Source organism: Monodon monoceros, unplaced genomic scaffold (assembly GCF_005190385.1).
Source record: "Monodon monoceros isolate NGI ecotype Baffin Bay Population unplaced genomic scaffold, NGI_Narwhal_1 Super_Scaffold_19, whole genome shotgun sequence".
NCBI classification, from domain to species: Eukaryota; Metazoa; Chordata; class Mammalia; order Artiodactyla; family Monodontidae; genus Monodon; species Monodon monoceros.
Window position 1 is genome coordinate 75,247,067 of NW_021703775.1, and position 288,358 is coordinate 75,535,424.

Genomic DNA, 288,358 nt, shown 5'->3' on the forward strand with positions numbered 1-288,358 from the left:
ACACAGCTAAATGCCACCGATGACAGTCTACCTTCCTGATAGTTACGTGTGGGTGTATCTCATTTCTGAGGAGAATGGAGATTAGCCTGGATGGATGGCCAAGAAAAATGTTTTGGGAGACATGGGTTGTGAGTTGTACCTTAAGAGCAGCTGGGGCTGAGCCAGGGCTTGCTGGGTAAGATTTGAAGCCGCTGGACCAGCGTCATCTCGTACCCATGTTGTTCTGCACATTGGGACCCACAGCTGCAGAGTCAGTGCTAGTATTCAGAAAAGAGCTCTCTCAGGAGCAGCCCAATCCGCACCAGAACCTACCCCGGTGCTCAGGAATGGAGATCTCTGCTTCTGTAGCCATTCTTCCTGGAGAGGAGCTGTCCCAGGAGCCTCTGCCATGGTATCTATCTGGAGAGAGCAGAGAGGATGCCTCAGACCCCTGTCTGACCCGCAGCTCAGCACAACGCAATCCAGAGGCGTTTACAGGAACTGCAGCGGGGGAAGGGAAGAAGCATCCCCTCTCCGGATCGGAGACAGGATGGGGAGAGAAGGTGGGGAAGCTGCGGCTTGAGCTTTGAACCTGATCTCTCAACCTCAACAGGAAGACTTGGCACTAGCGACAACTTTCTTATGGCTCCCAATTTGGCACTTCTAAGGCCTCCTCTTTGAGGGTGGGGGATGGATTTTCCAAGGAGGAAGGGAACTTGCAGAACCTCCTGATTTGTAGCAGACAGTCTCAGAAAGTCTGGGGAGAGGCTGCAAGTAGGCGAGTGGTCCTTGTTTCCAGGGGAGGCCTTATGGGTCAAAAGACCACCCAGGTGGTGGTTGGTGAACACCAGGTAACCTTAGTCTAGACTTGACTTCCCAAGAAATCCACGAAATGATGGCATTCATCTCTTTGTCCTGTTGCTGTTTGCTCTGAATTCAGCACAGGAGCACATGTCGCAGGCCAGTCACCCCAACCAGGATACTGTCTGGGCCCCTCAGCACATCCCACCGCCTGCCGTGGAAAGGAAGGCTCTGTACAGTCCTACCGTCGCCTGGGTTCAGGTTCCATTTCCAATAGTTACTCGTTGCGGAACCTTCAGTCAGTTATTTCTCTGAGCCAGGGCTCCCCTGTAACATGAGGATAATAATTAATTGTACCTCACTGGGTTGTAGTGGAGATTAAATAAGACAAAGCACCCAGCACGTGGAGGCGTCCATGTGATTTGTCTCTTTTATCTTTCACTTTTAACATAGCAAATACATAGCAGGTATTCTCATAAATCTGACGCCAGCTACCTCGCATGAGTTATTCTCGGAACCTCTGTTTCCTAGATGTTTTCCAGGATCCTTTCCAGCTGCAAAAAAGTAAGGGTCTGAGATTCTGAGCTTGTCTCCAACAGGCTTTCTTTGGGGCCGAAGGCAGCTCTGTTCAGCAAATCCTATGGGCCTGCAGAGGACGGTTCCAAAGCAAGCCGTGCAGCTGTCAGGCTGCAGAGGCCTGCGTGAAAGACGAGTAGAAGAAGGAAAGGAAAAATCTCAGAGCCCAAGGAGAGCTGCAAAGGAAGACAGCTGCAAGTTTGTCCTGAGTAAATCAAATTGTGACGTTTATTGGGCTGTTTCCAGAATAACACCAGCAAGAAAACTGGAGCGCAGAATAACCTTTTCCAAGAAGGATCTCATCTAAGTAGCCTACCGTAACCGGGCTGTGTGACTGGAGTCGGGCTGGCTTCATGAAAAGGTCATAGGTTTGGAGATGCACAGACCTGAGTTTTAACTCTGTCGCCATTACTTCTTATCCGTGATTTGGGGCAGGTTAGTTAAACTCTCTGAGCCTCGTTTTCCTTTTCCCTTAACAATAACAAAAAAGGTAAATAACAAAACTTGCAGGGAGGTTGTCGGGATTAGAAATTAAGAAAAGTACTCAATATATACCTGGTATTCAATAAATAGGAAGTTTATTTATAATATGAGTATGAGCTTAGCACCCAGGGCATATATCCTAGAAACCTCTGGGCCTGGAGCCATCATTTCTCAAGTTTGTACCTGGGACGGTGTAAGAGAACTGGGGGTGGGGAAGGCAGGCAAGGCTGGGGGTGGGTGGGTAGAGGGGAGACATCGAAAGGCCTATAAATATCTGTCAAACTTTAAAATGCAAATCCCTTGTCTGTGGCCCTGTTGGGACCAAATCTTCCGTTATCACCTTTCTGGGAAGAGCCTGAGAGAAAAAAATGTTACGTATGGTTTTTCCCTTCATGAAGTGTTTTGGTTTGGTTTGGTGTGATTTTGTAGCCAAGCCTGGATTTCATTCAACTCTGACCTGAGTAGAGAGTTAAGACACTAACTGCATATGGTTTTCCTTGTGGATAGACCACGAGTTCCTCAAGGGAACTGTCTAACCCTTACTACAGCCCCTGCAATTTGCATGGTACTTGGCATAGAGTATCTGCTTGTTGAATGAATAAGTGGACGGATGGTTGTTAATTCTGGGCATGGTAAGTTGTCTTCACCAGCTGCTGACCCAGTCCTCAGGGATCTCCTTATCTACACTTCACTGGGAGCCATGGTTGGAGGTGGAGGGGCGTCCCCTCTGAGGGGGAATCCTCATAAGGGGCAGCTGTGGCACTCTGAGAAACGCTTGGATGGCGTCTGCCACTGGCCAGGGCTCTGTGCAGCCCCTACCTGGGCACACATAATACTGCAGAGCAGCTTTTCCCTCCATTTGCCCCCAGAATGCGGCTTCCTCATATGAGTCCCTGTTGGTGATTTATTTCTGGAGAAAGTATGGAATTCCAGGTAAATCTTACAGAGGAGAATTTCAGGGGTAAGAGAGCCAATAATTATGTGACACCGTGTGCCAGGTCCTGGTCCCCCCCCCCCATCCTGAGTCAGGAACAGGGTACCTCACTCCCTTTCCTCCTTTCCTCTTCCCTTGCTGGCCTTGTTTTTCTCATGAAATAGTACTTGTACGTAATGGGTGACTGGGTTTTTTTAAGATAAAAGAATCTAACAAATGTGTCCAGCTTGGAATGCCCTAAAACACGTCATTTACGAGGCTCTTCCTGAACAAACTCACCTGACTTCACCTTATCCAAGAACCTGACAGCCTTCCTTCCCCAGCTCTAAACTGCATCTGCCATTCAAGCCTCCTATCAAGTCACTCACCACTAGGGAGCCTCTGAGGACCACCTAGGTCCCTGCTGACCACTCACTTCTGCATTCTGGTGCCACTCCTTTCACCCCGCACTTATCTGTAGAATCTGTTGTTTCAAGAACAGAGAGTCTGGTATCACAACTAAGTTATAAACATCTTGAAGAGAAGGACCGGGTATTATTCCTGTGTGCTCTGCACCATGCCTCGCCAGGACTGAATCCACCTGGAGTTCAGATTGCAGCATTTGCATTTTCAGGTAAATATAAGCAGCACATCACTTATTTCATATGTAACCTTCCAGCTAAAAATGGCAGGGGGTGGTGTCGATTGGATGAGGACAGTTAGGGGAAAAGTATAAGAAGATAACTCTTGAAATAAAATGATGATATGATAAAAAAAATTGCAGCATGTTGTGGTCAAAGCTTGAGCTTTGGCTTCAGGAAGATTTGGGTTCAAAGGTTAACTTCATCCACTCATTCATTCAACAAGCATGTATCAAATGCGCACTACGTGTTAGACGTTGCTGCAAGCTCGGGGGATATAACGAAGAACAAGACAAAGTTTCTTCTCTTGTGTTGTTGCTCTAATGACATGAGACAAACAAGATCTAATTATTTGTGAAGAAAATAGTGGGGTTGGAGTGGGGAGGTGAGGCCGCTACTCAGCTGGCGTGGTCACACAAGTTCTAGCTGAATGGCGTGGAGGTGCTTACCATCCAGAGATCTGCCAGAAGTCCAGGCAGAGGGAACAGCAGGTTCAGGAGCTGGAATGTGGAATGAGTTCCATGGGTTTAAGAAGCTGGGATGAAGTGAGAAAGTGGACATATATACACTACCAAATGTGAAATAGATAGCTAGTGGGAAGCGGCCACACAGCACAGGGAGATCAGCTCGGTGCTTTGTGAACACCTAGAGGGGTGGGATAGGGAGGGTGGGAGGGAGAAACAAGAGGGAGGGGATATGGGGATGTATGTATATGTATAGCTGATTTACTTTGTTATAAAGCAGAAACTAACACACCATCGTAAAGCAATTATACTCCAATAAAGATGTTAAAATTAAAAAAAAAAAAAAAGAAGAAAGAAAGCCAGTGCCGCTGGAGCCAGGTGAACTAGGGGAAAGAGGCAGGAGACAAGGCTAGGGGGCCAAGCAGGAGTCAGCCACAGAGGACTTTACAGGCTCTGTAGAGGACTGTGGAATTTAGACTGAGAGGGACGGGAAGCTTTTGCAGGAGGGCTGTTAGAAAGTGATTTGCATCTTATTTATCTGGCTGATGTGCGCACCACGAAGGAAGGGAGTGAGTGCTTTGAAGCAAAGATCAATCAGGAGGCGCTTTTAGGAGTTCCTGCAACAGATGATGGTACCTGCCCTTTGGAGGCAGCAATACAACTGGGAGGAGATGTTTGGACTAACGGTGTGACCACAGGCGAGTTGCTTTACTCCCTTCGATTGCTTTCAAGATTCATGAAAAATGTGCTTAACTGATTTGATTATTATGGGGCCTCTGGCCCATTTTAGGCACCGTGCAAAGATGATTCAAGTCAGAGATGAATACTAAAAAGGAGACACTCTTAATTAATGCTCCACTGAGAACTTGCAGACAACCTCGTCTAGAGGATATCTGGCCCTAGTGGTTAGAGCTTTGAAGGAAGGGGACAAAAATTCCGGGATATTTGGTGTCCTGCCTGTCCCTCACATGCTATTCTTTCCTCACATACAAAAATCCCCAACCTCCCCGAGTGTTAACTGTGATAATTATTTTTTAATTCTGAAAATTAAAGTAACTTTTGTGATCATGTCTTGAATGTTCACAATACTGCTTTTCTGGGATTCTGAACTACTCTGACCTAGTGGCCAGTTGCCTATAAATAAGATTAGTAGAAATCATTGCACCTCTCTGATGGACAGTTTCTTTAAAAGTGACACAGACTTAGATAAATGTGGAGTATACAGAAGCCTTAATTTTTGCCAAAGAAACTTTGGAGTTAGACTAGCTCTGGATTCAAATCCTCGTCCTGCTGTTTAATAGATTCTGACCTCGGATAAATTCCTTAGCTTCTCTTAGCCTCATATATAAATAGGGGATAAGAGTGCCTGCCTTTCAGAGTTTTTGAGGGGCATATAGGAGGAGTTTGAAGAATCAGTAAAGTGGGTGGGCATAATAGTAAACAAGCAATATATGTCATTTCTCTTTTCCCAAGATTCACTAGTACTTTGCACTACTCACACTCTTTACTGCCCAATATGTTTTGCCTCTCTTTTCTTCATATGTAAACTAGAGACAATTGCCTTCTCAAAATAAATTATACAGGTTATAGTGGAACACATTTTAATGACATCATTTGTGGACCATCAATGGATTTAGCATATCAAAATCAGTAATGCTAAATTTATACATTAAGATATGTCTCTCAAAAGCCATCTGTCCTCAGTGTATACATGAGGGCAAAGAGAGGCAGAAACATCATTCCCACTTACAAGAAGAGAAGCAAGCTGAAGCCTGGGAAGGTTTGCCCAAGGCAGCTAGTCTCCTTCAGAACTAGGACAATTACTCAGACCACTGCCTCCCAGGTTAAAGAGAGGGTCCTTTGGTCTGTTTCACAGGATGTCAACCTGGTTGTACTGAGTCCTTTGACACCTCCCGTAGAACTATCCCAGCTGTGAAGTCGTGGGGCCTTCACAGGGCCTGGATGAGAGACGTCTGTCTTTGGACACAACCCTGTAAAATAAGCCTTCTGGCATCTGGCATCCACAGAGCCAGCATTCTCAGTTTAATAAAAATGTAAATGATTTAAGCCTTAATAATTACTTTGGAGCGGTTACTGTAGCCAGTATTGGTTTAAAACAAAACAAGACAAAAAGGCAAAGGATTTGTAGTCTATCTTCACATGGATGGTGAATAAATCACTCATTCTCATTCGCGGAGTCAAAGGACAGCCCTTTTGGACGCCATTCGCAGCTGAAAGGCAGCATCTATTGAGTGGTAAATGAGGAGATTCAAGTTACGATGATGCAAACACTGTAGAATTCATTCATTAGGTCTTTGATCAGAGAATTCTAAACACACAGGCACCTTTTGCCGTTTGGGAGGTCAATATCTTCCTTTTCAGGTCTTGGCACAGAATAATGCTGAGGAAGCCCAGACACTTAATCCCCCCTAAAGAAGTCCTGCTTTAGTGCTTACAAAAAGAATTCTTCCAAATATTAGCAAAATATTCAGTCATTCTGCCCACGGAAGGGTCAGCCTACCTCGCTGATGACCCTGCCCTCCATTGCCAAACAGACAATTTATTGAATTTATCTGGTCCGGGGCTAAATAAGCTATTTATTCTGGCAATCATGTGCCAAGGTTCCACATTTTGGAGTATCTGGGCTGACTCTGCAGCATCTCAGGTTAAAGGCAATGTGGCAAGTCCTTGCAAGAGGCTAACGCGAGCTGTTAGCTGAGCCTGATAAAAGCTTTTCCTGGCTAAGAAGGTGATAAACGTTGCCACGTTGATCTGCAGATGAAAGGAGGCTGACTTCAGTAATATTATTTAAGCTCTTTTACCCTAAGTGCTACCAGCGCAACAGGAACAGTCAGCAGGTGATTTAGCCCCCCACCTTCAGAAAGCAAGGCATCTCACCATGGCATCTTAAAATGACTAAATGGGACCAGTGATCAAGGAACCACCCAAATGGATTTGATCTTCCTCCACAGTCAGTGGAAGAACTAAGACCCTGAATTTGTTACCAGGCAATCAGCACCCATTCACTGAATGCTTTCTATGCCAGCCCCTCGGCTAAATGCTACAGATTCAGAAATACGAGATGCTCACAGCCTGGTGCCCGAGACAAAAATGCAAATCAATCAACACAAAACTACTTAGAGCTAATATCTTAGATATGTACAGGAACTAGTAGAGATCCATAAGAAGCTATATAAACCCTTCTTAGAGAAGACCATGTCTACACTGAGTCTTGATCAGTAAATAAGAATTAGTGAAGTAAAGAATCAAACTCTGTGCAACGTTCTGGGGGCACAACATATTGCAATACAGTCCTTACAGAGTTGTTGAGAGGATAAAAAATCTTGTAAGGAACCTTACTTTGCGCATTCATAGTAGGTACTCGAGAAATGTTAGCTTTCCCCTTGCCCAGGGATGTATTTATTTATTTTTATATATTTTATTTATTTATTTATTTATGTTTTGGCTGCATTGGGTCTTTGATGCTCCACGTGGGCTTTGTCTGCTCTGCGTGGGCTTTCTCTAGTTGCAGCGAGCAGGGGCTACTCTTGTTGCGGAGCACGGGCTCTAGGTGCGTGGGCTTCAGTAGTTGTGGCACACGGGCTCAGTAGTTGTGGCTTGTGGGCTCTAGAGTGCAGGCTCAGTAGTTGTGGCACACGGGCTTAGCTGCTCCATGGCATGCGGGATCTTCCCGGACCAGGCATCGATTCTGTGTCCCCTGCATTGGCAGGCGGATTCTTAACCACTGTGCCACCAGGGAAGTCCCTTGCCCAGTGATTTAAAATTCCTTGTCCTTGTTTTCCTTCCCTTCTATGCAGGTTGGGTGCACCTTTGGTACTTAATGTGTGTGAATTGATGGACCCACACATAAACTTTTTTTTTTCTTTTTGAATAAAAGTGTTAGTTTCTGCTTTATAACAAAGTGAATCAGCTATACATATACATATATCCCCATATCTCCTCCCTTTTGTGTCTGCCTCCCACCCTCCCTATCCCACCCCTCTAGGTGGTCATAAAGCACAGAGTTGATCTCCCTGTGCTATGCGGCTGCTTCCCACTAGCTATCTATTTTACATCTGGTAGTAATATAAGTCCATGCCACTCTCTCACTTTGTCCCAGCTTACCCTTCCCCCTCCCTGTGTCCTCAAGTCCATTCTCTACGTCTGTGTCTTTATTCCTATCCTGCCCCTAGGCTCTTCATAACCATTTATTTTTTTAGATTCCATAAGTATGTGGTATTTATTTTTCTCTTTCAGACTTACTTCACTCTGCATGACAGACTCTAGGTCCAACCACCTCACTACAAATAACTCAATTTTGTTTCTTTTTATGGTTGAGTAATATTCCATTGTATATATGTGCCACATCTTCTTTATCCATTCATCTGTCGATGGACACTTAGGTTGCTTCCATGTCCTGGCTGTTGTAAATAGAGCTGCAATGAACATTGTGGTACGACTCTTTTTGAATTATAGTTTTCTCAGGGTATATGCCCAGTAGGGGGATTGCTGGGTCGTACGGTAGTTCTGTTTTTAGTTTTTTAAGGCACCTCCATACTGTTCTCCATAAAGACTGTATCAATTTACATTCCCACCAACAGTGCAAGAGGGTTCCCTTTTCTCCCCACCCTCTCCAGCGTTTATTGTTTGTAGATTTCTTGATGATGGCCATTCTGACTGGTGTGAGGTGATACCTCATTGTAGTTTTGATTTGCATTTCTCTAATGATTAGTGATGTTGAGCATCCTTTCATGTGTTTGTTGGCAATCTGTATATCTTCTTTGGAGAAATGTCTATTTAGGTCTTCTGCCCGTTTTTGGATTGGGTTGTTTGTTTTTTTGATATTGAGCTGCATGAGCTGCTTGTAAATTTTGGAGATTAATCCTTTGTCAGTTGCTTCGTTTGCAAATATTTTCTCCCATTCTGAGGGTTGTCTTGTTTATGGTTTCCTTTGCTGTGCAAATGCTTTTAAGTTTCATTAGGTCCCATTTGTTTAGTTTTGTTTTTATTTCCATTTCTCTAGGAGGTGGATTGAAAAGGACACACATAAACTTTTATATGTGGTTTATACACTCAGAATCCTTTAGCATCCTGGTCAGTTTCTTTGCTATATTTCTTTTTTCTCTTTGCCCTAAGATAGCCTAGCTTGCTTTCTGCTCCAGATTCCTCATTACTTCTCCCCAGTTCCTGGTGATTCCTTTGCCTGCATAGCAATTTGTTCTCTAGAGACTGGAGTTCCAAATAACTCCACAGTTGAAAGATTTTTTTCACCATTCCCTAAACATGCCAACTCTCATTCTTTAATCTGTGTCAAGGTTACTTCAAGTTATTCCCTCATCCACTGAAATATCTTCTGCTGGTAATGCTTTTCCAATTCTGCCACTCATACTGCTGCCTATACTTCAAAGCCCAAATTCTTTTAGTTTGCTTAAAGAATCTTCCCTCCTCTAAAAGATTCCTGTAATATTGATTGCCTACTGCATTCATTTAACAATTCTGTGCTAGCCAATATAGTTTTTTCTTGGATGCAAATATGCCACACTGCCCTACCTTGCTCTAGCTTGTCAATTCCTTGAAAGTAAAAATTGGGCTTTACTCCACTTTGTCTTTCCTGGCAGCCCTTGGCATTTGATGTGTGTAATACTTATTCATTAGACTCTGAATAAATGTTTCTGGGTTGAATGAACGTACACTACCCAAATGACTTCACTTGGAACTAGGAACCAGTTACAGCAAGGCTTGGAACTACATCCCGGGTTAGGGGTGTTGAGCACCTCAGAGCCTCTGTCATCTCTATTACCATACTCATCCCTGGTGATGTCAGAAATTGGTAAAATGGGCAGATCTATAGAGTAGGAGAGAAGCTTTGGCCAAAGATCTATATCTGGAGTCATAAGCACATAAGCAGTTGAAGTCATGAGTATAGAAAATATCTAGAGAGAATAGAGCCAGAGAGAGAACTGAAGGAACACAAGTATTTAACGAGCATGGCTATTTAAGCCTATGAGGAGTTTAAAACGATAGCCAAGGACGTGGGAGATAAACCAAGGGGCAGTGCTGACATGCAAAACAAGAGAACAGAAATTTTCAAGAAAGAGGGAAGTTCAATAGTCCCAAATTCTGCAGAAAGTTAAATTTAAGACTGTAAATTGTTTATTAGCTTTAGTAACACGAAGGTCAGTTGGTGATCTTGACAAAAAAATACAGGCAATGAACAAAAATACAGTACTTGATTTCAAGACTTACTATAAAGCTACAGTAATCAAAACAGTGTGGTACAGGGAGATCAGCTCAGTGCTTTGTGACTGCCTGGAGGGGTGGGATAGGGAGAGTGGGAGGGAGGGAGACGCAAGAGGGAAGAGATATGGGAATATGTATAACTGATTCACTTTGTTACAAAGCAGAAACTAACACACCATTGTAAAGCAATTATACTCCAATAAAGATGTAAAAAAACAAAAAACCCCCCAACAAAACAAAACAAAACAGTGTGGTATTGGAGTGATGAAAGGCATACAGATCCATGGAAAGAATACGTCAGCAACAGACCCACTCTTACATGGTCCATTGATTTTCAACAAAGGAGCCAAGGTAATTCAATGAGGGAAATGATGTCTTTTCAACAAATCATGGTGGCACAACTGGATATCTGTATGGGAAAAAAATTTTCCTCAATCCTTACCTCACATTGTACACAAGAATTAACTTGAAATGAACCACAGACCCAAATATAAAAGGTAAACACCATTCAACTCGTAGGAGAAAACAGAAGTAATATCTGGGACACTAGGTTAAAGATATCTTAAATAGGCCATTGGAAACAAAAATTAATAAAGTAGACATTAAAATTTTAAATATTTTGCTCTTTGAAAGACACAGTTAAAATGACAGACTCAGGGATACAATTTTTGCAAAACACATCTTGTATCTAGAAAAAAATAAGGAACACTTATAATTGAATAACAAGAAGACAAACTACCCAATTTAAAAATTGGCAAAAAGAATTGAAATTTCACAAAAGAAGATATATGAATGACCAATATGCACATGATAATTAATCCACCAGTTATCAGGAAAAGACAAATAAAGCCACAATGAGATGCCACTATACACTAATTAGAATGACTGAAGTGAAAATGATTGACAATATTAAGTTTTGGTGATAATGTAGCATAATTGAAACCCATATGGTGGGAACACAATGCTTCTTTGGAAGCATTTGGTAGTATCTTAAAAAATTAAACATATGCTGATCATATGAACCTGCAATCTCACTCTCAGATATTTATCCAAAAGAAATGAAAATGTGTGTCCACCTAAAGACCTATATCTGAATATTCATGGCTACGTTATCCATAATAGCCCAAATGTGAAAACAATCCTATTTTTCCATCAACTGATGAAAGAATAAAAAAATATGGTATATTAATATTATGTCATACTATTCTACAATGAAATGGAACAAGATATTAATATAGACAACATAGATAAGTCTTAAAAACATGCTAAGTAGAAAGTCAAACACAGAGACTATATACTGTATGGTCCCATGTATATAAATTCTAGAAAAGGCAAACCATAGTGAGAAAAGAGTACCAGTTGTTGTCTGGGATCAAGGCTTGGGAGAGAGGATTAATTGCAAAGGAGCATAAGGAAACTTAAGGGTGATGGAACTTTTCCATATCTTGATTGTGGTGGAAGTTACACAACTGTATACAATTACCAAAATTCATCAAACTTTACATTTAAAATGAGTGGATTTTATTGTATGTAAATTAAACTTCAAAAAAGAAAAAAAGTCCGTGAAAAAGGAATTGAGTCTTTAGGTTTATTTCTGAGAACATAAATTGACTGGGTGTGGGATCGGGTGAGCAGTTCAAAACAAAATTAATTACTCCAAAGTAAAATTTCATACTCATCCCCTTCAATGTAGAGTATTGGGTCTTTATACAACTCTAACCTCAGAACTTAGAGCTGTACACACACCTACGAAGTAATTAATGTCCAATTTATGTCAAAAGCATGATACCTTGAAAAATTAAAAACTTACATTACATGGGCCCTTAAAATTGAGATTACTAAAAATACGTGGTACTAGTTCAAAACTGGTCAAATTCTAAAATGTGATTTTACCACAGAAATAACACTCTTGGTAGCCATACTGTCAGCTTTTTCTAACGTCAGGTCTTCAAAGTAAATTTATTATTTTCATGTGTAAATTCATGTCAGTTACAATTATGCTTAACTATTTAAGGGCATATGGGAAAATTTTAAAAGAGGAAGCTTACAGCAAAGTCAAATATGAGTTTTAAAAGCATTCATATGATTTAGTTCACATATCTGAATTTCAATAGTTTAGTTAGCCCTAGAGATTTAAAAATGTTTCAATTGTACATTTATCAACAGTTAAAATCAAACATGACATTCACATCTACTGTATAGCTCTAGGCATCTGCGCAGATACACACGTAGGGATATTGATGTCATTAAAGAGTGAGACATCGTATTTATTGACATGGGAAATTTCTAAGATACATTAATATGTTGGTACAGAACACCTCTGGAAGGATCTACAAGACATTAGAAACTGTGTTTGCCTCTAGATGCAAGAATTGGAGTCTGAGCATTAAAGATAGATTGACTTTTTCACTCTCTGTATTTTTGTACTATTTCACCTTTTTAATTAACCACACAGAAGTATTACCTTAAAAGTAAATACAGTTGACCCTTGAACAACACAGGTTTGAACTGCGCAGGTCCACTCTTAGGCGAAATGCTTTTCAATAAATAAATACTACAGTACTACATGATCTGTGGATGGTTGAGTCTGGGATGTGTAACTGCAATTACGGAGGACCGACTGTAAAGCTCTGTAAGGATTTTTGACTGTGCAGTGTGGGGAGTAAGGGTTGGTGCCCCTAATCCTCCACGTTGTTCAAAGGTATACACTTATATCAATACAAAAAATCACTAGGTTTTAGAAAACATATCAGTTCAGCTAGAATAGGTGGGTTTCTTGAGAGCAGTGGACTGACTGCCTTTATTTAGTACTCTCCTTGCCCAGTAAGATTTTATATATATTAAGTGCTCTGCAGACATGACACTTTTCTAAAACAATGTTACACTTGATTCAAAGTATTTTATATATTTTTAGTAGAATTTTCAAAAAAACACCCAAAATCATAACTTCAGAAAAGCACAAAACTTCAAATGTATTCCAAATTTGATCCTAATTTTACAACATGGCATAATGAAATAAGTACTAGATAAATAAACACAATTCCATCTCCAGTCTTGGGAAAATAAATCTCTTCACTTTTCTGGACTTATTTTCAAATCTAGACAATAATGATGGCAGTGCATATATGCCAGTGAGGTTAGACTATATACATTTTAGATATTAAATAGTTTGGACAGGTAAAACTCTCCACAATTTTTGTTTTTAAAATAGCTTTATTGTGATATAATTCACATACCACAGAATTTATCTATTTAAATTGGAGAATTCGATGATTTTAGTATATTCAAACTTTCACAATCAATTCTAGAACATCTTCATCATCACCCACTCCCCCCAAAACCCATCTTGCAAGCAGTTATTTCCCTTCTCCTTCCTCAACCTCCCCTCCCTGCCAGCCTTTGGCAACCATGAGTCTACTTTGTGTTTCTATATATTACAGATTTGCCTACTTGGAACACTTTATACAAACTGAATCATATAATACATGGTCTTTTGTGATTGGTCTCTTTCACATAGCATGTTTTCAAACTTCACATTGTAATATGTATCAGCACTTCACTTCTTATTATTGCCAATATTTCGTTGTATTGAAATGCCACATTTTGTATATCCATTCATCAGTCGATGGGCATTTGAGTTGTTTCCACTTTTAGGCGATTGTGAATAATGCCACTATGGACATTTGTTTACAAGTTTTTGTGTGGGTGTGTCTTCATTTCTCTTGGGTATACACCTGGGAGTGGATTTGCTGGATCATATGGTAAGTATGTTTAACCATGTGAGGAACCAACAGTCTTTTTCCATAGTGGCTGACCCATTTTACATTCCTACCAACAGATTATGAGGGTTCCAATTTCTTCACATCCTCACCAAACACTTTAAGTTTTTTTTATTCTAGCCATTTTATTTGTTGTGAAGTGGCATCCTTTGTGGTTTTGATTTGCATTTTTCTGATGACTAATTATGTTGAGAATGTTTTCATCCACTTGTTGGCCATTTGTATGTCTTCTTTGAAGAAATATCTATTCAGATATCTTACCCACTTTTGTCTTTTTATTACTGAGTTGTAAGTGTTCTTTATATGAGTCCCTCTAGATATAAGCCCCTTTATTACATTTATGATTTGCAAATAGTTTCTCCCATTTTGTGGGTTGTCTCTTCATTTTCTTGATGATGTCCCCTGAAACACAAATGTTTCTGGTTTTGATGAAGTTCAATTTATTTTTTCTTGTTGCCTGAGCTTTTGGTGTCATATCTAAGAAACCCTTGCCTAAGTCAAAGTCACAAAGATTTACGTCAATGTTTTCTTCTAAGAGTTTTATAGTTTTAGATCTGACATTTAGGTCTTTGACCCATTTTTGTGTGTTTTTTTATATTGTATGAGGTCGAGATCAAACTTCATTCTTTTGCATGTGGATATTCAGTTGTACCAGTAGAATTTGCTCAAAGACTATTGTTTCCCGATTGAATTGTCCTGGCACTCTGGTTGAAAATCAACTGAACATAAGTGTGAGGACATATTTCTGGACCTTCAGTTCTATCCCACTGATCTATATGTCTACCTTTACGCCATTCAACACATTCTTCATTACTGTAGCTTTGTGGTAAGTTTTGAAATCAGAATCAGGAAGGGCAAGTCCTGTCCTGCCATTTCTTTTTTTTTTTTAAGGATCGTTTTGCCTATTCTGTATCCCTTAATTTTCCGTATATATTTTAGAATCAGCTTATTGGTTTCTGCAAAGAAATCAGCCAGAATTGATGGGGATTGCATTGAATATGCAAAGTAGTTTGGGGAGTATTGTCATCTTAATATTAAGTCTTCTGATCCACGAACATGGGATGTCTTTTCATTTATTTAGGTTTTCTTTCATTTCTTTCGATGATACGTTATAGCTTTCAGAGTAAAAATTTTGTACTTCTATTGTTAAATTTATTCCAAAGTATTTTATTCTTTTTGTTGTTGTTGTAAAAAGAATTCCTTAATTTCATTTAGTATTATTCATTAGAAGGGTATAGAAATACAACTGATGTTTATATATTGATCCTGTATCCTGCAACCTTGCTGAACTCATTTATCAGTTCTAATAGTTTTTAGTGAATTCCTCAGAATTTCATAAACACAAGATCTTGTCATCTGCAAGTAGCAACGGTTTTACTTTTATCTTTCCAATCTGGTTCCCTCTAGACTTTTTGAATGCTAAATAAATAAATGAATAGCTTAATATTTGGAGGTGCTGTAGTTGATATTGTATAGATGCACTGTTAAAACAAAAGGGGAAGAAAAAAGTGCTATCGAAGAAAAATTTTAACAGAAAAAGCAATGAATTGAGAGGCAAGAAATCTGGTTCCCATACCACTATTAATTACGTGTATGACCCTGAGCAAGTTCCTAATCCTCTTCTGGTTATACATTCTATTTTCCAAATCTTTTTCCACTTGGCATACCTGTGGACTTCTGGGGATATGTAAGAAGTAGATTTCCTCAGTTTATTCAGCTACCACAACCATGATTTTCACTATATATATTGATCATCATCCTCCTTTTCCATTTTTTTTTTTGTCCCTCACAAAAGAGAATAAGATTACTGAAACTGGAAGAGCAGCTGAAAGTATCTTCACATTGAAAGCAAATATAACTCTCAGAAAGGCACAACAGAAGATGTTGTGAGAATGCAGGCAATTATAAAGAGTTATCCCTTGGGAACAAGCTGGAATATCAAAAAATGCTTTAGGGGCTTGTGGAAGAAATGAGTAAAAATGAGCAAATGAATGGAGCATTTACTCTGTCTAGTAGTATACTAACATTTTAAGGATATAACTTAAGAATAATCAATAAAGATATTTTTTTAATGAAAAAAGTATGTTATAAAAATATACATTATCTGAAGTTTTCACTGCAGAGAATCGCCTTTTAAAACCAAAGTTTTAGGTAACATTTCTTATTACAGTTTTGGTTAAAATGTCAAGTGTCTCACAACATATAGAATCACGTTAAATTTTTCTACTATACATTAACTAGATACCTTCCTTCTGCTTCTGCTAATGCCAACAGTACTAGAATACTAAGTTATACTTGAATATTTTAAATTGAATTTCAGGTGTTTTGGAACCTTAGTTTTAATCTCTGACTTAAAGGAAGAGGACTATCCGAACAGGTACCAGAGACGTCTTTTTCCTTATGACACTGTAGAAAACTCAGAGACCCTTTTGCTGCATCTTGGAAACAGGTTTCTTCATTTCCAGCTGTTTTATAACGCTGGACACACTGTTCAGTTTCTTTAATATGTGCCTTAGGGTTACTCAATTTGTTGGCATCATTGCTTTTGAACTGGGCTGCGCTATGTTTCTGAGAATTCTGCTTCATTTTTTGAGTTGTGGACTTAGCTTTCCCAGACTCTGGGATAATTTCTTCACCAGAGGAATGTTTGTCAAGGCAAACACTCTTCTTCATTACAGTTTTCCGAGTGGTTTGCCCATCAACTTTTCTACTATAATCTAAAGCAGTATTTGGTGGTCCAATTCTAACATTGGAGGTCTTTACTATTGGGTTATTGACAGAATAAGGTATAGAAGTATTTGCTTTATAGTTTTCTGGAAACAGCTGGTTTCCTTTTAGGACTTTACAGTTTCTAGATTCATTTTGCAAATGAATTCCTAGAAAATCTTTTGAAAGATGTGATAGACACTCAGAGCTACTATTAGCAATACAGTGTTCTCGTACAGTAAGTAGGGACAATGTTTTCAGATCATCATCTGGTTGTACATTATTCTGAGGATATGATGATTTTATATGTATTCGTTCCTTTAAAGGTAAATCCGGAAGATGTAAATCAGTAATGCCAGAAAGCAGGTGCTCTTCAGGATCAGTCTTTCGAAGATCCCAATCGAACTGTTTATTAATGCTTGCAGTGCACCATTCTGATTCACATGACAATTGCTCTGTAATATTTTTAAAGCTATCAGGGATAGCTGTTTCAAGTTCCGATTTTACACCATGAGCAAAAGTGTTCCCTGGGACAGCTGAAGAATTACTAAAAGAAGTACCTTCCCAGTCAATGGTGCTCAAGTGCAGATCAGCAATTGCAGATATATTATGGGATGAGGTACTGGGTTGACTAGATTCTGTAATCAGAGACTTACTGATAGCTTTAATTTGCTGCACAGCCAAAGGTCTTGGAGAAGATATTAACTGTTCTTGTGTATTCAAACAGGGAGCATCTTCAGGTAAAAGCAAGGTATTCAATGACACAGTAGATTCCTGCGGTAATGTAGAATCAGGGGAAATTTCCAAATTTAACTTGGAATTCTGCTTAGAAAAGATTTCACGTGTGGGTTTTAAAGTCATGTGTGATTGAAAAGTCATCATATCATCTGATTCTGGCAAACTGTTTCCTTTAGACTTAGTTTTCACGCCTGAAAGAAAAAAATATATATAATACAATTAAAATCTATTTTATTTTCCTAACATGGGTCAACAAATTAAAAAGCTCAGATCAGAAATCTTCTGTATGATCAATTTTTGCCTTTTGTCTCAGAGCATTCCTGAAAACTGTGTTATACATAATTATAACAAAATAATTATTAATAAAATATTATAAAATATTTTATTTTGGAAACAATGCTATAATTGAGTGGCATGTTATAAAATAATGTTGTAAGTTCCTCACTGAGTTCTGGGAAATAAAGAAAATGTATTTATAATCCAAAATATGTTATATATACTAGTTGCTCAATAAGTGGTTAGTATAATTACTAACAGTTAAGTTAGCAGACTCAGAGCAGAATGGTCTATTCTTGGCTTTTAGATTTTAAAGCAAACTGTGTCGAGACAAAGAAGAAAAAGTACAATCCTTACTCTTGATTTTACAGAACTTTCAGCAAAATCTGGACAAGATAGATTCAAATAAGACAGGTCGCTCTTTTGTAATATTTGTGTGCAGCCTAAATAGTTATCAAATGTGAGACTTACTTTTTTGTTTCTTGCCTTTAATTTCTGACTTTTGTTTTTGATAAACAGCAACAATCTCAGGATAAGCTGCTTCAAACAATGATTCTTCTTCTATTGTTTGTAAAACCAATTCTCCAGGTTTATCTTCTATAGAGTAATGTTCTAAAGGGTTAAAAATACAATAAAACAGCTTTAATTACAGATTTGACATATGACATTTTTCCAGGTAACTTCAGTCTACCAAGTCAACTAGGTCATTCACAAGTGGATAATTGATGCAAATCTTGCTTTATAACACCTCTATTCTAATAATCTGTTGATACTAGTACAGAAGTGATTTTATTCCACCTGGGAAGAGCTGAAAAGAGGTTCCTTTTAAATTAGAACTTTAAATTTCTCTTGCTTCAGAGATGGTAGGAGCAGCTTAGAGACTAGGAAACTTTATTTAGATAAGGCTAGTTTGTTTTAATTTCATATAATAAGTGTAAAATTTCAGATAAAGAATGGAAACAATTTCCTAAAACTTTAACATTGGCTTTCTTTAGTGGTAGCTTCTGAAAAGGACAGAATTGAAATGGTCATCAAAACTATCACTATTTTCCAGATTGCTGTTTCAAAGGTTATCAGTCTCTTGAGGACACACCCGGGCTTACTGGACTCACAAGCGCCTGACAAGTGAACATGAGAATGCTTGTATGTAAACTTACAATAAGATACGTAAATAGTAGACTAGATTCTTGTATTTATCTTATATGAGGGGAAAACTCCATAAGAAGCCAAACTATAATGAAACTATTCGTTGATGAGTTTAAAGTAGAAACAATGGAAACAAGTGAACTTAGAATTATTTCTTAGTTAAAGTAGCGTGGGGTACATTTTTTCCCCTTAAGGGATGACTCCTACAAGGATAAGTGAAAGTGGGCACCCAATCCTCAGTTCTTAACAAAGGAGATGCACTGCCAAACTGGGTTAATGCCATTGTCTTTCCTGAAAATCTACTACAGTTGGTGGATCTGTTCCTAAACAGTTTTCAAAATTCTTTAGCTATTTTCCTATTATTGCTTAGAACGACTTATCTAATTCTTTATCATTTAATTCTTCAAAGTTACTTACAACGTTCATTTCATTTCAAATCTGTTCTCTCACTCATTCACATGTAATTATACAATCTAATTTCAAAGCCAAATAGAAATGAATTTGGCATTATTTTCCACTTTAAATGATCTGTGCTTTCCTTGCCTTCAGTTTTGGAGCTAATTCAGAGTTCACTGTATTTCTGCCTGTAGAAGAGAAGAGTAATTTGACCATTATAAATTCCCATGAAGGGCTTCCCTGGTGGCGCAGTGGTTAAGAATCCGCCTGCCAATGCATGGGACACGGGTTCAATCCCTGGTCCGGGAAGATTCCACATGCTGCGGAGCAACTAAGCCCGTGCACCACAACTACTGAGCCTGGCCTGAACTCTAGAGCCCGCAAGCCTCGACTACTGAAGCCCGCATGCCTAGAGCCGGTGCTCTGCAACAAGAGAAGCCACTGCAATGAGAAGCCCGCGCACCACAACGAAGAGTAGCCCCCGCTCGACGCAACTAGAGAAAGCCTGCACGCAGCAACAAAGACCCAACTCAGCCAAAAAAAAAAAAAAAAAAAAAATCCCATGAAAACTAAACAGAGTAAAGAAAGGAGAGGAAGAGCACCCCAGGTGCTTTACAGCAACCCTGATTTCTTTAGACCCAGCTATACAATGAAATCCAATGACTAGACCATTTGTAGCAGTATTTTCTTGAGAAATATAAATAAAAACTATTTCCATATTGTTTTCGTAAACATTAATTACAAAAGAAATATCAATTTAAGACATTGAAATAAAATTACTTAAGTTTTAAATATTTACTATTAGTCAACGGCTGTTTACATAGCACAGGTAAACTATGAAATTAATCCTTGATGTATGTGATATATTTTGTCTTTATTTTTTATATACATACATATGTTTTACCTATGTATATGATATTTGCTAAACATACATGACCAAATGTTATAAATTTTGCTTAAAGTGTATACATACCAGGCTTTTCCCATTCTATTTCAAAGCAATGAACTCCATTTCTGATTCGGTTTTTAACAATTCTGGAAAAAAAAAAAACTCATCTAATGAGGTTTAATTGCATGAGTTATTTGGAAATTTTCAATTTGTAGATTGAATAATTCAATTCCCATTAATTTTTATTATTTTACTAATATTCTAAAAATGTTTTAAGAATTATTGTATGGCTATTCCTTTGACTTGTTATTTAAAAGATAGAGTTTATAATTGTTAGATCTTATCAGTAGATTTTTCCTCTCATTATTATTCAGTGTTCCTCTTTTCCATAATGATTTTTGTTTTAAAGTCTTTTTTGCTTCTGTTAATTTTGCTACATCACTTTGGTAAATATTTGCCTGGTAAAATCTTTTAAATCTCTTTATTTTCAAACTTAACATAGTCTTATTCTGCACATGCCCTATATAAAGCAGACTATTGTTGAATTTTGTTTACTCATCTGATATAATGTCTTTTAATAATGAGTTTAATCTACTTACATTTATTATGATTACTGATATAGTTGGATTCATTCATACATCTTATTTTGTGTTTTTGGTTACTAAGATTTTCTATGCTATTTCCACCTTTCACCTTCCTGTATTCTTCCGGTTTGATAGTTTTACTTTCTTATTTTATGTCTTGGTTTTAAAGATAGAGATTGTATTTCTAATGTTTTAGTGGTTACCCTTAACTGTTTACATGCATACTTCGGGAGTTTTAGTTTATTATCATCATCATATACTAACCATCAAGCATTATTAAGATATTTATATACAAATTTTTTCCATTCCATTTATTAAATTAGCTAAACATGTTTTATCAGTTTGTATGCTGGCCACTGTTAGTTGTTATCCACATCTTCCCCCTGAGTTCATTTTTCTTCTTGCTGAAGTCATCCTTTAACAGTGCTTTTGATGAGGGTCTGTGAATGGAAAACTCTTAGTCTTCATATGTCTGAAAATGCCTTGCCAACCAGTGAATAATTTTAATGATGTCTGGGTTGCCAATTATTTTTAGTCAAAGCTTTGAAATATTACTCCATCATCTTCTGGAGTCTACTATTGTCGTGAAAGATGTATGCTAGCAGACTGTCACTCCTTTGTAGCTTATCTTTTTTCTTTAACACTTTCCCCAAAACTTTTTATTTTGAAAAGTTTCAAGAAGAGTACAATGAATAATCATATACCCTTCACTGAGAGCCACCAATTCGCAGTTTCAGTCCCTCCATTCACTTTACATTTCTGTCCCCTTTCTGGTCCACGGGAATAATTATCTAGTTAATCTATATCTTTTTATATTTATTTCTTTTAATAGTCTATTATTACTACATGTTTGAGGCAGAGAAGTGTGTCAGAGCATGAACTTACTATGTTATCTTGACTGTAAGCCCTGAATAAGCTTTTAATATTCCAGTGGACCTTTCCTCCATTTTTATAAAACAAAGAGATATATATCCCACTATTGAAGATACTAAGAAGAATATTTTAGATAAGATATTCCAGTGGAAACACAGGGACTTATCATACGATTCTTTATATTACCGAAGTGGCTGTAGTTGATTAGAGTTCCTTCTACCGAGCTTTCTTTCTATCATGTCATAGTGGGTCAACAGTACCAACAATTTCTCACATGCATAGTGACTGGGCCACTCCATTTTTTCAAGAGCAAATCTCTGTAAATATAATAAAAATAAAACAAGATCTTGTTATCTCTTGGAGACAAACAGCACTCTCAGGGTGATATTATCTTTTCCTTAAGAGATAACATTAGTTAAAGTTGTATCAACGAGAATATTCCCAGAAAGAACAGTGAGCCTCCTAAGGAGGCAATATGGCACAACGATGTAAGCGTGAGGGTTCTGGGTTTGAAGGCCAGAATATTTCCTGGATTTGGGTAAATTACTTAACCTCTTTTAGCCTCAGGTTTTCCCTCTGTAAAATATAATCCGGCACACACATTATAAAGTTAGGGAAGATTACATGTAATGTGGTAAATATAACAGCAAATTTTAAATGTTCAATGAATGTTGGTTGCCATTATTACTACTGTTGTTGGTAGAGCCAAGCAACAAGTAGTTACAATTTATTGAGCCACTCTGTTTCTTTAGCTACTATAGTAGGGGTTAATATAAATAATCTCATTTAATCTGCATAGTGACTTCACAAGATAAGTAATATTATTTCTATTTTGAGGAAAACACATATCCAGGGTCACATGGTAAGCGACGGACTGTCCAAATTTAAATTTAGGTCACTGATTACAAATCCCAATGCACTTGTAAACTATATTGTCTTCCATAACAATATACTGTCTTCCATAATAATATACAATAACAATATATATCTTTACATTCTCTGGTTATTAGCATCTCTCCCCCAATATATCCCTGAATACAATACATCTGTACATGGTCTTTAAGGTGTCTTGTAAAGAACAGCATAATTGTGATTTGTCTTATGGGCTGCAAAGTATAGTTACTGTGTGGCAAAGGAATGAAGATTAGATATAAATGCTGAAAAACACATGTGCACTCAAGAGCCATCTATTTCAAACTCCTCTCAGATCAGTCAAAGTGATTACCCCTTCTTATCTTCCTAGTATCCAACTTCACACTGTAAAATAAGAATTTATTTCCAGATACCTGAAACAATAATAAATCAGGTCTTTGGTACCTGATTGCCGTCACCAATTTATCCTTGCTCAAAAGGAATTCTTGAATAACCTAGCAAGAGAACAGAAAATAGCAATTGACATGTCAAACTTTTAAAAAAAGCTTCTGAGATAAACACATGGTTGAATTATTACTCATTACCTCATGGAATGGGAATCCCTGACAACTGCAAGCTTTCCTGAAAATAAGTTATATACATGTTATTAATACAATCAGGCAATTTTAGATAGACTCTAAAATCATCCATTTAATCTCTTCTCATTTAATGGAAAGTGTCCTTGTAAAGTATCCTAGTCATCAAGCTTCTCGATGAAACATTATTAAATTGCTATCTTCTAAGATAGCCTAATTTTTGAACAGAATCTATAAAAGGATTTTGTGAAACGTTATTAACCTACATGGGGGAAGGTTATGCGCAAATAATTCAACCACAGGTGTATAAATAGGCCACATCAGGAAACAATGAGCACAAAAAACTTACTTCTTAATACTGTTTTCTACTGCATTTAGTTGTCTCTCATGTTCTGTTCGGTGCCACTCACAAGGACAACAGTATTCATAATCATGTGGCTCACAATATCGATCAGTTTTACATAATTTGCATCCATTACGTTCATGATCCTTAGGTGAACCTTCATGGAGACACAAAAAGTATGACTTTCACTGCTTTTTAGAATTACCTTCTATGTACATTTTTTTTTTTTTGCCCTCATCCAAATTTTCAAAAACAAATACTGCCTAGCACAATGCCTAGCATATAGAAGGGTTTCAATACATTTAGGCCCAATAGAGTAATGAACACAATAATAATTCTTACGATAAAGTAGATCTTTAGCTATTACTATCACATGACGCTATTTTTTTCTGTAAATTACCCTTCTGTCTGAAAGTGTTAATTTGTAATATGAAATTATACCTTTATAATCATCTCAAATGGAAAACTGTGGTGTATGTGGTAGCTACATACAAGAAAAAAGGACATTATTAGTAAAACATTATTTAGTTAATAGAATAATTCATGAAATGGTTTCTTTAATAAGAATATGAAAAGAATAGAGCAGTTAATTACCTCTGCTAGTGGCTAGCTCTCAGTTACTATATAGCTATTTTTAAACTATGCTTGGAACATAAATTCTGATTGTGGCCTGGGTGTGGGGTCCTAGTGCCCAGTAAAAGGAAAGCATGACTACCTTCAACACTTTTGAGAACACAAAGAACCTACATAACTGATATGACCAAAATCGTCATTTATAAGGTACCAAAAAAACTACAGAATGGCATTTTATCTATAAAAACATTGATTTCTTCCATGGTTTCATCTATCATTTTAAAAGGCTAATGAAAACATATTAAGACAAATAGATAAAGCAGAATTTCTTTTAAAAGATGAGCTAACATGATCTCTTAATCTCTCCTGAGAGCAAAAGGCCTTTTTAACCCAGTACATGTCAGGGACATCATATTTTTATCAAGACTAATGAACAGGGTCCAAGCTACTTAACAGTGAACATGTATTAGAAATTAGTTTTAAGTCACTATCTTCACACCCAATAAAAATGCACTATAGGACAGTTAAGAATTCTTTAAATATATGAATATAAATCACTGATACATAAGCAAATGATTTCACTTCCATTTTCCCCTAAGATTTATCAGTACAATTTTTTTCCTTAAAATGGATTTCTATATTGAAAACATAATTTTAGGATCAAAGTAATCTGATAACATAGTTCGAAACTGCACATATCCTATATTTATCATTTACATCACGTTATTTCATTCAATAAATATTTATCAAGTGCCTACTGTGTGTATGTGACACAACTCCTGACACTGAGGGTTCCCAATCTGGTAAGGAAGGTAGGTATGTAAAAAGTACTATAAGAACAGAGATGAAAACCTAGGTATCAGACAATAATATTCTAGAGATATCATTCCCTATGTCTGCTTACCTGGATGGGAACATACAGAGCAATGAGCCAGTTTGCTAACAACTGCTGGTTGTGAATTAGAGTAACAAAATTTTTCATTCCACTGATTAAACCTTTAAAAGGAAATGGTATTAAAAAGAAAAAATAAATGATAAGGTCACCAAAATGCCATGTTCTCAAATATCAGGCTATTCTGTTCCTTTCCCCCGCCTACTTAATTTTTCCTTTGGCGGTGAAGTTGCTGTCCCAGTCTGGGGACATAAAAACATAAAAAATTAAAAATAACTAGGGGGAAGTTTAGTCTAAATTAATAAAAATTGGAATGACAGATAATTACAACAAAATGTAACCTCATTATTTTCAAGCGTGAAGGCAAACATTTTATAATATGTTGCCAAAAGTACATATTTGCTGAAACTGTCCCAATAAGAATGATTTGTAGTTAGCCAGGTGCCACATTTGCTTGCTTTTCCTTTTTTATTTTATTCTTCACAATTCCCAAATGATTCCTTAACTCACCCCCAAGCCAAAGTATACCTTTGCTTTTTTGCTTCGGAAAACAGTAATCACTGATGTTAATAAGGAGTTTATTAAAGTCTTAGATCTATCAGTAGCTTTACAGCTGAAAGAGAAGCACTAAAAGAAAGAGCATGGCTATTTGAAATCTTTCTCATGGTCACCCCTTCTTCATTTCTACCACTTGATGTTTCCTTTCATGTACTCACTATCTCATAACTACTGGAGGCAAGGACTATTTTAAGTCTCCCAGAGTCCTAGTTCCTTTCCTTTTTATTCATTCTATACTTTATCATCATAAATATTAATTTTTATAAAACTTTGCCCTCATCAAGTAAATATAACTGACATGCTTTCAAAACTAAATAGCACAGTTTGTAAACTTTAATATACTCTGTATCCTAACTGTCTTGAGTCCTCAGATTGTACAGTTAATTCATTAGAATTAACATATTACTAAATTTGTGGCTATAGAACAAAGGGCAGTCAAGAAAAATTTTTGATCAAGTGTTATTAAATATTTGCAACATGTCAGGCATTTCATTTATAGAAAAATATAGTATCAAAGTATTTATATAGAAAGTAATTTAAAATATAAAATTAATTTAATGTTAGTTTATCTTTATTTGTTGATGAAATAGTCTAAAATAGCCTGTGGCAAATGCCCATGGTTATAAATAAACGCATTTGGTATCTTACTACTTGTGTTTGTAATGAGCTAATAATATTGAAAAAAACAAAATATGGCTTAGGACATATACTTTTCAGCTTTCTTTGGAAAACTTCTGAATAAATAAAATAACTGATTTTAAATAAAAATACAGATCATCTCAAAAATACAAAACCTTTTTTTGGAAAGCACAATACTTTTTGTATTCACTATTAAGTTCAACAAGAATAAAAGACTAATGTCACGAGAAAAAGTAATTTTTAGTTACCTCTGAAGTAAACTTTGTCCTTTCAAAATCTTTATAAGTTTTAATGCTTGCTCTTTTCCAACTCCAGGGACTCCCTTTCAGAAAGTGGGAAAAGAAGTTCAAACGTTAATCACTAGGGAATAGATAAATGAAGGGTGAGATGTCCATTCAATGTAAGATTGTGTAGCTCAAAGAATGAGGTAACTGTGTGCAAGACACATTGTTACGTGTAAAATGAAAATTGCAGAATAGCATACAGTATGATTTAGATTTGTAAGTTAAATAACAATTATATTGTTAACTTATGCAAACAAAAAAGTCAGTGTTATATACCAAACCACTGACTGTTTATTTTAGGAGAGGGAGGAACAGAATTTTAGAGGGCTTTCATTTTCTATGTTAATTATTTTGATAGTATTTTAATTTGACCTAACTTTCTGTTATATTTGTAATCAGGAAAAGGCATGTTCATTTGATTATATGAACATATAATATTTAAAGATCCAAACAACCAAAGAGAACAAAGGAGAATTCCAAGTTAACTCTTGAAATTAATAACTTAAGAAAATTAAAATAAGCATTAAGTTTCCTACACAAAAAATATATAAATAAATGTATATTCACATGACAATTTCTGGTTTACATTGAGTCTTCCAGTTCCTATAAAAGTTTATTAATATGTCTTTGTAAGCAAGGCTGTTCTTTAGCCGATACGCATCAGGAGAGACATACCAGTGTTAAAATACTTCTAAACTGGTTAGTAAATAGCCAATGCCCATGTACCCTGAGTGCCTGCCAGCAAAGGGGTCTCCCCCTTAAAATGAATTCCCTTTCCAACCCACCTACACTCGGGATTCAGCTAAAAGGGTAACACATAGCACAACAGAGGGTATCCAGAAGCATTTTCCATCACTACAGCCTATGTCTTTAGTAAAACAGTTGCTGGATATTTTGTATGTCACCCTTCATGTATTAGCATTTAGTTATATACTAAATTTTTTTAGGCAAATCATGATAGTAGAGTCTTAAAGATCATTAAGTACAATGATATAAATAGATAGCAGTTTTGGTTGCAAAGAAACAAAAAATCAAAATAGGTAAGGCTAGTGTATAATACCACTGCAGCTAAAATTGGTTTCTGTGAGTTCAAGTTTGCAACGTTTTTCTTATATTCAACACTGAGCTGTTTTTAGACTTTAATTATGATACAATTACATATGGGAAACAAATCTATTTCAGAATGAGAACTATAATAATTATTTTCTATGTTGTTTAACAGTTCTTTTCCTCCTGTTTTCTTTTTTTACTAGTTAAAAAAAATTGTTGATGTCTCTATTTGGTCACTGGTGACACAGATTAGAAATTAGAGTTAATAATTTTACTATCCTACTATTTTTTCCTCTCCCGAGCTCTAGTGAAAAAAAATTATACGTCATCCTTCTTTAGACTTCTCTTGGGGATAGAGTCTATAGTATAATGAGGGGTTTAGTAAGGATACAAAGATGATCAGCAGGGACATAATAACAGGACTATACAAAAATAGTAGGAGCCACAGTACAAGTCATTTTATATATTTAAACATCATATTTATGAATGTGGTTATCATGGTAATTCTTAATTCATCCCTCACCTATTATACCTGTTACAGAGAACTATATTGTGTATCTTTTTTTTGTTGTTCTTGTTTTTTTAGTTTTTTTTTTTTGGTACACGGGCCTCTCACTGTTGTGCCCTCTCCAGTTGTGGAGCACAGGTTCTGGACACGCAGGCTCAGCGGCCATGGCTCACGGGCCCAGCCGCTCCCCGGCATGTGGGATCTTCCCGGACCGGGGCACGAACCCATGTCCCCTGCATCGGCAGGCGGACTCTCAACCACTGTGCCACCAGGAAAGCCCTATATTGTGTATCTTAAGATATAAAATAAAAGGTTTTCATGAGCAAAACTCAGTGCAATGCTAAGAGGCACGGAAGGATGAATAGCTTAACCCAATGATCATGTTGCGTAGCAACAGTAACAATAACACTGAGCATGTGCACAAATAGCTAAAATGGAGATGCAGAACTCAGACAACAGTGATGGAAACTAATATTGGCACAAGACAAGGAAAGAGTAATTCCTACATTTCTCTAAAAGGACAGTCAAACGTGAATGTGAATCTCTTGGAGGAATGGCTTACTGAGATTGAAGCTGTGGTACTAGTTACGATTCTATTCTCGTTTATACCATTCAGTATCATGATGAGCAAGCTGTTTAATGCCACTTGAAATGCTGATTATTTTAGCTACTGAATAGTTTATTACACCTGTATTCTAAATTAGGTTCTTAATTATATAAAATGATATTGTATTCATATCTATGCAGCACGTAAGGTATCAAAAAAAACCCATTATGAATAGTAAATAAATATGGCAATTTCAGCATACCTTTGGAAGATAATCACAGCCAAGTAGTATTGCTAGCCCAACCAGAGCATTTCTATCCAAACCTAGTTTACTCTTGATGTATGACATTGTATAACAGTCAACATGTGGGTCCTAGAAGAAAGAACAGATTCAGTTTCATCTTCAAAAAACTAAACAAAAACAACATTATAAAAAATAATTTGTCAAAGCTGTCTCTAAATGTTTATTCCTAAAAGTTTAAAATTATCCTGATCACCAGAATCTTCATAAAATCTAACACTTCAATATCTGGAAATAAAGTCATAGTTTCAAAAATGGCTTTAAAAAATTAACTATAGTAGTCACTTTTTCCTCTTTATTGTTTTCTGGTGTCTACAAAAGTAGATTTTCATCTTGTACAATTAAGCACTGTAAAATGTATATTATAGAAATTGTATATTATTGTAATTACATCATCAGAAGTTAACTATCATTAACAGCATCCGGCATATTCTTCTAAGAAACATGTTCTTTGACATACATACAAATATTTATTACTCTATTTTTAAGTAAAAATAGGATTATATAAAAATACTCTTTTGCAATATTTCTTGCCCACTAATATAACTGGATATCTTTAATATCAATAATACATACCTTTTTAATGATTGCTTACATTAGACGGACTCTAAGGCAGTGTTTCTCAATGGGGATACTGGGAGCATTTTCAGAAAGATAACAGAATTTTTTGGCAAGAGGTTTAGTCTCCCTGGCTCTAATCCACGAAAGGTCCATAGTCTCCCTTGCCCAACCTTGAATAATTACAACCAAAATGTCCCATGTATTACCTCCCTCCATGAGAACTGTGGCTGTATTTAGCCATTCTCTATCAATGGGCATTTGGGTGTTTGCCAAATTTTTGTAATTAGTGACAATGCTGCAGTTAACATCCTTGTATATCTCTCCTTGCATATTTGGAGGTGTTTTTGAGGCTTACTAAAAGTGCAAATTCTGGGTCAAAGCAATACATATTGTATGCAATTTTATAATATATAGTTGAAACTGATTTAGAATTAAACCTTGTGAAACAAGTCAAGCCCTTAGGAGAGAAATCCACATTTCAAAGAGAATGAACTATGTGGCACTGATATTTTTAGTAACAGTAAACATTTTACTTAGCAATTGTTAAGTGCCAAGAATTAATCGCTTTAAAAAAAGTAGTGTGTAAAACAAATGCTGAAAAAGAGAAAGAAAAAATACCTTGGTATTCATAGTGAAATTTCTATAAACAGTTTGGGCCCCATAAAGGAAAGCATCTCCATCATTGGTGAGGCAGCCATCTACATAACCACTGGCATTGAGGTAAGCACACATGGCTTCAGCTTCCCCAGCAGCTTGGACCCAGGGAATTCCTAAGCATTCCAGCATATCAAGACACTGAAAAGAAAAAGTAGGTGCAACAAATCTAAGAACATTTTTATTGCTGCTTTTTTCAGTGTTTGACTTAATTCTACATCACAAGTATTAATAGTAGCTATTTAGGTGTTTTAAAACTTATTACATTTAAGAAACAACTGGAAACTTGAGCACTGAATACTTAATGGCACAGTATAAGTATTAAACTTTTAGATGCAATAATAAAAATTATATTGTGGCTATGTTTTTATTTTTTAAGAGCCCCTATCTTATAGAGAAAGGTACTGAAATACTAAAACAATATTATGTCTGGGATTTGCTTCAGAATAAGGTAGGACCTCCTAGAGAAATGGAAATAAAAACAAAACTAAACAAATGGGACCTAATGAAACTTAAAAGCTTTTGCACAGCAAAGGAAACCAAAAACAAGACGAAAAGACAACCCTCAGAAAGGGAGAAAATATTTGCAAACGAAGCAACTGACAAAGGATTCATCTCCAAAATTTGCAAGCAGCTCAAGCAGCTCATGAAAAAAACAAATAATCCAATCCGAAAATGGGCAGAAGACCTAAATAGACATTTCTCCAGAGAAGATATACAGATTGCCAACAAACACATGAAAGGATGCTTAACATCACTAATCATTAGAGAAGTGCAAATCAAAACTATAATGAGGGGCTTCCCTGGTGGCGCAGTGGTTGAGAGTCCGCCTGCCGACGCAGCGGACACGGGTTTGTGCCCCGGTCTGGGAAGATCCCACATGCCGCGGAGAGGCTGGGCCCGTGAGCCATGGCCGCTGAGCCTGCGCGTCCGGAGCCTGTGCTCCGCAACGGGAGAGGCCACAGCAGTGAGAGGCCCGCGTACCGCAAAAAAAAAAACCAAAAAAAGCCCTATAATGAGGTATCACCTCACGCCAGTCAGAATGGCCATCATCAAAAAATCTACAAACAATAAATGCTGGAGAGGGTGTGGTGAGAAGGGAACCTTATTGCACTGTTGGTGGGAATGTAAATTGACACAGCCAATATGGAGAACAGTAAGGAGGTTCCTTAAAAAACAGAACTACCATACAACCCAGCAATCCCACTACTGGGCATATACCCTGAGAAAACCATAATACAAAAAGAGTCATGTACCACAATGTTCATTGCAGCTCTATTTACAATAGCCAGGACATGGAAGCAACCTAAGTGTCCAATGACAGATGAATGTATCAAGAAGATGTGGCACATATATACAATGGAATATTTCTCATCCATAAAAGGAAACGAAATTGAGTTATTTGTAGTGAAGTGGATGGACCTAGAGACTGTCATACAGAGTGAAGTAAGTCAGAAAGAGAAAAACAAACACTGTATGCTAACATATATATATGGAATCTAAAAAAAAGAAATGGTTCTGAAGAACCTAAGGGCAGGACAGGAATAAAGACGCAGACGTAGAGGATGGACTTGAGGACCCGGGGAGTGGGAAGGGTAAGCTAGGACCAAGTGAGACAGTGGCATGGACATATATACACTACCAAATGTAAAATAGATAGCTAGTGGGAAGCAGCCGCATAGCACAGGGAGATCAGCTCAGTGGTTTGTGACCACCTATAGGGGTGGGATAGGGAGGGTGGGAGGGAGATGCATGAGGGAGGAGATATGGGGATATATGTATATATAGAGCTGATTCACTTTGTTATAAAGCAGAAAATAACATACCATTGTAAAGCAATTATACTCCAATACAGATGTTAAAAAAAAAAAATGTGGGAGTAGAGGAGTGGGTGGGAGTATAGATGAAACAAAATTGGTCAAGAGTTGATAATTGTTAAAGATTGGTGATGGGCTACTTTTGTATTCGTTTAAAATTTTCTGTATGGAAAAGCTAAAAATGTTAATGTCAATTAAAAAGTAATCCATATTCTATTAAAAACAATTTAAAAAGTACTTTTAAAAGTAATGAATATGCAATTTTCATTGTTTTGTTCAATGCTATTATCTCAAGAGTCTGGAAATATCTTGACATAATAATAATTAATCACATTAACATTTACATCTGTAAAACTACAGCAATTCTTCTCACATGATGGTCCTCCCAATATGAGCTCTTCCAAAGAAGATGCTATTACACAATTTTGGCTTGAGACCTTAAAGTTCACTTCTTATCACCTCCCCTGTACGATGAAACTCTCACATTACGGGGAGCCACACAGGGGCCCATTGTTGGAGTGCTCCTAGTAAGTCAAATGTCTGTACAGGATGTTTATATCAATTTGCGGTTCTCTTGGGGTTATGAATTTAACCCAGCTGAGTAGCTTATAGTTTAGCTTTACAGCCTAGTGCATTCTTTCTTGTCATATGTGATACTCTCATTCTATCACTGAGGAATACTGGATATGGTGAGGAAAAGAGGCTATTTACCTAGTTTCTAGAGACAGAGAAAAGATCATCTCTTTTGCTTTAACTGATTAATTGTTTGCATGCTATATGATGTAATAAAAACCTCTGCCAGATGTTGCCCAAGGCGGACAAGGTTCAGAAGGACAAAGTACTATGTCAAAAAAAAAAGGTGCTTTTCAGAACTCTGGCTGGGTGACTTTAGAGAGACAGTTTTGTTATAGGTGCTGCTTTACTGCAACACCATAGTTGTTTCTAATTTATCCATACATAAAAAGTATCCTTTCATTAAAAAACAACAAGGGTTTAAAAGTCATTTCAGATTCTGTTCCAACTCTTTTCAAAAACCAGCACAGAATTTGTGATGAGGTTGGTTGCAATTTTCTCTACCCTAACTCTCTATCACATGGGGTGGAGGTTGTGTTGGAGGACTAATGTGTGCTTTTCATGCTTGTAACTGAAAATGGCAGTAGATTAGGAGAACGTAAGGCTTAGTAACTGAGTGTACAGAAATATGGTAATGATTAATGGGCAGGCAACACTGAACCGATACAAAATGCCTAAGAACACCACAATTAGAGAAATAAAGAAATAGGCATAAAAAAAAAAAAAAAGAAATAGGCATAGAGCAATTTTCTCAAAAGGACGTAAGCATCTTTTTGCGTTACACTGGGGAGTTAATGCCTTAAGTACGTAAACCACAGATATTTCCAGGAACTAATTACACAAGAAATAACTAGAATTCAGTAGAGGTATTTTCTTCAATTACTGATAGTCCTTAAGGCAGAACAGTCACCAACTGAAAATTATTATTGTTAATCACATAAAAACAGAAAATAGAACTTCTGGAGAAAAATGCTTTTTAATTTATGCAATACCTTTCAAAAGAAATTAAAATTTTAAACAACATTAAAAAGAAGAACAGGGATAGGAACTCAAAGCAAACATGATAAAAGGTTTACCTCCTTAGTATATAAAGAATATGAACAAAAGAAAAAGTAAAACCTCAAAAGGTACGTGGGGAAAGGATATGATGGTCATTACCCAGAGGAGACTAAAACTAAGTTAGATGTTTAACCTCACCATTAAAAGAACAATACATATTAAATATGTATTATATGTATTTATACGTATTATATAAACAAAGAAATGTCTTCGATTTTCCATACTAAATAGTACAAAGATAAACCTCCTAATATCCAATAATCTTGTGGGTGCAATGAAATTGCCTATTTCATATCTGTACTGGTAGAAAGTAATTGGCAAGAGTTATAAAATCATTCCTAAACTTTGGTCTATCAATCCCACTTTGGGTAATTTTATATTAAAATCACAAGAAAAAGCTATGCTTACAAAAAAATGTTCATCATAATTTCCTGTATAATAGAGAAGAACTAAAAAGCAAACAGTATACAATACAATATACAATCATGGGGAATGATTTCATACCTTCATACATGCTGTACCATCATTAAAGTAATGATTTTGAATAGAATATGGCAACAGGGAAACATGGGTATGTTAAGTGAAAACTCCAGATAAAAATTATTTGTGCATGATTACTGCAATTTTTTAAAACATATACCCTTAAAAAAGAGACAGGGGACTTCTCTGGTGGCGCAGTGGTTAAGAATCCTCCTGCCAATGCAGGGGACACGGGTTTGAGCCCTGGTCGGGGAAGATCTCACATGCCACAGAGCAACTAAGCCCATGCACCACAACTACTGAGCCTGTGCTCTAGAGCCCGCGAGCCACAACTACTGAAGCCCGTGTGCCTAGAACTCGTGCTCCACAACAAGAGAAGCCACTGCAATGAGAAGCCCACACACTGCAAGGAAGAGTAGTCCCAGCTCGCAGCAACTAGAGAAAGCCCCCGCACAGCAACAAGTACCCAACGCAGCTAAAAATGAATAAATAAATTTATAAAAAAATAAAGAGACAAGATAATAATAGCTTCCTATTGTTTTACTTACTTTATCGTATTATAGATTTCTCTTCTTTTTAAATTTTTATAAAAATATATATTTTATAACGTATAAATATATTAAAATATAACTGAGTACTTTTTAAAATTACAAAGCCCTAAAGGAAGCCAAATACGTATTCTGTCTATGAACTCTCATTAATCCTGAATGAGTAAAGTATGAATTAATGAGACCTCTATCCTGGGAATTCTTTAAGTGCTGAAGATGTCATAAAATGTTACATATTAAGTCCTGACTATGTACCGGTTGTTTTAGATATATTTTCTCTAATTTTTACCATATCCCTGTAAAGTATTACTATCCTATTTTACAGAGTAGGAAACGAGGCAGACAGGTTAAAAATCTTGCCCACTGTCTCAGAGTTTCTAATGGCCAGTCAGAATCTGAAAGCAGGTGAGTTTCACTCCAAAACTTAAACTCTCTTCTCTATTCACACTGTCCTTCTAGTCACAGTAAAGTTAATAAGTATTAAGGATACTGAACGAAAAACTTTATCAGCGTAAAGTATACTCTATAATTCAAATCAGAATTATTAGATCATATCTGAATGCTCACCTCCTTTAAGACTGAGTTAAAGTGTGATCTCCCTGTTTTCTGAGACCATGTTTTTGCCGAAGGTCCATATCGAATCTGATTCCTCTTACTTATGACATCAGCTTTCAGCTTTGGGGGTTCCCCTTCCATAACGAACACCAGTTTTACATCCATTAGCGTTAAATATGAGATACGAAAAAATAGGTTCCTGAAATATAGAAGTTAATAATACATTAATCATCATATATTGATAGCAGAAGTCAACATAGCAGTATGGCATAATGGCAAGAACATTAATATAAAAAATGTTATATGCAATAACATTTTATTTGTTAAGATTTTAAGTAGACGGGACTGAGAGACCACTGTGTGTCTTTTAGCAAAGGAGATTTATGATTATTCTAATTGCTATGTGGAAGCTGGTTTGGAGGAGGAGGCCAAGAGAGGAGGGAGGGAAACTGGCGAAGATTTCATCTCAGCAGGGCAGATAAGAGATATTGGCATCCACTGAGGCAGTGCTTCTGGACATCGAGAGAAGTCTGTGAACGCAGAGTATACTCTGGAAGTAGAAGTGGCAAGACTTCTGATGGATTGGATGTGTGGAGGACAAAACAGGGGGAGAATGGCTCCCAAATTTCTGGCTTTTAGTCATCGAAGCATACTTGCGGATATGTTAAATAGGCAGCCAAGTATTACCAGTCTGAAGCTCAAAGGGTACGAGGTACAAATAGTGTTATCAATATGGAGATGGCAGATCGAGACACGTTAATACATTTTAAAATCTCAAAATGTAAAACAGCAACAACAAAAGAAATGAAGTGGAAACAAAACCAAGACATCCACTGCTTATGCAATCATCTATTTATATTCTGAGCACGTTTACTCTACCTGAGGTGGGGCTTCATGACCGTTCCAATCATTTTTTTGACTGTCTGTGCTTCACATACCCAGAGACTCAGATCAACCGCAATGGTTTTCCCACCAAGACTGTGCAAGTGGACGTGTTGTTTAACAGGCTCCAGAATCTGCCACAAGTCATTCACTCCCATCCTGGTGATTATCTGCTGTTATTTGAGGCACCCTTTTCAAAAGATTGTTAAAAGACATAGAAGCTCAGAACAGAAATTCAAACAGTGTATTTTGAGCTACTGTGGGGTGATTCATAAATAATAGAGTATTCTTATTTCTTCCACTGGTCAGCTCTTCGGAATGAATCAAGAACACCTGAAACATTAAAAATGGTGGTAATACACTTAGTGGCTTCAAAAACACTGACACAACTAACAGATGAAAAGTTATTAACAGATTATAGCATGCTGAATTTGTCCTTAAAATCCACTCATGTCACCAAATATGTTTCTCTATAGTACTGAAAAATAGTTATTTTTAAACCTAATGTAACCAGTGTCAATGGCTGCCTTGTCCCTCCTCACTCTTTCCTCTTTTCCACACAGTCTTTAGCAGTGGCTGAGAATAAAATTTTTCACATGGTCACATTAATATTGCATGAAATTTGGAAAATAAAAGGAAAAATTACCCCCATCTCAAAAGGTGGTAATTGGCTTCTCCCACCTAAGAAGAGCTAACAAATGCAGAGACGGGTAGAAAATCCACAGATGTGGTAATGCATATTTGTCTTCTTGAGAATTCACTCCTTGATTTACATACCTAAAGAGAGAATAGGACTAGTCCTCTATCATAATCAGGAAAAACAAAAAGACAAAAGCAAGGAAGAATGCAAACACACAAACAAACAAAAAAACACAAAAGATTAAGGAAGGAAAACTGATGGAAAAGTGGGGGGGGAGATAGAAAAGGAAGAGTTGAAGGAATACATTATTATTTTTTAAAGAGCACTGGCTTTTTAAATTGCAAGGTCATGCATGTTCATTGTGGGAAAATAAAAAATCTTTTAAAAGAAAAATATTTTAAAATCACCTATAGTTCCACTATCCAAAGAAAACTGATGTTAAACTCTTTTCTATGTACATGACATTTTAAAAACAAAATTTGCTTAAACCCTGCTATTGTAACCTGCTTTGGTATTTTCTATACGCCAGTTTTTCCTTATTAAACATCTATAGCTGTTTTTCTTTTCCTCTGTTATTATTTGATGAAAAATATTATGTAGCATTTACATTGAAGATTCAGTCTATGTAAAAGTCTGACTATGTATCATCTGAATAATGACCTTAATTCACTCTACAAACACAAGGTAGGATACAAGACATATTAAGACAAAAAGCTATCACCACAATGTAAAGCCATTCTAAATAAAATGTAACTGTATTGTCTGTTCCTTTAACAGGGTCCATAGTAAAAGCAAATGTTTTCAAATTGTACATGGCTACAAAGAAAATAAATGCTGGAAATGTGGCTATCTGTCATTTTCTCTGAGCTTTTCTGAATCCTAATTTTAAACGTGGTCTGTGTAACTCTAAGTAGCATTTTGTGCATTCATTTTTATGAAAAGCTGCACAAATATTTGCTGATATGGCACTTTAGAAGGAAAATTATAGATTTAAATACAGGGAAGAAAGCATTAGGTAGTAAATGGTGGTTCCAGTGCTACTATAGTCTATTGCACAACAAGAAGGCCCACAGATTGAACGTGGGTGGCACTGTAACATGGATTCAGAGTCAAGGCTTTACCTCTTTGTTAGTGAAAAGTTGTAGTAAATTTTGGAAAAAGAGCTGGGGGCACATGTATTCCCTAAGGCATTATTACGAAGGGAAACAAACCTTTTAAAGTGTTAACGACTGGAGCTTCTCTGGTGGCGCAGTGCTTAAGAATCCGCCTGCCAATGCAGGGGACACGGGTTCGAGCCCTGGTCTGGGAAGATCCCACATGCCGCGGAGCAATTAAGCCCGTGCGCCGAAACCACTGAGGCTGCACTCTAGAGCCCGTGCTCTGCAACGAGAGAAGCCACCGCACTGGGAAGCCCGCGCACGGCAATGAAGAGTAGCCCCTGCTTGCTGCAACTAGAGAAAGCCTGTGTGCAGCAGCGAAGACCCAACACAGCCAAAAATAAGTAAATAAATAAATTTAAAAGAAAAGAAAAAAATAAAGTATTAACCACCACAACATATAAAATTCAGAAATAGAAAGTTTGAGGGGGAAGTTCTTATTGATAATTGTGCTTTCGTTTTATTTGTGACTCACTCTGGATACTGGAATGTGTTGCCACCGAAGGAAATTAAGCAACTTCTCTCTGGAGGAACGTTATCATGACTGATCTTGGTTCATTTAAATTTGACCCTGACGCTAGCTGTCAAATTTTTAAATGCAGGTATCTCCTGATTTAGCAATAGCTCTCCTAGGAATTTACTTTAAGATATGCTCTTAAGTGCTTACAGATTTATATTCATTGTAACATTGTTTATAATAGACACTGGGAAGAACCAAATGAGCACAACAGACATATCTTTAAGCAAATTATGGTATATTCAAACAATGGAATAGATGATGCAGCAAATAAAAATGGATACATCTATCTGAACTGATGAAATAGTCTCCAAGTTCTGAAATGAAAACAGGTACAAAATAGGTTATTTATTAGGGATGACTTAAGTTGAGAGATGTGAAAAATTACTCTTTGTGTTGTTTATTTTTTAAAATAACTATATGCTTGTATTACTTTTCAAATTAAAAAAAAAAAGCTAAAGAATGTGGCCCTATCTATAAAGGGTTGGGCAAATAAACTAGAAATCTTTAGATGGTTTATGTCTTGCCTAAATATTAAGTAATGAAATATGGACACAGTTCATGGGTCAATTAAAAAGCAATGCTCTACATATTCATGAGTACCTGAATATCAAATATATACATATTCATGAGTACCTGAATAACTTCAGTATGTTATTTTAAGGATAAGAGATTCATTTTTTCTGGTTTCCTCCAGAATGCCTAGGAATGAGTTATGTGGTCTTAGGCAAGGCGCATCTTTTCTCTGGCCCTTCCATGTCTAAAGTTCAATCCTTCCTACCATGTCTCTAATGCTTCATTACATAAGCTGACTACACATATATAAGTGAATAGTAAGAATAAAGACTGTTGCATGGTGCAGTGTTATCATGGCACACACAAACACATATTTATGTATAGGACTGTGATGTACATTGTATTCCTTCTGAGGGTGATGGAAAAAAAAAATTGGAGAAACACTAATGAGGTAGACTCAATCTTAAAAATTGTAGTCCTCTGGGCTTCCCTGGTGGCGCAGTGGTTGAGAGTCCGCCTGCCGAAGTAGGGGACACGGGTTCGTGCCCCGGTCCGGGAAGTTCCCACATGCCGCAGAGTGGCTGGGCCTGTGAATCATGGCCGCTGAGCCTGTGCGTCCGGAGCCTGTGCTCCGCAACGGGAGAGGCCACAACAGTTAGAGGCCCGCGTACCGCAAAACAAACAAAAAACTGTAGTCCTCTATTTCAAGCACATTTGGAACATTTTTAAGGATCTTAACGGAATATATTATTCACTGGGGCAGCCATGCCTGGAAAAATAAAAATAAACCCAAAACTGATTCTATTAATATTTTAAGATTCCCACAGATTGGATCCCTTAAGCAAGACAAAGAGGGCTTTTAACTAAGCCCATAAGTAATGTCTTTAATATAATATGATCATTACATTTAAAACTTATTCATGTTATTTTAATTTCTTTTGTCAGAAATAAACCTGGTTTAAAGAATAAGCATCCCAGGACTTCCCTGGTGGCGCAGTGGTAAAGAATCCGCCTGCCAATGCAGGGGACACAGGTTCGAGCTCTGGTCCGGGAAGATCCCACATGCCGTGGAGCAACTAAGCCCGTGTGCCACAACCACTGAGCCTGCGCTCTAAAGCCCGCAAGCCACAACTACTGAGCCCATGTGCCACAACTACTGAAGCCCGCACACCTAGAGCCCGTGCTCCACAACAAGAGAAGCCACCGTAATGAGAAGCCCACGCACCACAACGAAGAGTAGCCCCCGCTCACTGCAACTAGAGAAAGCCCACGTGCAGCAACAAAGACCCAATGCAGACATAAATAAATAAATAAATAAATAAAAAAGAAAGCATCTGTGGTTATGTTACAGAACAATTAGCACTGGCAGCTGAACAGTTATGTATCTAGGACATCTATTTTGGCTATTCCTTTATTATAATATGAGCAAAGACTACAAAGCTGTAACAACGGCTGCTTAAACACAACTAGTATGAAAAACGAAGGCAAAAAGAAAAAAAGGTCTGTAACAAAATTATCATTTAGGTCCCAGAAAGTAAAAATTACTATCTCTGAGCTAAGGTTTTCTCTTCTCCACTTTCCTTAGTTATGTGACATTTTCTAGGAAAAAAAAGTCTCTTTCATTGACAGTCTTCCTGGTCACCATATTTTTTTCTTCCAGTTTTAATGAGATACAACTGACATACAGCACTGCTTAAGGTTCAGTTGTACAACATAATGATTTAACTTAAGTACATCATGAAATGATTACAGTAAGTTTACCACATCCATCATCCCATAAAGATACAAAATTTAAAAATGTTTTCCTTGTGTTGAGAACTCAGGATTTGCTCTCCTAACAACTTTCACATATAACATAGAGCAATGTTAATGATATTAATCATGCTGTACACGATACCCTTAGTACTTATTTATTTTATAACTGGAAGTTTGTACCTCTGACCACCTTCATCCAATTCCTTTTTAAACTACTTTGGTACCTTGACCTAGAGTCCCAATATATCTACTGAAATGCATTTGAAAAAGGTTAAAAATCTCTCGTGTCCCCCAAGCATATTCCTATAAAGTAGTAATGCTCTGCTATGTTTCTTTCATAACCATGAAAGAATTGCTGCTATCGTGAAACGTGCTTTTCTCCACTGTTTTCTCTGAATGATAGGACCCAAGGGGACAATTTTTAGGAGCTAGCCTCCGTCTCTAACATGCCCCAATGAGTCTTTTTTTTTTTTTCTTTCTCTTAGTAACTTACCGTTAATGAATTTCCATTAGATCTTCTTGAATAACTGCAAGACTTTATATAGTCTTAACTAAAAAATAATAGATTAGAACTATGCCAAGCAACACTATTTAAAGGATTGGTGGCAGGCATAAGAACTAGAAAGTTAACAGAAAGACTCACAGGAAGATTATTTTCAGAGTCAGAGAGGTGAGTCTCCTTTGAATACTCTATAATGAAGAAACTTCTCTTCACTTTCCCTCTTTAATATTTATCCCTCATCATGTGACAACTTCTCCGAATTCTTGATAAGAACATCTAATCTCCTACTTTACATGGATGCATAATATGCATCTAATTCTTGATTCCACCATCTCTCCTCAAAACTGTTCTATCCCTAGTCATTGCCAAATATCCAGTTGCTTAGGCCAAAAACCTAGCAGTCATTCTTGATTGTTCTCTTTACTTCACTCTCTAACAGCAACTTGATCAACAAGTCCCCTGTCTCCAAAACACATCCTAAATCCCCGTTTCTAAAGATACTCTTCTAGTGCCTGAAGTCTGCTAACTGGCCTCTCTGCTTCTACTTTTTGCCACCCGCGCAATCATCGTCCCCATAGAAGCCACAATGATATTATTTAAAAATCTAAAACATATTTAAAAATCTTCATCTCTCTGGTAATGGATAGTGAATTTCCTTAAGGGTGACATAACTTGTTTGTTACCAGTTAATTTACTTCATTTATGGTGCTATCTTATAGTCAGTTGTAAAATGCAAAAAATATTAATGTAAAATTACAAAGCATTCTAAATGTAATACATTCTTTTAAAATACTATTTTAGGATTATCTTCAATAGATCTACAACCTAAGGTCTTTGTGCTCCTTTTGAAAATCACTTGTAAAAGCAGAATATTAAACAAATACCTCAATAGTTCTAAAAGGGTAAAATTATGTGAAATATCTTATGAAAAATTACACCATGTGTGTGTTTGGTTTTTTTGGCTGTGCTGTGTGGCTTGTGGGATCTCAGTTTTCCACTCAAGGGCTGAACCTGGGCCACGGCAGTGAAAGCCCAGAATCCTAACTACTAGGCCACCAGGGAACTCCCCATAACATGTTTTAAGGATGCACTTAATCTAAAATGTCTACTTCCACCATCAATTATTTCCCATTCCTTGTCACTTTCTTTGCACCAGCCCTTCCTTTGAAGTGATATTAAGTAGCAATGGTAAGACTGTAAAAGCATTTAAAGTTCCCAAAGGGGACAGAATGCAACAACTTTTAAGATATTCAAGTACAACTACACTCAAAGATAGAACAGATGGTTCTTGCATGAGGTCATGATCAACCTGAAAAGGCTGCTTGAAAATAGCTCAGCATTAAGTAAAATTTAAAAATACTACACATAGCAAACTCACCCCAAACTGTGTATAATTTTATCTTCCATTTTTATTTTAATAGGTGAAATTTGAAATTTTTTATGATGTAAGATTTGGTGAGTCTCTACTCCTATCTTTCATGATGTAATGATTTCACTGACATCAATCTGCTCATGCAATCAATGTATATTACACGTATTTTAAAAAGTCTCCTAATATAGTTCTTAAGAACTAATGTGATGCAAGAATACTTATGTGAATCAACGAAGTCAGAACAACCCATAGCAAATAACTTTATAGCCTACTAGTGGCTTCAATTTATATGCTTTAGTGAAAGAGCATTGGACTTGGGATAGAAAACCTAAAATTTTGATCTTGGATATACACTGACTAGCTGTACAACCTTGGGAGGACATTTAACCCATCTACAAAATGAGAGGTATTAAACCAAATGAATTACAAGATTCTGATATCTTTTGAATCTCATCACCAACTCTAATAGCTTGGTATTAAAAACAAATCACTCTATTTCAGATATTATTTCTTGGTAGAAAGAACATGAATTTCTAGTTTAAAAAAAGAGCTTAAGAATCCCCTTCAGGTTAAAACAAAACCAAATCCTTTGATGTAACCATATGGTACCCATAAATCAATTTATGCTCCTAAAACTTCCTTAAAAGCTAATAAGCTTTATTGGTTAATTATAAAACTGAAGGAGGTGAGAAAACCACAGAACTTTGCTAATTCCACTAATGAATCAAATTTAAAGAACATAAAAGAGGTAAATGGTTTGATATGCAAAAATATACATTTTATTAAACTAACAGCTTTCCAGTTTTATTTCAGTTTTAAGCAGAAACATTAGAAACAAATTTTTTTAACAATAAAGCAGGAACTACTTTAAATTTCCCAATTCCCATGCAGATGACTCTATTTCATATAAAGTTTGGTAAACTGTATAAAGCTTATTTCAATTCAGGATTGTATTGTATAAGACTCACCACATAATTTCACTAATTAATGCTGTGTTTATTATTTCTTCAGTTTTATTTTCATATGAATTTAGCTTAAACTTTGAAGAATAATATAACACAGGCTTAAATTACTTGTTATTAATAAATATTTATTAAATGCCTACTATTTACCAGAATTCTTCTTGGTGCTGGAGATACGATATTGAAAGATCAAGCCCTGCATTTAAGGACCGTGGTTAGGTGAGATTAGAGATAAAAAGGGAATTATAACAATGTGACAAGTACAGGCACAGAAGTAAGGCTAGAGAACTATAGGAGTAAATAGAGCTAAAGAAGGTATCCTACCTAGTGTAGGGCAACAAGGAAGACTTCTTAAAGGAAGGGACATATAAGCAGAGACCTCCCAGCTGTGCTTCCCATCTTTTACCCACAAGGACCACTTGGGCCAGATGTCGTAGTGTTTTCACCTATTTTGACTATGTCATATGTGTATCATGGCAAAGGCCAGGAAAGGAACATATACTTGATCATCTTTAGAAGTAAAAGGGTAGGAATTTCCTTACTGGAGACCAGAAGTTTGACATCAATTTCTTCGGGGGTGCTCTGGGTTAGCAGTAAATACCCCTTTTTTCCATCTAGAAAGGAAGATTTTGGGGTATAGAAAGTATATTACGTGAAGAGCTGCCACGTGAAGAGCTGTGTAAAGACAGAGGCGATAGCTTAATGTCGGGTTGAGAAGGCGCTGAAAGCTAAGCCAAGGAACTTAAACTTCTTTAGTTCCGATGTTTATTGAGAGGGTTTGCAATGTAGGCACGCGCCAGCGGAAAGAAAGATTGTAAATAAACAACCACAATGCCTTAAGATAACTGCTATAATGGAAGTATTTCCAAAACACAAAGTTAACGCCAAAAAAGAGGAACACCCAAGTGTGCCCATGGGGATCAGGGAAGGCTCGCCCAGGATGGCCTTGAACCAGGCGTGGGAGTGTACCCCACGGTGCCCGGGATAAGGACATTCGGGACCCAGCGGCCTCGGCACGGCCGCCAGAGCGCGGAGCCGCGGCGGACAGCTCCCACGCGCCGGGGCGAACCGCAGGGACTGGGAGACTCCGGGCTCGGAAAGCAGGGCTGAATCCGGCCGGGAGCTTCGGACTGCTGTCCTCCTGGATCCAAAGGGAGGCTTTTGGGAGGAGGGGGCGGGTGCGACAGGGACACGAACACAGAGCTCGCCCCCAACCCAGACTGCAAAGGAGCCAGTGGAAGGACCCGGGCGGTGCCGTCCCTCCACCGTTCTGCGGGACTTACCGGGACAACCCTTCCTCCTTGGTTATGAAAGACGCCCTTCCGTGATTTACCAGTTTGGCCTGAATCCTAACTACTGCTGTCTACAAGTTTCTAAATTTTCTCTTCTCAAAAAATAAGAAAAAGAAAAGGAAAGACTTTCTCTTTCCTTCCCCAAGCAAAGTCGACCGTTTGGCGCCTAGCACCCTGCCCCGGAAAGCTCCTGGGGAGCACTTCGAATTCGGTGCCTTCTCGCCCACGGCCCCGCCTCTTCCGGGAAGTGACTGTCCCCTTTCCGCGACCGCGGCCGTACGCTTGGCTTCCCGCGCTCCCAGCCGGTCGCTGTACGCATGGGTGGAACTGTAGTCCTGGGGCTCCGAGCTTTTTTCACTTTCACTTAGGCAAATCACCCGCCCCGCTCCCCGCGTCCCGCTATCGCCGAGCCCTAAGCTTCTACAAGCTTTCTCCGTCCGGCCAGGGGCACTTCCGGTCCCTCTTAAGACTCCAGTGGCGCGAAAACCCCGAACCGCGCACGCGCGGGCGGAGTCCCGGCGGGAGGGGGGGGCGGGGCGCAGGCGCGGAGTGGCCCGCGGTGGGCGCCGGGGCGGCCGGGCTGCTGCCTTCTCCCGCCGTGGGCGCGCAGAACCCCGCGGGCCGACGGCGGCCGGCCGACGCCGAGACGCCCCTCGGGTGGCTTTAGCGTCCTGTTGCGCCACGGCCGCCCCGCCGATCGGGTTCCTTCGAGAGACTTCGACTTGTTCGAGGTAGGGTGAGGGCGCGCGCCGTCGCTCTCCCTTGCTGCGGGTCCATGCCCCTCCACCGCACTCGTAGCTGGCGCCCCCAGCCCACCTGGTGGCGGCCGGGTCAGCGGAGCTGCGGCAGTGTCTAGGGGGCCCGCCCCGCGGCCGGCGGGGATCTTCTCGCCCTCTCCGCAGGCGGCACAGGTCCCCTCAGCTGCGGGAAACTTGCCCGTGTGTCCGCTGGGCTCCGCCCTCGAGCGGCTCTGGCGGCGAAGCTTGCCAATCCCGGCTCGGGCTGCGGGACCCGGCGCCCGGCCCAAAACGGCCCTTTAGGCTTTGACGAGGGGCTTGGGGGGTATAAGGGTCGGGGGGTGAGGTTGGGTTCGGGAATCGGGCTTTTATCACCCGTTTGATGGTACCTCGCAAATAGCTACTTAAGAATGTTTAAGAGATGTATGTAAATATTACTTAAATTGGATTTGTTGCTAAAATGCCAGTTTCATGAGAACGCATACTCTTCTGTACCTGGAAGAATTAAATTGTGATGTTTGGAGGATTTATGATGTTATTTCTTTTCCCTGATTTTCTCGTGGAGATGAGCTGGAGAAGAATCACTATTGGGAATTGCGGAACACAGGACTCAAGGGTAGAGAAAGGGCTTGAGAGGATCCTGGGATAATTCCTAGAAAGAGCAACTATTTGCTGTTTAAACCCTGAAGACAGAACTTAATGTGAGTGCTTACTGCTCCGTATATTTCATGAGGAGACGATTACAAGCGAGTGTTTTGAAGACAAGCTACTCTGGAATGTATATTCAAAAGAAAAAGAGTCCAAATTCGCTGACGGCTTTTAGACGGCTGCTGTGTAGTCTTTTAAAATGTTCACTGGCACATGCACTTGCTTGCAGAGAGTTCCATGGGTGCATGAGTGGAGAGGGACCATATTGGAACTACTTAGATTTACTTTATCTCGTTCTTTTACTGTGTGAAATATGCAGAGTAATAATTTCCTATGAGAATGTGTATTTACAGTTGTGTTGTTTTTTTTTTTCCCTTGAATGGCTGTAAGTACAAAGAAGTTTGGAGATTACTAGAATATTGCTTAAAAAGCATGTTTTTGTGCAAGACAGAACCAGTGTTATGTGACCCCCGACAAGTCGGTACCACCTCTGCAAATATCAGTTCCTTTTCTGTAATTGGAGAAAATAACATGGTCCCTAACTCACAGGATTCTTAAATATGTGAGGGTGGGGGGATAGAGAGAGAGAGTTAGAGTTTTATCTCTGTACCTGTCTATAATTAGTATGAAGTATTTAGAATTGAGCCTGGCAAAAGTCAGCACAAATGGCATATTAAAGTGGTTACAGTGAAAAACCAGTTTCATTCTCAAAAGTTTATTTTACAGAGTATATTTTACTGAGTGCCTGGATGTAGAATTTTGTGTAAAACCTGCCTAAATCTTGACTATCATATTTAGACCTAAGTTAGGAAAATTAATCAAAGCCGTACTTTGCTTACTTTCAGGAATTAATAAATAACTCAAAATTTTACCACAATAGTATGCATTATATTTAAGGCATAATTAAATGTCACAGTTTTATATATACACACACACACACACACACACACACACACAAGTCCAGATGACTGAGGGTCAAGTGTAGATACTTACATTAATGTTAGTGTTTTGGATTCACCAGTTAATGAGATACATCTTTCTCACTAAACATAGTTTCCCTGGTGACCAAATTCAGAACACTTCCTGTGGCTTTCTTAGCTCCACTCCCAAATCTGCCTCTACTGCAGAGTATATTTTATTGCCTACTGGCCTCTCTATTTCAGGAGCACTTAAAACTCAGTGTTTTCAAACAACATAAATGTATTATTTATCCTCCTTCCTTTCCAAACCTGCTCAGTCTACTGATAATGGCATTTAGTATTAAGAGTAAAGGTTGTTTCTGAAAATTAAACACAAGGTAAAATTCTATAAAGCAAGCCCAAGTTTTAATTGGCTTGAATAAGTAATATTAGAGGGACATATCACATTAGAATCCTTTATGTAGTTTTATACATTAACAAAGGATGGACAAGAAGATGAACAGATTAATATCCAATTTCACTGCCTATAAATAGTGAAACTTGGTTAAACTCAGTTCATACCACGAGGAACCTGGACGTTAAAGAGGTTTGACTTTGGGTTTTGACAACCTGGGTTTGGATCTAGCTCTGCTAAGTTATAGCTACAAAGTCTGAGTATCTTTTAATTGAGCCTCAATATCCCCTTTTGTAAAATAAGGACAATACTTAGAAGGATGTTGAGGATTAAAGGAAAGGTTTGTACCTCTTAATCCCCTTCACGTATTTCATCCCCGACCCCTCCCTCTGGCAGCTATACATTTGTTCTCTGTATCTGTGAGTCTGTTTTCGTTTTGTTTTGTTTCTTTTGTTTTTTAGATTCCACATATAAGTGAGATCATACGGGTATTTGTCTTCCTCTGTCTGACTTATTTCATTTAGCATAATACCCTGTAGATTCACCCATTTTGTTGCAAATGGCAAGATTTCATTTTTAATGGTTGTGTAATATTCCATTGTGTGTGTATGTGTGTATCACACCTTTATCCATTTATCTGTTGATGGACACTTAGGTTCCTTCCATATCTTGCCTGTTGTAAATAATGCTGCAGTGAACATTGATGTGCATGCCACTGCTTTTGTTCAGCACCCCTTATCCTTTAGAGACTGGTCTCTTTTGCCCCTATTCTTACTCTCTCTGTTTCGTTTGTCTTCTATATTGAGGTCACAGGGATTTTTTTAAAACACACATCTGAGTGTTCACATTTTATTATCTGAAGTGCTGTGCTTAGTACTTCCTAGTTTTGCTCGTCTGGAATTGTTTGATGGATGGCCTAATGAGTTTTTTCACTTATTTGTATTATTTATTATCTATTGCATCTCACATTACTTCATGATATATTCCAAGTAGTGTGCTTAATTAATTCAGTACATTAAAAATGAGGTGATACAATGCAGAATGAATTTGTCTGTGGTGGTGGGAGAAGTGGAATTGGGAATGAGGTAAACAGTCCATGGCAGATTCAGAAGCAGCAGCAGTTTGCCTTTTTTGAAACCATTGTTTTCTATTAATAATTCCAGTTCTGTTATGACTCTTCTCACTGCTGTTAACCCCTACTTTGATATGAATGGGAAGTGTGAATCACTACATACTCACAATAAATTTGAAAATTTAGAAATTTATAGTCCTTTGTTAAAATACTTTTGGTCTCTATCAAATTTCCTATGTACATGCTTGCTGTAATTAACCCTTGGTGATTGATTTTTCTTCTTGAACTTTTTTTTTTTATTGAGAATCTGCATATTTGTTACTATTCCTGCTCTGATGGAGTTTGCTTTCTGCGAGGGGGAAATGATATGTCCCTTAATTTTAATTTTTTTATTGTAAATAAACAAATATTAAAGACCATGAAGAGCTTTACGGATATATTGAAAATCCCAGAGGAGTTTTTTTTTCTATTTTTATATATTGCAGGATATTAAAAGTATTTTTCTTTGCATCTGTTTATATGTCTCTTTAGCCTATTAGAAACAATTTTACTATTGTAACCTAAAATTAACTCTCAAGACATTCATGTGTGTTTTTAAAAATCCATTATCATTAAATTACAAAGTGATTCCTATATCCTTCAGTGTCTGTTAGATGCAAGTTACCATGGCAACCTAACAGCAAACTGCAAATCCCAGGCTAAGCACAGCAAATAAAAAACATCATTGTCATGTAGCACACTGTCTTCCGTCTTGTATAGAATCTCACATTCGTTGTGAGGGGCTAATCACATTTACCTTCATGCCCCTTGCTCCCCCCAATTTTACCTGAAAAACTACCATTTTCTAATGGTAAAATACTAAAATCAGTCAGCTGATGTGTCTGCTAACTGCAAGATCGTGTGTTAAGCATTAATAAAAACAGTGTCTAAAAGGGCATTTAATGTTGGGAAAACCAAAAAGTAATGTGTCTTCTTTGCTCTTCTATAATAAATAAATTACTGTAATTGAGAAAGGAATAGAGGTATGGGTGGGAAAGAAGGAAGTGTTGGGAAAATAATAGCCTGGTGGTATTCTAGGGAACTTAAATTAGCAACAAGCTGAAACTAATATACATTAATTCTTGCTATTAAATAATTTGAGAATTGTTTGATTTTCAAGTTCTGACTTGTGTAAGAGATTCAAAATAAACATTATTTGTAAAAAAGATGGTGAATATTATATAATTGTGACTGTAACACTAGTACTGTCTCAAAAGGCATTTGTTAAATGTCCTTCTTTGGATGTTAACTAATATACCTTTTAAGTGGTATTTGATTTATCACGATAAATTAGGTTCCTTATTGCCTTCAGGATAGGATAAAGTCCCACGTTTTTTAATGTTGTTTACAACAGTTCTTCTCAGACTTTAATGTGCTTGTGAGTCACCCGAGACCTTGTTAAAATGAAGCTTCAGATTCAGTTGGTTTAAATTGAGGCCTGAGATTCTGGATATCTAATATGTTCCTCGGAGATGTAGATGGCTGCTTGATGGTCCTTGGACCACATTTTGAATATCAAGTCTACCAGTCATTCTATGGCTGGCTTCTTCTCTGCTGCCCTAACTTTATTACTGGTAGCTATACCTTGTCATTTATGGCACTGTGTCATGGACATGCTTATAGTATCCCCTACAGTAGCAGTTTGCCAAGTGTGGTCCAGGGATCCATGAGACTCTTTCAAAGGGTCGACAAGATCAAAATTGTTTTCATAATTATTGTAATATGTTATTTCCCTTTTTCATGTTCATTCACTTGTGACTGTACAATGGAGTTTTCCAGAGGTTACAGACATGTGATGATGCCATCGCTCTGGCGACTGATAGAATGTGTACTTGTGTGTTGCTTGTTTTAAAAGTTTTTCAATTTTAATTTATAATATGGTAAATATTGATAGATTTAAACAAAAGCTCTTTGAGGTCCTTGGTACTTTTTAAGACATCACAACCTTTGAGAACTGCTGCCCTATGGTTTTTTTAGGCCATGGACACAAAGACTCACATCTAAAACTTTACCAGAGCTCTTTCCATAGTTTACGGTGGCTGTTCGGCTAGGGTTGGAGTTTCAGCCCGCCACGTGGACACTGCAGTGGGGTGGCCTCCTCACCTTTCCGGGCAGTGGTAAAAGGCCTCCTCTGACACCATCCAAGGGGGAATGGGAGTAAGTAGCATCCTGTTACCCCCTATTGGGGGTGGACATCTAAGTTCTCCACCTGATGCCATCATCATGGCTCCCTACTTGGCCTACACAGCCTTCTCTGAAACTAGCTTCACCAGGGTGGAAGTCCAGGCTACCCACTTGGCCTTTGCTGGTGTTGGGGGGGAAGAGGAAGGGCCAACAGTTCTTTTAGTGATATTTGACTGGAGTAGAGTGATTATTGTCTAAAAGTTTCCTGTCTTGTTAGGCTCCCCTTTTCCTGCTCCTTTGTCTAGAGTGAGCAAGCTTTCATTAGGCTTTTTTTTTTTTTTTTTTGCGGTACGCGGGCCTCTCACCCCTGTAGACTCTCCCGTTGCGGAGCACAGGCTCCGGACGCGCAGGCTCAGCGGCCATGGCTCACGGGACCAGCCGCTCCGCGGCATGTGGGATCTTCCCGGACCAGGGCACAAACCCGTGTCCCCTGCATCGGCAGGCGGACTCTCAACTGCTGCACCACCAGGGAAGCCCTCATTAGGCATTTTTGTTTTTCCCCTGCACCTGTTGGTGTTTCCCCTGTTGCTGGCTTCTCCAAGTTCGGGATAGTTGAGGCAAAACAAAAACTCAGGGAACTACCACGATGTCATTCCTTGGGTCACGTGGTTCCTAGCCAATCTGCCTCCTTCTTCAGAGTCGTCTTATGTTTGTTTTATAGTATATATTTTTCAAGGATTTTAGTTTTACTAAGCAGGGGGAATAGGGAAAATTACATCTATTCCATCTTCCTGGAAGTGGAAGTCTCTGATTGCTTTTATTAACTTGCACTTTGAGATAAAGAATTTGAGACTAAACTCCAGCCCCACTGCATATCTCTTATATTTGGTTGTATAAAAATATATGAATAAACATTAAAATATTTTCATTAAAGAAAAACTAGGTTTGAAAAACGCAAATAACTACTTTTGGGAGAAAAAAGTTTAAATTTAATTAAATAGAATTGATGTGAAAGGAGTCATGACCACAGTTGAGGATTTTACAAAACAAGGTAATTTTGTGTAGTAAATTTGAAGCTTTAAATTATCAGTGTTCTGGAAAATAAAATTATAGCAAACTTGTTCTAGGAAGATATAATGAACCTGTAATAACCAGTGTACAAAAAAGGAATTGAAATGATTTCATAAAATTAAAATAGTCTCCAATATCTAATAGCTTTAAGCTTAGTTTCTTACTTTCAAAAAACATTTCAATGTCATGCCAGAGTGGTGATTTCAGAGCATTAAAAAGATGGGGGAGGGTGGGCTTCCCTGGTGGCGCAGTGCTTGAGAGTTAAGAATCCGCCTGCCAATGCAGAGGACACGGATTTGAGCCCTGGTCCCGGAAGATTCCACATGCCGTGGAGCAACTAAGCCCGTGCGCCACAACTACTAATCCTGTGCTGTAGAGCCCACAAGCCACAACTACTGAGCCTGTGCTCTAGAGCCCACAAGCCATAACTACTGAGCCCGCATGCCACAACTACTGAAGCCTGCATGCCTAGAGCACATGCTCCGCACAAGAGAAGCCACCACAATGAGAAGCCCACGCACCGCAATGGGCAGTAGCCCCTGTTCACCCGCGCGCAGCAATGAAGACCCAATGCAGCCAAAAATAAATAAATAAAAATAAATATATTAAAAAAAAAAACGATAGGGAAACTACCCAGTTCACTTAATGAAGCATGCATTGTCACAATAAAACCTGTCAAAGATAGTTCCCCAAAGCAGTTCCAACACAGTACATATAGATATTTGATGTTTCTGCAAAATTGGTTCTGTCAGTGTAACTTAAGAAAGCAGTGGATAAAAATTAAATACTGTACGAATGTCTGTCTCGCCCGCCCTCCTCTCACATCTCTGCTCTAGGGTCCCGGGTCCCTGTTCTCCGTCTACTTCATGCCATCTTTGTAACACCGCTCCACTAGCCCCCCAGCCTCCCCACACACACACCCTTCAGCTTGGCTGTCTTGCCCTGCAGGTACATCAGCAAGTGGAGCTTTCCTCTCTTCTACTGAGAACTGACTTGAATCTTTCAATCCAAATGCATGAGAGAGAAAATCTCATTTAACCCACTGCTGCCATGTACCTGGTACAAACAGGGCTGCTATAGTATAGCACTAGGGGCACCTAAATGGGTTGAGAGTAGAGCTATTTTTCATATTCTTACATCTTAGAAATTTTTTATTACCTATGCTGTGGATTTTTCTTTCCAATTATTCAGCAAACAGCTATTGGGTACCTATCATTTTAGATCTCTAAGTGAATTTTTAAGAGAAAAATGAAAGCAACATTTGGAGTAGTCAACCATTTAATTTCAATCAAAGACCATCAGCTTTGACTTGAGGTGCAGCATTTATATGTTTAGAAAATCTTGATGATGTTCATTTTCTAGGTATAAATTTTATAGTATATCAGTAAAAAACAAAAAAACAGACAATCAGCATGGGCTCTTTCTTTGGAGAAGAGTTAAGGGACACTATTGATGCTAGGCAACACTGCTCCAAATATGCTTCTTTGGGAAAATAATTAAAATTAGTTTTATGTGGTTCACTATTTATAAGTTATAAAAATTGGATGATTGCTCTGGAATCATTTCAGAGGCATTATGCCATCTCTATCAATAGATCCGCAGTTTCACAAATAAGATCTTTTACCTTTTGTGAGCTTAGGAGTTAAAAAACACTTAGGTAGGCCCATATGAGTAAAAACCTTGGTCATGAATCATTCTGAAGTAAAATCAGCTAGTGTAGCAAATGCAGATTTTTTTTTTAACAAAAATTTATTATCTTATACTTCTGTAGGTTAGAAGTCTGACATGTCTGCCTGGGCGAAAATCAAGGGAACAGTAGGACTGCATTCGTTTCTGGAGGTTCTTGACTTATCTGTGTCCTGGCCTTTCCAGCCTCTAGTGACCACCTTCATTTTTTGGCTCACGGCCCCCTCCCTCCATGCAGATGACAGTTCTAATTTTTTAAAGTAAAAATGAATGGATATAGTACTAAAACTTAAGCTTGTCTGTCTTATTTTGTTTAGTTTTTTAAGGTATATGGAACAATCTTATGGATGCTATACATGATTTTCTTCATTGTCCCTAATATTTGTTTAGACCTGATGGCCAAAAGAAAGGAAGGAAATTTCTTCTCTCCTGGAAATGCCAAAAGACCAAGACAAGAAGAGCTGGATGATTTTGATAAAGATGGTGACGAAGATGAATGTACAGTTTCTTTCACTAATGGTACCTCTACTTTGGTGAGTGCAAAATTACAATATTATGTTTTTTGATTTGCATGTTTCTCATGTCTGGTTTATATGTCATATTCTTAATTCAGTATCAGGAGCTGGGTCCCTGCAGAGGAAAAGTAATATGAATTTTAAAAAGCTGAGATAAAATCATCTCACTAATTTTGAAGTTTATGTTAATGATTAAAAAAAATTAGTAGAGAAAACAATGAAACAAGGAGCTGGTATCAATAAAATTGACAAACCTCTACTAAGATTGACAAAGGGGAGAAAAGAGAGAAGACACAAATTACTAATATCAGGAATGAAACAGAGGATATGACCACAGACTCTGCAAACATCAGAAGGATAATAAGGGAATACTGTTAACAACTCTATACACATAGATTCACAGCTTAGAAAGAGTGGACCAGTTCCTCGAAAAGCACAAACTACCACAATTCATTCAATATGAAATAGATCATTTTAATCACTCTGTAACTATAAAGGAAATTTAATTCATCATTTAAAAACTCCCCAAAAAGATATCTTCAGTTCCAGTCGGTTTGATTGGAGAATTGTACCAAATGTTCAGGTTCAGGTTCGGGTTAGCATTCAGGAACAATTCTTAGACTTAACATCAAATGTACAAACCATTAAATGAAAAATTGATAAATTGGACCTCATCAAAATTAAAAACTTTTCTTCTGCAAAAGACCCTGTTATAAGGATGGAAAGTCAAGCCAGGAGAATATTTGCAAATCACATATCCAACAAAGTTCTAATATCTTGTTTGTATAAAGAACTCTCAAAATTCAGCAGTAAAAAGCAAATAATCCAATTTGAGAATGAGCAGAAGACATAAAGAGACATTTCACTGAAGAGGATATACAGATGCAAATAAGCACATGACATGATATTCAGCATAATTTTTCATCAGGGAGATGCAAATTAAGACTACAATGAGATATCACTGCATACCCATCAGAATGGCTAAAATTTTTTGAAAAGTGACAACACCAGGCTTCCCTGGTGGCGCAGTGGTTGGGAGTCCGCCTGCCGATGCAGGGGACGCGGGTTCGTGCCCCGGTCCGGGAGGATCCCACATGCCGCGGAGCGGCTGGGCCCGTGAGCCATGGCCGCTGAGCCTGCGCATCCGGAGCCTGTGCTCCGCAACGGGAGAGGCCACAACAGTGAGAGGCCCACGTACCGCAAAAAAAAAAAAAAAAAAAAAGAAAAGTGACAACACCATGTGCTGGTAAGGATGCAGACACTGGATCATTCAGTGGTGGGAATGTAAAATGATACAGTCACTCTGGGAAATAGTTTGGCAGTTTCTCTAAGAAATTTCACATGCAACTATATCATATAAGCCAGCATCTGTCACAGAGAAAAGAAGATTTATCTTCACACAAAAATCTATACATGAATGTCCATAGCAGCTTTATTCGTAATAGCCCAAAACTGACAATCCAGATGTCACACAATGAGTGAGTAGTTAGGCGTGCTGAGGTACATCTGTACCCTGAGATACTACTTAGCAACAGAAAGCAGTGAAGTACTGATACAGGCAAAAATGGATAGTTATGCTGAGCGAAAAAAAAGCCAATCTCAAAAGCTTACATTCTGTGTGATCCCACTAATATAACATCTTGAAATGACAGTGTTTCAGAAATGGGGAACAGATAATTGGGCCAGGTGTTAAGGAGGGGGTGGATTGGGTGGGATGTGCATGGGGCTCTAAAAGGACAACGTGAAGGATACTTGTGATGGAAATCTTCTGTACCGTCACTGTATCAATATGAGAATGCTAGTCGTGATATTGTACTGTAGTTTTCGAGGTGTAACCTTGGGCAGGAACTGGGTAAAGGATTCACAGGATCTCTCTGTATTATTTCTTACAACTGCATCTGAGTCTTCAGTTAGATCAAAATAAAACATATTTTTAAAAAGTCTTCAACCACGATTTTCAGTATTCTACTCATACAAGGATGTAAATGTTTTCTGCTTTTTAATAAGCTGGTGTCTAGTAGAAGAGAGCCAGGGATTTTTTAAATAAATGACTAAAAAGGCTGGAGACGTTAAGTGTTCTTTAAAAAAATTTGGAAGGTTTGGTAAAATATGTTTGATTTATTTTCGTATTTTTAACTACGAAGTCTGACCACTCTGTGCTGAACTTTTGTTTGAAACGTTTATAAACCTTCTCTAATTTAATTATGACATATATTCACAATATGAGAATTATAATTACATACCCTCCCCTCAGTGGGGGACATTTAGCAGTGTCTGAATATATTTTTGGTTGTCACAACTAGGGTGGGGGGAGAGTGCTACTGGCATCTGGTGGGTAGCAACTAGGGATGCTGTTTAACATCCCACAATGCACAAGACAGCCTCTCTCCAACAAAAAATGATCTGACTCAAATGTTGGTATTGTCCGTATTAAGAAACCTTGATACACTTATTAGACCCTATAAGGACTTTAGAATGAGTGGTTAATCATATAAGGTCTCCATTTAATATCATTTACTCATTGACTAAAGTTAACATTTAAAATTATACTTTCTGGGCTTCCCTGGTGGCATAGTGGTTGAGAGTCCACCTGCCGTTGCAGGGGACATGGGTTCGTGCCCCAGTCCGGGAAGATCCCACATGCCGTGAAGCGGCTGGGCCCCTGAGCCTGCGCGTCCGAGCCTGTGCTCTGCAGTGGGAGAGGCCACAACAGTGAGAGGCCCGCATACCGCAAAAAAAACCCCACTATACTTTCTGTAACATTTTTCATTGGTAGCACTGCTAATCTTTCTCTTCTAGCAAATGATTGGTTGATTGTAGTGAATGAATTTGATTGTTTTCTCTCGTTTTTTAAATTAATAGACAGCAGCAGAAGTTGGAATCATTGAGAGTATTCAGCTCAGAAACTTCATGTGTCATTCGATGCTTGGACCCTTTAAATTTGGTTCTAATGTCAACTTTGTTGTTGGCAATAATGGAAGTAAGTGCTTTTGCCCTCCTTCTTATTTGACTTTGAACAGTACATTGAGATCAGAATGCATTAACTTTTTAAAATAGGTGACTACTAGTGCTGATAAATCTAAGGTTTAGACCTCTGATTTGTGGTCATGAATTTTTTCAGTATTGCCTGCCAGTCTGCACTTTAAGAAATGAGTTAACTTTAGGCTCATTATGCAACAGGGATAAACATTTCCTGCTTATTCTTCTGAATCTATGTACCTTGGAATTCATACCACAGAAGAGTAGGCAAGCTATCCTCATTGCAACTGAGGCAGGCCTGTGTCTTATATCTATTAAATGTTGTAAGAGCATGAATAAAGTGTCTTGGGAATCCAAACTTGAAAGAAACTAATTCTTGTGGTTGTGGCCAATGAAAGCTTTAAGAAGAGGTGGTATTTGTGGTGGTACTTGAATAAAAATGAAAGATTCTTTAGATCTTACTGGGGAAGAAGAAGCTGAGATGTTCCAGGCAAAGATTGCTTATCACCAAAGGTTGGGAGGGGTAGAAGCAGATGTATATGGAGAGAGGTGAACAACCTCATAGGGTTTTATCATATCATACATGGTAGGGAGGGGCAGAAGCATACACTGGAGAATCAGTTGTAGGTAATGTTGTTGAGGATATTGACTGCCGTGATAAATATTTGGGGATTTCGTTCACAAGTCAGTGGGGAAGCAGTTAAAGTTTTAGAGTATAGAGGTGACACGGTGAAGATTTGTGAAACAAACTGGCCACATTGTAGAGAGTAGATTAGAAGGGGGAAGACATAGGAGTTAGACCAGTTAGGTAGCTTTTGTAGTAGACCCCCGCCGGATGTGAGGTGTTGGCTGCTTGACTGAGCCAGTACAGAGGGAGAGGAGCTTGCCAGGGTCCACGACTGGTGGCCGTGCTAGAACATGAAACTAGTACAGGTAGCTCCACAGTCTGTTTAGTTGTTGTTCTTTGTTTTCCCTACTCTATTCGGTCAAGAGGAAAGTATTTTCAGAAGGAGGGGATAGACAAAGGAACCAGAGCTATGGGGAGGTCAAACAGGACAAGAAGTAAAAGCAGACTGGTGGGTTGGTTCTGCGGTTAGATCTTCACTCCTGAAACAGCGAAGTTATTAATATAATGCGAGTGGTGGAGGCAGTGAATTTGGAAATGAAGAAAAAGGAGAGAGGTAGGATAGGGACTTGAAAGGCATTCCAGGAACTGAACTGGGCTAACCAGCGTGTACTTTGGTTAATTTGGAGTATTTTGTGGAAGATGATGAGCTGATAAGAGTTGATGAATTTGGTTGATTGTGGAGTTGAGAAAATGGTTACCATGATTGTTAAAGATTTTGGAATTTTAGCTTGTGTGATATTTTATGTCTGTTAGGGTAAAAAGAAGTATACTCTTCAAATAGCTAGCAAGTGAATAATATTCAAATTAGGAATAATAATTGTCAAAATATTATGTAAAAACATTGTCTATATGACTGATAATTTTTTCATATTTAAGCTCATTCATTCAATAAATATGTGAGTGCCTATTATGGGCTAATATTGGAGATAAAGCAAATGAATAAAAAACAACAGTCCTGTCCCTCTGGAGCTTGCATTCAAGGTTAAAAATAGTTTCTGGCTTCTGAGAATTTATGGAAAAAGTAAATTTTAATTAAAGTAGGATGTAAGAAAAATTAGATGAGTTAAATGTATATGGGTAATTAGAAAGATAAATTCATTTAATAGGCTGAAGGGCCAAGATGACACAATGAGAGTTTTAGGTTGGAAAGGTATCAACCATTTTTTCCATTTCCTTATTAGTGGCAAAGATTTGATTCCTGAAATGTACTGATTTTTTTCTAATAGCAGCAGCTAAATATTTCATGATATGTACAACTTTTTGTTTGTTTTCGGCACTGGAAGAAAATTATAATTGAAGTATAATGCTTTATTTCAGAAATTTTTTTACATCAAATTGTAGGAGTCAGACTTCTCTTTTCTCCCTCTAATGAATGTGATTTCTTCAACACCTGTTTCTTTAGGTGGGAAGAGTGCAGTACTCACAGCTCTTATAGTTGGTCTTGGTGGAAAAGCAGTTGCTACTAACCGAGGATCTTCTTTGAAAGGTTTTGTGAAAGATGGACAGAAGTAAGTGTTTGTTTTCTACGTGTATTTTTCAGTTCTTTAATAAGAAGCAGCTTCTTTAGAATCCCAATTCATGTAGACATGGTAGGAAATGAATTGGCTTCCCGGAACTGGAGCACTGATATCATATCTTTTCATTCCTTTCTCTTGCCCCCTGTTGCCAGCATAGCCCACTGTTGCCTGTTCACCTCTCCCGACAGAATGCTTGTGTCAGTTAGTGCCATGTGCCTGCCCATTGACACTCGTTTCTGTTACCTTTCTGGAAGAACGAGCAGTGATAAATCTGCGTACTTCTGTTTACAGGAATATTTATAAATATTGGACTTTGCTGGCTCTTGACCCAAACTCAGCTTCAGCAAGTCCACGTCGCTATGATGTGGGCTAAGGCAGAGTTAGTGACCAGCCAAGGTGTCCCTAAACAGAATTGCTGCCTCCAGCTCTAAGAATTTCAAAAACGTATTCCATCTGTCTCTTTATATCCTTTACTCAGGGGGTTCACCAGTGAGCTTGACTTGAGGACCACAGTCTCGAGTCTCTTTGGGGTCCATCTTGACCCTTGGTGAATGGTCATATAACAACCCTCTGTGGCTTTACATTTATATTTCTTTCTGTTATAGTTTGCCATCACCTAACTATATATTAATTGCTCAGTTTGCATCATCATAGACTCGTGACCCTTTGCCCATTAGGAAACTGTCTTCAGGCTGATTTCCTTGTTCTTTTTAATTCTGCCTCAGAAACCTCTGAGGGATCCTCGTGTCTCCTAACAACTGCACGTCCCAGGCTCCGTCATACCAGCTCCCAGAGTCAGGCTGCTCCTGCTGCCCATTCATTCCTCTTTCACACGCCCAGTGCCCAGAACTTCTGGAACTTTGATAATTAACAGTGATACCTTTTTTTTTTTCCTTCATGTAACAGACTTTCCTCCTGCTCAGTGTTGTATCTACTTAACTTCCCCCATTTTCCATTTTATTTCTAAAAAATAGAACGCGGACGGGATGTGAGTCAGGATTGCGTGTTTTTTATGTATCTCTCAGAAACCTTGGGAATCTTAACCCTAAGCCAGGGTTCCAAGTTGACACAGGAGAAGGGAAGAAAAGACACAGAAAAATTCATTTTCTGTGCTGTATGGCCTTGAAAAAGAACCGTTTAGTAACAATTCTCCAGCTTATTTTCTGTCTCTCCTTATCTTACTTGGGCGCCAGCGCAGCAAGGTCTTCTCTTCCACAGTCTCCAAACAAAATTATGGCTGAAGTCAAAAATTAGTATTTTTAACACTTTTAAGGCACTGGTCTCAACTCTGCTTCAATTCATTATACTGAACTCTACATTTCTTAGTTGTCCAAATAGTTACCTAGTCTGCCTAGCTAGATAACACATTGATCTTTCAAATAGAAGCCTCAGGAAGAAATTTTTTTTTCTGCACCATTAAGGGGTTTATGTCTCAATTAAAGATTTTAAATGTTTTTTCCATATGGGAAGTAGCTGGATGAAAGCAGAAACTTCTTTCTGAGATGTGTCCTTGGAATACCATTAAAAAAAGAAAGAAAAATAAAGGCTAGCTTACACAAATCACCAACTTTGAAGGACACAGCTGCCTGTAGATAGGAACATTAAAATATTTTAAACAGAGTTAATAACAGTTAAAACCTTTAACCTGAGCTCAGCCTCCTTTTTACTGACCTCGTCTAAAAAAATAGCTAAAATGAGCTTTTCCAAACCCATTACTATTCCTCTTGTCCTCCCTTTCCTCATTTAAAACATTTGGTATCTATAAAATTTCTCTTCTTTTATAGTCTCTGATTCTGTCATCACTTTTTTACCGAATCAGCTCATCGAGCTTTTCGGTTCTATTCTGCACCTAAAATCTATGAGGCTATCCCGTTCTTCCTGAGGAACGTCTTTCAGTCTGGCAGAAGTTTGAGGTGGTCCTCAGGACTCTGTCCCTCCCGCACATCTGAAACATTACACTCTCCATCTGTGACGCCTGGGCTCCGGGCTACCTTTGTAGAGGGTTTCAACTCCTCCATTAGAGACGCTTGCCGAATATGGTTAGGAGAAACCGGACGACTGTGCCTGGAGGCTCTTTACTTGGCGCTCCAGCCTCTGATTATCCACTGAGGCTTTGCAGTGAGTGGTACAGGGACAGTGATGGAATTCTCCAGTGACCAAGGTCCCAGACCCCTAGCTGTTCAGGTTCTTCAACAGGTTCATTTACTGTTCCCTCCTCGGCCTTCCTAATCCTATCGTGGCGGCACTGGGCTCTTTGCTGCAGGCCTGTTTCTGACGTCAGCTGTGGCATTGGGAGTGGGTTATGGGGGGACAAAAGCTCCTGCTGTACGTTCCCGACTTATTAGTCAAGGTTACAGAACTTACTGCAGATGAGCTGGCCACGCAGACAAGGAACAGATGCCTCCTATTTTTACATGACTTTTTCCCTGTTCCTTGTTCCTCGTGCCCATCAGTGCCTGATGCTACCAGTCATCTCTGTGCAGATAGGTTCTCCTGGAGCTAAGAAAGAAGCCACACCCTTATGGTGGCACCGCTTGTGTGTGTTGTCGTTCTGAAGGAACTCTTGGTGACAGTCTCTCTTCTCACTAAAGGGTCTCTTTATTTACAGACACTGGGCTCTATGGCTGTTGACCCCAATTCAGCAGCAGTCACATTAGTAGGTGGGGAGACAGCAGTTAGTCTCAGCTCAGTTAGCCCTGTCTCCTTGTACAGGTTTTTTGAGAAGTTGTTGTGAGGTTTTTTTCGTAAGCTTTAATTTTTTTGAATAACTTGCCTTTCTTATATTTACTAAATTCATATGGCAGTAGGATACCAGTGCCTCCAAAGCTCTCACAATACTAAAGATAGCTTTCAAATGCAAGGAGTAGCTAGGAAGGAAAATAACAAAGTAGATGTTTGCTAATCAAGGGAGATGTCACTTTATTTTTAAAATGTTTTCATGAGGTACATTCACTTAATACTAGGTAATCATACTAGTTAATGCAATAAATATTGTTTGCTCCATGTTGTAGGCCAGCTACCCTTCCCCTATCATATACTTTAGTTAATAGTTTTCAACCTTGGCTGTTCATTAGAATCAACCCAGAAAGCTTTCAAAAATCTCATTGATTACAACTTTTCAGGAGCATATCTGTCTTAAATAGGTATTTCTGTTTAAAAACACCCCCCCACCCCAAACTACTCAGGGTAGCTTTAGAAGAAGAGATTTATCATAAAGATGTCTTGGAAACTTCAGTGAGGCAGCGTAATTGGATCTCATGCGTGACCAGAACTGAGAGACTCAGAACCAAAGATCTTCGGTCTCTAGGTCTTTCTTTTCTGTGTCTCTGGCTTTCTTTGTGTCTTTTGTCTCCAGGCCTCTGTCTCCCTTCCTTCCTTAGCCGGGTGTGTGCTGCAGCTCTGCCGCCACACCACCTCCCTGCCGCTCCTCAGTGGCTGCACTTCTGTGCTGTGCCCTCCTCCCTCCCTCTCCTGTGACAGGTATGCAGGTGTGTGAATGTGTTTCCCTCTCACTGCCTCTGGAGCGTGTGTGCTCTTTCTTATTCTTCAGGTCTTTGGTACTCTGTGTCTTCGTGGGCAGGCGTTTATGTCCTACTGTCTTGGTGTGTGGGGCTGCGCATGGAAGGAAGTGCTCTTGAGTTCTCTGTGTCTCTGATTCACAGCCAGTATCTGTGATTATGTGTCTCTGCCAGTCTGTCCAGGTGGTTTCCCAAGAGCTTATCTGCTGTGTGTTTCTGCTTCTCTCTGTCATCTCTGCAGGCTTTATACTTGTTCATCAGAATATAATGCCCCAAATTGGTTTCTCTAGTCCCAGAGGCCTCAGAACTTTGTATCTCCAAGGAATCACCACCCTTCCACTTGATGTGTCTTGATTTGAGTTTGTTTTAAAAACTTGTGGTTTTGAAATAATTTTAGATTTACATAAGTATTGCAAAGATAGTACAGTTTCCTTACAGCCTTTACCTAGTTTCCCTTAATGTTGTCATCTTAAACAACTGAGGTACTTTTCGCAGAGCTACGCGGTTAACACCGGTACAATATTATTCACTAAATTACAGACCTTACTTGGATTTTACTAGTTTTTCTTAATTTGAATTTTTAAAGAAGGGAATGTGGCACAGTTAGCATTCACTTTCTATATTTAACCCAATCTGTGTAGGGAGGGATGGGGGCTGATAATGGCTGCTAAGCCATCTTTCTATGAGGGCACTTGCACAGAAGTACGGGGGCGCAAGAGCTGAGCACCCTTCAGGGTGTCTACCAAGTGTAAGTTTACAGTGAAATTCATCTTGAGTATTTTTACCTACATTTCCTGCAAATAGGAATAATTTTGGGGTATGATTACTCCAAATTGATGAAAACAAGTTTATTCTGTTAAATATATCATTTAATTACCAGTTAAAGCAATTTTGCATTAAAGGACTTTAGCATTTTTGGTAGATATTTATATTAACCAGAGAAAGTATTATCTGCTTTTATGTTTAAGGAAATTATAAGTATGTATTTATTAATGCCCTTCATTAATTTTTTAAAAATTTTTCTACAAAGTCTTATTTGTACAGAAGTTAGAGTAGAAAAATAAAGATGAATTCTCCCCCCCCATAATATGTTAAAATATACATGGCTATAAATACTTCAGACGTCTTTAAAACTTTAAAAATGTTTATTTTGTAATACCAATAAAACTTTTAAGAAGCTTTGAGATTTAGTTTACATCTCTTGATATCAAATACTTAAGCATTTTTTTTATTGCCAAGTAGTAGAAGAATTCAAGTTGTTTCCCTTGATTCTGATTTTCTTAGAAAATATATAACTTCACTTTAATTCTTACTGCATCTTTCTTAGAGGCCTGCTGTCAGGATGATGCTTTATTATATAATTTAGCATAGTCAGGCAGTGTAATATTGATTATACATAGCGGTTGGGAAAATGTGTAACTTATCTACATGATGTGAAACAACCAAAACTTAAATGGATTTTGTGCAAATGTATTTCTGTTATGGATAAAATAGTCAATTATTTTTTATAAAGTTTCTCTTCTTCTCAACTTTGTTCCTTGGTATCTTTAACATTATTCTGTAGTAGCCTGTCAGCCATCAACTGTTGGCATAAAGCTGCTTTTCAAATGAATTAGCCAAATTTCTTGGAGGTTTTTAAAATTATGGTAACCTAGTGTTATAATTGCCCTGTACCTTCATGTGACTTAGCTTAACCTTATTGCTTTAGCTCAGCAGATATCTCAATAACATTAAGGAACAGAGGGGATGATGCCTATAGAGCCAGTGTGTACGGTGACTCTATAATTGTGCAACAGCACATCAGCATGGATGGAAGTCGATCTTATAAACTGAAAAGTGAAACAGGTTTGCTATGAATTTCTCTTTATTTCATATAAAGTATTAGTAAACATCCAGTTAAAAAGAGTTAAGTGATTGTGCTGGTATCATTGAGAGGACACTTCTCATCTCTTGAAACTGCTTTCTTGCAAGAGGATTGGTTGGTTGCATGTATGTATACACACACTTATATATCCGTACATAGTTGTTTTACCGCAGGGCATTCTACAGCAAAAGCATGATTAGCAGAATTTGGGTCTGTTTGAAACAGGCTGTGATGTCATTTTGATCTCACTTGTAGACTTCTTTTCACCCCCATAGTTTCTGTCACATGTGGAAAGAGAAAGTTAGCCGAAAGTAGAAAAAGACATAAAGGAAGAGGAGGTGGGTGTGGAGAGTTACTTAAAGAGACAGATGAGAAGGAAAAGGAAATGTTTAGCTATAGGAAGAAGAGAAGTACCTGCCACTGCATTTGTGTGCTTCTGCCTCCTGCGTACTTGTGTCATAACAAGTGTGTCACCCCAGTTCATTCAGATGTGTGTATGTGCAGTGGTACCTTTCTTGATGACATCAGGAAAACTAGTTAACATTTATGTTTATAAATAATTGCTCATTTTTAAAAACGTATTATTGCCCTAGAAACAGTCTGGTCATCTTGTGTTTCTCATAACTAGGCGCCTTGGTTTCCACTAGGAAAGAAGAACTGATTGGAATTCTTGATCATTTTAACATACAGGTAATTGCTAAATTTGTGTTTCAGATTAATAAATACGACTGGTTACTTTTTTGTGTGGTTTCATTTGTGGTGTGGAAAGAATTTAAATGGCCTCATATAAGTAAATTGACCACAGGACAAATATATTTAACTATGGTTAGTGAAGTTCCTTAAGGCTTCCTAGTTCAACAGGAACCTTCAATATATAATATAACATCTTTAATTTGACAGAACACACAAGAATATCTTGTCTATACTAGTATGTGCCAAAAGTTATGTTAATCAAATTTATGTTATAAAGTTTCTTTGCTTTCTGCTGTCCAAGTCAGAATAGCATCATAGTTTCCTAAACTCAGTTGCTAAATTTTTGTAGAAAGGAAGTTTATTCTAGCCATATAAAGAAAGCATTTCTTTATGTATTTTGGAGTTATTTCATTATACCTATAGGAGACAAGACTTGATTCCATTCTGCTAAGATACTTTGACTGAATAATTGGAAATGGGGCTCATATAGTCCTATAACATTAGCACTGGAGTTGTCTTTGGAGGTCATGTAATCTGGACCCTTTATTTTGTAGGTGAGAAACTGGGAGCCAGCAAAAGTAAACTTGCACTTACAGTTGTCTAGGCATGGGTACTGGTTGAGCCTGCCTTGGGATCCAGACATCCCTGTTCCATTCTAATGCTCTATCCATTGTATCACCCTGCCTTATTCCAGAATTAAGAACACCAAGAGTAGTCACCAAGGAAAAAGAATAATTATGAGTATGGGTCTCTTTCCCAGTTTGGTTTAGAACAGGTTGTCCAGAAAAACTTTGTGTAATGGTACAAATATTCTGTATTATGGTGTCCGATGGGGTGGCCACTAGCTACTTGAGCACCTGAAATGTGTGACTGAGAAATCAAATGTTTTATTGTATTTTACGTAAGTGTCAAATGCTGCATGTGGCTAGTAGCTTGCATATTGGGCAGCACAGGTTCAGAAAAATAATTAGTAAAATCTGGAGAAAAGCAGATACAGCAAATAAATTTGAGACTAGAACACAGGTCAATTTGTTAAGCAAAATCAGGAAAACCAAAAGTTAGAGTGTATGCTCTTGCACTGCTGGTGGGAATGTGAATTGGTTCAGCCACTATGGAGAACAGTATGGAGGTTCCTTAAAAAACTACAAATAGAACTACCATATGACCCAGCAATCCCACTACTGGGCATATACCCTGAGAAAACCAAAATTCAAAAAGAGTCATGTACCAAAATGTTCGTTGCAGCTCTATTTACAATAGCCCGGAGATGGAAACAACCTAAGTGCCCATCATCGGATGAATGGATAAAGAAGATGTGGCACATATATACAATGGAATATTACTCAGCCATAAAAAGAAACTAAATTGAGCTATTTGTAATGAGGTGGATAGACTTAGAGTCTGTCATACAGAGTGAAGTAAGTCAGAAAGAAAAAGACAAATACCGTATGCTAACACATATATATGGAATTTAAGAAAAAAAAATGTCATGAAGAACCTAGGGGTAAGACAGGAATAAAGATGCAGACCTACTGGAGAACGGACTTGAGGATATGGGGAGGGGGAAGGGTGAGCTGTGACAGGGCGAGAGAGAGCCATGGACATATACACACTAACAAACGTAGTAAGGTAGATAGCTAGTGGGAAGCAGCCGCATGGCACAGGGATATTGGCTCGGTGCTTTGTGACAGCCTGGAGGGGTGGGAGGGAGGGAGACGCAAGAGGGAAGACATATGGGAACATATGTATATGTATAACTGATTCACTTTGTTATAAAGCAGAAACTAACACACCATTGTAAAGCAATTATACCCCAATAAAGATGTTTTAAAAAAAAAAGTTAGAGTGTATGGATTCACAGGTGTTGGGAAAGTCTCGAAGGGCATCCAGTGTAGTATCACACTGCATGCTTACCCTGTGCGCAGTCTCCACCAGATGTTCCTTCAGCGGGTACTTGAGTGGGTAGTAGTGGGGAAATGACGTCTGCCTGAGGCTGCTGATTCCATCTGTAGGTGGCTGTGTTTATTAGAAAGTTGTTGTTAATGGGAAAAGTTGAATAAAGTCAGTTTCTCTAAGCTCCCACTTCCTTGGGGAATATAAAATATGTTTCTTTTCTTTTGAAATATTTGAAGATTGTTATCATAACTCCATTAGTCCTCTTGTACAATTCGGTTAACTAAAGATTCAAGTTCATTGATCAAAATATGAAAGGTCTAGAGTTACACTTACTGAGTAACCACTAACCACATGTGATGGATATTGAGCCCTCAAAATGTGGGTAGTCCAGATGGAGGTGTGCTCTAGCATGAAGTACACACTGGAGGTTGAAGACTTAATGCAAAGGAATAACTCAGTTTTCGTACTGATTACATGTTAAAGTGATAATATTTTAGATATATTAGATTAAAAATATACTAAAATTAATTTCACCTGTCTCTTTCTATCTTTTTAATGTAGCTACTAGAAAACTTAATTATATGTGTGGTTTGCATTATATTTCCATTGGACAGTGCTGGCCTAGAATTACCAGGAGGAAGGAGAGTGTTAGTCTTTAAGTACCTGATTATATTTGTCCCCTGTGCCTCTTCTTACTTTTTCTCTGAAGTTTACCTGTGTGCGCTTGCCTTTTGCTTACTCCAGGGTCTTGATGGGTAAAGCTGCCAGATTTCTAAATAATCTCTGGAGTAGTATAGATACGAGGAACCCCATTTCAGAGGCTGTAGAAAAAAGAATATGAACTTTGGTGAAGCTGTTAATCCAAAGCTGGTGATAAAATGTCTGTCATTAAAGCTAGTGCATTAGGTCTTAGTTTTAAGAAGTCAGATACTGTGTGAAATTAAGATACCACACAGACCTTGTTAAAAAAAATACGTGGCAATCAGCATCTGGTCTGAGAAAAAGGTGATATGTAGAGGTTTCTTTATAACTACATAAATGTTTTTTATCATCTTAGAAGATAAGACCCAAAATCCTGCTTAACAGAAAGGTTTTCACCAGTGGTATACTAAATAAAGTACAATCAGTATTTTACAGATGGTAAATGAAGGAGTTAAGCACTTTTTCCTTTATAGTGGTCCTTCATGTTCTATACCTTATAAACAAGATTATTTTCTAACATATAAATTACTTTGTTATTAACACCAAAGATAAAAATGAGAAATGAACTTGAATCTTTTTGAAACAAGTTGAATTTAAAAAAATTTTTTTTCAACTCCACTTTGAACTGTTATTATATTGTTATTTTAACTGTACTTTAATTTGTTAGCCAGAGGTAGTTTAATTCAAGTAATGGCTTATTTAAAATGACTTCTCCTTCAAAAGATAGAAGTGATCCCAGTGTTTCCATTTGTTTTACAGTATCCTCATGAAGAAATGACAGGGTATAGGAACTGTGAAGAACTGCTGTACAAAAAATAAACAATACTCGTCATTATAGTTCTGATTAGAAGTGACTGAGTTGGACTTCTTGTGTTTAGTTGGAGGAAATAACTAACTTGCCTGCGGCTACATAGGAAGTTCAGACAGAGCCAACTAAGAACCCAAGTCAGCTGACTCTCATGCTAGAGCTCTTCCAGCTCTGTGGTCTGATGATTAACCAGTAGCGTAGGAGTGGTACTCTACAAACAGTAAAAGGAATGAAAACTTGCTAAAAAAACACACTTCTTTAGAAAGTTCTTGTGCTTGTGCCCTCATGTAATGGCAGAATATTTAATTTTGGCTGTAGTACTGATATTTATTTTAATATAATGAAATTTTGAAATATTTTCTCTCTCTTAGGTCACTTGTAATGGATATTTTAGTTCATTTCTCTTTAAGGAACTAAAATGAAATATTTAAAGATAATCATTTCTTTGTTTGTTTGTTTCAGGTAGATAATCCAGTTTCTGTCTTAACGCAAGAGATGAGCAAGCAGTTCTTGCAGTCTAAAAATGAGGGAGACAAATACAAAGTAAGATGCACCAAAGTAAACATAAACCTAACCAAAAAGAATACATTTATAGATTAGGCATCTATACTGAACATTAATCTTGGTCACATAGTAAATATCGAGGATTTTTTTAAGCCACTATTTAGAGTAATATTGTAGGACTAATTTAGGAACTTGTTAAGTAAGATGGAAGTATAATTTTCTTGGTAAATCCTTGCTTTAACTTCTTTGCTTTTAATTCTGAAAGAGAATGAATTCTAAAATATATCTTTATGGAAATACAAGGGAATGATTGCCCAAACATACATAATAACTTTTAAACGTTAGATTATTTTAAACATTTTAAAAATTAATTAATTTATATATTTATTTTTGGCTGCGTTGGGTCTTCGTTGCTGCACGCGGGCTTTCTCTAGTTGCGGCGAGTGAGGGGCTACTCTTTGTTGTGGTGCGCGGGCTTCTCATCGCGGTGGCTTCTCTTGTTGCAGAGCACGGGCTCTAGGCGCGTGGGCTTCAGTATTTCTGGCACGCGGGCTCAGTACTTGTGGCTCGCGGGCTCTAGAGCACAGGCTCAGTACTTGTGGCATGCGGGCGTAGTTGCTCTGTGGCATGTGGGATCTTCCCGGACCAGGGCTCGAACCCGTGTTCCCTGCATTGGCAGGCGTATTCTTAACCACTGTGCCACCAGGGAAGCCCCTATTTAAAACTTTTTAAAAAGCCAACAAAATATATGACTACTACTACAGCTCACAGTGTGACTTTTGAATGGGTTTTGGTACTCCCTATGCTAAAAAATTATGATGCATTAAGATCAAGGATACTGGGACATCCCTGGTGGCACAGTGGTTAAGAATCCGCCTGCCAATGCAGGGGATATGGGTTCGAGCCCTGGTCCGGGAAGATCCCACATGCCGCGGAGCAACTAAGCCCGCGCACCACAACTACTGAGCCCGCATGCCAGAACCACTGAAGTCCGTGTGCCTAGAGCCCATGCTCTGCAACAAGAGAAGCCACCATAATGAGAAACCTGCACACTGCAATGAAGAGTAGCCCCTGCTCTCCACAATTAGAGAAAGTCCGCGTGCAGCAACGGAGACCCAATGTACTGACTTGCTTAAGTATGTTTTTAATGTCTTTTTACATAAGTGGTCTAAAAGTTTTTAGAGAACAAATTCTTCTTTTTTTCATAGTCCCGTGGAAGTTTACCAACTCCTAATTGTGTTTTTCTTGTTGTTGATATAGTTCTTTATGAAAGCAACCCAACTGGAACAAATGAAGGAAGATTATTCATACATCATGGAAACCAAAGAAAGAACAAAGGAGCAGATAAATCAAGGAGAAGAGGTTTGTAAACACTTAATGCAATTATTTTAGAGATCAGTCAAATTCCTATAGTACTTATCAGGTAAATGGTATTGTAAAATTATATACCTACATATCTATATATGTATATCTATATAAAACTAGTAACATTTTTATAGTACTCTATCAACTATAACAAGTGTGATTTTTTACATTCAGGGTATTTATTAGCCTTTACTTTTTTGTTTTATAATAATGGGTATGTCCATGTCTTAATTCTTCTATGAGGCTATAAAGTAGAGGACAGGGTAGTATCTAACATACTTATCCCTTAGTTCCACAATAAGATATCACTGATTCCCACTCGGAAGTAGTTTAAAAACTATATTTCTTTTGATGGGAAAATAAGCACAAGCCTCAAGTTGGTATTAAACATAATATGCATTTATCATTATATACAATAGATAACTCTTTCATTACACTGGTAAAATGTTAACATTCTTTAAGCACTGATAGCTTGGTAGCAGCTGTCACATCAGTATTCACCAGCTTGGCAGCCATGTGAACGTGCTTGAATTTGAAATCACTCAAGCCAATGTGACTTTTTTACTTAGGTTTGTTTTTACATCTGCTATAGTTTGTTCTTGTACTTTCTTCTTCTGATTCTTGAAGAGCAAACCTTTGTTTGATAATCAGAGATCTCAGAGTTATAAGGCTTTATGTTTCAGCTGTTCATCCAGTACATTAAGTCCCACCAATTTTTGTATGATTCTGTATCTTTTTCTTTTGTCCCTTAATCAGTTTTATACAGTCAGTTGCTTTCAGCAACTTTTTAGCATGTTCTTTTGAGATAGAATTGTATTAATGATTGACCCAAGTCAACTTTATTAGATGTTGCACTGACCTTTTTACTTCAAGTTTTTGAGGCATACATATTTAAAATTGGGTTTATAGTTATATGGTTCATTAAGTGAAAACTGAAAAAGCAAAGATGAGTATATTTATTTTTATTCCCCACATTATTTCTTCAAACCTGGGGTATGTGATAGTGTGCAAGGATGTACTATAAACCACAGAATTGCTGATGGAGTATCAGTGTTATTGGAATGTCAATGTTATTATTGGGGAAAGGAAATATTGTATATTCAAGCAAATGTACATAGTATATATTAACATCTATTATTTTAAAAACAATAAATCAGGACTTTGAAGAAATTTGTTTGCTTCAGACAGCTTGGTGTTTAAATACCCACTTTCTTCATGGTATACTTTGTCATAAGCAATTGAAGATACTTTGTTTATGAAGTTTAAGAAGCGCATCCCTATATCATGTATCACAGTTGCTTATGCATAATATGCACTTAATAGGAAATTTTTTCCTAATTAATTAAATGCACTATATTCTCAAAATAAGCTCTGGATTTGAATAGTTTAATCTTTAAGAAGTAGAATGTGACCTAACACAACATTGTAAATCAACAGTACTTCAATAAAAATTTAAAAAACAAACAAAAAAACCCCAAGCCAACGAAAAAGGATACAGTGGGAGATACAAATGAAAAAGTCAAAAAAAAGAAATAGAATGTGAAGATTAGAAACTGGAAGTCATTCAGCCATCAAATATTAAGTTCCTGCCATGTGCCTGCTAGCATTGGGCTTTGGTCATGACCATATAATGGCAAATACATACCAGGATTCTTGGGGTCGTACACCTAACTATTCAGCAGAAAGCAGATGGTAGATAATTGACTATGGTGAGCACTACTAAAGGAGTTAAAGATTAGTTTGTGCAAAAGCACTTAATAGGATACTGGCAACAGGGGTTAGGGACAAGGCAGGGGCAGTGGGAGAGGTATAGCCGTTAAGTAAGTAATGTCTGAGGTAAGAACTGAAGGGTGAATAATACCAGGCAAAGGATGGTGAGAGTGAGGAAGTGTGTTCCAAGAAATAAGCATGAATGGAGTCTTGGGCAGGAGAGCATGTGGTGGTTTTAAACAGCTGAAAGAATTCTACATTGTCTAAAGTAGAGAACACAAGCCTGAGAGTTAAGAGGCCAGACTGCGGAAGACCTTGTAAAACCTCAGGGCAGTACAACACATGGAAGTGGATGGCTTGATTAAATGTATATTTTCAGTAGATCACTCTGCTGCAGAAGAGAGCGAACTGCTGTAAGGAAAGAACAAACAGAGAGGAAAGGTATTGCCTCTCTTTGAAGGTAATACCTTCAATAAGGAAGGTATTACCGTTGTTCAAACAGATGATGGTGATGGAAGTTAGGGTAGTGGCAGTGGTAGTGTAGAGAAGAGCTTTGAAATGGTTTGGGCCAGTGCTCTGTGGACATGTAGGGTGGTGGTGAAAACAGAAGCCAGAGAGAATTGAAGAGCTGGAGATAATTTTCATGAAACTTGGGTGGAAAGGGAAGACGGCTTTTAGAGGAAGAGGTGGTATCCAGGGGTGGATATTGGTGTTTTTGTTTGTAAATTGGAAAGATAAGTAAGTAAAGTTTTAAATATGATCATGGAAAGGAGTCAGTGAGGAGGATTAAGTGGAAAAAAGATGAAAAAGATGGGATGAAAAATCGACTAATTTAGACCTCTTGAGAAGGCAGAAGGGGGGTGAGTAGGATGTAAGTAAGAGATAGGGACTGGACTTAAGTATTATGAAGCCACCTCTTCCGTTTTAGCAGGAGGAAAAGACTGCTTTAGGTTTATATATATGTTTGTTGAACACCGGAGACGGTTTCTTTCTGATAGCTTCTGAATTCTGTGAAATAGACATCACGGAGAATGAGTAAGGGATTAGGGTGGCAGTTATATGAGGTTCGAAGAGAGTGATGATGGAGTGAAATAATCCTGAAGAATGGGAAAGTGACTTAGATAGGGAAACACACTAAGATCCATAGTGAAGACCCTAGTTGAACATGGAAACCATGAATGAAGAGGAGAGGCTGTCAACCCAGGTGTGCAGCTTTAGAAGCTGTTCATACGTCACTAGAGTTGGTTTTTGCTTTATTGATTAATTATTAAGAGAAAACTTGGATAAGAAAAAATGTAACATTTGATCTTTAGAAATAAATTCCTTTTGAGCCTTACATTATCATTGGAATGGATCCTGGGTATACTTCGCCCAGGAGGACAGTCCAGTCTGTCTGTCAGGTAGGGAATTGATAGAAACTGAGTTTTGTCTATAGTTGTGTGGTCTTGAAACTTTTATTCCTTTGCTCTTCTTCATTTGAAGAGTATCTGGTCATTTTTATAGTGTAGAAATTAACAAAATAATTGTACTTAGTAAAAGTATACCAAAGAACCAAAAATATTTTTTATTTTTGCTTTAATTAAAGAAGTCATTTCCTAGCACATCTTTTTCAGTACTTGTTTAGGCAGTATTCAAAAGAAATACATTTGCGGAAAGTCTTGTCTCTTCAATGTTGTTAAGAAATATATTCTTTTTTTAAGCGACTTACTGAACTAAAGCGCCAGTGTTTGGAGAAAGAAGAACGTTTTCAGAGTATTGCTGGTTTAAGTACAATGAAGACCAATCTGGAATACTTGAAACATGAAATGGCCTGGGCAGTGGTAATTTTCACTTAATTACCTATTCACACATATTTGTAATATACAGAATATACTTGGTTGTGGTTAGTCTTATATGTGACTTGCTATATAATTTCTTTTTAGGTCAATGAAATTGAAAAACAACTGAATGCTATCAGAGACAACATCAAAATTGGAGAAGATCGTGCTGCTAGACTTGAGAGGAAAACGGAAGAACAGCAGGTAATTATATTTTTTTTATACAGAGGTAGAAGTTGGTTGAGGGGTAAGTAAAGGGAGTAATTTTCTGTTGAGGGTTTCCACATGGACCTTTGTACCACAGAGCAGCCCTGCTCTTTATATTTACCTTGCCATTCTCTTGTTAACAGCTTTATTGAGATATGACTCATACACCATACAATCCATCCATTTAAAATTTACAGTTCATTGTTTCTTTTGTATATTCACAGGGTTGTACAGCCACCACTGTGGAATTTCTCTGCCGTCGTGCTGGAAGTAGATCTCCTAGCCTTTTCTTTCTTTATAGGATCCCCAGTGTACTCAGTGTGACTGACTTACATCTTAGTATTTTGTTCTACTTAGCTTACGAGCTTCTGGCTCCCGGGCTTAGTTGTAGTACAGGGTGTAATCTTTCCCACCTCAGTTTTTCCTGTCTACCCCTAAGCTAAGCAGGTCAGTCTTTTTCCTTTTAAGTGTTATAACGTTAATCCGTGAAAGGTAATAGATGAATGTGTAAAAGTAACAGAAATGGTGAAGACAGTACATTTACTTAGTGATCTCTGGGCTGAATTTCTTATATTCCCTCTTCAGGTAGTAAATGGAAATTCAACCCCACCCACCTCTCTCACCTTAGATTTTCATTTCTGAGAGAATATTCTGAAATTTTCATTCAGTTCTTCTCAGTTTCATTTCTTAGCTTGTCATAGGGGAAGACCTTGTTGCTTTCCTCTTTAGATATTCCCCAGTCTAAAAGTGAAATCCAGTCTTAGTAATAAACACTCATTTTTTTTCAAGTAGGGAAAGGAAAATCTTGAGGTTGGATGATACTTAGTTCTGTGGCTATTTGCTCTACTTAAGTATTTGGGCATGCTGTGCAGTAAATGGTAAATTTCTGGAGGGTTTGGACTATCTTATATTCATATCCTTCCCACCATGTCTTACATAAAACCTTTCACATAGTATATGCTTGTTTATTGATTATAGAATAACTATTGAAGGGAAGGTTTCTGAAGAAATAGCGTCTAAAGCAGACTTTAAACTTGTATTAACCTAATTTAAACTGAAGATAGATGAATTATATTTAGTTTGTATAACACCTAGACCAACTTCAACTTTTATAAAAAACATAGAGATTATACTACTGATGTCTTAATAACAGAACTACACTACCATTCTATATAATGTTTCCTAAATAGCCTACATATTGACAATTCCCTAATCTGTATCTCCTAATCAAACTTTTATCCTGAGCACTTGGTTCAAATATTTGTCTTCCCATCTTTACCTACATGTTCCAGACACTTCAAACTTAGCAAGCATTTCTAGTTGAATAGCTGTGACAGACTTTATAGCTCACAAAGCCTGAAGTATACACTATCTCGCTCTTTCTAGAAAAAATTTGCTGATCTCTGATCTAAATAGTTCTCATATTTTTCCCTTCTAATCTATTCCGGTTTTCAGTGCGACATTTTGGTCCCTAATTATTTTTGTCCCAGAACATTACATTAACTTCCTACTGACATCATTTCCTTTCATTTTTCCCTTTACCTTGCCTTCCATGTGCTTCCAAAGTGATTGTACGTATAGATTTACATATAGTTTCGTTATAGATTTACATATAGTCTCGTATCTTGTTTCCCTGTTAGCTAGAGAATTAAGTTGTTAGCTGATCATGGAATTCAAAGCCCTTCTACCCCTTCATCTCATCTCCCACCACTACCCTCTCAGTTCAAGCTCCAGAAATAATTTTAATCCCTAAAATGGTTTTAATGCCTTTCCACATGCTTTTCCAACTCCCTGTAACACCTTTCCCCAGCTTTTTTCCTGGTACATTTTGATTAATCTTCCAAGTTGCAGCTCAAATGCTTCTTTGAAGGCATTCCTAACTTTTTCTGACAGACCTATAAATTCTTCCTCGTGCTTTCACAATTACAAATATACATACCCTACTTAAGCATTATTGCGTCCAAACTGCATGATCTATTTGCATGTTTGTTTCTCTGCTAAATTGTGTCTGTCTCCCTTTAATTGTGTTACTTGAAGACAGTTGTTACTATATCTTTGTATCCCCAGAAGATAGCACGTTTATTGGAAAGCTAAATGTGGAATTAAAATATATTTTAGCATTTCAAATTATTAGAGAAATGCAAATCAAAACTACAATGAGGTATCACCTCACACCGGTCAGAATGGCCATCATCAAAAAGTCTACAAATAATAGATGCTGGAGGAGGTGTGGAGAAAAGGGAACCCCCCTGCACTGTTGGTGGGAGTGTAAATTGGTGCAGCCAGTATGGAGAACAGTATGGAGGTTCCTTAAAAAACTAAAAGTAGAGTTACCATACGACCCAGCAATCCCACTCCTAGGCATATATCCAAAAAAGATGAAAACTCTAATTAAAAAAGATACATGCACCTCAGTGTTCATAGCAGCACTGTTTATAATAGCCAAGACATGGAAGCAGCCTAAGTGTCCATCAACAGATGAATGGATAAAGAAGATGTGGTACACACACACACACACACACACACACACACTGGAATATTACTCTGCTATAAAAAATAATGAGATAACTGCCATTTGCAGCAACATCGGTGGACCTAGAGATTATCATACTAAGTGAAGTAAGTCAGACAGAGAAAGACAAATATTACATGATATCACTTATATGTGGAATCTAAAAAATGATACAAATGAACTTATTAACAAAACAGAAACAGCCTCACAGACATAGAAGCCAAATTTATGGTTACCAGAGGGGCAAGGGGTGAAGGGTAAATTAGGAGTATGGGTTTAATGTATACACACCACTATATATGAAATAAACAACAAGGGCTTACTGTATAATACAGGGAACCTATATTCAATATCTTGTAATAACCTATAATGGAAAAGAATCTGAAAAAGAATAGATAGATAGATAGATAGGTACCTATCTATATATATCTGTGTATATGTATAACTGAATCACTTTGCTATACACCTGAAACTAACATAATATTGTAAATCAACAATATTTCAATTAAAAAATACATATTTAACACTTTATATAATTATGTTTGTTTACCTAATTAATGTCTCGAGTTTAGTTAGAGCAAAATTAAGTTTATTTGAAATGTGAACCATATACAATTATTTTTTTATTTTTTCTGTTTATTGGAGAAAAATAAAATATCCTCCAACGATGTTATTTTCTTAAAGGTCAGACTTAATGAAGCAGAAAAAAAGTACAAGGATATTCAAGATAAACTAGAAAAGATTAGTCAAGAGACAAATGCACGAGCACCAGAATGTATGGCATTGAAAGCAGATCTTACTTCTAAGAAAAGGGCCTATAATGAAGCTGAGGTGAGAGAAATTTTCCAGTATTAAAAATTGCATATCAACTATAAATACTGTTCATTTATTTTTAAAAGTAGAGGTTTTTGTAATTGTGTTGCTTTCAGACTTTAGAAAATGTAATAATTTCATATGGCTATATATGTATGTTGTTTTAAAAATATATTTCTGCATATATTCAACCTCTGATTTGACAATTTGGCAAAAGTGGTCTTGAATGGGGTATTTGTGTTTTCATTTTACTAAAGTATGTCTAATTTTTTTTAGGTTTTATACAACCATTCCCTAAATGAGTATAGAGCGTTAAAGAAAGATGATGAGCAGCTTTGCAAAAGAATTGAAGAACTGAGAAAAAGGTAAGATAGTTACTTTGCAATTTTCACAGTTATCTCATTTTGTAATAAAGTAATCCAGCTGAAATGGAATATTTTATTTTCTGTATTATTGCTAAAGGAATTTTATCACATTGCTTTATGTTTTGTTTTTTTTGTTTTTTGTTTTTTGGTTTTTTTTTGCGGTACGCGGGCCTCTCACTGTCGTGGCCTCTCCCATTGCGGAGCACAGGCTCCGGACTCGCAGGCTCAGCGGCCATGGCTCACGGGCCCAGCCACCCCGCGGCATGTGGGATCTTCCTGGACTGGGGCACAAACCCATGTCCCCTGCATCGGCAGGCGGGCTCTCAACCACTGCGCCACCAGGGAAGCCCTGCTTTATGTTTTTTAAATGTTAGGTTTTTCATTGAACATTTTCCACTTTGTATTATTTACCATTAGTGCTGATCAGTCTTTGGAACCTGAACGGTTGGAAAGGCAAAAAAAAATATCTTGGTTAAAAGAAAGAGTAAAGGTCTTACAGGATCAAGAAAGTTCAGTCAATCAAGAGATCGAACAATTTCAGCAAGCCGTAGAAAAGGACAAAGAAGAACATACCAGAATTAAGTAAGTGTCCACATTCTTATACTTTTTTCAGTTATTTGAAAATCATCTAGTTTTCCTCTTTATATGAAAAGAGAATACATGTTTTTTTGTTGTTCTTCTTCTTCCTCATAATAAGGGATCTTTTAAAATCACTTTCCTAATAAGACTTCTTAAACCTGTAGAATTGGGCAGTTTCTGGGATTTCTAGTCCTCGTCACGATTGCATTTTTTTTTTTTTTCCATGCTAAGTTTTGAGGTCTTCTGACTATTTTTTCCTGGGAACACAGTTGTTTGAAAAAATGAAAAAATCCGCTTTTAGTTTTTAGGGCAGCTGTGTCATTCACTGGTATGCAGGTATTAGGGGGAAAGACTGAGTATTTCTGTTTAACTGTATCACATATCTGTTTTGTTTTTCCACTTGTATTTTGTAGGAGAGAAGAGTTAGATGTGAAGAATACACTGAACTATAATCAGAGGCAACTGAAAGAACTGAAAGACAGTAAAACTGATCGACTGAAAAGATTTGGCCCTCATGTTCCAGCTCTTCTGGAAGCCATAGATGACGCTTACAGACGGGGGCATTTTACCTATAAACCTGTAGGCCCTTTAGGTATTTGTCAGCAATTAGTCAGTATATAATAAAAATTAGAAGTACATTTTTATTTTCTGGAAGGAGTCTATTGAATATAATTTTAAAACGCTGTTATCGAAGAACCATGTAGTTATATGTAGACTTTGTACATATTTTAAGAAATAATGATAAAATCACTTTAAACTTTGTAACTTTGCTTTTATATATTTTAAGCATAAAAAAGCCAAAAGAAAGAGAACTTAGGAAAAGGAAAAGTAATTATAGAGTTGAATAATCTGCTTTTGATTTTTTTTTGAATGAATAAATCAATGAACTAATTTGCATGTAATTGATTAGTAGGAAAATTCAGTGATATCAAGATATAGTTAAAAGGCCAATCACCTGAGTTTTGTGTAAAACTTGATAAAATGACTTGTCTTTTTAAGTTTCTATTTAGGTTTGGACAACATTACTTCTAAGTCCTCTTTCAACTATAAGCCTGAGGTTATTTAGTTATCCTCATATATACATGAGAAAAAAAAAATCAATTGAGTTCTGAGGAGCTATCTCTAATTCTGTACATCATTAGGTGAAAATGATGCTATAAATATAAATATACTTTTTTAGTAAAGTACTGTATAAGGACAGTATTATGTACTGTATTAAGTATTGTAGTAATGTCTCTTCATTTAAATGACATGTGCATCTATACCAGGATCCATTTCAGTAGATGAGGTATTTTTTTCCCTCTCTAAATCTAAAATTTCAGTATTAATCAGCTTTACAGAAAATAGTGAAGAGTCTATAACCCTTTTGGCTTGATTTTCAAAACACCATTCAGAGGCTGGAATAGTATTTTATATATATACACATAGGAGAAATACTGTTGATTTACATCAGAGCAAGACAGCTTTTCACAGGACTTGGTGGGTTTTCTCCCCAGTGTATCCAGTGGGATGGGGTATTTCCCATTTGGTTAAAATGAGATCTATAATATCATTTAAATTGCTTCATATGAAAATATTTTAAAGTCATTTATGAACTATTATAAAGATAGTTACATTAACATTTCAAGTATTTATGGGCTTTTAATAATTTTCTCTCACTTTTAGGAGCTTGCATTCATCTTCGGGACACTGAGCTTGCTTTGGCCATTGAATCTTGCTTGAAAGGACTTCTGCAAGCCTATTGTTGCCATAATCATGCTGATGAAAGAGTGCTTCAGGCACTGATGAAAAGGTTTTACTCACCAGGGACCTCACGGCCACAGATAATAGTTTCTGAGTTTCGGAATGAGGTGTATGATGTAAGGCACAGGTAAGGCATCAGTAATTAAATACTGTTTCTGGTTTTGCTTAGTTACGTGCAAGCTCAGAAAGAGTTAAAACATTTTTAATGCTAACCATATCTGCACTCCTGATTTGTAAAATTCCGTCAAGCCACGTCTTTAATTTGAATCTTAGGCATTGGAGATACATAGATAAATGAGAGATACTCCCTGCCTTTAAGGTCCTCACATGAGATCTGTTTGGGGAGACATACTGGGAAGTAGACGTTGTGTGGCTTAGAAATTGTACTGAAGAGGGAAATGGTGCAGACCTGGCCACGTTAAGAGGGAGGGTGTACGGAAGAACTTTGGCACTCATTACTCACAGTTCAACTCTAGGTGGTTTACAGATTCCATAAAGAGCTGTGATTGTTTTCTTTAATGACCCTAACAAACCTCAAGGGCACCTTACCCAAACTGCCTTCTTTGTTAGCTGCTGGCTAGCTAATCACTTTACTTTTAAAGATATACGTGTACGTGTGTGTGTTCCCACATATATGTAGTCCTCTCTCTATATCCCTATATATATATTCCTATGTATATATATTCCTATTAACAGATTGTTTTAAAATTTCTTTTCTCTCCCACTCCACTTTTTCTTATAAATCCAATTTTTGCTTTTTTCAATTGCCTTATATTTGGAAACATTAAAAATGCCCTTCATTTTAAGCGTGTTTTTTCTATATTTAATTTGATTGTGGTATTTTTCCTTTTACTTGGCTTTATAAATCACGTTTTTATTAAAGCTTTCTTCTAAGCTTAATTAGGATCATCAAATCATTTTGTCCTAATTCCTCTTACCAGTGAGGCTCACTGTGCTCGCCTAGAATTTGATGTGCGGTTTTTCCTTTGTCCCTCTCGTCCTCTTTAGGCTTTCTACATTATGTTGTTTAGTGAGCCTATTCCATACTTGTCCTTTCCTTGTCTCATTACTGACACATTATTGCTACTATTCCTTCCTACTTTTAGTTTTCCTCGACTGATGTTACAGCATCTCTCAGCGGGCAACTAATTGTGATATAAACTAAATATGAAGTGCATCCCAGGGAAGTAGAGCAAAAGGAAGGGGTGGTTGTGACTGGGTGCTTTAGAGCAAGCTGGTGGGAGCAGCGCTGTCTAGCAGTGGCATGTGCCTGCTCCAAAATACTTGCTCCTTCCTAGCATAGAAACCTGTGCTTTCAGTGGACTGGCCAGAGCCTATGCTTCACCACAGTCCCCTTCCACGTCCCCTCCCTCTTAGACTCGGGCTCCCTATCCTCTCTCCCCTCACTCCCTGCATTGTTTCATTGGCACTGCTTGATGTTTCTAGAGCGCCCACCCCCTATTCTTTCCTATCTTTGTTTTTACTTCCACTTGAACTCTGTCCTAAGGTTACTATCCTATTTCTCTGCCTCTTTTTAACAGGAAAAACTTCTCAGAAGAGTCGTCTGTGTCACTAACTTCTCTCTTCCCCTTCTTTCTTGAACCTACTCCAGTCAAGTTTTTATAGCTTCATCACATACCAGAGCAGCTCTTGTCCAGGTGCCAGTGAGCCTTGCTTGGCTTGGTCCTGTCGTCCTTCCTTCCTACTCGCTGACTTGACCTACCAGCAGTATTTGATTCAGCTGATCGTTTAATTCTTCCTGAAACACTTTTTTTTACTTGGTCCCTAGGATGTCACTCTTCTTGTTTCCCCAAATCTCTAGGTATTCTTTTGTAATGTCTTCTGCTTATTTCTCCTCACTTGGGAACCTCCAGTATCAGTGTTCCAGACCTCTTCTCCATGTGCACCTACTCCCAGCACTTACTTCCTGGGTGAACTCATCCAGTTTCATGGCTTAAAGTATAGTCTATACATTGATGATCACCACTTATGTTTCTAGCTGGGCTCTTTCCTCTGAACTCCAGAATATAATACATTCAATTTATATTTTCCACTTTGATGTCCAAAAGACATTTGAAACTTAACATATCTAAAAGCCAAACTCCTGAGATCCACCCTAAAAACTGCTCTTCCTATAGTCATCCCCATCTCCATTTTTCAGTTGCTCAAGCCAAAACCTCAGTCATCCTTGACTTCTTTCTGCCATCCCACATCCTACTGGCTGTACTTTATAAATGTATCCAGGATCTAAACACTTCTGCAGTGCCACCCTGGTTCACGCCACTATCATAGCTCAAGTGAGTTTTGCTTCTGGTTCCCTTCCATCCACACTCTCAATATCACAGCCAGAGTAAAGTCAGACCATGTCATTCCTCTGCTCAAATCGTCCTGTACGTTCTCATCCTTTTTAGGCCTAACTGCGACCTCTCGGACCCACATGACCTATCCTCTTGCCATCTCTCCTGTCCTTGTGTCCAGTAGCACTCCCAGCACTGCTCATCCACCACAGCACACTGGCCTCCTGGCTTCTCCAACAGCCCTCTTAGGGCCTTTGCAAATGCTGCTCCCTGGGCACGAAATGCTCTTCTTCAGTATGCTAATGTAACTCCCATTTCCTCAGGTGTCTGCCTGTTGACACCTTAGTAAGGCTTTTCCTGACGCTTTCTGTGTTTAAAAGCACAGTATGCCACTTTTTCTTGATTTTTCTGTCTCCCTTCAGTAGAGTGTAAGCTCCATGGGGAGAAGGATGTAGTCTGTTTTGTTTACTGCTATCTCCTCATACTCTGAACAGCATTTTGCACATAGTAGGTGCTCAGTAAATACATGTTGAATTAATGAATGAATAAGTGGAAAACATATATACAAAGATATTTCTTTGTTTTGGAATTCTAGAACTAAGAAAGCAGTAAGAATGCCATTGCCTTTTCCCAATGTGTTTTAATTAAATGACTTTTATGTTTGTATGATAGAGTATAAGATTTAAGAAAATTGTAATGATTAAGTATAACAGGCAATAGGACATAATGATTGAGAATCTGGGTTCTAGAGCTGAGCTGCCTGGTTTAAATCCTAGCCTGACCTCTTACCTTTATGACGTTGGGGAACTTATTAAACTCTCTGCAGCTCATTTGGAAAAAAAAAAATAGAGCGAATAATATTATCTATCTCATATAGTTGTTTTGAGGATTCAATGAGCTAATACAGGTTTCCACAGGGATATCCCTCTGTGGGTATAAAAATCTGTGGATGCTCAAGCCCCATACTTGGTCTTCTGTAGCCACAGTCCGCATCTGCTGATTCTGACAACCACAGATACTGCAGTGCATACTGTATTCATTGAAAAAGAATCCACATATAAGTGGACCTATGCAGTTCAAACTCGTGTTGTTCACGGGTCAACTGTATTTATAATATGCTTAGAACAGTGCCTGGCACATAGTAATATATAAATGTTTGCTAATAAAATAAAATAAACCTATTACGGATGTTTTCAAACATTATCACATATTTTCCACATCTTGTTACTATCCATCATCTCGTCACCCATTTTAAAAATATACATATATAATTACTGTTTGGTAAGTTAATCCTTATATATTTTTGTCTCCTAGAGCTGCTTATCATCCAGAGTTCCCAACAGTTCTGACAGCTTTAGAAATAGATAATGCAGTTGTCACAAATAGCCTAATTGACATGAGAAGCATAGAGACAGTGCTGCTGATCAAAGTAAGACCAGATGCTTGCTGTATTTTATATTATTCTAAATTTCCTAAACTGAGGTTGGTTATATAAATTCCTATTCTGCTTAAGTACTTGATATTTTTTGAATTCTTTTTCTTAAACTTTTGAGTTCTGTAAAATAAATCAATGTTTATTCTTCGTCAGTATACATATTTCTATTGATATGTACTTGTTAGATTAGATCACCAATATTGTGTTTCATCTATCGGCATAAATTTGCTGAGAAGGGACAAGGGAATTCAAAACAAATCTGTAATTAATACAAACAGAGTCTCTTTTTCTCATTAATGGAACCTGAGAGGCAATGACATCAGTCATCCAAATGTGTATATGTGAATTGCAAGTTCATATTGTAATTATTTGTGGGCTTGGCCCTCTCATATTTTAGACAGATACTTGAAAGAAAATAATGAAGTCCTCTTGTAAAGGTCTGTTCCAAGGAAGGTTGATTAGGCCTCAGTTAAGCCTAATCCTCTTTTTACTTCCTCTAGGAAGTAATATACTAAATGTTTCCAGGCTTTCCCTACATAATTCAGTGTACTAATCTTTTATTGGAATTTGCTGTTCACTCACATCTTTTCTAGGGTGTAAAAGACATTTAGAAAAAATAAGATTTCATTTTTCTATGAAAAATAAGATTTTTAAGGTAAATATTTTCATGTGAAAAAGTACTTAAAATCTTTAACTTTAGTGGATAGCAATATTAGAATTTAAAAATAAAACCTATCAGGGAGATTGGTTCAAGATGGCAGAGTAGAAGGACGTGTGCTCACTCCCTCTTGCAAGAGCACCGGAATCACAACTAACTGCTGAACAGTCATCGACAGGAAGACACTGGAATTCACCAGTATCTGGTATCTTCCAAAAAAGATACCCCACATCCAAGGACAAAGGAGAAGCCGCAATGAGATGGTAGGAGGGGCGCAATCACAATAAAATCAAATCCCGTAACGGCTGGGTGGGTGACTCACAAACTGGAGAACACTTATACCACAGAAGTCCACCCGCTGGAGTGAAGGTTCTGAGCCCCATGTCAGGCTTCCTAACCTGGGGTTCTGGCGATGGGAGGAGGAATTCCTAGAGAATCAGACTTTGAAGGCTAGCAGGATTTGATTGCAGGACTTTGACAGGACTGGGAGAAACAGAGACTCCACTCTTAGAGGGCACACACAAAGTAGTGTGTGCATCAGGACCCAGGGGAAGGAGCAGTGACCCCATAGGAGACTGAACCAGACCTACCTGCTAGTGTGGGAGGGTCTCCTGCAGAGGTGGGGGGTGGCTGTGGCTCACCGTGGGGACAAGGACACTGGCAGCAGAAGTTCTGGGAAGTACTCCTTGGCATGAGCCCTCCCAGAGTCAGCCATTAGCCCCACCAAAGAACCGGGAAGACTCCAGTGCTGGGTCACCACAGGGCAAACAACCAACAGGGGGGGGGAACCCAGCCCCACCCATCAGCAGAAAACAGGATTAAAGTTTTTCTGAGCTCTGCCCACCAGAGCAACACTCAGTTCTACCCACCACCAGTCCCTCCCATCAGGAAACCTGCACAGGCCTCTTAGATAGCCTCATCCACCAAAGGGCAGACAGCAGAAGCAAGAAGAACTACAGTTCTGCAGCCTGTGGAAGGAAAACCACATTCACAGAAAGACAAAATGAAAAGGCAGAGGACTTTGTACCAGATGAAGGAAAAAGATAAAACCCCAGAAAAATAAGTAAATGAAGTGGGGATAGGCAACCTTCCAGAAAAAGAATTCAGAATAATGATAGTGAAGATGATCCAGGACCTTGGAAAAAGAATGGAGGCAAGGATTGAGAAGATGCAAGAAATGTTTAACAAAGACCTAGAAGAATTAAAGAACAAACAGACAGTGATGAACAATACAATAACTGAAGTGAAAAATACACTAGAAGGAATCAATAGCAGAATAACTGAGGCAGAAGAACGGATGAGTGACCTGGAAGACAGAATGGTGGAATTCACTGCTGTGGAACAGAATAAAGAAAAAAGAATGAAAAGAAATTAAGACAGCCTAAGAGACCCCTGGGACACCATTAAATGTAACAACATTCGCATTACAGGGGTCCCAGGGGAGAAGAGAGAGAGAAAGGACCAGAGAAAATATTTGAAGTGATTATAGTCAAAAACTTCCCTAACATGGGAAAGGAAATAGTAACCCAAGTCCAGGAGACACAGAGAGTCCCAGGCAGGATAAACCCAAGGAGAAACATGCCGAGACACATAGTAATCAAACTGACAAAAATTAAAGAAAAGTAAAAGTTATTAAAAAAAAAAAAAAAAGTTATTGACAGCAACAAGGGAAAATGACAAATATCATAATAGAGAACACCCATAAGGTAAACAGCTGATTTCTCAGCAGAAGCTCTACAAGCCACAAGGGAGTAGCATGATATATTTAAAGTGATGAAAGGGAAAAACGTACGATCAATATTACTCTACCCAGCAAGTATCTCATTCAGAGTTGATGGAGAAATCAAAAGTTTTACACACAAGCAAAAGCTAAGAGAATTCAGCACCAACAAACCAGCTCTACAACAAATGCTAAAGGAACTTCTCTAAGTGAGATACACAAGAGAAGAAAAGGACCTACAAAAACAAACCCATAACTATTAAGAAAATGGTAATAGGAGCATACATATCGATCATTACCTTAAACGTGAATGGATTAAATGCTCCAACCAAAAGACACAGGCTCGCTGAATGGATTCCAAAACGAGACCCATATATATGCTGTCTACAACAGACCCACTTCAGACCTAGGGACACATACAGACTGAAAGTGAGGGGATGGAAAAAGATATTCCATGCAAATACAAATCAAAATAAAGCTGGAGTAGCAGTACTCATATCAGATAAAGTAGACTTTAAGGTAAAGAATATTACAAGAGACAAGGGAGGACACTACATAATGATAAAGGGATCAATCCAAAAAGAAGATATAACAATTATAAATATATATACACCCAACATAGGAGCACCTCAATACATAAGGCAACTGCTAACAGCTATAAAAGAGGAAGTCGAAAGTAACACAATAATAGTGGGGGACTTTAACACCTCACTTACAACAATGGACAGATCATCCAAACAGAAAATTAATAAGGAAATACAAGCTTTAAATGACACAATAGACCAGATAGATTTAATTGATATTTATAGGACATTCCATCCAAAAACAGCAGATTACACTTTCTTCTCAAGTGCACGTGGAAAATTCTCCAGGATAGATCACATCTTGGGTCACATATCAAGCCTCAGTAAATTTAAGAAAATTGAAATCATATCAAGCATCTTTTCTGACCACAATGCTATGAGATTAGAAATCAATTACAGGGAAGAAAACGTAAAAAACACAAACACATGGAGGCTAAACAATACGTTACTAAATAACCAAGAGATCACTGAAGAAATCAAAGAAGAAATCCAAAAATACCTACAGACAATGACAATGAAAACACGATGATCCAAAACCTATGGGATGCAGCAAAAGCGGTTCTAAGAGGGAAGTTTATAGCTCTACAAGCCTACCTCAAGAAACAAGAAAAATCTCAAATAAACAATCTAACCTTACACCTAAAGGAACTACAGAAAGAAGAACAAACAAAACTCAGTGTTAGCAGAAGGAAAGAAATCATAAAGATCAGAGGAGAAATAAATGAAATAGAAACAAAGAAAAAAATAGCAAAGATCAATAAAACTAAAAGCTGGTTCTTTGAGAAGATAAACAAAATTGATAAACCATTAGCCAGACTCATCAAGAAAAAGAGGGAGAGGACTCAAATCAATAAAATCAGAAATGAAAAAGGAGAAGTTACAACAGACACCACAGAAATACAAAGCATCCTAAGAGACTACTACAAGCAACTCTATGCCAATAAAATGGACAACCTGGAAGAAATGGACAAATTCTGGGAAAAGTATAAGCTCCCAAGACTGAACCAGGAAGAAATAGAAAATCTGAACAGACCAATCACAAGTAATGAAATTGAAACTGTGATTAAAGATCTTCCAACAAACAAAAGTCCAGGACCAGATGGCTTCACAGATGAATTCTATCAGACATTTAGAGAAGAGCTAACACCCATCCTTCTCAAATTCTTCCCGAAAATTGCAGAGGAAGGAACACTCCCAAACCCATTCTATGAGGCCACCATCACCCTGATACCAAAACCAGACAAAGATACTACAAGAAAAGAAAATTACAGACCAATATCACTGATGAATATAGATGCAAAAATCCTCAACAAAATACTAGCAAACAGAATCCAGCAACACGTTAAAAGGATCATACACCATGATCAAGTGGGATTTATCCCAGGATGCAAGGCTTCTTTGATATACTCAAATTAATCAATGTGATACAGCACATTAACAAATTGAAGAATAAAAACCATATGATCATCTCAATAGATGCAGAAAAAGCTTTTGACAAAATTCAACACCCATTTATGATAAAAACTCTCCAGGAAGTGGGCATAGAGGGAACCCACCTCAACATAATAAAGGCCATATACGACAGACCCACAGCAAACATCATTCTCAGTGGTGAAAAACTGAAAGCATTTCCTCTAAGATCAGGAACAAGACAAGGATGTCCATCTCACCACTATATTCAACATAGTTTTGGAAGTCCTAGCCACAGCAATCAGAGAAGAAAGGGAAATAAAAGTAATACACAGTGGAAAAGAAGAAGTAAAACTGTCTACTCTTTGCAGATGATATGATACTACACATAGAAAATCCTAAAAATGCCACCAGAAAACTACTAGAGCTAATCAATGGATTTGGTAAATTGCAGGATACAAAATTAATGCACAGAAATCTTGCATTCCTATACACTAACAACGGAAGATCAGAAAGAGAAATTAAGGGAACAATCCCATTCACCACTGCAACAAAAACAATCAAATACCTAGGAATAAACCTACTTAAGGAGGTAAAAGACCTGTACTCAGTAAACTATAAGACACTTATGAAAGAAATCAAAGCTGAAACAAGCAGATGGAGAGATATACCATGTTCTTGGATTGGAAGAATCAATATTGTGAAAATGACTATACTATCTAAAGCAATCTACAGATTCAGTGTAATCCCTATCAAATTAACAGTGGCATTTTTTACAGAACTAGAACAAAAAATCTTAAAATTTGTATGGAGACACAAAAGACCCCGAATAGCCAAAGCAATCTCGAGGAAAAGAAATGGAGCTGGAAGAATCAGACTCCCTTACTTCAGACTATACAACAAAGCTATAGCCATCAAGACAATATGATACTGGTACAAAAACAGAAATATAGATCAATGGAACAGGAAAGAAAGCCCAGAGATAAACCCATGCACCTATGGTCAACTAGTCTATGGCAAAGGAGGCAAGGATATACAATGGAGAAAAGACGGTCTCTTCAATAAGTGGTGTTGGGAAAACTGGACAGCTACATGTAAAAGAATGAAATTAGAACACTCCCTAACACTATACACAAAAATAAACTCAAAATGGTTTAGAGACCTAAATGTAAGACCAGACACTCTAAAACTCTTAGAGGAAAACATAGGACAAACACTCTTTGACATAAATCACAGCAAGATATTTTTTTATCCACCTCCTAGAGTAATAAAAATAAACAAATGAGACCTAATGAAACTTAAAAGCTTTTGCACAGCAAAGGAAACTACAAACAAGACAAAAAGACAACCCTCAGAATGGGAGATAATATTTGCAAATGAATCAACGGACAAAGGGTTAATCTCCAAAATACATAAACAGCTCATGCAGCTCAATATTAAAAAAAAAAAATCCAAAAGTGGGCAGAAGACCTAAATAGACATTTCTCCAAAGAAGACATACAGATGGCCAAGACGCACATGAAAGGCTGCTCAACATCACTAAATATTAGAGAAATGCAAATCAAAACTACAATGAGGTATCACCTCACACCAGTTAGAATGGGCATCATCAGAAAATCTACAAACAACAAATGCTAGAGAGGGTGTGGAGAAAAGGGAACCCACTTGCACTGTTGGTGGGAATGTAAATTGATACAGCCACTATGGAGAACAGTATGGAGGTTCCTTGAAAAACTAAAAATAGAATTACTGTATTACCCAGCAATCCCAGTACTGGGCATATACCCAGAGAAAACCATAATTCAAAAAGGCACATGCCCTCCATTGTTCATTGCAGCACTGTTTACGATAGCCAGGTCATGGAAGCAACCTAAATGCCCATTGACAGATGAATGGATAAAGATGTGGCACATATATACGATGGAATATTACTCAGGCATAAAAAGGAACGAAATTGGGTCATTTGTAGAGACGTGGATTGATCTAGAGACTGTCATACAGAGTGAAGTAAGTCAGAAAGAGAAAAACAAATATCGTATATTAATGCATATATGTGGAACCTAGAAAAATGGTACAGATGAACTGGTTTGCAGGGCAGAAATAAGAGACACAGATGTAGAGAACGAAGGTATGGACACCAAGCGGGGAGAGTGCCGGGGGTGTGTGTGTGTGTGATGAATTGAGAGATTGGGATTGACATGTATACACTGATATGTATAAAATGTATGACTAATAAGAACCTGCTGTATAAAAAATAAATAAAATTCAAAAAAAACTATCAGTTTGTCATAAAACATCATTTCTTACGTTTTTAAGGCTCTTAATAGTTTAATTCTTTGAATCTTGAAAGTTGTTTTTTAAATTATTTTTCTCATGGAATTATTTCATTTGAATGTTTAAATAAAAATACTTGAATCTTTAAGTGGTAATAGGTAATATTTTGAAATTACATACAACAGAAATGCTTTGGCATATTTTTAAAATGTATTTTCCCCTCTATTTTTTTAGAATAATTCTGTAGCTCGTGCAGTAATGCAGTCCCAAAAGCCACCCAAGAATTGTAGAGAAGCTTTTACTGCTGATGGTGATCAAGTTTTTGCAGGGCGTTATTATTCATCTGAATATACAAGACCTAAGTTTCTCAGCAGAGATGTGGATTCTGAAATAAGGTTAGTGTCCAGTGTAGCTTTACTGTATTATTCCCACTAGTTCTTTGGGGTTCATTTCTTTTCATATTACTCTATTAGTAGTTATGTCAGTGAAGAATTGTGAGTAATCTGTTTGGTCTTAAAAGATCATTTAGCTGGATGTAGAATTCTAGATTGATGGTTATTTTCCATCATGACTTTGATGATAGTATTCTGGGTTTGATGAGCTGGTCTGCACATTGATTATTACCTGTCTGCAAGGAGGTAAGGAGCTTAACTCAGAATGTAAATCAGCTACATCACTATACCATTGTTTAGTTTTGCTGATTTTTCTCAGCGAGAGTACAAGTGTGCTGGGTATACATTCTGGCTCAAGGTCTTTGCTGTGTCTCTGCCTGGTACTTTGAGTCACACTGTTCTAGAAGAAAAATCAGTCCGCACCGTTAGATCGAATGCTTAGGGAGATAGAGCTGCTAGAGGAGATGCAGTGAAAAGCCAAACAAAAAACTAAAGGTACTTAATAAGATTCAAACGTGTGCAAAAAGAATTTTTGGTATGAAAAAAGCATGATCTTCCCAACTGAACTGTCAGTTGATGAATTGATAAGGTGGAGCTGAATTAGTGACCTAGAAGACCTCAAGCAGAAGAACATAGAACTTAGGTAAAAGCACTATCTAAGAAAACTGAGTAAAGGTGAAAGTATTCTAAATGGCTTTTATATATAGGGGGAAATGAGGTTTTTTTTAAAATAGATATCTGATTTTCAAATTATATTAGTTATTTTTGTATGATTATGAGAGCAGCATAAAGCAAAATAACCATAGTGGATATTGGGAAGTTTAGTAAAATTTCTTTTTTAGCAACAGAAAACTGTTGAATGACCTGCAACTTGTTATTACAGCACTCAACACACATTTTAAATTGACACTGAATCTTTGTGATAGGATAGATGAAAATTCATCAATGTCTGAACGTACCTGTGTAAAAGTGACCTGTAAAGTGATAAATTTTTGTCCGCTGTGCCATGACATTTAAATCAGGCCCTTCTAATTCTTAACTGGGTAAGACTAAATTATATAGTACTCAAGCAAACATGAATGCAAATGTATAAACAGTATCATGGTACTGTTACTGTGTGTGATTCGTACTTTTTCTTTCAACAAAAAATGCCTTGTGCATTTGTGTTCCACATCTTTAAATAAAGTATGACATTCTTGGAAAAGGTAGTAAGTGTATCAGCAGCAAATCAGGATCCCTGATTCTAGCATTTTAGTAGTAATGGTTTAAGACTTACTTATGAAGTTAATAATTGGCTTCATTTTTAGCTAAAATATTTGCATCAATGTGTAGTGGACAGAGCTTTTGTTTTAAAAGCCAGGTGAACATTGGTTTTTTAAAAATTGTTTCTCACCTTGATAAACTTTATTGATTGAAAATGTACTAAGTTATCATGATACTTAAATGATATTTGTGTCATCTGTTTTGACCTGAACCAGTATGATAGTTATCTGATATTTGGAAATTTAAAATAATTCACTGGTGTTTTTTAAATACAGAAAATATAAATTGGAAAACAAAGTAGCTTATAATTCCATCTCTCCACAGTCCCTGTTGACATTTTAAAAATGATTAAAAGTAATATAGGCATATGGTTCAAACAGTACAGAAATGAATGCAATGAAAAGTGAAGTCCTTTGCCCCCACTTAGGTATAATGTTTTCAAGGTTCATCCATTTGTGCTGTGTATAAGTACGCATATGGTTTCTGTGTCTTGCTTTTTGTCTCAATATTATATCTTGGAGATTGTTCCATATCAGGACACTTAGAGCTGCCCCTTGGTATGGCTGTTCCATAATCTACCTGACCAGTTCCTGTTGATGGACATACGTGTTATCTGCAGTTTTCTCCTACTATAGCAGTGCTGCAGTGAGAACGCACATGTGTATCTTGGCATACTTCTGAAAGTATGTGCATAGATTAAATTCTAAATGGTGAAAATGCTGAGTCAAAGAATATGTGAATTTTAAAATTTTAAAATTCATTGTTTTATTAACATACAATTTATGACCTGATTTTAAATATTTAATAACATTAAACAATTACTAATATTTTTAACACTTAATAATATTAAGTGAGCCTTAATATTTATTAAAATAAATATTTAAATTTTATTTTATTATTATATAAGTTGATCATTTAATAGCAATTGCCAAATGACTACAGAGCAATTGATTCCCTAATCCCCTCCCACACTATGAGTATATGAAGTACGCTTTTCTATACCCTCATCAACTCAGCACTGGCAGGTTCCTGTTGATGAAAGATGGCTCTGAAATAGTTTTTGAATCTGGCTCCATTTTTACCAGAAATACCACACTTATTCTCCTCTTTTTCTCATTTGTTTATCATTCATTCAGCTAACATCATTGATTTTTGTTTTTAATTTTGAGAATTCCACAAGGTAGCACGGTTCTAATAGTTCATCAAATTTAAGATGCTCTGTTATTTTATATACCAGTAAAAAAGAAAAGTATTGATAGTTGAACCATGGACTGGAAGATGATTTCAGAATTCAGAGATGTTAAAATGTGGAAAAGTGTGCATCTTAGTGAAATCTGGCATACACTCTTTATCAGAGAAGAGTTGTTCTTAATTGCACAGGTGGTTCTCTTCCACCAGGCACAGAGTTTTAGAAGACAGAGTCAGTGAGACAGGAAAAGATCACTTCTGAAAGACAGTTGCCTCTGCTGGCATAGAGACCCCTTATGGCTTTGGCATCTGCCGACCTTTCCCTCCACCTCTTTTCATTGTCCTCCTCTCCTTTCCTTTCACTCCCCACACATTCATAGCATTTATTTACCGCAGAAAATGTTGAGCTGACCTTCAGTTTTACTGACCTTCAGTCTTATTTGTTTTTCACCTCTTTGTGCCTTCGTGTATTTCTTTCCATCTTCTCCTCTAGGTGGTCCATCTGGTGAAAACTTCAGAGAACACAAGTCAGTTGTCACTTCTCCCAGAATTACTCTTAGGTTCCTGTCGTATTGTGGACATATAGTGCAGTGTCCTGTTCACATTTCAATGTTATGGTTTATTTCCTGATGTTTTCCCTTTTCGTTTGATTCCTTTATGCCTTAATTTTTTTCTACCTCTGCCTATCACTGTGCACAACGCCTACCACAGATAAATCATAAATACTTACTAATGAAGTAAGTAAAATTTAATTCCAGTTTAGAAGATGTTTTTTGAAATCTCTGTATTTTCATGTTTTGAATTACTTGGTAGGAATAGAGAACTGGTTTAACTGCATAGGTTTTGCAAAAAAGCTATTAAAAATAGGGCTTTCTTTGTAAAGATATAAATATTTGTAATATTCAGAAGTAAATTTAAAGTATTTTTTTACCCTCTCTTCTCTATTAAGTGACTTGGAGAATGAGGTTGAAAATAAGAAAGCCCAGATATCAAATCTTCAGCAACATTTGTCTGCCCTTGAAAAGGATATTAAACACAATGAAGAACTTCTTAGAAGGTGCCAACTGCATTATAAAGAGTTAAAGGTAAAAAAACATCATTTGTTTTCTCAACTTAATCATTTCCAAGTTATTTTTAAGGTCTTAACATTCATTTAGTTAGACGAATAGTTATCAACTATTTTGGCCTCAAGCCCCTTTACAATCTTAAAAGAGCTTTTGCTTGTTTGGGTTTTATCTATCAGTATTCATGTTATTAAAAATTAAAGCAAAATTTAAGAATGTTTATTAATTCATTTAAAAATAATAAGTACATTATGTGTTAACATAAATAACATTTTTATGAAAAATAACTATTTTCCAAAACCAAAAAGATTTAGTAAAAAGATTGATGTTTTTTATATTTTTTTAAATCTCTAACATCTGGCTTAATAAAATTCACCTGAACTGTCATATCAGCTTCTGTAATCAGTCTGTTGCAATATTACACATCATAGTTATAAACCTCCTGTACACCTGTAAGAAATCCATAGTAAAATTGGTCTTAAAAAAAAAAGTAATGCCGGCCTCCCTGGTGGCACAGGGGTTAAGAATCTGCCTGCCAATGCAGGGGACACGGGTTTGAGCCCTGGTCCGGGAAGATCCCACGTGCCAGAGAGCAGCTAAGCCTGTGCGCCACAACTACTGAGCCTGCGCTCTAGAGCCCGCGAACCCCAGCTACTGACCCCGCGTGCCACAACTACTGAAGCCCGCGCGCCTAGAGCCTGTGCTCTGCAACAGGAGAAGCCACCACAATGAGAAGCCTGAGCGCAGCAACAAAGACCCAACACAGCCAAAAATAAATAAAATAAAATAAATTTTAAAAGAAAAAAAGGCTTTTAAATAAATAAATAAATAATGCCTTAGTGTTTTTATGAAAATAGTGTTGACTTCATGGACCCTCTGAAAGAGTCTCAGAGACACCCAGGAGATAGTGGGATTGGACTTTAAGAACCACTGGAGTAATCTTTCCATAACTTGAGACTGGATGTTTCAGGAAAGTACTTTCTCTGTGGACTCAACACTGTCATCATTTTAAATGCTAAGGTGGAGTACTTATATCTGCTTTGCATGAGAGTGGATTAGCAATAATGGTGATCAAGGCAGACTTTATACATACTTTTCTTTGGTTCATTTAATACTAATGTGTCTCTTTCATTAACTATGGAATCCTTCTGTAACATAAAGCAGAGTAGAACTTTGTTGATTAATACATCCTTGCCCAGGGTTTTTGTTTTTATTTTTCATTTATTTCTATTTACTAAAATCTAAATACTGTTTTTCAAAAGATGAAAATAAGAAGAAGTATTTCTGAAATTCGGGAACTTGAGAATATAGAAGAACACCAGTCTGTAGATATTGCAACCTTGGTAAGATTCTTTTCCTCAATTTAAATGTAATGTTAAAGGAGAAATCTGTCATTTAAGTTAAGAGTATCTACTCTCAGCTTTATAAAAAAATCCTTTTTTGAGGCTACTTTTTATGATTGCTATATCCATTTACAAATAAGGTAGAAACTACCTGGTGTATGGCCTTCAAGTTCCTTAATATTTTGTATATGTGACTTGCATGCATTGTAATTGGTTTTGTCTTCTTCTGTTGATACATGAAATAAAACTTTATCAGAGTTTATTATGTAAATAGTGCCCTTTCAAACCAAACTACCTAGCATTTTTTTTCAGAATTAATCAGTATCAATATTAGTGATATCTTTTAGTCAGTTGAAGTTGGTCTCTTTGCATTATTTTCTTTTTTCCAAGTTAATGGTTTTAATTCACCGCATATTTGCTACTCTATTTTAATTTCTCTTAGACATCTTTTTATGACATTCAGCTTAGCTCTCTGGGTTACCATAAGTAGTGAATTAGATAGATTGCAGAGTCTTGTTAAAATGAATCAGTTTTTACCAATTGTCTACTCTCTACCAGGCATCATGTTAAATGCTGAGGGAGACAACAGTGAACAAAACAGATCAAGTCCCTGCACCGATGGAGCTTTACTCTAATAAGAATTTGTTTTCATTTTTTATTAGTAATCTGGTTTTCCACTTAGTGTTTTTCTGCTTTCATTACTTTTATTGATAAATTTCTTAAAGGTATGGACTGTGTCTTGTTTATTTTTGTTTACTCAGCATCTAACACATTGTCTGGCCTAAGATATATATTTATATACATTATATTTTGAAAGAAAAAGTGAGTAGATAGAATAAAAGTTACCCCTTTTGATTATGACCTCAAGCACAATGTAGTTTGTCTTCTAAATGTAATCCTTTTCTATTTTTGAACCTATTTCTTCTACCTCTTAATTTACCATTAAGAGTATGAAAATATCATAATTTGTTCTTTGTATTTGTCTTTAATCTGATTTACTTGTAGCCTATAGTTTCTTCTCTTCTAGAATTGTTTGTACTGTTTTTCTATTTGATTACTTAAAAGTGTTTTAATTAATTCTGTATGCTCTGTAAATGTTGCCAGGAAGACGAAGCTCAAGAAAATAAAATCAAAATGAAAATGGTTGAGAAGAACATGGAACAACAAAAAGAGAATATGGAACATTTTAAAAGTCTGAAAATAGAAGCGGAAAACAAGTATGATGCAATTAAACAGAAAATTAATCAGCTATCAGAGCTAGCAGATCCACTTAAGGTATGTATTATTGTTACTCTACTATGTATATTTTTTATGTTTCAGTTTTATATACACAGTATACCAGCTAGATATTACCTCAACAGAATTTATGGCTAAATGTAAATGTAGCTGTATAAAACTGGGCTGTAAACCAGCTTTTCGTCATTAGACCAATTAGAATTAAACACTCTGCTCACGCCTTTAAGGAGAATAAATTGCCAAATTTCTGACCCCCCCAGAAGATTACAGCTTTTGTTACCTTTTTATTTTGTGAGATTTTTTCTTCTTTCAGAACTAGAGGCAGGACATCTTATCTGTCCATACTGTTTCTGTGCTTATCTGTTCTCTTGTCCCACTTTTCCTCAATAGCTGAAGAATTAGTTGATACAAAAGCCAGCTTGAAATAAAATGCTACCCAATTCCCATTTATTAACATATCTGCATTATATTCCAGCTAGAATTCAATCGGCTTTTTTTTTTTTTTAAAGCACATACTTTTTGGAACTAAATTAGGGAAATAAAGTTATTTAACAATTAAATTCTGTAAATTTCACCATGTTTAATAGCTTTGTTGTCAAGTAGCTTATTATCATTCTCATTTTTATGAATAACTCAATTATTCTCGAAACCTCAAATTTTATTTATAAGACATTGAGAAGAATTAATAGTATGTTTTAAGAGGAGAAAGGTTTATTGACGATATAACCCCCTTTTTTTGCAGGAAAATTACCCCTTTGAATCAAAATGTATTTAGATATTTTAAAAATTTTAAAGAATTTGCATGCATATGAACTTTACTGTAATTGTCTCCATTGTCAATTTTAGAAAACATAATTTATTAAAGGAAGTCAGAGGAGGAGCCGAGCAGAAACAACTTTCCTCTGTTTGCGGTGGCCTCTCTATAGCTGCTTTCCATAGAGCTGTGATTCCTGCCTGCTATTGTAATGCAAGGTGGTTTACTTTTTTTCTATTTGAGATAAGAATAAAAAATGGGGAAATAGATTGATAAATTACTGATTAAAAAGAATATAAAATTTTAATAATAAAGTTTGAGGAAGGAAAAAAGTATTAAGGATACTATTGGAAAAGACAAATAGTAGTTACTACAGGAAATTAGAATCAAAAACACAAAAAGTCCAAGATAAAAAAGAAGACAAAATTAGTTTTTAAAACAAAATAGAATAAGAAGAGATAAAATAAGTATGAAAATTGTCAGGAATAGGAGAGAGAGAATTCAAAACTCAGAAATTAGAGCAGTGAAGTTAAAATAAAGATGAGATAAAAGAAAATTTTAAATGGGTGAAGGATTGAGCAGGGAAACTTAAAATCAAAGTGATAAAGTATGCTAAAACAATATAGGAAAAGAAATAATTAGCACCCGAATTGTCCCAGATAGCTTAAAATTAAAAACAAAAAATGAAGGATAAGCTGTGTTCTGTTCTTTTAGGGACGTGTAGCTTAACGCAACTCCTGGAATTGGGAGTGTGTAGATAAGTTCAAGAGCGGAAAATATGGGCAGAAGGCAGTAAGAATTCTTGCTCTTTAGTTCTTTGCCTTGGTTGCAAATAAGTGAAAGCTAGACGAGTCCTTCAGTAAACCTGCATGCAGTCAGCCAGTAGCCAAGAGGGTTTTCCTTTGCAATATCACATCCCAATAGCCATCCCAATAGGTAACAACAGGACCAAGAATATTTGGCTAACAAAAGAATTCAATTCCTCAGAAACTGTCTTTGTGATATATTAGCAGCTTCTAAATGTAATGTGTTTGCTATCAGGATGTTTGTTCATTTTGTGTCAGAGGAGTGGTGAGGAGTGGAATACTCTGTTCAAATATGTAGTCATTGAAATCTTCGCATAAGATTTCAGTATTTTTCTCCCTTTGAACAGTTTATTTTGATTTACACTGCAAACGTAATGCTTTAGTCACAAATTAAATTTTTTGTACAGGGAGCATGACCTACATCAAAAATGATGGTCTGCATTTTGGAGTAGGAGGGCCTCTCAGTTTCTGATAGAGATAATAAGTGTTTATTTGGATTGAGGCTGACCATGCTTTTGAAAATTCCAAGATCTAATGATCTATAGCTTTTTAAAACCTCATAATTGATGTAGAGTTATATGAAGCAAGTGGCTATAATACATACTGTAGCAATTTATCCAATGTTGTCAGGTAACTAAAATTGGTTATTTAGGCATCAAAGAGAATAAAATTTTTCAATGATTCTGTCCCTTCTAGCATCTCAGCCTATCTTTTTAAAGGCTGAACTTTTTAGGGCTACATCAGGATTAATTTTAGATCTAATCCAACCTGGTCCTCACCCCAAAACCAGGATGAGTGTCACTAACTGGTTTTTAATATCTCTAAACTGGTTTTTAATATCTCTAAACTGGTTTTTAATATCTCTAACTAAGTCTCTGTTTCACCGTCAACAACATGAAATTAAAAGAAATACTCTCTTGGTTCCTTTTTAGTTTTAAATTTGATGGTACCTATGATATAAATTTATTAAATATATAAGGACAAGTCAAAAGCCATGATAAACGTGGAGAAAAGAACATTAAATCCTTTTCATCCTATTTTATAAGTCAAGTCTTTCCCTTTCTAAAGTTGCTAGGAGAAAAGATTAAGCAACACAAATCTGCCCTGATATAATTGACCCCTTTGGCTCTAGAAAGCTGATTTGGTTCCCTAAAGCAAATGTGGACATATTTTGAAAGTTTCTACCAAAAATGATTAGAAAATTTAGTGTTTAACCATTCTGTTTCATAAGGTATTGCAATTTCTAACTGTAGTATCTCCTACTATATACATTGCACCCATTTTCTTTTATTCTCCTCAAAGTAAAGAAACAGAGTATCTCCATACTCCATATAACAAAGTTTTTATTTTTAATAGAACTCTGCTATAAAAGCTGTATATTATTAAGTGTCTACCTTGAGTGATAGTTATTTTTAGCAGTACGAACAAGATGCAGTAAATTGTATTCTTAGGTCAGCAAATAGCCTAAATCTATTCTTTTATATGAGGTAAATACTTGCAATTTTTAGATACTTCACATGTTCTTTTTCTTTTCGGGATATCTCCAAATATTCTGTCTTCCTTGATGCTGTTGTTTTGGTTTGTGTTCGTTTCTTTTTCCTTATAACTGTGATTCTTGAGGGTGAACATGATCATCATAGCATGTATGTCCAGTACTAGGCTCAAAAAACAGACCGACTGAAATTTAATTTGATGGTTATTAAATCAAGAGCCATTTTAAAAATTGAGATTCAGGGATTCTCAACCTACTAAAACAGAATCTCCAAAGGTGGAGTTTGGAAATCTGTATATTTTTTAAAACATCCAAATTGATGATAAAGAAGTCAATCTGTATATCAGTATTTGAGAAAGCTGCTGCAGTTGGTGGCTATGTGTGTGTATATATATATATATATATCATCTTCTAAATAAAATCTTTTCACCAGGCTATGCCTTCTTTAAAGACATTTGTTTACTGCATGTACTCAAACAGAAGGCAGATGCCCATAACAAGGGAAAAATCCAGTAACAAAGGAAAATGTATTTTAGTCGCCATTCATATATGAAATTATTAGGCAAAATAATTAAAATGTGTACTTGACGTTAGGTCTACTAATTTAATTATACATGAACACAAAATCACAGGTACAAAGTGATATATTTAACATTTAGAAATACTGCTTTGTTTCCATTTACATTTCATGAATTAATTTTTTTAACCTTTCTCATGTGTCTTCAGCGTTGGCATCTTTACGGTGATTAGAGCTGTATTTTCAGTAATTAGAAGAGTTGAGTGATGGATTTTTCCAGAGCTCTTGATCTTCTCTTTCATCTATATTATTTTAAATGTAGCACTTTTAATAAAGCATCTTTTGGGCTTCCCTGGTGGCGCAGTGGTTAAGAGTCCACCTGCCGATGCAGGGGACACTGCTTCGTGCCCCGGTCCGGGAAGATCCCACATACCACGGAGCGGCTGAGCCCGTGAGCCATGGCCACTGAGCCTGCGCGTCCGGAGCCTGTGCTCCGCAACGGGAGAGGCCACAGCAGTGAGAGGCCCGCATACCGCAAAAAAAAAAAAAAAAAATCATCTTTTAATTTAAATAGGGTAAAATTTACTCTTTTTTGTGTCAAAACTTAGGAGTTTTGATAAATGCATAAAGTTGTGTACGCAACACCACAATCAAGATACAGAACAGTTCTATTATCCCTCCCCCCTACCCCCCTCCGAAATTCCCTTACAGGGCTCCTTCGTAGCCAAACCTCCCCCGCCCTTAATCTCTGGCATCACCGATCTGCTCTTTATCACTGTGGTTTTGCCTTTTACATAATATCACGTAAGTGGAATCATAATATGTAACCTTTTGAGTCTGGCTTCTTTCATTTAGCATGGTGTATTTGAGACTTACTCATGTTATCATTATCTGATTAGTAGCTTATTCCTTTTTTATTACTGAGTAATAATTCCACTGTATGGATGTACCACAGCTTGCTTATTCATGTACCTATTAAAGAACATTTGGATGGTTTCAGTTTTGGTGCTTATGAATAAAGCTGCTCTAAACTTTTAAGTGTAGGTTTTTGTATGATAGGGTTTCATTTCTCTTGGTTAAGTGCCTCATACTATAGTAAATGTTGTAGATTTTTAATGCATTTTTCAATTATTCCTCCTATGTAGAAATATTACTGATTTTTGTATTGGCCTAGTATCCAGTGACCTTTCTAAACTCACTTATTAATTTAAAAACTTTTTCTTTGGAATTTCTTTATACACAGTCATCTCTCTTTTAAATACAGTTTGATTCTTCCTGTCCAATCTGTATAACTTTTTATTTCCTTTTCTTATTTTAATTGAACCATCCAGGACCGCCAATAAATGTTAAATAGAAGCAATGGGACTGCATGTCCTTGGCTTGTACTTAATCTTAAAAAGAAAGCACTTGGGCTTCCCTGGTGGCGCAGTGGTTGAGAGTCCGCCTGCCGATGCAGGGGACACGGGTTTGTGCCCTGGTGCGGGAAGATCCCACATGCTGCGGAGTGGCTGGGACCGTGAGCCATGGCCGCTGAGCCTGCGCGTCCGGGAGCCTGTGCTCCGCAATGGGAGAGGCCACAACAGTGAGAGGCCCACGTACCGCAAAAAAAAAAAAAAAAGCAGTTGATATTTCGTCTTAAAAGTAATGGTTAGCTGTTATTTGTTCTTGTTTGTATTTCTTCTCTTTATTTCTTTCTTTTGGGATTAGCCAAGTAATTTTTAGTGTTCCTTTTTAAAATTTCCTCTACTAGTTTGTTTAGCTACAATTTTTGTTTTTTTGTTTTTTTCCCAGTGGTTGCTGTGCGTTCCAATATGCATCTTTACCTTATAGTTTACTACTGTTTCCCTTTAAAGTGAACTTGGGATAGCTTCTTTACAATTATATTTTGTTCTCAAAATTATGAGGTTACACCTCCAGAAATGATGACCAAATAAGTCAGTGTTAAATTTCTTCACATCTTTTCCTCCTCCACCCCAATTCACCTTTTTTTAAAACCGGGTTTCCTCTGTCAGGTACCTCTGTAATATACAACACTTGCATTGTTTTAAGTCTTTTCAGGCTACCGTAGCTTCCCAGGAAACTGCCTTGTTTACCAAAATAAAGTTGAGAGCACCATAAGGTATGGAGACTTCATACAAGAACTTTAATATGATAATGTGACTTCTCAATTTGGGAAACTCTTCACTTCTCTTCAGAAACATATGGATATGAACTTAATAACACTTGCCTCTTAAAGCAGCATAATCCTGTCCACTTTACTGAGTTGTCAATTAGTTTATGCCTATGCTGATAATTTTTTAAAGCAATCTTTATAGATTATTTTGGTTTTATTTAAACAGGATGAATTAAACCTTGCTGATTCCGAAGTGGATAACCAAAAACGAGGGAAACAGCATTATGAAGACAAGCAAAAAGAACACTTGGATACTTTAAATAAAAAGAAACGAGAATTAGATATGAAAGAAAAAGAACTAGAGGTTATCCATCATTTTTTTTAATGTTTTGTTTACACCCTTAGTCATGATTATTAAAGTGTTTTTTCCTAATGTCATGTTTTCCAAACATAGGCATGTTGTCCGATGACTATCTGTTTTGTATGAAGTAACAGCTGTTTCAGTGAATCAACAGAGGAAAAGACTGAGGAACTCTCAGAGTGTGGGGACTTCTTAGATCAACACGAAGAGGACTTTAGGCAGCACTGCCACAGCCCCATGTAGTGTCACTGAGTGATTTGGAAAATGGCACGCCCTCCACTGAAATAGTTCCTTAAATGCCCAGCTTGGCAAGTGCATACAGCTTTATGTCAGAAAAATGCTCCCCTGCCTCTGAGTAATTTGGGTGTGAGCTGGGTTGCAGTTCAGCTCCCACTTACTAGATAACCTTTGTTGACAACTGAAAGCAGTAGCCCTGTTTTTAGAGGAGAGTAAGTTGAGGGCAACTGTGGTTTAACCTAAAAGAGATGAATTCCAGCTTTGCTTTTACATGTCTTAGGAAAATGATTTAAACTCTGTAATTCATTTCCCTACTTGTTTAAAACTTACTGTACTACAAATGTCGTGAATATAAATACTATGTTTAATATGTTACAAACACGAAGGTCTTTGTGTTTTCAGTACTACTTGATGTTCAGAATCCATTCTAAAACACACAGAATGCTATGTCTGACCTCAGCACCCTGGGTGCCAAACCTTTCATAACTGCTACTTGAAATTTGTTTCACTAGGAAGTTATGGAGCTCTTACAAATTATTAAAGTGTGTACACCAATGTAATTTTCTCTTGAAGATTATGACAACTCTGGACCGTATTCTCAGTATAAAGCTTAGAACAATAATGATATTAAACGTAATTAAGATACATTTCTTAAACATAAGTTCAGAGTTCTATTTTGCATACTTTGGCACAAGTAGTACAGTGAATTGTTATATCAAAGAAGAGTTTTAAAGTTAAACATCTGTTATCTTAGGAGAAAATGTCACAAGCAAGACAAATCTGCCCAGAGCGGATAGAAGTAAAAAAATCTGCATCAATTCTAGACAAAGAAATTAATAGATTAAGACAAAAGATACAGGCAGAACATGCTAGTCATGGAGATCGAGAGGAAATAATGAGGTAAGTGATTGCTCGCTTTTCTACTTTATGATATTATCCATAGATATATAATAGTGAGACAAAAAATAACATTTATATATCAATCTTAAATTTGGGTAAAGTGTTGCTATGGCATATAGTTATAGCTAAACTAGCCTTTCGTACATGTATTATTAATAGTAAACATTTTTCCTTCGGAATTATTACAGAACTCATTACAGAATGACATTTAACATAGTTGCCATTTTTATACCTGTAAGATTCATATAGACCTGAGGATATTCAGCTTCAGAAGTAATCAAAGAAATGCAAAGCAAAACAATTAGAAGCCTTTTTCATATATATCAAGATGAAAAGAACACATATTTTATGTCAGTGAGATTTCAGTGAAATGGATATTTTTATATTACTTGTGAAAATGGAAGCTCTAGTTTAGTTAGAGCATGGGTTCTGAAGCAAGAGTACCTCAGTTTGAATTGCAATTCTGTTACCTACTAAACTGACTTTGGAAAGTTATCTAATCGCTCTGAACCTCAAATTTTTCATCTATAAAATGGGTATAATTATAGTACTTACCTTACAGAGTTGTAATGAAGATTAAATGAGATAACCCATAATAAACAATGTATAGGATACATAATATGTTAGATGTTATTGTTATTAGTCTTTCTGAAAAGTTTTAAGGTAGTTTATGTTAAACGCCTTTAAAAATTTCAATTTGGCCAAGTAATTTTGTTGTTATAATCCAAAATGAAAAAAACAATTTGTACTTGGATGTTTATTGCAGCATTAGTATTTTTTTTAGTTGAGATATGGTTGATTTACAATATTATATTTCAGGTGTACAACATGGTGATTCAGAATTTTTATAGATTGTAGTCCCTTTATAGTTATTATAAAATATTGGCTACATTCCCTGTGCTGTACAATATATTCCTGTAACTTATTTATTTTATACATAGTAGTTTGTATAACACTAAAAAATTAGAAATCTTGTATAACTGGATGATAATGATTGAATTACAGTAGAAAATTATAGCTATTAAACTTTATGAAGAATTTTTCATATTAAAAAAGGCAAGGGAACAGGAGTGATCTCAATTCTGTTTTCACAAACTTTGGGGAAAAAGGGAAAGAAACAAAAATAGTAACAGAAGTTTTTCTTTAAAATAGGTAATACCTTACATGTTTTAAAAATATAATGTGAAAGGGCAGACAATGAATTTTTTCACTTTTATTTTATTAAATTAATTTATTAAATATGCTTTCAGTGTTTCTGTATGCAAAGGCAAGATGATATGAGTATGTGTTTTCATCCTTGCAGATACAAAAAGTAGTACACTAAGCTGTTTTAGGTTGCTTTCTTTGATTTAATGCTGTATTTTGTAGATCTTTCCATATCAGTACATAGGCATTTTCTCATTGTGTTTTTATGTTTCACAGTATTTAGTCATCTCCTACTGATGGACAGTTGAGTTTTAACTTGATTTTTTGCTATTATAAATGGTGGTACACAACAAATAATTTTATACATGCATTATTTTGTATAAATTCGGGGTTTTTGTTTTTGTTTTTTTAAAAGGATAAACCCCACTCTGGCAGAGTCCCCTTTCTAGGGATTGTACTTTTTTTTCACTCCTATCAGCAATGAGTGCTTGTTTCCCCACAGCCTAAACAATGTGTGATTATTGTAGATTCTTTTTGCTGATAGATATATTTCCTAAATATATATATATATATATATATATATATATATATATATATATATATACACCTCAGTGTAATTTTAATTTGCATTTCACTTCTATTAAATGTGGTTAACATCTTTTCATGTCTTAAGGACCGTTTATTTATATTTCTTTTTCTGTGAATATTTTTGATGTGAGGAATGTATTTTATCTTTTTCCAAATGGCTGTTTAGCCATTTGAAAAGTTATTGGTCCTCTAATTTTTTCCTTAAGAATGGCCATAGGAGTAATATTTTTTGTATTTTTGCAAGTTCAAAACTTTGTCTCTAGCTTTTGAGTTTGAAAGATAAGAGTTTAGCCTAGTATAAAATCCTCATTCTCCTGAGTATCTGTGTTTATGATGCTCATCTGTTAAGTTCTATAACTTATCCAGAATGTCAAATTCTGTGGTCCTTTCCTTGGTATACACAGTGCTTTTTTTTTAAATACATAGATTTAAGTCTTACTTGTTAAAAGTTTTCTGGTATTTTGCTTTTAAGTATTTTCTGTTGTCTAGTGTTCTTTTTAGAGGTCTTCAGTTATACATATGTTGCATGTACTTTTTCTTCTCTAGTTATTTTGTCTAACCATTTTATGTGGGGTTTTTTCCTGTTTTGTTCGTTTTTCTCATTTCTCATCTGTCTGTTGATGTTTTCTGTGTTGTCTGTTTGTTCCTATGCATCATCTCATTTTGTCTCATGTCTTTGTTTTTTTTGCTTTTTGTCTACACTCCCTTGTCCCACCTTGAGTTCTGCAAGTTCATGCTTCTCCTCCTCTTGTCTGTTTGTAACCTGTTGTTGTTTACCTGTCTGTTAGCTTTGAATTCCTTGATTTATCTTTTCCTTCAGTTCTTTCATTTCTGCTTTGAGGTGTTCCTTCCTGGTAGCACTTGTGTCTTGTTTTGTTTTCTTCTGTTTTAATTTACTGTGTTCAATTACGGTTTTAATCTGCTTTGTGACAACATTGTTGTAATAAGTTTTCTTTGTCTGTAGAGAGAGTTTTGCTGCTCTTTCCCAGCGCTTTTTTTCCCCCCATAAATATCTTTGTATGCGTGCTTTGTTTGTGCTTTTTTTGTTATTCGTTTTTTAATTGGTTGGATTCTCTGGGACTGGACATTTGAAGGAGGATGGGATGGATGACTGAGAACCTTGGCCAGGGTTCGCCCTTCATCCTTTGTCAGGATCTTTCTCTCCCTCTCTACGGCAATGAGCTGTTACCTCCACAGTAGCACTCTGAGAAGCCGTGTCTTCGCGGCCTCTTTGACCTTGTCTCGTTCAGGCTGGGGCTAGGGGGATCCTAATGCCCAACCTGTGTTCTTCTGTTCCTGCACTGGCATGTGTCACTAAGGGGAACATTTCTTGCCTTCTGGTGTGATCCCTTCCTTGCTTAGGCACTTTTCTTCACTTACCTTCTCTGCCTTCTCTAGGGCTTGCACTTTGTTTCTGCCCAGCCCTGCTAACAGCTCTCCCCAGTCGGGGCAGCACGCTCGCATTCCGGCAGTGTATTTGTCTGGAGATTTATGAAACCTGCTACTGCTGGGCCCTCTCAGCACTCCCTGCACTCCCTGTTCTTCCTATTAAATATATTTGAGATTTTACTTTATGTTTCATTGAATGGCATTTATTTACTTAACATTTTTTTCATAAAATAGGCAATATCAAGAAGCAAGAGAAACCTATCTTGATCTGGATAACAAAGTAAGGACTTTAAAAAGGTTTATTAAATTACTGGAAGAAATAATGACCCATAGATATAAAACGTATCAACAATTTAGAAGGTAAGTGTATTAAAAAAAATTACCACATATTGTACATGTTTGTTTTTTCTTCGTTTTCACATTCTCGCTTATAAATAATAAAATTAAAAGAACTTGCATGATTTATTCAGAAAAGAAATGGTGGTAGTGCTTGGGATCCTGGATTTGAAGGGACTTTTATAGTGAGCTTTTTAAACTTAAACTGCATTAGGTATGCTTTACTGGATAACTCATAGATGGCTGTTCAGTCTATGCTCAGATGGGTCATTTGGAAGCTCATTGGTTCTGTTAACAGACTGTTTCACTCTTGGACATTGCATGTTCTTAAGGCATACGAGTTTTGATGGGACATGTTAAGGCAGTTTCTCAGTTGTTTACCATGATCTCCTAGAATGGTGTAGCTCCATGGATGCAGAATCTATGTTTTGTTTGCTGCTGTATCCCCAGTACCTACCACTGTGCCTGAAATATAGTAGAAACTTGATATATATTGGTTGAATGAATGAATACAGGATCAGCAAAACTGGATGTCATTAATATACCCAGAAATGTGCAGATTGACAGAGATAAGTTAACCTCAGCTAAAATCACAAGCAACAGAAATAAAGGACAGTATATAGGGTAGGGTTGCCCTTTGATATACTTGGATCCAAGACAGCCCTAGTCTTTCCACCTAACCTCTATTTTCCCCATGATATTCCCTCAGTAACATGCGTTTTAACTGTACTTATACCAAAAACTATAATCTTAAGACTACAGAATTTTTTTTTAAATTTAGCTCTAGTACGTATGGGGAAATTCAAATAAAGCCATAATGAGAAACGGGCTTTGCATGTTTGACCATATTCCTTAACTAAACTATAGCTTAGTTCTTGAAATGTGTATTTCAGTTTTATATGCATGTTATTAGGACTTGACTTAAAGAGTTTTTAATTTTATCCTTTTGAGGCTGCCTTGCAGTTTTGTTAGGTGGGACCAGAGCAGGCTTTGGTGAAGGACTGATTTTTTTCCTACCTGTGCAGCTGTGTTCTTCTGGGTCCTCTGTTGATATGTTGTGAGGTTATTCCATTCATGCCTTTGGGAATATGAACTATTCCTGGCTCTGGGTGACCTCGAGGGTTGTTTCTGGTTCTGTTGGGTGTTCCTCTCACCAGCCTCGGGCAGTATCCTCACACGGACACTGAGGAGGAAGGTGCTCAGCCTGAGGCTCTCCCACCCGCCTCTGTGGTCCTCTGGAGCTCTCTCTGTGCTGCTTCGTGAACCGGAGGTGCCTTGACCGCCCCAGACCCCTAAACAGAAAGACTTCTGGACTCTGCTTGGGTTTCCACTCCCCTTTACTCTCAACATAAAAGTAACTTGGGGCGTTCACAGGGCTCAATTTGTTTGTTTCCCATCTTTCAGAGATTCTTTTGACTGGAATTGTCTGCGATGTCTGATGTTCAGAGTCCAAAAACTCTTGTTTCATAGATTTTGTCCAGTTTTCTAGTTGTTTCACGCAGAAGAGTAAATCTAATGCCTATTACTGTGTCTTTTCCAGAAGCAGTAGGGTTCGTTCTCATATTGTTATTCAGAAAATTTTAGAATATTTTCTGTAAAGGTATTGGTCTTATTTAGTTTTCTATCTTGATAGGTTTCTTCACCACTGACATGTTTTATATTGTTTATCCAATCTTGGGAGGACAATAAAAATGGTCAAATTTTTAAAATTGTTTATCTCTTTACACTGGAGAAACTTGCCATTTTATGAGGACAGTCTCTTTTAGTCATCCCATGAGTGGAAGCAATTGAAGAATACGTATCAGTATTGAAAGAAAGAAAAGTTAACAGAAAATTCTGAAAACCAGCTAGCAATAGTTGTGGCAGCAAAAGAAAACTCAGACTATCAGTATTTTCGAATGTGGAGATTTAATACAGTTTAGGAAGGGAATTGGGAGGGAAAAGAATAAAACGGTAGTTATTCTGAAGAAAGGAGCCTTAGACTCATTAAGGAGCAAAGATGTCAAGAAAAATAGCCAGTCACCTGTCACCTAGATCTTATTTTCTGAATACCATTCCGCAACAAAAGGAACCAAGGCTCCTTTGAGAAATGGCTGATGATACCGGAGCAGAGCAGGGAAGGTATAGATGAGCCTCTTGCTATGCCAGAAAGTAAGGAAGTGCCCCCCCAAAATGTGGAGTCATGATAAAAGGACATAGGCAGCTTGAAGGGGCTCCACTGGCAAAATCTGGGACAATTTGAAGACCAGAATAAATAAGAACAGTAATGGATGACAACCCAATGAATAAAATAAGAATCTGTGACTGCGTCCTTATAAATAGAAAGGTGGTAAGTAAATAAATGAGGAAGAAGGGAAAGCTCTTTCTTACAGCAGAATGCCATATGACAAATAAGTGAAGTTCACGTTGTGCTAGACAGTGCGTAAGGTATTACAGGTACAACATGATTAAGAGATTGCCTTTGCCCTTTTTGCTACTGTAAAGTTAGGAGGAGACAGGCAAATGAATAGGCAGTTTACCATTATCTTAACACTACTAGAGTTTAATCCTCTCAAGGACAAGATTCAAGTCTTCTGTATTAGGGTGATATATAAATTAGTTGCATGATTGATACATTCATATGGACTGACTGTAATATAATGGGTTTCATTATATATGGGATGACATCTTTATTCATTTTATAGATGTTTGTTTATTATAAAAGGAAATGAAGTGGTAAAAATGTGGAGACATGAACGAAATATAAAGACACAGGCAAAAATCATCTAAAATTTTACCTATTAAATGGGCACCAGTGTTAACATCTTGGCATATTTTCATCTGGCCTTACATGCTGGTGTAAAGATCATGCTGAATATACAGTTCTGTATCTCTGTAATCTTTTTAATATGCCCAATTTCTTTTTTCAAGGTGTTTGACTTTACGATGCAAATTGTACTTTGACAACTTACTATCTCAGCGGGCCTATTGTGGAAAAATGAATTTTGACCACAAGAATGAAACTCTTACTATATCTGTAAGTATCTTAACTCTTCGCATGTTAGTCATTAAGAGAATTAGCTGCTTCATTTCTTTTGATGATATTTTGATCTGTTGTCATTGGAAAACAAAATAACTTACTTTGAAGTTAAAGATAGTCTTTGCCAAAATGTTGAAAATTAAATTGATTTTACTGACTAAAGCCATTACTTTAGCTTTTTATTTTTTCCCCCAGACAGCCACATTATTTTCTTATGGTGATAATTAGGAGTTTTATTTTCAGTGATAAATATTTACCTTCTCTTTAAACTCCACTGGTTCCTTTTTAAAATTCATATAGCATTTTAAATTACGTGGGACATTATAGAAAGTCTGTATTCTCTGGCCCCACTATAGGAAGCCAGAAAAGAATTACTCAAAGAATGTTCGACCCCATGTAATTGTCTTTGTGCTACTTATTTTGGAAGGTATCCCTAGATCTAGCCTCTTTTGTATAAAGGAAGCCACCACTTTCAAATTATGGAGTCTGTGTGTCTGGATTCTATCACAGTCACATGCATTAAAGGAGGAGTGTGGGATATAGCATTAAAAATAGTGTAGTCAGGGGCTTCCCTGGTGGCGCAGTGGTTGAGAGTCCGCCTGCTGATGCAGGGGACACGGGTTCGTGCCCCGGTCCGGGAAGATCCCACATGCCGCGGAGCGGCTGGGCCCGTGAGCCATGGCCGCTGAGCCTGTGTATCTGGAGCCTGTGCTCCGCAACGGGAGAGGCCACAACAGTGAGGGGCCCGCGTACCGCAAAAAAAAAAAAAGAAAAAAAAGTGAGTCAGGAGGTCAAAAGCAGCTACTCGCTAAATAATTGGGTCAAACTTTTCAAATATTTGTGTACTATTCTTAGTTGCCATAAATTTTATACTTCCATTTTAATACTTAGAATAAGTAATAATTTGCCATACAGATATGCAACTAAGAACCCATCTAAAAATTTTTAAGAATAATAATAATTGAGAAAAAGAATGACAATACATTTAAAAACAGTTAAAAGTCATTAATTCGCCAAGTGGTGAATAGGCACATGAAAAAGTGCTCAGTATCGCTAGTCATCAGAGAAATACAAGTTTATACCATAAGTTACTATCCCACTCCTATTATTGTGACTAAAATGAACAAGACTGATAATACCTTGTGTGGGTGAGGTTGTGGACTTAGAACGCTTATACCTTGCTAGTGGGAGTATAATTTGGTAGAACTAATTTAGAAACCTGTCTTGCAGGGTCTATTAAAGCAATTCCTCTTTTCAGAACTCTTCAAAAACCAGTAAAATTTATCTACAGTAATTAAAGTCAAAATAGTGGTTACCTTTTAGGGGTTGGTAGTTGACGGGAGAGGACACAGGGAATCTGCTGAGATGCTAGAAATGTCCTGTCTTGATCTGAGTAGTGGTTACCCAGGTGTGCGTGTATATGTGTACGTATATGTCAGAATTATTTGAGCTGAACACTTAAGCTTTGTGTTCTTTACTGTATATAAGTTATACTCTAGTAAAAATTATACTCTAGTAAAAGAAAATATTAGGTGTTTGGATAATTTATCCCCAGAGCCATAGCTGTTCAAGACAACTGAAACTAGATTTTCTGACATTATCATTCCTGTTATTCAACAGACTATTATTGCTTTAAGAATCTTCAAGTTTTCTCGTCTTCATTTTACAAATAAGAAGAAGTCCCATGATAGGTTTACTAATAGGCCAGGGATAAAATTTAGATCTCCGTAATTTATCTGGGGCTTAATTCATTAGAATGATACAAGATGCAGTTTGGGAGCAAAAGACTGCATCCTGTTTCTTAGTTCTTACTGTTCTGGTGTGTGTGTGTGTGTGTGTGTGTGTGTGTGTGTTTGGTTTTGTTTGGCTTTTTACTGCTTATGTTAATGTTGTTTTTGTGTTTGGATTTTCATAGAGAATTCAGACTTCAGATGATAAATATAAAATTTCAGTGTATGTTTAAATTCAGAATTTTTTATAACCCTTAGAAGATTAAAATATAAGTGAATGCTCACTTGAGAACCAAATAACTTTTCAAATAGTGTTTTGGAAAATACGTGAAGCTGTATATCTGTTAAAACACATATGATAAAACTGGTTGGTGCTCTGTTTTTTCAACTTGAGTGCATATATGTATATCTGGAATTCTCTTAAAATGAAATCGAGTTCCTTCAAATGTTACTTATACTGTCTTCTTAGGAAATTATGTGAAAATGTTATCTCGCTAATTACTTTTATATTGTTCCCATGAACACTTACTAAGAGAAACTTTTAAAAGAGAGTTATGTATTTCAGTTGATTGCTGCTGTTACTCTTTGGCCAGTGTGAGCCTCTTTAAGTTGGTCCTGTGTCCTTTTGACATTCAGTAATTACTTTGAAAGCAGTTTAACCACTAGATGTCACTAGAATTCAAGTAACAAGAGATTAACTTGGCACTTAAAGTGTTTGACAAAAGGAAATAAAGAAAACAATCCCATTTACAATAGCATCAAAAACAATAAACTACTTAGGAAATTTAACCAAGGAAGTGAAAGATCTATACACTGAAAACTACTAAGACATTGTTAAAAGAAATTGAAGAAGACACAAATAAATGGAAAGATAACCCTTGTACATGAATCAGAAGAATTAATATTGTTAAAATGTCCATACTATCCAAAGCTATCTATAGATTCAGTGCAGTCGCTATCGAGATTCCAAAGGCATTGTTCACAAAAAGAAAAAACAATCCTAAAATTTGTATGGAACCACAAAAGACCCCTAATAGCTAAAGCAATCTTGAGAAAAAAGAACAAGCTGGAGGCATCACATTTCCTGATTTGAAGCTATGTTGCAAAGCTATAGCAATCAAAACAGTATGCTATTGGCATAAAAATAGACACATAGACCAATGGAACAGAATAGAGAGCCCAGAAATAAACCCAGGCATATCTGGCCAACTAATATTTGACAAAGGAGCCAAGAATATACAATGGGGAAAGGATAGTCTCTGATAAATCATGTTGGGAAAACTGGATATCTACATGCAAAAACGAAACTGGACTAATGTTGGTACTTTTATTATTAAGGCTTTGGACTTTCGGTATGTTAGATCTGGTTATGGCGAGAAACTGTTTTCAGTTTGATTCTCTCACAATAAAACGGAAACCACCGTTACACAGCTCACTGTTTTACTCTAAAATATTTTGAATAGAATAGATGTCGTTTCCAAGTCACTAAATGATTTTTTTTAATCTTCTTTTTTACTATAAACTCATCCTTTCTAATGGTAGCCAATCTTTTTTGTAAAGAAATTAATCTGTTTTTTTCCTATACTTTGTTTTTTGTCAACTCATTCAAGGTTCAGCCTGGAGAGGGAAACAAAGCCGCTTTCAATGACATGAAGGCCTTATCTGGCGGTGAACGTTCTTTTTCCACAGTTTGCTTCATTCTTTCTCTGTGGTCCATTGCTGAATCTCCTTTCAGATGCCTGGATGAGTTTGATGTCTACATGGTAGTGTTGACTTTTAAATTCTCTAATTTTTTGGTTGTTTGAAATGTGTATTTTGAAAGGAAGCAATTCACTCTTTAGTTTTACCCATAACAGAAAAGATCCTGCTCTGATAGTTTTGTCTGTGATAAGTGATAGAGAAGAACCAAAGAATTCCAGTTCTCGCCCTTGCTAACATACCACACTGGCAGGGACCCTGTCCTGGATTTGCAGCCTTTTCCCCAGTTTGCTTCCATCTTCCGTTTGTACACATAATTATAAGCAGTTCCCCACATTTGCTTTCCCTGACTCTCGCCACTGTTCTCTCTCCCTTCCTGCACAGCCACACTTTTCAAAACAGCAGTGTGTGTAACAGGAGGGAGCGAGGACACTGGACTTCGAAGTTAAAAAACCGAAGATTGAGGCCTACCTCTGTCACCAGTTCCCCAGCTGACTTTGGGCAAGATATCTATCCTCTTTGGGCCTCAGTTTCTTCATCTATAGAATAGATTATTACCCTTTCCTACCTTGTAGGGTTAGAGCGAGGCTCCAGTGAGGTCCTGTCTGTAATGTGCTCACTGTGGTGCGGGCGCACAGTAGGGCCTCCCAAATCAGCTGTTAATCATTCTCTCTACTGCTTCATGCCTCCTTCTTTACTAAATCTACTGTAATCCGGGTTTAGACGACAATCCTCCAGCAAAGCTTATTTAGCAAAAATCATAAGAACTTTAATTTGGTGAAGTATGTGGCACCACAGACTGACCTTCCATCTCTTAAACTGTGTCTTCTTACCTCCTCTTCGTTCTCCGTGTGCCAGTCTGCCTCCCCTAATTCGGGTGCCCTTAAATGTTTGAGGTCTTCTTCGTTTTTCATAGTGGTGTTAATTTTCCTGGATATCATGTTCTACCTACCCCCAGCCCACACACACACAGTCCCACAGGCTGCTGTCTACGTTTGGATCCCTCCCAAAGCTAAGCATCCCATTCTGACATCTCTCTTGTTCTCTGGACCCGTGTGCTCGACTACCTGTGAGACCATCTAGTGAACAACCCACATCTCAAACTCAGCGTGTCTGAGTCTGAATTTTTCTCCTCCGAGCCTTCCTTTTCCTGAATTCTTTTCCTTGATTAGTTGCAAATTGCCATTTCCAACCCAACACCTAACTGCAAAACCAGTGATTTATCTGTGATTCTTCTTTCCTCGTTACACATGAAGTCTGACCCCTGTCTCTTCTCTTTTCAAGTATCTCCCTGGTCCCCGCCCTCTGCTCCTTCCTGTTACCTCTCCTGTCCTCGCCTCTCGCGTGTTGTCATCGCTTCCTGCCCACACTCTCAGACTTTAATCCCGCCCCTTCTCAGTTCCTCCTTCACTGTCTTGCCAGGTTTATAGTTCTAAAATAAATCTAATTGTAGTCACTCACTTGCTTGAAAATCTTTGGTTTAATTCCGAAGGGTGACTTTGAAACCCTTCATGATACGGTAGCCGCTGACTTTTTCAGCTGGACTAAGCTGTTTGTGATTTTCCAGACTCTGCGCCTCTGCCCGTTGTGCTCTTCTTCGTTGTATGTCACACTCCGACTCATCTTTCAGGACTCGGTTCAGATGTCCCCTTTATGTAGCCTCCATGACCACCACCCTGCCAGACAGGATTAGGGACTTCTCAGAGCTCCCTCAACACCACCTGACAGCAATCCACTCGTGCAATTATATTATTTTTATATTTTATAGTATCTAATATTATATATTATACACATTTTATTATTATATATATTTTGCATTCTATTGCAATCCCCTATTTTCATGTCTGAATCACCCACCAAATTTTCAATTTTGAAGTTGTCAACTCTGTCTTAATCATATTTCTAACTCCTAATGCCTAGCCCATAATTAGGATTTAGAAAAGGCTTATTTGCAAATCAGAATTCACATTTGTAAGTGCTTTATAATCCTTCAGTGGTTTTTCTTTTCTGTGCTGTCACTGCTGAATATTAGTTAGAAATTCCTCTGAGATTTGGCTTCAAAGCTGATTCACAAATCATAGAAGATGATTGCTCTTTCCATATAATATTTTTGTCCAAAATGCTGTTATGTAGACTTATCACCCATCTTATAAGTCAAATTTAATTCTGGACAATTTCTTTCTCTTTCAGAAACTTACAGGTTCTTAGTCAGAATGACATTTTGCCTCATTGAAATTATTCAGAAAAATGTACCCAAGTTCTGAGAACCAATCCAGTGGAAATGAATAAATATTTCTTGGTGCCTTGGCAGCTTTGTTATTAAATGATGGGCTTCCCCAAGGCATTGTTTTGAAAGGACAGTTTTCACTTTGGGCAAGCTCCGGTCACTTCTGTTAACGTTAAGTTAGATTACTTTAGGGATATGCCTGATGGAAGAATTTATAGAGTAAGAGCCACTGAGCAGTGTAGCTGGAGTGCAGGGCCCCTGTCGGTCTCCAGAGCCCAGGTTCTAAACCGCCACGCTGTACGGTACGGCCCCACGCGGTTTCATTTGTCTGTGTTTTCAAATTTCAGGAGTTTTCAAGGGAGGAGAGAGGTACTTTGATTTTTGTTTTGTCTGTTATTTAACTCAGAAAATGTAAGCACACAGTTTAATTCCTGTAGTCAAAACCTGTTATAACCAAGCATTTTTTCCCTATACATGGATGTGCTGTTTAACTTATTTTAAAGATTCAGCTGAGAAATTAGTCTGTAAATTCAAATTGATTCACATTGTACAAATTGGTAGAAGGTGATGGGGACAGAGCTTTTAGAACACCTTAATCATTGAGGGAAAACGTGAGAGACTTAGTAAGCTTGAAACTGGTCATCTTTGATACTATTCTCTTGAGTAATTAAATATTACTGTAGAAATTAGATTCACTCTGCAACATCTAGTTGTATCTTTTGGCTATTTTCTGATTATTTTAATTGTTAAGTATATTTGAGGCAAGGGGCTATACTTTGACTATAGGAATTCCTGGAAGATACGTGTTATTCAGTTATTTTCCCCTAATAATTTTAGATACTATCTTTCACGGTATGTATGAATTGCTTGGCATCATAGATAAGATAGTGGATGATCCTTGGATAAAAATCCAGGGGTTCATAACAACCAGTAGAATGCTCCTTTCACAGGAACATGACTGACACAGCAGCAACTCTGACCTCTGCCTCTGTTCTCCAGGATATGGTTAACCGGAGAATTGCGGTGGATATGATCCTCAAGATGGCAGATTCCCAGCGCTTCAGACAGTTTATCCTGCTTACCCCTCAAAGCATGAGGTAACTTTTTAAAACTCTTCCACGAATTATATATATATATATATATATATATATATATCAAGTATATAAAAAGGGGTGAGAAATCTTTTATATTCTCAATTTTAAAATGCAAATGCATAAATGACCAGTCAAAAGAAAAATGAACCCCTAATCTAGTTCCAGAGATCGAATGTAGTTTTCCCGTATTAGATATTTAAAATTTTGTTTGTGTTATCTCCCATTAACAGAGGCAGTTTAACTGAGTATGATTATTGACTTGTTAATATTTCTATTTTGAATCTGCTCTTCTGTGGTTATCATGACCCAACTAATATAAAGTAATTTTAGTAATTTTGCTTCGACTGGAGAAGCGATTCATGATTTCCCTAGTCTTGATTCTTTTCCTGTTGACTGAGAAGTAGCAGTCTTCCTAAATGGACAACGCTGCTCTGCTGTCAGTCAGCATTTATTAGGTACCTCCATGGTGTCAGGCTCTGTGTCACTTAAACGTTGATATTCTTTCTCTAAAGTGGTCACTCGATCGTATGGGTACTCAAGTTTATGACTGGAAATATTCAGGTGACAAGAAGAATAAGAGTTAGAGATAGTTCATACATAAATCTCCTTCATTTTCTTTTTCTTCCAAACTGAAAACCCATGGCATTTAGCAGGAAGTTAATTTTTAAAAGTGAAAATTTATTTCCCTATTGCAAGTTATATTTCTCCTAGAATTCCAGATATCAGACATACCCTCCCCATTAGCAGCCATTTAGACTTATATTTTCATGAGGTAGAATTAGAATTTTTTTTTTTATGAAAAAATTTTCTTGGAAATTGGAATAATTAATTTTGCCTCCTCTAGTTCACTTCCAGCAAGTAAACTGATCAGAATTCTTCGAATGTCTGACCCTGAAAGAGGACAAACTACGTTGCCTTTCCGACCTGTGTCTCAAGGAGAAGAAGAAGACCGGGGTTGATTTACTGTGGCTGACTGTGCCACACCCTCATGTTGAAAGACGTGTAAGGGGAGACGCCCGGGACTATGGGAAATAAAATGAAACTGAAGACATTCTGCGGTGGAGACTCACTCATGTATCTGACACAATAAGCCTAGAAGACCGGCCACAGCCCGCAATTTAAAATTATAATTACTTTGCTTTGAGAAAATCAACTTCATAGTACTGGTTTTAAATCTTTTTAAGTTTGTTTGTTTTTCATTTTAACCATCTACTTTTATAGATTCTTTTTCAGAAGTTTAAAATTTTGTACATATGTACATGTACATATCTGTTTAGTTTGGGTTCATTTCTATAGTATTTTGTAAGAATTAAAATAAAGATTTGATCACCCGGTTATATTTAGTTTTGCTTTTCCAGAATATTACATTATTCTCATTGCAGGGGGTGGGGCAGCGCCCAGGCGGGCTGTGAACAGGGACCAGTTTACAATAGATTCATTGTCTGTTTTGTGCTTATTAATGAGGAGGGACCTACACAGGACTGTAGGAACTTTGGTCACAATCCCTGCACAGGTCATTTTTAACCCTAGAGATACAATTTCAGATTGGGACGGTAGTTTTAATTATTGTGTTTCATCACATTTAAGATGCTCTCTGTTAAGGCACGTTCTCGGAGCTTTACTAAAGCACTGCCAGTCCTGACACGGTGCCTTTCTCTGAGTCCCTTAACCATCATCCACCCTACTAAGTGTCCAGCCTGTGTCGGAACTGGGTTATGACCCACTGGTGCGTCCTGACCTGCAGCGTGATTGCTTGCTTGCTTTAAAGTCCCGCAGTTTGCAGTCCAAAGCGTCTCAAGCTCTGGCTCAGCCGAGAGAGGACACAGGCCAGAGGGACTGTGCAGACCAGGCTGAGGAGAGGGCTGGGGAAATTGGGGCAGAGGACAGCTCCCCCTGGAGCAGAGAAGTAGCTGGGAGCCAAAGGCCCAGCTGCTGATAGGGAGCTGATGTCAGTTTATAAGACACATCCTGATCTTAGAGTTGTTAAAAAGTGTGCTCCTTAGAATGATAAAATATAGCCTGTTGTAAGCAATGGTATTTATGAACTTTTTTTAAAAGAAAACATGAGTAGAACTCCTGCTTGCATTCTCTATGTTTGATACTAGGATTAGTGCTAACCTTTTTAGAAAGACGTGAATACCAACAAGAAGAATTCCATATATTGCTAGCAATAAATATTTGTGAAATTGAAAGGAAGTATTTTAAGAAAAAGACAGTATTTTAAAAGCAGCGACACTTCTGTAGTTACTGAGAAAAACTGGATTTTGTTTTTGGTGAGGGGAGAGAGTCTAATTTAATCTTAAATTGAGATCCATTGGTAAATGAGAAGTCCAGAAACTGTGCTTTTCTAATCTAAGAATTTACAGAGAGAGAAAATGTGTGCCGCATGTTTTAAACATCCTCCACTAACAATACAAAGTCTGATTTTTTTAAAGGTACATTTATAATTCATTTGTATCAAAACTATTTTAACATACATGTGCTTTTTCAAATAAAAAAAATGAAGTAGAATATACCAAATGCATACACTTTTATTCGCTAAACGATTTCAGTGTCTGAAATTTTGTGGTAGTTTTTTAATGTTGTGCTTCTTAATACAGAATGGGAAGTAGAATCCTCAGGTATCCAGGCATCTCTTGTTGAGTTGAAGGTTATTCATTGCTTTGGCCTCACAAAGTTTGGGTTTCAACTATCGTAAGTGAAAATATTTTCAATTAATATTCTAATTAATGGTAATATTAATTAGAATAAAAAAATTGCTTTTTTGAAATATGTGTAACTTCTAAAAATAAAACTTTAAATTTACCTGTAGTTAAAGTCATCCTTTTGTGAATTGGGGAAGATATTATAATTGACAGAATCAAGCCTCTTCATGAATAGTGACTTGAATACTTCATAGAGATGACTCTTCCACCCCTGGTTTTATCAGCAGGGCAGGAATGACTGAACTGAGTCGTGAAATCCTGGGGAAGAAATGCTTCCTTAGACCTTTAAATCCTACCTTTTCATAACTTTGGGTTAGACATGATTAAAATCGTTCTGAAAAATGACAAATGTGGGGCTTCCCTGGTGGTGCAGTGGTTGAGAGTCCACCTGCCGATGCAGGGGACGCGGGTCCGTGCCCCGGTGCGAGAAGATCCCACATGTCGTGGAGCGGCTGGGCCCGTGAGCCATGGCCGCTGAGCCTGCGCGTCCGGAGCCTGTGCTCCGCAACGGGAGAGGCCACAGCAGTGAGAGGCCCGCGTACCACACACACACACACAAAAAAGGCACCAGGGAATGGGAGGAAGGGAGAAGGGAAAATTTGGAAAATACTTCAGAAGAATGCAATGCCTGAATCTGTAGTGTCGATGATCAGTATGAGTAACAATATTACTTAAATGTTGTTTTATTAAAACTAATCACATTTGTCTTTTTTTTTTTTTTTCATTTTCAAAGAATCCTTCTGGCTGCTGTGTGAATAGGTTAGGATTAGAGGCTTTTGCAGTGATCCAGGTCAGAGGTCATGGAGACTCGGACCAGAGTGGTCGAGATAGAAGCGTTCAGATTCGAAGTCCAGAGGCAGTGAGACTTGCTGATGAGAATACAGTTGACCCTTGAACAACACAGAGGTATGGGGCAGTCTAAAGTCCGAGTTTAATTTATAGTTGGCCCTCCATCCACGCGGTTCCTCCTGTCTCCCTTGTGCATCTGTGGATGGGGTAGCACTGTAATACTTACTATTGAAAAAAATCCGCCTGTAAGTGCACCCGCACAGTTTGAATCTGTACTGTTCAAGGGTCAGCTGTACTGTGGAGCTGTGAGAGGAATCAAGGATCATTGGCCTGGGGTCTGGGGCCTGAAAAACCGCACGAGTGGTGATGTCATTCACGGAGCTAGGGAAGATGCGGGGCGGCTGTGGAGGAGAGCGATGGACGGCTGGTGGGGAGACGTACAGCAGCTCTGATCTGAGCAGGCAGCGTTGGAGACAGCCATTTAGTTAATCGGGTATTTGATGGGTAACTTTACGTTGGTAAATGTAAGAACCTGAGAAACAGTAACATAAGGTAAGAGTCTAGAGATCTATATTTCGCCTGCAAAATGCTGGGAAGAACCCAAACTGCATGCCCAAAATATTTGGGAAACTGAATTGCTTACACAAAAGGACCTAAGGGAACAGTGTGTCATTTTATTTAGAAGCTCTAGTTGACTGTCATTTTCTCGCTAAACCCCTACACACCTGGTGCGGTAAGGCTCTCTGAAGACGTCTATTTAAGCGTGTGTTTTACTTCCTGACATGGTTTCCAATGGTGTGGAGGAAATCAGCATCTGGCCTCTTTAAGAAAGTGGTTCATGTTATTCATCTAGAGACCGTGATCCTGAATGAGGGAACTACAGGGAAAAGGAAGCTTTAAAGCAATATGATTCCCCTTTAAAAACAGTTTAGAGTTATTTAAGAAATAAAAAAGAGGAAATATGGAAACTTACGTCTTCTAAACGCAGAAAGAGTTCAGGTTAGAATAAAAGTAAGACATTTGGGGGCATTTTCCTTTCAGAACAGCAGCAGGAGTTAAAGAGACCAAAATAGTGGCTGAGTATAAGCTGGAACTGATAGAACCCAGGCCCACTTGAATGATGAGAGGATGCCCACAGCTGGTCCTTTCTGAAGGGTCCACAGGCTGGGAGGGACACTGTGGTTCTTGAGGATGCCCGTTGCTGAGGGTGTGTGTGGGTGTGGTTTAAACGGAACTCAGTTAGAGAAGTTGTGTTAAACACACCCTTCAGTTCATGGCTCACCTTCATCTCTGGTTGCCTCAGAGCAGGTGAATGCATTTTGTATATGGAAGAGATGTGAATTGTGGCTACAGGGCAGACTGTGGCTGATTGTTTTCCAGAGAGGGTGGAAACATCTCTCCTGTTCTTCTAGAAACTTGTTGTAACCTATCAAGACATAGAGTTTAATTTCCTTCTTGACTGTGAATAGGTTTGTGACTGTGTTGTAACCAACAGAATGATGGAGAAGTGTTACTTCATGACTATTGAGGCTATAGGGCAGGAAAGAATATGAAACTTCCAGTTTCTTAGCAGGAATACTTGTGCTGGAGACCTGAACCATCAGGCAAGCAGTATGACTGCTCTGAGGCCTCCATGCTGCGAGGAAGAACAAAGTAGCCCATGTGGAAAAGCCCTGAGGCCCTCTCAACTCGCAGCTGCTCCAGGCTTCCATGTGGCTGCGACTGCACGAGACACCCCCAGCTAGAATCACCCAGGTGAAGCCTCTCAAATTCCCGACCCACAGAAGCCATGAGGAGTAACAAAATGATTGCTTCTACTTTAAGCCATCACATTTTGGGGATAAGATGTTATGATGCACACCCTGGAAACAATTCTAGTGTGATATTTGCTTTTATTTTATGTGCCTTTTGTGTACTTCTGTGAGAATGTCTTTTTCATTTATATGTATTATATGGTGCAATAGATTTTATTGTTTCTTTTTTCGCCTTTCAGCCTTGTAAAAACATGCGCTCGTTGCTGTGTGTACATCAGTTTCCAGCTGAAGCCTAGTATGCCGCAGGGTGCATGCACCCAGTCTTACCTAGTCCTCTAGTCATGAGCCACCAGGTTGCCTCCAGCCCCCACTCCAGAAACAGAGCTGTCACGGACATCCTGGGACAAGTCCCCATACATCCTCCTGTGAGAGCTTCTTGGGGCAACAAACCCAGGAGTGGAAATGCTGGGTCAGAGGACATATGTACACTTATTCTAACCAATACTGCTGGACTGCTGTCAGGACCCTGCCCCAGTCGACACTAGCAGAGCAGAGAGAACTAAAACAAGCACAAAACAAGGTGTTTGTTTGCTGGCCCAATTTCTACATTTTATTTATTTATTTACCAGTGAGTCTGCTGAAGGGTTTGTTTTTCATAAGTGCCCCAAGTACCCATGTGGCTCATTTCCTTCACTTGGGTCTTTCATTAGTGTCACCTAACCAGCCTATAGGAAGTAGCCACTGCTGCATCCCATCACTCTCCCTCCTTCTTTATTTGCTGTGCTTTTCTTCATAGTTCTTACAATTAGACATTTGTGTGTGTGTGTGTGTGTGTGTGTGTGTGTTTATCATTTATTGTCCGTCTCCTCCCATATGAATAGTGTTGGGTGCACAGAGGGTGATCAGTGAAAATTTGCTATGAATTCATCGCCTGTAGCTTGACTTAACCAAGTGCCTTTCCAAGGAGTCTCCCCAGCTCCTCAACCCACCTCGCCCTCAGCCAGAGGAGAGCATATTGGGAGGCACAGAACGTCTCTCCCTGCCTCTACTTTGGACTCACCAAGCACAGGGGTTAACAGCACCAGGACATCCTATTAGCACTTGGGACTGTTCTCTCTGGGGACGGGAGTTTGTTTCTGTCGGGGTTTCAGGTACTGTCGTTGCCCTGAATGTTTGTGGGGAGGTTTGCTGGCTCCCGGTTTCTTGCTGAATGGATGAATGGAATCATCAGGCCCTGGTCTGTGGTCTCATCTAATGCTCCTAAGACAGACAAAGGAGGAGTATTTAGAAAAAAAGGCGCTCCATAAAAAGTGAATAATTTAGCACTGTACTGTCTGATACAATAACTACTGGCTACACGTGGCAAATTAAATTTAAATTAATTAAGATAAAATGCAGTCCCACTAGCTGAACCGGAAGTGCTCAAAGTTCACATGTAGCCAGTGTAGGTACAGATGTTTCCATCATCCTAGAAAGCTCTACTGCACAGCACTGTAGAAAGAAACGGTCTCATTCAGGCTTGTTCTGAAAACGCAGGCCCGCCTTTAGAGTTCTTGATGGAATCTCTCTGCCTTCCTTCCTCCAGCTTAAAAGGGTCAGGATTTTGTTCCACCGTTAAAACAACGAGTACACTTTTGATTTGGAAAGACAGCTTTTTGGAGGACGCTTCTCAGTCAGCTAAATGTGTCCTCCACATAGTTGTGTAAAACATAGCGTGTGGTTAGCACCACAGTCACACTGAGAAAACATTTACTGTCATATAGTGAGCATTTTTTGAGAATGAGTAAGTTTTATGTTTTATTTAAACTTTACACGCCATATTAATTGTCCCTCTTTTGAGGGCCAGGATGAAGCATTGGGAAGTTGCTTTCTTCCCTTTGGTTGTCACGAAGTCTTTGAATTCCCAAGTTGTGTGTTCAAAGGTAAATTTAGTAAGTTGTTGCTATTGACCCTTGACAATTATGAACATCTGTTTCAAATTTAAAATTCTGAGATAAGAACTGAGGGAAAAAGTCAAATGTTATAAATTTATTTGGGACATCTATTGCCACCTCTTTGGAAGCCTTTGAAAATTCAAGCAAAATCAATACACATACATCTTTTTTTTTGCTTTCAATAAATAATATCTTTGAGTATATGTATATATAGATAGATAGATTTAATTAATGAGTCATTTAGCAGTGTTTTTAAGTTTTATACTGCATTAATTCCAACACAGCTCTTTCCAGATAGGATGCAAATGAGGTAAGAATTAAGGCAAACCTAAACGGCATGCAAATTTCGTACATTTATATTCACTGATAATACAAGCTCTTGTGTGTGGACCACACAGAGGAGTCAAGGGCCCCTCTGTGTGCCTGTCCAGTACTATTTTACAGGAGAATGGTGACACAGCTTATAATTCAGTTACATTACCGTGAGGGTTTCAGTACTACTAACATTATGTAATCAAGGAGACACGAGCATTAGCAAAACATGAACAAGAAATCATACAACTCTTTGCAGCACATTTCTGCCCAGGCTTTGGAGGAGGAAGGTGTTTTTTTAAATGAAATGATATCACACATATCACATTGTGGCAGGTTGTTTGTTTTATAATATATGCTTTTAAAATTCATTAGCAAATGACATTCTCATGCACACAAGTGTTTCAAACACAAGAAGCAAGTCCATTTATAGGTAGTCCAAGCAATATGTGTGTGTGTGTGTGTGTGTGTGTGTGTGTGTTAATAGCTGCAGACTGAATGGAACATTGAGACTTTTGTGCAGTCCATAGTGTTATCTCTGCTCATTTCTGAATGTCGCACTGCAGAAGTAATACGATGGAAGGGTCGCTCTTTGCAGCTTCTTTGAATTCATCCAGTGTAATCTGGTCGTCTTTGTTCTTATCCATCTTGCTGAAAATCTTGTCTACTCGCTGCTCAGGTGTGAGCCCATCCTCATTCATTTTCATCATGATCACGGTGCCCACCATTTTGTAGATAGCCTTGGGAAAACAGGAAACAGACCATAAAGTTCTCCTATGATAGGGTAAAGAATCTAAATTTACTTCAAAGGACTCCTTAAATGGTTTTAAGTAAGATAGTGGTGTAATCAAACCTGTGTGAGTCTCATGACCAATTGGATAGAGAAGAATTTCATGTGATTCCCAGGTTTCTGACTGGAGGAAGTGATTATGAAGGGTAGTGGTGAGATCAAGAATAATGGATTAGGAACAGGTTCAGGAAGGAAAATGATGAGTTCAGTTTTTGTTTTTGTGGGGGTTTTTTTGCGGTACGCCGGCCTCTCACTGTTGTGGCCTCTCCCGTTGCGGGGCACAGGCTCCGGACGCGCAGGCTCAGCGGCCATGGCTCACGGGCGCAGCCGCTCCGCGGCATGTGGGATCTTCCCGGACCGGGGCACGAACCCGTGTTCCCTGCGTCGGCAGGCGGACTCTCAGCCACTGCGCCACCAGGGAAGCCCCGAGCTCAGTTGTAAACATTCTGAGTTTGAGGTCAGTTGAGAGGCAACAAGCTCTACTCCTTGGAGATTTAGGAAAAGATGAAGTGTGGTCCCAATTTACAATCTTTTAAGAAAGCAAGCAAGGTGGACCAGTAAAATTTAGCCCTGAAAGAAGTTAGTTTAGGGGGATCTGTGAATCAGGGAGTCTGTTCATAAGTCAAAGAACAGAGTAGGAAGATTCCATTTTCCAGTTCAATTAATTGTGCACAATTAATTCTCAAAATGGGAATTAAATGTAGAAATGAGTTTCTTTCTTAGGAAAGTGCCTTAAAAAAATAAATGCTCATCTACACAAAGACTTGCAGGGGAATATTCATAGCAGCTTTTCAAATAATGGCCCAAAAGTGAAAACAGCACAAATGCTCATCAACTGGTAAACAGATAAACAAAATATGACATACCTGTAAAACTGAATACTATTTTAGCAACAAAAAGGAATGAAATACTGATACATGCTATAACATAGATAAACCTCAAAAAAAAAAAAAAGCCAGATATAAAAGGCCAAACATATATTGTACGATTCCATTTATATGAAATCTCCGGAAAGACAAATCCATAGAGACAAAGTAGAAGGGTAGTTTCCAGAGTCTGGGGGTACCAACAGGCATGAGGGACCTTATTGAGAGAATTAAAATGTTCTAAAATTGGATTACGGTGATGGCTGCATACTTCGGTAAGTTTACTAAAAATCATTGAATTGTAAAGCTAAAATGGATGAAGTTATGGCCTGTTAATTATAACTCAATAAAGTTTAAAAGAATGCCAATTAGAAGGAGTAAACCATAACAAGAGTTTCATTGAACAAGTAAGATGTCTATTGAGATAAAATATATTGTGTTTGCTCATTTTTGTAATTAGAGTGTGTTGATTTATGGTAGAAAAATATCTAGGACATTTGACTTTAAAAGAAGCAGACTATTGGGACTTCCCTGGTGGTCCAATGGTTAAGACTCTGTGCTCCCAATGCAGGGGGCACGGGTTTGATCCCTGGTTGGGGGACTAAGATCCCGCATGCAGCATGGTGCAACCAAAAAAAAAAAAAAGAAAGAATCAGACTATTGAAATTTCATTTGAGGGACAATTGGTAGAGGGGGTCCTGATTAACCTAGAAGCCTGAGTGGTATGTGAGGGAAAAGCAGACATGCCTGGACTTTAAAAAAGAGACAGATGGGTCATCCGCATGCAAGCTGCTACTCTCACTGTCCTCTGAAGGGTGAAATGAAAAGGGCTTAAAGGAGCAATGGGTAGAAAGGCTGTTAGCACGACAAATGCACCATTGATGAAGACACGGCAAAAAGAAATGTAAACCCAAAAAGTCCAACTCTAACAACTCTGAACATGGCCAGTTCTCATTAACCGTATCCAAGATGCAGCCCTGCAATTGGGATCATGAACATGACAACCAGGAAATGATGTTCCAGATGCAGACTCACACTTCACACCAACCTAGGCCAAGGGCATGTCAGGCTCAGAACTAAATATGAACGTGTTCCCTGACAAATGTAAGGAATCCCTGTAGGCGCATATGCTTCATGGGGTACTCCGGCATGCAACGAAATATGTAGCACTGTCTTCTCTGAAAAGAGGATGTGTTATCACAGGTGCTTTCCCAGGAAGAAATAACTGTCTCAGGTACTCTCTTATTCAACCAAAACTTGTGGACCCATTAGGCCTGTGCCCAACACTCCAGGGCAGATGCACTGTCCTTCGTTGGGGTTATGTGGCCCTTGCTGGTCTCTCGTCGCACTGACCCTCCCCCATCACAGCACCCGCCTCACTCTGCTGTCATTGCCTGATCACTTGTGTGGACACAGGCCCTTGGGGCAGTGAGCTCCTCCAGGGTGGGCACTTGTGTCTCTTCACGTCTGTCTCCCCTCCACCTTGCAGGAGGTTGGCGCCTGCAGAAAAGCTGACTACAGGCTACAGGAGCCTAGAGGGTGGTGGGCAACTCTGGGGTGAAGTGGGCCAAGAAGCCTTCTTGGATGTGGCAAGATAACCTAGACCTTGAAGTGTGAGAGGATTTGGATGGGCCCAGAGCCCTGAAGGACATTCCAGGGGAAAAGCATGGTAGAAGCAAAAGTGGCCAGCTGTGCGTGTGCAAGAGTGAGGGGCCCTGGATGGACGGTGGGGCCGGAGAAGACGTGCAGGCAAACAGACGTTGGCCGGACCAGCTGTCAGAGATCTGTGTGCCTGTGCCTGACACAGAGGACCTGCTCTGTAAGCCTTTTGATCAAATGAATGAGCAGCTCCTGAAGCGCAGAGATGCTGTAAAGACTGTATCAGTTATTGATACCTTGGTTCTGGAAAAGTAGCTCAGCAAAAAGGAACCTAGAGGCCAGAAAGGGTGCCAGGTGCAGGTGCAAAGGGCCAGAAGTTGGTGAAAATACCGGAGATGGAGAAGGGGAGCCACATGCAGAGGGAACATGAAGGTGACACGGCTGATTAGAAGGAAAGAAGCTGAAAGTTGAGGTGGATGGTATTTCCAAGGGAGACAGAGCCTCGAGAGCTAACTGCCGGTTACTGAGCATTTCCTACATGACAGGAAGTGTGCCATGTGCTGAACCGTTACCACAGACTTGGGGCGTAGGTTTTATTACCTTTATTTTTTCACGAGGACACTGAGGCTCTGGTGCCCTCGAAGCCCTATAGTCGGGAAAGCAGCAACGCCAGGCCTGACCCTTGCTGCTGTTGGGTTTTCCAGTTGACTTGGGAAGGTAAGTGGGTACCAAAGGGAGAAAGGGGACTAAAGATGCCAAGGGAGGGTGGGTAAGTGGAAGGCAGGGCTCCAGAGGCCACAGGAGGAGCGAACTGCGCTGGGGAGCCGCCCCAGGGGAGGAGAGCGAGTGTAGCATGGTGGGCATCTGGGGATTTGGTCACTTGGGTTTTGGCTACTGTTTCTTCCCATCAGCCCCCAGTTTTCATGTGGGGATCCACCCTCCCTGTTCTCAGCTCTGTGGTCTGGACGGGGCCTCACCCCAGCTCCAGGATGGGACACTTGGCTTTGGCCTGTGGCAAGTGGTGCATTTCCCCCCTTGGGTCACACTGGTCGGTGCAGAGGTGGACACACATGCTAAGACAGTCAGTCAGTGAAAAGGCACTGATTCATTCATCAGTAATTGAGTGCCCGCCGGGCTCCAGGACTGTTCTAGGTTCTAGGGACACAGCAGTGAGTGGGGAGAGTCCTCCCTTGACAGTGCTTGCGTTCTACCATGTGAGGTTATTTGGGGCAGTGATAAACGCTGTGACAAAAAACCATGATGGTAAGAGGTTAGATGGCCCTGGGGTGGGGCATGGGCACTCTTTGGGGAGGGGAACGCAGGGAGGAAGGCCTGCCGGGAGGTGAGATGAGGGCACAGCCCTGAGTGGAGTGAGGGGCCCGGGGAAGGGCCCTGGGCAGAGAGAGAGGACATCAAGGCCCTCACGTGAGGCTGTGTTCTGGGAAAACCAGGAAAGCTCAGGCATCTCGAGCACGGTGTGTAGGGAGGAGTGTGGAAGATTAAGGTCAGAGCAGTGGGCAGGGGATCCTGGGACGTCTGCACAGGCAACTGAGAAAGATGCCTGTTCCCATGGAATGATGGGAACCTGGGGGCCGCGGGCAGGATCTTGTGCCGTTGGAGGAATGGGCAGTGGAGGGAGCTGGTCTGAGTCAGAGGGTGGCGTCCAGAAGGGCAGAGCTAACACAAGGACTGGAGAAACTGAGTCCTGATACCATCCTTTGCACCCACTAGGCTTATGTTTATGGGAGATGTCACACTGTGAGCATGGCTGAAATGGCGATTGACAGCCAGGACCCAGCAGCTTGGACCTGTGACATTTCCCAGCGCCTCGACGGAGCAAGGGAACAGGGACGGAGAAGTCAAGGCCTGGCAGGGCTCCTGGATGGGGGGTGGAAGGGAGCTGCCGTAGGGCTGTGCCCCAGGGAGCCTCTTCCCAGGGGTCTGCCTGCCGTGCCCACAGCAGCCCCGGTCCTGACCACACCCCAGGGGCCGCTGCCTCACCTCAATGATCTCCAGCATCTCCACGCGGGTGATCTTGCCGTCGCCATCCAGGTCGTACATGTTGAAGGCCCAGTTCAGCTTCTGCTCAAAGCTGCCCCTGGAGGTGATGGACAGGGCACAGATGAACTCTCGGAAATCGATGGTGCCGTCCCCGTTCTTGTCGAAGGTTCGGAAGGCGTGCTGGGCGAACTTGGAGGCGTCTCCATACGGGAAGAACTACAGAGCAAAACACCCAAGGTCAGGTGTCGGGAGGGGACGAATCACAGGCTCCCGAGTCAAAGACCACCGCTCGCTGGCTTTCTGCTCACAGCCCAGGCTCTCCCAGCCGCCCGGACACGGTTTGGCCCAGCGCTCAAAGCCAAGGGCTGGCCCGGGGAGGCCATCTGCCCGGGTGTCCTCACCCCCAGGCCCCTCGCTCTCTCCTGTGGGTGAGGCTGGGGACGCTTCTGGGTTGGCGGGGCCTGGATTGGGGCCACTAGGATTCCACATCTGTGGCTTCGGAGCCGACTTCTCTCCCGCACGGGGTGGTGCTACCCGGATTTCCACGTGCCTCTGGGTGTGACAATCCAGGTCCACCGTGCGCGGGGCCCGAGCGACACGACCCCGACCTCCGGCCGGCGGCTCCCCCGTCCCCAGCCCTCAACGGTCTCCCTGGGTGAGGGTCCAGGGTGTGACTTCTTCTTACGGGCACTTTTTTTTTTTTTTTGGCAGATCATTTAAGAGCCACCAAAAATAGAACATGACTGGGCTTATTTCTGAGAGGCATAAAGAGGTGACTTCTCAGAGCAGACAGGGAACTGTAGGAGATGGAGGATGGGCACAGGAAGGGGAGGGGGGGGCAGATCCCACAGGTGGTGAGAACACAGAGCCCGAGGCCGTGGACCCGGCCCCAGGCACGCATCTGGGCCAGTGACACACAGCAGGGTTCCAGGTCTGATACCTGACCTTCTGCCCCAGCAAAGCTAAAGGACATTCTCCAGGTGGAGCGCAGGAAACCAGAGAATAACCCTCACCCCATCCCCAAAACCAAACCAAAGCACACCATGTGGTGTTTTAAAGCAGAGAAGGTGTGCATTGTTTCTGGACGAATAAATCCCGCAAATACAAAATCCAAAGCAGATTCCTGAGGAGGCCACTGGTGCTTCTGTTCCTGCGTAGGCGTTGCCACTTGCTAAGCGGGCCTGGCTGGCCACACACAGACGGCCGGCATCGTGCCCGCTCTGGGCTGTGTCCTCTTTCCCGCTGTACATCCTGACCTGGGGCTTGCTGAGCTCGGCTGCCCACTCCTCCTACATTGAGAAGCACACCGGACAACAGAAAATTTCCCTCCAGAAGCAAAATAAACATTTCATGTCAGGAGCCAATACAGGCGGGCCAAGGACAAGGCAAGTGTTCCGGGGAGGAGCTGACGTCGGCTTGTATTTCAGTAGCTCCCACTTCCAGATGCCAGGATCTGTTCTGCCTGCTGTTGCTGCGGGAGAAGCCACCCCAGAACGTAGTGGCTTGAAACTGCACGAATCATTTTATTAATCTCAGAAAGTAAAAATCTGACAGTCTCTTCTAATCAAAGAACTTATTCTGTGACTACGAGCTTCACGTACTCTGAACTGTCCTTTCCTCGTAACTCTTAGGACACCAAACGTGTGTGGGTTTTTTAGGTTTGTTTTATTTTTTTCCCCTCACAACAACCAATTTTCCAACTGGCCGGACACCAGCTGGGTGTCCTACAGTTCAATTCAATTCTGACCCAAACTGCCTGGAGTTACAGCAGACCCCAGAGGGTAAGGGTTCAGTCCCACAAGACTGCACCCACCTTCAACACCAGTCACAAGTCCCAGGTTGCCACCTGTTCCTCTGAGAGGCCTGCTACGAAGTTGGAGGATTCCCACAGCCCCTCCTCAGGTTGGATAATTGGCTAGAACGACTCCTTATTTACTACTAAATTCAGGAAGGCACTTTATTTACTACTACCAGTTTGTTATGAGGTGACAACCCAACGGAGGAGATGCATAGAGCAAGGTGTGGGCATGAGGGTGTGTGGGGCTTCCGTACCCTCTCTGGTTGCACCGCCCTCCCAGCCCTTGGATGCGTTCACCAACCTGGAAGCTCCCCCAGCCCCGTAGTTTGAGGGTTTTTATTGCAGTTTCATTATGTAGGCATAATTGATTAAATCATTGGCCATTGGTGATTGAACTCAATCTCCAGACCCTTTCTCCTCCCCAGAGGTCGGGGTTGGAGCTCAAATTCTCTAATCTGCCGTCCTCTTCCTGGGACCAGCCCCCCTCCCAACCCTGCCCCAGTCCTGAAGCTAGGGGTCCCCCAGCCACCAGTTATCTCATTAACATACAAAAGACACTGTTATCACTCCAGAGATTCCAAGAGTCTTAGAAGCTTTTGTGTCAGGAACCGGGGAGTACGACCAAATATGTATTTCTTATTCTCTCTCAATATCATATGTGCCCTGTGCGTGAGTGGTCTTCATCTCTCTCTAGGGGTGTGCTGTTTGCTGTTGTGTCACCTGCTTCACGTTCAGTGGTCTTGGGCAGAGCCGGTACCTGTGAAATAGCCCAAGAACAGAGCAGAGTGAGCCCCCTGGTGGATTCCCAAGTCTCCTTAGGGATGTTTAACCATCAGCCTTTCTACACGCAATGACATGAGGCCACTGGGTATAATTTTTCTCCATCCGTGTAGGTGTCTGGCGATGTAATCCTTTACCCATCTCCTACCTCACAGCAGACTTTTAAGTTAAGGGCTATCTGACAGTTTTATCTAAAAATAACTGGGCACCTTAGGTCAGTATATTAAAAATTAATTTAGATCAGGAAGGCCTTGAGAAAAAAATCGATTGTAAATTTTGAGCTATAAAAGTTACATGTGCCTTGCCGAAGGTCTATTTACTGACTTTTATAGCCAACATGTTTACTTTGGAAGAACTGAGTGTGTGATCAAGAGCCCTCAGATACCTGGAGGGGTTATTTCCTTTAGAAAATTCATCCTATCATGTTCCGAGTATTTCAAGTTTTTCTAATCAGGGGAATGATCCTTCTTTTGATGAAATAATTCAACTCTGGATGGATCATCACAGAAAAATGAAGCCATACTCCCTTCAATCTTTGTAGGAAGAAATCAGGGTCTTGAACTCATATTCACTTCTCTTGGAGGAAAATAGTGCCTGAGAAGTACAAGAATTTTGGGGGTATTGTTGCTTGCGGGGTGTTTTGTTTTATTTTTAAAATTCAGTGTATTTTGCTTCAGCTCCTGCATTAAATATTGGTGTGGAAATAATTTTTGGTGGTCTTAAAAATCTAAACCTTTTAATATAATAGAAAAAAAGAATGGTGAGGTTGAAAAATTTTAATATATATAATTATATATATTTCACTTACATCTTTGTAGTTCAGGCTGCTATAAAAAACTATCACAGACTGGGTAGCTAATAAACAACAGACATTTATTTCTTATAGTTCTGGAGGCTAGAAGTCCAAGATCAGGGTGCCAGCATGGTCGGGTACTGGTGAGGGCCCTCTTCTTCATTACAGACTGTCGACTTCTTGCTGTGTCCTCACATGGTGGAAGGGGCAAGGGCACTCTGTGGGGTTTCTTTTATAAGGGCACTAATCTCATTCGTGAGGCCTCCACCCTCATGATCTAAGCACCTCCCAAAGGCCCTACCTCCTAATACCATCATTTTGGGTATTAAGTTTCAACTTTTTGGGGACACACAAACATTCAGCCCATAGCAACTTCTTTGAAAGAAAATAAATTTAGTTATGAAAATTTTCAGAAACTGTACTAGATAATCTAACATAGCTAATCTTCAGTAAATTTCCAGCCTCTCTTTTATGCCTATGTATACATGCACACAGAGTTTTTCTACTTTTGGTCAAAAATGTTATATCAAGTGTATCCTATATTTCCATTAAAAGGAAATCTTCATCTGGGAAGCAGCTGCAAATGGTCAATTAATGCCCACTGATGTGAATCCAGGCCCCAAGCCAGGAACCCTTCTGACCCCAGAAGCTGTGTGGTATGGTTCCTGGAGAAATCCTTTGGGGTTCGGCACCTGTGGGGCAGCCTGTCCTCCTGAGGGTGTCCAAGAGAAGGCTCCTCTTTGAAGGGCAGGGTTTGGGAGTGGAGCACCGTCTGCTCCAGATTCTGGCCAGCAGAGCCCTAGGCTTAATTCTGGGGGTGTCAGTGAGCTGGCCAGTCCCCCAGGCTCCCTGGCTGGGGGTGATGGGTGGCTGGGCCAGTGCCCTGGAGGCAGTCTTCCCAGGACTCCCTACAACCTGCTTTCTCAGGTCCTGTCCTTGCCCCTGTGCAGCCCACAGCTCTTTTGCTCTGACACTTGGGGGGCTCAGAGCCTAATAGCAGAAGGTGGGGTCAGAAAGTAGACCCTCTGTCCCTGGTGAATTTTGGCCCTGCTGATGAGACCCTGACCCCGAGGCCACACAGTGATGTGTCCCCGTCCTACCACAGACACAATCCTGTGCTCTGGTTACGCTCTGAGGGAACGGGTTCTAGAGGCTGCTGGCCTCGGGTGGGACCAGGACCCAGCTACAAGGTGTAGCATGATGTCCGTAGGAAAATGTCACCCTGGTGCTGAAAACTAACTCACAGGTGAATTTTAGGGGCCTGCCCTGTTTCTTTTTTTTTCTTTTGTAAATTCTGCCTAAGTATAGGCATTTTCTTTCTTTTCTTTTTTTTAAATATTTATTTATTTATTTGGCTGTGTCAGGTCTTAGTTGTGGCACGCAGGATCTCCATTGCAGCATGAGGGATCTTTCGTTGCAGCATGTGGGATCTTCATTGCGGCATGCAGGATCTTTCATTGCAGCATGTGGGATCTCTAGTTGTGGCTTAGTTGCGCCGGCTTAGTTGCCCTGCGGCATGTGGGATCTTAGTTCCCCGACCAGGGATCGAACAGGCGTCCCCCGCATTGGAAGGCGGATTCTTAACCACTGGACCACCAGGGGAGTCCCCCTGCCCTGTTTCTAACTGGGGCAGGATCACCTGTTTGTGGAAGGCAGATGGAATTACCCGCAGATCATAAGTGCCCTGTGCTTTCCCGTCTCTGTCTTTGCCCACACGGCGCCCTTTGCCTGTCGGACCCTCGCCTACTGCTCAGTTCTATCTCCTCCCCATCATCTGAAGTGAAGCCCAGATGCCACCTCCTGCGGGGCCCTTCTCTGCAAACGCAGCCTGATGTCAACACCTCTCTCCTTGCATCCGAGTTATCTTTGTACATGCGGCTTTCCTCTGCTGGACCACACATTCCTTGCTTCGCTCAGCTCCATGTTCTCTGCACAATCTTTGTTAACCAAGTGAAGGAGCCTTTGCTTGCAGAAAACCGGCAAAGCCTGCAGTGAGAGGTTCCTCCGAAGATGAGAACCTTGGAAACGAGGACAAAGGAGTTGAGAAAAGGCCAACCCCGTGAGGTCTCCTGGTTCTGCTGTGCTCAAGTCCACATTCGGGCCAAGACTAGTAGAGAACAAGGAACCCACAGCCCTCCTGCCCCGTCCCGAGAGAGGAAGTGGAACGAGGCTTTCTAGTTGGGCTCTAGGGACAGGGCTTCTCAGCAGATTTGCAGGGGAGGTCTGGCGTGGCAGAGGTCTGGCGTGCACGCCGGCCCCCTCCTGCTAGCTGACAAGCAGGACAAGGGTGCCCTTGTCCCATGGCATTCCCTGGACTCACTTCTGGAAGTTTCTGAGATAATTCTTCTGGGCTGCACATGTTTCTTTCCCGTTGACTCCCCCTCCCCAGGATGCCTGGAAATGAGGGCTGCCAGGTGTACCTGCCATCAGTCGTGGGGAGCTGGGGCAAAGCAGGGCTGCACCCCTGCCTCCTCTTCCTGGAGGGGGTGGAGGAAGAGGTTTCCAGGACCCTCCACTCAGACTCTCGGCAGAACCCAGTCAGGTGGGCACAGCCTGATGGTGGGGGTCCTCTGCCTGCAGAGCTGGGTCACGGGCAAGCTCCCTGCGCCCACTCTGGCCCCGCTGAGGAAAGTGGCCTCAGAGTTCCCATGGACCGCCTCCTTCATCTCTCATTCAGTGAGTCCCCTGCAGCAAGGGCCCAGCGGCTCAAGACTTCCTCTGCTTCTCTCCACATCCCCTCTTCCCGCCCACTTTCCAGTGGGAGGATCCACAGAGGTAAGCCCTGCTCTCCCTTCTGCCTCGGCCAGAGCCCGCACGCCCCCCGTTGATTCTGACCACAGTCTCCCAACTCCTCCCGCCTCTGGTCTCCTCCAGGTCCGATACCCAGGCCACACTGACCTCTCTGCAGTGTGGCTCTGATTGTGTCATTTCTCTTCACACAAACACTCAGTGGAATCAAGTGCAAGCTCCTTTGCTTGCCATTCAAGGGCTTCCATACCTGACCCGATGATACGTGCCTTCAACTTTGCACGTCCCGCTTCCCTCTGCTTTTGAGCTCAGCCCTTGGAGGCTCTTTCGGCAGACGCTGAATTCAAACTTCTCACCCTGCTGTATGTGTGGCGCTTCGTGATTGCCCCAACCTGCAGGCATGTCTCTCTTGTTTTGTTCCTCTGCTTTACGCCCCTGAGCCTCAGCTATCTTCCTAGGTGTCACCAAACCTGCTCTTTGCTGTCATACTTCATAAGCCTTCCCTCTCTCACCCATCTCACCTTGGCCCATCAAGAAATCCCACCTTTGCGGGCTTCCCTGGTGGCGCAGTGGTTGAGAATCTGCCTGCTAATGCAGGGGACACGGGTTCGAGCCCTGGTCTGGGAGGATCCCACATGCCACGGAGCAACTAGGCCCGTGAGCCACAACTGCTGAGCCTGCGCGTCTGGAGCCTGTGCTCCGCAACAAGAGAGGCCGCGATAGTGAGAGGCCCGCGCACCGCGATGAAGAGTGGCCCCCGCTTGCCGCAACTAGAGAAAGCCCTCGCACAGAAACGAAGACCCAACACAGCCATAAACAAATAAATAAATAAATTTAAAAAGAATAACAACCCAAGCCAAGCTGTAGGATTTAAAAAAAAAAAAGAAAGAAGTCCCACCTTTGCTTTACGTCCAGCTCAAATGCTCCAACTCCATGCAACCTTCGTGGCTGGACGGAATCTCTCCCTCTGCTTGGTTTGTGTATCACTTATTTCTAGATGAATGTTTCCAAACCCTCTGCCTTAGACCATAGTAAGTTCTGGTCCTGCCTGTGTCCCTCCTGGCCTGTGAGTTCTGTGTGAACGGAGGCAGTTGGCTCATCTCTGCTGCCCCACAGCTCTTTGCCTGGAGTCTCTCAGGGAGAAGCTCCAGAAATTCCCGATCAGTACGGGGTCTGTGGTCTTGTGTTTGTCATTGTGTCTTTGTATTTGTTGTTGTGTCACTTCTTTTAGCAGCTCAGTTTCATCTGTGAAATGGGAATGCTGTGTTAACTAAACGCATTCATGCTCCTGTGAGGGAAGAGAAGGGTTTTCACTACAGCTGAACGGTAATGAAACATAGTTTAAAAGTCCTCACTACAGTGTCAACTCTCCCATCCCCAGAATTCTCTATCCCCCTTCACTGCTTTATTTTTCTCCAAAAAGCGGACTACCATACAACATATTTTAATTACTTATTCATTGTCTTTCTTCCTCCATGAGAAATGTAAACTCCATGAGAACAGAGAGCCCTGGCTGCTATGCTATTTTGTTCCCTGCCTAATCCACACATAGCAGGTACTCGATAATTACTTAGTGAATGAAGGAGTGAACTAATTTCTTTATGAGGCTGTCCTGTAATAGGGAAGAACAAATCTGACTCCATATTGGATCTGTTTCTTTAACTTTTGTATTCTGTTGCTTTTGCTAAAAGTTAAGAATGTTGCCTATAGCTTGAAATATACAGAACGGCCCCTTCTCAAGGCTCTGACCTTTATGGGTGTAACACTTTTCCATTCATATAAAGATAAAAAGTTGCAGAACAGAGAATAACATTTGTCTTCTTGGAAGTTTTCAGGAACATCACGACCTGACCTGACCTACCTGGACAGCTGCAAAAACAAAGGATTCTGACACCAAGAAGTTTGGGACAACCAGCCACACCCCTCCCCTTTTAGAATAAAAGAAGGCTGAGTTCTAACTTGGGGGAGATGGTTCTTTGGGACGCCAGTCCGCCATGTTCTCCATCTGCTGGCTTTCCAAATTAAGTCACTATTCCTTGCCTTAACAACTCATCTCTAGATTTGTTGGCCTGTTGTGTGGCGAGCAGTATGAGCTTGGACTCGGCAACAGTCCTTCCTAAGGAAGTACTGCATAGTCCTGTGATCAGTTACACCTTCAGCATCTCCTAAAATCCTCAAGGCAACCGAAGGGGATGGTTTGGTTGCCCTTTCTTTTACTTAGTAACAGAGAAGCAGGTTTTTAGGACAGACGTTTAACACCATCTGTCATACCTATTTATTTAAGGGATTATTTATCTAGTATCTATTATTGAACTGTGAATCCCCGGAACACAAACCTATTTGCTCACCGTTGTATTCACAACACACAGCACAGGTCCTGCAAATAGGAGGTGCTGCCTACTACCTTGCCGGTGTCAGCTGGAAGGTAACCAGGCGACCAGACACTGCTGCTAAAAACTGTCACCGCCAAGTGGACATTTGTTATAACCTAGCCAGCTCTGTTCAATAGAACTTCTTGCGATGATGGCAATATTCTATAAGCCACACTGTCCAAAATGACAGCCACTGGCCATACGTGTCAACCACTGTGTCAGGTGCCGGGAATAAAATAGTAAAAAAGACAGAGCATTGAGGACAGTGGGGAAGCAACCCCTGAAATGTTACTAGAGTACCTGAAGAGCTGAATATTTTAATGTCATTTAAATTACGTATCACTTTCTTTTTTAAAAAAACTAATTAATTAATTAATTAATTTTTGGCCGCACTGCACAGCATGCAGAATCTTAGTTCCCCAACCAGGGATCGAACCTGCACCCCCAGCAGTGGAAGCACAGAGTCTTAACCACTGGACCACAAGGAAGTCCCTACATATTATTCATACTTTCACAATAACCAATCGTGGCAAGGGGGCTTCTGTATTGACTAGTATGATCTATGCTATGTCCTTAGCTTTCACAATATTCCCGCCAAGCAGTTATCCGCAGTTCCATTTCATGGTCAAGGAAACGTGGACTCAGAAAGGTCCAGCAAACTCTTAAGTGCTCCTCCCACTGTGTCAATCTGTTGCCATTTTGCAGAGGAGTAGTAAGAACTGTTCATGCTCTACAGAGTTGGCTCAGTGTATCCACATCTGTGGATTCAACCGACTGCAGACTGAAATTTGAAATTTGATCCGTGGATGTGGAACCCGTAGCTATGGAGGGCTGACTGTACTAGGCCAGTTTATATAAGGGATTTGAGCATCTGAGATTTTGGTATTGGTGGAGGTCCTGGAACCAATACCCATGGATGCTGAAGGACCACTGAATACAAAACAGAAGGTAGAAAGTGAAAAATTTTCGTCGGCCTCGTCATTTGTTGGAATACTTTCATGATTTTCACGCAGCACTGGAATGAACTCACTTCTAATACTTCTAACGTGTGCTATTTCATTTAATCCTTATAACAAAACTTGCCATCGTAAGTTCCTTGTTGTGGACAAGGAAACAAGCTTGAAAGGTCAAGGCTTTTGCTCATGGTGCCTGGCTGGCTATGGGAGAGACAGGATTTGAACAAAGATCTGTCTGGTCATTTCTGCTACATCTTTCTGTTTCTATTAATCAAGTATTAGCTGAGGAAATAAACCTAAGTTCACGTCTGATGAAACAAACAAATTTGCTGCATTATGTAATTCTTAGCTTCCATCGCCTCCAATGCTTGAAATCCTTGGCTGTGTGTATCTGTGGCCACCTCCTGGCGGGATGATGTACTACATGGAAATTACTAAAATGCCACTGAGGGATATTTTTCATGATTCATTCGTTCTTTTAACTCAACAAAGTTTTATTGAGCAGTTACTCTGTGTCAAGCACTGTGTTAGGTGCTGAATAAAATAGAAAAAAACGCAAAGAATGTTAAGGATGGGGGGGAAATAGACACTAATCAATCAACTACACAAGTATAAAATTACACTACAAGTGTATAGAGCCACAAACAAGAGTAATGGAGATGATCTTATGAGTTTGAAACTTAACAAAAATTTAGTGTGTGTGGTCCCCTTCCCCCACCTAATATTCAGGCGACTGATAATTCATTGCTCTTCATCATAGTTTAGGAAAGGTCTCAGAGTCTGAAACTTTCTGGGATTACACAAGCCTACACCGTATCCCCCTGTATTCCACATCCTTACTCGGAACTGACAAATGTGCAGGAGAGGAAAACCCCAGGAAATGCTCGTGTACTTGTGTCTCTCCCCAGGGAGGCAATAGGAGAATTTCCACAAATTAACCTGCCTGTTCCAAAGCCACAGCAGAGGTTTTCCTTACAGATAGTAAACCAAAGCCCCACGTTTCCATCTTTTCAATAATCTATCCAGTTTGAATATTAAAAGGTTTGTTTCCTTAAGCGATGGTGAATGACCCCAGACACCTCATGCTGAATATGCGTCTGTACCCCCAGGCCCTCCACCCGCAGTGTAGCACAGGTGGCTGCATTAAGAAATGGCCTCAAAACACGGTGCTTCCATCCCCCACTCCATCCCTCTGCACCATCTTGCTGCCTATAGTTCATCCTTCTAGAAGTTGTACTAAGTTCCGAGAAAACACTGTAACATTTCCCATGAAACCTTCCGCTCTCCCAGTGTCACTGGTGCCTACCTCAATTTGATGGAGAATGCAGGTCCCCTAGAAGTTCTCTGCCCAACCTTCAGGTTGGGGGAGTTTTCACAAGCATGGCCTTGCCCCACTGTGACGGCTGACGTGGCGGCTTCAGGAGGGAGTGGCTGCAAGACCGCCAAGGAGGGCGGTCTCTCTCCAGCTCCCAGCTGATGCTGGGCAGCCCTGGGACCTCAGAATAGGTTTCTGCCCATTAGTCTGCCTGAAATAGGGCTCATGATGGGATCAAAGGACAGAAGACCTCTCTGCTGCTCACTGTCGTGGAGAGGTCTGCCGTCCAGTCCCTCACAAGACACAGCCCCTTTTCCAGTGTCCTCACTCGGGTCAATTCTGTTTTCCTTCGTTCTCAAATGTCAGAAGGTTATATTGTCTGGCTTAGGAACCCACCAACAGAATCCCCTCCCCAGGGGTGGAGTGGTAATAGGGAAGAACAAATCTGGCTCCACACTGGGTCTGTTTCTTTTACTTTAACCTTTCTATTCTATTGCTTTTGTTTCAAGTTAATCATTAAAGGGATGTTGCCTATAGCTTAAAGTAACAGAATGGCCCACCTCCAGGACCCCTGCCTCCCTTTGCCTGAGCATTAAGCTAAAATACCTTTGTTTAAGCTCACAGGAAACACCCTGACCAGGCCCACCTGTGATTGGATGCAGGAAAGAAGAAATTAACGCATCCCCTCTGGAGTCTGGTCCGGCTGCAACCAGGAAATATTTGCAACAACTTACCACCGTTTTTACTTTACTTCCTCACCTTCCCTTCTTTGTTCTATAAAGGAAACTAAGCATCCACACGGAGCAAAATGGTTCTTTGGGACACTAGTCCAGCATCTTCTCGGTCTGCTGGCTTTCCGAATAAAGTCACTATTCCTTGTCCAACAACTCGTCTCTTGATGAGTTGGCCTGTGGTGCAGTGAGCAGTATGAGCTTGGACTCGGTGACAGAGTCTTCTCTATTGCACCCCTGAAATATCGCTACTCTGCTTCCAAGGTCATCTCCCCTCACCTCTGCTGGAATTAGCTAGAGGCCTCCTCTGGGTAGCCTGGCTCAGTCCCGCCTTTCCAGGCCCTGCTACTAGAATAGTTGTTATCGTTTCATGAGAGCCTATCAGGGAGCGAGGCCCTAGGCAGGTCCTTTCCATGCGCTGCCTCAGTGGGTCCTTCAACACGTTTAGGACTTGAGGGCCATCGTTCTGCGTTACGTAACTGGCATAAGGTCGTACCACTAAGCGGGGTGGGTGGGCTGGGACCAAACCCAGCTCGGTCTGCAGACACTGCCTCTCCTGCACCTGCCAAGTCTGCCTGGCCTTCAGCACCGAGATGGAGCTGCAACCCGCCTCCTGCACCAGGATCTGGAAAGGCTCTGCCCGTCGCACCCATCCCTCTGCTTCTTTCTCCCCACGTGTTCTTGCTGCTTTGCACTGTGATCACGGGAGCCTCCGTCTTTGTCATCAAGGCTGGGCCAGCTCACGACAGGCCCACAGGAAGCAGGCACCCACCATTAGGGACAAAGGAGGCAAACACCTGCCCCTCCTAGGGAGCATCCCCTCATCTCCAGGCAGCAGGAAAGGCTGGGCCAGGGGGGTGGGGCCCCTAGCTCTGGGGCAGGTACTGCTGTGGAGGGAGAAGTGCCAACCAAGCCCAAGTCTGCGAATTGCAGTCAGCCTCCTGGACCTTGGCTATGGCTCAGTTCGGTGCCAATACTCTGTCTTCCCCCCAGGGCTGCAGGAGTGTGGTGTCCTTGAGACAAAGCAGGACCCACCTCGGGCTCACGAGAGGCAGAAGTGAGAGGTGAACCAAGTTCTGTCTCGTTCTGTGATATTAAATAAGTCAGTTAACCCATCTGAGCCTCAGTTCCCTCATCCACAAACCATGGCAATACTACTTGATACCTATCACATAGAATTGCCGTGAGATGCAGTGGGGACGGCACATGTGGAAGCCCTCTGAGGCTGCAAGGAGCTGGGCCCCTGGGGGTCGGAGGCTGCTTCCTCCCCTCCGTTTTCCCCTCAAGGCTGCCGAGATGCATCCCATCCCCTGATGCTCGCAGATGGCACCTGGGTGAGCCGGAGGTTAGCAGTGGGGTCTCAGCACACATGCCCAGGGCTACCGGTCAAGCGGGTGTCCTTGACGATTAACTTGATATCTGATTTTGGCTTTAGGTTCATCATGCCCAAGAGGCCTCACAAGTCCAGAGGGAAATTTTCACACCCAAGTTGGCTCATGTCCACTTCCCATAACTGCCAATAGCATCTAATTGTTCTCAGGACAAGAAACAAAATTATCCCCAAGTCTCCGTGTCCAGTTTCGGGTCCACTCCTCTGCCCTCCGGGCTTCTTTCACTACCTGGGACCTTGCTGGACTCTCTACCACAGCTGTGGGACATTTGCCATGTTCTTCTTTTTGTCTGGAAAGCTCCTTTTCTGCCCCAGCCCAGCTAATGCCTGTTCCTTCTTTAGACCTTGCTTCAATCTTCATGTTCAGAACGCCTTCTCTGAGCTGAGGTCGGAACCCCCCATTACACACGTGCAGGTCACCAAGTCTCGCCCTTGGTAACATTTATCATCATTGTGAAGAAATGTTCCTGGCATCGCTTGTGGATTATAAGCTAAATAGAGGCAGGGAATGGCCTGGTTTTGCCCATCGCTGTGATCCCTGGTGCCTAGTACAGGGCCAGGCACACAGGAGGTGTGGGATGAACACGTGACTCAGCAGAGCAGGTCTTTTTCAAGCCTGAGGAGACAGCAGCAAATCTACCCAAAGACCAGTAAAAGGCTTGAAATGTGTTCCGAAGGTTGTCTTAAGTCAGCCATGCTAAAGGAGGCTCTCCATTTGGCCTTAAAACTTGTCATTCCCATTACTGCTTTAGCCGGTGATTCATGAGGGTGTGAATCATCCCCAGAGCAGTACATGCACTTGGTCATATGGATGGGAAAAGGAGAGAGAGATTTCCCCTTAATTAGAAACGACGAACCCAAAAACTGTTTTCTGCCAAAGTATTCATTCAACAGATACTCCCAGAAGCCAGGTTAGTGCCAGGATCTATGCTGAGCTCTGTTGGGGGGGGGGGGGGGGGGGGGGGGGGGGCAACAAGTAAAATACAAGATCCGGTCCCTGCCCTCAAGCAGATGTAACAAATCAAAGGTAGATTCAGGGCTTCCCTGGTGGCGCAGTGGTTGAGAGTCCGCCTGCCGATGCAGGGGACGCGGGTTCGTGCCCCGGTCCGGGAAGATCCCACGTGCCGCGGAGCGGCTGGGCCCGTGAGCCATGGCCGCTGAGCCTGTGTGTCCAGAGCCTGTGCTCCGCAACGGGAGAGGCCACAACAGTGAGAGGCCCACGTAGCAAAAAAAAAAAAAAAAAAGAAAAAGAAAAAAAAAAAGGTAGATGCAGCCCAAAATATGAACTGCCTTCCACATGTGGGCTCTCTGGAAGGAGGTTAAAGACACAGCCACCTTACCCCACCCCCATGGGGTCACCCAGATCCTGAGGTCACTTCTCAGAGCTGCCCCTTCTCTGGTCCTCTGGGTGACAATATCCATTTTCTACAGTCACAGGTCCCTCGGGACTACAGTCTTTATTATGAGACAACCACTATTAGCTCATGGTTCTTGTATAACTGCATCTACTTGAGAAGAAAGTTAGTCCTGAACTACATTTCTGGAGAAGGGGTTTTGCCCCATGGGTCAGGGGAAGCAATTTTCATTTATGTCCTCGACAGGTCCCTCTACATGCATATTGTCCCAAGAAGGTCATAAACTCCCAGAGAAGTTCTGTTCTCTTTCTATGGAAAACAAGACACAGGCAGTAGAAATCCAGACTCCTCACTCATTTTCAGGTCTCCCTCACTTTAGAATCCTCACCATGAGAAAAGTCAAAATTGCCTCTTCTTTAAGGGAAATCCTATGCTTTGCTCTTTATTGTATCCTAACTGGTTTATTAGTCAATAATCACCTACTACGTGCACCCACAGTGTGCCCAGTGCTGGGCTAGATGCTGAGAGGGATGCAGAAAAGCGTAAACTGTGATCGGGGATTTCAGTCTGGTTAGGGAGGCAGACCCAGAGGCACCCTCAAAGTTAATTAGCAGTAGAGGCAGCCAAGGGAGTGCACAGCCAGCCAGGGATGGGGGCACCCGTCCAGCCCTGCTGGATGTGTAGGATGAATCCTGGTGTATTTATAACTTCTTTTGATTACCTTCAAGCCCATACAGAACCCAATTTAACCAGAGGCCAAATGTGCTCAAAACCAGTAACTGACATGAGGCAAAGAATTTTTGTAACAGGAAGAATTCTGAGGAGTTCGGGCCCTCCCTCGGCCCCCACGGCAACAGTGTATCCCGTCTCCCCAGCCAGCCCCTGAGCAGAGGAATGGAAAGAGCAGAACCGACCATCGCAATAGATTCCTGCAGAAAACTCCCAGATGCCTATTTCCAGATGTTGCTGGGCTGCTGATTCCAGGAGGAGGTCCTATTTACTACAACCTGGAGTCTAGAACCTGCTGGGGGAAGGATGAGGGTTTATTTGAGGAGGGCCAAGAGAGGCACCAAGAGTCAGAACTCAGGGGGACACAGAGCAGGAACATAAAACCCACACAAAAGAGCGGCCAATCCCGGGCATCAGACCCCCACCATTTCTCATCCTCCCTGCAGGGCCTCGGACACGGAGGAGAGCCAGCCTTGGACACAATTCCCCGGGGCGGAGCCTACCTCTGCAGTCTCTCCTCCCAAACTCAGACTCCTTGATTTCCTCTCCCTGAGGAGTAACCCCAGCAAATGCCATCTGATTCTTGACTCAGTTGCCTAGAAGGATCAATTTAGAGATTGGACCTCAGGACACAGGGGAAGTCTCTGGAGAGTTTGCCGGTAGGCGCCACAGATAGAATCCTCCTACCCCAATGAGGACAAAGGGAAGGAGCCTCGGAAGGGTAGGCAACTTGGGCTCCGGTGCCAGACCTGAAGCCGCTCTGCTTTCTAACCATGTCCTGCAGGCCGTGACCCCGGAGCAGACAAGGGTCAGAGTCCAAGTTCCACTGTGCCACTTATTGGCTGTCTGATGTTGGGAAAGGGTCTGAGCAACCCGGGCCTGTTTCCTCTTGTGTAGGATGAGGGAGTTGGCTCTCTATCAGCCCGAGAGGGCTTATCAACTCCTGTAATTCTAAATCTGCACAACTGACAACATTATTCGTGACAAAGGATGCTGATTTAATTAACAACACTTTTATAGCACTTCCTATGTGCCAGGAACACTGTTAAGCACACTGCCAACGTTTCCCCATGTAATCCTCTCACAACCCTCTGACGTAGGTACCACTGCTAGCCCATTACAGAGATGAGTAAACAGAGGCACAGAGATATGATATTACTTTGCCCAAGATCACATACTTAGTGGCAGAATTTGAACTCATTTTGCTCTAGCGGTCATACTGTTAGCCACCAAGCTACATGCCTCTGATCTAACTTAACACAGGAACACAGACACCGCAAAAGGAAAATCCCAATTCTGTCTCTAACCCTCACCATGTACCAACAGTAGACCATCTGCATCCATTCTAGTCAGACAGATGCAGCAGAGAAGCTGGGCAGGTGAGGTCAGCAGACCTTCTGAAGCTCCCAATGGGCCAAGTCGCTCAGAGATTGCTCAGGGATTGTGGGCTTTGGCCAGAGCCATAAGGAGCCAACATAGTGGTTCTTTCTGCGCTTAGAGTATCAGCTGCCAGCTTAGCGCTGTGCCAGGCGCTGCAGCGGGCATGGTGCTGACCTGACACGTGTCCTGCTGTCACTTCTGTGGCCAGAGCTTGGCTTCTGTGCAAGCGAATCTTCTGGCGGTCTTGTTAAAATGCATTCTCGGAATTCCCTGGCAGTCCAGTGGTTAGGGCTCCGAGCTTCCACTGCAGGGGGCACAGGTTTGATCCCTGGTCGGGGAGCTAAGATCCCACAAGCCGTGGGGCACGGCCAAAAAAAAAAAAGCAGATCCTGACTCAGCAGGTTTGGGAGGGGACCGCGGGGTCTGCACAACTAACACACACGCTCACGGTGCAGAAGCTGTTTGTCCACAGACCTCACTTCAAGAAGCAAGGATGTAACTCCGGGCATCTGGGATTTGAAGGAGGACCAGGCAGGCCTGGAGAGGTGAGAGGAGGCACGCTGCAGTGAGTGGGGCCTGAGAGGCTTCTCAAGGTAGCAGGAGGTAAGGAGGTGCGTGTGCATTTGCGGGATGCTGGGGGCAGCCTGCGGGAGGTGGTGTGGGAAACAGAAAACAAGGGCCGGTGTGGGGAGATGCGCAGTGAGGCAGCTGAGTCAGCCTGGGTGATCCTGCCGAGGGGGGAGTGAGGGCAGGAGGCTGGAGGGAGAGCAGAGAGCAGCCTTCAGACAGGTTCCCTGGGCTCCCCTCCACCAGGCTCGTGAATAAAGACGCAGAGCCTCCGGAGGAGAGACCTCCAGGCCTTCCCCGGACGGGAGGGGAGAGGAGGGGAAGGGAGGAGAGTGGGGGGGGAGTCCACGCAGGGCATGAGGTGCTGAAAAAGACCCACCACCTAGCAGCCCTAGGTGTGGGTATAGGAAGCGGGGCCGGGGTCAGAGCAGAGGGTCTACAGATGACCCTGGACCACCAGGATCATTTCTGCTCCCAGTGCCTCAGTTTCTCTGCCTGTAAATCGGGAGACTGAACCCAATGGCTTAAGGCTCCTCCTTCCGGGTCTGACTTTGTGTGATTCTACCATAAAGAAGAGCAGGTGCTTCATGACTGCTAAAGTGCGCTCCAAATGCAGGGCCACTTACGAATACCTCTGAGAGGAGCCCTGTTCGACAGAAAGATATTGTGAGCCACAAATGCAAGCCACATAGGTCATTTGAAATGACTATATTAAAAAATAATATCTTATTAAAAAAGGTTAAAAAAGTGACATTTATTCTAATAACATTTAAGTTAACCCACTATATTCAAACCACATCAAATTATATCATTTTAATATGTAATCAATATTAAAGTTATTAATGAAATATTTGGCATTGCTTTGGACTGAGTCTTTGAAATCGGTGTGCATGTCATATACTTGGAGCACATCTCAATTCTCACCGGCCATATTCTGAGTGCTGGTGGCTCATGGCTACCGTACAGAACCCTGTAGCTCTGGACAGTGGGTATGCTGCAAAAGAATGTGTTTTAATTACCTAAGTTCTAGAAGTATAGGCTACTGCTTTAAATGAACTTTGGGAATATGTATATGTCATAGCATAAGTGTCCACTTGGTAAGGGAAGCAGGGGTTTGTGTGTTAACCAGCAAAACCGTGAGCCTCTGAGAAAAGGCTGTGACTTCTCAGGCCCAGTCACTGGGTTTTCTTCCCGCCCTCGGACACCCCAGGCTTCTTGGCCAGCTGGTCTGGGCCTCCTGCTGATGTGTGGAGCTTTATTCCAGATCCAGCGTCTAATGCCTTCATACCTTGGTCACATCTCTCCTTTCCCCAAAATCCTGACTCGTACTTCCCCATCCCACGTACATGCACAAGGAGCGCCATGGTGTAAAGCCATTGGCTTTGCACAGTGTTTCTGAACTGTCGCTCTAGGGAGGAGCTTTCTTCAGCACATCCTGCCCCCCCGGGAGAGATCAGTAATTTTTTTTTCCTTCTCTGAGAAGCAGTAGGGGAGACAGCTTGGCTTAGAGGAATGAGTGGAGCTCTGAAGCCGTAGTGACCATGTCAAACCCTGGCTCCACTTGCGAAGTGGCTGTATGGCCTTGAGGAGGGCGCTTCATTTCAGGTGTGAAAAGACCAATCCCAGGGGTGGTTAACGCACTAGCTTACATAAAGCATTTTGTTCAGTGCCAGGTACATGGAAGACACTAGAGAAAAGATAAAAAGGTAGCTTACAACTCTTCCTTCTGCCCTTAGGCTGGTGGATGTCTGTGTGTTGGAGTCGACATTACGGTTTGTGCCATCTCTGACCAGAAGTACCTTTATCATCCCAGAGAAGTGTAACTGACCACACATTGATTCACACCCGTGAGCTAGACATTAAGTCCTCTTACCTGTTTTAACTTAATTCTCACAACGGTCCTATGAGGTAGCGCCCATTGGTGAGGAAGCTGAGGCACAGAGAGGTTAAGTAACTTTCTCAAGGTCACACAGGAAATGGCAGAGTGGAGGTGTGAACCTAGGAAATCTACCTGCAGAGCCCTGGGGCTGATCCCTTTTGCCCCGCTGCTATACCAGAGGCAGGACTCCTAGGGGACAGATTTTGACCTTAAGCTCCAAAGACAAGAGCCACAAACCAGCGTGGAATTGTTTAGCGTGGCCAGAATGATGACCCGAACCCAGATCATCCTGCCAAGGCAAATCCCATAAAGGCAGATATTCATGAATTTTTACATTTCGCCTGCCACTTGTTATCAGCCATCCCCGCAGCTTCCCCGCTGCCCATGGCTTTCTGTCAGCATTCTATTTTCTGGAGCATCATTCCCGGCAGGTCCCTGAGATTCCTGGCCCAGCACCAGCGCCCTGACTGTACCGTCTCGGGGGTGTCCTTTTGGCGGCCGCACACCCCTGCCCTCAGCTGAAGTCCCTCCCCAGGACACTTCTCCTCCCACTGGGGTACCTGTGGTTGCAGCAGCCAGAGAGGCATTTAATTCCCAGCTCTGCCCAACGGCCTGTTGGTAAGCTGCTGGTGCACGCTGAGATGTGTGGAAGGAAACCCTCATGGTGACAAAAACAAACCCTCATGTTCCCAGAGCCACGTGCGTGTGTGCGTGTGCGTGTGTGTGTTTAAAGGAGCTGGGGATGGGGGTGGTGAGCTTCCCACCCACTCAGGCCCAGCTGCCCACCAGCGCACTGCCTTTGGGACTCATTCCCTGCAGCAGGACCCCAGCACAACATGGGAGCAGCAGGGAAGCACGGGTTGCGGGAGATGGGAAGGTAGGGGGTGGGAGCTAAGTGACGGGAGAGCAGGGAGGTGATAAGTTTTCTCTTCTTTGGTAGTTGTGCTCCCTCCCCCCAAAATACACAAAAATATCTGTCTTCCCTCCTCTCCCAGCTCCTACTGAGAACCTCATCCTTGCTAGGCTGATCCCAATTTCCACACAGACGTGAAATGAGGCTGTAGGGACAGGAGAAGGGGGGCCACAGTAAGTGTGTGCCTTGGACTCAGTGCTCCCACTTCTGCGCTGCAGGGCATCTTCCCAGGCAAGACCACTCACTGTCATTTTATTTGTTGCTCCTGCCATGTACACTGTGTTGAGAAGACCCTTAAATACAATGGCTGCGGGAGGGAGAGACAGAAGCCTGGACTGCCTTCTCTTCTGTTTCACTGCAACACAAAGCTGGCCTCTGGTCTGGCAGGACCTTTTACATAATTTGTGGGACCCAGAGAACAGTGAAAACGCTGGCCCCTTGCTCAACAACGATTAAGCATTAAACCGAGCGCAGGCCCTTCTGAGCATGTAGTCCTGAGCCGCTGTGCTGGCCGCACACCCATGAAGCCGGCCCTGAGTCTTGCCTCCGCCCTGCTGTTGGAACGAGCTAATCCATAAGCAAATCTAACCCTTTCAGGTCTCTACTGAAAGCTTTTTTGATGTCCTCGCCACCACAGGCTCCCACAGCCCCAGGAACAAAGTCACCCCACTTAGCTCAGTCACACAGACCCTTCTGGACCTGGGTCCTACAAATCTCTCCAGCCTCATTTACCAGCCCACCCCTTGGGCACTCCATGCCTGTATGATCCACTGGAAATTCCTCCCAAAGCGTTCTTTCGAATTTGTCTCTCACTGCCAGGAGTATCCCTTTTCTCTCTCACTCCTTGCTGCTTCCCATTAGGCCTTTGTCACTCAGCTCAAGGGTCACCTCCTCTGAGCTGTCTTCCCAGACTGCTCTTTCCTTTCAAGCCCAGAGCCCACACTCTCCCCACCTAAGCTTACCCTCTGAGGGATGACGGAGCCCTGCCTGTATCAATGTGTACCAGACACTCATCATTGTCACGATCTGTTATATACACCTGCTCCAACTCTGCTGTGAGGTCCTCCAGAGAAGGGCTGTGCCTGACTCATTTATGTGTCCCTAGTGCCTGCAGTACAGTGGATATTCAATCAACAGCTCTTGATCTACTTAATGGGTGAAGCCCTCCACCACATCTGTCATATACAGTTCTGTTGTAACTTTATATGAAGTTAACCAAGAGGAACTTCTTACAAGCTCTATTCCACATTTCTTTTATAATTCTCCATAGATTGCTGTGCTCGATGTATAACTGAAGGAGATTCATTGTTGATGTTTTTAGAAAAGCACTTTTATTTTCATTCAATGAAAATAGCAATTTGTTTTCTGACTATAAAGAAAAAACACATTTATAAAGAAAAATTTAAAACATAGCAATTAAGGAATAATTATCCAAAACTCTGCCACTCAGAGAGAGCCATTATTAACAGTTCATTCACTGATTCAACAAGTATTTATTGAACACTGACTATGTTTCATGCTTTGGAGATAGAGCAGTGAATCAGACCCGCAAAAAGCCTCTTCTTCATTCTAGCCATTGTTTATGTATATGTCTATGTACAGTTCTGCACACACACGCACATACACACATAAGCATGAATATTTGCAATTTCAAACTAGGTTTATTTACTAAGTGATATGCCATAAAAATCTTTTCATGTTAGTGGCTTTAAATGTATGACCCTCTTTTTCATGGTCAATATGTTTTGTAATTTTCTTTAATCAAATCTTAACTCTTGGACAATTGTTTAAAACGTCACTGTCATCAAAACCTTAGGGAATTTTTTTTTATTCATAAAATTGATCAGGTTACCTCCTAAAATAGATGGCTGTTGTTAAGAGTACACAAATTTTAATTTTGATGCATATTGCCAAATGACACTCCAATAGTTAACCGAAGTGTTAATTTGTCCTGCATCTTTGTCAGCACCGGATATGAGCTTTCTCCTTCATCTCTCCTCTTTTAGTAGAAGAAAAATGATATCACATTATTATCTAAGCATTTGTGCATTTTTCTGATTCCTGGTAAGTTTAAATATCTTTTGTATTTCCTTTGAGAAAATCCTAAGTAAGTGTGGTTATAATTTTCTTTTTTTTTCTACACAGAAGCTTTCATTTTTAGGTAGTCAAATCCATCAGTACTTTTCTAAATGGTTTCTGGTTTGGGGGTCATACTTTTTTTTTTTTTTTTTTTGGCTGCGCTGCATGTGGGATGTTCCCTGACCAGGGATTGAACCCGTGCCCCCTGCAGTGGAAGTACAGAGGCTTAACCACTGGACCGCCAGGGAAGTCCCTTGGGGGTCATACTTTGAAAGGCCTTCCCCACACTAAGGTTTAAACTATTCCTTCACATTTTTTTCTAATTCTCTCTTTCTCTCTCTCAGTTACCCTTGAACAGTCACATTTGTGAATGTAATGAGTAGACTGTCATATGAGTTAATGAACAGTCCGTTTTTCCCTGTTTGAAATGCCACATTTTCCCCATATCCTGGGGCATATGTTTGCACTTATTATTCTGGTTCTTTGGCTGTCAGGCAATCTATTCCTCTGTCAACAGCATCCTGCCTGAATTATTTGCAAGCTTATAGTAAATTTTAATATGTGGCAATCATTCGCTTTACTCTTCTATTTGGGATTATTTTGAAAATATATTCTTCCAGAGGAACTTCAAAATAATTAGGTCAAGTTTCAAAACAACCAAACAAAGCAAAACCCAATGAGATTTTGATTGGGGTTGCTTTGAGCTGCTACGTTCATTTAGGGAGAGCTGGCATCTCTGCAATACTGCATCTTCCTATCCAAGAACTAAGAGCATCCATTTGTGCTTATTTATGCCCGCCCAACGGATCAGGCTCCTGGAGTGTGAACAGACAGCTCCCTTTCTCACAGAGCTCCAGGCCTCGAAGCTTGGAGTGGAGGCACTGAGCTCTCGGAACAACCCCAAGAGAGACTCTGGGTTGGAATTCCCAGGGGTAGCTGTAATCCACTACCAGGTAAGTCAATACTGCTGGACTCGGAAGGGCATACATAAGGAAGGAATTTAGAGAATCCTGCCCTGGGAATAAATATGTCTTTCTCTGGAGAACTGCCCCAGCCTAGATCTCAGCAGGGGTGACCCAGGAGGCCTTTTCTGAGACAAGAGGAGAAGGGTTGCTAGTTTGAGCCCACCTCCTAGGGCAGGTGCTTTATGTAAGCGTCTCATTGCATCTTCTCATTGACCCTGGAGGTGGGTGATGTCACCCCATATAACAGGGACAGAGCCGAGGGTTTGGTGACCTGCCCAGGGCCTGGTAGCTGAAGCTCTGGGATTGGATCCTAGATCTGTCTGGCTCTGAGCCTGTCACTAAATCGCCCTGATCATCATGGGACCTAAGAACAGTCTGAAAACCCAGCCTGGGGGAGGGTGGAGACTGAGGGGAGGGGGAAGCTCCGGAGCCTCAGGCTGGATGCCTGGGAGAGGGGCCAGGTGGGCGGATACCCAAGAGAAATGCAAGGACAGGGGAAGGACCGGCGCTCTGAAGCCTCGCCTGGCTCTCAGCTCCGCGTGGAAGGCAGCCATTCCCCTTGTCCAGAGGGAGCCAGGAGTTTTGAAGTTCAGACAAGATGGAGCTGAGGCTCCGTGTCTGTGGAGGAGGGCAGCATGAGGACCCAGAGAGAAGGGTCGAGTCCTCTAGGCCTGGGGCGGGCGGCAGAGAGCTGACTCCTGAGCCCTGGCGCCCCCAAGTCACTGATGGGGCTACAGACCGGGCAGCAGGCTGAGCTTCGCATCCAGCTCAGGGTCCAGGGCCTTCCCTGACCTTCTAAACTCAAGGACTTTGGATATTATGGAGTAACCTCCCTCGCACCCCAGAGGTGGGTAGCCTGTTCCAGGGCTGTGGGACTGTGAATTTCTCTTTTAACACTGTGAACAAAAAAGGAACAAAGAGTGTCACTCATCATCCAGGTCTACAAAGGGTTAAGTCACAACCCAGGAACAGTGTGCCCTGAGGGGAGTTCAGGATGGAAAAAATAGGACGGATTGAAGGAGCTCTCTGTGCTTTGGAAAAAGGGCCCATAGATAGTTTGATGTATCTCTCTGAAAGAATTTCGATGACCCCAGATTCTTGCATCTTCCCATACATAGAAAAGCACTGAAATCATTAACTTGAGACATATGTTTTTGTGATTAGCATGCATCTTTTATCAAGATGTACACTTGACTACACGGATTTCCTAACCAAAACAATTCATATATATATATATATATATATATATATATATATATATATATATATATACTGGCTCCTTCCCTACCTCTTTGGAGCAGTTTCTCAGAGCTACTGAGAGGCTGTCTCCTGGATTACAGTCCTTGGCAAGACGCTGAAGAAGAAAACATAACTCACAACTCTTACGTTGTGCGTTTTTCTTTCAGTCGATAACACCGTTTAAAAGATGTTCCAAAAAACTGAAACCCACATCCGAACACAGATTACTGCAGCCATCACAAATCTCTTCTCTCCCTTGAACGAAACTACTTTCCCAGACCTCCTGCCTTTAATCACCACCCAAGGGCACTATTTTCTATAACGCACATTTCACAGCCTCTCGGATCTCTTTAAACATCTTTCCTGCCCCTTCTTGCCCAGAGGAAAACAGTGTTGACTCCCAAGCATGGCATTCCAAGGCCTTCAAAATGGGGTACTGATCTCTCATCACACGCTCTCTCCTCTCTATGCTGTACCCTAGACGTACTGAATTATTTGTTTTATTCAAATTCTTCATATGCCTCCAATGCTAGGTTAATTGAACAAATGTTAGATATCCAATATGTGTCAGACACCGTACTAGACTCAGACGAATATAGAGACAGAGAGAAGATGCAGGGCTGCCCTCAGCTCACACTCTTGTACCTTTGCTGACTCAGGCTATAATCTCTATCCCGGATGTGCGCTTTCTTAACCTTTTATTTATACTTCTCTTAGGTTCCTATCCTAGTGCATCTTATTTTACAGGTAGGTATCTGTTTTGGGGAAAAGGTCATTCCTTGTCTCTCTTTGTATCCCTCAAAGCACAGAGCAGGGCACGAGATAGGTGCCTCATTGAGAGAATGAATAACTGAATGAGCCCTGGAAGCAATTACAGTCTTGTCTGCGTGTAAATATGTCTGAGTGTCTGAGGTATGCTCCCCTAATCTCCTCAAGTAACACCAAGGCACCTTCACAGCAGTGGCGTAGTAGAAGGGGGCCAAGTCTGGAGTCACGTGGACCTGGGTTTGAACTCTGGCCATGAAGCTGTTTGGATGCAGTGTTGTTAAAATGAGGGTGGAGTTGCTGGGATAGGCTAGGAACAGTAGGCCTTGGGCAAAATAACCCTTTATTGATTTATTGCTGCTTGGAGCTTACCCCCATCCTGAGTCTCTGTGGCAGGGATGTTGGACCCAGCAGGCCCTGGCAAGGGTCAGACTCAGTCGGAAGTGGGGCTGGTTTAAGAGTGCTGTAGTTCTTCATCATGTGAATACATTAATGAATCTTCCCGGTGCTTCTTCCGAGAATCCAATGAAGCTTCTAGCCAGTGACAGAGTTTTCCTGGTGTCCTGGAACTGTGGCCAATGCCCCGAACTGGGAATCAAAGGTGCTAAGCACTCCTCATGCTAACTTCAGAGAGCTGCTGGCTGTTGGGGTCAGCCATACGCTGATAGGGGTGTATGAGAAGGTGCTAATCCAAGAACCAGTCCTACATCCAACCACGGTCTCCCAGGTCAGCTGAGAGTCTGATCCCTTTCCTCCCATGCTTCCCCTCCTCTCCATCAAAGTGGGTGACTCTACAGAAAAGGACGAAACAATGCCATCTGCAGCAACATGGATGGACCTGGATATCATTATACTAAGTGAAGTCAGTCAGACAGAGAAAGACAAACACCGCGTGATGTCACTTATATGTGGAATCTAAAATATGACACAAATGAATCTATCTATGAAACCGAAACAGAATCATGGACATGGAGAACAGACTGGTGGTTGTCAAGGGAGAGGGGATTGGGGGAGGGATGGAGTGGGAGGCTGGGGGCAGCAGATGTAAGTTTTATATCTAGGATGGATAAACAACAAGGTCCTGCTATATGGCACAGAGAACTATATTCAATATCCTGTGATAAGCCATAATGGAAAAGAATATTTTAAAACAGAATGTATATATATGTATAACTGAATCACTTTTCTGTAAAGCAGAAATTAACACAACATGGTAAATCAACTACACTTCAATAAAAAAGTTGATAAAAAAATAAAGTAGTTTCTGTTTCAAAAAAAAATTCACAAATTAATTGAATTAAAATAAAAAAGTGGGTGGTTCCAAGGGAATTAATACAAAAGAACAGTGGTTTCCGTGTAAAGCAAAGACTTGCATCTTGTTCCCTGGGTGAGTGCCGTGTAGGCGGTTCCTTAGTGGCCCCTGTGCTTCTGACTGGGGAGCACTGCAGGCACGTGATGTGGTAGAGAATGCCTAGGCTGCATGCTCCCCACTCCGGTCCCCCTTTTCCAGTTCTTAGTTCCTAGGGGGGTTGGACAATGGATCTGGCACGTGCCCACTAGCGTGAGAGCTGGCCTGCGGTGGCTGAGGGGGAGTACGACCTGAGTCCCCACAGGAAAGCAGCATGAAATCCACGACTCCCAAGGGGCAACCAGTGCTTAGGGGCACCGCACGGCATAGTCATAAGCTTGTTGGGGAAGCCGACTGGAGTCATGGCCATCCTTCAAGGAGCCTGGGTCAATCAATGGGCTAGATCAGATCAGCCCAGGAGAGGACTGTAAGCTGCCAGGTGCAGTAAGGAGGGGACTCCCTTTTCTCTGTTTTCTCCCGCCCCAATGTACTGACGACGCGGAGGAGCTAGTTAGTTAGTCGTAAAGGCAGGAGGAGGGCTTTGCCAAGAGCTGATCATTGAAAATTCCCGCCCCCCTCATTAGAAGCTGCAGCCACAGACAAGTCAGCCTACGCTGTGCAGAAGCGTAGGAGGAAGGAGATCCAGACTCGAGAGGGAGATGGAATTTTTTTTTAATGAATAGGACTGAGTCCCAAATACCTGAAATGAGTCTGTTCTAATAACGGAAAGTGACTGCAAACTTAGGGAATCTTGCCAAGACGCTGTCAGAGCAACTACTAGAGGACAGAGTAGCATGGTTGCTATGTGGGATTATAAGGGGAAAAAACGGCTTCACGTTTATAAGTCAAGGAGTTCAAGACTCCTCAGGAAATCTGGTTACCAGTACTGAGTCTCATTACAGCTGCCACTGTTACGGTAACCAGGGTAGTTTCAGCTGAGCGTCCGGATGCCGATCACCATAGCAGCATTTCACACAGGTGCTTTCATTGAAAATATCTTAATTATACATTTGAGTGTTATTTGTTGCATTGGTTTCCTACTGGTGCTGTAACAAATACCTCAAACGTGTAGTCCTAAAACGATGCAAATATGTTATCTTACACTTCTGGAGGCCAGGAGTGTGACATGGGTCTCCCTGGGCTAATATCCAGGTGTTGGCAGAGCTGCATTCCCTTCTGGAAGCTCTAGGGGATAATCCATTCTCTTGCCGTTTTTTTTTTCTTCTAGAGGTTGCCCACCTTCCTTGGCTTGGGGCCCCTTCCTGCATCTTCAAAGCCAGCAATGGGCGGTGGAATCCCTATATCACGTCTATGATCTCCTCTTCGGCTTCCCTCTTCTACTTCTGAGGACCCCTTGTGATTCCATTGGGCCCACCTGGATGATCCAGGATTATCCCCCTATTTTAAGGCCAGCTGATTAGTGACCTTAGTTCCATCTACTACTTTAATTCTCCTGTACCACATAACGTAGCGTATTCACAGGCTCTAGGGATTAGGGTGCGGACATCTTTGGGGGGCATTATTTTGCCTACCACATTTGTCATTTTCCACAGGAGGCAAAAGGCACAGGGGAGGCACAGGGACTCATCCAAGTTTGCCCAGTTAGCAAGCTACAGACCAGTTGATAACCACACACTGGAGGTATCCGTCCACAAACAGCCTTGGCTTCCCCAAAGCACTGGGTGTGCCACGTATCAGCTAAATCAACCGTGGCCTTAGCCCAGAAACAAGTCTGGGAGACTTGAGCGCTTCCTTTCTTAAGAGTTGCCTTGCAGAAATCGGTATTTTTGATCAGCTCCTTTAGTCCTTATGGTAACTCAGCACAAGGTGTTTCTACAGCAGAATTCCAGTTGGTTCTTGGCCTTTAATTTGGCCTGTGGTGTTTTTGGATCTACACTACTTTTAATCTGTATATAGTCAAACTGAATCTAACAGATATTTTCCACTACTTTTACTTTTAGAAATCACCCCCTCATCCAGGCAATTAACAGCCACTTCTATTTCCTTAGTTTCCTTAGTACTTAAAACAGTATGGTACTGGTGCCCACCACAGAAAAGTGGCACAATTAAGTCAGAAACAACCCCTCGCCTACATAAGAAAGTAGCATGTGATCAGACGCCATCACAGACTGAAGACCGCTGGGTCATTTGTTGGTTTTGGTATTTTGTGGTGAGAGAGCAGAAAAGAAATTCAGATCCTCTCCCTCCATCAGACATTAAATAAATTCCAGATAAATTAAAGAGCTGATTGTTTAAATTAAATAAGTTGGTTCTTGGCCTTTAATTTGGCCTGTGGTGTTTCTGGAGCTACACTATCTTTGATTTGTATATAGTCAAACTATGAATCTAACAGATACTTTCTAACAGATATTTTCCATTACTTTTACTTTTAGAAATCACCCCTTCATCCAGGCAATTAACATCCACTTCTATTTCCTTATTATTTAATTTAAACAATTTACTTAACTCCATTTACTTAACTCTTTTTTATGTCCCTCATCATACAAGTCCCACACTTTTTTTCTAAAGGTTGCCACTAGGTATTTTATTTTATTGCTATTATAAGTGTTATCTTTTTCTATCAATAATAGGTTTTCTGATTAATTATTGATGGTATATAGGAAAGTTATAAATATAATGACTACATTTATAACGTAGATCTAGTCTAAGTTAGTTTAAAATTAATCATTATTAATATAAATTTTTCTGTTATTCTCATGGATTTTGGGGTGGGCATGGTCCCTCAATAATGATAAATGTATCTCTTAATTTATGATACTAGTGCTGATTTCCTGTCTTACTGGATGGAGGAGGATTTCCATAACAAAAATAAAACAGTAGTCAAAGATCATGAGTGTCTCTTCCTCAGTCTTGACTTTAATAACTGTTTATTATTAAAGATGATGATACCAATGTGGGTTTATGACAGTGAACCTTCCTCAAATTGAAGTGTTTCCTTCAGTTATTATTTTTTTCTTTTAGATGATGTTGTTTTTAAATGAATCTATCCAAATAATTATATGTTTTTTTTTAAAAAATGGTATAATTATAAAGTATTTATAGTTTTTTCTAAGGCCAAACTATCCTTAAACTCCTGGGGGAAGAAAGAACTTAGTGGTGAATGATTGTTTTAATATGCATTAAATATTGCTGACTAGGATTCACGGAAGTTTTTCTATCTATGTTTAGAGGTGAGATTGGTGCTGGATTAAGAGATGAGCTGGAAGAGGTTGATGGTTTGTGATGCCTCTGGGTTTGACTTCTGTCATGGGTGGGGGGAAGGGGGAGGCAAGAAAGGGTCCCAGAAGAAGTGAGGAGACTGCATGAAGACTTCACCTGTTCCGATTACCCTCTTGCACTGTGACTCCTCCCAGGCTTCCCAGCTGTCCAGAATAATCCAACCTAGGAATCAGTAGCCTCCCCAGAAACTGCTGATTTTTATAGGGCTACCTGGGAAGTGAGATTCCCTATTAATTGAGATGCTGGATATTGTTTTAAGAAAGCTATCCTTCATCAAGTTCATTCCTGTATATGAAAATGACCAGACTGCTCATGACTCACCGTTATGTAACCCAGTCTATTATATATTCATATTCACTCGCCTTATTCTACTCATTGGCATCTGATCACGCAAATACTCTCTTACACTTTTCTTATGCTTAGATGTGAGAGGATTATAATTCCATTTCTTAGGGACCACGTAAAATTCAAATGAGCCTTCCCCAGTGAGTTTAAATTGAGAGATTTCACTCTTCTTTTTTCCTGAATTTATCGGAAGTTACTCTCTGTACTTTTTTATAACCCAAGCAAGGAAACATTGTATGACCTTTGCTATTTTTTACTATACACTCTCTTTGATTTCTGAGGCTTGGAATCTATTTGTAATGGCACCAGATAAAAGGCAATGGTGGGCGAGAAAATCTTTGCCTCAAAAGATAATATCATGACTAGCACATTACTCACCTACCCGCCCACTTTTCCAGGAGAGCAGAGATGACTGCACTCTTTTGGTGGCCCCTTGGTTTTAATTACAGGATTGATCTGTGGGTGAGGGATCCCAGGCCAAAACCAGAGACAGTCCTCCATCCTGAAAACCTTCCATGCAGGGTAATCCCCTGGGAGCTCAGCTGACTTTCCCCGAGGGAGGAGACAGGCCCCACCCACCTCCCACCTGGGTCACCTGGCCAGTGGCTGCTGGCCTTGTAGCCTCCAGTCTGGCCCTCTCATTTTGCCAACCCATTGTCCACACTGCTGCCAGAACCAACTACTCAAAAAGGGGCCTGTTCACCTCTCCAGGGTTTATCCCATTCATACAGTGGTGCCCTCCCTGACTGATCAACACTTTCTGCTCTGGTAAAATATACTTTTGTACTTCCCAGTGTGCCTCCCAATGTCTGGCTGGTGGTTTGTCGCCTCCATGCTTCTCCCATTACATGGAAAGCTTCCATTCTGATGCCTTCCTACCCGCTGGAATTTTCCTACAGAACTTCCAGTACTCAGCTCACATAGGAAGCTTGAACTCGAGCTAGGTGGGGTGCCCTTCCTCCACGCCTTCTTAACACCCCAAACAGGACTCCAACATGGCGCCAACCGCGTGCTAGAACAGCCCAGTAACATCCCTGGGTTCTTCAAGAGTCTAAGCTACATCTAATTTTAATTTTTTGTTAAGACTGACATTAACTCGTCTTTGAATCCCTGGTGTCTAGTACAGTTCCTGGTCATAGCAGGTGCCCAATAAACCTTTACTCAGTGAATGAATGAGTTACCCTCATTTTTCAGGTGGGAAAATGCAGCTGGTGAAATAAAAGGAGCACCAGATGGGAGTCAGGACAAGACGTTCTAATATTGTTCTTGACCGGGCTACTCTACTTCCTACCTTTTCTAAAAAGGCAGATGTGAGAAAATCAACCTGGTTGGGCATGTTGAGGTCTGAGGCTCAGACTTTCCTCCAGTGCACACTTAAGAGTAGAGAATACCTGTGGCCTCAGCAGGCTCAGGGGCTGCTGAGTTTGAACTTTCACATTTTATTTATTTATGCGAAATATGCATTATACTTCCTAAAATGTCTCCTTCTAAAAATCGAAACATGAAACTCAGACGTCTACTGACAGATGAATGGATAAAGAAAATGTGGTAATATACAAACAATGGGATATTATTCAGCCTTACAAAAAGACAGAAATCCTGTCATATGCAGCAACATGGATGGACCTGGAAGACATTATGCTAAGTGAAAGAAGTCAGTAGTAAAAGAACATGTACTAAATGATCCCACTGATACGAGGTATCTAAAATAGTCAAACTCATAGAAGCAGAAGGTAGAATGGTGGTTGCCAGGGTTGGGGGAGGGGGCAACGGGGAGCTGTTCAATAAGTATGAAGTAACAGTTATACAGGGACTTCCCTGGTGGTTCAGTGGTTAAGACTCCACGCTTCCAATGCAGGGGCCGCAGGTTCAATCCCTGGTCAGGGAACTAAGATCCCACATGCTGCACAGTGCGGCCAAAAAGAAAAAAAAATTACAAGTATACAAGACGACTAAGTTCCAGACATGTGCTTACATGTATCACTGAGTTTCTTACATCCCACTTCCCCATTTGTAAATTAGGAGAATTACGCCATCCTTGTGGAGCTTTACTGAGGATTAAATGAGCTAATATGCATAAACGTTTCGCGGCATGCTTATCACAGATTAGGTACTCTATATGTGGGAAAGATCACTCTTATTGAAACCCACATTCACAGAGCCTGGATGTAGTAGGCAGAATAATACCTCCCCCAAAGATGTCTATACTCCAATTCTTGAAATCTGTGAATATGTTATACAAACATGGAAAAAACGACTTTGCAGACATGATTAAGTTAAGAATTTTGCAATGGGAAGACTATTTCTGGATTATTGGATGGACCTAATATAATCACAAGGGTCCTTAAAAGAGTCAGAGAAGGAGATGTGAGAACATAAGCAAAAGCAGACAGAGATTTGAAGATGCTTCACTTCTGGATTTGAAGAGGGAGGAAGGACCATGAGTCAAGGAATATAGACAGCCCCTAGCAGGGAGAAAAATCAAAGAAGAGGATTCTCTCCCAGAGCCTCCAGGAGAAACACAGCCTCGCAGACACTCTGATTTTAGACTAGTGAAACCCATGTCAGACTTCTGACCTCCAGAACTGTAAGATTATAAATCTGCATTGTTTTAAGCCACTCAGTTTGTAGTAACTTGCTGCCACAACAGTAGGAGACCGATACACCAGGTGACGACAATCTTGAACAGCGACTGCAACAATGACCACCAAACTCTGATCGCTAGGTACTGTGACAATAGCTGGTCCCCCTCACACTTCTCTCATCCCCCACTCCCCACATCTCTTCCCCAGGTTGCTGAATGCTGTCTGGTGCTGGGAAGCTACATCCATACTTGAAATGTGCCACTGAGAACCAAGCCTTTCCTTCCCAGAGCAAAGGTAGAGGAAAGAGGTGCAGGTGTGTGTGTGCACGTGTGTGTATGTGTGTGTGTGTGTGTGTGTGTGTGTAGACAAAGGCATTTTCAAAACTGAAAAAAATATTACATGATGGGGCGATAATTCAGCCCTGCTCGACTCCAGAATGCCCAACCCCGGCAAGCCGAGGATGAAAGGCAGTTGCCATGGAAACATCATCCTTTGGCTTCTGCTCACTGTCCCCTTAGCACAGCTCTGCTGCTGTGCAATCCAGTCATCTCCCGGTGCTTGGCAGTTCCTCATCATGACAGGGTCCAGCTTACCACAAGGCTGGAGCACTTCTGCTATTTCCCCTCTTTCTAAATTAACTGCATGGATTCTAGAAGCCAGGAAATTGGTTTGAGAGCAGGGATAGGAGGCTGCAAGGTACAATGGGCAGAGCACGGGATTCAAGATCTCCTCGTTAAGTCCTTTCCCTCTGAGCCCCCGTTTCCTCTTTGGTATGATGAACAGGGGGCTTGCCCAGGAGGGTGCCTGAGAGCTCCTCTAACAACTGTGAGATCAAATTCACCAGGAGGCAATAAACTTAAAGACTGGGGTGGAGCTAAAGAACAGTCAGGTTGATGGCTATTTCTTAGTGTTCCTGAAAACTACCCTTTTCTACTCGGAGGGGGAGCCCCAGGGGACAGCTGGGTGTCAAAAGATGCTGCTCTCTGTGTTATTCCAAGTCTCCATTCTTCTCAGAGGAGTGTCCCATTCCACAGTGAATGAGGTAGAAGAATGGGCAATGAATCCACCCTCCTGCCACCATCCATTGGAAGACCCCCTGCTGTTGAGTTCCAAGGACCTCACTCCCTCGGGGACCGTGTCATAGCTCTGAAGCCCTGCTCCTGGCCGGAATGGACTCTGGGGCCCTGATAATACAAAGCAGGAGAGACTCCTCCAACCAACCTGACGGACCAGTTAACTTTTCTAAGGATGTTCAACTAGCTCCTGACTTCTGGGAGCTGCAGTCAAGCAAGGAAGTTGAGACATACACACAAGTAACGGTCATCCAATCCAGGGTCTACACGGAGCTCACCTTGCCCAAGGGTGCATTTAGAAAGCAAATTCGCTTCGCTCCGTCAGCTCATGCCACCTAGCACTGCACTAGTCATCAGTGTGGGGTGTTTGGAGATGTTCCCTCTGTGCTTCCCCATCTTTGTGGGACAGTGCTGCAGAGAGGGTCCAGGGAGCTAGCAGTGTTGACGGGGCAAGGCTACACTATGTCATTTCATAACATTTCATAATAAATAAATTGGAGTTTATCAATTAACCATGAGAGCCCGACAGGAGCCACAGGGCTGGCTGCAGGGCCACCCGGAGTCAAGAATCAGTGTGTAGCTGCTGGATTTCATTCTGGGATGATGTTCACAGTATGTGAGTGCCTTGTTCCCTTCACCAGGACCTCCCAAGGGAGCGTGTCATAGGCCAAGAGAACACCTTGAGTGCAGGGCTGGAGGTGCAACGTTGAAGCTTGTTTGATGGCTCTAAGCTGCCTGTGTTGGCTGGTGCATGGACCAGTGCTGTGAGAAAGGAAGGTTATTGGGCCCTTCAGCAGACAGTCTAAGTCACCTCCTACTCTCCCTTCCCAGGGTTTTTGTTAACTTGGCTTCTGTTCAAAGCGTCAGTGTTCCCAGCCGGAGGCACTGGATGACGACTGGACTGAAACTAATCATGACAATCCTGTTCCTTGCTTTATCATCGTGATCGTCATCCTCATCGTGACCATCATCGCCATGTGATAGAGTTTAGGCCAAAGAGACAGAAGGGTAAGTCTGTTAAAGATGGGTGGGTAGGAGGCACTTCTTGGAAATCTTTCGATTTCCTGATAAAAAAGGACTGAAGCAGCTGGTACCCTTTCCCTTTCTCTGGCAGATCTGAATAGTGATGTGATGCCTGGAACGGTAGCACTCAGCTTGCATCCATGAGGGCAAGGCCAAGAAAATCCCAGAGATATATATATATTTTTTTTTATGTGAGAAAAATAAACTCTTGTCTATTTAAGCCTCTGTTTTTTTCGGTTACTCATAGCCAAGTAACTGAGACATGGGTCCAGTGCAAGGAAATGGAATCGGTACTTTTTCCAGTGCGCAAAGGGACCCCTTAGAGGGGCTTACGTTGCTGTTTTGAAGATTAGTTTAAAATGAAAAGAAATACATGTGTGTTGTGAAAACTTTCAGGCCATAAAAAAGCATATAAAGTAAGGAGTGAAGGGCCCACTCTCACCAGCCCCACTTCTTTTTTTTTTTTGGCAGTACGCGGGGCCTCTCGCTGTTGTGGCCTCTCCCATTGCGGAGCACAAGCTCCGGACGCGCAGGCTCAGCGGCCACGGCTCACAGGCCCAGCCGCTCCGCGGCATGTGGGATCTTCCCGGACCGGGGTACGAACCCGTGTCCCCCGCATCGGCTGGCGGACTCTCAACCACTGCGCCACCAGGGAAGCCCTCAGCCCCACTTCTTGAAGGTAAACACCATGAAGAAGGAGGGGTGTGAGGAGAGATATGTGTACATTTTGCAAAAATAGGATCATGCTACACATCTCTCTCTGTATAGTGTTTTGCAACTGGCTCTTTTCATTTAATGATATAGCATGGATAGAGGAGGCTTTTGAGGAAAGGTAGGATATCATGGGATATCTTTAAGGAAGATGAAGTTGGTATGTATTCAGTAATCTATAAAGAGGGCATAAACAAAATTACACAAAATCTCTCCTCCCTCTGAAAAGAAAAAGGAGAAACTGAGCTGTATTGGTAACTTCCTAAATGCAAGTGCTATGTTAGGCATTTTTACTTAATCCCAACTCCTCTGTGAGGTTATTCTTGTTTTACAGATGAAGAAACAGGCTCACTCAGAATTGGAACCCAGTCCTATCTGACCCTAAAGCGCCTGGTTCCTCTATTTCACCGAAAGCAGGTTTGCATTTTTCCATGAGATGGTCCTTCCTAACTGCCCACATGTTTCATGCTTCCAGATGCAAATATATGAATGGCCTTGATGGGGAGGCATCACGCAAAGTGAGCACCCGGAGAGCCTCTTCCTGGTGGGTTCTGCTAGGAAGCAAAATGCTCTGGACCTGATCCTGAGGGTCAATGCCCCCTTGGGTGCTGGCCAGAGCTGAGCAAGTGAGGCAGGGACAAAGCGACATGGGTTTGGAGGAAAAGAAGGACAGGATGAGAAAGCCAAAGGAAGTGCCATGTGGAGCCCATCAGCCTGGCTTCCCTGCTGACTGTTAAGCAAAGCTTTTGGGAAAATGACAACTGGCAAACTCATAGTGAGGGGTAATTATGCTGTCAGAGGAACTCTCTGGTGCCCAGGGCTGGCAAAATCTGCCAGCAGGATTCATTGTGAATATGCAATTTGCTGAACATTGTTAAGCCAATGCTTCCCCCAACTAGGAAGACTGACAGCAGGAAGTGCCGCTTCAACGCCCCCTTCTCTGCTGCCACAAAAGCAAAGGTAGTGAGAGAGGTCACCAAGTCTTCTCGTGGCCTCAGCTATACCCCAGGGGGCTTTGCCCACATGAAAGGAATGGCTGGTGCAATACCCGCCCCAGCACAACCCTGGGGAAATTCTACCCTGGTTCAGCTCTAATGCAACCTCTTCCATGAAATCTCTTCTGACAGCCTCTCCTCATCATGTTTCCTAGCTCCCACCCTACTTTCCAAACCTTTGTGACTTCCCTGTTGAAGGGAACTGAGTGTGTTTTGCCTTATAGAGTTAACAGTTTCTCCCTTACCCCGGGGACTGGGAGCTCTTTTGGGGCAGGATCTTGTTGGATTGATTTTTGTCTTGATCACCCCACAAAGAGCCATTTAAATGACATGTGCTACTTAAGTTTTGGTGGAATGAATGAATGAATAACTGGTGGGGGAAAGATGTATCCTTTGCTTCTGGGCAACAGGATGGAAAGTGAAGTGAGCCAATGAGCTGTGGACCAGCAGCTCTGTCCTGCTCAGGGGAAAACCGAGCATCCTCCTGCATAGGGCCCCGCCTTCTGCATGCGGGGGGCACCTAGGCATTGCCATGAGCGAGAAGGGAGTTCAACCCAAAGGAAACACTGGGTGACTGTCCCAAGAAGGAGAGTCCTTAGAGGTTATTTAGTCCTGACACCTTTCATGATGAGGGAACAAACCCAGAGACGAGGTCTGTCTGGTCTCCAGTCTCAGGGGGGTCAGTGGCCGGGCTGGAACGAGAACCCTGGTCTGCTAACGTTCAGCCCAGTTTTCACTTGGCTGCCCGGGCTGCTTCTGTTTCCCATCCCGTGGCCATCATCTGAATCTGGCCATAATGATCTGAGGAATGTAGACAAATGTCCAATTCATCAAACGCTTTCCAAGAATTTCACTCTATGTTTCAACCAATTTGGTTTTTACAATTCCTGTTTTCTACCTCAGTTAATATTTTCTGTGCACTCACTGAATAACCTCCTGTTGAAGACTGGAGAGGTCACTCCTGCAGCAGGTACTGTCACATGGTCATGTTCTTTCTGGTTCCACTTAGGCTGGCCTTCCTGGCCATTGGTAGACTGTGATGGATCACAGGGCAAGGATGCTGCCATGCACAGCCTGAGCTCCCGAACGCGAGAGAAGGGAGGGGAAGATGGAAACAGTGAAGGTAGTGGATTTGGGGGCGAGGACAAAGAAGGGGATTGGCCTGGGGAGGAAAGGGAAGGAAGGGGAGGTGGGGCGCTGAGGGGCGGGGGGGAAGAGACCGTAGGCCCCCGATGCAGCACTGAGTGTCTCAGTCACCTCTGTGTCCTCAGCACTGAGGACTGAGCCTGGGCCTGGCTTCGAGAAGGGCTTTGGGAACTCTTTGCTGAGTGGATGAATGAACTGTAGCATGGGAAAACCCACCTTCTGGGAAATGAAACAACTGCTGTCACCCAGAGTCATCTGTCCCCAATCAGAGTTGTATTAAAACCCAGTGGGGGGCTTCCCTGGTGGCGCAGTGGTTGAGAGTCCGCCTGCCGATGCAGGGGACACGGGTTTGTGCCCCGGTCCGGGAAGATCCCACATGCCGCGGAGCGGCTGGGCCCGTGAGCCATGGCCACTGGGCCTGCGCGTCCGGAGCCTGTGCTCCCCAACGGGAGAGGCCACAGCAGTGAGAGGCCCGCATACCGCAAAAAAACCAAAACCAAAAACAAACAAACGAAAACCCAGTGGGATGCATTTCAGAGTCATCTTGGAGCTTTTTCACAGTAGAGATGTTGATCTCACCTCCCTTATACTGAATCAGAAGAGGGAGGGGTTGGCTCCAGCAGGCACACAGAAATCAAGAATGCATACCCCTGAGGCTAGGAGCTGCGCGTTTCGTTTCTTTGGCTTCCCTGGCCTCTTGCAGATGGCCTTGCAATGGCTGTAGGGTCGTCACTCTGGCATATTTGGGGTGATCCATTCGGTAAGGTTTGGTGGGACTGAATGTCTACTTGGATTTTCCCAACCACAGGAACTACTACTCTGTGTCCCACCTTCACACTCACCTGTCCCTCGGGGTCCTCTGATGAAGGACTGATGGGATATCTGTGGAGGGAGAAGGGGGCCTTTATACTGGGGACACTTTGAGAAGGGAGATCCTTGCTGATCAGTCCCCCACACAAGCCACAGGGATCACACGGGTGTCAGGCATCCTCTGTGGCCTCCCACCCTCTGCTTCCCTCCTCAGGGTTGAGAGCTTCAGCCCCAGCAAAGAACCGCATTGCAACAAGATTTGTTTTTGCCGAAGGGAGCCAACGTCAATGAAGGCAAAGACTTTCAAAACACCCGTCCCTTTTCTCGCCCCTAACACACACACACACACACACACACACACACACACACACACACACACCCCTCTGGAGTGAAGCATAAGGCTTGGCAGATTCCCATCCCTGATGATCAACAACATCTTGCCTTGTGATGCTCACCTGTGTGATGTGCTGTGCATCCCAGCACATGAAAAAGGTTCCTTCTACAGGGCCTGAAATCTCACCATTATTACTTTGAGTTTCCTGCTAAACTGTTGATATAGATCTCTTAGCATGATGTACACACTAATCTGATATGTTGGTATAAATAAATTGATTAGAAGCATTTGGGGATCAGGTGAGGATGAGGGGATGGCAAGAATGGATAGATAAGTGTGGGGAGAGAGAAAAAGACACAGAGAAATGGAAGGGGAGATGCTGGGCTCAAAACTGGCTCATTTCACAGTTGGAGCCACCCCTGTCCTCGTTAGAATAACCCTCCAAACCTCATCCTAACCTGAAAAAGTCTACTTTTTGGTCCAGTTCACGCCCCACTTCCTGGATAAAGCCAACCCCAGAGCAGCCGTACATGAACGTTCCACCGCATATTTGTTACAGGCACGGTCACCCTTCATTCTATCTCCACACAAGCTTGGTCCCTCGGCATAATGATTGAACATGACCGAGCATTGCTACCTCCATCACTGAGATGAAGAAACTGAGGCTGAGAGAGTTATGTAATTTGTCCAATGTCACACAGTGAAAGCCAGAGCTGGGGGTTCCAAAGTTAAAGGCTGTATACAGCTTAGCCAGTTCATTGTTTGTGTGACCGTAGACACGTTACTACTCTGTTTGTGCCCAGTTGCCTCATCTGTAAAATGGAGCCAGTAAAGGTACCTAGTACAAAAGGCTGTTGTAGGAATTAAGTGGATTAATATACAGAACATACATAAAATAATGCCTGGCATATAGTAAGTGCTATGTAAGTGTTTGCTATTCTTATTGTACTCGTCCTTGCTATTGTTACTATTCATTATTGCTTCCAAGGGGGTTCTATCGCCTCGGTTTCTCTCATAGCATCTACTGGATGCATAGTAGGAACTCGGTAAATATTAGCTCCCTCCCCCTTTCCCTTTTCTCTCCTGAAAACTGCCATCAGGACCAGAAAAGAGACACAACTGCTTGTTTTATGAAACAAAGACTTTCATGTTCCTCGGGAGAAAAAGCCAACACGGGCACTACTGGATCAAAGCAAGCATAGCTCAGGCTTTGGGCTGTGGCCCTTGCCTGGCTAGAGTTCAGAGGAAGATTCCTTGGAAACACACAGTGGAGACAGAGAGCCAAGGCCCTGTCACCCGGATGCTTCCAGTGCCACATCAATGACACGTTGCAACCCAACGTCATGTTCTTGGGTCCTTGACAGGGCTGTTCTGATAACAGGCTGACTAATGGGCAGGAAGGGGAACATTTTGCCAGTGTGCTTGTTTCCGTTAGATTATGTATGTATTTTTAGTGTGGCTGAGAAGTATCTAGGATCTTGCCTTGCATGTTGGCTTTGTGGCCTGGGACTAGGGAGAAATCAATCTCAGACAAAAAAAAAAAAAAAGAAAAGAGAGACTGCAGACGTTTGCTGCTGTCAGGAGCTCCTTCTTTTCATTGCCAACCAGCTCAGTATGTTAAGATGTGGCTCCAGTATTTTTCTTCTGGGAAGCCACCCCCGACCCCCAAGATCCTCTTCCAAGCACTACCCATTTTTCACTGCTTCTAGCCTATTTACCTCATTGTATTATCAATACCAGTTTACTTGACAATCTCTCCCATTGACTGAGCTCACTGAGGATAGGAGCCATGGCTATTGGTTCATTTCAGTATCCCCAGCTCTTAATTTGGTACTTTTTTTGGCCGTGCTGTGCGGCATGCGGGATATTAGTTCCCCGACCAGGGATAGAACCCGCGGCCCCTGCATTGGAAGGGAGGAGTCTTAACTGCTGGACTGCCAGGGAAGTTCCTAATTTGGTACTTTTGTAGGGCATCTTAATGAATAAATGGATGGATGGATGGATGAATAGATGGATGGATGGATGATGGATAACTAGATGGATGGGTGGATGGACCGATGGATGAATGGATGAATGGATAGATGGAAGGAATACAAAGACCAGTCATCCTGCATCAGTAAATCTTACAATGAATGTGATTACAGGTCCTATGTCTCAATATCTCTCACCCACTGTTAGGTGTTTGCCACCAGAGGCCTGCTGTTCACGTGATATTCAAGTCAAGCCGGCAAATAAACTGACACAAGGACAGAAACACAAGCACTAATCACGGTCCACTAGAGTCCAGCGCAACGTCCTGCAGAGGCGCCCCAGTGGGGATAAAGATTTGCGGAGCAGGCACAGGAAAAGGGTAGAGGTGACAGGGGCTTCTTGTGTTAGCAAATTATGGACAACAGTTTCTCATGTTTAAAAAATGAACCCCACTGCCTGCAGCATGCAGAGTGACTAATCGTTGGTACCTTTATGGCCACATTTCGCACTCCATTTGGATGACGTTTCCCTCAAGCCCCGCTGCATCAGACAGAGCAAAGCCCTGGGGAGGTAGTGAGGTCCAGCCCACGCGGCAGAATAGGGCAACGGCGTCACACACTTTTGGCAAAACCAAAGCACACACAGGGTGAGTCCACTTCTGCTTGTCGTGGCCTCAACTCTCAACCACAGAGGAGTTCAAATAGCTTCACGTCTTGCCCCTGACCTTAGAAGAGAGGCTGATGACAGAAAGGAGCCTACCAAATGTCCCCTCTGGACAGAGGCTGCCAGCTTTTCCCAATATCCGGTCTTCTCTCCTTCCAGGATGATTGACTTTTTAGCTGGGCATATGGCCATCCAAAATTAAGGCTACTTTCCCAGTGTCCCTTGCGGCTAAGCGTTGCCGTGAGACTAATCTCTGGATATGGCTGAGGTGATATATGCGACTTCTGGGTCTTGCCCTTGACGGGAAGGGTATACTCCCCCATCTCTTCTCTCCTCCTTCCACTAGCTGCAATGCGACGCTGTGGGGAGCCACCTGGGGTCCTATGAATCAGAGCAACACCCTAGGAAGGTGCACCAGGAGAGGAGAGGACTGAGTCCCTGACGGCTTGCAGAGCAGAGCTGCCAGGCCAGCTTGGACTTCCCATGAGAGAAAAATAATCCTCAGTCGTGTTGAAACCAGGTGGGTCTCTGTCATGCTCAGTTGAACTTTTATCTTAACAAAGGCACCCATATAAACAAATATATTTACACGAAATAACAGGGCATCTTCTTCAATATCTTTGAAATCTTAAAAGGAAATGGTGAGACTGATTCTTAGGGAAATTATCTTCTTTGCTTTTATATATTATATGAATTCTCTATCAACTGGAATCCTCAGTTACCCAGAGCATTCTTCACCAGTCAGGACTCTAAGATTTTTTCCATTTAGGTGGCTGATCCAGGTGTCTAACGCTATCCCCTGCCAAATGTCCCCACCAGGTCCTATGTCCTCATCCTGAACTCTTTTCATCCCTTGACTCCAGGACATCCCTTAACTCTTCCCTGTTGGTCTTGTCTTACGTAACCTCTCCCAAAGCCAGGCAGAGCCTCATCCAGCGAGTTACCCTGGCAACCCAGCTGTGTCATCTTGAAAGATGTCTCCAAGCACCAGCTTCTGAGTCTGCAAGAGATTTTACTGGGGCCAAGCTGTGAAGCCACAATGTATTAGCTTTAACACAGCGTCATCATCTATCGTGCCCTTGGTAGACATGTCACATTTTTTTAAAAGAACATGGATAAAAATAAGTCCCACCTTGACTACGCAGTGAGGTTTACTTAGAAAGCAGACACAGCCATCTATTTTCAGAGACCATCTACGTCTTGTATGGTATCCCTCGCACCTCTTCTAAAAGAAAATCCTTCCAGTTCTCACAGTTTTGTTTTGTTTTGTTGTTTTTGACGATCTCACTACAAACTCAAACGTAAGCAGCCTACTTTTCAAGTCATCACGTAGCTGTTTTCATATTAGACATCTTGAGTTTTACATTTTAGCCTTTCATTTCATCTTTGGGAAAAATAGTATTTAAGGAAGTTCATGACGACTCTCTTGCTGGAAAGTGCCTCACATATTCATAAGACGATTAGCCACTTGACTCTGAGAATGGGGATGGTATGTTATCCTGTTACACGATGTTGCATCCTGTTTAGTTAAACATACTATATCAAAATAGTTCATTATGAATCTCTGTGGGTTTATTATTCTGGATAACACGCTAGGAAATGTTTCATTCCTTTCATTTATTCTTTAAAATGAATTTCAGTGAATCTATAAGACAGAGTCTTTTATTCATTTATTAACTTGTTCTATTAGCCAGTTAGTTTTTGTTACTGGCTGCTGGGGATACAGAGATGAGTAAGACACAGTCCCTGCCCCTGAGGGTAGTTGGGCAGGAAAACTGCTATGATGCCATGTGACGTGTGGTACAGGGACATTCACATCTAGCAGAGATCTAGTGACAGCTCCATTTGGCTTCTAGAATCTTGGCATTGGAAGAGAACTTAAGAGGTCATATGATTCTCTCCATCATTTTTCAAAGGTAGAAGCTGAGGCTGTGCTTACCTCGTCTACCTCTTACCTTCTATCTCTGGTCCCTTCAGCTTCTCTGCTCAGCCATATTGAACTCCTTTCTTCTGTCCATGGAACATGGAGTTTGTTCCCATATCTGTCTTTTACAATTCATTTTATCCATTTATTTTATTTCATTTTATTTATTCATTCATTTTTATCCATACCATATTTTATTCATTTCTATATCTTCAGAACAAAGTAGGAAGTGGGGCTAAAAATGTTTCATGTGGTCTCACAAATGTTCTGAGAAGGAGGTAAGGCAGGGATTACTTGCCTCTTCAATAAATTGGGACTTCCCTCAAGTGGTCCAGGGGTTAAGACTAAGCACTCCCACTGCAGGGGGCGTGGCTTTGATCCCTGGTCCGGGAACTAAGATCCCACGTACCTCATGCATGTCCAAAACAAATTAAAAAATGAAATAAAATAAAACAGTATAATATAAAAATAAATAAATTGAGACCCTATGACTCAGAGAGGTTTGTAACTGGCCCAGAATCACACAACTTATTTAGCAGCAGAGTCCTGACCAGGACCAGGGGCTCCTGGCTCTCAGCTCCATTCTCCTTTGTATTAAGTATGATTCTTTCTTCTGCAAGGAACAGAAGACCAACCAAAGATGGCCCAAACCACAGAGGGTTAATTATCCCATACAACGCATGGTCCAGATACCGTTTTAGGATTTAGTCAGCAGCTCAGGGATACCACCGAGGGCTCAGGTTCTTTCTATCTTTCCATTCTGCCACCTTCAGCTTGGAATCAGTATCTTCCTTCGCCTCTGACAGTTAGCTATAGCAATTCCAGGGATCACATGCAGACACTATACAAACACCAGCATGCTGGTCTTTCTACAAGTGAAGAAATCCTTTTCCAGAACCCTCCCCAGCTTTCAGCCGAGCTTTTCTCAGATCCCTTTGACCAGGATTGGGTGACATGTCCACATCCCAGGTACAAGATGGACCTGGACTTTTGGTCTCTGCAGTGGGAAGTAGGCCATGTCCAGAGAGGAAAGGGTAAGAAAAGGACCATGGCCACTGTGTATATAACCAACAACATCTGGCACCTCATTTCATCCAGCCACCCTTCTGTGTCTTCTCTGGTCAGTGCCAGGCAGTAGGCGGCACAGTCCCATAATTTGTAGTCATTAAGTCAGCTTGAGAAGGAAGCTGTAATTCCTCGTGGCGGGTGGGCTTCTCCACCCTCGTATACATAGTCAGCCCTCCCTGGTTTTCCACCGACCCAACTCCGACACTGCTGAAAAGGAGCTCTTGCACCGGAAATGCAGGCACCGTCAGACTCTCTGCCACGCTGGGCTTCGCAAGTACCCTGGCCTTTTCCCTTGTCTGACGAGGAAACTCAGACTCGGAGACTGAAGAACTTGCCTCCGTCCGACAGACCCCTGGACTCCTTGCTCCTTCCACCTGGTCTTCACTCCGCCTAGAAGTCATCTGGAACCACACCGGTTGTTTATTTGAATGTTTTCAATTAAAGACCATAGGAAGGTAAACTATATAAACTACCCTTCTTAGTAGGGATCAGGTCTCCTCCTCCTGAGATTTCCATCAGGGATCCAGCTGCCTAGTAAAGAGTATTGGCAATGGAGCCCAACAGCTTGGGTGTGAATGTCATGTGACCCTGGGAGAGTTATTACCCATTTTGTGCCTCATTTGTAAGATGGGGGGAATAATAATGTCTACTTCATACACCCTTGTGAGGATCAAACGCGTTAATATACACAAAATGCTGTGTTTGGAACAGTACCTGACACTCGATAAGCATTCAATTAATGTTGGCTATTGTCATCTATCCATTGTTCATCTACGCATCTAGTCACACTTTGATTTTTTTTCTAGAAAGGACATAAGTGCCTGGTTTCTACTGTATTTTTTGTTGTAATGACGACGTGCCCCTTCTCTACTCACCTCCAGGGTGTGACAGTCCCCTGGAGCAGACAGTAAATGTGTGGATTGCACGGAGACAACAGAAACCGTCCCTGACACCTACGTCAATATCTAGTGTTAATTCGCTTTGTCTCAAATGGGATCCTCCTCCAGTTCAGCCCTCAGAGGGGGCTGTACACACACCCCAAACACCCCACCTGGGTGCCTGGTCCAGGGGACTGCGTGTTCTTCTCCCAGAGCTCTGCTCTGGAGTCAGTGTAGCACCTTCAAGGCTGTTACTGTCTGCAGCAGAGAAGCACAGGGAGGGAGAGAATTTCCCATCTGCTGGCTTCCCTCCCCAACCGCTGGGAGAATTCCCGCTGGTGCCCGCGCCCGGGGACAATCTCTTCTCTTCCTCCTTCGCCCCTCTTTCTCCGCAGGGGCAGGATGCCTTGCCAGCCGGCAGGGCGTGCTGGGGAAGACTGGTTCACACGATGGAAGCCGAGACAGCTCTCCCCTCAAGGGAGGGACAGTGTCCTGGGGCGAATGGTGACTTGAGGCTGCAGAGAGGCGAAGAGACCCAGAAGGATCCCTCTGGCACGCAGAGGCCAGCTTCCTCACCCCTGCGCTCTTCTCATCAGTCCCCGGGGCCCCAGTAACAATGAAAGTGACCTTGAGTATTAATTGAGCACCTTGAGTGGAAGCACTTGTAAGGTAGATATGAAGAATTATCTAACAGCGGCAGAAGCTGAAGATAAGGGAAGTGGAGGACCTCGTCCAAGAGCTCGCAGCTCTTAGGGGCAGACCCTGGGTTCAAACTGCAGAGTCAGCTCCAGGGCCATTCCTTCCGCAAAAGCAGCTGCCTTTTCAGCTCTTACTTAATACGTGTTCTAAGCTGCTCTCTGTGTCTCTGATGGAGGGAGAGAAGGATCCAAGCCCCAAATGATAATATACATAGCTTCAGCTCACATCTCTATGCCCTTTAGTAAAAAATGCATACACGGGGCTTCCCTGGTGGCACAGTGGTTAAGAATCCGCCTGCCAATGCAGGGTAAACGGGTTCAGTCCCTGGCCCGGGAAGATCCCACATGCCACAGAGCAACCAAGCCCGTGCGCCACAACTACTGAGCCTGCGCTCTAGAGCCCGCGAGCCACAACTACTGAAGCCTGCGCGCCTGGAACCCGTGCTCCGCAACAAGAGAAGCCACGATGGTGAGAAGCCCACGCACTGCAAGGAAGAGTAGCCCTCGCTTGCCGCAACTAGAGAAAGCCCGCGCGCAGCAACCAAGACCCAATGCAGCCAAAAAGACAAAACAAACAAATAAATAAATTTATTTTAAAAAATACGCAAAAACACAGGACCACATCCGTCTTGCACTTTTCCCTGAACACGCTCTGAACTGCCCTGATAAAACAACCCATTTGTTTTTCATTTCAAGTCAGAACACACTGAGTTTGCTTCTTTACTTCAGAGAGAAGGAATTTCATCTACAGAAGATGTGGCCGTGGGGTGTGACGGCACGGATGCTGCCTGTAACAGCCAGACCCATCTGGTCTTCCTGGATCACCCAGTGTCTTTGTTTTCACCCCAAAAGTTTTGACTAATCCACTTCTTTCTCAGCGAGTGGAGGGCTCAGAGCAGGCAGCTCTGGCTGGAAACTGGGTCAGGACAACAGGACAGGACTAGTCTTGTGGGCTGGGGTCAGCCTCTGCTGCTAAAGCGGGGAGGCAGAGAGGCTGCCCCGGCAGAAGGACTATGGGAGGGAAACTTCCAAGTCCCCCTGAGCATTCCAGGAGGTGCCAACCATTCCAAGATCAGGGCCTTGCCCACCTACTGCTCACCAACAGCTCTGTGGAGGCAAAAACGTTTTTACCCTCTTTGTCTAAGTCTCTCCTGGGGCCTCAGCCCCCAGTTCCTGTGCTGCCCCTGTTCTCCCTGCCCAGGAAGCCTCGCCAGCCCCTCCCCGGCCTTTTCTCTTCCTTCCCCTCCCCTGAGCTCTCAAAGATCTGATTGACCCATAACCTCACTTAGCTCTTGGGTTGTCACTGCAATTATCTGCTTGGAAGGCTGCATCTTCCCACAAGGCCTGGCACTTCCATTAGTGTCCTACCTGCTGCTCCCCTCAGGCTTTAGTGCAGCACAAACAAGGTACAGCTGGTAAATACTTGATGAATAACTCAGTCAACTTTGATCTAAGTCATTCGTTCAAGGGCACATTGCGAGCTCCTGCAGCTTCACCCACTGAGTCACGGGGACCATTTATAAGGGAAAGGAAAAATAATTCTTCCTTCCTAGCACTGTCATTATGCTGTTTTAAGAGGAAGACAATACCAGGTCACCAGAATTTCCATGGTCATCGACCAGATCCCAGCAGGAAGCCATCTCTCTGCCTTGTCTACAACACTCTGGACTTCAGAGCTTTTCTGGCAGTCTGGGCCCTCTGTGACTGGGGCCCACTCACATCTCCAACCTCACTTTCCCCCGATACCTCTTTGGTGATCCGACATTTTAGCCAACACAGTGGCTTGCTATTTCCCACACCTTCCCCTGCCTCCCTGCCCTGTACCCTTGCTTAGGTTGTCCCTCCTCTTAGGACTGTCATCCTTCCAGGGGCAAATCCGACCTATATTTCAAGGCATCGTGAAATCTTCAGTGAAGATATTTATATAGAAACTCCTTACGTTAGAATATTTACACGAGTCTTGGGACAGATAGCACTTTCTCTACGATCTTTTAGCTATCTACATGGATTGTTCTACTAGGCTGCAAGCTCTTTAAAGGAGTGAGGGAGTCTGACTCAAACTCTGCATCCTCCATAGCTCTTGGCTACAGACTTGTTATAGATACTGCTCGGTAGTGTTTGTTGAAGGTGGGTGGCTGCTAGAAGCTACTATGGATGATTATCTACAAAAGAATTCCCCTAAAATAGCTAAGGAGGTCCTTGGGCATTTCGTAGATGGATTTAGGCCTATTTTGTGGCTGACCACATCTCCGCCCCAATCTCTCCACTGTGACGAGAGGAGTACATTGCATCTGCGAGGGGAGAAGCTGTCTTAAAGCCCAGCACAGGACACAATTCACAGCAACATCATCACTGTCACAAGGAGGGGACACTAAGCTCCATAACAGCCTCAGAGAGAAACAGATGAGGGTCCAAGAACCATTCCAAGTGGAGACACTGGAGTGCATAATCAATAAGACAGAGAGCTATCTTCCGGCAGGTGCTAAATAGGCCACAGGAAGGGAGGAAATGATTTCCACCAAGGTGGGTCAATGATACCCGAATTCAAGCCCTATCACCCTTTCAAAGGGTCAGAAAAATCCAATAATGTAAAACAGCTTTACATTAAGAGATCCAGATATGATTTTTTTTATCTTCAAGTCCAGCCCTGTATTTCCAATTAGAAATGTATTGTCCTTTAATAATTAGCTGAAGAGAATAGCTAACTGGAGAGCAGGTCCTTCTGGCTTTAAAACCTCATAATCAGGCTGGAGTTGAGACACATCCTTTTGGACGTTAATTGGAGCCATTAGGAAACAGGTTCTCAGGCAGCCTTCCCCGCTCCAGGGCGTCTGTTTCCTCTTTTGTAAAATGGGGGCAGGGTGGGCTGAGAGACTTCTAAAGTGATCTTTCTAACCTTATCCTGAGGACACAGAAGTTGAGGTATCCTCTAAGAGCATTCCTTTGGATGGCATGGCTGCAATGACCACGGATATCTCTCTAACTGACACCTGCCCTATCATGGGAAAGCAAAATCCCAAGGTGTGGAAGCCATTCAAAATAATTTCACACCCGTTGAGACAGGAGAAGGTTATCACTTCCACCCCTCTGGGATAAATGCCCTAACGCAAGACATGCGGGTAGTAGCTAGCTATTCCCTGAGACAATCTCCCTGTAATAAAGTGTCTTTTGAGCCTCACATGGGACACTGTTTCCCCAGAACTGTAACTTTATTGTCGTCTCTTCCTTGAGATTTCAGACCCCAGCTCTTGTTTTCCACATTAATTCAATTTGAAGTGCAGCCTAGATCATGTTGGCAAACATTCCAAATGGAAATGAATTCCCTGGTTCTCACTAAAAATTGCAATGTCTTCACCAGCCCAATCTGGATAACATTTTGTGTCTTACGTAATGTCTATTTCCCAAAGGAATTAAAATGCTTCTGTATATAGCTCTGCCCAGCAAATTTTTAATAAGGCGTACTCCTAATTACCTCTTATGAACAAGCAGAATCTGAATCCCTGAAAACCGATCACCCAAAAATCTTTTCTTGAGCCAACAGTATTATTTTCAAAATTGATTTGAATCAGATGTTGAGAAGCGATAGTAGTCACCTCTGTCACATTTTCTTTGGATAAAATATTTGATAGGGGAGCCAGCGCTTGTTTGGCATCTGGAAGACTTTCCGTGCCCAGGTGCCTAAGATCAAGCATGATGAAGCAGGGCTCAGAATATTCTCTCCATCTGACAGATGAGGAATCTGAGGGTCAGAGTGGTTTGTTGATTTATTTAACAACCTCGAAGCATAAGACTTTCCCAAGTTCATACAACCAGTGTATGGTAGAGCCAGGTACACATCCAGCCTTCCGATTAAACCACATCACGTTTAAGTGTATTCTGGCGAAACACTAATAGCAGTGTGGGCTCTGGGGAATGAAGAAGGGCTCTACCTAGAGAGGAGGTGAGAAAAGCTTACAGAACTGTGTTGCAAAACTATAATGTCCTTGTTAACAGAGGTGAGGGGGAGTGGGGAACCAAAGTCTTAGGAACTCAGAGGAGAAAGAGATTCTTCTGGCTTTGAGAGTCAGAAGATCAAAGAAGGCTCTTCCAGGGAGAACCTTTTGAGCTGGTCCTAGAAGGATGGCTGAGAGAACTTTTGATGCATCTGCTTCACAGCAAAGTAGATCAGAGAAGCTCCCAGATGCCTGTTCCTGCATGTGACCCAGAGGCCACAGAGAGCACAGCAGGAGGGAAGAGTGCTGCTCGCAAGGTGGGCCAGGTGTTCAACTGCTGGCCCCTCTGCAGCCCTGGTCAAGTCTGCTGACTTCCCATCCCATACAGCTTGGAGTAAGGAAATGCTACCTCCAAAGTCTGGTTCCTTGGCCATGGTGAGAATCAAGTGAGCTGTCAGATTAAAGCACTTTCAGAATGATCACAAAGGAAGGGACGAAAGGGAGGGAGAGAGAAGAGAAGGAGAAATGAGACAGGAGACCTGTGGCAGGAGCCCTGGGGGTATGAGCTTTATCTTCAACAGGTGGTTTTCCAGATTATCTCAGCAGGTCTGCCAAGAGGTTTTGGTTTGTTTGTTTGTTTGTTTTGTTTTGTTTCATTGTACTTTTGTTTCAACCTAATATGCTCAATCTGGTGGGCCTCCTGCCAGCACTATGCAGAGGAGCTCTCAAACACAATAGCTGGGGCTTCCCTGGTGGCGCAGTGGTTGAGAGTCCGCCTGCCAATGCAGGGGATGTGGGTTCGTGCCCCGGTCCGGGAGGATCCCACTTGCCGCAGAGCGGCTGGGCCCGTGAGCCATGGCCGCTGAGCCTGTGCGTCCGGAGCCTGTGCTCCGCAACGGGAGAGGCCACAACAGTGAGAGGCCCATGTACCGCAAAAAAAAAAAACCAAAAAAACACATTAGCTGTTTTTTATTCTAGCTTTTGTGATTCTGGTCAGTGAGATTTTTGAGCTTCCAGACAGACTGACAGCTCATGTCCAAATCACCCTCCCTTTGAGAGTCAGTGTCAATGTCACCTTCCCCACCAGCCCTCCCTGGGCCTCCATGTCCTTCCCTGTCTTTCACGGTTCTGATCACAATAGTCCCTGTATTATAGATGTGTGTGTGTGTGTATGGTATATACCATGCACTTGACCTATAGACTTCTTGCTGGCACCAGACCATAGCCACCTGAGGGCAGGGATCTGTGACAGTCTCTGTAGACCCAGGGTCTTCACAGCATCTGGCACGTAGGTGCTTAGGAGAATGAATGGCAAGCAGGGGTGCATTTCATCCCCTTGGGGTCTTCCCATTTGCATTTTCACGGGGCTCTGGACAAAATACAGCTTAATTAATGGGCCTTGAATGAATGAGGAAAACATCCCACAACAAACTGAAAACAAATTTCACAAAGTGCAGTCCAGAAACTTTTGATCTTTTTTTGCCTGTAACGTTTCTTTGAGAGTCTGGTTTAGAAGGGAAATTTTCTCCATTTGTCTTACTGTCAGTTGAGACCCAATAACTCTACGGTCACAGAAATTAGAATGTTAGGCCTGCCAATGATTACAAGTATCTTTAGTGATTCTTAACATTTTGGGAGCTTGCAAAGAGCCATTTCTATACCTGAGGAAAGTTATCCCAAGAGAGTGTAGATACAAAATTATACATATAATTTCAGTGTGTACAGAACTCCGGAAGCCTAGCCCAGGATACCCCCAGGTTAAGCTCTAGGTCAGTGTTTCTCAAAATGTCACTCATGGATCTTCTCCGTTAGAACTATCTTTGAGGTCTTATTAAGAATCCAGGGCTTCCCTGGGGGCGCAGCAGTTGAGAGTCCGTCTGCCGATGAAGGGGACGTGGGTTCGTGCCCCGGTCCGGGAAGATCCCACATGCCGCGGAGCGGCTGGGCCCGTGAGCCATGACCACTGAGCCTGCGCGTCTGGAGCCTGTGCTCCGCAATGGGAGAGGCTGCAACAGTGAGAGGCCCGCGTACCACAAAATAAATAAATAAATAAATAAATAAAAGAATCCAGACATTGGGGCTCTGTCCTAGGCCTAGTAGAACAGCAACCCTGAGGAAGGGGCCCAGCAACCTGCTGACTGAGAGTCTGCCCAAGTGATTCTGATACCCACTCAAGTTTGAGCGCCATCGAGAGATTGATTTTTTTTCATTTGCACAGATGATGATCTGAGAATCAGAGAGAAAAAGTCCCTTGTCCGAGTTACGCAGTAAACAGGGCAAAACTAGACGCACGTATCTTATTTCATAATTCTACAAAACAAAGATTACGTGCCTAAAAGTCTACATTATGTGTTTTCATATAACTTTCAGGAAGTATGCCTTTTCTTCCTAATAGTAGGTTTTTAAACATAAGAATACAATTTGAGAGTAAAGTTATAAAGCCATATAGAGAATTAGGTAATAATACTTTATTAACGAGAAAATCTTTCTTGTTCTATTAAAATGTCTTTAATCATCAAATGTTTAGGCGCTCCTGATTCTATGATATAATTTATTTTTATTTTGTTTTAATCCACGTCTCTGGGTAGTCGTATCAATAGAATTTTGGTGACTAGGTTTATATTTCCTATGTTTTAGGCCTAGAAAATTTCTCATTGAATGGAATTGCAATTACATTTTGTTGTAAAAATAAATATGGTTTTGTGAAGTGAAAAGCATTATACAAAAAAATGAGATGATATTCCAGCTCTATCAGGCTCTGAGCTTACCGAGAGCAAAACTTGAGACAGCGTCTGTCTTACAGAAAGGACAAAGGCAATGGGTCTTGAATGACTAAATGAATGAATAAACCCAGTCTTCGAAGGATAAGCTGCAAGGGCATTTTCTAATAACCAAATTACAGAAGCTCTCCAGGAAATGACCACTTGGATGGACACACGGAATGACTCCGCAGGAACTCTTTTGTTATATGCAAATAAGTTTTACTAAAATTCAAACTGTTGGATCAGGGATGATCAAATGGCACTCGAGGGCCCTCCCACCTGCCTCAGTTACCCACCCAATGATGCTGATGAAAACAATCCCGAAAGTCGAACTCCAAACAAATAGCAAAATGCATTTAGTGCTTTGCAGGACTCTGTCCGGTTTGTTACTTGGTTTCTTTGGCTTTGATGTCACAGAGACTAAACGAAGCAGGAATGGTATCAGCCTTCCAAGGAAGAGGACCTGGGATAGGGACACCTCCTCCCTCGTGCAGCTGCTCGCTCTTCCGCAGGGCTGGTTTTCTTTTAAGATTAAATTTAAAAATTCTCTGAAAATACAGTTCAAATTGCAAACTCTCAATCTTAATTTGTGATCTCAACTTGGCAATCCTTATAATTATTGGAAACAGGAAGTTCTCACGGGGGAAAAAATCAGGTACTTGGTTCTTGGTGACAAAATGCAAAATCTCTCTCCCCAACCTCTCAGCAGCGGTACTGTGGTTGGGATGATGAAACAACTGCAGTAACGTGGACATCTCCGTGTGTGCCAGGAGCGTTAGAACATTCCTGACAGAAGGCGTGCTTATACCAGATACAGAGGGCGCTGGGCTTGCCCATGAGAAGTTTGTAACAGAGAAGGAACGAGTACTGTTTTTAGTTTGTCACGGCTGCCATAACGAAGTACCACAGACTGTGTGGTTTAAACAATAAAAGGTCTGAAGGGTAGAAGTCCAAGATCAAGGTGCTGGTAAGATTGGTTTCTTCCGAGGCTTCTCTTTGATTTGTAGCGACCATCATTTCCCTGTGTCTTCACATGGCCTTTCTTCTGTACATGTCTGTGTCCAAATTGCCTCTTCTTATAGGACACCTGTCATACTGGATTGGGGCCCACACTAATGACCTTATTTTAACTTAATTACCTCTTTAAAGGCCCTCTCTCCAAATACAGTCAGATTCTGACATACTGGAGATGAAAATTTCAACACATGAATTTGGGGGTAGGTGGGCACCTTTCACTGGTACCAAGTTTGTCAAAGGTAAAAGCTATCTACTCAGAGACGTTTCATCTTCTAAAAGGCCAGGAGAAAAGTCTTCCTTTCATCACTGCATTAATTAACTTCTTACTTTAATATCCCATTTTGAAATAACCTCTATTTTCCACTCTTGCCCCACCAACAAGCATTTATATCATTCTGCCTTGTGTTGTGGTTAACTGTGTCTCTCCGGTTAGACTGTGAGATCCTGGAGAGCAGGCAGGACTGTCCTTTAGTCACTTCTATATGCCTCCACCACAGGGCTTCCTGAGAAGGATACACACAGCCAGCATTCAATACAATTCACTCACCAACACTGATGCTTGCTCTGTGGCAGGCCCTGTCTTAGCCACTGGGTCGTATGTTGATTTAAGTGAGGTGACTATTCTCTACATGACTAAAGAATGAAACCTGTGAAACCGTGCCCCATAGGGTTAACAGAAATCCTTGACTTATGGAACAGCAGATAAGGGAACAGCTTGTTAAAAACCCCTCTGCTTGTAGCCTGCCTTTACTGATTAAGCTTGCTTATTTCTTTTTCCTTCTTTAATTGCATACCCTCCAAGCTTCACGTAGCTAGGTAATATATCACAAGACTTCTTAACCACCTTATAGATAATGCCTCTGACGTATGGGTCACTAGAGTAACAGGCACTTAAGCTGTTTTCCAGAAACCTGGAGTCAACTCCTGCCTAGTCAAGCTGACAAAAGCTGGATGGGACCACTGAGCCTAAAACCGGGCCTGCAGTTGTCTGATGAATGACCTTTTGATGTCAGAGGGCCAAAAACTCTACCCTCAGACCATGCTAAGAGCCTCCATTCCTGAACACACATCCCATGAAGAAGCATGTAACCCAATATTCCTGCTCAGAACGCCGATTACCTCACACTTTCCCCACCTCCAATCACCTTTCCCCACGCCTAAGACCACCCTGCTTCTTTATCGCATAAATATCTCAAGCCTTTTGCCTTCAGGGAGGTGGATCGGAGACCTCTTCTCCTGTCTCCTTGCTTGGCTGCCTTGCGAATAAACTCTCTGCTACAAACCGCAGCATCTCAGCGTACGGCTTGCTGCGTGTTGGGCAAAGGAGGCTGGTTCGGTAACACCTGTAACAAACTAGGAAGGTCCATGCCCAGACCTGTGTTTTTCAAATCCCACTCCAGCAGCTGTATGGTGGCGGGGCTTGGAGGGAGGTTGATGAGGGGCTGCCAGGGGAATCCAGTCGAGAGGCAGGGCCATGTGCTGCAGTGCACGTCAGCATACCCATCTTTAATGTCTGTCCTGAACTTCACTCATTTTGCGGCACTGAGCAAATTACCTCATTTTTCTGAACCTTAGTTTTAGACAGTTTTACATGTAGACTTAATGGAATTTCTTTATATTTTGGATACAAAGGCTTCTGAAGTTGAGGGTTTGTGGCCCCTGGCCTTGCAGGGGGGCCTCTCCCGTTATCCTGTCGCCCCATACCCTCATCAGAACTGACTCCACGCAGTGAGGTGACTTTCCCACAGCCTAAAATGGATCAGGTCAGTGACAGTAAATGTGTCAGGCTGACCACACAGGTGGGAGGGCAGAGGCCACCGGTGGCTTTGCTCACTCAGCTGGATTCCAGGATGTCTCAATGTCCACACTGAGATAGAAGGAACTACTGAAAAGTGCCTATTCACCAAGACAAAGACTGTGTCTTGCTGAACATTTGTACTTTTAAGCTGCATTAAAGGAGGATTTTTCTTCTCAGCCCTTCTCCTGGGCCTTATTACATAATACACATCTTTCTCTGTTATTCTCCCTTCTAACCTAACAGACCTTTCTTTCTTTTTTTTTTTTTTTTTCCTGTGGATGTGGCATATTTCCTCTGCGATTCTCTTTTGTATTTTGTCCTTGGACAACTCTGGAAGGAGAGGAGGACTTTGCCTACTTTCTAACTATTTGATACAAGAGCACAGGCTGAGTTTAAATATGGCTGTTAAGAGGCTGCCAAGAATCTAAACTTCATCCACAAAGTTATATATCCCCTTCCTGGAAAAAAAAATCCACTCTGGGGGGAGGGAGGAGTAGGGGTTGATATTGGTACATATATCTCAGTTGTACCATAAAACACTGGGGGATGTTTGATGTTTACACACACCCCTCCCTTAGCTTGAGGTGGATTTTATTTTCAGTGCTGAGTACTTCCAGCATGTAAATAAAATACTTCCTTTCCTGCATTTGAACTATTTCTTCAAAGGCAAAACCACTCTCACTTTGAACAAACAGTGAGAAACATGGCACATAGAGCTCTCTTAAACATAGAGTGACAGCTTGCATGGCTTTTACTGATATGAACGTGGCTTTGACAAATCTCATTTGTCTGTACTTCCCTTGGGGCTGAGGGAAGACCGTTCTGAGGCAGAGGCTAACTTCTGGGTGATAAAATGGTAGAAGATGTGACTTTGAAAACTATGGCGAGTTGTATAAAAATCTAGGAAAATGCATACCATCCCACTTCTCAGCAAAAGCAATTTATGTCAATTGAATGGTAAATGCGTTTCTCAGTGCTTCCATGTAAAAGATCTCTACACGAAAAACTAATTACTCAGATATTCTTAGAAGTGTCACAGTAATCTTATAACATGCACACATACCACGTTTTGTGTACGTTTCTACACACATTTAAAAAGATAGTTATAGATACCTTGAGCCCTCAGGTGGTCAGCACTGGATTAATGACAATCACGGATTCTTGACATTCATTAGTGGTTCATGCAGGATTAGCAAGCTTTTATTAATGCGATAACCACCTGCAAACCGAGCACCCAAAGCCATAGCTAAGACTTTGACACAATCCGTCCATCTATCTAACCATGCGGCTAAACTTCCATCTCATCCCTTGCCTCTTATGCACTGGATGTAACCATCATAACTGCAGGGTGGGTGATGCAGGTTGAATCCTGGGTTCATCACTCTCTTGCTTTCTTTTTCATGTGATGTTATTGCTTTTATTTGTAGTTCTATAAAACATATTTTTATCTTATCTGTGTTTAATTTAAAGTATTTTGAGACTTACTTTTTGCACTTAATGTTTCAGTGTTACTGCAGTTCAACTGTTTTGACTGCCGTGTGAGTATACCACAGTTTATTCTCTACTCTCCCTTTGATGGGCATTTGGGTTTTTTCCCAGTTTTGGTATTGTGAGCAGTGCAGCTATGAGCATTCTTATACATGTTCCTTCTTGTACATATGCAAGGATGGAATTGCTGGAGCAAAGGCTATATGAGATGTTCAACTTCAAGAGAGAATGACACTGTTTAATATTTTATATAACCATGCCATGCACATATTATGCATGTGGATGGTTCATATTGCTCAAATTGATACTTGCTGCACTTGAATGATAAGAGCACTATTATCTATTTGGAATTTTAGTCAGAAAAAGTTAAAAGAGAAACAATTACAAACAGAGTAATTAAAAGAGAAACACTTTTTCCACAAGCCTCACATTATCGAAGTATAAACAAAATGGAATGTCTTAGATCACGCCAAATCTAGAACGACTACAAATGATAAACTCAGACAAACCGAAGCAAGTCCACTGCAGTACAAATTATACCTTACACGGAACAGTTTTATCTAATGTCCAGGGGAATGTTAACTTCTAAACAGTACAAAATCCTGGGGGAAAGTCCATATTTTAGACCTTGATAGAATGATAGAAGACCATCCTGGTAGATCTTGATGTATACCAGAACTCCCTACTTCCTTCTAAATGCAAAGCTGTGGAGATCTGTATATTTTTCTTACCTGCAAATGAGGGGACTTTCTGGGTGCAAAAGCCCTCCCACATACTTTGCTAACTGAGAGAGGTACAGATACCTTTAACAAGCCAAACAATGGTGCAATGAGCCGCCTGTCGGTAATCGCCTATCGGTAATTCTTACTGCGCTTTACCGGATGCTATCATCCTCTGAACTGTTTGGTGTTTTGACTGAACAATTACTCTTCTTGTTCAGAAATTGCTTGACTTATGTCTGGGACAAAACACATCCCTTTGCATTTTTAAAAATGACCATTTTTCTTTTTGGGTGGAAAACCACCAGAGCTGAAACAAATTGGCTACGTCGAGTTATATAATTCCATGTGAAGCCACATGCGATGAAGACAATGTTTTCTGGCCTGAAGATTAAAAAAACGTTGAAAAACAACTTACCTTCACGTAGAGCTGCTGAAATTCCTCGAGATTCAGCCTCCCGCTTGGACAGTCCTTGAGAAATCCTTTGTACCACTGCTTGAGTTCATGCTCGTTAAACTCTGTGCTCTTCACCAGGTCCTCCATCACTTCGGGGGCCAGTTTGCTATTCTGTTTCCCCATTCTGCCTGATGAAAAGCAAATTAATGCAATTAGCGCTGTGGCTGTGATCATTTCAAGCTTGACTGAGAACCAAGCTAGAGTTCTGAGCAGTCCCTTGTGGTTAGAAGTCCCTCCAGTGTGTCTGATCAAAGTCTCCCCAAGTCTGTTTCCTTCTATTTGATATTCTAGAAAAGAGATGACAAGAAAAGACTTCTCAAAAGGCTGTAGAGTTCATCCTCCTCCATCATGTGTCATCTTTTACACAGCACTGACTCCCACATGGAAAGCCAACGTCCCTTTTTATGCTATTCATGTAAAGTACATGGAAAATGTTTGTATTCTCATTTTACAAATTATGATTCATTAGCACTTACTGCACAGGTGCCTAATTCTACATGTAGTTTGCAGGGATATTAAGTGGGATTATTGACAAGAACGGTAAGAAGGACTTATAGCCAAATGATCGAAAAGTGGCTTTGGAAATCTGATCAGCAATGGTAGGGAATGCGTTGTTCTAGTTCCAAAGTTTCTGCTGTTTTTTTCTTTTTCAAATGCCAACAGATCATTTTTACTAGTCTCATTAATTCTCTATCTCTCTTCTCATCTTCAGAAACTTCCTACAACATTGCCTTCAGTGTTGACAACTTCTGGATGGCTTTTTTTAAAAGATTGGTTAGTGAATTTCAGTTGACATAATTCCATTCTATTCTTATTACTGCCAGTAAGTCAAAATAATAGTGCATAAAATAAAATATAAAATACATTGATTATATGCCCACAGTAGGTGGACAGAGCATAGATTTAGAGTTATCCCTGATTTGGCCATTGACCTTATGTGTTGCTTACAGCAATATTAATTAACTGCTTTAGCATCAATTTCTTTCTCGATAAAGCACACATAAAAAAAAACTCTTTCAGATTTACTGTGATGGCTAATTAAGAAATACGTAGGTAAACAAAGACCAAAAAAGTCCAAAATTAAAAGTTTTATTACTGCAGGAAAATTAAAGATGATTTTAAAAAATTTCCCTTTAATGTTGTTGTTTTGTGACAAAAAAGAATTAAAACAAATTAACCACAGAGTAATTAAAAAAGTCAAGTTAGTGATTTTACTAACAGAACAAGGAAAGTATCACAAGATCTGTAAAGTCCTGTTAGAGGAGAGAGAGTTAGGTTTCGGAGAATTTATCCAAGTGGACCTAGTCCTTCAGTGTGCTTGAGACAAATTCTCTACTAGGCTCTCAGCAGGTCTATACTTGCAATAGCCCAGAAGGGGTAATCTAACCACATACCCTGTTGTTATTTATGTTTTTACCTTCTTCTAAAACAGATTCCACACCCATTGTCAGTAACCTGCCCTAACATTGAACAATTCTTTCAAAATAATGAAACCAAATCACTATTGCTGCTTTCAGGGGGAGCTGCTTCTTCGGAAGCACACAGCATGGTGAAAAAGAAGAAGCTGTTTAGATGGCCATTTGCTTCCAAACTCTTCTGCTTGATAAGAGGGCCTGAGGATGTGCAACTATGCCCTTTCTCATGGAGTTTCTCTACATATTTTTGCTCTTAATTTCAAGTTTCAAGTCTCTGATTAAAAACCATCTCTTAATTATAAGTTACTGTGGGATTCCACAGCTGGATATGGAAATCAAGTGGGTACTCAGGTGTCAGGTTTAATTAATCTGGGTAAGAAAATGGTAATTCATGGTTATCTTGATAATCAAAAGATGTATTACCAACCTTTCAGTACTTCTCTTTGCTCTTTTCAGTGGAGAATCACGAATTTTCATTATTGAACTAGACTCTCACCTAATAATAATAGCTACTGAACCTGAGTGGCTGCGGGGGAGGCACTAGGATGGACACTTCACAACCTTGACCTCTAACCCTGTGACAACTCAGCAAAATAATTAGGGCAGCTCTCTTGTACAAAATCATACAACTAACGAGTGGCAGAGCTAGAATTTGAACGTGGATCTGCAAGACTCTAGTGCACAGTCACCGACAGACAGGTGGTTGGAAGGAATTGCAGGAGAAGGGACAAGAACCGCGAAAAAAGGAAGGTTTGAGAGGCTGAATCAGCGTTTCCTGGCGCTGCAAGAGGGATGAGAGAGGGATCACTTTGCCAAGCTCTTGTTTGGAAAAGCCTGTTAGATTTACCAAAACCACAAGCTCAGAAGTGAGTCTGTATGAATGATGGGAAAAGGGGTTAAGGGTTATTAAAAACCACCTCCCCCAAGGGCCTTTAGAAGGTCAACGTGTCAGCTTCTCTCTTAAGCAAGGGAGCTTGGATTCTCTACACATCATTGCGATGCCTTAAACTGTTCAGTTGACCCGGGAGAGGATGGTCTCTTACACAAAAGGGGAACATTGTCAGCACCATGAATCACAGTTTTGGGGACTCAAATGCATAACTTCATGCATCTTGGTTACAGGTCATGGTCAGCACCATCACTCAGGTGTGCCTGGAAATGAATCATGTACAAAATCAAGTTGTGACCTGGCTCAGAGTGGCACTGCCACCGCCCTCATCAGGTTTTGCCTGGATTAATAATCCTCCCTGGGCTCTCTACTCCAACCTGCCTCCTGCATGGCTGCTTGAATGAGTTTCTGAAATGCAAACCTCAGCATGTGATCTTCTCCCAAAAACGCTCAACAGCTCACCGTTGTCTACAGGATGTAGCCCCAGCTTGCTAGCATGGCACAGTCTTGCCGACTCATAGCCTCATTTTCTGCCAACCTGTCTTTTCACTTCATATGCCAGTAATAATCAAGTTACAGGTCCCAGGGCTTGCATGCTTCCACACATTCATGCTTTGCGTGTGCTGTTTCTTTTCCTGGAATGTCACCCCCCTTTATCTGCTCAGCATACTTCTTCTCCTCCTTTAAGTAGTCTCAGCGCACGTGCCAGCTCCTCTGTGAAATCTCTGCAGACTTTCCAAGGCTGACTTAGGCATCCTTTGTCCTCGGCCTCTCCCTTCCCTTATAAAAGCTTCCATGATCTTTACTGATTTCTCTACTGGATTGTTAGTTGCTTGAGAGGACTGCTTTTATTTATCTTTGTACCCTGGTACCTCATACTAGATGCTCAACAAATATTTTTTGAGGAAATGAATGAATGGGACGTGAGCCACCGTGAAGGACCTTGTCACTGGTCTTCATTAGTCCCATTATGGGATTTGGTATGTTTCTTTCTGGGAAAATCAGCCTCATAATAATCTATACCTGAGGAGAGTCAACGCAATCATAAGTATAAAGTGCAGACAGCAGATGGGAGGAACGTTTCGTTTAACTGTACAGAAAATAGCCTGACCTTCTAGAGATTGTTTCCTGGTCTGTCTTCATCATTAAATTCTAAATGGCTTGAAGTCAGGGCCTGTGCCTTTGTTTCAGCATCCTCAGTACTTGGCATAAAGGTGATTCTTAGTTATGTCGGATAAATGAATTGATGTCCTCCCCGTACTGGGGCTGCAGTGACATGGGCCAAGTAGTTTCTTTCATTATGACACTGGGATGAAAGAAAGGGTAAAATGACAGTAAAGCTTAACATGTTCCCCAAAAGAGTCCATGACATAATGGGGAGGATTTATGCCCACTCTATTTCTAGTTAAATCTGTGATCTTGGGCAAGATCCTTTCCTTTCCTGTTGCTCAGTTTCCCCAACTGAAAAATGAGTTGTACAAGATGATCTTTAAGGTCCTCGTGCCCCCACCACTCATTGATTGGCAGCATAAGTTTTCTAAGTATGAAAACATGAGTCACAGACTTCAACCTGGCTTGTCTCAAAAGAGTCGGTGCATGCTGGCTCTGCATTCTTTACCTGAAAACCGGTGGTACTTGAGCATTTGTTACCTAAGGGAGGGGAAAGATAGCAGAGTGTATTATTTTTATGCTAGGGTTCCAGGCTGTGAGATAAAAGCCAGCCCAGCCCCAAATCAAATAATTCCTCATGCTTTGAGTTGTCATAGAGACTCAGTGCTAGGCACAAAATGGGACTGGTAGAAGGGTTCTGATGGGCAAGAGAAGACCACGTTTTTATACACTGCAGTTCACAGAAGGCTTTTGTGTAACAATATTTACCCGTATAACAATGCTGTAAGAAAGAGATCATTATCATCTCTTTTATTGACGAGGAGTTTGAAGCTCAGAAAGAATACATAATTTACCCTAGCTCAGCTAGCTAGTAAAAAGCTTAGTACAGACAGAACAAGATGTCTCAAACCTCGTTGGTTTCCTGATAAAGGCTCTTATCTCTTGCCTGGATTCTTCAACCACCTCTTAACTGGTCTTCCTGCCTTGGGTTTGGCCACTTCTCATCCATTTCCTACCCTGTCTTGATGACAGGATTCTAGAGCAGAAGAGGCAAAACATGTAAGAATGCTCTGAGAACTGGGAAGCTTCTTGGAAGGGAGAAAAGACCCACCAGAAGGTCCGAGAAGCTCCCATGAGCATCCTTCCTCCACAGACCCTTTTGGCCTTAAAGAGGATTCAAATAAAATATATATGTGGGGTGTGTGTGTGTGTGTGTGTGTGTGTGTGTGTGTGTGAGAGAGAGAGAGAGAGAGAGAGAGAGAGAGTTGCCCTGAGCCTGTCCTTTGCCTACTCTGCTACCTAAGCCCAGCTTCTCAGGACACACCAAGGCTTGCTGCATGCGATGAGGCACACAGAACAGCACGCCTGGCTTCTCCTAGGTAATTGGACCATCAGTCTGGCTGAATCTTGGTGAGATTCATGGAAAGACTTGGGGGCTGAGTTGGGGTGGCACCACTACACATGCAGACACACAGCAGGATGAACACAGTGATGGGGAAACAGTCCCGGAAATAGGGCTCAGAGCAGAAGTTGAAAGAGCTTTAGGGGCTCAGGTGGGAGGCCTATGGAACACACAACAGTGCCAGGTATGGAAGGAGTCTTGAATGGAGTTGATCCGGTTCTAGTGTCAAGTTACCTGGGCCAGCCTTGAATATATCAGGTCTTCTCTCTGAGCTCTGGGATTCTCACCTGAACATGAGAATAACTGGAAGAGCCTGGCTTTGCTTGTGCTTAGACTTCTGCCTGGATCCCCCTTTCTTTTCCTTACCACTGGCCCAAATCTTACTCCCTCTGCAAGGCTCCTCCTGTCCTTAAAGGCATGGATTCGTACCAATGATGGTTGATGGTCTGGTTAACTGAGGCAGATAGAAACTCTCTGGGCAACTCAGTTCAGTGGACATTTATAGGCATCGTCTATGAGAAAGGCCCTGTACTGGGCACAGTGGGGTATAAAGAGAAGACATGGTTCCAGCCTTGAAGGCTCAGAACTGGATGCAGGAGACATTCACTTCTTGGAATATGGGGCCTGGAGAGATGAATGTTCACAGCCAAGAGCTGGGGAGCACAAGGGACAGAGAGACAAATTCCCACCCATATCAGGCAACTTCAACTGTGGCTGGTCCCCAGGTGAAAACCCTTAAGCAGTTGTGTCCCAAACTTGCCCAAGTGCAAGAATCATCCTTGGTTATTTTGTTAAAAATACAGCTTCATTGGGGCTTCCCTGGTGGCGCAGTGGTTGAGAGTCCGCCTGCCGATGCAGGGGACACAGATTCGCGCCCCGGTCCGGGAAGATCCCACATGCCGCGGAGCGGCTGGGCCGATGAGCCATAGCTGCTGAGCCTGCGTGTCCGGAGCCTGTGCTCCGCAACGGGAGAGGCCACAACAGTGAGAGGCCCGCGTATGCAAAAAAAAAAAAAAAAAAAAAAAATACAGCTTCATGAGACCCTCCCTTAGGGGGAAGTCGGTACTTTTAACAAGCAGCTCGGGTGAATATGATTCTCAGTCAACTTGGGAGTCACCGATGAAAAACATGAATAAAAATCAAGGTAGATGGTCTAACGAGAAAACACCCAAAGCAGCACAAACATAACCCAAGTTGTCTCCGATTCCTCACTCCTTCCATCTGGCATCCTCGACATGGTTTCAAGATCCTGTACTGGGGTCTAGCATTAAGATTTTAAAAATCACACAACTAGGGAAGACGAAAGCTTGTAAAGATCTGACTCTGGGTTCTTCTGTTTTTAAGCCCCTTGGTTTCAGTTGGAGAGTTTGAGGTCTTCCAATATCACACGGGCAACTGATGGCACAGCCAGGATGAGAACCCCAGTCTCCTGACCTAACTGGGCAGTCCCACCCTCCCACCCTCACAGTGTGCTGTCCCCACGCCAAACACACATAGCCCGTAAGCCAAGAGGCATGTTTACCTCTGTGCCAGGATGCTGAAACAATCCCCATCACCAACCCTCTTGGATCCCTTAAACAAATGACATTAGGTTGCTAGTTTCCAGAGACTGTTAAAACAACCCTGAAAATTAAGCCTCAAAGTTTCCCAGCACATTGTGTGGGGTTTTCTTTTCGAATAAAGGCAAATATCTGGCCCTCTGGATCTTTCTGCTCTTCTCTTCTTCATCCCCCTAAAGCCGAGGGCTCACAAGTCCCCAGCAGCTCTTCCCAGGGGGCAGGGAGAGTGTCGATCACAGGCTGGCCTTTCATGCCACCTCTGGGGACTAGAACAGCTTCAGAAAAGGGGAGACGGGCTTTCTCGTGGCATTCTCTGATGACTTTCCCTCCAACTGGGAACCTCCTGGGATGACAGTGGAGATCCTACCCTACAAGCATAAAACAGGCAGGGGGCACCGACTACATCCTTGGGGATTCAAGATAAGTCACAGGGCTAGGAGCAGCCTGGAGCATCAGTGGTGCAAGCTCTCTCCTTGCCCTCAGAGTAAGGACTTGGATATCCCAAGGGGCAAGTGACATGTTCAAGTGTCTACCAGTAGTGGCAGAGTCACTCAAGTCTTCTGACTCTTAGGCTGGTGGTCTTTCCCCTCTGAGAACCATCTGCTCTTACCATGTTCCTAAATGCTTATCTGTACAGTAACTCTAAAAAAGACTTTAACTCACGTTGGTGGGCCTTAAGTACAAAGAACTTTGACATTCTCAGATAAAGGTGACTTGATAGAAGTAAAATGCTCTATCTGAAGGAAGTATGATACTAAAAATTAATTTGTTCACTTATTTAACAAACTTTTACTCAATATTGTCATCTATTACAAAGATAAATGTGGTTCCCAAATCTCTATGGTAGGCCTTTCCTGAATAGTAGAGAATATATCCATCTACCTGCTAGACATTTCTACCTTTATATCCTACAACCGTATCAAACTCAGCATATTCTCCTGTGCTCCTCTCTGGGTAAATGGCCCCACCACCTGCCCAGGGTTCCTTATAAGCCTGGGGGTTATAGCTAATCAATTATCCAGTTAAGTAGTTTGTAGATTCTACTTCCTAACTCTCTCTCAAATTTCATCTACCTCTCTCTGTGGCCACTACTTTAGTGCAGGACATGATCATCTCTCACTTTGATGACTGCAGTAACCTCCTAACTCGCTTGCTCTCCCCTCTACGGTGTTGCCCTCCACCTTCCACACTACAGCCAAAATGACCTTTTTAAAACACAAAATCCAATCACATCACTGCTCTGCCTAACCCCTCAGTGGCCTCCCATTATCCTTACTCTGAATCCAATCCTCACCCCGGGACCTACTCTGTCCCCACCCCACCTTTTGTCCACCCTCCCCATGCTCCCACCCTATGCTTCAACTTCCTGTATCATCGCAAACCTCTCTGGTTGTTTACTAGCTGTTCCTTTTGCTGTAAGGGCAGTTCCCATCAGGTCCACTTTGATCTTCCAGTAAACTCCAATCCATACTCCAGATACGGACGGGGATCATCTCCTGTGACTTTCTTGTCTGGCTTCCTCTTTCTCACCTTGACTCTTGTACACACTGCTGTCACCATGCCACCTGCCATGGCATGGTCACCATAAGGCATGTCTGCTGTCTCACCAGACCTGGGTTTCCTCAAGGGGAACGTGATTGTCACGTTCACCTTGGCATCCAGTTCAGAGCCTACCATTGAACAGGTGCACAGGAAACGCTGTTGAATCAATTATGATGTGATCTCAGTCAACAACGAGCTAGAGCTTATCAGCTGAGCGATAAGCAAGAACCTATGAAACAGAGATCAAAGCTGACTGTGCTAAATGCCATTAGGGAGAGACCAGCAAAGTGTTGAAAGAGAGACAAAGACAGAGAGACAGAGAGAGAAAAAGAGGTGGTGGGGGGGAACCTCCAGGAATCACTAACAAAACTACCTTAGGAACTGAAAAATGAAACATTGGATGAAGGATTTTTCACAAAGTGGTCCTTCAAAATGATCACAAGGAAATAATCACAAACCTGCAGAGACATATATATATAAGAATGTTTACTTCAGCATTGTTTAAAACAATTAAAAGCAAAACCTTTTCAGAAAATAACCTAACTGTCCATCAAAGGAAACTGGTTAGATAGATTTTGGTAGAACTATCCAATGGAGATGATGAAGCCATTAGAAGTGGTATTGTAGATCTACATTGACTGGTATGAACTAGTATTGGGTCAATGTCATTTATTTAAATTAAAACACACAAACATAAAACAACTGTATATTCTCAAGGATAAACACCTGAGAACATATACTAAATACAATAGAATGGAGGAGGAGAATGGAAGTGAGTGCAGAAGATAAAAAACATAATAAAACATAAGAGGGGCTTTATATGAACAATGATGATTGTGTGCCACGAACGGAAGAATATGATTAACATAAGCGTACTCTTGAGGTCCAAAAAAAGAAAGAAAAAAGGAGAGAAGAAATTACAATAAACTGTTAAGTAAAAAAGCAAGTCACAAAACAGTATACGTAGTATCGCCTTGCTTTTACTTTATATGCACACAAGCTCAAGTTAGTGTGCACAGAAATTTGGGGCCGTACATAATTTACATCAAAGTATTAATAGTGGTTGTAACTGCTGGCAATATAATGGTAATATTTCACTCCCCCCCCGTATCATTTTGGAATTTTTATAATGTGCACATATAACATTGTAATCAGAAAAAAATGCATATAAATAATTTCAACAAACAAACAAACAAAATGTCTTTGGTTCACAAACAGTCTCAGGAATCCTGGAAAGAGAACTTTTGTGGTGCTTTCAATTAAAGCCACGTTTTTTTCAAATAGTTAATTCACAGCAGTATTTCCGGGTTCACCTGTAGCCCAAAGACCTTTAGTTCTCAAGCCCACCCTGGTTAGCTCTGGGTGAAAGGATGAATACGGGGGAGAAGCTCAGGAGACACTCGGGTCCGCTGCCTTCTCCCCATCTTGGCACATGGAGAAGCAGTGATGGGGAGACACAGTGTTGGGAGGGGAGCCCTGTGTGTCAGAGCCTCTGACCCTCAGCATCTACCCTGTTGGGAAACCTCTCTGAGGCTCAATTCTACCATCTGTGAGATTGATGATAACAATCCCAATCTCAGATGTGTTACCACAAGGTGTAAGATAGGAAAGAGCTTTGTCAATGTCAACACACTATCCAGTGTTCATTATAATGACTGAAATTGAAACTCAAAAGATGGAAAATTCAAAGATAGAGAAATGATAATGCCATAGATCATAACTTCTGGGTGCCTAAGGTCAGATCTCGGATTGTCCAATGAGGTCCAGAGAGGGATCTATTTGAAGGTCAAAGGAAAGACCTCAGAAGGTGAAGGGGCGCAGAATTAGCCACTTCAGAACATGTCTCTTTCGCATAAGGATTATTTTAGGGTGATTATTTTTAATAAACAGCAAACATAGGAGAATCTCTGAAAACCGAGAAGTTATCCTTCTGAAGGAGACATCTACATTTATGAGGGAAATCTCCATTTGTAAGGTATCTCCCTCTCTGAACAGAATTTAGGAGGATGACTAAATCTCCAGGAACTCTTATCAGTGGAGAAGGTAACTGACTTAAATCTGCACAACAACCATACCCTTGCTTACTGTGCTTTGCCTGATAGGGTCTCACATCTGGCTTTCCTTCCCATCAACATCTTCTTTTATCTTCAGCTGAAGTTAGTATTTAAGGGGATAGCTTGGACCATTTCAGAGAGTTACTCATTTTTTTGGATATTTCACTTGTATAAGAAGTTATACATGTTATTAAACTTATGTTTTTCTCCAGTTAATCTGTCTTAACCAAGAACCTAGAGCGTAGAAGGAAAATTACTTTTCCTCCCTTACAAAGGCTTTGGAAACAATGGTATCTCTGGATGTGTCTGGGATCAAGCTTCCCTGCCATTTTCCCAGGAAATAGGAAACGGTGATTTGCCTGAAGGTAAAGACCACCGGCCTGGGTTCCCAGCCTGGAACTTTGGGCCATGAAACCCACTGACATCCTCAGGAAAAGTTTCCCAGGGCCCTGCCAAAAGACCTGTGTGGATTTTCCGTGCTTTGATAGGTTAATGTGACCATGCCTTTTCCTAAAACACAAGAGCCGGTTTTCAGTCCCAACTCTGCCCATGTTTTCCTGTGTGACCTTGGCAACAGTTGGCTTCTTCTTTGAGCTTCCATTTTTCTCATCTCCAAAAGTTCTATGAAAGTTTCTGCCTCACCTAATTCACCAGGTCACTGTAAGGAACAAACCACAGAAGCAGCTTGTAACTTGTGAAAGTGTTTCTAGTTCTTCATCTAGAACGCTTTCCAGGACACCTCAGGAAAGAAAACAAGACCCAGACGTGTGGAAAGAAGTGGGCTTTGTTAAGCAGGAATGAAGAGAGAGAGTGATGTGCAAATCCCAGGCTCGAAGGAGCAAAGACACCTGATGATGAGCAGCTCTGAAGCTTCACCAAGAAGCTAGAGAAGCAGAGGCGACCGCACACTCCTTCTTGGGGCTTTGGGAGGTAGCTGGAAAGAGCACATTTACCAAAACTTGCCAGAGGAGAGCTGGCCCTCAACATTGAGGTTCCTGGCTTTGATGTATTTCCAGCTCTGAATCATGCTCAACCCGTCCTTGCTGGGCCTTTGTGAAGTATCCAGTAAGGCTGGAACAAAGCACTTTACTGTGGTGCATGAAAAATATCTTGGCTAAAAGGAACAATGCCAAGGCTGAGAGGGCTAAAATTAGACCTTCCGGTTCTGTTTGACTTTGCCGTTGTGTGCACAGGCTGCTAACGTGGCATCCTCCACACGCCTCCCTCCCGGCCGTGGGCCTTCTGAGAGCACAGGTAACATGTGCTGAAGGAAAGGAAGTGCTGCTTCCTCTGGCACCCCGTGGGGATGACAAATGCTTCTGGGCCTATGTCACCGCCACTTGGAGCAGTAGGTTGAGTAATACTTAGTTTGAAGGAATCTGTTTCCACATCAGCTAATTTGTGGATTAAGATAAAACCATATCTATCCTTCCCATTAATCTAATGCCCTTCCATGTTGAAACCAAAAGGAAATCTCAAGATGATCATATAGTTGAACCTTATATTTACCTTTACCTAAGAATTTACAGCTTCACTTACATAACTGTTGCAGAACTCAAAGAACTAGTTCTAAGTACTTTACATCATGCTGTGCAGTAGTGTCATCTACAGAAAAGAGCATGGACCTTGGAGTTAGATGAGGTGAGATCCCCAACTCTGGCATTTCTGTTAGCTGGTGCCTTTAGGAAAGTTATTGAAGCTTTCTTATCCCATTCATTCAACTTTAAATTGTGTACGTTAATAACTATCTCAAAATGTTAAATGAAATAATAAATTTACATAATCAGTATTTTAGCAGTAATGATCATGGCTTATATTAGTAAGTACTTACCATGTGTTCACGGATTATGCTCTTCATGTTTACAATAATTTAATGAAGTAGGCACCATGTATGTCTTCATTTTACAGTCAAGGAAAATAAGGCTCAGAGAATTTGACAAACTTGCCCAAGGTCACACAGTAAGAAAACAGTGGGATTTGAATCCTGGAAGGTGCTTATCCACTGTTAGCTATTCTGCCTTATTAAAGGAGATGAGAAACAAGAAAGTGCTTTCCAGGGCAGAAACTGTTATTTCAATGTAAGGGTTCATTACTCTCCTTTCTGGCCTGGGTGCTGTCCTGATCTATGCATTTCTTTACCCAAGTGAGGCAACTTAAGGGTAGTGAGAGTCCTGGTCGGTTATCTCCTGGCCCCCAGGGTGTTGGGGCAGGGGCTGGTTGCTAAATACAAGGGCAGAAATTGAAGAAGCTGGGGCTAGAGCAGCAAAGACTCAAGAGAGGAAATTTGAGCTCTCTTCAAATAAGTGAAGGATTTACTGGCACAAAAACAGACTTATAGATCAGCATAACAGAATGGAGAGTCTAGAAATAGATCTGGCTACACATAATTACTTAATGTATGATCAAGGAAGATTTTTAGAACAAGGAGGAAAGGAAATGTAATTTTGTAAGGGATGCCATCATCACCACTTGATAGCAGTTAGGTGAAAAATGTAAGTCAGAACCACACCACGTACATCTTTTAAAACATCACTAACATTTGGAATAAACAGTTTAATATAAAATTAAGTCAAAGCAAACTATCAGAAACTGAAAATATGCGCTATTATATACATATACATATAGCTTTACATATAAAGCAAATACCAGTAATTAAGGAAACCATTTGAATCAGAAAAGAGGAATGATCAGAATGTGAAAAGATAATTCATGCCAGAGTAAACACAAATAGTTAACAAAACCAGAGAAACATATTTAACCTATTTATGATGGTTAAATTAAACTTTCTAAACATAAAAGCAGTGGCAGAAACTATAAAGTATATGATTGATATATATAACTATATAAATTCAAAGCTTAGAGAGTCTAAAAACACCAGAAAAAAAGGCAAATATCAAAATGTGAAAAATACGTCACATAAATGTCATTCATGGATTAAAGGTGCTTAAAAATAAATGGGAAGAGAATATGACAGAAGGCTGGGCAATGAACACGAACAGAACAAAAGACACAGTACCAATGGCCAATTTCAATCGTTCAAATAACCTAACATGGTAAAACTGTATGTTAGTACAACCCACTAGAAAGTACTAGAAATCAAGAAGCATTAAATACCAACACCTTTGATTCCAGAGGAAGCTATCTTAAAGAAATAATCCAAGAGAAAAAAGTTGCATATAGGGATATAATTATTGCAGCTTTATTTAATAATGGTAAAAACTCTAGAACTATAACCATGTCCCATTTGGGACATGTATAGTAAATTATGGCATGTTTACTCAATGGAATATAAAGTTGTGAATACAATGTTGAAACATGGCAAATTACTTATGATATGTTAAGTGGAAAAAGCAGACATACAATATTAAATATACATTATAATTACAACTATTTACTGAAAAAATGAAGTCAGTTGTTTTCCTGTCTTCCTCCTTACACATCAATAAAAAGTGCAGACAAAAGGACAGGCAATGGTGAGGAAAAAATAGAAAAATAGAGACTATTCCACAAAATCAAACATATTACTAGTCTGAGTTTCAGAAAGAGTGAGAAGAGAAAATATTGAGGGGAATTATCAAAGAAATTATCAAAAACAATTTGTTTATTATTACTGTTTTTTGACTTACAAAATGTTAGATTGATTTACAAAATACAGACTATGTGCAGAAACCTTGTTATGTATCAGGATATGGAGATGAATAAGAAGCTTCTTAACTCCTGTAGAAACCAATGACCCAGTGGAAGATATAAATAATATATAAAAAATTTAATGACAATTTATAATATGGAGTGATAACACATTTCTATAATGTACAAGATTCTATGGTAGCACATTAATGTTAATGGTGAGAGATCTATAAGTTACCATTTTAACTTACATTAAAATATGAGAACTTGAAAAGATCTTTCTAAAATCTAATTAATCCTCCCACTTATAAAGTTGAGAAGGCTGAGATCCAGAGAGTGTAAATAGATCCTAGTTTAGATTAATGCTTTTCTTTTCCAGATGAGAAACTGAGGCCTAGAGAAGACACAAGCTTTTTCTAAGAGTGTAGAGAATATCTATGGAAGATGTAGTTCCAGAGCCTCATCTCCTGATTGCAAATCTAACGTTCTCTTCAAATGAAACTTACACCTAGATTCCATCAACAAAAGCATGAAGTAGCTGACAGAAGAAATGAGCTACTTATCTTCTAGAGAAGCATAAGGCAATGGAGAATAGAGGGGGCAGGACCTCATCTCTGTCTCAATAATTCAGGGAAGAGCCATGAGTTTGCAAGTCCAAGTCAGAAACTTAGATGTCTGTATATGCTTCATCATTCCTTCTACCCTACCTAGTTCCAATTAGTCTGAAATTCTGGCAGAAGTATATTCAACAAAATTGTGTTAGGAAAATATTGTCTAAAGGGCAAAAATAAAACTAGATCCCAACCTCACACCAATCACAAAATTATATTTCAGAAGGATTAAAACCAAAACTAAACAAAATGCACAAATCATGGTAAAAGGTTGATAAATATGACTATCTCAAAATTAATAACTGTTTTTAAGACAAAAGTAACCGTGGATAAAGTTAAATAAGTGACAGGCAAGGAGAAGATATCTGCAACGTATATAACAAGGGATTTGTATTCAGATTATATAAAGAATTCCAAATAATGGATGAGGAAAAGATAATCCTACTGAAACATAGGTAAAGCATATGAATAGATAATTTACAGAGAAGAAAACATAAATGGCCAATAAAAAATAAGAAAATAGAAAATTACAAAGGACCATTTTTTTTATAATCAGTTTGGTAAAAATATTTTTTGAAAATATGCTGATATCAAGTGTCTTCAAAGATGTAGAAAAAATATGAATTCTTTCTAATATATTGCTCATGGGACTATTTATTGGTACATCTTCTTTGGAGAATAGTTTGGCAATATTTAATATAGCAGAAGATGCATATAGAACATAATCCAGCAATTCCATTTTGACATACATATCCTAGAGAAACTCACACAAACACACAAGGGGACATGTGAAAAAGATGTACACTACAAGTTTACAATAGCAAATTAAAAAAAAAAGTTACAAAAACCTAAATGTTCATCAAATAGGGAATGAGTAATTTAATTTGCAGTATAGTCACATGATGAAACACTATACGGCAGTCAAAATGAATGAATGATATATGAATAAAAACAGTGCTTTAAAAATATTTTTGAGAGAAGTGAGTTGGAGACTGACACATACAGTATGACGTCATCTACTTAAATATCAAAAAGCCAAAATGATACTATAGAGATATACATATTTAGTGAAAAGAATAAATGTATTCATGAAGAAAATGCATACCAAGTTCAACAGAATGATTTTTCTGAGGAAGAAGGGAGGTGAGTGGGACTGAGAAGAAAAATGATGATAATATCAAAATGAGATGGCGTTAATATTTTTGAATGCTAGGTAGCAGGTCAATGGATATTTATTATACTATTCTCTAAATTTTTTCTGTACGTTTGAAATTTTTCACAATAAAAAATTAATATATTTTCCTTTAAAGCAGCTGGTAATTTAGATTTCTCTCTAATCCCAACTGACTTTTTCCTAGGTATACTTCGTTGCTGAAGATTAACTAATCAAATGGCTTGGGTGCCATTATGATTTTGGATAATGATGTTTTCTTCCAGCTCTTATACAGAGTAATCACGTTCATTTCAAAGAAAACATGTGGCAGAAAACTGAGGAGAAAATTGTGCCAGACTCTAAGAAGTTTACTGAATAATTTAAAGCATGTCCATTTTAAGTTTAGGAAAAAAATACATTTCTCTTATTCTCCGTTGGTAATTCTCAAGTGGTTTCATTTTTGTGATACACAAATTGGTATCATAAAGCAAAATGGAAATCAAGTTAATTTCCATAGTCTTATAACTGCTTTGTTGGTGCTACAATTGCATCGGCAGTTAACACTTTCAAGGTAGTTTTGTGCATTGCAATTACTTGTCTACTCGCCTGACTCTGCTAGACCCTTGGAACACTTTGAAGATGGGAACCCTGTCTTGCTCATCAACACCTTTACCACATGGACATTCAGTAAGTGTTTTTAAAATGATTTTATAAAATTTCAATTTTCATCTGTGAATGGGGATATTAGATACAACAGTTTAACAAAACATTTGCAAGGAATCTTGATAGATTCTGATCTTTTGAGGCTCTCAATCAATGAAGTTGGAATGATAGTAACTCTTTGAGTCATCTGGTTTCCTGCCATTGTACTAAGCACATAAAATGAGTATGGAGTTGCTTGTAGTTGCTGTTGTTGTTTTTCCAGAACTGTAAGCACGAGTATTGGCATAATTTTGTAAAGGTCACTCTGAACAGCCTCATGGAATGGTGTAATAAAGTCCACTTAATGATAAATATGCATTTCACTGCCAAAATAGAAGACAATCCTTGGCCAACTATCTAGGCATAGTTTCTTTCAGCTTACAGGCTCTAGAAAAATATTTTGGGCCAGAAGAACTCAAGGAAGGTACAGAGAGGTTGCCAAGCCACAGAGAAAAACTTCCTTGTTTTCCTTTTTTGAAATCTCTTTTCTAATTCATTTTTTTTTCTGTTTTATTTTACTGTACTTGATATATTTCCTAAACCTAACTGAAATCCCTTCTGAAGCATGGCAGAAGCCTAGATAAAAGAAAACAGAGAGGAGTATGACTTTAGAAAAACACATGATATAGTTAAAAGAATTGGTTTTAAAAAGGAATACTTAGAAGTAAAAGGGTAAATTGTATCTATACCACAACTATGTAAGAAAGTAGGCACACAGGAAAAAGATCAGAACGAAATATGTCAAATTATCACAATAATTAACTTTGAACATTAGGATGATGATTTAAATTTCTTTCTACTTTAATGTTTTCAGATTGTCAAAGACTATCTTTGTAATGAAACTATACCTTATTTTTTATTTTTTTGCGGTACACGGGCCTCTCACTGCTGTGACCCCTCCAGTTGCGGAGCACAGGCTCCGGACGCGCAGGCCCAGCGGCCATGGCTCACGGGCCCAGCCGCCCCGCGGCACGCGGGATCCTCCCGAACCAGGGCACGAACCCGTGTCCCCTGCATCGGCAGGAGGACTCTCAACCACTGCGCCACCAGGGAAGCCCATATACCTTATTTTTAAAGGACTTACACATTTAGACAGTACACAGGCAATTCTCAAATGTTTAGCAATTACATATTTGCTTAGCATCTTAAAAACTGTCTTGACTGACCTAAACTTAACCAAGTTGACTGATCAATCAGTGTTCTCCCTAGAATTAAGCATACAGTACTGACTGATGCCAGGGACAGCTAAACACTCCTGGTTAGAGTGAGTTTGCAAACAGCTCAAGAGCTGGAGTCATAAAGGCCCGATCTGCTGGATGACAAAGCACAGTGTTCACTCCCTCAACGCCCCACTGTCTTTTATTAAATGGAGAAATTTTATAAACTCGCTGGTTTTGCTCTGAAGATAATGTGTGGTGTTATAGATGTATGTGAAGTGCCTGAATTACTTTTGTCACAAAATAGTTCCCTTCCCTCTTCATCTCGCCTTCCTGGTTATTCCTTGCCAGATATACTGGACACATCGGTATTAATATGTCCCATCTCTTCTTTTAGCTGAGATGGTCTTATCTGTATTTCATATTCAGGGAAGTATTGTTAAGGTTTTCTTAGGCAGAGATGACCTAAAAATCCAATCAGGGCTTCCCTGGAGGCGCAATGGTTAAGAATCCACCTGCCAATGCAGGGGACACAGGCTCGAGCCCTGGTCCAGGAAGATCGCACATGCCACAGAGCAACTAAGCCTGTGAGCCACAACTACCGAGCCTGTGTGCTAGAGCCCACGCTCCACAACAAGAGAAGCCACCGCAATGAGAAGCCCGCACACCACTAACTGCTCGCTACAACTAGAGAAAGTCCGTGCGCTGCAACTAGAGAAAGCCCGCGCGCAGCAACGAAGATCCAACGCAGCCAAAAATAAATAAATTTATAGAAAAAAAAAACCCAATCAAAGTTGGCACAGCACAGGCCAGCCGATGAGGGTGGATGGTGGGAAGAGCTCTGCAAATAGAGATAAAAGTAATCAGACTTGCTCTTTCAGGGATTTGAAAAGGAAGACAGATGGTATAGCATCCTTCATCAATAGTGACTGCAAAGCTAAACTGCAGAGAGAGAAGCTGAGATGCTATGTATAGAGAGAGGAACATCTTGGATTCCACAAGACCAAGAAAAGGAGGCAGCAGCAAATCCTCAGAGGTCTGCTGGTTCCCAATGGCTCCTTAGGTCTAGTTCTGATGTGTATTCTTAAAATAAGAATTCTTTGTATAATAATGTTCAGAGGCAGATAAACTACTTTAATGCAATGTATGCCCTGACTGGGGAGAAACTCCAGGTTCTAAACTCTAGGTTCTTTTATGCCAGAGCAGAAACAATACCTGCTTATGTAATCTCATGGCCCTGTCTAAATGCCATCATAAGGGAGCAAAAATTTATTCTGTGATTTCTAAAGAATGTGCAGTTCTTGAAGAGATCATGTTAATGGTACCTTTGCTTCTTATTTGAAACAAAAACATTTATGATCATCTGAAAGATAAAATTTGGTCTGTGGATTTCTGGGTAAAGTGTGGAAGTAGGAAAATCCACTAAATTATTGCAAAGGGTCTGTGAATACATATGAAAACTAAGCCTTGGAAATGGAAGAGTGTGTCTTTCACATACCATTGCATTATTTTTCAAATATATGTCAACACCACTGCTATTAATAATATATAAATTTTAAGCATTACTGAATTTATAGTAGCTATTTGTCACTCTGTGTTCTTTCAATCAACTAATAATGAAATCACAATTACTAACCTTGGAAGCTTGAAAAAGTGTTGGCCTTATAAACAAGTCCTAGAGGTATAAAATAGCGCTGGAAAAATTGGGAACACCTAACACAAACTGTAGGCCTGAGGAAACCTCAATAGGTTTGAATTTATCCTCAACAGAATAGAATATTAATTCTGAAGGCTGGGAGTATTGAAGACCCTGCTGGCTGGGTTAGAGCATTTGGTGTGAGTCACATTTTTTATTCTGATGAGTATACCTATTTAGAACAACATAAAGGGAATGTTAGTTTCTCTATTAACTGCTGGGCTGTATTGTTAAGAGTCACAAAAAAATAGATACTTGACATTGGTTATCAAAAAAATAGATATATCTGAAGAATTATACCACCATCAATCCGCCCACGAACACAGTATCTTCTTCCCTCTTTTCACAAATACAGTCACGCTCCTGTATTATCTACCTCCTAAATATCACCCAAATTTGTACAAGTCTCTGAATCTGTGCTGTACCACTTCAGCCCAAGCCAATATCACTTCTCATGTGGACAATTATAACTGTCTCCAAACTGGTTTGTTTCCATCTACTTCCTCCCTAATTCATTCTCCAGAAGGATCTTTTGAAAATGCAAGTCTGATCAAGTCACTTCCTTTTTAAAATCGTCCATAGCTTCTTATTCTTCTTAGAACACAGTTTAAAGAACCCTTAACACTCCTTATAAGATTCATCACAATATGAAACCCGGCTGCTTGCTACCTAACTCTTCAGCCTCATCTAATGCCACTCTGCCAAGTTCCTTTTTAAGCTCCAGTTTCTCACCAGGTTCAATGTCAAATCCAGCTCTTTGCACCTACTGTTACCTGTGTTGGGGGCACTCTTTCTGTACCTCCTTCACCTGGCTGACTCCCATTCTTACTTTGGATCTCAGCATAAGTCTCGCTTTGTCTCTGTCCTGAATCCCTTAGATTAGGTTAGCCTCTTTGTTATACATGCCCACCAGAGCATAATCTTCCTCCTTTTTTCTTGCTGATCAATTCTTAATCATTTTCCCTACCATAAGGTCCACGAAAGAGTCTTTTTTTCCCCCACTTCTAAATTTTTCCATTACAGGCCTTCACACATAAGCCCTCAATTAAAACCTGTTAAACTGGATTTATCGATTAATGTCTACTGAACTGGATTAACTGTCGTACTCTCACAGAAGAAACTTTCAAGTCCCAAAGAGGCAACTTAAGAAATCTATTGAAAACGGATTTCTTTCAGATAGTTATCATCCATAAGGCACTTTGCCTTTCTTATAATTTTTAATTCTAAATATTTTATCATCTTTCTTGCTATTGTGCATAGAATATTTTTCCAATTTTCATTTCTGAAAGCTTTTTTGATAGACTAAAAGAAAAGGCTATTTGTTTTTGTAACTTATCTTGCATCCAGCCTCCTTTTAAAATCTTGATTAATATTTGTTTTTACTTGAAACTTTGGATTTTCTCTAAATATGCTCAGCAAAAAAAAAATGATAGCTTAATCTCTTTCTCAGTGTTTGTTCTGCTTATTTCATTTTGTAATTATATTTCTTTTGCACAAGTAAAGAACAATAGAAGTCTTTAATTTTTCTCAGAGAAGGCAAGGTATAAATGTACAGAGATAAATCTGTATCTATTCCTGAGAAAAGTGGCTCATTGTGAGATTTTTGCCCTATAACACTTATACTACTTTAAAATTCTAGTAAGAAAACATGAGATTTACCTATTACATTTGGTAAAAGTAGGTAGAGATGGAACGAACTTAGAGATATCCTAGTTTAACCCTACTCATTCTACATATGAAACTAAAGCCCAGCAAGGGAAAGTGATCTGACCAAGACAAAAAGCTAGAAGCTAAGCCCAGGCATGAATACCAAGATTTTATGACCTCTGGAACAATGTTTTTTATAAAAGACGTTGTTAATTAGAACTTTAGATGTGAATTTAAAACACTGTTTTTTGTGTGCTGATTTTTTCATATTACATTTAAAGAAATAAGTTGATAATCTAAATTAAAATATTTACTATAACTTAAAAGTTTTATTATTACTAGCACAGCAGAAGCTTCAGGTTTACTTCAAAATCCATTTCCTTCTTCCTTAATAATAAAACCCCTAACTCATAGCAGGTGTTTTGCTAAATGTGGCTAAATTGTGGCCAATGGCATGTATGTCAATTTTCAGGAGGTCTGACTTAGGGGCGGATCCTTAAAAGGAAAGGATGCACCCTTCATCTCCCCTTCCTCCTTCTTACTGGTAGAAAGCACATGTGATGGCTGCAGCCAAGTTGGATCATGAGATGGAAGTGACATGTTAAGGATCATGGAGGTAAAGGGAAGAAGGAGACTGAGTCCCTGAGAACTTTGTGAAGCTCCCCTATCAACCCTGGACTGCCTACCTCAAAGTCATTGTTATTTGGGGTTTTCTATCATTTTAAGCTGAATCTAATTCTAACTGGTTTGTTAGTAAATTACAAGGCTGTAAGCTCTTGCTCAAAAAAAAAAAAAAAAAAGAAAGCATAATAGATGTTTAATAGAATTCTGGTTATATTCTCGAGAGCTTTAAATTTAAAATAATGATAATGATAACAATAGCTGTGAACTGACTACTGCGGGCAGACTATGGACAGCAGTTATGAAATGGGCTCTAGGGCTTCCCTGGTGGCGCAGTGGTTGAGAGTCCACCTGCCGATGCAGGGGACACGGGTTCGTGCCCCAGTCCGGGAAGATCCCACATGCTGTGGAGCGGCTGGGCCCGTGAGCCATGGCCACTGAGCCTGCGCGTCCGGAGCCTGTGCTCCGCAACGGGAGAGGCCACAACAGTGAGAGGCCCGTGTACCACAAAAAAAAAAAGAAATGGGCCCCAAAGTCAGACTTTCTGGTGTTGCCACTTATTGGCTGTGTGACAGTTGGCATGTCATCTACTGTTTCTGTTTCTAAGTCTCCATTTCCTCTTTTTTATAGTCAGAATAAAAATTCTTAGCATGATTTATGACCATTAGAAAAATAAATGCATGTAATGAAGTCAATATAAATTAACCACGTGTAGTATTATTGATCTTATCATTAGAATCACCACTACTACTACCTCTAAAGTCCAGGTATCAAATATACTTATGTAGCAATATTTACAATTGAATTACCATGATAATACTGTCTCATAGGTATCATTTTCTAAATTTCAAGAAAAAATGATTCACATCATTTGGAATATTTTGTGATAGAGCCTGATTACAAAATCCACATTGCTCTCCATTACATTTGATCAAGATTCTATCACCCTTTAACACATTATGTCAGACACACGCATTTGAAAGTATTTTCTTACAGTTATTGTATACTTTATTTTGGTTCCTGCTCCCTCTGTCAATAATAGTATCCTTACTCCTCTTTCCCACTGTCTTCCTAATTCCTAATCTTGGCATCCCTGAAATTATCCCACCTCCAACCCTTATCCTATGGAGTTTTTGGGTCTGCGTGCCCCAGAAACGCTCCCACGGCACACGCTGCTCCTCTCATGATTGTTCTTATCAGACTACCAATTATCTGTCTCCACCCACATGTCTATATCACATGAAAACAACCAAGGGTTTGGGAAGAGTACCTGACACACAGGTGCTTGCAGATTTCTTTATCTGGAAACTATTCCAGTGAACTATGCATCAAAGAGTATGGTTCTCTTGGAGATGTGCTCCCAACAAAAGCTCTGTTGTCCTCATTATTGGGGGGCTTGTGAGTGATGGATAAAAGTAGGAGATGCTAAAAGCTGGGAGCAAGACCCAGTCCTCTCTTCTCAAAGAGAAAGGGAGCAGTCGTCTCCTTCTTAAGACCCAGCCACTGTAAACATGTCTTAGTAGCAATCCCAGGAGGGTGAGTTGGAAATGTAGACCTCAGTGGATTTCCCTGGAATCTATTACTTCAAGCAGCTCACAACAGGTCTCCCTGTTACATTTTCTTACAGCATCATGTATTTTTCTTCCATGGTACTTAATCTTATTTGCAATTGTATGCTATTTTGTGATTAACTGTTTAATATCTGTTTCTCTAACTAGACTCCGATCTTCATGAGGGAAGAGATTATGGCTGTTTTAGTTTACCCTGTGTATTGAGTACGAAGCAAACAATTGATGTTCTATAGGTATTTGTTGAAAGAGTGAATGAATCAGTGAAACACAGAGATGGTACTTCATGGAAAAGCAACAGAGTGAACTAAAAGCAACAAGGTGAAGTATGTGGACAGAGCACAGATCTGATAATAAAGGCAAAGTATGTTATTAAAACCTATATAAAATAATGTTCTGGGATGTTAGCCTAGATTCATCTCTCTTTCCTGTTTCCTGCTCCAAAACCAAGTGACAGACATGATGACGTTTCAGGGAATTGCAGGTAGGTTTTGATCAGAAGAGGCTTTTCAGAGCTTCTGAAAGGAATACAGCCATCTGCTCATAAAGTAGGCTCCGAAAACTACAAACTAGTTTTGATGAATTTTCCGCAAAGTACTAAACGTTATGACTCTTCAGGCCTACTATTTCTCTAGAATCCCATTCTCTGTCACTAAGCAGCAAAGCCTGGGTTCAAAGAAAGTACTCACTCTGCTAGTGATGCCCAGAAATCTACACCAAGGACATTGTCCAGTCCATCCTTAAAATGGCAGTGAACTTTGTGCACAAAGATATTCCATTCAGTGATATTTAAAAAGTTAGTGACTTCCCTGGTGGTGCAGTGGTTGAGAGTCCGCCTGCCGATGCAGGGGACACGGGTTCATGCCCGGGTCTGGGAAGATCCCACATGCCGCGGAGCGGCTAGGCCCGTGAGCCGTGGCCGCTGGGCCTGTGCTCCGCAACGGGAGAGGCCACAACAGTGAGAGGCCCGTGTACCACAAAAAAAAAAAAAAAAAAAAAAGAAGTTAAAATGTGTAACAGTAAAAGAATAGTGAAGTAAACCCTGTCTATGCATATGGTGGAGTGTAATGTCTTAAAATTACATTTGTGAAGAGTTTTAATTGCAAGGGTGGTGCTAAGGAAAAGAAAAGTAGAATACAAATTTTAAAGAAATGAGTAGTCTCAATTAGAAAACAACATAAAGGAGGACAATATAACCTATAAATAATACATTGTAGGTGATTTTTATTCTTTTCTCTGATTTTTCTTTTGTTTTCTGATTTTATTTTTTCTATGTTTTGCTTTCTAATTTTTCTACAGTGAGTAAACATTATTCTTTTTATTCAGAAAAAGTAATTAAAAAGAGCAAATTCCCAGCTTTCAATGAAGCTCACTTAAGAGCTGTCATATAAGAGTAGGGGCTTGAAGTACCACATTTGTTCAATGAATTACCTGGAATGCCAACAGCAGCCCTCTTTAGTTCTAGTTTTTGGAGTTTTGTCAACTGAGTTTTTAAAATTAGATTAAAAAAGTTTTTTGAAAGAAAAAAGCAATCTCTCCTTCACTTAATTAAAAAAGAAAAATTCTACGCTCATATCTAATCCTGGACAACCACAAAACTGGAATATTCTCACTGTTATAATGAGGCAGACTCAATCACCATGTTAACAATCAGTGGAGTCCAAGTTAGATTCAAATTCAGAGAAATAACACGATTCTTGATTATCTACCATAGGAACCAATAACAAATAAAAATTTGGAGAAGCTAGCTGGAATGCTGTATGAATTTTTAGCCTTCCTTCTATTGTATTACCTCCCAGTGAGTTTCATTTCACAGGTGTATAGCCTTATAAACCTATTACAAAAATCTGAGTACTCTTTACCAGCAACCTCTGCTTGGCATTTTAGGAAATGGTTCCCACATAACATAGAAGAAACTGCTCACTTTACATATTCTAATAAGCAGGCATAAGCACTATAGAAACATTACGTTACTGTCTATGAGTTACTGGCTGTGAGTCTTTATAAATACAATGTTCTGAGTTCAAACATCCATGTTCTAGAATAAAGTACCCATTAACTTCACAAATGGTTTAGATGTACCCAATTCAGGAGGTGGCCTGTCAGTTGTACTTAGTTCTATACTTCTTGATTATGAATTCATTTAATTTCTCAATTTAAATTAAAAGCTCTTTGAGAATAGCAAATACCACTTTATTATTAAAAATTGATGGTCAATTAAATGATAGGTTTCTGCTAGGCATTTTTTTTTTTTTTTTTCGCGGTACGCGGGCCTCTCACTGTCGTGGCCTCTCCCATTGCGGAGCACGGGCTCGGGACATGCAGGCTCAGTGGCCATGGCTCACGGGCCCAGCTGCTCCGCGGCATGTGGGATCTTCCCGGACCGGGGCACGAACCCGCGTCCCCTGCATCGGCAGGCGGACTTCCAACCACTGCACCACCAGGGAAGCCCCTGCTAGGCATTTAATATGTATTACCTCTGGTTTTCACAACAATTTTGTGAGACAGGTTATAATTTACATTCAATATAGACCTTACAATCATTTTCCTGAACTTGAGATCGTTTTAAAGTCACAAATTTCCTTCCTTTTGATGTGGGAAACCATATAGAACATGTCAGTGGGAGGATTCAGAGCTATTAATCACTAGCCACTCTGGCAAAACTGTGGTCAAATTTCAATCCAGAAACAAAATGGGAGTGATCTCAAAGAATCAGTAGCCAAAGTACTCCAAGAAGTTTCCTCAAGCCTTTTGGCCTAGTATACCATTTTTTTTCCTTTAAATTCTTTTAAGAAAGGAAACTAAAATTCACTAAAATCCTTGTATATGCCAGAGACTGTTCTAAGTGCTTTCATAGACATTATGTTATTAATCCTTGAAATTAATCTCAGGAATATAATTCTTGTTTTCCAAAAGTAAGATAACTTGTTCAGAGCAACTAGCCTCATCTTTGAAGTCATGTCTCTTTTATCCATACCATACTTCCCTCTACTGAGAAACATGTCTTATATAAATGTCTTATGCAAAACAGGATGTTGTCTACTAGCCAACTGGGATGTGTAGACCTTATTTGGATCCTGATTCAGAAAAACTATAACAATACTTACGAGCTTGAACATTGACTAGATATTTGATGATATTAAATAATTTGGGGGGTACATAACGGTATTGTGGACATGTTTTAAAGAGTCCTTATAGATACATATATAAAAATTTATAGATGCAATGATACAGTGTCTTAATTTGTTCAAACTAAACCACTGGAGGGGGAAGGATGGATACAGAAGTGAAGTAAATTGACTTTAATAATGGTTAAAGCTGGGTGATGGGTACATGGGCATTATTACATCATTCTCTTCAAATGTGTATGCTTTCCATAATCAAAAAGTTTTTAAAAAGAGGGGGAAAAAAGCCTGTGTAGAAAGGTAGAGAGAGTCCTGGGTTTAAATAACACCTTTATCACATGGTAGCTGTGTCACCTTGAACAAATTACTTTCTGAGACACAGTTTCTCAGTCATAAAATGAAGCTTACCTTGCAGACACTTACCTTGCAAAGCTATAATGTGGATTCAATGAAGTGATGTGTGTAAATATCCAACACAGTGCCCTATACACTCTAAATTCTTTACACCAGTGGTCCCCAATCTTTTTGGCACCAGGGACCGGTTTTGTGGAAGACAATTTTTCTATGGACCAGGGGTGGGGATGGTCTTGGGATGATTCAAGTGTATTACATTTATTTTGCACTTTATTTCTATTATTATTACATTGTAATATATAATGAAATAATTATACAACTCATCATAATGCTGACAGGAGGCAGAGCTCAGGCAGTAATGCGAGTCATGGGGAGCGGCTATAAATACAGATGGAGCTTCGCTTGCTCACCCGCTGCTCACCTCCTGCTGTGGGGCCCAGTTCCTAACAGGTCACAGACCAGCACCAGTCTGTGGCCCAGGGGTTGGGGACCCCTGCTTTACACCATTACTATTTAATGTTATTACAAAGTATAAATTATCTCTGTTTTCATTTCCTTGCTCTCCTGACTTAGCCTATAGATGACTTCCAATATTCAGATGAATCTGATCTTGGTTAAGAGCCAAAGATGAATGATATAAGCCCTCTGTGTACATGGTCATCTACAGAGCACCTCTTTGGAAGAATGTCTCTTTTCCAATCTCTCCTGTACCACTGGTGACCTGGATCCAGACCACCTTCCTCTGCCACTCCAGTTCACACCAGTTGCTTCTTTCTAATACCTACACCAGCAATTCTGGCCTACACCTCTTGTTTTATGAATGAATCATATGCTATTTTGTATTCTTCCTTTTATAACCAGTTTATTGAATGGGTTAGCTATATAGCTTTATTTTCTCATCACTGCCTCAACTATGCTCTTCTGTGTCTCCCTTTCCCCTTCCAGGATGATATTTTGGGCTGATCTATATCTTTTCAGGTAACAGAAAAGTGGTTGTTTCTAAGGTATTAAAAATTTCAGTCTAATTTAAATGTAAATTTCCACTATATATCTAACCCGATCTCTCCTTTCTCAGGTCAATTTTGAACTAAGCAGTGGAGAAGAGATTGTAATCTGTTCTTTATCCTGCTTGCTTCCCTCCTCCATCGTTTGCTCTGCTTCTCTAGGGAGGCGGGCAAGAAAAGGAGGTGAGATAGGAAATGGGCAAAGTCTTACTTGACTGGTACTGGTGTAACCTGGTCATTGACACCCTTTGTGAGTCAGATGCCCAGATGCTGCTTCTCATAATCCTGGGTGTTTGTGAATTCTTTAATACCTCCTGATTAGAAATTTCCAAACTTTACAACTTATTGATGGGGCAATGTACACTTGACTTGCTACCACTCCTATTCAACTGCCCTCCAGTGGCACACCTCTCTAAAAGGGACCTAAATATTTACCAGACATATCTCCTTTCAAGGAACTTCCAGTTTCATAGGACAGCTGGCACATATACAGGTGACTATGAGTCCAGATGTGATAAGAAGCCTGAGAGATAACTCTTGGCTAGGATGACTAGAGAAGGATCCCTAGGAAAGAATCAGATTTTGATCATCAGGGCTGTGGAAGCTCATGAGAAATGATTTCCATTGTCCCTGAGGAGAAGCCATTGTCCCTGCTGGAACGCACTAAGAGGCACAGAGCTTGTCTAAAATGGATTCCCTTTGGACACATGCACATGTGGGTCTCTTTTGTTTCTTCCATCAGTTTTCCCTGCCCTTACATTGTTCAGATCTACATATACCTGCTGAATCCAGGAATGGAAGGCCCAGTTATTCTGATAGACCTCTTTACCCCATTAGGATAAAAATCTTATTTCCAAAGCTTCCCTGCTGGAACAAACACATGGGCATGCCATGGTTGCCATTCTTTCCACTAGACTCTCTCTGAAAATTGAGACATGCTTACTCCACTGAAAAATGCTATGGGCTCAACTACAACATGAGAAATCCTGAGAAAAATATAAAAGATATAGATGTAGCTCAAATCTTAAATAATTTAGGTTTTCCCTCCAGAATTATTTTATTTCGAAATCACGTTTTCAGTTTAACTGTGTAAAAACCTGGTTACAGTTATCATGTATTTGTTATTCTATCCCAGGAGCTGAGGTGGGGGAGGATAGGGGACAGGGGATTTATTTTGGCAGACATACCTCAATGCAATAATTTGCACAAGATCAGTACTTTGATTCTTAAATTATCTTTTAAAATAAAAGATAAACTAAAACTCTAAAGTTGAATAATAATTATAAATTTCTTACCATTACATGGCACTATACAATCTACACCGTAAGTTCAAAGTCATATCAATTTCACAATAACTCCTAACTAGAGAGGGTAGGCAATTTCATATCTATTTTCACATGACAAAACTAAAACCCAGAGAAGTAAAGTAACTTTTCCAGGATTTCACACTTATGATACCTAAAACATGGCTGTGATGCCTAAAACACACAATTAATGACTCCTAGTCTTAATGTACTTTCCCTTACATAGTTCAGTTTTTGTCCTTCTTTTCTGACTGGATTCTTCAGAACTACAATAAGATGGTAACAAGCATATTTCAACATGAGTTCTCTGTGCAAACAGGTTTGGAAACATAAGATTAAGCGAAGTAAGCAGATACTGGGTCTTTACAACAGGACCACTCAGATTTATTATTAATATGAAAATATGCACTGAAAATATTTAAGAGTGGGGTGTAGGAAGCACTATTTACCTCGAAAAACGCTTCCACAAAACTCTTTGAGGGGAAATAACTATCAGTGTCTTGGAAATATTTCTTTAAAGAAACAAAGTCTAGGGCTTCCCTGGTGGCGCAGTGGTTGAGAGTCCGCCTGCCGATGTAGGGGACACGGGTTCGTGCCCCGGTCCGGGAAGATCCCACACACCGCGGAGCGGCTGGGCCCATGAGCCATGGCCGCTGGGCCTGCGCGTCTGGAGCCTGTGCTCCACAACGGGAGAGGCCACAACAGTGACAGGCCCGCGTACCGCAAAAAAAAAATAATAATAAAATAAAATAAATAAAAAGAAACAAAGTCTAAAATGTCCTTACCACCAAATTTAAACCACCTTCCCTTTCAACTCTGCCACTTCACCTAGAATGAGAAAACTTTCAAAAGTGCTTCCTTTTAATGCCATCTCAAAAGTGCTGATTTGTTATAAAGATATTTGCTCTTAAATATTTTGCTTAAAATGTAAAACAATCTATGACAGTATATTGAGCTTATTGTGTGCCTATCATGTATATGCATATGTATGTAGGTAGGTAGGTATGTATCTGTATGTAGCTGCACCTCTCCCTCACCCTTGCTTTGAGAGCCGTTCTCTGCTCTTGGCCAGCATGCATTAGTGCACACTTCTACAAATGCTCAACAAACAAAGGCTCTGAGAGGCCAACCCTGCCTCGAACATGCTCTGCAATAGTATTGTGTGCTCCACTAAGGATTCCCTTTCTGCCATTTATTTGATGTTATCTGATGGACATTTGATGGACCAAAAATATGTAAGTTTGATAATGCCAGACCTGACACAAAGAAGTGAAGTAAGGATGTCATTAGAATGTTTCAAACACACTCGGCACCTCAGAAAAAGGTAAAGGAAGGAGAAGATAAAGGTTGGAAGATAATTAAAGGTTAGCAGATATCCTCCAACATAATTTATGAAGAGCATTATAAATCACTGGATGGGGATGGATTGTTCATTAACTGAACATTAGTCAATAAAAGCTTTGGGAACTTTAGTAGGAGGCATGTCTTAAATGAATGGAGAACTTTTCCAAACAGATGCAGGAACACGGGTCTATGCTAAGGCATTGATTCATTCAGTATACCTTCTCTAGGACCACACTCACCATGCTACCTGGGATATGTGTGTATTAGCTATTATTTAACCACCAGAAAATTAGGACAAATATACCTGGAAAGAGCAGAACACCTAAGTGTCCTGCTAGGAGAAATGGTGAAATGCAGGAGGGAAGGTAGAGGTCCGAAGGGATGGATATACATATATATATATATAGATAGATAGATAGATATATCTTGAGGACACCATATATATATATATATATATATATATATATATATATATATATATATATATAAAGATTCCTATAAGGTAAATATATGAGCCCATTTCACAAGTGAGAAAAAAAGCCCCCCAAATTAATTAGAATCAAAAGTCCTACCCAATTCTGTGAATCATCCAATACTCCTACTATACAAAATAATCTCAGAATTTAGGTGCAACTTTTGTAGACTTCAAAAGGAGAAAAGGATGCTCCTTTTTAACTCCAGATAAGAAATATACTTGAAATTCCTTAGTAAGTGGGGCAGGAAATAGGGGGAGAAGGGAGGAAAAAGCTGAGGAGAAGTGAAAAGGCTCTTAGAAGACCTAAAGACAGTAAGGCCATTTTGGATTTGTGTGTGTGTGTGTATGTGTATAGGGGTTGGAAACACGTTTTCAGGGATTAGGAGGTATATTTTCCTTATCATAAAAGCCCTAGGAGAAAAAAATGAAGGAGTAGATTGTATGATCATATGAGTCCTCCCACAGATACATTTGAAAGATTAGTCATGAAATTAGTTGGAGTAATAAGGGAGGTGAGCAGACAGTATCAGACAGAAATCTCTTTTTTGGAAGATATTAAAGGATAGAAGTATCATCATATAATATTTAAATCAAAGGCAAAGCTCTTGAAATATTTTCACTGAGTTTCAGTGACCCACTGGAGGCTAGGGTGGGAGGCAAGGGCCACATTATTTAGCTACATTAGAAAATAATTAATATATGACCTTAAAATGTATTCAATAAGGAAACAAGCTTAAAAATGTCCTCTTATTACCATATTCTGTTGTGTCTAATTATATGCTGGTATTATATGGTAGGGAGATGGTGGTAAAGAAAAGGTATAATGGAAATGGGATGCATTTAAAGAAAGAATGAGAGAAATGGGAAGTTTGAGGTCTCAGTGTAGGTACTTCTTCTAGAAATTTTTTCCTCTGGGCATCTATACCATATTTTTATTTCACTTGACGTACTGAACTGTACTTATCTTCCTCATTAGGAATAACTTCCTTGAAGGCTGACATTGTATTTTATTTAATGCTGATTCCACAGTGACTACACAGTGCTTGGCACACTTACTTAATAGATATTTGTTTTACAAGGTAGGTTAAGCATTGTTAACTGTTCACTGGTCATAGCTCAATTCCTTATTCAGAGGTTCCATTATGAGTAGAATTACTACAGCTCAGAGACTAAAGTGGTTTAGGAACCATTGATTTCTGATGAAAGGAATGATAGTGATACAATGACAATCATTAATTGCACACTTTCAATAATGAGGCATTATATTATATCCTTTAATACATAGTCTTCTGTTCTCTGTTCAAGAATCCTGTGAATTACTATTTTAAACGGAAACTGAGGCTAAGAGGTTAAACAACGTATTCAAGGTCACAGAACTAATAAACTGTGGAACTGGGGATTTTTATCTAAATGTATCTAGCTTGAAAACTCTTGTTTTAGATTTCCTCCTATAGTTTCTTTTGAGTCAACTGAAACCTTCGTGAGGGTTGAGGAATTTTTCCATTTACTAACTGAAAATGGGGGAAGACTGGACGGTTTTCACCTCACTCTGAGGAATAAATACCTTTATAAACATTTAAAAGAAAAACTAACAATTTTGTTTAGAAGTTAAACTTATTTCACGATTTCTTTTTTATTTTTCATAAAATTTCCCATATGAGTAAGAAAGCAAACACCAAGCACCTTATGTATAAATTTAAGAAACACTTGAACTTCTGGAATAAACAAAATTGACAGTCTTTCATTAACTCATAACGTCAAAAGCCAAAGAATTCCAGAAGCTGCTAATTGAAAATCAGACTTGTACAGCACTATTTCATACATTAAAAATGAAATATTATATTAGTAAACATGTCAACTTTATTGATAATGCTTAATGGGCCTCCAATGGGAAATTTCACACAATTTAAGATTGGGTTTCAAGAAATCAGAAATAAACATGCTAATCACAAATTAATAAAGCCAAGGCAAAATGTAAAACACCAGACTCCAGCAGCACCAGAATCTACTATTCTAAGAAGCCTTCAAATGCAATAAACATTCTAAAGTATGATACAACAGAAATATTAGTATCTAGTTGTTCACATTGGAAAAAATTTACCGAGGCTACAAAGACATTTAACATGTTAATAATTTGCAAAAAATCTATTTACATTCAGCTCTTCAAAAGTTTCTGAGCCCAAGAGATAATAAACGAGATCCAAAGAAAGGAAAAAAAGATACACTTAAAGTGACAGATTTCTTTTTCAGAAAAATCCCTATTTGAGCAAGAATAAAGAAAAACAGTATTCATTCTATAGATCTATAATAATTGCAAGTAAATTTAACTGATTTGTTAACACTTTGCCTTTTATGAGCAATACTTCAAAAAAATGAAATCTTTTCAATTAAGAGAGTCCTTCTTTCTATAAAAACTTTGGCAATTATTGCATTAGATATATTGAGCTTGAAGGCTACTTGGTGAATGAGAGTACTCCAAGTCTTAATTGTAATATAGAACAAAAGGAAATAGGTTGTTCACCTGAAAATAATACAAGAAATGGTTAGAAATGCAGTGCGTTGTCTTAAAAAAACCCAAAGAAACAATTGATGGCTACACAGCAGGTCATCTGTGTTAGAACTGCAGTAAAGGAAGGCAGTGGAGAAATCCAGAGAAAACAAAAGAATCATGGACAAATTATCTGACTTGCATGCTTTAAGTTAGCTGATAAGGGTATAGAACATCTCTTTAATGTATTCACAGACACCTTATTATTAAAGTGTCAAACCTCTTTGAGGATTCTTCAGTAATTTGCTATTCCATTTCTGTTTCATTCATTAAGCAGTTTCTAAAGCACCCCCAAGATCCCATTGGTGGAGTTCTCAATGAATAAAGCTGGAAGCAACTCAAACTATTTTGATTCACTTAAAAGAGCATAAGCCGTCTTTAGAAACAAACTGTAAATGAGAAATCTCAAACTGTAAATGAGAAGTGTTATGGTCCCTTCACAATGTGAACACATTAAAATAATTCCATAGCTTGAGACCCATGATCTAAATAATTGGTACACATATCTACCATAGTCTAGATTTACATATTGATATCAATTCTTATAAATAGGTAAAAATAATATACATTTTTACTTATTATGAAATAAAAGGGAGTATACTCTGTAAGTGGATTAAAAAGCATGCTTAAAGGTATTAATATAGTGCTTTTATGTCTTCACTGAAAGTAAAGTATAGAATAACTTTTAGTCTAGATTTTCCTTTTAGTAACATAAAGATATTTAAAGCAATTCTAATTCTGTGCATGATTTTAGTATAAATGATTTAATTTCTTGACGTAATTAACAAGTTACACGTAACTGATTCTTATGAGAACAAATATTTAATTGAGAAATATTACAGAGTATCTATAAAAGACATTGCATAGATATTGTGGAAATATGAAAAAAGATCATTAAAATCTCTGCCCTTGTGAAATGTGCTTTCACTTTGCAGATATGTCTTTAAGATAAAAATGTTCCTTACTCTACTATATTTTTTACATGCTGAAGGGATGGATTAGGTAACTTATATGGATCCCATCCAGTTCATATACTCTATAAATTATGTGAATTAACCACTGGGATAGCAGAAATATCACTCATTTATTAATTTATCTCTGCACCATTTGATACTTTAGAAAATTAATATATTTATATCTACTAAATGCAACTGAGATGGACATTGTCAATTTCAACCTTAGATTAACTGAATGGGATCCCCTCAATAAGAAGAGCCTTCCTATCTTCCTAAAGAATCACTAATCGTAGGAGCATAATAATTACTCCATACAAAGGAAAAGACGTTTAGAACAACATTAAATATATTTTGCTCTTGCGAATTAGGAAACCACACATTTCATATCGATATTATACTGTCATTCTATGAAATTCCACAGGGAGCTCCTCAGCAATGTTTGGAATCCATACCTATATACAATCCAAATAGAAAACCCATAGCTTGCCCAGGACAACATTTCTAACCATGCTATCCTATTACAGAATGAGATTCATGGCACAGCAAATCAAAGCCGGACGCTTAGCAGCTACAAGTCTCTGATATCTGCAGAAGCTATGTGGTGTTCACAATAGCTTGGACATGCCTGTTTTCAGAACAGGATAGCAAGACGAGGTGACATCTGACCCAAGAGCATCTGTTAGGGACAGACTCTACGGGACAGAGCTTCAGTAAAGGTTTACCGTGAGGGAAGTGGTTAAATTGAACTGTTGATTGGGGAATGTGTTGAGAAACTCACCACCTTGCTTCCTTAGCTTCCTCAACAATTTCCAAGTGTATTTAGCTTATCTCTCAAACGAGGAAGAGACGCAGACTTTGTCTTTCTCAAGCCTCCACTAATGTTTCAGCTTTTTCAGGTAAGAATTCCTGGCATTTCCCCAAAGGGGACATTTGTGATGGTTTCAGTCTCTTTCTGAGTGCCTGCAAGAAGCGACAGGAATGCCTGAATTCTCTTTAAAAGGCCTAGAGCTTTATTGCACAGGCACTCAGGAAATGTTTATGAAAGGGAGAAAATGAGGGAGAAATAGAGAAAGCAAATGAACAGAAAGGAGAAAAAAAAGAAGGAAAGAGAAGGGCCAATTAGGCAGGTATTATTGTCTGCTTTGCAGTCCCTGTCCAGCAAGACGGCACTTTAAAAGCTCTAAAGGTTTTAAAAAGCTGCACTGCTCCCCTCTACAGCGCCTGCTTCAGGTAGAATGATTCGGGCGTCTTCCTTCAGTCTTCCCGCCCAGCCCCCAGCCCCTTTCTCTGCAGGTGGCTTCATCTGGAGCATTTCCGTGAAGGCTGGAGACAGGCAGCTCTGATTTGGGTTCTGCCTTCTAGGAGCCAAAGGAGAGCTGGCAGAGCCTGCTGTGTATTTACACTGCAGCTTCCTCACTCCACTAGGTCCCAGTGCCTGTAGCTGCAGCAGTGCTGGAGGAGGTGAGACAGGTAGAAAAGAGGGAAGGCACCTACAGTTTCTCAGAAGGCTGGATTCCTTAAAGGATCCTGGGGAATAGAGCAGAGAGGGGATACAAATGGGCCTGGACAGTTTTCAAACAGGAGCTGAAGATTCCAACTGGTTTGCCAGTTCTCTTCAAAAACTTGAAGAATTCTAAAGAAATGGACTGAGAAGCTAGGAAGGCCAGACTAAACATCTAATGAGGTGGGTATATCAGAAGTGAGGGACAATAGTAAAAAGAGACAGAGACCTTACCAAAAAAAAAAAAAAAGCAAGGCAGAGAAGAGAGATGCGATGGTATGAAAAGGGACCCTGGGACTCTCTCGACAGATGTGCTGGGAAGCAGGCAATTATTTATGTCCTTGAGGATGCTGTACGTACAGAGAGAAGGGAACACTTCCACTCAATAATACGATTTAATTCTTTATTCCATAGACTAGAAGTTAATTGACTTTCCCCTAGCTCCATGGCTCTGAGCCTCAATGTTCTCACCTGTAAAACAACAGGTTTGGACTAGATGCTTTCGAAGGTCTCTGCCCAATGTTTTCCTCTATAACTGTCAGCCTATGAAGCAAGGTATCTGAGAGCAAACATCTATGAGCTTTCACACCAGGTTTCCCCTTCTTTCTCCACCACCCATTTATCAATGCAGCGCTACACCTGCACTATTCAGGGAGCTGATTCCAATTTTCAGGGTTGACGAGGAGTATGGCTCAATTATGACAAATGATTGGTCCTTCTGCCCTGGAGTAAAGAAGGGAGGGACAGAGAAAGCAGTATGATTTACACTTTGGGTTTCCAAGGAGAGGATATTCTCGAATTTTCTATGTCAAATTTCATCCACTTAAATAAATTATAAATTCCTTCAAAGGGTTCCAGATAGTCAGACTGACTGAAGAGCCAAAAGTCCTATAATGATCTATCCTATTTGGGGCAAAATTTATTTCATTTCATCCCAGATATTGGATCTACTTTTTCCATGGAAATCCAGCACACACTGGTCATGCTCTTCTCTTGTCTGCCTGCCTCATGCCCTTCTGCCAGCCTGCTTCAGTGCAGCATTTTCTGGGGTTATTAACACCCAAGTTTAATGAGAGTATACTCATGAGTGAGGTGTTCAATGAAGCAGGACGCCCCTCGCCCCCCACCAGCCACAACACACATATGTAGGCAGTTTAAATGGCAGTGAGGATAAAATGTGTCTTCCCAAGAGTTTCATTTTTAATTTGTCTCAACGTGAAACCCCTTTAAATTGAAAAAATTAATATGTAGAAACACAACTCCCTTGCTCCTCCTGTCTTCAAGTGGGCTATGACACACAGATAGTATACACTTGTTTTTACTACACCCACTAGCATTTCCATTTCATTTCAGTCTCCAAAACATGGCCAGGAGGACAACTCTAGAAAAATGGATTCCCACTGTGACATCTCACAGGGCACTGATCCGTGCAGTGCTGAGCGCCCCCAGGGAGCATCACCATTTCCTGCCCCCTCCCCCAATTCACCAGAGCCCCTGATTTCCACGGGGGGTTGACCTTGCAAAGACCCTTCTTCCGTTTCTGGGCAAGGAAGAACCCATTTTAACTCAAAACACAGAACGACCTTTTCTCCTTTAAAGAAACACTACCAAAGGTAAAACATCTGGGTTTACATTTTTCAACCCTGCATTCCGGAATGCGAATACAGGATGCAAAGGCAGGTAACTAGTTTGGATCTGACGATTCCCATTCAGAGGCTCTGAGTCTCAGACTCTGTTCAGAATAGACCGGGCTGACAGGGCGGTTGAACATCTTTCCTTTTTTTGCCCATTCACCATCGTGATGAAAAATCAAAACCGAAAAATTATCTACTCATTTCTAAATACTAACAGAGAAATGTGCTTCTAGCGCCTAGCTCTGTGGTTCTAAACACTAACATCCCACTTGGAAACCAACCCTGGTTTCCACACCATCTCGTCCACTCAGTTTTACTTAGCAAACACGTTCGCTGCTCTTCCACGGTGAAAAAAATGGTGCACCAGCCCCACGGATGACAGTTTGGTACTTGACTGCAACCGCTCAAGAGTTTTATCAGCACCCGGAAAACTTCACAGTCGGTCAATTAGCTACTTAAATCTGTGTAAGGAAATCTGCCTACTTAGCGACAAACTTAAAAAGCACCTCTGTTGCACCTATCTTAAATCTAGCCTAAGACAATCCCCCAAACACGCTGCATATAAACATTCCCCCTTCCCCCGCCCCCGTTATTCCAAAAGGTCCCTCATGGACTAACAGTACGTTCATATCACCAGCATTATCCAAAGCAATTGTCACCGTGCATTTAGATGTATCTATGCAAAGCAAAGTAAGTGACAATAGCCAAAGCATCTCCCAGACAACTGGCTGCACTACACATGCAGAAATGCCACGAAGATCGTATTTTCTACTTACTGTTATAGCGCTGCCCACGGTCACTTAGCGAAAATGATAAAACTCAACAGTTCTTTGTAAATAAATATATGTACATATATTTAATTCGGATAAACGGTTAAGCCGTCTCCGTGTATGGTTCCCTCACGCTCTTTTTTTCTGTGGAGCTCTAGACTGCTTAAATCCCTCTTGAATCGCGCCTTGCAAGCCCAGCAGTCGCCGCAGCACGCTCCGGTAAGTCTCTGCTGCAGACTGGGAATCCCATAGAAAACCTAGGGTCCCTGGAGCCGGATGCGCAGGCGCTGGAGCCGCCGCCTCTCCAGGCACCCCCTCCCCTTTCCCCTCCTTCCTCCTCCCCCCTCCCTCCTCCCTCCTCCTCCGGGCTCCGCAGCCCAGCTTGGAGAGATCTGGCGCCGTGACCAAAAGCAGTCAGGCATTGGCGCATGCTCAGTTGGAGGGGCTCGGAGCTTCCGAGAGTGGATTCCCTGTCTCCAGATTTTAGCAGAAACTCAAAAGGAAAGTAGCTAAGAAAAGGGAGCCTGGCCACTCGAGCAACCTTCACCTGGGCTGGCAGAGCGGGCTAGGCTCACCACGCCCCGCGGTTACCCCGTCTGGTGGTGAAGGCTGAGGCCAGAACTGGGACACGTGGAGCCTGCTTTTCCCGCCACCCTCATGCCTAGAGGGCCCCCGGCCCACTCTTTGAGGGGCTGCAAGGTGAAGGAGAAAACAGCAGAAATTCCTTTCTCTGACGGAAGAGTTCCCAGCAAGCTGTCTTCCCGGCTCACTGTCGATGAAACTGTTATGGTGGGCACTTTGTGCGGGCCATTTCTTCCAAGGGTCTTATACTGGGAGTACAGGGAGCCAGGCCTTCTAGTACCCCACTACTCAGGAGGGTCCTGGTCCAGAACGGCGTTGGAGAAATGTGTGTTGAAGGGAGCTGGCTCTGAAGCTTCTTGTCCTGGGTGACCTTGGGCAAATCATGCTAATCATCAACCAACGTTTAATAATAAGCGCCTTGTTTATGCACTAAATCTATTTTATTGAATGTGCTTTGGGTGGGGCTGGGGAGGGGATAGTGAAGGGGAGGGAATGAAACTTCCTTGGAATCCTGGGTTGAGGGATTGGACAAAGCCATTTTATAAAGCCCCTTTCTGTGTCCTTGAAGGACACGTACATTTGCCAGCCCTCCCCGGATCCTGACCGTCCTAGCCAAAGCCTGGAAGACTTGGCAAGGAGTAGTGCCCAGTAAATGTTTGGTGGCTTGCCTACCAGGAAAGCAAGAATTCTTACATGTTCCCAAACCTGATCAGTTTCCTCAAGTGTGTTGTTTGTACATTCGCTTATTTCAACAATTATTCATTGACCTCCTGCCTACTGACCTTAGGCACTTTTCAATGCCTTGGGGATAAAGGCAGCGAACAAAATCCCTGTTGAGGTTTACATTCAGGTGGGAATTTTCAAAAGAGGGAAATTCTGGAGACGCAGTGAAGGTCGACTTTCTCTTTAAGCAGAGAGTTTTACGATTTGCAGAGTGCCTTCAAATTCCTTATCACGTCCAGGAAAAACTGCCGTTTGGGGTTCTGAGGACACCATGAGTATCTCCCTTGGCCAAAGGGCTCGAGGCAGACAAACCTCCATTGCTAGGAGGGAGTCTACCCCTGACTGCTAGTAGGCGGCGTCCAGCTTGGAAGAACCTGAGGCTACTTAAGCAGAGATCAAGAGAAACTCCGCCGGACAACTCTCAGGCTTTGGAAGGCTAGTGTTCGGTGAGGGCCTCTGCGGTGACGCCTTAGCCGCTGCCTCGAGCTCAAGGCCAACCTGGACCGCCCACAGGTCACGAACGCGCGCCCCTGGGCCAGACGCCTCGGGCAGGTGGCGCAGAGCGGGAGAGCGCTCCCGGGACTCCCCCGACAAGGCTCTCCGAGGTGCCCTCCCGGCAGGGCTCTTCCGCGCGGAGCCGGTGAACGCGGAAACCCGGAGCGTGGATTAGCGCGGAGCAGGGCGCGCGGCCCCGGCGTGCTGCGGCAGCCGAGCAGGTTGTGAATCTGGCGGGCGCCAGCGCTGCGCTCCCCGGCCGCGATAAGCACTGCGTAGCGGGGCTTGCCCGGCCCGATTCTTTCTGTTTCTCGGCATGGGGTGGGGGCAAAAGTCAGTTCTCGATAAGTCGCGTTGTTCTCTCACGGACACAACCTCCAAAGCTTTCAAAGTGATTTCCAGTCTTTTGTCGATTTCCCCTACTCTAGCATTTTACGCTGTGCTCTCTGGTTTCTCTCCGGAGAACGGTCTCCGCGCTGCAAACCGCATCAACCGTAGGGGGTCATGATGCCATTTCTTTGCTTCGAGGAGATGTACTTATTTATCGCGCCCTGGAGGTCTCTTTCGTGGCAATGTTAGGTCGTTGATGACTTACTGACAACTTGTGTGTCGGGAAAAATGAACACTGATACTTTAGACCGTGTTGTGCTGTATGGGGAGATTTGATTGAGAAGCGTGCGCGTTTGTGAAGCAGCTTTGTCTAATTGGGCAGGATTTTGCTTGTTAGTTGTATTTGCACTGAAGCGTTGTTTGGCGATATCTTATTTTTTAATCTCCAGTTATTGTGCACCTTTATCTTTTTAAGCTCATTTGTTGTTAAAAAATTGTAGGTGTGTGTGATGCCTTTTATATATGCAACACGAAGTCACAGCAGGGAAGCCCATCCTAAAAACATCAAAGGGATAATTATCATTTAAATTACAGAAAGCAGGTCCCCTCTATAGGATGGTAGAATGATCTTTAAAAGAGGACTGTGGTAGGGACACTAAAAAATGAGGGAACCCTGTGTTTCTTCCCTTTTTCAGTCATTTTCAGTTGTGATTACAGAAGAGCAGAGATGCGCTGCCCTGGGGTAGAGGGACTGGGACACCGCACCGTGTTTAGTAAAGAAGCTATCAGCTGCAGCAGTTGTCGCATAACTTGAAGCCATGTCCCCAGCACTGCGGACCGCCCGCGGTGTCAGCTTTCACATCCTGGAGATTTGGGGGAGAGAGAGAGGGGGTACGTCGGGGGCAGGAGGAGGGAAGGGGAGAAAGGTGCTTTAGGGAGAGGGTTGTTTGTTTTTTCTGGAGTACTTGGTAGAAGCCTCACTTGCCCGGAAACAACTGAGAAGCCATTTTCCTTTCCTCAATTACAAATTATATTCTTTCCTGAAGTAGCCTTACTTCCACCTCACTCCCTCCTAGATTCAAACAAACAAAATAAAACCAAGGACGATTTTTCAGGTGTACACAACTATATTTAATATTTCCATCCACTTTATTTGTGGCATAGACAAACTGAGAATGGCAGTAAAAGTGCAAATTGCCAGTGATATAACAGGTCTAAGCCTGTGGCCCTGTGACCTCATGGTAATATTATTGATCAGACATGCTCTGTATAAAATATATGGGCCAAGAAGGGTGGAACTTAAGGCATGAGGGCATTTAGGAAATTGGAAGAAAAAGTAAGTGTTTGGAAGACAACATTAGAAAACGAAAAGACGCAGGAATTGGAAAAATGGATTTATACTCATTTAAATTCATAAAGAATAATGATAGTAATTTTCTTGTATGGTAAAGTGCCTTTATTTCAAAAAGCTAAGGGTATTAATCATTACAGAGGAGAGGTATTATGTAAGATAATTATGTTTATCCTGATTTTTAATCCTATTTTAAAAAATATATGGATAGACCAACAAAATAAAATAATTTTATTTTAAGGACAGGAAGTTCAAACAGTAAGTTGTCACCTAGAATAAAACTGTACAGCAGTTTTTCTGACACATAAAGTGTTTCATTGTATATGTCTGTACTCTTTCTAAATTTTTTTTTTTCTAAAATATGTGGAAAAATGCAAGACCATGAGGAGTGATTCCCATGCAATTAGAGGGAGCACTCCATGCCTCTCTACACAGAAGAGGGATTAAAAGCCCTAGTTTTAATAGACTCAGTTGATCATTTCACCCAGCCCACTCCTGATTTATCTCTATAATCCATGATTGAATCTAAATTCAGTTTGAAAGATCATTCTTTGCTGTGTCACCAATTTCTCTTAAAATTTGAACAATCCACAATAAAAATTAAAGTCCCTGCTGAATGAATTATAGTCAAAGTTTTGAGTTTCCAGAAGTTTCTTGGAATCTCAAAAATAGTCATAGCAAGCACAGGTGATCTACAGCACTTGCTATAACTATTTAAAAATAGAAAATGCTTTATTCCATTCATTCTATGTCTTCTACATTTGGGCCTGACCTATAGATTTATAGCAGTGGTCTTAAGTTGAAAATGTTCACCACTATTGTTAGTGATGACACAAAAGAAATTATGATAGCAGAATTGGGCTATATATGGCCCCTGTTCCTTTTCTTTGATGACTTTTCAGGTAGTCCTTTTTGCTAGGCTGTACTCTTTTTTAGCTGTGTGACTAGCCACTGCCAATATAATCATGGATTCATATTCTGGAACTTCTGTACTTTGGAGACCATCTGATCCTGAAGGGTCTTCAAAAGCCCTTCCTGCCTAAAGCAGATCTTAATGACTTGTTTCTCCCTTCAATCTCTATTTTCCTTATTATACTTCTTTTGAATTTTTACTCAAACTGAACAGAGAATCTTAGCATATAATTTAAGGGAAAAAGAAATATAATGAATTCTGAGACAACCAACAAAAACCCACAGTCTTTACCAAAGTATTTTCACAGTGGAGTTTACATTTTTACCTACTGCCTTAAGGAGGAAAGAAACAGTTGGCTTTCTCAGTTTTTAGTGTTCTTATCATATTCCTCCTTTAAAGTTCACGTTACCATCCTAAGGAGGTTCAAGATGAGAAAGAGTGACCATTGATGACCTTTGATTTTTTTCAGAACACAGGTTTAGCACCTGTACCATAGTCTCTAGGAGAGTGGATTGTACTGATTTTTTAAAAAGAAAGAAAATGCTCGGTAACGAGTAGTGGTGTTCAGTAGTGCCTGCAGGCTGAATTTCTTTTGATCTCATTCATTATTCATTTATCAGACACCTATTGAGCACCTACTTTGTGTCAGGCAGTGTACTGAGCATTTTATATGCAATATTGTATTTAATAACAACTCTATGAAGTGTGAGATAGGTACTATTATAATCCATTTTACAGATGAGGAGGAAACTGACACAACATATGTACTAGTAACATCTCCAGATGCCTTCTTCAGTTGGCCTTAATTCCTCCTTTTTCTTTAGCCCATTCCAAATAATACTGTGATTCTCCCTCTGTAAATTACTACTTTTTTATCCACCTAATATAACTATGCAAGATAAGTGTTGTGTATACCGTGATCATCTTATTTCTCTTCAATAATCTCCCGTTTCCTCCTGAGAAAACTTCAAACCCTAAGTCACGTATTCAGAATCTTCCACTATGTGGCAGACTGCTACTTGGCTGCCTTAACCACAGAGCATCTATTTATTTTTTGGGTGGGGGGAAGCAGGAAGGAAACAGGCTCAGATAAAAGTCTACCTTTCCCAGCATTCCTGCCTTTTCATCTACTGCCTGAAGGAGAACAGAAACAGAAGCCTCCCTCATTTTTTTTCTGTCCTTACTATATATCTCCTTTAAGTCCATTTTAGCATCCTAAAGAGGGAGTGTTCAAGAAGAGGAAAAATGACCACTGATGATCTTAAATCCAGACATTACTGTCCAGTTCCTTATTTACAACTGCCTACAGAACATCTTCATGTGAATTTCTTACAGATACTTCAGGTTCAAAGTGTACAAAATACTTATCTCCCCTTCCCCTCCACCCCCCGACCTCCACTGCTCTCCCTGTGCACCCTAGCGCTTTGAAGGTGCCCTCTCTCAACCCAGTCCTCTAAATCAAACCTTGGGTATCACCTTCAGTTCCTCCGTCTCTCTCATTCCCCATCAAATCATTACTTAAGTCCTATAAATCCCACTTTTTGAATGTCTCTCAAACTCATCCCTCACTGCCACTCTATTAGTTCAGCCTTTCGTCATCTCACTCCTGAGACTTGTTCTTTTTCATTCTCATAACTATTGGAAAAAAAAATAAAATCACATCACTCCCTTGAATAAAACCATTAAGTGGTTTCTCACTTTATACAGTAAAAATAAAAATGCACAGCATACAAGACCCTTTATTTTCTAGCTTTTGCATACCCTTCCAACCTCATCTCCTGCTACATCTTTTCACTCTTCTTTGCTCTGTCATACTGTGGAGTTGTACTTCTCAGTACTTTTGCATTTGCTTCTTCTCTCTTCTTGGGAAACTCTCTTTCCTTTGCCTGGAAGATTTCTATTAATCCATCAAGTTCAGCTAAAATATTATCTCCTGACAGAAGAATCTTTCGTTTCCTAGCGCATAGCAGACAGTTTACAGGGCTGTTGTGAAGATGAACTGAGATAGCATATATGAGAATACAAACTATGAAGCTCTATTTAAACATAAGATACTATATAATAGCAATTTGTCTATTAGTTATTAATACAGGTAGTGGTTGAGGCCATGAGACTAGATATGATTGACAAGGGGCAAGTATAGAGAGAAGGCATGAGAATGGTAAAACTAGGAATCACCTAAGTTTGGGAAAAGGAATTTGGGAGAGGTTATTGTGCACTTGTTATTCTCATTATATATTTGTTTGCAGACTCCTGGAAAGTAATAGCTGTTCTGCTCATTTTAGTATTTTTTAAGCAGCACTTAGGATATTACCTTTAAAAAAGTGTTTGTGGAACTAACATAATGATTGTTAAGGGTTCTTATGTGTATCTAACCCAGCTAAAAGGGAATATGATCCATAGTTAATAAATAAAATATGTTTCAAATATATGCATGTTGGTTAAATTGCTTTAGAAAATATTAATAATTAAATTAATGATTATGAATTTATATGTAAATACATATTTGTGTCTGTCTGCCTATTTATCCATCCACCCATCCATCTAATTTTTTGTTTTCATATTTAGGATCTGTAGTACATACTTTCGGAGGAATATGCCTAGGCCACAAATAAACAGCTCCCTGGTCTCTCCTCTAGTCTGAAGAAATAGGTCCTTGGCTACTATCTGTTGCTGGTTTGGACATTAGAACCTAGGAACGCCAACTGGGTTTTTAATTTGAACTTGACATGGAGAGAGTTGTGTCCGTTTCTCCATGAGCCAGAAAATTTAATGTGTAAACTTTTCTCATCATGGTTAGCTTTGACTGTTTTCTCTGTGTACTGTGGAGGGTTGAATCTTTGATTTCCATAGCATTGATTTGGTTTTCTGTAGTGTTAATTCTGCTCTTTTATGTCCAGTACAGATTTTAATTCTGTTAATACATTTCATATGTTTTCTTTTTCAACTTTAGCATTTCCGCCTTCATCTCAGTTTGCTATCTCCCTGCTTTAGTTCCAGAGGCCATTTCTTTTATCTTTTCTGAAGATGCAAAATAGCTGTCTTCTGGAATTTTCTTCCCTTTCTTATTTTTTAGAAATAAAATTTTCCCATGAGTTTTTAGGGCAACGTCCTCTTTCCTGGCTTTGCATTTTCAGTGCATAGGTACAGTATTGTTCTGTTGTTTATCTCTCCTTGGTGAGCACCATTTGATCTAAAATTTTCCAACAGAGTTGAGTTTATATTTACATTAGGTTCTCTCACTATTCAGTGGGTACTGGTAACTTCTCTCAGAACCAGCTTTAAAGGACAGGTAGATATGCCTAGCCATTAGTTCAGTCTACTTTCTTGTAGAAAGGCAAAATATAATTCCAATTTCTTTATTTTTGGTTAAAATTTTATGACTAGTACATCATATCTAATGTGATGAATTCTGAATCTACAGGACATACATGTCATAATTTTGAAATTATTTAGATTTGGTTAATTATTGAGAGGCTAGTAATTATTACACATTGAAAATCCTTTTTTAATGTTCCATAAAATGTTGAAATATTTTTTTAAAAATCTATAAGCCAAAGAAAGGTAAGTTAACTCAGGATAGAAAAAAAATCTTTCATAACTGTCTCCTATCACCATTTAGGTAAGATGTACTGGGTTGAATAGTATCCCCTCAAAATTCATGTCCATCCCAAACCTCAGATTGTGACGTTGTTTAGAAATAGGTTCTTTACAGGTTAAGATGAGGTCATAATGGATTAGAGTGGGCCCTAAATCCAAAATAACTGGTGTCCTTATAAGAAGAGGAAAGACACAGAGACAGAGAGAGACACACAGAGAGAAAATGTCAGGTGACTATGGGGGCAGAGATTGGAGTTACGCACAAGCCAAAGAATGGCAAGGGTTTCCAGCAGCCACCAGAAGCTAGAAGAGAGGCATGAAGCAGATTCTTCCTCAGAGCCCACAGAAGGAACCAACCCTAGTGACAACTTGATTTCAGACTTCTGGCCTCCAGAACGGTGAAAGAATAAAATTTTGTTGTTTAAGTCACCCATTCTGTGGTATCTTGTTATAGCAGCCCTAGGAAATTAATAGAGAGGATAACTGCATTTGGATATAGTATTCAGCAGATAGGTCTACAGTAAAGAATATTCTGGCACTGAGATGATAGAAAGATAAAATTTTCTTTTCTACAAATAGACATCTCCCATCCCCCTCTTTTTTTTTTTTCTTTTCTGTGAAAAATCACTGGATTTTGAATTAAGAGATAGTGATTCAAGAACCAATTTTGCTACTTGGGAAAATCACTGAAGTTCCCTTCATAACTTGATTTTCTCATTTATAAAAATAGAGCTCTGTAGTTCAAAACTTCAAGATACTGGGCATCCCCAAAATTCCAGACAGTAAGTTAATAGTGCTGATTTACATCTAAGGTAGTGTTGAGCCAGTTTCTTCCAACTGAAAACCAAGTTAAATTCATGGTTTTGAGTTGATGTTGATATATTGTTGATGAAAATCAGATTAGGGACAGAGATCACAGTACCACTGCTAGACCTAGAACAAGTTGGTTTAAAATTTCTCAGGCTAGTTTATAGATGTTCTAATAAAACAGTATTAATAACACTGTAGTGTTAAACAATATTTTGAAATTAGACTTATATAAATAACACTTTGCCAATATAATGTTTTTTAAATAGACTTTACTTTTTAGAGCAATGTTAAGTTCACAATACATATAATGTTTTTAGAAACATTCATTGACGATAGACCTTATTGGCTCTGATTGTTTAGATTGTAATATAGTATTAGAAGTTCAAGCATGTTGATTTTGGATTGGATAAAAAATAAGACTAAATAACAGACTAATTGTATTGCTTCTTAATATAATGCAGACCCTTAACATTCCTGAGGGATGTGTCCTAAGACCTTCCTGACTCCCTATTATATGAATATCACTAGGATAAAATTGCTTTGTTGGTAAAGTAAGCCATATTGCCTATTTATAGAATATTAAGTGAGACAGTAAATTAAATAAGCACAACAAAGCTAGGTTGAGGTGCAGACACTGGGTGGTCATTTGACCAGATTTATTAATTTAGTTATCAATTACAACCACCAGCTTCATAGTCATATAAGGTTTATATTTGAGCTTTAGCAAATGACATATTTACTGTCATTATAACCTTCAGAGTCATTCACAAACAGATACAGCCCAAAGATTAAATCTATAAAGGCCACATTTTATTAAAATCCTGCTACCTGGAAACATTAAAATGTTCATACATCATTGTATTACTTGAAAAATAAGTGATTGACGTTTGAGATCATGGCCATTTTGAAAGCAATTTGAATCCAATGGATGAGGATTGGTTTTGAAACAGCTAAAATTTACTCTTTGGCTTTTATGAATTCAACAGGCATTTTTAAAAATAAGGTTTTCTAAATACTTCTAAATAGATTGAAGCTCTTTCTCTTTAGGAGCTAATAAATCTATTAATCTATGAGAATGGACCATTAATGATATTACTTATGCTTGTACTCTTTCTATCCTAAAAGCTGTGTGAACGATTTTCCACTTAGGCCAGGAGGAAAGAATACAGTAACCCAACTCTATTTATGTCTTTAGAAACTACCAGTGTTCATCTGAGTAGTCTGTATCTCTCCAGCAGCTGTTAAAATAACTTGTAGGATCACCTTAAAACTAATTAAGAAAGCCTCATTCAGGAACATTAAGGCAGTTAAGACACAATGTCCCTGCTGCTGTCAGGTGAGTATGCTTTCTACTTATTTCTCTGAATATTTCTTTCCTGCTTCTCCCATAGGAAGGATCACACTGTTTCTTGGTGATGCATTTTATTCAAAAATATTATAAATGAATAGAAAGATGACAAAGATGAATCTCTTCAGATTGATGACAAAATATTTTTCCATCAGAAAATTGTCCTCTTTGGTCGTTACAGTGATACTCTTCTGTGGGGTGAACTGGAGCTGGGTCAAGTAACAGGCTGTGGTGGTAGTTTCTGACCAGATCCTAGATCTGGAATTAGAGTAGAATACAGTCATCCCTTGGTATCTATGGAGGACTGGTTCCAGGACCCCCTTGGATATTAAAATTCATGAATGCTCAAGTCCCTTATATGAAATGGCTTAGTATTTGCTTATACCCTATGCATATTCTCCCATGTAATTTAAATCAGCTCTAGACTACTTTTAATTCTGAATACAACGTAATTACTATGTAAATAGTTGTAAATACAGTGTAAGTGCTATGTACATAGTTGCCTGTTCGGCTTTTTGGAACTTTCTGGAATTTCCCCCCCCCCAATATTTTTGATCCTCAGTTGGTTGAAGCTGTAGATGTGGAACCCATAGATACTAAGGGCCCACTGTAGAATCTTTTAAATGAGCCTGAGCAGGGCAAGATCTTCTCAAACAAAGATCTCCTGACTCACCAATTTGTACCATCAAATGAGGAATTTTAGAATGGATTGGCAGATTTCCACCAAAGAGTCAGATTACAGGGCATTGCTGAATTTGGATAGCTGTAACATTTCCTACTTATTCTTCAAGTTCTTGTTCAAATACCGTGAAGACTTCCCTGATTATCTATTCCAGAGTGATAGTTCTTCTTTTCAGTTTTCATTAGACTTAAGATGCATGGAATAATCAATGAAATACCACCAAGACACATAGTTTTTCTTTTAGATTTTAATATCCAACTATATTTTAAAGCTACTTAGTGCAGAAGCTGTGTCTTGTATTTCTACTTTGATTCATTCAAAATGCCAAATTCCTGATTCATAATAAAGCTTGGCAATTATTTGGTGGATTAATTTCCTCTATCTCTTTAGTGTTCATTCTCAGTGGGTTATTTTTCTGTGATTTTACTATCTAGAAGAATTAAAATTCAGTTGAGCATTCTGATAATTGGAAAGATTATTTTTATAACTTAATAATGATTCTGTTTCATAATTGGTATAGTAAGTGTGATACATAATTTTCTGTTTACAGAACCCCAAATAATGAAAAACAGTTGTTTTTATACGGATTTTAAGAGAAAACTTAACATCTTCCAGCAGGTGATTATATTTCTTATTATTCAATATAGGTTTGTACCATATGTAGTGGAATATATTATAAAGGAATTTAAACAAGAAGTGACTTAGGGCTTGAATTAGTTTCTGTGAATGCCATGTGATTAGATTTATGAAAGAAAGAGGACATTATATTTGACAAAAGGGAGTTTCTAGATTTATTTGACTGGGCAATAGTGTTTACAATTGACATTGGACACTGGAACCAAACCTTCTTTTAGCCACCAGTATAATCATTTGCAAGCCAAGAAAATGTTTATATTCTTCCTTACGTATTGATAGATGTCTCTTCCTCCTCCTTCCCCCCTCCCTCCTCCCCTCCTCCCTCCTCCTCCTCTCCCTCCCCCTCCTCCCCCTCCTCCCCCTCCTCCTCCCCCTCCTCCTCCTCCCCTCTCCGTCTCCCCCTCCCCCTCATCCTCCCTCCCCTCGTCCTCTCCCTCCTCCTCCTCTCCTCCTCCTCCTCCCCCTCCTCTCCCTCCTCCCCCCTCCCCTCCCCTCCCCTCCCCTCCCCCTCCCCTTCCCCCTCCCCTCCCCTCCCCCTCCCCTCCCCTCCCTCCCCTCCCCCTCCCCTCCCCTCCCCTCCCCCTCCCCTCCCCCTCCCTCCCCTCCCCCCTCCTCTCTCCCCCTCAATCCTCCCCCCTCCTCCTCCTCCTTTTCCTCCTTCTTCTTCTTCCTCCTGCCAAATGAAAGTTGTACTAGACTATTTTTTTCTCTGACTGTCCCTTGGACCTGATCATAGCTTTTCAAGGCCTTTGTAAAAGTTTAAATGGTTTTCCCTTTTATACTTTCTAAAGGAAATGTCATATATTTTAATATTTTGCAAGTGATTGTCTATATGTAGGTTACACTTGTTGATCTAAACCAAATAGGCAGCCAGTTATTTTTCCAGCAAAGATGGGCTTATTCAGGATCTACAGAGAATTGCAATTGAGAATTGCAGTTGAGCCATGGTGAGCCACGGTGCAAGTGCTTGCACAAGCCAGGGGGAGGAGAACTCTTTTATAGGGGGGAAAAGTTGGGAGGGCTACAGTAAACAGAGTCCATGGCTTTTCATTGGCTGAGTTGTTGCCAGGAAAGAAGAGGAGGAGTTTTTCTTCTTCCTTTTGGGCTCTGCTGTTGTCATATGGTGTGAGAATTCCCCCTAAAGGTCTCCTGAGTCTATTTAATTTAGGCTTCTGTTTATTAATTTTTCATATTTTTCCCTTTTAATCAAGATTTTTCTCTAAAAGCATTACTGATCAAGAGTCAGGTTTTCCAGTTTCAGTGGCTTTTTGTCCCTCAACGCCAGGAAGGGCCTTTCCTGAGTGTTCTGTGTCTTGTCAGAGGGAAAGTACACAGCTGGGAAACATATTGAAGTCACATCTGAGTAACAAGGAGGGGTAGGAGGGACAACCTCTCAGGCACTTTTTATCGAAAGTCCATATGTTATCAAGAACATAGGCACTGGAGAGCATCTGAAGCGTTATATTATCATCAAAGGTTTGGTGACAAAATTCTAAAAGGCATGGTTCAGATATCTTGGGAAATCTGTCTCATCAGATATCTAGTTTATTTCTGGAAAATCTTTACTTTCAGATGATGTGCAGATCCAGGTAGATTTCAGCACTTCCTTTAGGTGTGTCATATAAATCCAAGAATCTATTCCTTGGAGTTTGGTAGCACAAGGGATGATTAGCAGTACCTGATAGGAGCCTTTTCAGCAAGGTTGAAGAAAGTTCTTCTGGAGGTGTCTTTTCTGGTAGATGAAATTTCCAGTGGATCAAAAGAAGCAGCAGCCACGTGCATTGGGCATCCTGTGACTATCTCAAAGGGTGAGTGTTTATGAGTTCCGACAGTGGTGGATCTGAGATTTAGAAGGACGAGTGGAAATGCTTCTGGCCAGGGTATTAGGAGGGCCTCTACAAATTTTGCCAATGGTGTCTTAATAATGCTGTCAATTTATTCAACTAAGAGGATTTAGGGTGTTAAGTGCAATAAAATACTGTAAAACTGGCCAAACAGTGAAGACTTATCAAAGCACCTGACCAGGAAACTGGATTCCTCGATTATTATGAAATTCAAGAGGAATTCCCCAAGCAGGGATAATTTTTTCCAGAAGAACTTTATCCACAGAAGAGGCAGTAGCCTGTCTGCAAGGGTAGGCTTCAGTCCAGCATGAAAACATACGCACTGTGATTAAAATACGTTTATATCCATGTGATGGAGGAAGTTGTATGAAATCCATTTGCTGTGGTCTATTAGGCAGTTTAAAATTTTCAGCAAGTTCTCTAGAATTAGAACCAGAACACCAGCCCACTAACTTATTGTACAACCAGGCTTGGGCAATTGCTAGTGATGACAAATTAAAATTATAATGGAGTAATCATAGTTCAGGCATACAAAAATGGATTTGGGCAGCCATTGAGCGCCTGGTCTCACCATTAAGAACTTGAACTTTCTGTGAACTATACCTAACCCAAGGTTTTTTTGTTTTGTTTTGTTTTGCTTTTTAACATCTTTATTGGGGTATAATTGCTTTACAATGGTGTGTTAGTTTCTGCTTTATAACAAAGTGAATCAGTTATACATATACATATGTTCCCATATCTCTTCCCTCTTTCGGCTCCCTCCCTCCCACCCTCCCTATCCCACCCCTCTAGGTGGTCACAAAGCACCGAGCTGATATCCCTGTGCTATGCGGCTGCTTCCCACTAGCTATCTACCTTACGTTTGGTAGTGTATGTATGTGCATGCCTCTGTCTCGCTTTGTCACAGCTCACCCTTCCCCCTCCCCATATCCTCAAGTCCGTTCTCTAGTAGGTCTGTGGCTTTATTCCTGTCTTACCCCTAGGTTCTTCGTGACATTTTTTTTTCTTAAATTCCATATATATGTGTTAGCATACGGTATTTGTCTTTCTCTTTCTGACTTACTTCACTCTGTATGACAGACTCTAGGTCTATCCACCTCATTACAAATAGCTCAATTTCGTTTCTTTTTATGGCTGAGTAATATTCCATTGTTTTTAAAACGTCTGCTAGCTGCAACATTGTGTTTCAAGGTTGTTCTCTCTTCTAACTATGCAACCATTTCAGAGCCCAACCAGTCCTTACCTAACAAGTACCCTTCTTGCCAGCTCCAATTATAATTCTTGATAAACAATTCATATAACTAACCTATAACTGTAACCTTGTGGTTCTTGCCTTTATAATCCTCCCCCATTTTGACAGTTCAAGCGCTTCTTCAATCTGTGTCTCCCGGGCTGCTGTCCTAACAAACCCCAAATAAGCCCCTTTTTAATCAGGTCTCTGTTTCTCAAGTTTTGGTTAATACTAGATGACTTTGTTGGGCAATTCCTAGGGCTTTTCCAATGCCTGTTGATTGGAACAAAACAGTGGCTCCCACACAAAATATCTGATGAACCTGTTCATGACTATTACAATCAAATTCAGATTTTTTAAAAGAAAGTTCTGGTTTTCCTTCAGATGTTGATTCCACTCAGTAGCTTTTAACTCTGTTTATTAGTGGACTGAACCAGGCCCTTCCCCTTCCAGTAAAAAGGACCAGGGTGGGATGGGAAACATGTCCACTCCAGATTTAATCTGTCAAACCTGCTCTAACACTCTAGATGAGTCACCTAAAAGGAAGATTGCCAGAATTTTTAATCTTCAACTCCAGCAAATGAAGGCCCCTGAATGAAACCAAAACCCTCCTAGTTTCTGCTCTTTGCTGCTGTTGAGCTCCATTTCTTTTTCCAGCCAGAAGTCTAGTGCAATAACATTTAGCAATTTCTTCAATGCAATATACTTAAACCAAACTCCTAGCCTTTACCCTTGTGATATATCGTCAAACAAGTTACAGCCTCTCCCCCTTCTCTCTTCTTCTAATGGTGTCTCTATTTTCCTGATCATCTAAACTTGAAACTTTGGACTCATTGCTGACTCTTTACCTCCACAACAGCACAAAAGTAATTAAATTCTAATCATATTTTTAAAAGAATATCATTCCCATTTTTTTCCTTCTCATTCCTATGGTTGATGCTCAAATACAGATCCTTAATATTTCTAGTTGTATGGCAATAGCCTCTTAACTAATTTCTGCTAGGGACAGCATTCTCTCCCACTTGTCTCTAATTCATCCTAAGTGCAGCCATTAGGTGAATTTTTCTGAAAGCCTATTTTAAATACCTCTTTCTCCTGAAGCAAACCCACAAATATAGTCTTTCCTATAGCATGAAGTTTACACTTTCTTTTAAGCCTGGCATTCAAGGTTCTGAACACCCTGACCTCAAGTCTCTTTCCTATCTTCTTTTACCCCCTTACAAAACCACTCTCTCTCAAAAACACCTGTTTACTCACTATTGCTCAGTTATATCTTACACTTTTATTTATGCCTTTGTTCATGCTCTTGTTCTCATCTGGAATATATTTTACTATTCTGTTTATATCCAAATCATAAATATTCTCTATGATGCCTTATACCCATTCTAATCCTTAATAACTCAATTCTTTTAAACCACAGTATATATTATTTATATAATCTATTTATAATTACATATAAAAAATTTTAAACCTTTATATTGTTATTAAATTTTTTTATTATTAATGCCTTGTCTCTGTATCATAACTTCTTTGTATGACACCTGGCACAATATTGACTATATAATAGATACTCAGTATTTAATGTCTGTTCCATTGAGTAAAAACTGGTTCCCAGAGTAAATACCTTTGAGTCCTTAGGAATGAGGGTCCTATTTGGCTGTATTTAGGAAAACCATTTTAAAAAACTCTAAATGATAACAATTGATGAAGAGAAAATCAGGATATAGTCACAAAAGTGCTAAGCTAATTATTCTTAACTAAGGATTAATAAATAAACATATGTTATAGACACTTTAAAAAGCAGTCTTAATAGTGTATTTGAAAAACAGAGTGATAGCTATATATCAGTGAAGATACATGGAAATATCCAATGGTATATATTTTAGTCTCTTTTCCTTTTATATTAAATCTAGAGAGAAAATGAAAAAGAATTATTTCCCACGGAGCTCTCTGTGAAACAAAGGGGAAAAAATGAGCAATTTGACAAATCAATGAAAATCTGGAAGTTGGGAAATCCTCTTAAATGATTTTTTAAAGGATTATCTAAGGATTCTTATTCTAGAATGATTAAAGAAGTGAATGGGTTACTGTTAATAACTATAATGCTTATATAGAATTTGTCATGTGTAAGGCACTGTTCTATGTGTTTTACATATAGAATATAAAATCCTACACATATAGAATCATAAAATCCTACAACCACCACAAGGGGCAAGTACTAATATTCTCATCTTACAGTTGAAGAAATTGAGGAAAAGAGGGTTAAGGAGTTTACCCCAAGGTCAAACATACCCCAAGGTCAAACAGATAGTAAGTTATGGCACCAGGATTCAAATCTAGGCAGTTTACTTCCAGAATCAACACTTTTTTCTTTCTTTCTTTCTTTTTTTTTTTTTTTTATCTAGGCAGTTTACTTCCAGAATCAACACTTTTTTCTTTCTTTCTTGTTTTTTCTTTTTTTTTTTTTTTTTGCATTACGCGGACCTCTCACTGTTGTGGCCTCTCCCGTTGCGGAGCACAGGCTCCGGACGTGCAGGCTCAGCAGCCATGGCTCACGGGCCCAGCCGCTCCACGGCATGTGGGATCTTCCCGGACCAGGGCACGAACCCGTGTCCCCTGCATCGGCAGGCAGACTCTCGACAACTGTGCCACCAGGGAAGCCCCTTTCTTTTTTTAAAAAAATAGAAATAAGACATACATACAGAAAAATATCATTCATAAATGTACAACACAATGAATTATCACAAAATGAACAAACTTCCCAGGTAAAGAAGTAGAAGACTGAAGCATGAGGAGGACTTCTGGGGTAGAGAGTCTATAATCCTATGTTCTTAACTACTCTCTATATCACCTCTCAATAGATTTCTGGACATTACTCTCCACCTTAAAGTTCTTACTATGATTTCAGTTGAAGTTGATTTAAATTTATAGTGATCATTCTTAAAAAGCAATAGAAAATAACAAAAACACAAAAAAGCCTGAAATTTGATGTTATTTTCTTGCCAGAGTTTGAATACTTTTTTTAAAATTAATAAAGCCAAAAATCATTTTGTAATTCTACTGAATCTCTGGCAAAGTAAAGGCACACTGAGCAGCACAGTTAATGCAGTTTTGACTATATGCAAACCCTAATGCTCTTGTTGTAGGTCTGTACTAAAGGACTGGGCTGCAGGAAGGGTTAATGGTGAATGATGTCACAGTTCTGTTTCTAGTCTTCTATTTGTCAGCCCCCAGTACCAAACTATCCTGCAGACCCTTGAGCTATTCCTTTTGGAGTTTAAACTGACAAGAGTCTCTTTCTATTTTGAATTTCCTGACAAAGTTTGACCTTGTATCAATACTTCATGGATACGTAATTATGGTTTGAGACAATTAGTTTATAGATCAAATCCAATGGAAGAGGTCTTTTCTTCAGTGGCATGCAGAAGTTAAAATATTATCTTTTTTGAAAAAATTATTATTACGAGAGAGGAGTTTGGAGAGTAAAAAGTGGAGAAGATGGTGCAGCTATTACATTGCTATGCAAGTAGAAGGCGATTCAACAGGGAGACACATATATATTTAAGTATTCATGACTACAAGAAGAGGATGGCATTCAGTACAGTGTTGAGCACATATTCTGTACTAAATATTGTTTGAATTGAAATAAGGTTTTTTTGTGTTTGTTTTCACCCAGCAGAGATTTTATAAGCTAAAACCAAAGAAAACCTCTGTGCCTTTTTGTACATTATTATTGAACATTAAATTGTTACAAAACATGGATGGTCATAGATCATATTAAACTAAATTTCTATTTACAGTCCTTTGATTCATTATATTATTTTTGTATTGGAGAACACACATACTTATTTTTTCCTAATTAGAGCTTGGAAATATATGGTCACACTGCTTCTGCTTCAGCTTCTCCTTCTCACCTTTTAGTTTTTCACATATAAAAAAAGGATCATCCCAATCATGATTACTGTGGTTCTGTCTTTGCTTAGCTAACTATTATGTACCAAGCCCAGCCCCTGCCCTGTTTCTCTATTTTCTGAAAAGATGGCATTGTTACTGTAACCAGTAGCCCATATCCTGTATCTATGTTTTTCCAGGTTATTGTCCAAGATCTGAACTACATAACTTTTAAGAGAGTCACCTCTAGAGTCCCTCTGAGTGGCCTCCAGAAATCATGGCCTTAGCTTTTGGAAGCTGATATATAACTGTAGCAAGTGGGTGATTAGCACGACTGGCCTCAGGCAAAGTTGTAAAACAAGTGACATTTTGCGACTTTCCTTTCTATTCATAATTAAGTACCATGTAAAACAAATACAGCCAGTCCCCTACATGTGAACCTTCAAGTCACCAGCTTTCAAAGATGCGAATGTGCGTTCGCATGTCTAATCACGTAAGTTAGCTCACGTGTCTGGCGTACATCGTCACGTGCGTGCATCCTCTACAAGTTGTTGTGCTTTTGTGTACTTTCCTGTATAGTACTGCACAGAGTACAGTAAGACAGTATCTTTATATCAAGCCCAGGATGTCCGGAAGTAAACATAAAAGCAGCAGTGATATAGCTGGTACTGCGAAGAAGCACCAGCTGTCGTACAGTGGTGCACTACTGTACTTTTCAAGGTACTGTGCTGTAAAGATTAAAAATGTTATTTTTTGTGTTTGTTTTTTTGTGTATGATTTGTGTGAAGAGTATTATAAACCTATTACAGTACAGTAATGTGAAAAGTATTATAAACCTATTACAGTACAGTACTCTATAGCTGACTGTGTTAGTTGGGTACCTAGGCTAACTTTGTTGAACTTACGAACAAATTGGACTTACGAAAGCACTGTCGAAACAGAACTTGTTTGTAGGTAGGGGACTTACTGTATTATGTATATAATGCATATGCGTCAGATAACATTACAAAACTAAACATGTATTCTTGCCCTCCTTTGTTTCTCATAGGGTATAGTTATCTATGAGAAACTTTTAAAAATGAGGAAGGTTGCTCTTTAATAGAATTGTGTGACAACATACTGCCATGGGCGACTAACTGCCTCTCCCCATGTCCTAAGCTTACATTTCCTCCCCACTTTCTGTGATTCTTGGCTCTCTTTTTCAAGACTCCTTCAAAAAACTGCTCAAGGGAGTCATGGCCTTGGTCACATTTTTATATAATTAATTCTCCTCTTATAAGATCCACTAATGTATAGAACATGCTGAACTCAGTTATGAAGAGCGTGCTCAACTGATTCATTACAAATGGAGAAATTCTGGGGCATATATTACATTCATAATAGGTACGTTACTGTATTATAGACTGTATTTAGATTTGGTTTTTAAAAATATCACTCAGTTTCTTCTAGATCCTAGTTGTTTTATATCCTGACTGGGTAGCTCTTCCTGTAGCCAGACCCCTTGGGTTAATGACTTTCCTAATTAGTTCATCTTTACTTCTATATCTCAGTCCAATGCTAGAGCTATTTCTATACTTCCTTAATCTCTGAGAAAGCAGAGCTCTATTTTTTTGGACCTTAGGTCATTTCTTGTTTTCTAGTTGAAACAGAATCTAGGCCGTCTAAATTCTGTTTTTCTAGGCCCAGTTCAATTCTTCCCTCTGTAAAGCCTCTTGCCTTTCTATCTAGAACTCATTTCCTCCTTCACTGAATTCCTTATAGTATCTATTTCTTAATCCTGCTTATTTGATATATCACTCACTTGGTATCTATTCAACACAATAATTAGAAAAATATTATTATCTATTGTATGGTAGGTCCCATACTATACACTGGAAACACAAAGTTCAACAAGGTAACTGTTCTAAGTGTCAAGGAGCTAATAATTTAGTGGAGTAGATTGTATATACACAACCAACCATTATGTAATTTTATAAGTATTACAATAGAAGTCTGAAATGGTGGGGATATGGATAAAAATTGAGTAGTATGGAGAAGAAAGGGAGTTTTATACAAAATTACAGCTCATAGGAATGGAATGAATGAATGTATCCTTTAAGAATAAGCTTTTGGGGACCATTTCTTCCTGGGCACCTTCCCTAAGCTTCCAGACTAGGTTTGGTCCTCTTTCTTCAGTGCTTGGATATTCCTCTACTGCAGTACTTATCCTATTATATTGTAATAAACTCTATATGTCTGTTTCTCCTACTATACTATAAATTTCTTGAAAAAAGACTGTCAATTTTGAATATCTAATAGCCAACACAGTGCCTGGTACATAACAGATAATCAATAAATGTCTTAAAAACTGAACAACGGAAAGAAAACATGAGTATCTGGGGAACTGTAAGCAATTTGGTGAGGTAGAGTGTGAGAGGCATGGGAGAAGGGAAAGAAGTTGCTGGAGATCAGGCTAGAAGATAGACTAGCACAAAGCTGTGAATTACCTGATTAACTAGGCTACATAATGGGCCATGTAGTGTTAGTTTTATATGCATATTTATCTTTTAATATGCATATTTCTGGCCAGAATGCATTTTTTAGAGACAAAGATTACATTTTCTATGTCATAGCATTTACTTCAGTACGAGGCATACTTTCTTGCAGATAATAGATATTCATTCAGCAAGTCAAAGGGTAATTAAATCATCAGATGAGAGCATTTACTTAAGGTACTTTGAAAACTGTTATTATTTAGCTGTCAATGATTATTGATTGACAGTAAGCAGTGGCTACACTCTGCCGTAAATAATGAGAGAAGAAGGATTCTTTTGATCCATTATTTTCCTCTGAACTGAACCTGTTGCCATTCTGAAATCACAGAGCCATAAGCAAACTTAAAATATTGAAAAGTACAGTTACTTTTTTGTATTTGGCAAATTTGGGGGCTCTTCACTCATGAAAAAGGATCAAATGAGGTGAAAACAAATTAACATAGTTTTTTTGTTTGTTTGTTTTGTTTTGTTGTAATAACGTTTTCACACTGTGTCTTGGCACCAGTATAGAGTCTGTCAAATTTCCTCTTTTTGACCTTAGCCAGACAAGAAAGAAAAAACTGCCTGGATTGCTAAGGCTACAATTCCGTAGTGAGAATTGATTTATACAGTAATGTTTCTAAAGTACTGTGAAACAGAGTTTGATTCAATACTATGCTTGTAACTGTTTAACAACTGGCTTTCTAGAAAGAAAAAAAAAACTCCCTAATTTGTAGTGTTTGCTGATTTTAGCTATTTAAATAGAAATACTTCCATCATGGCCTACTCCAAGCTACCCACAGAAAATGACTGACATTTGGGGTTGGGAAGAGATACTAGTGTTCAACTCATTAAACTGTAGGAGCCAGTCTAACCTTGCCAGTGCGATGTTAATAATAACTATCACAACTTAAGAAATGTTTAATGAATATCTATTTACACAGCCAACTCTCTTCTAAATGCCTTACGTGGTGTATTTCATTTAGATCACACAACAGCCTATGAGGTAGTTTCTACTTTATAATTCCCATTTATAGGAATCTGTGTCTCAGAAGGGTTAAGTAATTTGCTCACATTACACAGCTAGGAAGAAGTGGACCATAGCTTCAAACGTAGACAATTTGACTCCAGAATCTACTCACCTAAATATTATTCTATTTTGCTTTCAGGATAAAAAATTATGTTTAGCATAGTTTTTATGTTAAATGTATTTTGTATTTAATGTAAATGTATGTAATTCCTTCAAAATTTGAAGTAAATTGTAGTTCTATGAATTTGCCATGTCCAGCTAAATATTTATGATGCAACCAACCAAAACAAAGTGACTAATCTCAGCAGAAAAACTATACAAAAGGAGAAAGCAATCTAAGTAATTACAAGTTTGTATGATAAAAATGATAGACATTTTGCTATCTCAAAATTTTGAAAAGATTCTTGTGAAAGTTTAATTGAAAAGAATTCACAATTAATTTTTAAAAGAGGTGTTATTTACAGTTGCATGAATTCCAAAATAATACAGACTCTTGCTTTTATTTCAGCAGCAAAGAATCTTTTAATTGATGCTGAAATTTATTAGACCATCGGATGAGTGTTGGAAATAGTTGAACATTTCCAGCCACCCCCGCCGCCCTGGTTTTCCAACAGTGAGGGCTCAGGTAAATGATTATTTTTGAATAGCTAAATGTGCAAAAAATATAATAGTACGTTAATGAAATAATATTTAGAACTAAAGAAAGGGGAGCAGATGAAACTGTGGATGTCTAAACATACAACATGGCTGTAAACTGGAAGGACTTAAGATTTAAGTAAGGCCTGACATTACACTTTAGGCAAATGAACCAGCATAGGCCCAAGACCTGGAATTGTGAAAGGGCTTTATATATTTGACGAATGGTGAGAAGCTTAGAGCTGCAGGAAAGCTAGTTGTGTTGTGGAAGTATACAGAAGCTGAAAAAACAGTTTGGAGATGAACTATGAAGAACTTTGCGTGTCGAATTAAAGAGCTTGTATTTTATTCTGTATGTATCAAAGAGTCAAAAGAAGTTCTTAAGTCAGGAAACATGTAACAAAGTGATTAATATTTTAAGAGGAAAAGTCTCATGGTAGTGGTGGGTAGAAGTGGAGGGGAGACTAGTAAAAAGATCATTCTTTTTACTCTTCTCAGCAGGAGATGATGAGGGCCTGAACTAAAGCTGAAACATTATGGATAAAGAATAGAAGATTAATTCCTGGGTTATATTTGATATAGAATTAACAATATTTGATGAATTCCTACATAGGGGTTGAGTGATGGGGAAAGACTGTAAAAGAGAGAAAAAATTAAGGATAACACTAAGAGTCTCTAGTTTAGGAGAGTGGGTAGATAATGATGTCATTAATGAAAATTGACAATAAGGAGGTGATTTAAAGCTTAAAGTATTTGCTTATACATTGTCTCATTTAAGACCATTTTATTAAGTTACAGTTGTTGCTCTGCTGAAAGGTTAATTGCATATGTGGATATACAGAGCACCGGTTTTCTGAAATATTTTTCCAACTAGAACTTCTTAGTGACTTGATAAAAAATGCTTTTGGTGTTATTTATAGCCATATTTATTTTAAATATTTTTAGTAAGTGATATTTTCCTCTTTAACCCCTGTATTTTGTTTAAATATGTTTTAATAAATTTTTTATTTTTATTTTTATTTATTTTTGGCTGTGCTGGGTCTTTGTTGCCGTGTGTGGGCTTTCTCTAGTTCCTGCAAGCCAGGGCTACTCTTCGTTGCCGTGCGCGGGCTTCTCTTTGCAGTGGCTTCTCTTGTTGCGGGGCATGGGCTCTAGAGCGCAGGCTCAATAGTTGTGGTGCACAGGCTTAGTTGCTTCGTAGCATGTGAGATCTTCCCGGACAGGGCTCGAACCCGTGTCCCCTGCATTGGCAGGCAGATTCTTAACCACTGTGCCACCAGGGAAGCGCTGGTTTAAATATTTGTGTTAGTTGTTCTTATTAAGTGTTTAAAATATATTTGATTATCTTGTCAGTCTGAAATAAAGTTTTAGGTTGAGTGTATTTATTCATCATTTACATGCTTTATTAAAAGACATAAAAGAGAAAAACTGTCCTGTTGAATATCTGCTCTTACCGTGAAATTTAAATGACATTAATACTGGTAATATTTAAAGTCAGTCTTTGGCTCTATGTTAGTATGATCTCAAGCAAGTCTCCATTTTAACATATAAAATCAAAACAAGAAGCTTAAAACACACTTAAGACACCACAAAATCCATTTGGATTGGTAAAGGTACAGTAACAGTAATATAATTACATTTTTCCTCATTAACTGAAGTTAACTGAGGCACTGGGGATGTAAAAATGAATAGATCTTTGCCCTGTTAACACAGAGTCTGGTAGGGGGATGTAAACAGCTCAATACAATGTTGTAAGTGTTATAGTATAGTTGAAAATTCAGTTCTACAGGAACATAGATGAGGATACAAATAATCTTGCCTGCGGTTTGGATAGGGCAGGGATGAGGTAGAGCTTTCACAGTGGAGGTAGCTTTTGGGTAGAACCCTTTTAGGCTGAATAGGAATTTGTCAGGTGGAGAAAGAGGAGGGCATTGAGAACATGCATGAAAAGACAAGAAAATAACAAACAGTCTCGTGTAGGCAGCACAGGGCACATTGTAAAAAAAGATGAAGCCAAAAAAGTTAAGGTGGGATCTAGTTGTGAGGATCTGCCATACCGTGCTAAGGATACTGGACTTCAGGCATCCTGTGGTACTGAGTGAATTTCTGATTTAACTCTAAGGAGCTTTTGTCATATTTTAAGTATGAGGTTTATCTCATTCTTTCATTCCTTCAGAGCTGAACTGTAATAGGACACCAAGCTGAAAGGAATGACAGGTGCTGGCCTTAAAGCTCAGTTTACTGTTTTTTAAGGAGGTAGGAGTTTTCTAAGGAAGAGCAGGTAAAGTGCTATAGAAAAATGTGACATTTGAAATGGGCCTTGAAGAGTAGGGAAGATTTGAACGTCTCATTTACATTTTGATTAAGATGAGTTGAAGATACAATTTTTTGCATTTCTCATAACTATTTGCAAGGTAGCATTTTAAAAATAAAGGAAAAACACACGTAGTAATTTCAATAGGCATTGATTAAAGTGACAGTGGTCATTAATGTAATGTTGAAATAAGTAAGTGCAAGAAAAGACTTCTTTTCCTGTCTTCATTGCTGTGTTTCTTCAGAAAAAAACAAAACAAAAACAAAACCATACATTTCTGTACACTTAAGAGCATCTTAGACATAGTTCTCAAACAATTGTTGAATTAAACTGAAAACTTCTGGGTTTATTTGAATTCTAGTCCTTAAACAACGCATAATTTTAAAATAATGGTGTGATAGAGATTTAAAAAATAATGTGTTCTGGGGAAAACTAGCAAGATGAGAAATAAACACCAAGTTAAAGATCAATCTAGAATCACAAAGCTATGGCATTTCCTATACAGATAGAAAGCTTATTTCTAATGTTATGTTAATGTACCAGTTATATCCACCTTGGCTATCTATGCAAGTCAGTCTTGGAGGCTGATTAAAGCGTAGAACAGAGTGCATTTGAATGGAATGTAGGACTGAGGAAAATCTGGGATAAAAAAACAGTGGAACTAAAGATATATAGAAGCAGCACTTTGAGAACTCCCTGAGGTGTAATCTGAGCCACTGCCACATTCTTATTTACAGCATTGATGAAGTGCTTATACTTTAAGGCTTTCAACAAATTTAAGTAAACATTTCTCTGGAAGAATTCACAGCCAAAGTAATGCCTAGAATTGGAATCACAGCATATCTAAGTATTTACAAGACAGGAGGGTGATGAACAGTTTATTACCTAAAGTATTATGCCAGTCATATTTTGCCATTTATATGCCTATGGGTTATGAAATTAGGATTCCTGTTGCACATTATTGCAGTCCTTATAATTTTTTTTTTTTTAACCAGGGAACATACAACTTATCAACTTTGAAACAATCATCAAGGGGACTGATGTTTTTGATTACTGAGCAGTAATTGCAAGTTTCTTAATAAACATTTTGAAAATCATTTTCTTCTTTAGAAGTACAACATTCACAAAAATCAGGATTGACTGAAGATAATAAATTGTTCTCAAAGCAGAGGAAAAAGAAAAACAACATTTACAAAATTTATTACGTGTGACTCAGAACACACATATGTATGATTATTCATGCTTATAATGAACAGAATAGCTGAAACATACGATTTTTATCTTTAAGTAGTGGCATTCACAATATTGGGAAAGAAAACTCCACAGCGCATATGAAAACTTTTTTTTTCTACAGTCTTAAAATGAAGATTAATAATTTATCTGGATAATAGTTTCTACACACGTTTTTTCCTCAAATATTCAGATCGTTAAGTACCAGTGCCGTCCTTTCCCAAAACACACTTCATGAGTGAAGTGGAAACCTGATTTTCAATGCCACTGGGGTTATTAAGAGCATTTTGGAAAGTTTATCCGCACACAGAGAGATTTGGTTTGGTGTTTACAGAACTGCATGGTTTTACTGGACAAGACGCTCGGGAGAAACTGTGGAGAAGTCGCTTCTGAGGAAAACAGAGTTTTAGAATTAAAAAAATAAAGCTGTTTCCGTTCACAGATTTAAAAAAAAGAGATTCTGACTTTTCTCATTAATTCTACCAGAGGGAAGAAAAAGTTTCAATCGGCTACAACCCTGGCAATAGCAAAGGGCGCTGAAAATAGACAAAGTAACAGTCCCAGGCGCTAGGTGCTTTGAGGGAGAGACTACCTGGGACTCGCGGGAGTGCGGTGGCTGGGGGCGTGGCGGGGCGTGGTCGAGGTGGGCTAGCCCTGAGGCTAGGGCCGAGGCCAGGCCTCAAGGGGCGTGTCAGGGGCGTGACCGAGGCGGGCTCGGGGGGTGGGGTTAGGGGGGCGCGGAGGGGCGGAGCCACTTTGCGCCTGCTGAGAGACCCGAGTCTGGCCGGAGTCTCTGACAGATTCCCTCAGTTCGCTGTCATGTCGTTCACGCAGCGCGCGCCGCAGGTTGTGGAGCTCGGGGAGACTGCTTCCCCTTTACCGCCTCCTGACGACCCTGATTCCCCACCACCCCGTAGTAAGCGGCCCCGTCTTGAGGAGCCCGGTGGTGTTTCTGAGGCGGGCTGGAGGCTGCCTTTGGTGCCTCGCTTGTCTGAGGTGGAAAAAGCCTGGGAGTCGTCGGCCAGACCCTTCAAGGCGCTTCTGGTTTCAGCTAAGGAGATTTTTGATAACTCCACAGACTCGCGTGTGGAGAAATCTGTCGGTGAGAAGCAGATGTGTAATCTGGTATGCCAAAATAGCGGATTTGAGATGAAGAGTTGTTTGCGGTCTCTCCCCTCACAAAGTTTTGATTCTGGTTTGAAGGCTTCTAGAACGTCTTGTGAACCAGGGCTGTATGACAGAGAGTCCTTCGGTGTGCATTGCAGTGATAGATCTGGAACAGAGGCTGGTCAGCTGCCCAACGTCTCTATACATGATGGACAGGCAATTAAAAACGATGATGGAAAACGATATTTACCCCGGGGGAGAGACAATAGCCAGAAAGACAATAATTGCACAAAACAGACAGAAAATTCATTTTTAGATGTTACCTTTTACAGGGAAACCAAATCAACGTTTCATGATATTAAGAACAGATGTAAAGCTGACAGCGTTATGCCATCAAATAAAAAAGAAAATAGCATTTCAGCATCTACACTAAAAACGTCAAAATCTCAAACCCAGCCCAGCATGGAAATTGCCGAACCCAGCTATTTCAGAGATAGCAGCACGATAAGTATCCCTGAGTTTCCAACTGATTTAAATAGCAAAATGCCTTCTGTCTATTTAAAGGAAATAATGAAGAAAAATGACAAAAATGAGGCATATGTGAGGGATTTCACAAACATTCACTGGTCCCAAAATAGACCTGATGTTAAGAAGCAAAAGTTACAGGATGATAAAAAAGTTGTGGATGCAGAAAATATTTTTTCTGAATGTTATGGATGTAACCACCAGTCACTCAGCAACCAAAATGTTTGTGCGAGAAAAAAAGACTTGATCAGTTTACACTACTATAATCACTGTAGTATCAAGTCTGATGCAATAGACTCTGCAAAGAATTTCACTATAAAACTAGAAAATGCAAATTGGGAAGAGGCAGAAACATGCCTGGACAGCTACATATCTACCAGATCAGAAAAATCGAAAAGCTGGGACTGTAACATTAGACATATTTTGAGAAAAAATAGGAAAAATTGTTGGATTATGGATAGTTACAAAACTAAATGTGAAAATATGAAACCAACTGGAGAAATATTGAATTTGCAACAATTATTAGAAACAGATCTTTTAAGCAAAGAAAATTATCACAATACAGAAGTCATGAAAACACATGAAGAAAAATCAAAGCCTCTCATGATAGAAACACTGGGTAGTCAAAAAGCTTCAATAAAAATTTTTTGGTTCAAAGGTAAAGGAGAAAACGATAATATGCTACAGTTGAGATGTTATACTACACAAAAAGACTTTCATTTAAGCAGTATTTTTGAAAATTTCATTACAGGAATTTTTTATTTCCTTAAAAGTATTTCAGGAAATCAAAAAGATAGTAATATCTTAACCTGGTATGGAATTTTGAAGTGTAAAAATCAAATTGATGTTCAAAATCTAATAACTAGGAATATGAATGTCAATAGAAATAATGACATTTTAAGCATATATTTACAAACCGGTGTTTTAGACCTTCTAAATATTATATTGAAAACCAACATAACATCTTTGCTCAATAACTTTGACTCTTTAACAATAATTGAAAATGATTCTAAATTAGAAGAGAGATGCATTTTCAAATGGGTAATATATTTGAATTATCCAAAAAACGTTACAGTGAGAAAACTTATCAGTTCCTCCAGTATGACAATTAAAAACATACACTTTCCAATTTTTGAAACATATGAAAAAATTCCCCTTTTAATGGACTTTGATGACATCGATGAAATTTTTTTGACAAAAGAAATTAGTTACAAGAATAAGAGTTGTCCTGAACGACTCATGAGTGTGGGAACCTGGGTGCACTGTAGTCCTAAAACTGTTAAAACACATGTTGAGTCTTGTCCTCAATTTATACAGATCCAGAAATATATTAATAAAAAAACTTATGGAATAAATATGCAGAACCAAGATTTATATTCTGAAGGAAAACAAAAGCATAATAAGATCAACAGATTTAATTTTAAATGCATATTTGAAGATTTCTTCAATATTAGGCAACAGGCTATACAGGCAAGCCATGACAAAAAACACAATGAACAAACCAATCTGACAACTATAACTCCGGTGCTAAATTTTGGGGACTTGATAAGTGAAATTGAAGAAAAAAAATGTGACTTAATTTTGAAGGAGGAAGTAAAAGTCACAGCACAAAGTTTAACAAACAGTTGCCAAGTTCATGAAGATATTAAGATAGAAAAGGAAGAGAAAAAGAGTTTTTATTCAACGGAAGGCATATTTTTTGTGCAACCAGTTTCATTAATGAATAAGAAAGTAGGTGTGGAAGAAACTAAATATGTTAATCGAAATAATGTAGCTGACAGAAATGAATCTGAGAATATTTTTCAAGAAAGTGAGTTAGCTAATTCAAAGCATTTTCATCCAAAGAATGACTCTTCAGAATGTTTTAATCTTCAGTTTGAAACTCATTTGAGTGTTGGGAACAATGAATGTTTTCAGGACTTATCTGCCAAGTGTTTATCAAGAGACTCTCTGACAACAGTAAACGATTTTGAGATGAAGAGTAAATTTGATTTAGTACTTGAAGAACTTCATATGTTTCATGAAATTAGTATGGAAAATGAAATTCTAAGCACTGTGGAAACCAACAATGGGCAAGAAAATTTCTTTGTAGAAAATAATGATGTGGAGGTAAAAACGGAGATTAAAAAAGGTTTGAAAATGGGTACAGAAAACAAAATATGTTCATCTTCTTTGCTCTGTGATACGATAGCAGGGCCTAATACGCATGAAAAACACCAAAGTTTATTTAAATGGAAAAAAGTACCCAAAAATGGAGAACAGGAAGTTCCTAATGAATATTGCTGTCTAAGAACATCAGAGGAAGAATTACTCTACTCTACTTCTAAGGAAGGTATGAAATCAGTTTTAAAATATACTTTCTGAGTTAAAAGAAAATGCTGCTTTTTTTTTTCTTTGTAGGCCAAATATATAATTTTGGCAAAAAAGAAGATAAGGTATAAGACAATGTTTATTGATGCATTATTATTTTTCTATAAAGGGTTGTTCAAACATTAAATAACATACTGAAGTTGATGGGAACGAGTGATGAAATTTTTAAAAGGAGCTTTGTCCTGTTTTACTTATCTAAATATTAGGAGCCAGTGGGAGGAAATATTCCTGAAAAAGTAATTTTTTTATAGTATTAATATTTTATATAAAAGTTACTTTTTGCTATAACACATTGATCTTTATTTTTAGATTGTGAAAAACCTTCACCTGAAAGACCAGCTTTTTTCTCTGATGAATTTAAGGAAGAAAAATTTAATTATTTACTGAAAGGAGGTAAGATTTTTAGTTATTTTCTATAATACTTTCTAAGATGATTATTGCATTTTTGTACTTTTAGCATGAGGAAAATATACTTGTGTTAACAAATAAATACAATGATTTAATACTTTTGTAAACATTAATAATTTACTGATGCAAATTCCTATAGTTAAAAATTAACTAAAATTAAAATATCATTTAGAATGTAATTAGAAAATGCACTCTAAAACTGTTTAAATATTTGCAGTGATGCATTGCAATAACTATATGATAAAATAGGTGTTTTATATATATATATATACATATACATATATATATATACCTAATATACACATCGAATGTATGTAACATTAATTAGCAAAAATGAAAAAGGCATTTATCTAAGTTGGATTTATGTTGATGTTACTCCCAATTATACGTTTATTATCATTGTTTTCTATTCTTGAAAGATTATGAGGCTCTTTATATGTACATTTTATGTAGTGATTTTGAAAGAAATTAGCATCATTTACATATATTAACATGATTTAGGACTATGGTGTTTAAACTTGTGCTTACTATAGAAAATCAAACTGAAGAAAAGTTAAACAGCTAACCTTATCCTTTGCCTAAGAGGCGTTTAATATCAGAATGAGACACACTAAGTCTAACACCTGTTCTAACTTGCAGTACCAATGGGGGTGAGGTAAGAGTTGGATTAAAATTAGGGAATTATTTTCTGAATAACTACGTTTCCATTTGGTCAGAAATTGCTGGTATTATACAATAAGACTGGATCTAGAAATAATAATCATGTAGGTGAAGTATATTTACCAAAATATTTTCAGTCATGCATCATTTCTCAAAGCATTTCTCCTGGCTTCTCATCAGTAGAATTGCTGTCCCTGGTACTTTTATTCAGACACTTCAGAATTGCATAATTTCCTCTTTTCTTAGCTTACAATGAAGTACTCTTAAAAATTAATCTCAGTCCTTGGAAGATCAAAAGCCCATGGGAAATTTCTTCTCCCACGAATAAAGGAAATAATTAAAGGAACAATACTCTTTAAGACTAAAAGTGGGATGGTGGAATTGGCCTGAAAAGGATAGGGTTTGTTTCTTCTAGGACAGGAAGAAAGGAAGAAATTGGGTTTAGGAACATATTCTCTGATAGAATAAAGGAAGATTAGGGAGCACAAACCCATATTGTCATCATGATGTTAATTGTGATAATAAAAAGGATATTTGAGGCAGATTAAAGTATGTGCCTAAATTGGGAAAGAAATGTTACACTTGTTGGAAATATCTGAACCCATGATAGTCTATTGTGCCTTCACAAGGAAAAGTTCCTCCTTGTTATAAAATATGAAAAATAATGTGTGAGGTCAGCCACAGTTATTTAATACTATGTTAGGATCGTTGTTTTGAATCCACTTTCAAAGTGCATAAAAATGGAATGATCTTCCTGAGGCTTGTTAAAATCCATAGTGTAAGGGAAAAGTTGGGAGATACTGTGAAGTGGGGATAATACTGGACTAACTGCCTAGGGAGAGTGGGTGCCTGCTTATGTAGGGTGATTTTAAAGGTATTGGAAAACTTCTGATTGTACAGAAATGTTATTGATACCTACCCACTTGTTATCATGATGCCTCCAATTAAAGTTTTTACTACTAATATCTCCAGGGTATCCTATTTCCCCTTGTCTCTCTTCTCTCTTTGTGGTATGGAGAAGGCAAGTACTTTGAGCGTGTTAAATGCCAGCTAGCCAGTGTGCCAGGTGCTTCATATACCATTTAGCGCCAATACTTCTCTAATTTTATTTATTTTTTATTTTTTTAGCGTTACGTGGGCCTCTCACTGTTGCGGCGTCTCCCGTTGCGGAGCACAGGCTCCAGACGCGCAGGCTCAGCAGCCATGGCTCACGGGCCCAGCCGCTCCGCGGCATGTGGGATCCTCCCGGACCGGGGCACGAACCCGTGTCCCCTGCATCGGCAGGCGGACTCTCAACCACTGCGCCACCAGGGAAGCCCTACTTCTCTAATTTTAATGTGGATATATGTCAGCCAAAGAATGTCACTAGTCACCCGATTCTACAAGGATTGAGTCATTAGCCACTGCACTTGCTGACCTGTAGCACACCCTGAAAGGAGTTCAGGGCAGAGATCAGGAATGAGACATTCTGTGCTCTGGAAAAACTGGCAGAACAGGCCTTCAGATAGATATTTTCAGGGGAAAATTGTATGAATCCAATTTCTGGCATCTTCCCATACTTAGAAAAGCACTAAAATAATTAAGATATCTGTTCCTCCTGACTAGCAGTAACCTTCTACCAAGATGTGTGTCTGATTGCAGGTACCCCTTCTCCAAAATCACACATATGCTGACCTCCTCCCTTACCTCTTCAGAGCTATCTGAGAGGCTGTATCTTGGGTTATGGTCCACAGTAAGTCCCCAAATAAAACTGAAACTCACAGCTCTCAAGTGAGTTTTTATTTCATCTGACATATGAATCACCTGGGTGTTTTATTAAATGATTCTGATTTTGTTGTGTGGTAGGCTCTAAGATTCTGCATTTCTATCAAGGTCCTAGCAAATGGAGATGCTGCTAGACTTTGAGTTGAGCTGGAACTTTGAGTTACAAGGATTTAGAAAACAACTGACTTGGCATTATTTCTAAAAGACCACTAACAACCTTCATGACTTTTTTCTTTAACATTGATTTCTAAAATGAGCAATTTCTGGTATTATGCTTGGATGTTTAGAATTGTTACACAATACAAAGCAGTAAGTTAATCTAGTATATAGCAATAATAAAAGGGATCATTATTTATTTTTAAAAAAAGGTAGGAAATCCAAGGAGACAAAGAAGCATATTCTTATAGCCACAATTTAATGACTGTTTAAGGTCATGTGCTTTGCAAAAGACCTGCTATTGATACAAATTGGTTCAGTGATTTCCCATTTCCCATCCATTGCAAAATTACCAGAAGTATCTATTGTATTAGAATGTGAAAGAGGAAAGCTATACTTTGAAAAAGTAATCAAGTAGACTAATCATAGCTTTTTTCTGAAACAATAATTTCATAATAAAGGTGTACACTTAGCATAAATTGCTGAAATTACCTAATTTATAACCAAATCTAGTGTATCACTCATGATCCAACAATTTTATTTTAGACCATCCTTTTTCATTTAAAAAAATGAAAAAATCTAGCAAAACATTTTTCCTATTTTTATAATTAACTTTATAATTTTAATGTTGAATAAAATATCATAAACTGATTTATAGCTATTTTTGTGTTTTCTCTCTATTTACATATAGCTAAATTTTGTATTGTATTTCATTATTGTTTACATAGATACACACAGATTCTATTTGATTCAGCTTAATAGAAATCATGCTGTTTACCTTTTATCATATTTAACGTTAGGTTGATTACACTGTTTTTAGCATAATGTGCTGTTATGTTAAGGTCACACTAATTCATTAAAGCTTGATACATTTTTAGCTTTACATATGTACCCTACTGTTTATTTTTTAAAAAGTACTCAAAGTAAGAGGTATTTTGTTAATGAGAGGTACTCATTATCAAGAGTAATTGACTCTGCTTGTTTGGTTAACTGATTTAGTAACATATATACCTCCATGAAATGTTTTGAACTTTTTAGAAAATGTTAGTGTGATGTTAAATAAAAACTTCAAAATTAGAGCCCTCCATTGATACATGACAGATGAAATACATTTGTGCTCTATTATTGATAATAATCTCTATTAGAAGCCAAATGTAATTATTAACAGTATAGTCTAGTAACTTCTAATAGAAAAACAACATGGTCTTTACAACCACTGCATCAAGTTAACTTTAAAACCTATATAGTTTTTGTTGTTGTTGTTAGGTCAGATTTCCTGACTGGAATGCTGATTTTATTTAGCTGCTATTTTATTGTATGTTTGGCAAATTACTTAAATTTTTTGTGCTGAGTTTTCCACTTTTAAAAAACGGAGATTGGAGTAAGTTAAGTAATGCATTCAAAGCACTTAGCTCAGTGACTCAGTAAATGTTGCTAGTATCATGATTAGAAGTTAGTAAAAATTTTTAAGCACAGAAACTATGACTGATTTTTACTCCCTTATGTACTTTTATTGTCTTATACTTTTAGGTGGTAACTTTTCATATGGAATTTCAAGACTACTACCTCTTAAGACATGCAGTCGACCAATCAGAATTGGTTTGTCAAGAAAAGCTAAGCTTAAACAACTTCATCCCTATCTGCAATAAATATGTGACGAGAACTTAGAAGAAGGTATTGGACTTTAATACTTCAAAACATTTCACATCTATAAATCTTCTGTTTCTTTCTTTGGATAAATGCTTCCTTCCAGCTTAGGAGTTTTGGGCTTTCTTTATTATAAAATATGGAGAGGGTTTTGTGTGTACGTATCTAATGTGTGTATCTACCTTTAAATGTTATAAAATATTTCTTTAGTGTTTCATATTGCATTAACAATATTCACATTAAAAAAACAATGTTCGGGGCTTCCCTGGTGGCGCAGTGGTTGAGAGTCCGCCTGCCGATGCAGGGGACACGGGTTCGGACCCCGGTCCGGGAAGATCGCACATGCCGCAGAGCGGCTGGGCCCGTGAGCTGTGGCCGCTGAGCCTGCGCGTCTGGAGCCTGTGCTCCACAATGGGAAAGGCCACAACAGTGAGTGGCCTTTCAAACAGTGGGTGGCCAGATTCAAACAGTGCGTACGGCAAAAAATAAAAAATAATAAAAAAACAATGTTCACATTAAAGGCTTTTCATAATCTTATAAAATATGTCAACTTATGTTGACATAAGTTTATGTATATAAAGCTTTTGTGGAGAACATTGCTAGTGTTTATTGATTTCTCAAGAGGATCTATGACTCACAAAAAGGTAACGAACCACTGTTCAAATCCACTCTCCCTATTTTTAAAGTGAAAAAAAACCAGAAGTGCAAAGAGGATGGGTACGTTTTTCAAGATCACTTAGTCAGGATTGGGATAGAGGCACTCTCTTCTGTAGCAATTTTTTCACCTTTCTTTGTATTCACTTTCTAGTTTTAGTTTCTTCCTCCAGAGTCTATCTTTGGCCCCAGAGCAGAATTATGATCATGTAGTTATTACCTACTATTAACTTGTTTATTCATAAAACAAAAATATTTTGATACTCCTGCTACTGTATCAGGCTCAGTAATAGAATACGTAAGAAGACATGTATAAGACTGGCCTTGTGGAGCTTAGTTTCTGTACATAGAGGAAATAAATGATATACATAATTTAAAGGTAACCATTAGTAGAGTAATACTTTTCAAAACACTTGGCAGAGAAATAACAATAAAGTGGGCTACTTAGCAAAAAGTAAGGAAAGAGGGAAGCATCAAGAAAAGATAAAAATCAAAAAGCATACAATGACAGAAGGAAGACTGACGTATCACTTCACAAAATAAATATGACTGGATTAAATTATCGTATTACAAGCCAAGGTTCTCAGACACATTAAAAACCATTTCAAACTCAGCTCTATACATTAATTTTGATCCCTCACCAGGTACTTTCTAACTTCAATATCCTGCTCTAATTTCTGGTTTTCCCCCCAGAACTCATCACCTTCTCACACACTATATAATTTATATCTTGCTGGAATACAAGCTCCTTGAAGACAGGTTTCTTTCCCCTCCCCCCACTAATATATCCCCAGTGCCTAGAATAGTACCTGCCCCTTGTAAGTACCCATAAAATATTATTTGAGTATACGAATGAATAAAGTTCTATACCTGCTCATAATAGCTATGTCTTTTTGAATTCTTTTTTTTTAATATTAATGTACTTTTTTAATGCATTTCTAATTCTTATTTATTTATTTATTTTTGGCTGTGTTGGGTCTTCGTTTCTGTGCGAGGGCTTTCTCCAGTTGCGGCAAGCGGGGGCGACTCTTCATCTCGGTGCGCGGGCCTCTCACTGTCGTGGCCTCTCTTGTTGCGGAGCACAGGCTCCAGACGCGCAGGCTCAGCAGTTGTGGCTCACGGGCCTAGTTGCTCCGCGGCATGTGGGATCTTCCCAGACCAGGGCTCGAACCCGTGTCCCCTGCATTGGCAGGCAGATTCTCAACCACTGTGCCACCAGGGAAGCCCTTTTTGAATTCTTAATAGCTTTATGATCTTGGGAAAATCTTTATATCTAAAAAGGGGATAATAATATCTCATGGGATCATGTGATGATTAAATGAGCTAATACATGTGATATATTTATAACAGCTCTGATAGAACTCCTCAGTAATGAATAAAAATATACTGATACATAGGAAATACTCAATAATTAATAACTATTTAGAATGTTTGACTTGTTCTTTAAGTTTTTTCCTGTATCCTGAATTAGGTTATCTTTAGGAGTATGCCTATTCCTTTGAGTCTGATGAAGATATTCCTTTAACTCTTTTTCTACATGGGTCCTCATCTTCCTTTTCCTTCTTTTTATTATTATTATAAGTCCCATGTTGGATTTTTCTTTTATCTTTATACAAGGCAGATCTCATCACAATCAAGGTTTGTCTTCACAAACCAAGGTTTGTCCTTTTCCCTATTCCTTGTTGCTGTGTGTGAATACTGAATTTTGTTCTCCTATAAGTTTCTCTAGGGCAAGTTTTTGTGCTTCCAGTCTTATTCCTAATTTTAGGAGGTTTTATATATGCTTTCATTCTTTCTCTAATAAATAGTATATAAATTTACAATCACTATTGGTTCTTTCACACTCTGAACTACGTGGTAAGTTTAAATTCCTAGCACATACTGCTGCAGTGGTTTTCCATGCCACTACCCCACTACTACTTTGATTTGTAGAGCTTTTCTCATTAAAATTTTGAGGAAGATTACACCTCCTCAAATGGAAAATTTGCTCGTGCTAGTGTCATTACTCAAGTACACCTTCCCCCAATACCACCTACCCAAACACACATATGCACACAGAAACAGGCCCCACCTTCCCTCTTCTCCCTAGTTCTGTGAATTCTTGTCTCTGGAATTAGAAAGTTGGAGGATAGGAGGGAAGTAGCATTTTGGCTCTTTTGCTTTTGTCTTCATAGCCAGGTTTGAAGAGTCTGCATTGAGGGCTATGGTAGAAGACATTTAAAATTGAAATCCACCCTCTCTCCACATTGTTCTTTTTATGTTTGTTCTTAAAATGTAAAAGTTGAATGCTTTCAGATCAGAAGAAAAATATTCAAAGGATGAAAGCCACTTCAAAAAATACTTGCTTTTATTCAACCTTAGAATAAATCTCTGTGTTACTTCAGTTTAAAGTAACAAGCTTTTGGATGCATTAACAGTGAGCATGAGAAGAGAAGCAGAGCCTTCCATTAAATCAACTTGAAAAAGTTATGTTGATAGTCAGTGCCTTAAGTATGCAAACTTCCAAGTTAATGTCATCCATTTAACATTATTTAGTTAATCAAAATAGAAAACAAAATATGTAGTAAAGTTGATCTTTAGTTCCATCTAAATGGCCACATGAAAGGATATTTGTAGAGTCAGCCATCAGTTTGGGAAAATTTTCTAATAACAGAGACATTATACATATTTACATAGACATACAGTAGTTTGTGACAGAATTTATACTACTAAAAATTATCTTTTGCGCTACGGGGACTAGGATATAAAGATACCAGAAGGGTTCTAAATTATATTTTTTCCATATAGTTGTAAAATATATCACTGAAGCTGTCCTTCACATATTCCCATTTCATGTTTTTGTTGCTGTTGTTTTTGTTTTTAAGCATGGGCACATGCTATAACAGCAAACTGAGAAGAAATAGTCATTAAACTATTTTACCTATCCGGGGTACGGGCAAAAGAATAAACTCATAGTCTAAAAGTCTCTACAATTATGTTTCTGTAATTTAATAAATTTTATAATTTTGAGCACACGTAATTCAAAAAAGAAAAAAAAAGAAGAAGCCTTGGGCTTCCCTGGTGGCGCAGTGGTTAAGGATCTGCCTGCCAATGCAGGGGACACGGGTTCAAACCCTGGTCTGGGAAGATCCCACATGCCGCAGAGCAACTGAGCCCATGCGCCACAACTACTGAGCCTGCGCTCTAGAGCCCACGAGCCACAACTACTGAAGCCTGTGCGCCTACAGCCTGTGCTCCACAACAGGAGAAGCCACCGCAATGAGAAGCCTGCACACCTCAACGAAGAGTAGCCCCCGCTCTCTGCAAGTACAGGAAGCAATGAAGACCCAATGCAGCCAAAAATAATAAATAAATAAATAAATAAATAAATAAATAAATAAATAAATAAAAAAGAAGAAGCCTTGAGGACCTCTTCCCTTAACTTCACTCATAACTGTTTACTCAGCATCTCTACTGTGATGTCTAATAGGCATCTCAAACCTAAAGTGTCCTGAACTGAGCTCCTGATATTTCCCCGCAAACCCCTCCTCCCACAGGCTTTCTCATTTCAGTGAGTGGTAACTTCATTCTTTCAGTTACTCAGGTTAGAGATCTTGGAGTCATTTTTGACATTTTTTTCTCACTACGCACAGCTGGCCCACCGCCAAATCCTGTTGGCTTTAGCTTTTCTTGCCAGGATGATTGCAGTAGAGTCCCAGTTGGTCTCCTTGCTTTTAGTACTTGCTCCCCTTCAATCTATTCTGAACACATTAGCCAGAATGATTCTTTAAGATATGTCATAGCACATCACAACTCTGCTCAAAACTTTCCAAAGGTTTTCTGACTGACTCAGAGAAAACGCCGAAATTCTTACTTTCATGTACAAGGGTATGTGATGATTTGACGCTCTCAATTCCCTAAACTCCTCTCTACTATTTTCCCCTTCTTCATTCTACTGAAACCACAGTGACCTTGTTTGTTGGATACATTAGGAATGTCCCTGCCTCAGGGCTTCTTCACTTGCTTTCTTTTCCCGGAATGCTTGTTCCTAAAATACCTGTATAGCTTGCGGGCACTCGCTTCCTTAGAACTTTATTCAAATGTCACTTTCTCAGTGTGGCTTTTTCTTCCTGTTAACATTCATATGCCCCTTCCGTGCTTTTATTTTTTCCTCCTTAATACTTTGCCATTAACAGACTATGTATTTTACTTATTTATCTTGTTTATTGTCAGCCTTTTTCACTAAATTTTAAACTCTGGGAGGGCAAAAGTTTTTCTTATTTGTCACTGTGTTTCCAGTGCCTAGGAACTGGCTTGACACAGTAAGTATTCAATAAGTGTTAGCTGAATGCAAGAATCAACAAAGTGAACAAGAATAGTTTTGTCTTAAATGTATCACTTTGATTAAACTTTTCTTCTTGAGGCACATAGTTCTGCGAGTCCTGGCATTTAAAGTTCTCTTCCCTTTTCTTTGCTATACTTTGTTGCATTTTCTTCTTGAGCCAAAGATGTCAAAACAAAGCTTGAATCTAGATCGCTTACTGTGTATCTTTCTTCAGAAATTCGGCTGCTTAGCTTGTCAGAATGTTAAATGTCTTCCTCTTTTTTTTATGAAGAGAAAAATAAGGTAGAACAAAGTAAAAGCATATATAATTTCTAAATAATTTTGAAAACAATTATAAAAATACTTCTCAAAATTCAATGTCCTATCTCTTATCCCATTTAAATTTTTTATAAAATCAGTTTAATACATTTAAATTGTCTAAGTACGTATTCCCTTTGCATTAGTAAAAAAAAAAAAAACAGCTATTAGAACAAGTTTTTATTTATTTTTGCCTTTTTACTTTTATGTTTTCCTTCAAATAGTCTTTTAAATTTTATTTGTTTTTGAAATGTTAATATCTAGACATGGTACAAAATACAAAGGATAAAGAAAAAAAAGAAACAGTGAATATAAGTCCTTCTCTTACTTTTTGACACTCAGCGATCCGATTTTTCTTGATGGAGGAAACAACTGTTAACAGTTCCTTGCCCCTACATATTTCTATGAAACAATAACTTTTTATTATTAATAAGCACATAAAGTATTTTTAGTTGTTATCTGTTCTGTAACTATACTTTTTTTTACAGAATACTTAATAAATTCAATAATGTATGTATTTCAACATGTTAAAAATTTGAGATTAAGAGGAGAAAAAACTTAATGCTAAAGAAACTGAAATATGAAAAGTCAAATGGGTTTAGTGTATCTGACATTTTGACTAAAATAACCATTTTTAAAGCAACTATAGTAATTCTGATTTAACTTTTAAAGATAGTCTTAATACCAATTTAACATAATATTTATATTTCAATAAACATAATTTTATTGACATACTTAATTACATAATCCGTATGTCTCCTTCTTCTTAAGAAATCTTTGTGACTGATTCTGCTGCCTGGCTAATTGCCGTTGCCTTTTCTTTCCCTTATGTCATTGCTCTACATTCAGTAGCTCCAATTCCTACTCAGTTATTTTGTAATCTTCCATGTATATATATATACATATCCCTTCTCTTCTCAGAGTCTTTATTTCTCTTTGTCCTTCCCTGCCTCCTTCACTAGAAAAAACACTCTTAAGAGTCACTGAGGACTTTGGCCATTTTTCAGAGTGCCTTTTCTCTTATTTCTTTGCATTGCTAGCTGCCTAGCACCTATGATACCTTTGCTTTGTGATAATACACTACCTCTTATTTTCCTGACCATACTATTTTTTTTTAACTCTCTGATTTTTAGATATAAGCAAACTCCAAAGTTTAGCCCATAGACTTTTGCTTTTTACTTCTGTATTGTGTTCCTTAGAAATTTCCTCAATTTGATGGGATCATTTACCATACCAAATTTATGGTTTAGGTGCCAAATTATATCTTTCTCAAATTCTAATTTCAATTGTATAACAATAATAAGGAAACCTAATATCCATTAGATGTATGCTATGAGTCAGGAGCTATTCTAAATCTTTACATATATTAAATCATTTAATCCTTAAATAACCTCACAGATTTCTATCTCTTTTACATTGTGAGTTTAAATAACTGGTCTAAGTTCAAAAAGTATTAACTGAAAAATTAGAATTTAAACCCAGGCAGCCTGCTTCAGGGCCAAGGTGCCTAACTGCTATCGGACACTGCTCTAATTTCCACATTGCTACAGGTCAATAACTTCAACTCATATCCGAAATCCTATCAGTCATCATTCACTCTTCTACCTGACATTTATTTCGTGCTATCAAATCCTGCTGCTTTCTTTTCCTAAGGAGTTCTCTGACCTATTCATCCTTTTCCATTCTTTTTATAATGTGACTTGACCTAATGTAACTTTCTGGGTGATCACCCCACAGCTTCCCTATAACTAAACTAGTCTGTTAATGCTTCACTTTCTCCAGCTAATATTTTCCCATTTTACTAATGCTCTTTCCACTCTTAAAGTGCTTTCCTCTCTTGCCTATTTAAATCTTATCCAGCCTCACATTACAATCTCTATAATGCTTTCTCCAACTATTTGAATGTGTTATAATTACTATGAACCATAAATAACATTAGCGCTTTCTTTAAAAATTCACTCATAAAACATTTATTACACCTGTCATACTATTTATCTCTTCACCTATCTAAGCTTGTGCATAGGCATCATATTAGGAACTTCTTTTTAGTCTCTAGAGCACTTTATCAGTGTCTTGTATTCAAAAACGTTTATTGATTATATGCTGAATATTAATATAGCATTTATTTCATGATTTTTTATGCTTGGCTTTGTATTTTTATTGATAAATCTACTAAGTTTGTAGCCTTTTTAGTTTGCAGAAGAGAATATAGCTAAATCCAGTGGGGCTTTTTGACATTTTTGTCTTTGGCTCTTTCTTGTTTACTCTGTCTCCCTCAGAATTTAGGCCAGCTTCAAAGCAGAACCCAACTTTTTCCTCACAAGGCTTGTATAAATGCCCTTTAAAACAAACAACACCTACTTAAATTAATTTACACACTTTTTTTTTAAAATTAATTTATTTTTGGCTGCATTGGGTCTTCGTTGCTGCGTCCGGGCTTTCTCTAGTAGCGGCGAGTGGGGGCTACTCTGTTGCGGTGCGCGGGCTTCTCATTGCGGTGGCTTCTCTTGTTGTGGAGCACGGGCTCTAGGCACGTGGGCTTCAGTAGTTGTGGCACGCGGCTCAGTAGTGGTGGCGCACGGCTTAGTTGCTCCGCAGAATGTGGGATCTTCCCGGACCAGGACTCGAACCAGCGTCCCCTGCATTGGCAGGCGGATTCTTAACCACTGCGTCACTAGGGAAGCCCCTTATTGTTTATTCTTGATAACGCTGATTTTCAGCAAAACTTTGTGAAATTTTTATGTACTTTCACCTATAGGCAAAAATCAATGTTTTATAAAATTATATTTTGTGTCTTTTAAAGTTTGTTTCACAAAACAATACCACACAAATCTACCACTATTCTAAATGCTACACTTGGAATGATTACCCTCAGCATTACTGTTATTGTCATTATCAGCCATCAAGTACCTTTATGAGTAGGACAACTTGCTATAGGACATATGGACTTCGTGTGAATAACCAAAATTTAGAGGCAGCTTATTGTAATGGGGCAGAACAAAGGGTTCTTTCATAGCCTGCTGGGTGGATCAGAGTCTTCCAGCTGCTACTTCATTTTCTAATCAATTTAGTAGCATTTTGCTCAAACATTTTATATACTTTCACAAAATTTCTCTACACATCTACATCTCCTCCTATTTTGGGAGTGACAAACTTATGGATAGAAAATTTTAATTTGCATGTTGCAGAGTGGTATAGAAATTAGCTCAATGTATAATTCTGTGTACATACTGATTTATTTCTCTAAAACAGACTTAAATCACATATATTTTTTAAACTTTTATTTAATAATTAAAACTTTTTTGACAGGAAAGAAATTTATTTAAGTGAACATATTTTGATTAGAATGCCACAAAGTTGGACTTGCATCTAGGAATATTTTCGAAGGTGCTGTATACATAGAAAGTGTAATAGCACCTACGATTCACGAATATACAATGTTATAAAGTTGTATGCAGCTGAACATGTGTTTATCTGAAGATATATAACACTCTCATGCTAGATTAAAACTCTTGTTAAGAAATGAGAGTATAGTTTTATAACCATTAATATTTTTATAATACTAACTTAAAAAAATTAATAGACTTATTTCTTAAAATAGTTTTAGATTTACAGAAAAATTAAATAGAAAGTACAGAGTTTTTGTATACTACTACCCACTCCCCCTCCCCAGTTTCCCTGTAACATTTTGTGTTGCTGTGGTATATATGCTATAATTGTTGAACCAAAATTGATACATTAGTATTAACTAAAATTTACAATTTACATTAGAGTTCATACTTTGTGTTGTACAGTTCTGTGAGTTTTGTCAAATGCATAAAATCATGTATTCACTGTTATAATACCATACAGAATAGTTTCACTGCCCTAAAAATCCTCTCTGCTCCACTTATTCACCCCTCTTCACTCCCCCATGCCCACAACTTCTGACAGCCACTCATCTTTTTACTGTATTTATAGGTTTGCCTTTTCGATAATATCATATAGTTGGAGTCATGTTTTACATATTTGCACCCTGGCTTCTTTCACTTAGCAGTATTTATTTAAGTTTCCTATAATCTTAACTTTTCTAGCCAGGGATCTTATATGAGAAGACTTAGGTTTCAAATATCTTAGGCCTTCACCTTCTATCAATACAGTTTCTTTTAGGGAAAAAGGGACTAATTATAGTTCATTTTAAATTGTGGCTGTGTCTACCTATCAACTTCTGAAAGTGTTTCTCTCATAGATTTTCTTTTTGGAGATTCTTTAAAGGAATTATACTGTCAACATTAACAAAAGCTTTTCTTTTTGAACAGAGACATTTCAAAGCACTTTAAGCCATGACAAAATTGCTCCAAAGGAAGTTTTATCTTCTATTTTGTTAGCAAGAGCTGCACTTAGGAGCCAAAATGCACCAGAGACTAAATGGTCAACATTAAGATAGAGCTGTAAAAGTCTATGCTAGGCCTAGAAAGTTTCTACTAAGTGGAAATCAAAACCACTAACCAATATAAGGGAATATTTTAATGTGTTACTTTTGTGATGTATAATGAATGCCCTATGATGTGCTGCATGGACAACCAAATACTATTAGTAATTCCAATTCTGTGACTACATGAATGTTAATAACCATCAAGTATTAACAGAAGTATGTATTAATAAGTATGTATTTAGACCCAATAAATGTCCATCAGTTTGCCAACTACTGTGTGGAATATTCACATATATATCATGGTTCCAGATTAAGAGAGTATACAAATTTAGCTAATAAAATCTAAGAGGCAGGTATAGCCATTATTTTGTAATAACTTTAAATGGAGTATAACCTATAAAAATATTGAATCCCTATGTTGTACACCTAAAACTAATATAATATTGTAAATCAATTATACTTCAATAAAAATAATACACCCACCACCACCCCCAAAAAATCTTAGAGGCAAAATCCATTAAACAACTAATATAATAGGAGATTTGAGATTTCATTCTGACTCTCTCTGCCTGACCTTGAATATGTCATGTAGCCTCATTTGGCTTTCAAATGTTTCTTCATTTGGTATATTGTGATCACTGAAATAACTTCTGATATTCTGTTGTTCTGCAAATGAAACACCCTGTGGGTTACTAATTGGAAATAAAAGGAGAAATACCAAGAGGGAAAGATATTGAATGTAGATAAAAAAGAATGTGAAATATTTTTAGGTACTTTAGCAACTTTTAATTGCTATTAAAGGATGATGGAAAAGAAAAAGAATAAAGATTTAGGGTAGTGATCATCATTATCTCTCATGTATCTCAAGTAGGAAGTATATGATCTGTTTCCTAACTCATTCATTTATTCATGCTCTCAACAAACATTTACTGAGGGCATATGATGAGTTTGGAACTGAATAAATGACCTCATTTCTATAAATCCTCTCATTTGTAAAACTCAGATCATATTACTCATCATTCTTTCTATACAGGAGCCATCCTTTTAAGGGAACCTGCCCATGGAATGGTTTGGGCCTACCTGACTTGTAAGGAACTCCCTCTTAAATTAATTCCTATTCTATATCATAAGAATGATTGCTTGGATTTTCTGAGGTCTTTTATAAAGACAATACTATGGAAGTGATCTGTTTTCCACACCTGAAAAAAGAAGTTTTAGTAGCTCTAAAGTTTGTGATTATGGGGACTAGTGGAGTGAAGTAAGGGTTATGTGATCGATTTTCATGGGACTAACATTAGAGATAATATACATGAAATGTCTAGCACAGCTCCTGGTACATGGCAAGCATGTAATTACTAATAGTTATTATTAATATTTTAGAAAGGAGTTTTTACCATCACTTATAGGTTATAAATAAAAAAGTTACTAATAGGGTATCCTGCCTTAAAGGATTCCACATATGAAGCATAGGCTGAGGAATATTTACCCTTATGCTTTGAAGTCTGCATTTGTTTTAAATATTTACTTTCCAGGACACTTTCTTTATTAAGGCACAATTCAACCATTATACATGTTTGGCCAATTCAGTTTAACATGTGTAATGTTCTGTGCCAGGTTCCATGGAAGTCCTTTTACTATAAAACAAATTTAAAAAGGATATAGCAGTTTTTTTATTGCAGTAAAATATGCATAATACAAATTTACCATTTTAATCATTTTTAGGTATACATTTCAGTGACATTAAGTACATTCATGGTGTTATATATAGCACTTTTGAACTTCTCTTTATTTAAAAATATTTTGCTTAGTTTTCCTTTCTTATCACATGAGTGACATCATAATTTCATAACAACAGAAGGGAAAAAACTCTCATATTTGCAACTCTTTCCAGTTTTTGACTCAAACTGATTTTATGGTAGAATTCTTAGCTATGGCTAACACATTCCTATGTGTCTTTGAAAACTGCTTGGGAATTTGTTAGAAATTGGATGTAAAGTTCTTTGCTTAACAGCTTTTTCTTACAAAGACAGTATATCAAGGTGATAAGTTTTAAACTGAGATAGAATTATGAAAGTAATTGAGATTATACTTGAAATTAAATTTGCAAAATACTTAGTAACTAGTTTATCATTATCATCCTTATGTGTATTTGTATAGTTTTTGAAAAGTTTATAGTGCATTCTATATTTTGCATCATTAAATCTTCTTACCAATCCATTTTCATCCCCATTCCAGATAATGAAACTAATGTTTAGTTTAAGAGACTTTTTCAAGTAAGCAGATTATAAGACTTTAGATCCTAACACAGTACCTGTCACATAGTAAATTCTGTTGAACTGAAATGAAGGCTAATGCTCCTTCCATTAACTTTATAACTGCTGTCTGCTTTAATGTTGCTTTTCTTCTTTTCTTCCTTTTATTCTCCTTTCTTTTGAGTGCTACAGTATGCAAGACATCAGGATAACTCCTGGATATACAATGAATATCAAATTTGGTTGCTCTCATGAGGCTGACAACCTGGTTGGGGAGAAACAGGAGTTATACATTTAAAAGTTAAATAAAAATAAAGTCAATTCTCTTTTTTTTCTTAAATCTCACAGACTAAGTAGAAAGGAAGAAATCCAAAAAAGTAGAGTTATGTATCTAATCATAGTGCATAGCATCTTTTTTTTTTTTTTTGAAGATGTTGGGGGTAGGAGGTTATTAATTAATTTTTTTTTGCTGTGTTTCGTTTCTGTGAGAGGGCTTTCTCTAGTTGTGGCAAGAGGGGGCGACTTTTCATGGCGGTGCGTGGGCCTCTCACTATCGTGGCCTCTCTTGTTGCGGAACGCAGGCTCCAGACACGCAGGCTCAGTAGTTGTGGCTCACGGGCCTAGTTGCTCCGCGGCATGGGGGATCCTCCCAGACCAGGGCTCGAACCCGTGTCCCCTGCATTAGCAGGCAGATTCTCAACCACTGCACCACCAGGGAAGCCCAGTGCATAGTATCTTAATCTTTAAATGTTAAAACATTTCTACATGCTTACAATTCTATTTATGAATCTATATTTTGAGTATTCATAATTTAGGGCATTAGCTAAAATTAAAAAAATTTAATGAAAATGTTAAATTTAATTTCCTCAATTAAAAAATATTTTTATATTAAACATTAAAGGCATGGCATGACATTAAGTGATGGTAAGGTTTATGGGCTCTTGATGAACTCTGAATATCTTGTCTCCATTACTCATTAGTTAAATGTTAGCACCTTGCTAGTGCTGGGTTTTAAAAAGAAGATTGCAAATAAATGAGACATTAATAAATCTATCAATACATGAATATTTAACTCAGACATATAAAATTATGTAATAGTTTAAATGTTGCACAAAACAATCCATTTATGTTCATGTCCACATTTCTTGTCACTTTAAACATATATGTATATATTTTAACCATAGTTTTATTTATGCTGAAGCCTAGCTTGACAAACAGGTGGAAAAGTTTCTAAATTTATTACATTGAACATATAATTAAAAAACTTAAAGCATGACCTTATTAAAATTTTTTTCAAGTCGTCATTGGACAAAATAGAAGTAATGTCATATTTGACAATGTTCTTATATGTGAGAAAGGATTTTATTTAACATTAGTTAGTCCCTAAAAATGAGTTTATGATGAATTGATTATTACCTCATCCCATTCCTAATTGCAGATTTATAAGAGGTAAAATTTATTTAGTGATAGGAGTTCAAAAAACATTTTAAAAGGATTGTTGAATAGATAGATTCAATATTCTTTTTAAATTTTTCACATTCCTCGACCTTCAGCCATGAAAGTCTTTTCAGTTTTGGAAATTCTGACAGAATATGCCTGCCTTAACTTTCTATTCTGAAGCAAAATGGAGAAATAAAAGTATTTCTCCTGATAACTATGTGCTAATTTTCAGTTTCACTGATGTTTAAGAGTCTATGTTGAAAGTTCTTCTTTCTGATCTAATACTTAGTTCTTTAAATATTTCCCTCTGACTTGAGTACTATGGGAAACGTGGACCTCTTTCTCTGACATATGGAGACATAATCAGCAGATTGGGTTTTGGTTTTTCGGTAGAAAAGGAGTCGGGCAAGAGATGAAAATAAATGCAACGTTATGACTTTTGGTTACATCATACCCTGCATTTCCAAAAAGGGTGTGAAACAAATAAACTGAAAGCAGAAGCAGCATATTGTAGCAGAAAGAAGCATGGGGTTTTGAAGACAGATAGATCTGGCTGCAACTCATTATAATTTCTTAGATTCTCTGTTTCTTCATCTCCAAATTGTTGATAGTAAGGCCTGACTTTCAAGGTTTTTATCAGAATTATAAAGTTTGTAAGCTGTCCAACAGAGTGCCTGGTACATGGTAAGCATTTAATAAATGATGACAATTAATATTTAACTAAGCACTGTCATGAACAGTTGCTCAAATACTTATTATTATTCATTAATATAAGAATAGAATTAACTTACTAATTCATCCAAAATATGTATTGGGTACTTGCTATGTATAAGGCACTGTTATAGGCACTCAGAATATGTCAGTGAACAAAATAGACAGAATTTACTGCTCTTATAGATCCTAAATGCTAATCAAGGCAGACATAAACAATAGACATTACAATTAAGTGAATTATATAATATGTTAGAAGATGTTAAATAAAAGCAGAATGGGGTGAGGGAGAGGGGCAATGTATGTGGAGGAGGAGGTTTTAATATTAAATAGGGTGGTCTGGGTAGGGGTCATTGAAAAATTAAGACTGAAACAAAGACTTGAATGAAATGAGAGAGTAAGATCTGACTTGTGATTAAAAGGATCACTCTGATTGTTGGAAATAGATGGTGGAGAGGAAAGAACAAGATAAAGATCTGCACACACTGAGGAAAAAGGCCATGTGAGGACACGCAGAAAAGGTGGCCATCTGCGACCCACGGAGAGACCTCTCACCAGACAGTGACCCTGCTGGCACCCTTATCTGGAACTTCCATTCTCCAGAACTGTGAGAAATAAATTCCTGCTGTTTGAGCCCAGTCTGTGGTTTTTTATTATGGCAGCCTGAGCTGACTAACGTAGTTGGTATCAGGAGTTGGTTTTAGACATACTGAATCTGAGATGTTTATTAGATATCTAAGTGGAAATGTTAAGGGTAGGATAGGCTAGTCCGGAGTTTTGAAGCAACACCTGTTTTAGAGATTTAAATCTGGTAGTCAGCCGTTTATTGAAGGTATTTAAAACTGTGGAAATGGATGTGATAACCAAGAGAATGAGTGTAGATAGAGGAGAGGACTAAAGATTTAACATTGGGACACTCCAATATTAAAAGATCAATAAAAAGAAGAGAAAATATCAAAGGAGAGAAGAGAAATGCGTGAGCTAATAGAAAAAACAAGGGAGTGTGATATATGGAAAGCCAAGTGAAGAAAGTGTATCACTCCTTTCTTAATGAAGAAAATGGACATGTGGACACAGTGGGGGAAGGGGGGGTGGGACGAACTGGGAGATTAGGATTGACATATATACACTACCATGTGTACAACTGATAGCTAGTGGGAACCTGCTGTATAGCACAGGGAGCTCAGCTCAGTGCTCTGTGATGACCTAGATGGGTGGGAGGGAGGTCAAAGACGGAGGGGATATATGTATACATATAGCTGATTCACTTTGTTGTACAGCAGAAACTAACACACCATTGTAAAGCAACTACAGTCCAATAAAAAAATGTACTGCAAAAAAAAAAAAGATTGACAATTGAGCTTAGCAATGTGGAGATCACTGATGATGTTGAGTGGAATGGTTTCAGTGCAGCAGTGGGGCAAAGCTTGATTGGCATGAGTTTAAGAAAGAGTGGGAGAGAAATAGACCACAGTGAATACCAATGGCTTTTAAAGGAGTTTTGCTGGAAAGGGGAGCAGAGAAATGGGGGTAGTAGCTATAGGGGAAGAGTGAAAAGAGGATTTTTTTAAACATGGGAGAAATGATAGTTTCTTTGTATGCTGATGGAGAATAAAGAGCATAAAATTGATGTCGGAGAGAAAGGGAAGAATTGCTAGAAACTTGTCTACGAGTAGGCAAAAAGAGATGGTTATCTAGTGAACTTGTGGGAGATTGGCTTTAGATAGGAGCTTGCAAGTTTATTATTTCTGCTAAAAGGTGAGAAGGCAGGTATGTGTAGATGTGATGGTGAAAGTCTCTGGATGTTCTCTTTTGATTATTTCAAATCCTTCATAATATAGGAAACTGATTATATGCTGAGATTGATGTTTATAAAGGAGGTGTTTGTAGGATTTCCAAAGAGAGAAGAACATCTGAAATAGTTGTCTAGGAGAGTAGGAGAATCAGTAGACCAAGATCTATGGGTTTTTTGTCTGGCAATATTAGGGTCCCATTTGAGGTTCATGGCTGAATTTTAAAGTGAGAGCAGTCATGTGTGGAATTGCATTTTCCTCCAGTCATGCTCAGCTTCATGTGTTCAGACTTAGAATTGGTAGAGGATTGGATATAACCAGTGGCATAAATTTCACCAAGCAAATTCCCATCAGTGAGAGAAGGGCAAGGAATATAACAAGGATTAATTTTCAGGATTAACTATGTAATGTAAACTGGGTGAGGAGAAGAGTAAGGACATCAAAAGGAATGAGGGACCGTGAAAGAGTGGTAGGATTAATGACTTGGAAGTCCCAGTGGAATCAAAGGATTATTGGGTTTGGAAGACTATAGGAAATGAGCTTGCAAGATAGGAGATTGTGGCAGAGAATAAGATTTATGAAACTGAGATTGTGGAGAGATTGCTGTGTCTAGGATCTGGCAATGGGAAAGAGTGACTGAGGTGGTACGAGAAGATTATTATTATAGGAAAAAAATAAGTAACTAACAGGTTGGAGTGCCAGGAGAATTTATTGAAATGTACACTGAAATTACCACAAATATGAAAGGAGTAGTATTAGAGAGTGACGGTGAGCCAGGCTAAAATTGTTCAGAAGTGAGGGATATGACCTAGGGACTTCAGATGACAGCAATAATGATGGTTTAGAGGGTGAATTTGATAACCTGGTTTCAAAGCTATGGATTTTTAGGAAGGAGGTAGGGCAAATTCTTGAAAGCTGCAATGAAAACATGAAGGACATTTACCCTACTTCAGAATCAGTGGTAGAAGTGCCATGGGAGAAACACCAGCCTCCTTTTGAGAAGACTGCAGGGGAAGCAATGTTTTTAGGGGAGAGCCAAGTTTCCCTCAGTCCAGTAAGGTACAGAAGGTTCAGCAAGAGGCTGACACGTTTGAGAAGAGATTCATGGAGCAGAAATAAAAAGACTGATGCTGGCTGGAAATTGATTGGAGTTATTGGAGACTGTGAGATAACTGAGCATGCAGAGGAGGAAGAGTGGATGGGGGAGAAACTGAGGCCAGTTTACCTGTGCTTAGCACTCTCGACAGCTTCATGGAATGTGTCCCAGACTGTGCCTTCCACCTCATGTCTGCTCCTATTCTGTCTTGTACTTTAAGCCACGCAGTGAATTTATAAATAAATTAACTATCATTTTCCCACTAAAAATGACACGCTTAGAATAATGGGCATTCTCAGAAAGACCTGCAATCCTTCCCAGTTTTCCCTGAGTGAAATTTGTGTCAATACCCTACCTATTCTTTCCGTTAGCTTTAGGTGAAGAGCATCCACACCTTCCCCTTCCCCAGCAGGAGAGAGACCCTCCATGCTCAAGAGTTTCTTGTTCTGTCTAATATTTATCCCATATTCACATCCCCTTCTTTCAGATCACCCCATTATGATCAAGAATAAGGGGTCAGGGCCCTGGACTCCTTATGAAAGGCTAGAAGGGAGAATCCCCACAGCAGTGTTGCAGGTTGTTACTGAGTCTCCAAGCTTGGCAAGAAGTTAATGACATTCCTGTTTTGTTGCTTTCTATATTTATTGCTTTATGGGTAGACCATGTGGCCTATACTATTTCTACATTTTGTAGTGTATTGAGATTTTCTTCGTGGCCTAGTACATGATTAATTTTTATAAATATGCCATAGACATTTAAAAATAATGTATATATTTTAGATGTTAGGAACAAAGTTCAATGTCGAAAAAGTCTAGCCTTGTCATTATAGAATTACAATTCTTTTTTTGTGTGTGTACTTCTTTCAGCTTCTGAGAGGTGTATGTTAAAAGTTTTCATGATTTAATTTTTGTTGAATCTAACTTTTTCCCATTATATAATTTGTTATTGTGTTGTTTGGTGAATAAAATTTAAATTCTTTTGAGGTATTTTATATTTTCTCAATATAAAATTTCCCTTTTTGTCACATTGATTTTTGCCCTACCTCTGCTTAGATATTAACAATGCCATTCTTGATTTAAATTTGGTATCATTTGACAGGAATATCTTGATATTTCCATTCTTTTCAATCTCTTTGTGTCATTCCTTTAAAATATTTTAAATATTAAAAATAATATATTTTTTGATTAAAAATAAAATAAAACGGAATTTTCCATTTTGCTTTTTTTTAAAACCTCATGTGACAGTCTTCTTAGAATGTGGGAATGTGATGCATTTCTACTTACTGTAATTACTTATATGTTTTCTCTTTCCTGCCATCTTCTTTTATCTCTTCCTTTTATTATGCTTTCTTATTTGCCCATATTTAACTCACTTTGTGGCTTGTCCTGGTTTGATAATTTTTCCCATGTTTTTCTCCTTCTAGTGCTTTAAAAATTTGAGAGCCACTCTTTTTGTGCTACTTTTAAAATTTCAACATATATGTATTTAAACATATGTTTTCCTATTAACATAGATAACTGAACAATACATATAAAACTTTCTCCCTTTTATCCATTTAAATAAGATGAGATTTTTAGGATACCTTTTCTTTGCTCTTGAGCACTTCCTTCCCCTACACAACGATCTTGAACCATCTGCAATTTTTCAGTTTTTTAAATGCCTATTATGTTTTTATAACTCCTTTCTTAACAATTATATATGTAATGTATAGAAACTACATAATAATATACATGTATATCTTAACTGTATTTTACTTCATAAGCATATTATCAACAATTATTTGGATAGAAATATACATTTTGCTTGCTTCTCTGCTTGCTCGTGCATTTTTCTTTCTGTGAATTTTTATTCTTCTTTTCTTTTTGTTTGTTTGTTTTGCAGAATTATGATTTCCAGAATTTTTTTTCAGAAAGGATAATAGGTGGCATAGTGCATTACTGCTGTTTTAGCTGCCTACTATGTCTCCTACCTTCTTATGGCAATAACATGCTTTTCTTTAGAAATTTGCTCCTCTAGCACTAGCCATTTGATGTGACCCTTGTGGCGCTGTAAGTCACTATACTCTATGTCTGTGACCACAGACATGTGTATCTGATCGATGTGTAGCCCATCATAGTACAAGATCACCTGGAGCACAGGGATTTTTTAAAAGAGGTGGCTCAAGTCTGATCAGTCTTTCCAGGGGATTTATATATACTGATGCAGTTTTGATTTGTTTTTACTAGTGGTATGATATAAAATCAGACTAGTTCCAACCATGTTTTCTTCTTTTCCCACAATTTGGAGGAGGGATATATTCAGTAGGAGAGAGAATGATGCCACAGACTGAAAAACAAACAAACAGAACGAGGAGAAAAATAGAGAGAGAGGAAGAGTTGATGTTAATAGTTGAGACTCTGGGCATAGTCAGACCTGCATGACCCCCTTTCTTCCCAGTTGTTTGAGCCAATAGAGTCCCTCTTCTTTTTTTAAGACTTATTTATTATTTATTTTTGGCTGCATTGGGTCTTAGTTGTGGCATGCGGGAATCATTCGTTGCGGCATGTGGGTTTTCTCTTCAGTTGTGGTGCGCAGGCTCCAGGACACGTGGGCTCTGTAGTTTGTGGTGCTCAGGCTCTCTAGCTGAGGTGCCTGAGCTCAGTAGTTGTGGCGTGCAGGCTTAGTTGGCCCCCGGCATGTGGGATCTTAGTTCCCTGACCAGGGGTCGAACCCTCGTCCCCTGCATTGTAAGGCTGATTCTTTACCACTGGACTACCAGGGAAGTCCCTTTTTTTAAAAAAAAAAAAATGTATTTATTTACGCTGCACTGGGTCTTAGTTGCAAATAGAGTCCCTCTTCTGTTTAAACTTATTTGAATTAGATTTATTTCATTTACACCTGAAATAATCTTAACCAATGCAGGTAGAAAACTTTCTGAGTTCTTGCATGTTGAAAAGCGTCTTTATTTTGTCCTCATACTTGAATGATAGTTCATCTGGGCAAAGAATTTTACCCCCTGTAGACATTTCTCCATTCCTCTCCAGTTTTATTCTTGTCCAAAGACTTATTGCTATCTTAAAGATTATTGTGTTTAGTTACTTATTATGTTTGTTGTTTCTAATGTTTAGAGAGGACAAACCAAATAAACATCACCCTTTACAGATTTTTGCTTTAACAAAACATTTCTACCTGGCTATACATGAAATAGTTTCACTTATTTATTTTTCACCAGCTAAGGTGATTTAAAGTAAATATTTTCAAGCCTATATTCAGGTTTTAGTTCTGAATGCTTTATAAATATGTCACATATATCTTGGATTTGGGGACTTCAGAATTCAATCCAGTGTTTGGGAATCTGACTGATCCTGAATATCATGGGAAGATTATTTTATAATTCTTAAATCCTATACTTAACTTATGAATATCAGTTGTGCTTGCTTTAAGAAACAATTGATATTTTGTTGATTCAGCTTTTATTATTATTCAATAAAAGCTTATTCAGCTTTTTATCTTCTGTGATTTCTTGGTCTTGTTCTATTATTCTCACACAGAGTCTGTCCTCTTCTATGTGTTTATCCACAACAAAAAGTGACACTTGATGGTTTCTGCTCTTCCAATATCAGCTAAGCACTTTATAAGCCTGAGAAGCTATAAAACACTGATATAGAAAGTTTTGATCTACCTCCTAATACTTCGGTGAAAATTTAAGAAAAGAAAGTAAAGTGAGTCTTCTTTTGGTTTTATGTTGGTTTAGGGAATATTATAATGTAATAAGGAAAAATGATATTTTAAATGAAGCTAGGTCTTATTCCATTCAGCTTTTGGTAGCTTATAATTGAATTCATTTGTAAAAGATCACTGATCCAAAATATTTCATGCAATTGATGAACTACAGTATTAGACTTTGGGCTTTGGGAAGGCTATAGTGAAGGCAGGGACCAGGGCTTCTGGACCTTAACTGCTTTTTTCTAATTACTGAGAAAAAGAACTTCTTTTACTAGGCAGAGTAGGTCAATGTTACTCGAATAGTCACTAGCTCTTAATAGTCATGGGCTTTCTTTTAGCAGCAGGCTTCATGGTAGTCATAGCCTAGACCCCTGATATTGGCACTTGAGTACACAAAAGAATTATCTAAACTTGTTGAAAATGTACAATTCTGAATCTTAACTTCAGAGATACTTACTCATTAGGTTTGGAGAGGATACCAGGAATTTGTGTGTGTGTGTGTGTGTGTGTGTGTGTGTGTGTGTGTATTTATGTGTGTTTTTGACAAATATCTTTTTTTTCTTTTTCTTAAATTGAAGTATAGTTGATTTACAATGTTGTGCCCATCTCTGCTGTGCAGCACAGTGACTCAGTTATACACATAGAGACATTCTTTTTTAATATTTTTTCCATTATGGTTTAACACAGGATATTGAATATATAGTTCCCTGTGCTATACATTAGGACCTTGTTGTTTATTCATTCTAAATGTAACAGTTTACATCTACGAACTCCAAACTCCCAGTCCATCCCTCTCCCTCTCCCCCTCCCCCTGGCAACCACAAGTCTGTTCTCTATGTCTATGAGTCAGTTTATGCTTTGTAGATAGGTTAATTTGTGCCATATTTTAGATTCCACATATAAATGATATCATACGGTATTTGTCTTTCTGAGTTACTTCACTTAGTATGATAATCTCTAGTTGCATCCATGTTGCTGCAAATGGTGTTATTCAGTTCTTTTTTATGGCTGAGTAGTATTCCACTGTGTGTGTGTGTGTGTGTGTGTGTGTGTGTGTGTGTGTGTGTGTGTGTATATTTTATCCATTCATCTGTCGATGGACATTTAGGTTGTTTCCATGTCTTGGCTATTGTGAACAGTGCTGCTATGAACATAAGGCTGCATGTATCTTTTTGAATTATAGTTTTGTCTGAATATATTTCCAGGAGTGGGATTGCTGGATCATATGGTAATTCTATGTTTAGTTTTCTGAGGACCCTCCATACTGTTCTCCATAGTGGCTGTATCAATTTACATTCCCACCCACAGTGCAGGAGGGTTCCCTTCTCTCCACACCCTCTCCGGCATTCGTTATTTGTTGACTTTTTCATGATGGCCATTCTGACTGGTGTGAGGTGGTACCTCACTGTAGTTTTGATTTGCATTTCTCTAATGATTAGTGATGTTGAGCATCTTTTCATGTGCCTACTGGCCACCTGTATGTCTGCTTTGGAGAAATGTCTATAAGTTCTTCTGACCATTTTTTGATTGGGTTTTTTGTTGTTGTTGTTGTTGTTGAGTTTGTATATTTTGGAGATTATCTAGCCCTTGTGGGTCACAACATTTTCAAATATTTTCTCCCATTCTGTAGATTGTCTTTTCATTTTATTTTTTTTATGGTTTTCTTTGCAGTGCAAATCTTGTAAGTTTGATTAGGTCCCATTTGTTTATTTTTGTTTTTATTTCTACTGCCTTGGGAGACTGACCTAAGAAAACATTGGTACAATTTACGTCAGAGAGTGTTTTGCCTATGCTCTCTTCTAGGAGTTTTATGGTGTCACTTGACAAATATCTTAAGTATCAATAGTTCTGATACTGGTTTTAAAAAGACCAGTTTGAAACCTGGCTAGATGTTAGCACTAGGTAGATTTTCCCATGCACCAAAAAACCTGCCTGCCTGTAATAATAAGCTTCAAATACCAGCTGGTGTTCAAGGACAGTTCTGACTCCAATGGCTTCCATATTGTACTGCTAACTTCAATCTTATCTCTGACACCTCTAGACTTGGTGTCCATATGTGCTTTTTCCAGAATTTGGATTTTGGCCTCTTCTCTGGTGGCTGTGGCTTGACTTATCCAGTAATATAAGTGTCTTCTGTTTCCTCAAGTACTTTGTACTTCACAGAACCAGTGACCTACCCTGGCCACTGGGCTGGGCTTAGTTTCCCTTAGAGAATGGTGAGTCACACAGCAATAATGTCATTATAAATTCTGGTGAGATTATAGACGATTATTATCTACATTTTCACACTTGTACTTTCCTAATGAACGTGAATTACTTCTATGAAAATTCTAGCACAACAAAAAAATGAGAAAAATGTTCACATCCTGAAATATCACAGGTAATTCTAGCCAGAGGAGGACCATGTGAGAAGAACTGTAACAGTTTTGGTACAACTGGTTAGGTCATTTTTCCAGTGTACCTTCTCTCTTCTGAGCATTTCCTATCTTTCAGTGCCATATAAGATTTCTTAGGGCACATAATGGACTCATTATAGCGGTTTATTTCTCCTTGCTTAATTTCTTTTGACCTTTAAAGTGAGTCTTTCTCTCCCGTATCAGCTCTCCTCTTGAATCCTAGGACCATGACATTGACCTTTATAGCTTATGCTACAGTTTTGTGGTGTCAGTTTGATCATGTCACTTCCCACCTCCACCCTCTCATCTTATCCTCAGTTTAAACTGCTTCAGTGGTGTCCTATTTTTCGTAGAGACTGAAGTCTGTAACATGGTCTTAAACGTGTATTCTCATCTTTATTTACTTCTCCGGCCTTCGTTTTGCACTCCCACCATTTTCTTCCCTCTCAGCAGAGATTGCACAGGCTCTTTCCTTTGCTTGGAACTTGGCGCCCCTCTCCTCCCTTCTTCGCTTATTTAATTCGTACTCATCTCTTCAGTTCTCACTCACATCTTGGACAAATGTTCCCTGACTTCTGAACAAGGAAAACCTTCCTATTTTAATTCTCATGTTAGCCTGTATGCCTCCTTCCTGAAACTATAATTTTATATTCATTTGTGTGATTATTTTACTGGTGTCCACCAGTCCACCTAGAAGTTTAAGATCCGTAAGAAATGTGATTATCTGCTTTTCTCAATATAGAATCCCAGCTTCTAGCACCATGCCTGGTACACAGCAGGTACTCTTTTGTATTTGTTGAGGGAATGATTACACTTTCTGAATTAAATTGAATTAAAGAATATACATACCAATTATGATAAACACATTAGCATGGCTAGAGTAGCATTCAAAAAAGAGGTCGCCTTCCTGCCTCTGCCCCATAGGTCCCAGACTTGCTTGTTATGATTAGATAGACTGTACAGACCACTAGACCAGATATTTAACTATAACTAAAGAAACTTTTAAACTCAGACCTTATAAAGGTGACCAGTTGATTTGTTTAGAATGTCAACCTGGAATTAACACTATTTACAGTTTACATATATATAGTTAAGTATGAATATTTGTCCACCAATTCTAGGATATGAAAATTATCATATTAATTAGTTTTTTTTGAATCAGACTAAACCGTCCTCACTGCTGCCCACTTTGGCTGGCAGGAAGTCTGATTTCAGTCAAACTTAGACTGCTCGCTCTTCCAGAGACTCCATGCCCTTGTTCTCAAGGCTGCCGTGTGTCTTGTTGCGATCTCTGCATTCCTAGTGTCTCTTCTAAGCAGGCAAGGCTGTCTTGCATTTGGGACAATCAGATATTCCCATTTTTTCTCCTTAGTCTCCTTGGTCTGGCTTCCTCTTTTCAGTGCCACCAGAAGCCTCTCTCTCCCTTTACTCTAGACCCACTTAGCACACTCCCTAAAAGCGACTATTGAAACACAAAACTGTTTGCTTTCTGCTGGAGGTGAGGAGGTAAGGATCCCTTAGGATCTTAGAAACATAATATCGACTTCTCTTTCCTTGCCTAGGAAGGAGAAAGGAGATATGAATACCACTTACTTACTTTAGTAATAACTCATTTTGTACATATGTGCATATATAAAGACTAATAAAGGTTCTGATATCAACTCCTTTTTTTTTTGATTACCAAGGTGATAAGAACCAATTACTATGGGTTCCTAGGAAGTAATTCTTATCTAGTCTGAACACCCCACTCATTTCCTGTATTGTCAGGAGTGTGCTGGGATGTCTGTGTCTTACATCAGTATTCTTACTACTAACTCTGTGTCCCTACCATTGCATTTACTCAAACATAATCTTAAGAACAGATTTGTTTTTAACCATCTGATTTCTATAATGCTTTGATTCCCTTAAAACAGATGGCTGGGTTAATCTGTGACAGTTAAAGGGACACTTCTGTGCTTCAGATGAAGTGTGGAGTCAGTCCTTTCTTCATTCAAATTGCAATTATGTTGCTTATTGCAATTATGTTGCTTATTGCAATTTTGACTTTCTGCTAGTGGTTCTTAAATGGGGGTGATTTTTGCCTGTCAGGGGACATCCAGCAGAGGGTTTGATTCTTATGACCCTAGGGGTGCTACTGGCATCTAGTGGGTAAAGAACAAAGATGCTGTGAAACATCCTACAGTGCTCAGGACAGCCTCCCCGCATTCCCATTTAAAAAAATCTGACCCAGTAGGTCTGTGTCTTTATTCCCACCTTGCCCCTAGGTTCTTCATGACAGTTTTTTAATTTTATTTTTTTATTATTTTTTAGATTCCATATATATGTGTTAGCATACAGTATTTGTTTTTCTCTTTCTGACTTACTTCACTCTGTATGATGAGAATAAAAGACACAGACCTACTAGAGAATGGACTTGAGGATACGGGGAGGGGGAAGGGTAAGCTGTGACAAAGTGAGAGAGTGGCATGGATATATATACACTACCAAACGTAAAATAGATAGCTAGTGGGAAGCAGCTGCACAGTGCAAGGAGATCAGCTCTGTGCTTTGTGACCACCTAGAGGGGTGGGATAGGGAGGGTGGGAGGGAGGGAGACACAAGAGGAAAGAGATATGGGGACATATGTATATGTATAACTGATTCACTTTGTTATGAAGCAGAAACTAACACACCATTGTAAAGCAATTATACTCCAGTAAAGATGTTTGCAAAAAAAAAAAAAAAAAAATCTGACCCAGAGTGTCAAAACTATTGAATGTTGAGGACACTTGTCTTATGAAAATTACTTAATCTTTCTAGACTTAGTTTTCTCATCTATGAAATAGAGATAACAATATCTACTTATAGGTCTGTTGTGCAGCAAAAATTAGATAATACTGTAAACAGTGAAACTACATAGATGGTAGTTATTAATATTAAATAATATAAGAGCTGAAGGTTTCTGAGAGCACGCTGACCACTGTTTCAAATGCACTTGGCTTTCCTTACGCTGGTTACTGCTCAGGTGACCACTTCTGTGCAGGATTTGAGCTGCTACCCTTCAGTGTAACCCGAGAGCACTTTGTTTCAGGCTTCTCTTCATACCTCTCACTTCCTGAGCAGGGCTTCTTTGACAGCTCTGAGTGGACAGGTGGGACCCTGTTCTACACTCATGCAAGTGCAAACCTGAAATTTTGGGGCCTTTAGCACCCTTAGGGCCACACTTGACTGATGAGGTACTGAGCTGATGAATAAATGCTTCCTTCCCCTTTTTGTCCCCTTGGTGGACTGCTCTGAGACTGCTCATTTCATGAAGCTCCCAGATGGTTCTGAGCACCAGTCACCCAAGACAGTGGCCAACTTGACACCATACAGATCCTTCTATTGGCTTTTCCTCCTTCTCTGTTTCTCTCCTCTTGCTCTCTGAGATCTCAGGAAACCCTACTGGTGACACTGCTCATCCAAGAGATAGGGAAATGGAGGCCCAGAAGGGTGAGGTAACTTGTCAAAGGTCGTACAGTTAGTGCTAAAGTCAACATTAGAAACAATAACCCCTTATACTTTTATAGCATTCTTGCCACCACACCATAATTTCTCTCCACATTATAGTTTGGCTCAGCTTATCAATGCTATTTATGTGCTAACTGTTTTGGTTATTATTAGGGACTGTTAAAATATGACAGGGAGGCATATGCTAATAAAATGAGTGGGTTTCTAGAATGCCAGCAAAAACTGTTTGTGCCATGGTTTAAAAATTATTTAAAGATTTTTAGGTGTTCAACCATCTGGAATGTCTACAAAAATATAAAAATATATCACAAGTTTACATGATACTTAAATATACATATAATTGTACTTCTATAAGGTTTGAATAACAAGAGGTATTGTTAAAAACATTTACCCAATATCTATGTTATTTGATATTTCACAAAATCTGTGGGTCATTTTAAGACGTGAAAAAGACAGCGACTCTGGCAAAAATGAAATCACACTGAAGAGCGCTCAAAATTGTTGATCAAATGTGTTGTAAAAAAAGGATTTAGAGGTAGTTCTTAAAGCATCTATACTAAATCTGACAAGTTAAGAGAAGGCAAAAATATATTGTTACTTTATGTGGTATTTACCTTGGCCTGTCTGCAGCATTACATTTTCCAGGAGTTGGAAAGAGCATGGTGTTCTTCTGAATAGATGGATCTTCTGTCACAATCTAATTCACAGTTGCTCTTCACGAACTGTAAACTCATGCCAAGTGAGAGTTGACGCATTAATCCGTGTTAATATTTGTGAAAATGCATGTGAACACAGTGAGTGAGTCATCCTAGAGTCTGGATTACTGTGCCGAAGAATGAAAATATCAGCAGAGTTTCTCCATTTGTGAGCTCAGAAAAGCATCAAGCGTCAGCTTAACTACCTCAGGAAGCACTGGATTTATACCAGTCATGCTGGATCAGGGCTTATTTTCTGTCAAAGTGGTGGTTCTTTTCTAAAGGGAGAAGAGAAATAGAGATGGTTTTGGAGACAGACGACAGGATAACCAATTCTGAGGCATAGGTACTGGACTGCCGTATGTTAGAAAGCATTCATGTTTTCCACCCAAATAGCCCAAGCAGGAGCAATTAGTTGTATGTTTTTGTTGGTTTTGTTTTGTTTTTCACAGACTTGGAAAGTTAAGAGATGCTAGCTTGAAAACTTGCCTCAGAATGGAGATTTTCTTGCTGGTGCTGGCCCATCCATGATCTCCAGGCTATTTACCTTGTTCTAAAGGCCCACTTAATATGTGACAAGAGCTTGTGTGTCATCCTAAATAACCTGGACTCTGTCTTAAGGAAGCTGGCTAGACAATGGCAGTTTTTAAGTAGGGGAATGATTTCAGATATTTATATTACCAGTGATCAAGAGTTGGGGGAAACTGGTGCTAGAAAGACAATTTTGATGCTATTGTTGTAATATAACTAAGAGATGATGAAAGATTTCACTTAGAAAGTGTAGGTGGGGCAGTGAGCACACTCATTCAATTTGGGAGTAGGAAGAAATTACTTATTTCACTTGTTGATTGTATACTTTTACAATACATATTT

At 39.7% G+C, this 288,358-nt stretch overlaps 4 protein-coding genes across 7 annotated transcripts; 2 read left to right on the forward strand and 2 right to left on the reverse strand.

Annotated features, from left to right (window-relative positions):
* Positions 1 to 13,529: 13,529 nt before the first annotated feature.
* Positions 13,530 to 44,658, reverse strand: GEN1 (GEN1 Holliday junction 5' flap endonuclease). The gene is made up of 14 exons (XM_029232834.1): positions 44,461 to 44,658; positions 35,754 to 35,926; positions 34,887 to 35,073; positions 29,807 to 29,983; positions 28,589 to 28,699; positions 26,186 to 26,259; positions 24,753 to 24,844; positions 23,282 to 23,432; positions 22,942 to 22,978; positions 22,771 to 22,851; positions 21,671 to 21,801; positions 20,112 to 20,173; positions 18,068 to 18,208; positions 13,530 to 17,511 (listed from the first exon to the last, which is right to left on the reverse strand). The coding sequence occupies exons 2-14, from the start codon at positions 35,912 to 35,914 to the stop codon at positions 16,193 to 16,195; spliced, it is 2,724 nt and encodes a 907-aa protein (XP_029088667.1). The 5' UTR covers positions 35,915 to 35,926; positions 44,461 to 44,658; the 3' UTR covers positions 13,530 to 16,192.
* Positions 44,659 to 45,012: 354 nt separating this feature from the next.
* SMC6 (structural maintenance of chromosomes 6) lies at positions 45,013 to 118,497 on the forward strand. Of its 2 annotated transcripts, XM_029232158.1 has the most exons (27): positions 45,013 to 45,200; positions 53,551 to 53,693; positions 56,538 to 56,655; positions 58,685 to 58,790; positions 64,026 to 64,162; positions 64,810 to 64,871; positions 68,743 to 68,823; positions 70,045 to 70,146; positions 73,560 to 73,679; positions 73,782 to 73,880; positions 77,080 to 77,226; positions 77,485 to 77,573; positions 77,991 to 78,155; positions 78,566 to 78,744; positions 79,818 to 80,022; positions 83,507 to 83,621; positions 90,508 to 90,668; positions 94,066 to 94,201; positions 95,443 to 95,523; positions 96,628 to 96,798; positions 102,668 to 102,805; positions 103,794 to 103,939; positions 107,297 to 107,422; positions 110,309 to 110,414; positions 113,758 to 113,910; positions 117,072 to 117,169; positions 118,011 to 118,497. In XM_029232158.1, exons 2-27 carry the CDS (start codon positions 53,556 to 53,558, stop codon positions 118,123 to 118,125), a joined length of 3,294 nt encoding a protein of 1,097 aa, XP_029087991.1. In that variant the 5' UTR covers positions 45,013 to 45,200; positions 53,551 to 53,555; the 3' UTR covers positions 118,126 to 118,497. The 2 variants fall into 2 exon arrangements, with proteins under 2 accessions (XP_029087991.1, XP_029087990.1); XM_029232157.1 differs by lacking the exon at positions 45,013 to 45,200 and having other exon boundaries at positions 53,499 to 53,693.
* Positions 118,498 to 124,146: 5,649 nt separating this feature from the next.
* VSNL1 (visinin like 1) lies at positions 124,147 to 225,835 on the reverse strand. Of its 3 annotated transcripts, none has more exons than XM_029232228.1 (4): positions 225,430 to 225,660; positions 187,617 to 187,779; positions 129,917 to 130,132; positions 124,147 to 125,400 (listed from the first exon to the last, which is right to left on the reverse strand). In XM_029232228.1, exons 2-4 carry the CDS (start codon positions 187,776 to 187,778, stop codon positions 125,203 to 125,205), a joined length of 576 nt encoding a protein of 191 aa, XP_029088061.1. In that variant the 5' UTR covers position 187,779; positions 225,430 to 225,660; the 3' UTR covers positions 124,147 to 125,202. The 3 variants fall into 3 exon arrangements, with proteins under 3 accessions (XP_029088061.1, XP_029088062.1, XP_029088060.1); XM_029232227.1 differs by having other exon boundaries at positions 124,150 to 125,400; positions 187,617 to 187,783; positions 225,430 to 225,835; XM_029232229.1 differs by lacking the exon at positions 129,917 to 130,132 and having other exon boundaries at positions 187,617 to 187,783.
* Positions 225,836 to 252,401: 26,566 nt separating this feature from the next.
* Positions 252,402 to 274,790, forward strand: RAD51AP2 (RAD51 associated protein 2). The gene is made up of 4 exons (XM_029231652.1): positions 252,402 to 255,546; positions 255,894 to 255,977; positions 260,103 to 260,246; positions 274,758 to 274,790. Exons 1-3 carry the CDS (start codon positions 252,402 to 252,404, stop codon positions 260,219 to 260,221), a joined length of 3,348 nt encoding a protein of 1,115 aa, XP_029087485.1. The 3' UTR covers positions 260,222 to 260,246; positions 274,758 to 274,790.
* Positions 274,791 to 288,358: the final 13,568 nt, after the last annotated feature.

Coding starts and splice junctions, on each gene's coding strand:
- GEN1 (XM_029232834.1), bottom strand. CDS start 35,914: ATGGGAGTGAATGACTTGTGGCAGATTCTGGAGCCTGTTAAACAACAC. Junction 28,700..29,806: donor ATTTCACTATGAATACCAAG/GTATTTTTTCTT, acceptor TCTTTCTTCTAG/GACCCACATGTTGACTGTTA. Junction 22,852..22,941: donor AGGGATTCCCATTCCATGAG/GTAATGAGTAAT, acceptor TTCTCTTGCTAG/GTTATTCAAGAATTCCTTTT.
- SMC6 (XM_029232157.1), top strand. CDS start 53,508: ATGCTATACATGATTTTCTTCATTGTCCCTAATATTTGTTTAGACCTG. Junction 56,656..58,684: donor TGTTGTTGGCAATAATGGAA/GTAAGTGCTTTT, acceptor CTGTTTCTTTAG/GTGGGAAGAGTGCAGTACTC. Junction 77,574..77,990: donor ATTGAAGAACTGAGAAAAAG/GTAAGATAGTTA, acceptor ATTTACCATTAG/TGCTGATCAGTCTTTGGAAC.
- VSNL1 (XM_029232228.1), bottom strand. CDS start 187,778: ATGGGGAAACAGAATAGCAAACTGGCCCCCGAAGTGATGGAGGACCTG. Junction 130,133..187,616: donor TTCAGCAGCTCTACGTGAAG/GTAAGTTGTTTT, acceptor TTTGCTCTGTAG/TTCTTCCCGTATGGAGACGC. Junction 125,401..129,916: donor AGATGCTGGAGATCATTGAG/GTGAGGCAGCGG, acceptor TGTTTTCCCAAG/GCTATCTACAAAATGGTGGG.
- RAD51AP2 (XM_029231652.1), top strand. CDS start 252,402: ATGTCGTTCACGCAGCGCGCGCCGCAGGTTGTGGAGCTCGGGGAGACT. Junction 255,547..255,893: donor CTACTCTACTTCTAAGGAAG/GTATGAAATCAG, acceptor CTTTATTTTTAG/ATTGTGAAAAACCTTCACCT. Junction 255,978..260,102: donor TAATTATTTACTGAAAGGAG/GTAAGATTTTTA, acceptor TTATACTTTTAG/GTGGTAACTTTTCATATGGA.